Source organism: Sminthopsis crassicaudata, chromosome 5 (assembly GCF_048593235.1).
Source record: "Sminthopsis crassicaudata isolate SCR6 chromosome 5, ASM4859323v1, whole genome shotgun sequence".
NCBI lineage: Eukaryota > Metazoa > Chordata > Mammalia > Dasyuromorphia > Dasyuridae > Sminthopsis > Sminthopsis crassicaudata.
The window spans coordinates 190,708,460-190,979,829 of NC_133621.1; the positions used below are offsets into that span (position 1 = coordinate 190,708,460).

Sequence of the window (271,370 nt, forward strand, 5' to 3'; positions counted from 1 at the left end):
CTCTTTTTCTCTTTGTCTATCTCTCTTTTTAACCTTTCTATCTCTCTCTTTTTGTCTCTCTGTCTCTGTCTGTCTCTCTGCTTCTCCCTCTCTTTGTCTCTTTCTCCCTCTCCCTCTGTCTCTATGTGTCTATGTCTCTGGATGTCTGTCTCTGTGTGTCTCTGTTTTTCTCTGTGTTAACATTTTCACCAACCCTTTCTTAAGTCAGTCAAGAAAACAATAAATCAAACCCTGATTTGTATCATTTGACAGTTTCCTAAGTGTAAATATGATCATATTGAAAACTTAATAATTGGTTTTAGCAAGCCAATATGAGTTGACTCTAGCACTCTTGAATCAGCCTCCTTCCTAAGGACTGAGAGGATAGGATCTCAAGACTTCACTTGAATAATACTTTTGAACCCAACTGAGATCTCTATCTACTCTAAATATGTAGCATTACCTCTCAAGTTCAACTCAGGGAATTCCAAGAATGAGAAATTTGGAGAATGCTTGATTAGGGACCAAACCCCCTTATACCAGGTTGTCAGGGCAGACCATTTGTACAGGCAGGGTTCCTTGGAAGACCTAATTGACAACTTAAAACAGAGTTTCTTAAACTACAGATTACAATTCCATATAAAGTCATATAACTGAATGTGGGGGTTCGAAAATTTGGCAACAAAATATATTAAGTATTCTGACAAGATTTTATTTTCTATGTTTATTTTCTATAAACCAGTATATCCATGTCAGTATGCAAATTTGCTTTCATCTTTAATAAATAGCAAAATTATATATGTATATATACACCAAATAATTGTTTTAGAATAAATTTCTTTATGATTTATTATCAGTAAATGTTTGATTTGTATACTTATTTTATAACTGTATATTTGGGGGTTGCATAAAAATTTCTTGGGTGAAAGGGGCTTGCGATTAGAAAAAGCTTCATAAACTCTGACTTAAAAGATATCCCTATGGAGAGAAATGCAACTTGCTTGGCTAAGATTCCATTGCTTCTGATCCTTATCTAATAACCTCTCTCATCAATCACCCTGATCCTCACTCAATTTATTAAACATGTTTCTGGATAAACCTTGTTACCTACTCAGTTTATCTGCCTTAATGAGGAGTTCAGCCCATTTTACCCCATCACAGACACAGCCTTGTCTTCCTTTGACCTTCCCAACTCAAATCCTTCATATCAACCTGCAATTTACCCAAACAAGTGTCTGTTAAAGCCAAACATTAACCTTCATGTGTACCTGTGCTTTGGAACTTATTCTATATTTTCTATATATATGCTATCCTTTCACATAAACTCTCCACCAATTATCAGTCTTCCTCCATATTGGCAAATAACTCCCAAGAATTCAACCAGGTAAGCTTAAGCAAAAATAGTCCATAACAAGCATTAAAGCCAAATCTTAGTTAGGGATAGCTTGGGACTAATATTTGGGTGCTGTGGAAAGAAAAGACAGATCTCACAGTTGAAAGAGGAAAAATGAATCCTACAACCTAGTTTCAGAACACTTCTCTGTTTGCTAAAGGACTCTATTTCACTCCTTTGCCCCCAAAGTGTCTTATTAGCCTTCTATGAAACCTTATTGAAGTTTAGGTGATTGTGGCAAATTTTTCAGCTTAGGTTCAAACTTTTGTGGAATTATTAATTTTTTCACAAAATGAATGAAAAGAGGGAAATTTGCCCCTAAAAATATAATTGAGTCTTGATAGATTGAGATTCACATGTGAAATTCATGGCTCTGGAAGGATATATATTATTCAAAAGTAACAGGAGAGATTTTTTTTAATAAGGGAGAGAGTTAGCATTGTATTTTAAGATATAGAAAAAGTTCAATTTGGACTTAAAATTTGGATTTAAAATAAATATGGTATTTTTAAAAAGGCATAGTAAAAGCATATTTTTAAAAGTAAGTAATTGCAAAAGTTCCCAGATAAACACATTTTTTAAAAAAAGCAGATAAAGGAGATAAGGTGAAGAATGAAATTCTGAAAACATGAAGAAAAACAATTCCAAGGAAAAAGAAATAGGGGAGGTTATCTAAAAGATCAGAGAATCATAAGAAACTTGCCAAGCAACCTACATATCAAAAGATGTGTAGAAAATAGAAGTGAGTTCCTAATAGAGTTCTTCAGGGATATATGAGCTATTGGACATTTTTGCATAGGTGGCTAAATAATAAAATCTGCATAAAATACACAATTATTAGGGTTCATTGATATATCAATTGATATCATCAGGATTTCCCCTCAAAAAAAATCATGACAGGCTAGAACAATGGAACAAATATATTAAAATTAAATTTAACATAGATAAATGCAAATATTTACGTCTGAGTTCAAAAAATCAACTCCATATGAAAATGATACCCTAAGAATAAGATGATGTGTCTAGATAGTAGCTCATCTGAAAAAAAGATCATGTGGGACTACAGGAGTATGCTTTGGCAAATGCCACAAGTCAGGTCTTGATTAATTATATGTTGATTGTCTAAACTTTTAAAAGTAATGGATTTAATATTAATAATGCTGGTTCAACTTAAAAGTATGTCATGCATGCATTTTTTTTTCTTCCGAGAGCCAATTTTTGAACCTTTGCTGACACATATCCATGTAAGGGATTTAAGTGGCTGAAAAACTCAAATGTGGTTGAACAATGTGACATGAAAGTCAGATAATTAAGCATAGTCTTGAACTGTAATAGGAGAGTCAGAATGTCTAAAACTAAGCCTCTATCCTTGCCAGATCACACCTATAAAGAGATGTTTAGTTTCACATGCCATACTTTAGGAAGGATTTTGAGAACTTAACATTTAGAGATCAGGATGGTAAAGAGTCTCAAGGTAGCAAGGTGGAACAGTGAATAGAGAGCTGGCTTTGTAGTCAGAAATATTTGACATTAAATTCAAACTTAAGACACTTAATAAAGTCAGTCTGCCTCAGTTTCCTCATCTGTAAAATAGAGATAACAATAGCATTCATCTCCCTGGATGGTTCTAAAGATTAAATGAGGTACTTATGAAACACTTAGTACAATGCATGGTACATATTAGGTACATAATAAATGCTTGCTTCCTCATGTCCTTCCTCAAGGTCATGCTGTCTGAGAATAATTTAAAGAAGATGGAAAGAATTAGCTGAGAGATGAGAAGACCTAGAGGAAACGCAATATTATATCCCTATTACTGTTGTAAGTTATTTAGTTGCATTCAACTCTTCATAACACCATTGATTATAACATGCTAACACTGTTCATGACAAAGATAATAGACTGGATCATCATTTCCTTTTCCAATGAATTAGGGGAAACAAAGGTCAAATGACATGCCCAGAGCCACACAGCTAGTAAGTGTCTGGGTCTAGATTTGAACTCAGTTCTTTCTGACTCCAGGCGCAGCATTCTGAGACACCAGCTTGCCTCCCTATTTTTTATGCAATTATAATTTTATTACAGGGATCATCATTTATGCTTCTATTCCACTCCAGAGGGAGATGGAAAAGGCAAAGATGTAAATTTAAGTTTGAAATAAAGGAAGAACTGTTTAGCACAGGGATGTGGAATGGTGTATAATATCTGCAAAATCATTTGGTATGACTCTGCCAAGGCAAGTGCAGGTAATGATGAGCTTAAGTTCTATAAGTCAATAATTTTGTATGACCTGCAAATGATGCTTTAAATATCCAAAAGGCCTTGGGTAGAAAAAAGGTTCCTCATCTCTGGTTTAGCAGATAGAGTTATCCAAATATGCTGCCTTAGGAGATAGCTCTCCTTCACTGGAATTAAATCCAGGATGGATAATCATTTCTTTGGTATGTTGTACATGGAATCATCATTTGGGAATAGAAAGCCTCTGAAGTCTCAATTCAGAGATTCAATGAGCCATAAGAGCTTAGCATGAAATTTGGAAAGGGGCCCATAACACTGATCCATTGAAGTACTGTTCTATTCTATATAAAAGATACTTTCTTGAGGCAGTTTGTGTTAAAGGCCATAGTGCTTGCCTTCCTTTGAATTTAACTCAAGCCTTCCTATGCATGGATTCAGACTGTTCTCCATTCCTGGAATACATTTCTTCTACATCTCTCCCTGTCGAAATTCTTTTTCTGCAGGACCTAGCTAAGTGTCATCTCTTTCATAAAGCTCCCCTCTTTCTCCACTTTATGAAAATTATTTCTTTCTTAAATTTCTTACAGATCTTTGCTTAAATCCTTCCTTTACCATCAGATTCTCTTTTACTTGCATCTTTAATAAATTTTATCTTATTCACAAGTATCTTATCCTCCAATTGGATTATAAACTCAATGAGGGCAGAGATTGTGTAGTTTTTCATCTTTATATCCCTGCTTTATCAGCATATGTACAATTAAGTGTTTGTTGAATAGAACTGAATTAAAAGTTGTTAAGGGAGATAATCTACCAAAAGCTATAAGATATAGTTTTCCCCTTATGTTCAAAATAACCAATTCTGGTCTAAGAGAGAGACTTGGGAGGAAAGTTGCTTCATATTTTTCTTCAAGGAACCTGGAAATACCTCTTTATGCTCAAGGAAAGCAAATACAGGAGCTTTTGTACTCCTTGGTTATTCCTCTACTCTTCTGCTTTGCATAGATAAGGAAAACTGGGGCCCTGAGAGCAGAGGTCCAAAAAATAAACTAAGACTTTCCCTGTGTTTAGCTCAAACAGCCCACGCTGAGTGAATAGATCACTTGTAGTTGAGGCACAAAGAAGATAGCTAACTGCTGAGAGATGAGCAAAGCTTGGCAGGATCTGACACTAACTCAGTCCAAAACTTGAGGACAAATCCTCAGGAAGAGCTTGGCTACAGCCAAGATTCAAGGTGAGTTAATAAATGAAAAAGGACTAATGGAATTCTGCCATAGACCTCTTAAAAGTTTATATAAAACATCTTACAAAATAGGTTATACCAATTTTTCTTGTGCAAGATAATTGTATAAATATGTATACATATATTGGACTTAAATATATATTTTAACATATGTAACATGTATTGGATTACCTGCCATCTAGGGGAGGGGTTGGGGGGAAGGAAGGGAAAATTTGGAACACAAAGGTGTTTTTGCAAGGGTCAGTGTTGAAAAATTACCTATGCATGTGTTCTGTAAATAAAAAAGCTTTAATTTTTTTAAAAAAAAAAAGAAGAAAATAGGATATAGTTTTTACCTGTGGTTTCATTGAAATAGAGAACTTTTAGGTAAGGAAATTTCCACTATCAACAGAGGTCCATACAATCTCTGAAACCTAGCCTCTTAAAGTTTTCTAAAATATTGAATCGTTAAGTGGCTTGCCCAGGATCATATAGTCTGTGTCAGAAGTTATGTGAAGGAGAGTTATACATAAATCTTCCAGGTATTGAAGCCAGCTCCCTTATCTCCTATACCAAGCTGCCTCTCTCATCTTTAAAAATAAAGGTTGCTTAAGGTCATTTAAGAAAGAGTATTGACTTTGAAATCAGAATGCCAGGTTGAAACCCTAACTCTGCTGTATGAGTTTATACAAGTAACTTGACCTCTCTAGTTTACAGTTTCCTCATCTATCAGATGAGGCTGCTCCAATTTGATGACTTCTAAACTCAGAGAGTTAAGATTCAATATTCTGTGAGTTTATGAAAAAAAAAACCTCTCTTAAAACTCAAATGTAAAATGAAAAATGTATTGCTAACAAGTATCCCACTGGTTAATTCCAAAGAGAAGAAAGTATAACGCCCATCATTTCTTTAGTGCCATGTACTGTTCCAAATACTTTCTCTTACATTATATCCTTTAGCCTAGATTGTATATTTGACATATCTGGGTGTTCCAAATACCAGATCTTATTGTTCTTTCTATATTTTCATTCTTTTCATTTCCTCCCAAATACAAAATAAATTAATTGGCAGGAACAGGGCAGGATGTCATCATTCAAATCAACATATATAATTTATCAAGTACTTTTTGTACCCACTGGGTATCAATAGCTCTCTAGACATAAATTTCATTTTCTATTAAAGTTACTGTGTTTCCTTTTTCAGTTTTCTTTTTTTTTTTCCCCTGAGGCTGGGGTTAAGTGACTTGCCCAGGGTCACACAGCTAGGAAGTGTTAAGTGTCTGAGGTCAAATTTGAACTCGGGTCCTCCTGAATTCAGGGCTGGTGCTCTATCCACTGCGCCACCTAGCTGCCCCTTCAGTTTTCTAAATGATTCTGTTGAACAGTCCTCAAAATTGTGTTTAACTGAAGTTTTACAGAATACATTTCAGACCCTCAGAGTATCATAGATTTTTTACCAGGAAACACTAGAGAGATAATCTGATCTGACTTCCCCATTTTAAAGAAAAAGAAACTGAGTATCAGGGAGCTCCTGACTTGCCCATGATGATACAACTAAAATCATACATAGCTCTACAAATATGGTAGTAGAACAGATTCATACATTCAGAATGATAAAAGTCCAATTTACTGGATTAAAGCTGCTAACCAATTAGTGTTTGAATATGTTGGTATGAATGCAGCAATACCTCATTTACAGGAGGAATCCTCTAAAAGAATGAAAAGACAACATAGTCTCTGGACTCAAAGTGAGGTTTAGTAATTTTTTTTAGCAGTATCCGACTCTTTGTGGCCCCATTTGGGGTTTTCTTGGCAAACGTACTGGAGTGGTTTGCCATGTCCTTCTCCAGCTTATTTGAAAGATGAGGAAACTGAGGCAAACAGGGTTAAGTGACTGCCCAGGGTCACACAAAGTAGGAAGCAGTTGAGGTCAGATTTGAACTCACAGAGATCCACTTAAGTTGTACCAGCTGACTCAGAGTACTTGTATTCAAATCATGTCTTTGCCTCTTACTTCCTGTATGTCTTTATTCAAGTCCCCTAACCTCCCTGGACCACACTTCTTCATCTATAGAATAAAAGGCTTAGACTAGGTGATTTCTGAAATTTCTCTAAATAATATGGCCCTATCAATGTGATGCTTGATACAACTGAGTTTTGCAGTTAGCTGGAATTTGCTTTTTTTTTTCTTGGTTATACATATGTATTAATTTTTTTTTTACATATTTCCTCATGAATCACGTTGGGAGAGAAAAATCACAACAAACGGGGAAAACCATGAGAGGGGGAAAAACAGAAGAAAAAGGGGGGAAGTGAACACAGCATGTTGGTTTACATTCAGTCTCTATAGTTCTCTTTTTGGATGCAAATGGCATTTCCCATCCAAAGTTTATTGGGCTAGCCTTGGATCCCTGAATCACTGAGAAGAATCAAGTTTATCACAGTTGATCATTGCACAATCTTACTGTTGCTATGCACAGTGTTTTCCTGGTTCTGCTTATTTCAACATCACTTCATATAAATCTTTCCAGACCTTTCTAAAATCAACTTGTTCATCATTTTTTTTATAGAAAAATATTCCATTACTTTCACAAACCATAATTTATTCAGCCATTCCCCAAATGATGGGCATCAACTCATTTTCTGACATTTTCCTATTTAAGCATAAAAATTATTTTTCTTTTAAACATTCTTAATGAAAATCTTTTGGAAATATATACTTTTCTCTACCTTATGAGCATATAGTTTACATAATTTAACCTTTTGTTGATAATGTAAGATCATTATTATAAATACCAATTATTAATAACCTCAGAGGCTTTTGAAGACTAGAGCTGTTTATTTATTTATTTATTTATTTGTTTGTTTGTTTGTTTGTTTGTTTGCTTATTTATTTATTTATTTATTTTACTAAGTAGATCCAATTGTGGTGCTCTTAATTTTTATTTCTGTCTGATCCTTTAAGGTCAGTCAGACTGTCAGCTCTCACTATCATTGCTGGCAATGAAAAGTGAAACCTGTCTCTTCTTGCCTTTAGCTATTATTACTTTTCAATTTGCTTCTTTCTATGTACTGTGGGTTGAAATGACAAATATTTACTTAAAATATAATAAATTCATTATATGAAGCCTAGCAATATCTCCTAATTCTCAGTTTTAATGAATTTTTAGATTTCAATTTGATTCCTTCATATCTCCTATAGCCCAGTTCTTCACAATGTTCTAAAGGAATGAATCTCCTACAGTCTGATTCCCATATAAATGGACATTAATTATATGCACCATCCCTGTTCTAATGTACCTCCAGGTAATTTGATTTACACATAGTGTAGTCTGCATTTTTGGAAAAATAGAATAAGATATAGTTTTGTTGAAACACAACAATGCAGAGTCAAAGCTTAGTTCTCAGCATTATGAAAGCAACATATTAAAATGTTTTCAGTATAGAATACTAGGAAAAACAACCAGCACTTAGACATTCAGCATGTTTGTTTTTAGCAAGTTTATTTTTGAAATGTAGTTTTTTTTTCTGATGTGCACCTTTATCTAAGGATTTCCCTTATCCTTCCCCGCAACATTTCATATTACATTTTATTTCTGATAGGATGAAGATTTACCAAAATAACATTCTGTATATTTTCCACAAAAATATTATTTTCTCTTAAGAATTAATATATAGCTACATTTGACTAAGGAATAAATTACCTAAAGCTCCAAAGAGCTTCTAAATTTCAAAATAAAAATTACATAGGGAAAGCTGGTGATCTTTTTCTACAAAGTCTCCACTGGCTTATAAGATAGATATACTTATTGCCTAAGCTATGAAGCTACTTCTTCATTTAATAATATTTACTGATTCCTTACTTTGTACATATTATTATTAGACATTATTCCTTTATGAATTGATCCATGCAAGATAAAACTCAAAGTTTGATAGAAAGATTGATAGTGCTTCCAAGGATGCTCAATATAGTGATTAATTACTGAGAGAATCTAATTCAGCATTAAGCACTGATTTAAGAATGATGTTAGGACCAGATTTTTGCCAGTAGCTATTTAAATAAGTTAAGGAAATACAGGCTCTTCAACTGTCTAGGATGCAAGAGGAAAAAAGACAACAAAATATGAGCCAAAGTTTTCAGAAAAATTGGAAGTTTGCCCCATAGCTTTGAAATTTCACTTCCTCAGGCTCACTGCCATCATTGGTAGGTGATTTTTTTTGTAGGACCCAATATTTTGCAACCCATTTTTGGTACTTGGTTGCAATTATTGGGTGTGTGACTCAAGAAACTTTAAAAGTTTTCTAAGGGGTAACTAACAAAAGGAAGAAAGGAAGGAAGGAAGGAAGAAAGACAAAGAAAGAAAGAAAGAAAGAAAGAAAGAAAGAAAGAAAGAAAGAAAGAAAGAAAGAAAGAAAGAAAGAAAGAAAGAAAGAAAGAAAGAAAGAAAGAAAGAAAGAAAGAAAGAAAGAAAGAAAGAAAGAAAGAAAGGAAGGAAGGAAGGAAGGAAGGAAGGAAGGAAGGAAGGAAGGAAGAAGAGAAAGAAAGAAAGAAAGAAAGAAAGAAAGAAAGAAAGAGAAAGAAAGAAAGAAAGAAAGAAAGAAAGAAAGAAAGAAAGAGAAAAGGGGGAGGGAGGGAAGGAGGAAGGAAGGAAGAAAGAAAGAAAGAAAGAAAGAGAAAAGGGGGAGGGAAGGAGGAAGGAAGGAAGAAGAAAGAAAGAAAGAAAGAAAGAAAGAAAGAAAGAAAGAAAGAAAGAAAGAAAGAAAGAAAGAAGAAAGAAAGAAAGAAAGAAAGAAAGAAAGAAAGAAAGAAAGAAAGAAGAAAGAAAGAAAGAAAGAAAGAAAGAAAGAAAGAAAGAAAGAAAGAAAGAAAGAAAGAAAGAAAGAAAGAAAGAAAGAAAGAAAGAAAGAAAGAAAGAAAGAAAGAAAGAAAGAAAGAAAGAAAGAAAGAAAGAAAGAAAGAAGGAAAGAAAGAAAGAAAGAAGGAAAGAAGGAAAGAAGGAAAGAAGGAAGGAAAGAAGGAAAGAAGGAAAGAAGGAAAGAAGGAAAGAAAGAAGGAAAAGAAAAGAAAAGAAAGAAATACCAGGATCTCCTGTACCTATAACAGAGGAAACCAAGACACATCACTAAAACTTCACCAACCACACTGTCCATCAACTATGAGACACAACTTCATAGGACATTAGGTTTTCTGAATGCAGATGCTTATTTATACCGTGACTCCTCTCAAGTTATTCTTTTCTACACTTAACACATTCTTTTTCCAGGTCAAGTCTTATATGTTCTTATGTATACTTTAAAGGTAAACATTCTTTTAATCACTTACATAATCAAAAATATATTACCTTACTTTTTCTTCCTAAAGGGTATTTTTATTTTGTTTTATTTTTAACATCCCTTTATTTGGTCCCTCTTTAACTTATTTACTTAACAGAAACATTGAAAAATAAATTCTTTCCCAGAGATCAAAAAGAGTCTCCTTAAAGAAATTAATGCCATCTCCAGCAACCATTTACTTATCTCCTATCCACTTTACAGAAACCATTTGGCTGCACTTTACTCACTGGAAATGAAGCTAGTGATAGCGACCAAGTTTTCCCAAATTGGCTAATTCTGTGATTATTAAAATATGTCACTTCTATAAAATGCAATTATATAATTAAAAACAATAAAATTATAAGATTTAAATAAATAAATAAAATGTTATGTGGTGTTAAAATAAAAGGTGGAAAAGCTAATTTCTCAATAAAAATTACATTCTTTGGTGTACCAGTTTCTACAACATATAGACAATGCTGCCCTCTAAAGGGTAGAATGTGTCATATCTTTTAAGTTAATAAAGTAGGGAATTTTATATCAATTATGCCTTCCCCTTATAATGACCTGCCACTTTCCCAGTTATCTCATCTTTTCCATTAACCCAAAGGATGCTGACTGCCTTTGAGCTTGCCATCCGGCATAGACAGGTGACCCAAAAGGGGGCCCCTTCCTTGGACTGCACACTAAATATTGGAATGATCGCTTTGGGGAATCCTTGAAATCATTAGGTCAGGATGGGTAAATTAAGTCTACAGCCACTCTAAGGGGTCTTCGCTAAACCCAAAATGAACCCTTAAACAGAGAAAGCTAGGGGGTAAAAAGAGTCAGGTTAGTTTCAGATACCTTTCTTGAACTCTGAAACAGAGATTTTTGTTTATTTGGGTTGTGGGGAGTATGGTCATAAAGAGCAAGCAGATGGAAGTCCTCTTGTAAGTGGGCTTTTGTTTTAGATCCTTTGGGGTTTTTTAGAATCAAAAAGGAGGAGGTATTAGATCTGCCCTGCTCATTAAGACTTCTTAGGGGCTTTTCAATTACTTTGAATTGAAGTGAAGTCCTTTAACTAACCTGACTGAAGAGGTCTCCCAGACCCTCTTTGGTATGGACCAGTACCCTCAAGGTAGAACTGGAGCCATTTTGAAAGTCCAGGTAATTTTGCAAGCACTGGGTTCTCAGGAAAGAACTACCTAGTTTTTGGCTGGCATTGGTGACTAGGAAATTTTTGATGGTGACAGGAAAACATTTTGCTAGCACACAATACATAAGCATCGCCCATTCACATGTGCTATTACTAAACATGGAAAAAGTCTCCAGCACCAAATCCCAGTCCTTTTCCTCACAGGATATCACAGTGGTAAGAATATAACGGCTATGAGGACCCACCCACTTCAAGTCATATATTCAGAAAACCTCAGTGTTACACAGAATCTCAGAAATCCAACTCATACCCAAAGTATACATCCCTTTTACAAGAGTCACATTTGTTTTTTTGTTTTTTTCATTCTTTGTGTACAAATCCATCTCAATTCAGCTCCAAGGTCTTTGCTCTCAAAAAATCATCCCTCCATATTTGTCCAGAGATTCCTTTGAGTCCAAAGTGGAGTTTTCATGTTTGGTTTTTGCATAGAGTTGTACTCTCGATTCCAGCTGCTGACTGAGTTCATCCAGGGCAGTGGTGCAGGACTCCAGGCTCTCGGCCAGTTTCTGAATCTTGGCCTTCAGTACGGCCTGGCTAACCTTCGTGGACCCCTCTGCATGCCTGGGGATGAGGAAGCCACGTGAGCCGAAGAACACGATAAAATAGACAGAATTATACAGAGCAATGGAAGCCTTCTTCCCAGACTGGAGAAGTTGGAAATCCAGACAACCTTGTCCCCGGCAAAAGAAATCCAAGCATCCTAAAATTTCCCTCATCTGATCCTGGCAAATTGCTGCAATATCCTGCACCCTTCTCAGCTCTCTGGAGTTGCGAAACATCAGGGACAAGTCGGAACTGAGGGTGACTGCCCCTCCTGCAGTGGCCACACCCAGGCCCACTGCGGAGGCCAGAAGAGAGGTCCCTAGAGTGATGGGACTCAAGGACAGCCCCACGATGGCCGTGATGGCTCCAGCTGCACTCAGGGAACTGCCTGTGATGTACGCCAGCAGGGACCTTTTGCGAAGCTTTTCGATCTTTCGGATGATGTCCCGGAGGCTCCGGATTTGGCCATGGAGTCTGCTCCTTCTATCCAACAACAATACCTGGAAACTTCGAAGAGAATCCACAGCTTGGGGTTGGGGGACAATCAGCCTTTCCATGACACTGTTAAGAAACAGATAAAGGATCAATGCAAAGATTTGTATGCAAAGATAGTTATTATGTGTATGATCACTATCACCCATGTTCTCCCAGCCTCAGGAAAAACTTGAGTTCCAATCCTAACTCCTGCAGTTCCTGTATAATCCCAAGCAAATCTTAATCTCTATAAACCAGAGTTTCCTCATTTGCAAAATGGAAATAATGATAATGTATTATCACGGGATGACTATGAAAAAAAGCACTTAGAAATGTTAAGATACTATAAAAATGCCATGATTCCTGAAGACTGTAGAGAACTTTCAGGTGGGAAAAAAAAATGTACAATCAAGGCCGATCAACAAATGCTCTGCAATTCATAATCTTAGACAGTTGCCTGGGGGACACTAAAAATCTACAGGATTTAACATAGATGGCTGTCACAATCAGAAGCAGGACTTAACACTGATTTTACTACCTTTAAGAGTAGCTCTCTATCCACCCTACCACACTGCCTGTAGTTGACCATGGTCTTCCTCCTCCTCAGCGATACTTTCAAACAGGAGTTCTATTTTAAGCTCGTTTGTTCACCGCTGGAGTACTTTAACCTTGATCAAGATATTTAAAGGAAGTCAGGATCTCATTTTCTTCACAAGTAAGTAAGAATAACTCTGTCTTCTATTTATCCCACAGGAAAGGGGGGAGGGAAGCTTCCAGAGAATTGTATTATAGATTTAAATAGCTTACTTAGAGGCAAAAGTATAGAAGGAACAAAAAGTAATGTCTTTCTCCTCCCCTTTTTGATCCCCTTTAGAATCTTCTTCTATTCTCAGATCTTGAGTATTTGATCCATTCTTTGGGTAATTAAAAGGGTTTGGGTTTTTGGGAGGTTTTTTTGGGGGGGAGGGAGGGAGAAGATTCCATAAGGATATTTTTTTAATCTCAGAATTCAATCTAAAAATATAGGACTTTTTTGTTTTATTTTCTCAGTTTTCTCATAATAGCACTTCTTTCCTAGTCATTTCAGCTCTGAGATCTGAAATGTTTACCTAGTTATCTTTCTGTTTTACTAAAACTAAAGCCTTATAGAGAGCTATAAAAAGTGATAGAATGGTAATAACAGAAATACAAAATACAAGATAACAAAACAACACAAATAAAATAGTCATTATCATGGACAACAGAGCAAATTGAAGATGTTTTGAGCAAGGAAAACTTACTTCCTACTATAATCAATGATTCTTACCTCAGTATATATAGGCCTGATTTCTTAATCAGCAGTCATTAAACATTTATTAAATGCCTTAAGAAGAATTTCTTAAAGTTAAAGAATAAGAAGAAAAGGTAGAATATTTAGATTATGATATTATTAAAGTTTTAAAAATAGCCTCTCTACTTTCTTTTTAAACTTAAGAAAAAAATTTTTTTTTACTTATAGGTTCTTCTCTTATTTCTCACAATAACCTATAAGGCTGATAATGTAAGTAAATTTTTCTCTCCACTTGAAAGATAAAGTAACAGGTATAGAGCAAGTAAATGATCCATCCAAAGGCATCCAACTAATAATTAACAGAGCTGAAACTGGGATTCTCATTGCTAGTCATATTACCCATCCATTGTACCCCAAATTAGTCTTCTATTTTCCGGGAAATTCCTGAATAATATGATCAAAAGAAAGAAAAACTGATAAACACAATCTCAATGTTAACAGAACCCCAAAGGCTATTTTTTCTCTAAAAATATCACATCAGGCTTCCAACTTACCCTTCTTTGCTTCTGGGTGCCTCCAAAAAGAAAAACTCTTGGGCTGTTTCTGGATGAGTATATTTTATAGTTAGGAAGAACCAATAGCTACCCTGGGAAAACGTTGCCTCATTCCAGGAATATGCCATTTCCTGCCTCTGGCCCCATGCTGCCTTGTCCCGAAGGATGTGACATACGGGAAAATGACCTGCTAGCTGTGCAGCCCAGCACAGCACATCCCATATTGAGGAAATGAACATTGTGTATTTGCTTTCCCAAGAGTGCAGGAAAAAGAACCACAGGTTCTTCAACTTGAAACAAGTGTTGTCATCATTCCAGGGGGAGACCCTGCCTTTCCTATCCTGGGAATAGCTGGTGACATCATCGAAGAAGACATCAAAAGTGCTGGCTGCCCAATTACAGGACTCCTAAAGAAACATTTCCTAGCCATTCTTAAAAAGGAAAAAAAATCTTGCTTTAAGATAATCATCTTCCATGTAGAATGACATATATTTTTAAAAATCAAAAGGTGAGTTCTGAAACATACATGCAGCCCTACAAGACAGGATAAGAAGTGAAGGCTGCCTCCACAGGAAGAGCTGAGTACCACCAACTGTGAAGGAGACATTAGAGGTCTCAGAAAGGGCAAATAACAGAGTAAATGCGTCAGAAAAATCAACTGGGTCATGTCACATACGGATCTAATTATAGACTTCAGCAGCAAGGGTTTGGCTTTGTGTTTTAACTAGAACTAAGAATTGTAGCTCCAATGAGAATCAAACAAATGGGCTTTATCTACTCATATAAAGTGAAGGGGAAGCTCTAAGGGAATCTACTAGATAAGGCCTTCAAACAATTGTATGGAAAACATGTTGAAAGTGGACTTTGCCATAGACTAACTGACCTGAGAGATAGATGTTACAAGCTTGATTAGCATCAAATTATGTTAGCCAGCTTTGCATTGTTTCCAGTGTTGGGGTACCTGGATCAGAGCCCCCTAAAGTGGGGAAGTAGTTGATAAGACAGATTTCAATAACTTTAGCTTTTTAGCTGTGGTAGTCCAATGTTTTTCTCCCTTGTCATTGCTATATGTGGTTTCTCTAGAGAGAAATAAGAAGCTGGTGTAGTGGGGCAGAAGAAAAAGAGAAAGATATTCTTGTTAAACGGGGAGGGAGATATTAATATCTTATTTAAGATTTTAGCATCAATATTCATTAAGGAAATTGGTGTATAATTTTCTTTCTCAGTTTTTGATCGACCTGGTTTAGGTATCAGTACCATGTCTGTGTCATAAAAGGAGTTTGGTAGGACTCCTTCATCCCCTATTTTTTCAAATAATTTATATAACATTGGGGCTAATTGTTCTTTAAATGTTTGGTAGAATTCACATGTAAATCCATCTGGTCCTGGGGATTTTTTCTTGGGGAGTTGATTAATAGTTTGTTCTATTTCTTTTTCTGAAATGGGACTATTTAAGCAATTTGTCTCCTCCTCTGTTAATCTAGGAAGCCTATATTTTTGGAGAAAGTCATCCATTTCACTTAAGTTATCAAATTTATTGGCATAAAGTTGGGCAAAGTAACTCATTATTTCTCTAATTTCCTCTTCATTGGTGGAAAGATCCCCCTTTTCATTTGTAATAGTAACAATTTGATTTTCCTCTTTCCTTTTTCTGATCAGATTTACCAAAGGTTTATCTATTTTATTGGCTTTTTCATAAAACCAACTCTTGGTTTTATTTATTAATTCAATAGTTTTTTTTACTTTCAATATTATTGATTTCTCCTTTTAATTTTTGTATTTCAAGTTTAATTTTTGGTTGGGGGGTTTTAATTTGATCTTTTTCTAGCTTTTTAAGTTGCAGGCCCAATTTGTTAATCTTCTCTTTCTCTATTTTCTTCAAATAAGCCTCTAAAGATATAAAATTGGGGAGGGAGATATTAAAAACAAAGTTGATATGGAATTTGTGTGTTTCTTGAATTTGGTTCAACGCTGGCCATATCTTATAAGGTCTTGGCAATTAGGACACAGAATACATCCAAGATTAGATCTGAGTGATGATATATGTTGTAGATTCAGCATTAAATATTTCATTACTAAGTTTGATCTTCTGTTTGCTAGAGAATAGGCGTCTTCATGACAGACTATGACAATATGTATGACCTCAAAACCAAAAGAGTTTAAAGCTTATAATTCAGAAAGGAATGTTGTTAAAATATGATTGATTTGAAAAAGATCTGAAACATTTAATGGAATTCAAATTCAGAGTGAGTCACTAATATCATATGGTAGCCAGGAAAGCTAGTGCAGTCTTAAGATACATTAAGAGAGTCAAGATGTGCAAAATCAGGGAAGGAGTAAAACTTTGGGATTAGAGCAAAGCCAAGATGGCAGATTGTCAGAAGTAAAATAAAACTCTCCCTCCTCCTGTATCACCTGCAAACAGATCTAGAAAATCCACCAGACTACATTCTGATTGGGAATTTTTTTTAAATCACAGTGAATCATTTTTCCCACCCAAGTTGGCATAAAGAGACAGACAGATCTTCAGGCAATAGGGACAAGGTCCAGCCAGGAACAGTAGAATAGAGCATTTCAGTCCTGGATGAGGCTACAGACTCCACATAACAAAGATCATAATAGCAATTAAGTACTTCACAGGGTTTTTTGTGAGGATCGTGTGAGATAATATCTGTAAAGCACTTCTTATAGTACCCAGCACTTAGTAGGTACTTAATAAATACTTGTTCCACCCTCTCCCCCTTCTAAAACCAGCAAAAAGTGATGCTCAACTGGATGCAGAAATGGCAGATGCCAAAATGGCAGTTACTACTCAGGTCTAGGATATAGATCCAGAGCTGGTTAAGAAGAGGTCTTACAGCTAAGGGTGGTAGCCCAGAATAAAGTCCAAGATGAGGAGCAAGGTGAAGAGCAGGCTGAGGACCCTGGGCAGTGTACCCAACAAGAAACATTCAAAAAGAAGACGTAGTTATATGGTTTTGAATGAAGAAATACAATGAAATATCAGTTCCAATCTATAGTCCAGTATGAAACCTGCAACAGAATGAAGTTACAAACAAATGGGAAGATTGTAGTTCTGTCACTCTTGAACCAGCATTTTTCTAGCTGATTGATAGAGGTGAAGTCCAGCAGCAGTCTACTTGAACTCCAATTAGGAACAATCCCACAAGTGTATTCCTCAGACCCAAACTTAACTTGCAGTAACTTGCAGATCTCAGGCCAGTGAAACAGTGATCAGACCTTGTTCTGGATTATATCACTTTTGGGAGCACTGAAAATTTGTAGGTTCCTGGCCTGACCTGTTCTGGATATCCTGGAATAATTTAACATCCACTAGCTTAAAAAAGGACTACTAACTCTATTGTATAAAGCAGTCCATCTCTAACATGAAATTTAAAGTTAGTAAGTAGACCAGGAAAAAAAAAAGAAAAAGGAATTCCACCATGAAAAGCTATTATGGTGACTTTGACACTCAAGACATAAATCCTAAAGAAAAGAATAACTCCAAAATATCTATAAGCCAATCCTCAAAGCAAAACACAGTGTGGCCACAAGTTCATCTAGAATTACTTCAAGAGATAAAATGAATTTTTTTAAGGATCTTCTCCTTAAGTCTCCATGATCCTGTCTTTATTTTTTTTAATTATAACTTTTTATTCACAGAACATATTCCTGGGTAATTTTTTACAACATTATCCCTTGCATTCACTTCTGTTCTGACTTTTCCTTTCCCTCCCTCTATCCCCTCCCCTAGATGGCAGGCAGTCTCATACATGTTAAATATGTTATAGTATATCCTAGATACAATATATGTGTGCAAAACCAAACAGTTCTCTTGTTGTACAAGAAAAATTGGATTCGGTAGTTTAAAAAAAAACCTGGGAAGAAAAACAAAAATGCAAGTAGTCCACATTCATTTCCCAGTGTTCCTTCTCTGGGTATAGCTGCTTCTGTCCATCATTGATAAATTGGAATCACCTTTGTCGAAGATATCTACTTCCATCAGAATACATCCTCATACAGTATCACTGTTGAAGTGTATAATGATCTCCTGGTTCTGCTCATTTCACTAGCATCAGTCCATGTAAGTCTCTCCAGAACTTTCTGTATTCATCCTGCTGGGCATTTCTTACAGAACAGTAATATTCCATAACATTCATATACCATAATTTACCCAACCATTCTCCAATTGATGGGCATCCATTCATTTTCCAGTTTATAGCCACTACAAAAAGGGCTGCCACAAACATTTTGGCACATACAGGTCCTTTTCCCTTCTTTAGTATTTCTTTGGATATAAGCCCAGTAGTAGCACTGCTGGATCAAAGGGTATGCAGAGTTTGATAACTTTTTGGGCATAATTCCAGATTGCTCTCCAGAATGGCCGGATTCTTTCACAACTCCACCAACAATGCATCAGTGTCCCAGTTTTCCCACAGCCCCTCCAACATTCATCATTATTTGTTCCTGTCATCTTAGCCAATCTGACAGGTGTGTAGTGGTATCTCAGAGTTGTCTTAATTTGAATTTCTCTGATCAACAGTGATTTGGAACACTTTTTCATATGAGTGGAAATAGTTTCAATTTCATCATCTGAAAATTGTCTGTTCATATCCTTTGACCATCTATCAATAAACTGAATTTTTTGAAAGTTTTTATTATTTTTAAATAGATGACATGAGAGTACTAAAGGAAAAAGGGGGAGTAGTTAGAGTTAGGAAGAATTTAACTGGGAATTAACAGTTGGCAGAAAAGGTATAAAACCTTACCCAAGAAAGCAAGACATTCTTTGACAATTAGAATGGAGTAAATAATAATAGGTAGCATTTGTATGGTTCTTTCAGGAATTATAAAGTGCTTTACAAATATTATCTCATTCATTTTTCTGAATGACAATACAATTTAGAAAAAGCAAAAGAGATCTGTAACATGGGGGTTAGCCTGGGAGCACAGAGAACTGGAAATATCAACTGTGGGCCTTGGAGGCTATGACAAAGCAACAGCAGCAAAAACAGAATTAGGAGTTATCATTATCCAAAGACAATAAGGGGATTGATCAACTAATCAGAAAGAAATTATAGGGAACCTCTGTGTGGACACTAGGTACAGCACCAAGTACCACTTGGCACCTCCCTTGTTTATTATCCAGTTTCATGTCACAATTCCAGAAGAGAGGGAGGGAAGGAGGGAGGGAGGGAGAGAGAGAGAGAGAAAGAGAGAGAGAGAGAGAGAGAGAGAGAGAGAGAGAGAGAGTCAGTGAGAGACAGACAGAGAGACAGACAGAGAGAGTGAAAGAGAGAGAGAAAGAAAGAGAGAGAGAGAAGAGGAAGAAAAGGAAAAAGGAAGAGGAGAAGGTGAAAGGGAAAAAAAGAGAGAAAATGAGGTCTTTTCTTTGGGGCTTAGACATGTGGAAATCTGTTTTGCTTGACCACACATATTGATAACATGGGGTTTTGTTTTCCTTTCCTTCTCTTATGGGAAAAGAAATGAGGTATATTTTTGCCATTTGAAAATAATAAAATGTAAATTAAAAAAAAAAAACAGGAATTCTAATCAAAAGAATGCTTCAAGAAGGCTCATGATGAAACATGACCACCTCCATGGCCAATGCAGGAATTTATTATATTTGACTTTATATATTTATCACAGAACAAAACAAAATTTATGAAAGATAAAAAATAGAACAAATATTAGATATCTGCTATCAAAGCAAATAAATCTGGAAAACAGATTTATAATATAAAATAACTAGACTCCCCACAAAGCAGGTTTTAAAAGCAAAAAAAGTTTGGACACTATATTTTTAAAAAAATCATAAATAAAAAATTGCTCAGCTCTAATAAAAACATAGGACAACATAAGATAAAAAAGAATCTACCAATAACCACCTGAAAGGAACTCCAGAAGGAAAAATCCCAGAAATGTCATAGCCAGTTGCAACACAACTCAACTGTGCCATCCCCTCTTCCCTCTACAATGAGAAACTAAAAGAGAGAAGTTTTCACTGGCTGGAACTGCAGTATGGCAAAGCTCCATGCTACAATAATACCCAGGAAACTAAATAATAAAGGGAATTGAGGTAGATGCCAATAAGTATGATACTCTACTAGGCCTGAAGGAAAGCAAACTGGCATTCATCTGAAAGCAATTCTCTCTCTCCAAAAGTCACTTGGCTTAGGAGCTGAGATCAATGAAATGTGAATTGTCCGGCATAGGAAGAGGCTCTGAAATCTTTAAAGTCCAGTCCCCCCTGGAAAGGAGGCGGAAAGTAACTAATAAGGGAAAATAAGGGGAAAAGATAAATAATGAAAGATCTTAAGAGGAAATCTCAGTTAAAGACAGTAAACATAATCATATAACCAACAGAGAAACAACAAATTCTGCATGCAATCAGTAAAAAAATAAAATAAAATAAAAAGAAAAGGAAATTTGAATAACAGAAAACTATACTGCACTTACAAGAACCCACAGGAAGGAATGGAATAATGTGTTCCAAAGAACAAAAGAGTTATAAAACAATGCAGCATGACACATTCTACAAACCCAAGCCAACTATTGTTGAAAAAAGATGTACTTCCAATAAAAAGATAATTTGATCTGAAAAAAAATTATTTTCATATAGTACAGACAAGAGAAATACAAAAAAAGCTAAACAAATGCAATCAAAAAAAGATTATAAAAGATAATAAAATAAATTACTTCTCCCAAAATGAAAAAAAAAATCTAAAATGAGAAAGACACCTATGGAGTTAGTAGTAACAATGATATTAAAACAGAGGCCATTAAAAGATTTTTTTTCCTAAATGCACAAAAGGGGGCAAGAGTAAAAGAAGAACCCAAATAGAAGAAGTGATAAGAGAAACAAATCTGAAACATGATGAAATAAATATCATAATACCTAGAGATAGTGCAGTTGAATAATGGTAAAATACATAAAGAGGAAGAGGGGGGAAGAAGATAGAAGAGAATATTAGATGTGCTGTAATAAAGTTAAAGGTCAACAATGAAGGGAAAATGAATCCTATCTCTAGAAAAGGGCCTAAAGGAGAATGGGTAAAAGACAAAGGGAGAGACTGAAATGGGGAAGAGGAAAATCTTGTTTCATTGGTGGGAGAGGGGCCTATTAAATGTTCCCATGGGTGAAGAGAAATATTTTATAATCAAGATAGGTACCTTATAAGGGATAATCTGCAGGGATGTGGTGCTTAGAGAGACCACTCATCTTGTCTCAGGAAATGATTTCCTGGAGGAAACCCAAAAGAATGAAAAATTATAGGCCCAGAAAGAAGAATTCTTGGCAAATGGGAGAGAATAATGATCATGGGAAGAAAGCAAAAGATATTAATGAAAAGGAAATTCAAATATTTAGGAAAATTCTTACCATGCAACAATTCTATGTTCTGCAGGAATTGAGACCGAATGAGAAACAACAGAAAAAGAGGGATGGGAGTAATCTACATGACAATAACTTAGAAACTCTTTAGAAAAGGGAAATCAAAATCAGTATCATAGAAACTTTAATTCCAGGAGAAATGAAAAGACTTTTTAAAAAGTAGAAATAAGAATGAATTAGAGGGGGGGGAAGTCTAGAATAAACTGAAAATGAAGATAAATAACGAAGAGAATAAGGAAAAGAAATCCTTTTGTTGAAAAAAGGCATAGCCAATGAAATGTTAATACTAGCAAACAAAATAAGTTGAAGGAGAGGAGAGGAACAAGAATTTTACTTGACTATTAACTGAGAGAAAAAAAAGGATGAACATTTAAATCAAAGCTTCTTAAACTGTGGCTTTCCAACTGATATGAGGTCATATTACTGAAAATAGGCAGTGATAAAAGATTTCTGAACACAAAGACCAAAAATTAATTTAAAATCAAACACATAATGAATCTGAGGTTTTTATGTCAGTACTTGCCCATGTTGCATTGCTTGACTTCATTGAAACCTTGGTTCTGAACACATAACATGCGCACTTTGCACTGAGCATGCAAGAACACAGCCAGAAACACCTTGGCTCAGATTCAAGATATGGATGGTCATATGAAAATTTCTCTAGCGAAAAGAGATCATGAGTGGAAAATGTTTAAGAATCCCGGTTTTAAATAAATAAATAAAAGGCAGAAAGAAAAAGAAACTAATAAGTAAAACTTCAAAACTAGGGAAAGGGGTAACAAGTAGGAGAGGAAAAATTGATGCTGAAGGAGAGACAGCTAATATATAGGGTTGGCTTAAAGTAGTTTAAGTCAAATAATTGAAAAAATAAAATATTTTCTTTACAAACATAGGGTGTTATCCTAATTCAGAATGTGTGTGTGTGTGTATGTGAAACAGAAAAACATGCAAATATCTTAAATAATCCAATAAAATTAAAGAGTAACAGACTGGAAAATAAAATAAAAATCTTACTTACAAGAACATACCTAAAAACAAAATCATGTATAGAATAAAAATGTGGGGCTGGAATAAAGTTTATTGTGTATCAAATGAATCAAAAACAATTTTTAAAAAAAAGTAGTTTCAACCATGTTATCAAATAAAACAAAAGCAAAAAATTCACAATATAAAAAGAAATAAGTAAACTACATTATACTGAAAGGAAGTATAAAAGTAAATCAATATCAAAAACATATGTTCCAAGTGCCTTTTAGTCTCTAAATTCACAGAGGAAAAATTAACTGAATTACAAGACACAAAGAGTTATGCAAGTGTCAAGAGAGTCTAATGTCTGTCTCCATTTTGGACAAATAGGACAGAAAAATAAACAAAAGAGAAAATATAGAATTAGAAAATGAGAAAAAAATTGCTGCAGAAACTAGAGTTAAAGGATTTAAGGCAAGGGTGTTGCCAAACTCAAATGAGATAAAGGAGGAAAAGCATTTTACAAATCTTAAAGTACTATATAAATGCAAGTTTATTGTTGTTGTTAGGCCTACAGTCACCAGTACTCAAATTTCATGAAGATTTCATTCCCTGAATTTTCTACTGTATCCTTGTTGAGTTCAAGCAATGTTGATAGAGCAATACAAGGTGTACTGTTAAATGTTAACATTTAGGATCTCTGAAGGGAAAAAAGTATGCACAAGTCTGCATTATTGAAACTTTCCTAAATCTGAATAATTAATAAAACAATGAATCAAGCCCTGATTTGTAAAACTGATGGGGTATTAATGCTCACATTGAAAATTTATCAGTGAAGTCTCATGAAATAAAGAATATCAATATTTTTCAGCACTATAGGAAACTTTGGCAAAAACTGGCCAGAGCACAGAAATATTGAAAACAAATGTGAAAAGTCAGAAGTATTTTTTTATAATCCTTTGCCAACCATAATACAATAAAATAGTAATTGGTTCAGGGAACACAAACAATACAGGCCCACATGGAGACTTAATAATGAAATACTAAATATTAAATGAACCAAAGTATCAACTATGTAAATAATAATTATGTGAAATAAACTTATAATGATAAAACAATATTCAAAGAATTCCTGGGATATAGATAAGGATAAAGCTATATTTTTTAGAGGGGAAAATATGTCCTTAAAATCATTCATTAACAAAATAGAAAAGGACAGGACCAATGAACTAAATATGCATTTTTTAAAATGAAAAAACAAAAAAGCTAAAATAAACATAAAAAGGAGATAGTAAAAATTAAAAGAGAAATATATAAATGGCATGAAAAATAGTTATAATAAATAAGATTAAAAGCTTGTTCTTTAAAAATACTAATAAAATTGATAACTCTTTAACTAGTTTGATTAAAAAGGGGAAAAATCAAATTAAATAATAAACAACATGAAATTACAACAAAATCAGAACTAAAAAGAATTATCAGTACTCACTATATAGAGTTATATGCTACTAAAGCTGAGAATGCAAAAGAAACAGAGAAATGCCTTCAAAAATATATAAAAAACCCAACTAGTAGAATACCAAATAAAAAATCAAAATAATCCAATCTCAAAAAAAGAAAAAGAACTAAATGTAAAAGAAACACCAAAGGAAAAAAAATCTTCATCCTGACAGATACACAGGAGAATTCTATCAAATCTTTGAAGAAAATTAAATATCAATATTATAAAAATTATTCTCAAAAATTGAGGAAAAAGAGTAATCTACCAGATTCTTTTTAGTAGGTGAGTAGTATCACACTACTTAAACTAGAGAAGGCCAAAGCATAGAAAAAGAACTATAGATCAATATTATTAATAAATGTCAATTTTTAAAGTTTTAAATACAATCCCATCAAACCAATTACAATGATTTATCCAAGAAAATTCATTATAACCAAGTTGGATTTTTATCAAGGATGCAAAGATGGTTTAATTGAAGAAAAATAATAATATAATTAATGATATTAAAAATAAAAATACCCCAAACTACATAAATAGCTCAAATGATGCAGAAAAAGTCTTTGAAAAAGTACAATAACAAATTAATGGTTGAAAAAAGAACTCTGCAAAATATTAGCATATTTTAAAAGTGTCTCTCTAAAACCAAAAGCAATCATCAGAAGTAATGATGATGTTTTAGAAGCTTTCCCAATATATACAGGGATAAAGCAAGAGTGCTAGTCTTTCCATTATTATTTGATATAGATCTAGAAATGCTGGCAACAGAAATAAGATTAGAAAAAGAAATTAAAAGCATAAAACCAGGTAAAGTTTACAAAACTATTCCTATTTATGACATGATAGTTCACTTAGAAAAAGTAAAAGAATCAATTTACTTAGGAATAATTGAGACAATAGCTAGGGCAGAGTTTTAGGCTACACAATAAAAGCTCAAAAAGCAACAGCATATAATAATGACAAAATCCAAGAGGCAATAATAGAAAGGGAATTTCATTCCAAATAACAAAAAAAATGCATAAATTATCTGGGAATCAATCTACTAAAGCACACAAAGTATTTCTATAGATTCAATTACTAAATGTTCCTTTAAAAAAAAATAAAGAACAACTCAAATAGAAGAATATTCAATGTTCATGGATGGACCATGTCACCATGACAAAATTATACTACCAAAGTTCATTTATACTTTGAACATTGTATCAGTCAAACTGAAAAAGAGATACCTTTCAGTAACTGATAAAATAGTAGCAAAATTCACTTGTCTTAGGGGTTACTTTGAAGCAAGCCCAGATCACCTAACTTGGAGAGCCATAGCTCTCCTAGGGCAAGTCCTAACCTTCTGAGACGGAGACAAGTGTACCTTCTTTGATGGGCAACACAGCCAGAAAGGCTATCTTTAAAACTGAGAAGTTTGCTTCTGCTGCTGCATTTTCTATCTCTTGCTCTTTCTTTCTTACAGACACCTTCTGCTGTTTCCAGAAGGTGGCACCACAGTGCTGGAGCTATTAACTGATCCAGTAAGAGAAAGACTTCATGCCTCTGTTCTCCTTCTCTTTTACTCAGCTCCAAAAAATTAAGTCTGGGGTATTTATGTCTATTCTGTTTGACTTTTCCTGTTTCAGGTATATGCAGTGATCCCCACCAGATCCTCAAGTTTGAACCATAATGATCTTGAAGTCAAGAATCCCAACAAGATGGACTGCCTGGAGTGTTAGTCTAACAGAGATGCCCAGTGGAGTCAAAGTACCTGGGACTTGAGTTGGAGGTGGGTTTTGGTGCTGGAACAAAGGTTGTCCTCTAGAAACTAAACTAAGGAATGGAATCTAATTCTCTCACCCTCCCTAGGGACTGACATAGAATAAGGGAGGGGCATTATGTCTCCTACATATTGAGGAAGTTTGTATATTTTATGATTATACTTTTTAGAATAAGATATAGCTTTGTAAAATGCCAATTCAAACCTCCTTAAGAATACCAGAAAACTTTAAATTAAATCTGCATGAGGATAAGGCTAGTTGGTACTATATTTTGGGGGGGGGGAATCTAAAATATCAGGGGAAATAATGGAAAAGGGTAGGAATGAAGGGAGAATATCATTTCCAGACCTCAAACTACATGATAAAAAATCAAAACCATCTGCTACTGGTTTAAAAAAAAAAGTGAGAGGTAGATCCATGGAACAGACTAGATAAAAGAAAATCAAGAATAAAGAAACCCGATAAAACAAGTTTTTAATTGCTTAGAAAATCAGAAAAAAATCTGGCAGAAATTAGGCTTAGGCCAACACTTTATATCAAATTACTCATGACTCTAAATGGATCCATGCCTTTTACATTAAAATTATATTTTTTTAAAAATACAGGTTGGAGATAAGGTTAACCAAACAAGGGATAAGAGACAATTATAATGATTAAGTGATAATTTTAGCTATGTCAAATTGAAAAGCTTCTGAAGAAATACTCAGATTCATATTTTTATCTATGGATATATCCAAGCTTTTCAGATTAGTTAGCTGTCATCTAAGGCAATGCTTCTTAAACTGTGGGTCACAACCCCATAAGAATAATGTAACTAAATGTGGAGATTAAGAAAAATGTGACAACAGTAAAAGGTATCAAATATTCCACCAAGATTTAATTCTTTATGTAGAAATAAACATGTACATCCATCCCAGTATACAAATTTACTTTTGTCTTTAATAAAAGCTAAAATTATATGTATAGCAAAGAATTGTTTAAAATAATTTATTATCAGTAAATGTTTGATTTATATACCTATTTTACACATCTATATGCCTGGGATTACAATTTCTCAGGAGAAAAGGGGTCACAAGTGGGAAAAGTTTAAGAAGCCTGGATTTAGGAAAGAGATGGACTCTCAAAATGGAACATAGGTTTGGTAAGTAGTGGTGTTGGTATCGTAATAATGATAGCTTTGAGGGACATATGGGGAAGGAGTAGAGCACAAAACTTTTTATTGAAACTTTTTATTTTCTAAATATATGCAAAGATAGTTTCCAACATTTACCCTTGTAAAAAAAATTGTGTTCTAAACTTTTTTCTCCCTCTCTTTCCCACATCCCCTTCCCTAGGCAGCAAGTAATCCAACATATGCTAAACATGTTCAATTTTTCTATACATATTTCCACAATTATCCTGTATAAGAAAAATCAAATCAAAAAGGAAAAAAATGAGAGCAAACAAAAAAGTGAAAATACTATGTTGTGATCTACAGTCAGTTCCCACAGTCATCTCTCTGAGTATAGATAGCTCTCTCCATCACTGGTCCAATGGAACAGTCCTGAATTACTTTGCTTTTGAAAAGAGCCACATCCTTGGGAAAACTGGGACACTGATACATTGTTGGTGGAGTTGTGAAAGAATCCAGCCATTCTGGAGAGCAATTTGGAACTATGCCCAAAAAGTTATCAAACTGTGCATACCCTTTGACCCAGCCATACTACTACTGGGCTTACATCCCAAAAAAAATACTAAAGAAGGGAAAGGGACCTGTATGTGCCAAAATGTTTGTGGCAGCTCTTTTTGTTGTGGCTAGAAACTGGAAGTTGAATGGATGCCCATCAATTGGAGAATGGTGGGTAAATTATGGTATATGAAGATTATGGAATACTATTGCTCTGTAAGAAATGACCAGCAGGAGGAATACAGAGAGGCTTGGAGAGACTTACATCAACTGATGCTGAGTGAAATGAATAGAACCAAAAGATAGCTGTACACTTCAATGCTGTATGAAGATATATTCTGACGGAAGTGGATATCTTCAACATAAAGAAGATCCAACTCACTTCCAGTTGATCAATGATGGATAGAAATAATTACACCCAGAGAAGGAACACTGGGAAGTAAATGTAAATTGTTAGCACTACTGTCTATCTACCCAGGTTACTTATACCTTCGGAATCTAATACTTAATGTGCAACAAGAAAATGGCATTTACACACATATATTGTATCTAGGTTTTATTGTAACACATGTAAAATGTATGGGATTGCCTGTCATCGGGGGGAGGGAATGGAGGGAGGGAGGGGATAATTTGGAAAAATGAATACAAGGGATAATATTATAAAAAAATTACTCATGCATATATACTGTGAAAAAAATTCTAAATAAAAAAAGGAATTACTACATGTGGAGAGAAAATAATGATAAATTAAAATGTTTTAACAATATTTCTCTATTAAAAGTTACCAAAATTACCAGGTGTAAAATCATGCCATCTTCTCTTTTATAAATGATTCTGAGGTTTTTTAGAAATTCTATTGATAATAAAGCAGAGAAGAAAATCCCCTTAAATCTGTACAGAACAATTGGATGGTTATGTGTGGAGTGACATCTTTAATCAAATAAAAAGAAGCCATGTTTAAAAAAAAAAAAGAAAGAAAGAAAAGAGCCACATCCAAGCCCTCTTTGTAGTGGCCAGAAACTGGAAACTAAGTGGATGCCCATCAATTGGAGAATAGCTGAATAAATTTTGGTATATGAATATTATGGAATATTATTGTTCTGTAAGAAATGACCAATAGGATGATTTCAGAAAGGCCTGGAGAGACTTACATGAACTGATGCTGAGTGAAATGAGCAGGACCAGGAGATCATTATATACTTCAACAGCAATACTATATGATGATCAATTCTGATGGACATGGCCCTCTCCAACAATGAGATGAACCAAATCAGTTCCAATAGAATAGTAATGAATTGAACCAGTTACACACAGCAAAAGAACTCTGGGAAATGACTATGAACCGCTACATAGAATTCCTAATACCCCTATTTTTGTCCACCTGCATTTTGGATTTCCTTCACAGGCTAATTGTACACTATGTCAAAGTCCAATTCTTTTTGAACAGCAAAATAACTGTTTGGACATGTATATATATTGTATTTAATTTATACTTTAACATATTTAACATATATTGCTCAACCTGCCATCTGGGGGAAGGGGGTAGGGGGAAAGAGGGGGAAAATTGGAACAAACGGCTTGGCAATTGTCAGTGCTGTAAAATTACCCATGCCTATATCTTGTAAATAAAAAGCTATTAAAAAAAAAGAGCCACATCCATCACAATTGATCATCATAGTCTTCTTATTGCTACCTTCAATGTTCTCTTGCTTCAGATCATTTCACTTAGCATCAGTTCATATAAGTCTTTCCAGGCCTTTCTAAAATCATCCTACTGATCCTTTCTTATAGAACAATAATATTCTATAATATTCATATACTATAACTTATTCAACCATTCTCCAACTAATGGGCATCCACTCAGTTTCCAATTCCTTGCCACTACAAAAAGGGCTGCTACAAATATGTTTGCACATGTCAGTCCTTTTCCCTCTTTTATGATCCACAATACTTTTCATATAGAGATTTACATAATGTGGTCCTTGAGGCAGCCAGAGACAACACAATAGTGTTGTCTGAAATGAAGTAGATTACCAAAAAAGAAAGGTACAAAAAAGACGGAAGGCATCTGAGATAAGTTGTGTCCTTAACAATTTTAATTCTAGGTGGTCCTTGAAATAAATAAGTTTTTCTTTTTTCCTCTCACTAAATTCTTTGAAATGTTCTCCTATTGTTCCTCACTAATATTAAACTTCCCATGAGATTCCCATTTTAAAATTTTTATGAGTACTTGAGGAACCAGAACTTAGGAAAAAAGCTCCAGGACCTAAGTACATAAAGATATTTACCCAATGGAATAGTAAATAGTCTTTAAAACCAATCTAAAGAACTTGTCCAAATTCAACCATAATCTAGTTGTACTTTCTCTTAATTTTACCCTTTCCTTCATTCATTCATTCACATATTCATTCTCCCTCAGAGTCTTTCCTCATCTATCCTCTCCTATGGTTCTTCTCTCCTCTCTAATTCCACCCTGGGGTGTAGCGTGTGTTCAAAGAAGACTAGTACTTGTGGAATGAAGGCCACTAAGGCTTTAAAGGGCTGTTTTCCATCTTTGGTGTCCACCTGATCCACCAATCATCGGTGGCTCCAAGAAGCATGTACAGTGGCCACACCACGGTAAGCCATTTCAGCAGATGGGCAAAATAAACCACGTTGAGAGTAACTAAAGAATCGCAAACCCTATAGTGAGTTGGGGAGGGGTGTCTACTGTGGCAAGTAAAGACTTCCCCTAGTGGAATAGGCAGATGAAAATAATTTGTTTCAATGGTCATGAAGACAGATGAGCCAGGTGTTTTGCAGCACTTAGAACTTGGTTACACATTGAAGACAACCAAGATCATCTACTGCATCTTGAACCATCATCACTAATCATCTTGACTCTGTCCTGCCACTGGACAGCGGAGGCTTTAAAAGATAGAATGAGGCTTACAACTTAGGGCAACTTCACTTAAATCCAATTTACACAGGAATCAAAAGACATCACCATATCATTTCTACCTATCTCAAAGCCCTATGGGAATAGACAAGTGATCAAGCAGCAGAAAGCTCAGGCCATCGGGTCATCTCATTGGAAGCAATAGTAGGATTCAGCAGCTCCCTGGGTGTTTGAGAAGCCTTTTACAGATCAGGCTTCTCTTCTCCATGTGTGAGGAAAAGGCTAGAAAAGGTGCCTAAAAATTGTCTGTTAACCAAACCTGGTCTGATTACTGTAGAAGGCAGAGAATCCACTCTGCACTAAAAATGTGTAAAAATGTATAAAAGTTTCTGAAAAGCTGATTCCTCTCACCACTGGTACATGACATGTGCATACACTTATAAACACAAAATCTAGTAGACCTGAAAGAAAAACAGTTCTTAATGCAAAGGAACTCAACAGGTATCACATCCAAATAGCAGCCCTAAATGGAACAAGGCTGTACTGAAGGAGGAGCTGGATACATATTTTTCTGGAGTGTCCACAGTGAAAGAGAACTCTGTGAAGCTGGTGTAGGTTTTGCAATCAAAACTAATCTAATAAACAAGTTTACATGCTTGTAAAGAGTGAATGACAGGCTCATGAAAATGACGAACCCTGACTAGGTCAAAGAAAAAAATTATGAAGACCTGGAGACCTTTATCATAAATATGCCAAAAAAGGACAAGATTATAATTCTAGGTGATTTCAATGCTAGAATTGGCTCAGACTACCAGACATGCCAAGAAGCCTCAGGAGGAATGGAGTTGGAAACAATAATAGTTACAGGTCATTTACTAGTGAAGATTTGTACAATTCATGACTTTCTCATCACCAACACTGTATTCCATTTACCTAAACACAAAAAAACTTCATGGATGCACCCTCAAAGCAAACATTGAAATTAACAGACTATGTGATTGTAAGAAGAGACATACAGGATGAAGAGTGACCAAGGCTGTGATGACTGCATTAGCACCCTGGATACCTTAGAATCAGCCGAGTCAGGATAAGCAAAAGTCCTTGGTCTTTACTCTTACTCTTTAGCAGTAGAAGTGAAGAGAATGGACGCACAGGATCTCCACGACCTCACCCCTTCGTCTCCTGCCCAGAAGTGACTCTGGCTAGTCTTATTCCACCCCCTAGTCCCTCCTACAATTCTATGTATACACCAAATGATTGGGCCAGCACAGGATAGTGGGAAGGGCCATTTTCCAAGCATAATTTTATAGAATATTGTCCAATCAGTAATGAACCATAAGTGCTCGGTTGTCTGACCTCAGTGCATTAACTCAAGAGTTTCAGCCCTTTACACTAGGTAATGTGTGGTTCAGTGCTGAACTAATCATAGACTTATCTTCTCCAAGCATAAATATTCACATTCAAGCAAAGTGGCATCCCTGAAACAAAAAGACTACTAGAAGAATTAATGTCAACAGATTAGAGTGCTTATCTGAGAGGAAGAGTTTGTTGCCAACTTGGAAGGTAAGTTGGGGCAGAACATAATTAGCAACAATGGAGCAGAAAAGGAATGGGCAGCTTTCAGAGATTTGGTGTATAGTGCTGCATTTGCTCATCTGGTCAGAATACTTGTAAACCTCAAAACTGGTTGATGAAAATGATGATGAAATTCAGAAGCTTCTAAATGAAAAGCAAGAACTCCACAGGATGTTACAGCAGGATAATTCATCCATCTTTAAGAAGGTAGCATTCAATTCCATCAAAAGTAAAGTACAATCAAAACTTTGAGAGATGCAAGATTCTTTACTCAGTAAGAAAGCAGATGAAATTCAGTTTTATGCGATAGTAACAATCCAAACCTCTTTTATGATGCAATGAAGACTATTTAGGGGCCAAAGACCTAGGGTGCATCTCAACTACAATATGCTGATGAAGCCACATTGATCAGTGATAAGTGGAGAGATGAGATGAACATCTACACAATATTCTCAACAGACCATCATCAATCGATGCTGAAACTACTGACCATTTATCTCAAGTTGAAATCAATCACTCCCTAGCTGAAGCTCCAACTGAAGAAGAGGTTTTGAATTACATTAGGCTACTTTTGTGTAGTAAAGCATCAGGTGCTGATTCTATTGAGATCCATTATACAAAAGCTGACCGAAATTTTCCAGATTATATGGCAAGAGGAAGTTAGGTCCCAGGAGTTCAAGAATGCCTCCATTATCCATCCTCAAAAAAGTAAAGGGAATAGACTGTCCTGTGTTAAGGACCATGCTTAGGTGAAGGAGTAGGTCAATTCTCCCAGAGCCTCCATACCTTTGGATCATAACATCTGAAGGAGTTGCAAAGCAGCTTTTACTGACACAGGTGTTGTGGAATGGGAATGAAATAAATTGGAGGCAGAGGGAAGAAGTGAGAGGTCAAAGAACAGCAACTGCTTCTCAGTCTCCTCGCATCATCGTCATCATCATCATCATCATCGTCATCATCATTATCATCATCATCATCATCATCCACTCACAAGAAGAGATCCGTTCCACAGGTCTGAGTTAAACCTCCAGCAGCCACTGGCAGGTAGCTTTCTTATCACCACAGTCCTGTGACAATCACAGGAAATTCTCTCTCTTAGTAATTGGTGGCAAGATTCTTTCCAGGATCCTCCATAATAGGCCGATCCTACACCTAGAAAAAGGCCATCTACCTGAATGCTAGTGTGGTTTCAGAAGGGGCTGAAGAACTGTCAATATGGTATTTACTGCCCAATAATTCCAGGAAAAACTGCAGGAGCAGAACAGAGGCCTATCTACATTTGTAGATCTGATCAAGGCTTTTGATACTATTAGTCCTGAGGACTTATGGAAAATTATGTCAAAATTCAGTTGTCTAGAAAAATTCATCAGTATAATATGTCAATTTCATGAAAGCATGCTTGTACAGATTCTGAACAAAGGGCAATCTTTGGACCTTTCCCAGTCACCAATGGAGTGAAATAAATCTGTGTGTGCTCGCTTCCATGTTTTTTAGCATGATGTTTTCAGTCATGTTATCAAATGCCTTCAATGAGGATAAATGGGGAATCAAAGTCAGATACCATACTGATAGTAAATTCTTCAACTTGAAAAGGTTACAAGCCAAAACTAAAGAGAAGGGAGTATTGGTGTATGATTTTTTTTTGTTTGCAGTTGATTGTGCACTCAGTGCAGCCTCTGAAACTGGAATGCAACAAAGTATGGGTCAATTCTCTGCTGCTTGTGCTAATTCTGGCCTAACATTTTAACACCAAGAAAACACAAGTTCTCCATCAGCCAGTCCCACCCTATCCATATGTGGAACCATCAATTACAGTAAATAGTAAAGTTTTGAATGGTGTGGATAAGTTTACTTTCTTAGCAGTATTCTTTCCAGGAATGTTGACATTGATAATGAAATAAATATATGCATTGCCAGACATAGCTCAATGTTTGGGAGGCTCCAAAAGAAAATGTGGTAGAGGAGAGGTATTAGACTATGAAACTGAAGGTCAACAGAGCCATTGTGATGACCTTATTATACGCTTGTGAAACTGGACAGTCTACCAGCACCATACCAGGAAATTGAATCATTTCCATTTGAATTGTCTTAGGAAAATTCTGAAGATCACCTGGTAGGATAAGATACTAGACAATGACGTCCTTTCTTGAACTAAACATTCCAACTCTAATGCAGAAAGCACAACTCCACTGTGCTAGCCACATTGTTTGAATGCCAAATGTATGCTTGCCTCCAAAAAAATATTTTATGGAAAATTGACACAGAACAAGTACTCATAAGATGTCAGAAAAAAGTAATACAAAGACACTCTCAAGGTATCTCTTAAGAACTTTAGAATCAGTTGTATGACATGGGAGACCCTGGCACAGGACTACCCAGCATGGTGTGCCCTCATCAGAGAAGGTGCTGTGCTCTATGAGAATTGAATTAATCCAAAGGAAACATGAAATGTGCAAAATTAGAGAAACTACTCCAAATGTTCACATGAACTATTTGTATCCGACTTGCGGCAGAGCATTCCAAGCTTATATTGGTCTGATGAGCCACAGTAGGATACACTGTAACTCAACTCTAACATAGTAATGTAATTTTAGTCCTCTTTGAGAATGAAGTACAACAATCAAACAACCAACCAACAATCCCAACCCTCCCCATCTCTATGTTTATCCAAATGCTATTACTTCTTTTTTTGTAGCTTTTTATTTACAAGATATGTGCATGGGTAATTTTTCAGCATTAACAATTGCAAAACCTTTTGCTCCAACTTTTCCCCTCCTTCCCTCCACCCCTTCCCCCATATGACAGATTGACCAATACATGTTAAATATGTCAAAGTATAAGTTAAATACAATATATGTATACATGTCCATACAGTTATTTTGCTGTACAAAAAGAATCAGACTTTGAAATAGTGTACAATTAACATGTGAAGGAAATAAAAAATGCAGGTGGACAAAGGTAGAGGGATTGGGAATTCTAGTAGTGGTTCCTAATCATATCCCAGAGTTCTTTTGCTGGGGTGCAGCTGGTTCAGTTCATTACTGCTCTATTGGAACTGATTTGGTTCATCTCATTGTTGAAGAGGGTCATGTCCATCAGAATTGATCATCATATAGTATTGTTGTTGAAGTATATCATGATCTCCTGGTCCTACTCGTTTCACTCAGCATCAGTTGATGTAAGTCTCTCCAAGCCTTTCTGAAATCATTGTCTGGTCATTTCTTACAGAACAATAATATCCCATAATATTCATATACCACAATTCAGCATTATCTTTCCTTGTCAACCTAGCCAATCTGACAGGTGTGTAGTGGTATCTCAGAGTTGTCTTAATTTTCATTTCTCTGATTAACAATGACTTGGAGCATCTTTTCATATGTCCAGAAATAGTTTCAATTTCTTCATCTGATAATTGTTCATATCCCTTGACCATTTATCAATTGGAGAATGGCTTGATTTCTTATAAATTAGAGTCAATTCTCTATATATTTTGGAAGTGAAGCCTTTATCAGAACTTTTGACTATAAAAATGTTTTCCCAGTTTATTGCTTCCCTTCTATTCTTGTCTGCATTAGCTTTGTTTGTATGAAACTTTTCAATTTAATATAATCAAAATTTTCTATTTTGTGATCAATAATCATCTCTAGTTCTTCTTTGGTCATAAATTCCTTCCTCTTCCACAGGTATGAGAGGTAAGGTATCCTATGTTCTTCTAATTTATTTGTAATCTCATTCTTTATGCCTAGGTCATGAATCCATTTTGACCTTATCTTGGTGTATGGTGTTAAGTATAGGTGAATGCCTAGTTTCTGCCATACTAATTTCCAATTTTCCCAGCAATTTTTTGTCAAACAATGAGTTCTTATCCCAAAAGCTGAGGTCTTTGGGTTTGTCAAACACTAAATTATTAAAGTTATTGGCTGTTTTGTCCTTTGAACCTAACCTATTCCATTGATCAACTAGTCTATTTTTTAGCCAATATCATATGGTTTTGGTAACTGCTGCTTTATAATATAATTTTAGATCTAGTACAGCTAGGCCATCTTCATTTGATTTTTTTTTCATTAATTCCCTTGAAATTCTTAACCTTTTGTTTTTCCATATGAACTTTGTTGTTATTTTTTCTAGGTCATTAAAATAGCTTTTTGGGAATCTGATTGGTTTAGTGCTAAATAAATAGATTAGTTTAGGTAGTATTGTCATCTTTATTATATTTGCTCGCCCTATCCAAGAGCATTTAATATTTTTCCAGTTGGTTAGATCTGACTTTATTTGTTTGGAAAGTTTTTTGTATTTTTGCTCATATAGTTTGTGATTTTCCCTTGGCAGATAGATTCCTAAATATTTTACACTACCGGTAGTTACTTTAAATGGAATTTCTTTTTGTAACTCTGTTGGATTTTGTTAGTGATATATAAGAATGCTGATGACTTATGTGGGTTTGTTTTGTATCCTGCAACCTTACTAAAGGTGTGGATTATTTCTAATAGCTTCTTAGTAGAATCTCTGGGGTTCTCTAAGTATACCATCATATCATCAGCAAAGAGTGATAATTTGGTTTCCTCATTACCTACTCTAATTCTCTTAATCTCTTTCTCATTTCCAAAGCTAGCATTTCTAATACAATATTGAATAGTAATGATGATAGTGGGCAACCTTGTTTCACTCCTGATTTTATTGGGAATGGTTCTACTTTATCCCTATTACACATGATGCTTACTGATGGCTTTAAATTGATTGATTATTTTAAGGAAAAGACCATTTATTCCTATACTCTCAAGTGTTTTTAATATGAGTGGATGTTGGCAAATCCTATTACTTCTTCAAAAATCAGTTCAATTTCCATAATCTCATGAAATGTTCACTGCCTACTTTATCCCTTCATCCCTTCATTGCTCTGTATCTTCTTTGTATTCCTATAATGCTTTGCCAAATAATTTATCAATTAATTATATACTAGCTATACTGTTCTAATTGTTACATGTCTCTCCAGGAAGATTATAAATTCCTCCATCGCCTATCTCATGTTTCATACTTCTCTTGTACTCCCCCAATGTAAACAATCTTAAAAAGAGCAGTCTTTGTGTCAAAGATCAAACTGGAAGAATCCTATATGTACAAAAATATGTATAGCTGCTCCTTCTGAAGTAGAAAAATATTCAGCAACTGAGGAGTAACAAATTGTGGCACAAAAATGTGATAAAATGCTATTATATTATAATAAAAGAGGAAATAGATGACTCCTCAGATACACTGACTTACATAAACTGATACAAAATAAAATAAGTAGAACCAGAAGAATCATTTAGACTATAACATCAATATTATAAGAATGAATCATAGTGAAAACTTTTAGAAACTGATAAAAAAAGAAATTAGTAAAACCAGGAGAACAACTAACATAGTAATAATACTCTTAAGACAGCTTTGAAAGTTATTTTAAAAAAACCTATGATCAATACAATCATTATCCATAATTACTGAGATCTAATGATGAAATACCCTATTTACTTACTGGTTGTTTTTTGTACATCTAATTCTCTTTTTAAAAATCTGATGGATTTGAGGTACAAAATAAAATATATTTTTATGTAAAGTTTTTGAGAGAATTTGTTTTTCTGGACTATGCACATTTGTTGCAAGAAATGTGTTTTCCTCTTCTCTTTTCTTTTTCAATGGGGGTGAGACAGAATTGAGCATCTTGCTAGACAAGGAATGTTGCATACACTTATGCATATAGAAGGGATCACTATGTGGTCGTTTGTTTTATTGTTTGATTTCATAAAAAGATACCTCTCACAGAATAAGAGTAATCTGTAAATGTTTATAATGAAAAAACAAAATGTTAGTAAAACTTTAAAAAAAAAAAAAAGAATCACAGGAATCATCATTTTATGAATAAGGAAACTGATTCACATCTGTAAAGTCACTTCCCCAGTATTACACAGCAAATTGTCCAATCTCCTGGCTCTTAGAACAAATACCCTTTCCAGCACACCATACTATATTTACAAATGGAAACTTTCTCAAAGGAATATGCTGTTCTCACCAGTGATAAAGATGAACAAAGTTTTAAAGAAACAATTGAGCATGTAAAACAAAGTCAACATATTCCCAACATACATCCCAAGGCCACCCACTCCTTCACTGGAAAACCCTTCTATTTTTTCTCCTGGCAAATCAAAATCTTTGCATTCAGAGATCTTCTCCCATATGAAGCCAAATAGAACATGCTAATAAGCTATCTTCATACATTTGGAAAGCAGCCATGCTTAATACATGAAAACAACTATCCTGTCCCTCCTACTCTGATGAATGCAGCTCCACCCACAAGCTTCTAGGGAAGAATTCAATGGCTCCCTTGGGGAGAAAGTCATTTTGTCCCAGCTGTTCTGAGTTCGGGTCCAAGGGGAAATGGGACCTGGCAGCCACACAAAATTTGGGACACAAACATGAAAAGCAGAAGAGTAGTTGAGAGTGTTGAGAAACAGGGTAGAGACTATTTAATGGAGTAGAAAACCATTTGGGATTGCCCTCGGATGGTCAGCATTATCGTGGGACAGCAACAACCCAACTGAAGGAAAGTCTGACTAGTAACAAATCCTACCTCCTCTTCCCAGTCCTACCTCACACACTGCACAGTGGCCATTTTTTCCTTGCCTTTTCCTTCCCTCTCTATCTTTACAGGGTGCTGGGGAGGGGGGGAACACAAGTATGTCCTGTTTTGCTATCTACCACATCAGTGCTAAAAATGGCTGCTGGTTGTTTTTTTGTACATCTAATTCTCTTTTTATAAATTAGTTTATCCTCATTATCTGTTGGCATAAGATCAGAGTGCACAAGAAATGTCCCTCAGAGGTTTTGGGTTTCATAAACTAAAATTTATTCCACAATGCTAGATTTCTAAGTTAAGACTTCCCTGGAGTTTATTAAGTCAAAGTTTAGCTTTGTGAATTTAAAATAAATTCTCCTAAGCAGAACCCTAAAACTTAAATGTTACTTTCAATTGGATTTCCCCTGAAAGACTGAACCATTGGAGCATGATGCCTTTGAGGAAGTGAGCTCAGGTGAAGAGGCTAATGAAATTGAGGTTGCGGCAGACTCTCAAATTGTACAATGACACCATATGTTAAATAACCATTCACAGGATCCTTCAACTTGTATTCAGTCTGTCCAACTCTTTGTGACTCTATAAACCTTAGCACGACAATATTCATGGGGCAGCTAGATGGAACAGTGGGTAGAGCACCAGTTGTGTAGGCTTGAGGAATCTGAGTTCAAATCTGACCTTGGATAGTTACCACTTACTAATTGTATTTATATTTGATCTTAGAGATGGGCAAGTTGCCCTAACTGCCTTCACAAAAAATAAAAAACATTATTGTTCATGAGATTTTCTTAGCAAAGGTATTGGTCTGTCATTTCCTTCTCCAGTGGATTAAGGCAAATGGAGGTTAAATTATTTGCCCAAGATCACATAGCTGGTAAGTGTCTGGTGCTAGATTTGAACTCAAAAATTCCTGTCTACAGACTCACTTTACTCTATCCAATGAACCCTCTACCTTACTTCAACTTATCCTTATGTAACAAGATTTGGTGCACACCCAGATTACCTGAAATGGAGTTATTTATGTGGAAGGTACAGAAACCTGCTTCTGTTATATAAGAGATTTGCAGTATGCATGGACATTATTAGTCTATCATGTTAGGAGTACCCTTCTGTGTAGCCAGAACTGGATTCATTTTTAAAACTTTCTGACAGAGACAGTCTTTCTCTTTTCTAACTATACCCAGCCTAAATGAATGGTTTACTTAGATGATCCCTATAATTCCTTTTTTTTTAAAGTTTTACTGACATGTTTTGTTTTTCTATTATAAACATTTACAGATTACTCTTATTCTGTGAGGGGTATCTTTTTATAAAATCATACAATAAAACAAATCTGACCACACAGCGACCTCACGTAAAAGTGTATGCAACATTCCATGTTTAGCAAGGCCCTCCATTCTCTGCTTTGAAATTGTTTCTATTTTCTCTCCTTCCATCCCATCCCCACTGAAGAAGAAAAGAGAAGGAAAAAAAAACAAATTTATTGCAATAAATGTTCATAGTCTAGAGAAACAAATTCTCTCAAAAACTGCACATAAAAATATATCTTATTTTCCCCCTCTTCTTAGGTCATGTGTCTGAGAAATGGACTTGAAGTTTGAATGCAGTTTTTTCTTTTTCAGGTCTAGTTTTAGGAAACAGAATCACTCACCTAGGAACCTGAGCCATAGAATGTCAATGGAACTCAGAATTCCAGGCCAGATGTTGCAACCAGTCCAGGAGAAAAGTCCTGAGTAGCCAGGGTCCCAGGATGTAAAAGAAGGTCAGCATAGTTGTTGGACTTGGAACTTGTAAGGATTAATGCTATGTAAGATCTAAGCTAAACTGTGAACCTAATTCCCCCTCCACTCTCCAGAGACCAAGTTGGTACAGGAGAATTATTTCCTCAACGTGTAAAGGAAAACGTATGTTTGCTCTTGCTGCAATCTTTGAAAGAAATATTCCATTTTCAAAGCTATTATGTTAGGTAAATAAAACTGGAATGCTTGGACCCCTAAAATTGGAGAGGAAATATCATTAGTGGAAGACTGAGCTAATGGAAGAGATGACCTTCTTGACCTCCTAAGGGTACTGGAAAATCCTGGGGGAATTGTAAAATGTAATAATTTGGCATTTAAAACAGTAGAGTCAGAGCTCACCCCCTGTTGCACTTACAAATTATGTGCTCAAGATGTTTTATCATTGTGGCTACTTATTTTAAACTATTGATTATCTATATCATTCAGTAAATGCAATTTTAGCACAATTCTATGTGGCATAGCCAGGATATTATTCAATTGTGTATGTGTCTTATTTTCTAAGCTCAATTTTTAGATTCAAGAGGCTAGAAGATAAGTGTTATACTCCAAAGTTCTTGTACTAGGATTTAAAAGACATTAAAAACAATACTGATTGAATAGAATTAACTCACCTAACTTAACCTAAGTTCTAATCATGTCACACTCCTTCTGCTTTGGGATTTTATGTCTCGCCACTACCCTTGTTATTTTTATTCATCATATCACCTAAGAGAATAGTCGTTCTAAAGAAAGTGAGAAAACTTGAGAAACAGGAAGCAGATGCTTTAATAAAGAAAATCAAGACACTAAATAAGTTTCATGCTGTTATCTAACCAAGGGTGTCAAACTTGCAGCCAGGCATAAAGCTCTAAGTTTCAGCCTAAATAAAACTAAAATATAATTGGAAAATGTTTAACAAAATAAATAAAAATAAAATAAAATTTAGATGTTAATTAGTAATGTTCTAAGTCAATACACAACTAGCAGTTCTAAGGGAACAGTCTTGGTTATATGAATGTTCATTTCATTAATGTATTACCATAAAGTGGATTCACCTGACAAGCATACCCTAGATTCAAGATTCTCTGTAGATCTTCATCCACACAAAATCAAAGCTCATGAGCCCCTACCAACATGTTTACCTTTACTAATCAGCCATTTTAAGACAAAAAGCAAAGGCAATGTAAAATAACATTGTAAAAATAAAAACATTTCCTCACCAGACCTGAAGCACAATTTCCCCCAAATATACTCACCCTTTGTGAGAACAGAACACACATAGAACAAGAGTAGAGATGTCCCACACATTGGCATTCATATATTGAACACATGTGGCCAAAACACACATGTATAGAGTCAACACATGTCTACAATACTACAGAGCTGCCAGTGCCTTCTGGCACTGATATTACGTTGGGCCAGCCCGGCCTGTTAGTCTCTGGCAGACCTTGCTCCCTACTGGTCTTCCTTGGCTGCTGCTCAATATATCTCTACTGGTCCCATGATTCTTGTTGGTTCTGAACTGCCAGCTAAGGATTCTTATTTTATTTACCCCCAGTGGTACATATGTCTAAAATATAGTAATATTAGAACTCAAAATGTTTTGTGCCTACTTTGAAAAAGCTCAAATGCTAAGCACAAGTAGCAAGATAGATTGTCTCCAGCTTCACTCCATTTTTGGCCTTACATATGTATATTTGTGGCAAAATAATTCTTTTCAAGGTTTGAACATACTCATCATGGATAGGGACCATGGACAGAATGTTGGACCTTAAATCAGGAAAACCGAAGTATCAGATCTTTACAAGCTGTGTGGCTGAGCAAGTGACTTAATCTCTATCTCAGTTTTTTCATAAAATAGATATGATAATAGCATCTAGTTCTCCCAGTTGCTGTGAAGATCAGATGAGATATTTGCAAATCTTAAAGCATCATATAAACGCTTGCTACCGTTATCATTATTGGCAATTATTCTAGTTCTATAACCATGTTCTAAATTGCAACCCTGAGAAGCTAGCCAGCTTTGTATTCAAAATTACTCATGATAATGGCCTTTACCCACTAAGTCTTCCCCTTTTTAAATCAGTAGGATTTATCAGACCTCAAATTGCAATGAGAACAAGAATGTTTGACTTTAAAAATTAAAACATTGTGATATCAAGACTCCTCAAGATCACATCAACCATGACTCTCATTTATATAACAGCAGCAAAAAATGGGACCTAAGCTCATGAATGGAATGCTGGAATGAAGCTGAAGAATCTAGTTCTTCCTGCTATAGATAAGGAAATTTGAACCAAGTGACTTATTCAAATAAGCGGCAGGTAGAACCTTACTTTGAACCTCTGACTCCAAATCTAGAGCTATTTTCATTGCAACACTGTCTTTTTTTTCCCCTCTCATTTCTTAAGAATGTAACTTCATAGAATGTGCCCTATGTATAAGGGGAAAATCTTGATCTTCACCCCTGACCTGATACAGTGGAAAGAATATGAGTTCTAGAGATAGAGGATCTGAACTGAAACCCCCTCAGATGCTTACCACTTTCACAACTGCAGCCAGGCAGTTTTGAAATATAAGTAAGAATATAAGTAGGCAACTTAACATAAAGGTATTAGGACAAAAACAGTATAAATTGCAATTTGGTGAAAGAATCATCCCAGCAGATGATACCAATGGGAAACAGCTTCAGAGAAAGAAAGGAGATCCTCTGAGAGCTGCCCCAGCCATGTAGGTATGTGTTCATTCCTGCTCTTAAAGATAATGTAGGAGAATGTGTCCCTACCTGTATGAGAAGATTCCATTTATTAAGTACTTTGACATTCAGTTTCACTAAAGCTAAGCCTTTTGAACTAATGTGTCCTCTGGGTTGATATGATAAAAGAGGAAAAATAGTTTGTGAATTGCATTGCGAGTCTGCCTTGAACCTGCAGTGTCTCTCAGAGGTTCATATTTGAGAGGGCCCAGGATTACATGTTTCTGATTTATCCCACCACGAGATTGTAAGCTCAATGAGGGTAGTGACTGTATCTTATCTGAATTTTGTATTATTCCCCAGAATTTAACATAGCATTTCCACACAGAATAGGTGCTTAATAATTGCTTCCAAAGGTAGATAAAGTCTTACATTTGAATTCAAAAAATATATTTTTTAATTTATTTAGAAATGGTAGAAGAGGCATGGATAAAGAGCAATTTACATGGAAAAAATATATCAGTTAGTATTAATGGACCATAAGCTTAATACATGCCAACAGTGAAATATGGCAACCCCCACCTAAAGTTAACAGGACTGGGGAGATAATAGGCCTACTGGACTCTGCCCTGATCAGAAGGGATGTTGATATATAGAAGGGATCCAGAGCAAAACAGGCAAGGTGATAATGGGTCTAAAAGGATGCCATATGAGGAATGCAACTGTAGAGGAGAAGATTTAGGGGGAATACCATGGTTAGCTTCAAAACTTGAAAGGGTTGTTATGTGAAAAAGGAATCAAGATTTATTCTGCTTGGCTCTAGAGTGAGGAATTAAATACAAGAGGCAGAAACTGTAAAAAGACAGATTAAGGTTTTATATAGGGATTATAGAATTAGAGTTGGGAGGGACTTCAAAAATCACATGATTCAACCTTTTCATTTTACATAAAAGGAAACTGAGGCACAGAAATGCTAAGTGGTTTGTCCAAAAGCACAAAAGCAACATAAGAACTAGAGTAAGAATATGAACTTAAATATTCTGAATATCCTGACATTAGTTTTATCTCTCTAGTTTTTCCAAGCCTGTGAAAAGAGACATAGGGGAAGACAGAGGAGATATTATCTCCTTTCCAAATGCAGTAAACCAGAGTTGGACTATGTCCATCATGTCACCTTGCTTGGATAGCCTAAAACTCCCCCTCACCCCTGCAATTAGCACAGATATTTTCTCTGAAAGGTCTAGGGAAAAGGAGAGTTCAGGCCACTTGGAGAGCTTTCCAACCACAGAGGTTTTGCAAGCCAGTTCTATTCTTCATTTGGATTAGTTACAGTATAAGCTCATTCTGAGCAGAATATAGCAGATAGGAGGTAAAGAAAGAGTCTGTTCTCTCCATGACTTAGAAACAAACATTCCCAAGCATGCAGTGAATAAAGCTAAAGCCCAGAATGAGAACTAAAAGAATTTTTTTTACTATGTTCTGAGCAAAAAGATAAACAAGAGGGAAAAGTCTCAGTGCTTAGGAGATGGTGTTATGTAAACAGATGACTGAGAGAAAGCAGAACTATTCTGTTCACATTTTGCTTTAGTCTTCTCCACCAAGCTAAAAAGTATAAAACAAATATTGTTTTTATTCCTTTTTTCTCAATAGTATTTTATTTTTCCAATTATATGTAAAGATAGTTTTCAATGATCATTTTTTATAAAATTTTGAGTTTCAAATCTTTTCTTCCTCACTCCCCTAACTCCCTCATCCCCAAGATGGCAAGAAATCTGATACAGATTATACATATACAACCATTTTAAACATATTTCCATATTAGCCATGTAAAACAAATATTAAGAAAGAATTATAGTTTAAGACAGAAGAAAAGATACTAAAAGAGTGCCTACTATGTGTGCAATTGCAGTACTAGGCATGGTAGCCATATAAATGAAATAAAAAAACACCAAATTAATTTCACTTCCTGTTATATATTATTGCTAAATTGGCAGCATCTGAAGAATAATTGTAGTATGTCTTCAAGGAGGACTAGCACCTCTGGTATGAGGGCTTACTGATCTTTTTGCAAGATTGTTTCATCTATCTTTGGTGTCTACCTGCCACCCAATTCCTTTTTCTAATTTAATATTTTTCCCAATTAAATGTAAAAACAATTTTAACATCCTTTGGTCAAATTTTGAACTACATATTTTTCCCTCCTTCCATTTCCTTCCCTCATGAAAAAGCAAGTAATTTATAGATTATACATGTGAAGTCATGCAAAATATAATTCCATGTAATTTATACTATGAAAGAAAACACAGAGAAAAAAAATAAAAAACAAGAAAAATAAAAAAATAAAGCAAAAGTATCTTTAAACTGCATTCAGGCTCCACCAGTTTTTTTTTTCCTCTGGAGATGGACAACATTAATCATCATAAATCCTTTAGAATTGCCTTAGATCATTATATTGCTGAGAATAATTAATTCACAGTAGATTATCATACAATACTGTTGTTACTGTTTACAATGTTTTCCTGATTCTGTTCATTTCATTTTATATCAGTTCATGTACATCTTTCCAAGTTTTTCTGAGAGCATCCTGCTCATCTTTTCTTATAGCACATTCTATTCTATTACAATTCTATACAACTTGTTCAGCCATTCCCCAATTGATGGACATCCCCCTGATTTCCAATTTCTTGCCATGAGAAAAGAGCTGCTATAAATACTATTGTACATATAGGTCTTTTCCTTTTTGTTTTTGTTATTTCTTTGGGATGCAAACATAATAGTGGTCTTGCTTGGTCGAAAGATATACATGGTTTTCTAGTTCTTTGAGCACTGTTTCAAATTGCTTTCCAGAATAGTTCAATCAGTTACAACTTTACCAACAGTGCATTAGTATTTTAATTTTCCCATGTCCCCTCCAACATTTGTCTTTTTCCTTTTCTGCATATTAACCAATCTGATAGGTGTATGGTAGTTTCTCTAATCAACAGTTGATTGAGAGCATTTTTTCATATGACTATATAGATAGTTTCAATTATTTTGTCTGAAAACCGCCTGTTTATATCCTTTATTTGTCAGTTGAAAAATAGCTATTATTTCTATAAATTTTATTCCATTTTCTATAAATTTAGAAATGAAGTCCTTATCAGAGAAAGTTGCTGTAATTTTTTTCACAGTAATGATTACCAAGTATGTATTTCTCTCTATCCTATTTTACCCGTTAATCTTACTCTTTCTCTCCTTTCACCCTGTCCATTATCAAAAGTGTTTGCTTCTGACTTTTACCAATGCTAAAACCAACTGGGTGTGTATGTTATTGAACCTATTCCAATGAAAATTCATATGCTTCCTCCCTTCTTCCCCCCCTATTTTCCTCTCCACATAAAATCTTTTTTGGGTCTTTTTTATATCAGATAATTTACCCTGTTCTACCTCCTCTCTCTCTTTCCCCTTTTCCCAATGCATTCTTCTTTCCCACTTCTTAATTTTATTTTTTTAGATAATCATCCTGTCATATTCAAAGTTATAGTTTTTACCTAGATATTTTCCTTCTAAATGCTTTAATAATGATAAAGTTTTTAGAAGTTACAAATATAATCTTCCCATTTAGAAAGGGAAACAGTTTAATCTTATTGAATTCATCATTTCTCTTTCCTATCTACTGTTTTACAATTCTTTTCAGTTTCAGATCTGAAAATCAAATTTTTTATTCAGCTCCAGTCATGCTTGGTAATCCTCTATTTCATATACTCAATTTTGCTGAATAGATGATTCTTGATTGTAATCCTAGCTCTTTTGCATCCAGAATATCATATTCCAAGCCCTCTCCTCCTTTAATGCAGAAACTACTAAATCTTGTGTTCTTCTGACTATGGTTCCATAATATTTGAATTGGTTTATTTTTTTTGGCAGCTTACAAATTTGCCTACAATATTCCTGGGAATTTTCATTTTGGGATCTCTTTCAGAAAGTGTTACTGAATTTTTTTTAATTCCTATTTTGCTTCTGGTTCTTAGAAAAGGGAAGTTTTCCTTGATAATTTCTTGCACAATGATGTCTAGACTCTTTTTTTAATCATGGTTTTCAGATAGTCCTATAAATCTTAAATTGTTTCTTCTGCATCTATTTTTCAGGTCAGTTGTTTTTTTAATGAGATATTTCACATTTTCTTCTATTTTTCCTTCTTTTGATTTTATTTTATTGTTTCTTGATGTCCCACAAAGTCATTAGTTTCCACTCACTAAATCCTAATTTTAAGGAATTATTTTCATCAGTGAAATATTTCATGTTGTACCTCCTTATCCATTTAGCCAATTCTATTTTTAGGGTTCTGTTCTTCAGTGGATTTTTAAACTACATTTTTCATTTGGTCAATTCTAATTTTTAAGGAGTTCTTCTCTGCAGTGAATTTTTGCACATATCTTTTCGAGCCTTCTTTATCTCATCAACTTCTAAGGTTCCTTCTGACTTGAAATCCATATAACAAGAAAAGCAAAAATCAGGAAAGGTTGCCTTGATTCTACTTGACTCTTTTTACCCTGCCTTTTTTACAATATGAGGAGGCAGGCAGAAGGGTCTATGAGAAGTGTGTAGCAGGACTTAGATAGAAGACAGTCTAGCAACAGTGGTGTGCTACGCTGGATTGATGGGCCATCCCTCTGACCTTTTTGTGGAGGTGGCTTATTTTTCCCCTTGGATGCGGGAATGCCCTCCCTTAGAAATCCAGCCTCCACAGGAGGAAAATCCTAGCCACTACTCCTAACTTACTGTTTGGGTAGAGGTGGGAGAGGACAATAATCTAAGTGGAATCTCTTTACCCTGGGAACTTCTTTTTAAAAATCAATAATTCTGGGGCCCCTGACAGAGATGATGTTCTATTGCCTGGATACTCACTACACTACCTCCTCTAAAAACATTTTTACTAAAAGGGTTCATAATACAAGGAGTTGCCTGTTTTTATAGCTGTGGAGACAGAAAGTAGAAACTACTGCTCTTTCTAGAAATGTAATATTGAGAAAGGTTTCCCAGGCAGCTCCCTTCCAATAGTCCCTGCTTCCAGAGGAAGCCCAGGCAGGAAGTCTCTGGTGTGAGCCCCCCACTCTCTGCAGATGTTTAGGGCTGAAGCATGGCCTCAGCCATTTCCTCTGGGCTTTCAGGGACTCTCTCCTTAGCAGTAGTCAGGATGCCTGTGGGGCTGAAAGGGCTTCCTTGGTTGCCTGCCATGGTTGGAGTGGCCCCTCAGCTCCTTCCACTTCCATCCCAGGTCTGTGGGCCATGGCAACAACCACTAAGATGGCCCTCATGGTATTGTGGCTTTCCAAGAAAAGCTGACCTCAACATCAATAATGTGTGTGTTTCTGGCAGCCTCTCAGGTCCATGGCAACCAGATCTTTGAAGTGCCCAAAGGAAAGCCTGGATGGAGAGATCCTTTTTTCCTCGCCTGTATAAGTGAAGTCAGGTCTCTGGGCTCTATCTGACCTCCTACGCTGCATTTTCATCAGTACCCAACTTGGCCCTTAGACATGTGTTTTCTTGTATGGGTCACTTATTTTTTCTATGTTGGGTTTTCCTCTCCAACTAGACTTTCAAGGCTCTGTCATAGCAAAGACTCTGACTTCTACTGGCATCCCCTGTCCAAGACAACGGAAGCCATAAAAATGTGAATATCAACCTCCATCCCAAAAGACCCCTTCCTCAATTTTCTTCCCCAGAGAAACTTGAAGAAACTTCTGCTACTGAATCTATCTGATATCTCACACTCCTGGTAGATGTCTACACCTTAGAAATTCTGAGATCGATTGGCCACCATTACTTATAGTGGCCAAGCCCTGTAAAAGATTCCATTTATCTCCTTCCTCAGCCTTAGGAAGATGGGGAGAGAGCAAGACCAAGGCGCTCATATTTACTACTAGACATAGAAGAATTTTCTGAGATGTGATCTCTTTGACATACACACACCAGCAGACCATCGTGCCTCATCGATTCTGACATCATTTGGCTACCACTGGTGGCCAGACCCTGGAAAAAAATTCCCTTGACCTCTTCTCCAGTTTTCCTTGGAATAGGATCCTCATCTATACTTTTGGGTCTAGAAGAAGCTTTCTTTTTTAAAAACATTTTGTTTTCAAAACATTTGCATAGAGAATTTTCAACATTCACCCCTTGCAAAACCTTGTGTTCCAAATTGTTTTCTCACTTCCTTCCCTAGACAGCAAGGAATCCAAGATATGTTAAACATCTACAATTCTACAAGAAGCTTTCTTAATTCAGATTTGGTTGAGATAAATTTCTATTTTTCTTTGAGATCAAAGGAAGACACTGGGAGAGGCTAAGTCTTTAGTCCCCCTGGTCAGTCTCTTCCAAGGGATAGGAAGTAGAGTAAAGCCTTCATGCTACTGCTAGGCTTGAAAGTCATTTAGGAAGAAAAAATGCCTGCTTACCTTCTACCTTCAACTCAATGATAAAATGATCTCCATCATTTAGCAAGAATTGTAAGGATTCACTGGCACTTTGGACAAGATTGGCCACCTGTCCCTTTTATACTTCAACATTCTATGGATGCCATAGCAGTTAGACTGCCTGTTAATGAAATGATTTAAAAGAGGAACAGACTTCTTCAACCAAACTCCCACTAATGAAATAGTGTTGGAAAAAAAAGACTGGGGAGGGGCAGGAATAGAGACACTAATGTGGGAAAATGTGTGCCCCAACTGGCATTGCCAAAACCCATGCCCAATAATAATAATTATGTTAATAATGATGATAACTTAGTTCAATGGAAAAAAGATCTAATCAGGGTAAGGAGTCAAAGAAAGGATTAGGGGGACATATTTTTGGTCAGGATGGGAAAAGACTAAAAACCAAAGATGAAAGTAAATGATCAATGAAGTAAGCTCTCACCAATTATTCTTTTTTCAAGTTAATGATTATTTTCAAATTAATAATCAGGCTCACAAAACTCAGAGGGACAGACTTTGAAGTTTTGCATGTTACTCTCCTGTACTGTTACACATTGGTAATCTATATAATAATGTGTATGGCCCTGTACTGAATGTGAAGCCAATGTTGAACCAATGGTATTCTGACTCAGGTGTTCTCCCTACACTAAGCACTCAACATTACAGAATATTAAGTAATTCCAAAAAATGAAGTAGAAAACTGCACTAACCAAAACTTCAGCTGAACAATTCATAAGAAGCATGAGTACATCCAGTTATCTTGGGTAGCTTAATTCCTGAACTAGACATGGTTATTTCAATCAAGACCACAACACTGATTATAAAGACCAAGAGAGGACTGTTAGACATTTAATTCTTCACATAATGTCTGCTAACAAAGGGGGCATTTTAAGCTCTTGTCTTGGCCCCTCTTCTCTTTTCCCTCTATAATATTTTATCTAATGATCTAGTCTGTTTCCATGGCTTCAATTATCATCTCTAAAGTTCATCTCTAAACTTTCTTCACTCTTGCATCTCCAATGTCTTTTATACATCTCAAACTATATGTCCCATAAACATTTTAATCTCAACAGGTTGAAAATTGAACTCATTTCTTTGCCTGTCCCCAACCTCTCCCCTGTTCCAAATTCCCCTACTAACTACTGAAAATATTACTATCCTCTTAGTCACACTACAATTCATTCTCCACTCTTTTGTCAACTTATCCTAAAGGACAGATGTCACCCACCCTCTCCCCATTCAATTACTTCCAGTGGTCCCCTAGCATTTCCAGGACCAAATATAAAATCCTCTGACATTCAAAGCTTTTCACAACCTAAGACCCTCCTATTTTTCCAAGCATCTTATGCTTTACTCCACAATCCCTCAACTCCCCCTTGCTATATAATCAGAGATCCAGACACACTAGTGTCCTTACTATTTGTGGCACAAGACTTTCCATTTTCAGATTCCAGACTTTTTCTTTGACTATCTCCTAAGTTTGGAACATTCTCCCTCCTCATAATCAACTTCTGGCTTCCTTGGCTTCTTTTAAATTTCAGCTAAAATCTCCCCTTCTACAATAAGAAGAAAACTTTTTTGATCCCCTTTAAATGCTAGTGCCTTCTATATGTTGATTTTCTCCAACTTTTGCTATATAATATATATGATATATATTATATATATACATATATATATATATTCATGTTATTTCTCCCATTAGACTGAGAGCTCCTTGGAAGTGTGAAATTTTTGTCTTTCTTTATATCCTTCCATCTTAACACATAATAGATGATTAATAAATACTTATTGAGACTGAGAAAAAGACTTATTTTCATTTTGGTTAATCCGGTGAGACTAGGTTGTGCTTCTGAGCTCCTAATATGAAGCTGACACAGGAAGAGTTAGTTTCTGTACTGTCTTACAGCCATTAGCCAACATAGATCAACTCTAATGAAAACCTATTTACTATTCTATGCCCAAATCCACTTAACACCAGATTTTTGAATTATATTACAAGATGTCCTAGGCTTTGGATTGTTCCCAATGTTCCAGGAGCAAGAATAATGTGTAATCTGTGTTCATTTTCATGCAGAACAGAACAACCAAGAAGAACTAATAGAATGTGCTACCTGGCAATGTTGAATGAAAGCATTGGAATTTTTCAAAGTAAATGATATTATATAAATTGAAGCAGACAAAAGAAATAATGGGAAAGAAGGTATAGGGAATCAAAGAGCATAAAAGCGTATCTTAAGAAGCAGATATTTTAGCATAAAACAACTTCTGCCAATAAGGATGCAAGCTTCTATTTTCAGTGAAGAAAACACCATAGAGAAACAAGCTGTAATTTAAAAACATTAACATAATGAGTCTAAATATATATGTGTGTATATATATATATACAACATAAATAGTCTTTAATATGTTATTAATTGAAAAAACTCTCTAATTGGCTCCACCCTATATCCTGCAAAGGGGGTGAAGAAGGTTTCCCTAGCTACGTATTTGTGGACTGATGAACATGATAAATGACTAAACATAGTTTTTTCTAACAAAATAATCTAGTCAAATATTTTCTTCCTGTTTCCTCCAAATTAGTAGGAAGGGGGAAAGAAGTAGAGAAAACTTCTTGGGCCCTTTCAGTAGCTGACAACTATTTTAAAATGTTATTCTTTAAATTACTTATTTGTGACTATGCTACTAAAGATCAACTAAGGCAGTGAAGAGGGGCATGGAAGGCATGAGCAGGCTGCAACACAATATAAACAAGAAATTACAAGGAAATATATTATAGTCATCACAGAAGTTACCAAACTTGGTGGGTGAAGCAGTTACCAAATGCAGGCACAATGCATTCTTAGACTCCAATTTACAACAGCCTCAATCAGGTTACACTCTTGGGGGAAAAGGAAAAATCTAAGAGGATTGTGGACTAGGTAAGCTTCAAGCATCTCACCAACCTTCATCTTCTAGTTCCATTCATATATTCTCATGTCTGCAGGTGGCCATTGCTTCAGCCTTCTCTCAGTTTCCACCACTGAACTATCTCTGCTCTACCCTGCCCGTGCATTCTGACCTAGATGAATGCATGTACACCCAGAGAATACTCATCTGTCTGCCCAAGTGCTAGCTTCTCAAAGACAGTCTGTGCCAAAAACCAACAGAATTCTTAAATAATTGAAGCTTTCGGGGATAGCCGGGACCTTTATCAAAGCTCCCATTACTCAGTGGCGTGTCACTGGGGCAGAATTACATTCACATAGATTTGTGAACTCATCACTGTGAGTACTCTCTGTAATGATTCAGAGACCAAGCCATCCATGACGGCTCATCCTATGTCACTCTTTCCTAGTCTTCCCATAATTTCTCTACAAGAGACATCTATAGGGTTTCACCTTCTGTAGGGGAATCTCAACTTGAATTCAATGATAACACTAGATCTCCTTCCTGACAGTGATGAACCGTTTGGTCCTCCATTTTTACATCTCATTTAATATTAATGATGAAGGGGCCACTTAATAAAGTTATTTCTGATGTTCTATCTCTTGAGAGATCTTGTATGTCATGACAGCCAGGTGGTAGTGGATAGAGTGCTGGGCCTGAAGTTAGGTTTTCTCATTTTCCTGAATCCAAATCTGGCCTTAGACACTTACTAGCTGTCTGGCTCTGGACAAGACATTTAACCTTATTTGTCTCCATTTTCTCATATGTAAAATGAGATAAAGAAATAGCAAGACTCTCCTGTATCTTTGCCAAGAAAATCCCAAATGAGACCACCAAGAATCACACAGGACTGAAAATTACTGAAGAACAATAACAAAAAAGCATAATGCAAGAAAATAATGAAAAGAGAATTGACATGCTAAGTGAAACGAGCAGAACCTGGAGATCATTATACACGGCAACAAGAAGACTATATGACAATCAATTCTGATGGACATGACTCTCTTCAACAATGAGATGATCTAAACCAGTTTCAATTGTTCAGTGATAAAGAGAGCCATCTACACCCAGAGAGAGGACTGTGGGAACTGAGTGTGGACCACAACATAGCATTCTCACTCTCTCTGTTGATGTTTATTTGCATTTTGTTTTCCTTTTCAGGTTTTTTTTTCTTTCTAGATCTGATTTTTCTTGTGCAGCAAGATAACTGTATAAATATGTGTACATATATTGGATTTAACATATATTTTAACATATTTAACATGTATTAGACTACCTACCATCTAGGGGAGGGAGTGGGGGGAAGGAGGGGGAAGTTTGGAACAGAAAGTTTTGAAAATTATTCATGCATATGTTTTATAAATAAAAAACTTTAATAAGATAAAATATATTTTTAAAAAGGAAGGAAGGAAGGAAAGAAAGAAAGAAAAAAAAGGGGGGAATTGACAGCTTGGTAAAAGAGGCACCAAAAATACTGAAGAAAATAACTCCTTAAAAAGCAGAATTGACCAAATGGTACAAGGTACAAAAAAATGCTGAAGAACATAACTTATTAAAATAATAATTGAACAAGTGAAAGTTAATAACTCCACAAGATAACAAGAAATAATAAAATAAAAGTCAAAAGACTGAGAAAGAGGGAAAAGAAAATGTGAAATAACTGAAAGGAAAAATAACTTAGTTGGAAAATAGGTCAAGCAGAGATGAATGTAAATTTATTGAACTATCAGAAAGCTATGATTTTTTTAAAAGCCTAGAATTATCTTTCAAGAAATTACCAAAGAAAACCATCTCAGTATCTTAGATCCAAATGGCAACAAAGAAATTGAATAATTCCATTTAATAATTCTTGAAAGAGATGTCAAAATGAAAATTCCCAGGAATATTATAGCCAAATTCCAAAGTTTCCAGGTCAAGAAAAAAATACTTCCAGTAGTCAGAATAAATAATGTAACTACTGTGAAGCCTCAGTCAGAAACATGCAAGGTCTAGTAAAGGGGCAGAAAGTGTAGAATATGATACTCCAGAAAGTAAAAGATGTGAGATTACATCAAAGAATAACCTATCCATAAAAATGGAGTATAATTCTTCAGAAGAGAGTATATATTTGTGAAATAAAGAACTTTCAAGTTTTACCAATGAATAGACCAAGGTTGAATAGAAAATCTGACATTCAAACACGTCTCAACAGAAGCATAAAAAGGTAAACATAAGGGAGAAATCATATGGAATTTAATAAGATTAAATTATTTACATTCCTTTATGGGAAGATGCTACATGAAACCCTTAATTCAAAGACATCAAGAAAAACAAGAACAAATATATCATTATTAGGAAAGTTAGAGGGAATCTACTTAGGGAATATGGTCTGAATCTATTACACTGAAATAATCTCAAAAGAAAAACAGAAAGGTAAGAAAGAAGAATGTACTAGATGAAAGAAGAAGGGAGAGGATGAATGGGGGAAAATATCTCATATAAAAGAGGTGGACAAGATTTTTAACAGTATAGGAGAGAATTAGGGGGAGGAAAGTGAACAAGGCTTGAATAACTCTCATCTGAACTGTTTCAAAGAGAAAAAAGAGAGACAGAGACAAAGACGGAGAAAGAGATTGAAAGAGACATAGAGATGGACAGAGAGAGAGAGAGAGAGAGAGAGAGAGAGAGAGAGAGAGAGAGAGAGAGAGAGAGAGAGAGAGAGAGAGAGAGAGGGAGGGAGGGAGGGAGGGAGGGAAGGAGGAAGGGAGGAAAGGAGGAAGGGAGGGGGGGAAAGAAACAGAGACAGAGACAGAGACAGAACTGGATATAGAAATTCATCTCACCCAATAAGAAAGTATGATGAGAACAGACTAAGATAAAATTGGGGATGATATGAGGAAGAGTAGATTGAAGTAAGAAGCAGTAAGAAGATAAACAAGATTTTTTAAAAAGAGAGAAAGATTAAAAAAAAAAAAAAGAATAAGATGTAGGAACTTACACATTTACCAAGAACAATTGTGATTGTGAATGGCATAAACTCTCTCATAAAATAGAAGTGAATAGCTAAATGGATTAAAAAACAGAATCAGGGCAGCTAGGTGCCATAGTAGATAAGAGCACCAGCCCCGAAGCCAGGAAGGCCTGAGTTCAAATCTAGTATCAGACACTTAATACTTCCTAGCTGTGTGATCCTGGGGAAGTCACTTAACCCCAATTGCCTCAACAAAAAAACAAACAAAAAATCCAGAATCCAATAATATGTTGTTTAAAAGAGATTCTTAAAATAAAAAGATATAGAATTAGAATAATGTAACAGAACATAATCTCTATCTTTCTATTAATTTTTTTTAATTAAGTAATCGGGATCTAAGACAAAGCAAAAGCAAAACAAAATCATGTAATTAAAAGAGACAATCAGAGAAACTATATTTTGCTAAAAGGTACTGTAGATAGTGAACTAATTAATATCAATACTGAATATATAAATACATATACACCATAAATACATCAAGCAGCCCACATTTGAATTCTTTTTTTAATCAGCTTTATTTTTCTAATTTTGTGTTAATTTAATTTCCCATAGCATCTTGGCAATGTCAGAAACAAAAAATACAAATACATGGATGTATCAGTTTAACATTTAAAGCCTGAACCTATGTCATACCATATTGTTTTGGACAGCCTTGACAACAGGAATAAACCAGAGCAATGGATGAAGTAGAAGCCAGATAGTTGGTTGTTTTTCTTCCCCAACCTTCTTTTCACCATTTTGTTAAACAATGTGAATACCAAGGGAAATCTAAATCATCTGAGAAGAAAGTTGATGTGCATACATTCAGGAATACATACACACCCAAATATATGAAAATACATATATGCATATATCCATGTATGTAAACATACACACATACACACGTGTGTATGTGCATATGTATGTGTTCTTTTATTTTGAGTTCAACAAACTGAAAAAAAAACATTTTAATGTCTGAGTTGCACTTTTGGAAATTATCTATAATTGAAGAGCAATTTTACAATCTTCAGTTCTTCAATATACAATTTTTAATTGTTATAGGTTAAAGATCAGATGAATTTTCAGAGTGGATTTACTCTCAACTATACATTAAAGACAAATGTTTTAGTCATGGAATTTCTAAAGTGTCCAAATTCAAAGTTAATCAAAATGTAAACTGCTATGTACTTTCTTAAAGGAAACCCAGACTATATATAACATATACAATAAAGCCGAAGATGTTTAGATTAATGGCAACCAGCTTACAAGGAAATACATATAAAAAATTCCAAAAAAGGTCTATTGAGTATCTGTCATAGTTACCAATTTATAAAAACTTATTAGAGACAATTTCTTCCCTACGGATATTTCTGTTACATCTTGTCTGAAATAAAATGGTACGTTTTACCCATGTATAACATCCAACACAAATATTACAGATTGAACCCAGGCGACTGCTCAAGTATATCAGATGGTAAAACCAGTGGATAATCAAGCTGATAGACAATGCTTTAAGGCTGTAATGGAGAATACTACAACAATGCATTAAGTTACTTTTAAATACTATTCTGTTATAGCAACATCCTTCCTATTCTTCTTATCCAATAGTTATAGCACCACCAAATCCTCATCTCAATCACCATTACTTTAGCAGTGCACAAGCAAACAAATGATCTCATACTTTCTCAAAAGGAAAGTAGTATCAATAAAAGAGGGAAATAGCATGTCAAAAAATTGGACGAAAAACAAAAAAAAACTAGAAAAAAACAAACAAATTTAAAATTTCCCAGTTAAATCCTAAATAAAATACAAGACCTAAAAACCAAAGGAGAGAGAAATAAAATTGAAGGTTTAAAAAAAAATGAAATAAAAACAAAACTAGAAGCTGGTTTTATGAAAAACATTATAGATAAGAGTAAATAATTTGATTTTTTGATAAAAATATCAAATTACCAGTATCAAAAATGAAAAGTTTGAAAGCATAGCCAATGAAGATGAAATTAAATCTATTTTAAGAGTTATTTTACCCAACTATATGCCAATAAAACTGACCATCTAAGTGAAATGGATGAATGTGTACAAAAATATAAATTGCCTACATTACAGAAAAAGAAGTAGGATACTTACATAACCCACAAATAAACCATAAATGAGCTCCCCCAAAAAAATAAATCTCAAGGACCTGATGAATTTATAAGCAAATTCTACCAAACATTTAAAGAACAATTAATTCCACTATCATATAAACTATTTGGAAACATATGTAGAGTGCTACCAAATTCCTCTTATGACACAAATATGGTTTTGCTTAAATCTAGGAGAGCAAAAACAAAAAAAATATACATCAGTTTTCCTAATGAAAAGTGATGAAAAAGCTTAAATAAAAAACTAGCAGGAGATTACAGCAATATACCACAAAGAACATCTACTGGATTTGTATTAAGAATGCAGTGTTGGTTCAATATTAGGAAAACTATGAGCATAATTGATCATATCAATAACAAAACCAACAAAAATCATATTATATCTGTATAACATATTTGTATATGATGCAGAAAAAGCTTTTATATATTTTTTCCTTTTAAAAACACAGGGAACATAAGATTAAAAGAAGTTTTTCTTAAAATAAGTTAGAATATCTATCTAAACCCAAGAGCATGCATTATCTGTAATGATGAGAAAGTAAAAGCCTTTTCAATAAGATCAAGGATAAAGCAAAGACAACCATTATCACCATTATCATTTGACATTGTACTGGAAATACTAGCTATTGCAATAAGAAAACTAAATGGAAGAAATAAGGATTGGCAATGAGAAAACAAAATTATCACTTTTTGCATATATATAATGATATAGAAATTCTAGACTTTTAAATTTAAATTTAATTTGCTAATTTAAAATTTAAATTTAAATGCTTAACTAGTTTAAATTTAAATTTAAAAACTAGTCAAAACTAGTCAATTAGCAACTTTAACAAAGTTACAGGGTATAAAATAAACTTATACCTATTATCACCATTTCTATATAATCAACAAAACTCATCAGGAAAAGATAAGAAAAGAGAAATTCTATTTTTAAAAACTACAGATAATATAAAATACTTGGGAGTCTACTTGCCAAGACTATAGGAACTACTATGAACATAATTACAAAACACTTATCACAGAAAAAAAAAAGACACATTTAAAGGATTAGAGAAATATAAATTGCTCATGTAGAAGCAATATAATAAAAACAACAATACTACCTAAATCAATTTACTTATTCAGTGCCAAACCAATCAAATTACCAAAGAATTATGCTAAAGAACCAGGAAAAATAATAATAAAATTCATTTAGAAGAATAAAAGGTCTAAATTATTGGGAAAGCAAATGAAAAAGAAGGGGACCCAGCAGTAACAGGTGGCAAACAATATTATAAAGTGGTAATTATCAAAACAATTTTATTCTGGATAAGTAGAATGGTTGATCAATAATATAGATAAGGTACACAACATATAGACACAAATAAGCACAGTAGCCTAGGTCCTAGCTAATAGGGTAAAAACTTCATTAAGACTTAGTAGGACACAAATCTACTGCAAATGTCCAGTAAAGTTTTGAGGGCCTACAACAGGCTAAGGAGGTATGAGTAGGGACAAAGTAATGTAAATGAGTTATCTTCAGTCCAGGGGAATTTGACTAGCTTTAAATAATTAATTATTCTACGTGGATCATTCTTGCTTATCATCTTGAGCTGACCAAGGGAAGCTACTGCAGATTAATCCTCCATTTTCTATGTCCCTGAAAGAAATCATTATTTGACTGAATTCCTATTCCCCAGCTTCACCCTGGACACTGGATGCTTCTTCCCCTTCTGGCTGCCCAACCTCTCAATCTGCAGTACTCTTCGAAACAAGCATGAAACTGGGTTATTGGCTGTTTAATATATCTTGTAAAATACTAAAATAAACAATGGTGAAGAAAAAGTAAGCACAGTGGAAAGGGAAACAGGAAGTGCTGATCAGTACAATTCACTGAAAAAAAAAAAATTCTAGCCAGTGCTAAACTTTTATGACAAGACTAAGAAATGACTTTTCCTCCTTAAACACCAGAGGGGGCAATTCACACAGAAGCTTCATCCCTGAAGGGCTGTCTCACCAAACCAAGTTTGTTCAGCACCACCAATTCCCCATCTCAACCACCATTACTGTTAGCAGTGCAGAAGCAAAACAGATGATCTCATAGATTCTCAAAATGAAAGAACTGGAGCAATCTGAGCACCAGCATCTCTCAGTATATCTAAAGGTAAAAGAAGTATTTGAACATCACATTCCACCCTCCTTTTTCTAGTTTCTTTCTCCAAAAACTCTTTTCAAACAATCTCATGAATTTTCAGAGTTTATGATCTCACTGGCCAATATGATCCTGCCAATGTAACAAGATTACATCTATTAGGTTGGACTTTCCTCTTCATCTTTGTCTTCTTCATCTCCTTTCAATGGTACTTAATCCTTTCTGGGTCACAGACCTCCTTGGCAATCTGGTAAAGTCTATGGATTCTTTCTCAGAACATTCTGTAACCCTTGTTTCAAAGGGCTAATTGTATAGAACACTCTCCTCATTGCTAGAGACTGATTATTCTATGTCCCAAGTCTGTGTGAGGGGTTAAGCGAGTTGTGGAAAGCAGGAGAGAAAGAAATCGGTTCTTGAGTCTCTTCAGATTCTTCTAACTTCCCAGGGCTTCTGCTAGTCTCTAACATCAAGAGAAAAGACAAGTGAGATTCCAACCCCTTTTCAGGGCTATGAAGAAAGACTCTGGGAAGAAGTTACATGTAGAATTTCAATCATGTTTTTATTCCCAGTTGGCTAAGTTAGAGACTTCTGGGAATTTTCCTTTTTAAGGGAGACCTGGGGCTCTCTTGGTTGAGCTGAATTATCTAGCTCCTAATAGGAGAGCTCCTTAGATCTATGTTATCTATATATATATTATCTATATATGGTCTATAATCTCATATATGTACTTTCTCAAATTTCTACTTTGATGGCCAGTTATTTAAATAATGAGTTGGAAGTCATTTTGTTTTGTTTTGTTTTCTATTTGCCATATGTGTTCCTTGTGAGATTGGTATTTGGTGAAGAGTTAAGCCTTGGTTACAAAGCTTAGGGCCCCAATTCACCATAACAAATAGTGAAAACTTTAAAATTGTATTCCCTACACTAATAATATTTAAGAGAGCAGATAGATGTAATTCTATCTTGGTACCTCAAAGCAACCAATCTCTGGTCCCTGTCTCCTCCTGTTTCTAGCAGTAATCAGTCTCCTGTGAGAAGGGTAGAGGTAAAATATGTTGGAGATATCTATTCTTGCTTCCCTATGAGCCACATACATAATCCTTCATTACAAATATTTTAAATGAAAAAAATTAAAACTATAAACAATTATGTTAAAATACAGTTATCAAAATATTCTTAAAAGTTTCACAGATGCTAGATCCATTCTTCTAGGCTAGGGAAAAGAAATATATTGAGAAATGAAAATGATTCAAATATAAAATATTTCTATGTAAAATTTAAAATAAATTTAAATAGAAAAAAGAATCCCACAAATACATGTTTCTCTTTCCTCTGCTGACCCTTTACTCCACTCTCTTTTTCTCTTTGTTGCTCCTTCTCCCTTCCCCACTGTTTGCCACCCCAGCTACCTTGTCTCTACCTGCTGAGTGTTACTTCATGTATTGCCACTGTCCTCTGTTCCAAGATAAGCTGCTACTAGGGATGGGTCTCTGCTGTCTTATGCTGGACGAAGCTTTGCTTCCTGTGTTCTGCCTGGTATACCAAGATGAAGGTCACTTCCCTCTGCTTAGACCTGAGTGTCCCAGAATGCAAAGCCTTATGGTAACCTATGTTACTCTACCCACCTGGACTCAGCAGAAGAACTATGGATGCTACTACTGCTGGGGCTTGATTCTTCTCTTCTCTGCTTGGATTGAGTGTTACAGGCCAAAATGCCACTGCCTCTGTCTTGTCTACCATAATTAATAAAGTTACATGGCTACATGACTAAGACAGTTCTGAAGGATTTTGGCCACGTCAGGATTTGATTTCCCCTATCACAGTGATCAGCGAGACAGCGAGGTAGTACAATGGATCTAGAGTCAGAAAACACAAATTCAACTCCAGCTTCAGATACTTATTAAATGTGTGATCCTGGAAAAATCATTTAATCACTATTTGCCTCAGTTCTCTCCCCATACAATGAAGGTAATAATAATAATACCTACTTCCCAAGGTTGTAGTGAGGATCAAATAAAACAACATAAAGGACTTACATAATTCCTGACACACAGTAAGTGTGGCTTGTACCTATCCTTTCTGTCTGTGACTATCCATTTTAATGCAGGAAATTATTCCTGCTGACAATTGGTTCTTCCTGAGGGAGCCTGGAGCTCTTAATATCTCAAACTCACAAGGGTGCCTCCAAAACTAGTTAATGTCCAGCTCAGGATCGCATGTGCAGTTAGGGAACAGTAACTGGGGGCTCTGTAAGGGCCTCTCACTGGAAGTTCTAGAGAAAAATAATTACAGTTCATAGTTCATGGGAAAGAGAATAAAAAATTTTAATAGATGCAACACCCTTGCTTATCATCAGCAAATTAAGTGGGGTCATAATGGCATGTTTGTCCATATTTCCAACTTTATAAATGTCTTTCAACAACTAGGAAAAATGGAGTATTGTCCTTTTAAGCTCCTGTCCCAATGGCTTATACCAAAGAATCACAACAAAATCCATGTGCCATAAATTCCGGTTGATCCCTAAAATACCAATTAAAAAAAAAAATTTGAACAGTTCCTTCAGCACAGTCATTATGTAGTCCTAAAATTCCAGGAATCTGCGGTGGTTTGCATTCTCTCACTGTTGGGGTCCCTTTTTGCCATCTTACAAATAACTGGCTATATCCATTTACAATTATATGACCAATTACTTTTTCAGCTGTCATTTCTAAAAAGCCATTCAAAATCAAACATTTTTTTCTTCATTTACACATACAGTGTAAGGAGGGTGATAATGAACATTAGCAATATAAAGGCATTCAGTCTCAAGGGAAAACATTTCTTTATCTTTATAAGGGATGGGGAGGGAGAAATCACTTTTAAGTCTCCAAATTCAATTCCTTTTAACTAATTCGAAGGTAAACTTGAGTTCTAAGGAAATCCCCTCATAGAACCTGCTAGGCTAAAAAAGTCCAGGGGCAACCTAGTAAACCTAAAATCTGTGTTTTAGCTCTTATTCTCATTGATCCTTCCTTGCTGAATAGCCACAAGCTATTTATTCTTAAATCTCTCAGTGCTGAAGGAGCAACTAACTAAATACATCAGCAAAAATGCCATTAAAAGAACAGTGCAAAGTGACAGATTAAAAAAAACTAATTTCTTCTTAGGGTGCATTGAGAGGGATAGCTTCCAAGAAGGAGAAGCAGTTGCTCGGGACCTTGCCCTGCTCAGATGAGAGCTGAATTGGGCCTGAACACCATAATTAAACTAGAGAGCACCCAAAGGAAGACCACAAAAATCTTGAGATATCTTAAATACTACCACATGGAAATTAGCTGAAAGAACTAGAGCCTGAAGAAAATGCATAATAATAATAATTGTTGACATGTAAATAGTGTTTTAAATTTTGTAAATATTTGCAAATATTGTCTCATTTCATCTTCACAACAATCCTTGGAGTAAAATATTATAACTTGTGTAAGGTTATATGGCAACTAAATATCTGAGACTAGATTTAAACTTAGGGCTTTCTAACTCCAAATGAAGTACTTTATCTACCTTCTAGCTCCCTACATAATAGCTTTGTTCAAATATTTGTAAGGTTGTCGCTTAGAGAAGAAATTATATTTTCCTAGAGGGAAGAACCAGGAATGACAAGTAGATGTAATACAGAGGACAATTTAGCCTTGACATCAGGACAAACTTATTAGAACTGTCCAAAAGAAGGGACTACTTTGGGTGTTATTGGGTTCTCCCTTATTCAAAGTCTTTAAACAGAGGGAAGAATCATGTTGAGAATATCTTTTGAGGAATAAGATAGTCCACAAGGCCATTAAAATCCCTTCCACCCCTAAAAATTCTCAGATTCAATTACAATAGTCCTTCTAGTGAGGTTTGGATTAACTACCTTGCAAGATAATCAACAAAGACCCCAGATTTATATTTCTTTGCAGCAATAAAGAAGCTTCTCATCTTGGGATGGAGACTAGAAAGCAGTTTTCTGTCAGCCGTAGTTTTTAAAAATTTTTCTGCAGAAGGAAAAGAAAATTAGAAAGAAAAATGTATCAAGCAGTGACAGCCTCTCTTCCAAGATACCAAATCCAGGTCTTGTAGCTGCTAGAAACTTTGCTTCCCTGGCTCACAGCTTGAGTTAATAAAAGAATACACCAGAATGACTGAATTGTGGCTTCTAAGAGAAACTGCTGGAACAATATTGAAACTACCCCCTCTCTGCTTCTCCCTTTTGTTTTATTTCCAGGCTAACTTGAATTGGCTGGGCAGTAGCCCAAGAGATCGCTTTCCTGGCTTCAATCAATAGATTGTCTGGGGTCTTTAAGCATTTTGGGAATTCTATTTGCAATTTGTATTTTTAAGATTTTTAGCTTTGCAAAGAAAGGAAGTCATGTGAAAGTGGGACTTTCACTCTCGACTAAATTCTAACAAGCTAATCTCATTATCCCAAGCTGGTAGGCTACTTTGTACTAGTGATGGCCTGTGAGATTTTTCTCTTACTATAGAGAGAGGGTGGTATTGTGTAAAAACCTCAGGAAGTCCAACCTTGATGATCTAAGGTGATTCCAATAGACACGGGATGGAAAATGCCATCTGCATCCAGAGAGAGAAGTATGGAGGCTGAATGTAGATCAAAGCATAGTATTCTCACCTTTTTGTTATTCTTTGCTTGCTTGGTTTTTTCCTTTATTTCTTTTTCTTTTGATCTGATTTTTCTTGTGCAGCATGACAAATATAGAAATATGTTTAGAAGAATTGCATGTTTAACCTATATTGGATTGCTTGCTTTCCTAGGTTGGGGGGAGGGATGGAAGGAGAGGGAAAAATTTGAAACAAGATTTTGCAAAGGCAAATGTTGAAAACTATCTTGCATGTATTTGGGGGGGGGAATAAAATATTATTAAAAGAAAAAAAGAAAGAAAGAAAGAAAAAGAAATCATAACTTGAACTAGCCACAGTGACCTCTGCTGGGCAGCATTTTGATTCTTGAAATTAAGATTGCAATGCACTGAGAAATAAGTGAAAGGAGGAGAAATGGAGACAATGAGTGATTTTTCTAGATGTTTAAAAGAGAAGTGCTATAGAATTGTAGCTTATAGTTTAGGTGTTGCAGGTCAAGTAAAGAATTTCTAAACTTGGACATATTTGTAAATGGCAGTGGATTAAAGAAAATGAAGATTCAGGGGGGTGGAGGTATGATCAAAGGGGCAAGCTGGTGAAGGAGAAAGGATAGAGTAAGATCAATAACATAAGGAGAGGGGCTGGCCTTGGCAAGAAGGGCAAAGGAGAAGAGAATGGGAAATGATAGATTTAAAATGAGGAACTGGGGGATTTGGTCTAAGACACAATTAAATCAAATTATCCAAGAGCCCTTAAAGATGAAAAGGATAAAAGAAAGAGAAGAAAAATATTTTTTTTGTCATTTCTTGAACGAATTATTTTCACCATCCATAACAGTGAAACCATGACATTGAATTCACAGGTTTATAGCTTTGGAACAGGAAGGGATCTAAGAGGACATTTAGACCAATTACCTCATTTTGCAAATAAAAGAATTAAGATCTACAAAGATGAAATGATTTGCTCAGGATCTCAGAGGTGGTAAATGACAGAGCTAGGACTTGAACCTAGGTCCTCCAATTCCAAGTAGAGCACTTGTTTCCCACTGTAGCATGATGCCTCCTAATATCTCAAGCTTCATTATGACAAATGAAGAAGTAGAAATGACGCTTAAAAAAAAAGACAGATGGGAAGAGGAGGTGGACAACACCAAATCTGCAGAGCAGAATTTCTTACCAGTACAAGGAACCTATGGAAGATATCCAAGATTGGGGGATCATGTGGGGCAACTTGGACAAAAAAAGCTTCAATCAGCTAAGTCAACTAGAGGTATTCTCAATGCTTATAATTAACTCAGTGCTTTTTTTAAATGTTGGGAATGATCTCTAAATGTCTTATTTACTTATAGGACTGAACCTAAACTACCAAATCACTGGCAATTCTAGCCCAGAACATTCTCAAGGGCCAAAACTGTTTTGCTTTTCTTCTTATATGTCTGGCACTCCACAGAATATCTAGCATATAGGCATTTAATAAATGCCTGTTGATTAATTGATTGAAAAACACCAAGACTATAAGATCTTCTTGTTTGCTTTGTTGACATAGAAGAATAAAAAGAAAGCCTTAAAGATTGTCTTCTTTAGCATCTGCTAATATTGTATAAGATTCCTTGAAAGATACATTGATCTGATTTTTCTTGTGCAGCATGATAATTGTGGAAATATATATATATATATAAAAGAATTGCACATGTTTAACATATATTGGAGGGAGAGGATGGGGGAAGGGAAGGAGAAAAACTTTACACAAAGTTTTGCAAGAGTGAATGTTGAAAACTATGCATGTATTTTGAAAATAAAAAGCAAAAAAATAAGATGCAATATAGCTTTGTTCAATAACCTTCTTATTATCAACATCAACCATGGTATAAAATAAAAAAAAATAGATTCTTATGAAAGATGTTCAGCTCTTTCAAAGACAATGTCCAGCACAGAATTTAAATGGAACAAAGATTCCTGATAGATGGTAAGATTTTCATATGCTATTTTTTATAGGCAACATTGTGCTGATTGCATCAAGCCTCAGAACATTCAGAACCTCTTTAACTAGCTCTACAATCACTCAAAAAAGTTCAGTCCAATATATCCATGCCAGAAAAACAAAATAAAGAAAACACTAATGTGCAGTTGGTGGAAACCCCATTAAGTTAATCCACCAGTACATATATCTTGACAAGTATTGAACACAGATGAATAATAACCTGAACCAGAATTGAGAAAGAAAAGGGGAAGATCAGATTGCATTTGTTATTATTGTTTTAGGAATCCACAAAACTTTATTTCTCTTTATTGTGTGTTGTACAAAAACACAAATAGAAAGAACATTTACAGTAAAACAAAATAAAAGCATAATAGGAACATAATTTTTCTGAAAATTTTATAGAATGCTTCCTCATGATATCTAGCTAGCTATCATCCCCACTTTCTCTTCCATGGATTTCAGAGCTCATAGTGAGGATCTTTTACCCAAAAATTATGTTCTTCTCTCCAAACTTTTCTACTGACATATGACAAGTCATTTCAGATTTTCCCCTGAGTTCCAAAGTAGTGCTGAATTCAATCAGTTCATCTGCAAAGGTATTATTAATCATGCCTTGGTTGAGGATGACTGTCACCATTGAGTGATCATACAGAGCCCAATCCAGGGAATCTGTGTCCTTTCCATAAGACTCACTTATGAGCTGAAAATTGATTTCTCTTGTAGAAAAAATGCTACTTTTTTTTCTTTCTGTGCAACTCCATCCTCAAGATAATCACAGTCAAACACCAGGACCTTTTTTTTTCACTGAGTTGTTGTTAGTTGTTGGTTGGTTGTGGTTGTATTGGTTGCTATTGTTTCAAATCACCTTCAGGTTGGATTGACTATCAGTTTAGGCTCCTGCTCTTCAACTTTCTATCTGTGATAGTTCATGGTCAAAAATTAGGGGAGTGATGTTGAATGTGACTGTCATTTTCACACTATTTAATGTCTAGACTAATTTAATTTCTGTTCCATGCACATCTAGTTTTCAGTTACCAGATATCTTGGAGAGATGTTTGTGCTTCTGGATTTTTCTTATCCCCTTTGGTCTCATCTGTCAGGGATTCTGCAAAAGTTTTGCCTCCATCATGTATATAAATGGCAGGGAAAGCATGACCTGAGCCAAAAAGAGGAAGAGATACAAGAAAAATCAAAGCCACCATAATTCTATATGTTTAATAATTCTAGGCTGTTCTTATGAGTATATAAGTATATTTGTACATACACATATACACATATCTTTTAAAACTAAGGTGTTCCCTTACACAAAAACCCAATGTTATGATAACATTAATAATTGTTATAAATCATAAGGTTACAGAGCTGGTGCTAGAAAGGACATCAGAAATGAAGTAGCCCAAGCTCTTCCTTTTAATAGTGAGGAAACTGAAGCTCAGTTGAGATTAAGTAATTTGCCTAAAGTCAATAAGTGTCAGAAACAGACTTTAAACCCAAGTCCAAAAATTTATTTTTTGAATGGTTATAAATAAGAGAATAACATTTTCTCAAAAGAATTAAAATTGTGAATCATCCAAAAGGCAATGGAAAGACACCTGTTGGGAGTAAGTAGGTTGCAGCATGTAATAAAATGCGCTAAAATAAATAGTAGCACATAATAATCATATGAAAGAGATAGGGATATTCAGGGAACTGTATTGCTACTCACAAAATATAAAAAGTAGTAGATAAAGGTTTCTTATGTTTTACATGGATTCTTTATAAATAACTTATGGACACAGACGAAATTTTCACATGTTTAAGCATGGATTATTTCAAACAGTAATAACAAAAGTCAGCATTTGAATTGGGCCTGGAGTCAGTAAGATTCTAGTCTCAGACACTTACTAGCCATATAACTACGAGAAAGTCTTTTAATCCTGTTTGCCTCGTTTCTCATCTGTAAATGTGCTAAAGAAGGAAAAAGTAAACCACTGCAGTATCTTTGCCAAGAAAACCCCAAACGCTGTTACAAAGAATTGGACACAATTAAAACAACTGAGAAAAAAAAAAGCATTTATATAGCTACAACTTTTCAAATACTATCTTATTCTATTCTCACAAGTAACCCAGGAAATAAGTTCTGTTATCATACCTATTTAACAGATAAGGAAACTGATGCAGATGGCAGTCAAATGACTTGTCTAGGTTCACATAGCTGGTAAATCTCTGAAGCTGGACATGAATTTATGGTCTTTGATTTGAAGTGCAACTCTTTATCTGCTATGAAACCAAGCTGTCTTTGAAGGTAGGAACAAGAACTAGGTAAATAAAGCAAGTGTGCTTGGTGATGCCATAGTGCACAGAGTGCTGAGCCCAGAGTTAGGAAGATTCATCTTCCAGAGTTCAAAGCTGGCCTCAGACGTTTAGTACATGTGTGATTCTATGAACCTCACTTGATTCTGTTTGCCTCAGTTCCTCATCTGTAAAATGAGATGGAGAAGGAAATGGCAAACCGTTCTAATGTCTTTGCCAAGAAAATCCCAAATGGGGTCAAGGAGAGTCACACACACACACACACACACACACACACACACACACACACACACACACAAATGAAATGACTCAATGACAACACCAAGAGCCAGGCACTCTGCTAAGCACTGTGATAGAAAGAAAAGCAAAAAATACAGTCCTTACTCTCAAGGTATTCACAGTCCAATTTGGGGGGGGGGGAGGGCGGAGTAGCACAGAAACAACTAGGGACAAACAAGATAGATAAAGAAATCGGAGATAGTCTCAGAGGCACTAAGAATGAGGAGAATCTAGAAAGTTTTCTTGTAGAAGATGGAATTTTAGTTGAGACTTGAAAGAAAAGGTGTAAAGATGAGGAAAGAGGATTCTAGGTATGGAGACAGTAAAATTATTAGGAATTGGAGGTTCTAATTGGAGAAAAAAAGGAGGTTAATAACACTGAGCTAAAGAGTACATGGTGGGGAGATTGGAAGAAAATAATTAAGGTATGAGAAGAAAAGCAAGAAAGGATCAGATTATATGAAAGGCTTTGAAAGCCAAATAGAGAATTTTAATTTTTATCATCATCATAATTACTTAGAACATAATTGTCAGGACTCTCATTATTCTGTCAGCCTTGGTATTTTTGTTATCAGTATCTTCTATCCCTCTGATTGGAGGGCCAGAAAAGCGCTCCTCATAAAGATTTCATTAAAGGAGAGCTCCCAGACCAGCCATCTCTTCATTTCATACTTAGTTGTAGTTCTTTGGATTTCTCCATCATACCTTATTCCTAGCACAAATATCTTCCCTCCAAATTACCTCCTTTTCAGTTTGTCTTCCCCTGTGGATTGTAAGTGCAGAGACTAGCTTTATTTTTTGCATTTGAATCCCCAGAATTTAACACAGTGCCTGGTACACAGTGGAAAATAAATGTTTACTGATTGACGAATTTAATAAGCAGCCACTAGAGGTGACTTATTAAAAGGATAACATGGTCAGATCTATGCTTTAGTAAGATCAATTTGGAAGCAGAGTAGAGAAAGCTAAACTCTCCAAACATCCTCCTCCAAACAACTTTATAATGCCTCAAATCATTATAATGCCTAATGACTGAGCTTTATGTTAAGCACTTTACAAATACCTCATTTGATCTTCACAACACCCTTGGAAGGTAGGTACTATTATCTCTATTTTACAGTTGAGGAAATTATGGCAGAAGTTAAATAACTTGCTGAGGTCAGACTCAATAAGTGTCTAAGACAGGATTTGAACTCAGGTGTTCATAACTCCAGGCCTGGCACTAACTAGTTCCTATTCTCTGACAAGGAGAAAGTCACCATTGTTTGGTTACTATAGGAACATTTTTCTTTTTCTTTTTTCTTTCTTGTTTTGTTAAATATTTTAAAATTAAAGACAATATTTCCCCCTAATTGCAGGTAAAAACAATTTTTAACATTCTTTTTTTTTTTTTTTTTTTTTATTAAATTTGGGTTCCAAATCCCTTTCTTCTCTCTCTTAACTGCCCCCTCATTGAGGAGGTAAGCAATCTGATAAAGGTTATACATGTGGAACAATGTAAAGCATATTTCCATTTTAATCATTTTGTAGAAGAAAATAGCTAGCATTTCTAATACAATATTGAATAATTGTGGTGATGGACAGTTTTGCTTCACTCCCGATCTTTTGGGGAAGGCTTCAAGTTCATTTCTATTTACAGATAATTGGGCAAACTAATTGGGAAGTAAGTTAAGAAGAGATGAAGGAACAAAAAGCAAGAAAACAACAAAAAAATAAGGTTGGTCCTTGTATATATCTATGCCTGGTGGGATGAAGAAAAAAGGACTGGTGACTGAACCATGAAAAGTCACGACTTTGTTGACCATAAGAAGAAATAAGAAATGGGTCCAGTCTCTTTTGAAGTAACTGCTTTGTTAAAACACAGCCAATACCAGCTCATCCTTGGATTTTCACTGAAGTAGGAGAAGAAAAAGAGGAGGAGGAAGAGGAAGAGGATATTTTTCTTCTTTCCCCCTGCCTCTTTACATTTCCTAAAATGCAACAGAAATTTGGAAGCAGCTCTACATGTTAGCAGGTTCTGAGTTTAGGGTTCAGTGTTGGCACAAAATGAAATGATCAAAACTCAATACGTCTAGAAAAGGAAGCTTCGTATATCTTAATACAGCAAAGGATATTTTGGATATAGATATAGCTTATCTCATCTTCATATGGAAACTCAGCTAGTCATCAGGGCAGGATATAGTGAAGGACATAATGATTCCCTGTCTTCAGAAATTCACCAAATCAGAAGGAACTTGACTGCTCCCAACTATCCAAGATCGGAATTTCGTACATGTTTAGAACATCAGAAAGCACCAGAAGTTGAATCAAGAAGCAGGGTCAATTAGTTCTAAAGATATCTTTGCCACTTTTCAGGGAGAACTAATCCCTAAGAATTAGGAAAAGAGTAGGGATCTTGTGCATGGAGGGAGAGAAACTGCATCAGCGAAATGCTTATAAATATTAGTCCTATCACAAGGAATAATAAGAGATCATAGGAGCATAGTTTTAGAACAAAAAAGGAATTTTCAAAGACATCTGGCCTAATACTATTTTATAAATGAGGAACTCCCAGATAAGGAACTAACTTGGCCAAAGATAAGTCATGAGAACTGGAAGTTTTCAGTTCTGGTAGTAAACTTATGGGTTTTAAAAATTAGGAATCCTTGAGTCTACTGCTGGTTATCTAGCAGGTAGCGATATCTGTAACAATTTTCTAGAATGGAAGGATATAAGGCTTGCCAAAAGAAAATTGTCTCTACCTCTTTAGAGAATAATGAGATACCACTTCACATTTTAAAGAAAGCAGGGTTTGCAGAGAATAAACTAATTGTAGCTTAGTTGGAATATTCATTTGTCTCTCTTTAAACTGCTACCTGACTTATTACCTTATTCTCATCCTAGGTTCCAATCCAATCAAAGAGGAGCCTTCTAAGATTTAGACCTGAAATTTCATTGATGTATCGAACCCTCAAATAATGTCATTATGTCTACCAATGCAGTTTGGGACCTCCTCTTTTCCTTAAATAACACAGACAGTTCATTAGAGTGTTTAGAGTTTAAGTAATAACTCTTCCAAGGTCACACGGCCATTATCAGAAGTGAATGAATTCAGATCTTTTTGTTTCTAAGATCAGTTTTCTATCTAAAATACCATGCTGTCTTACTTGATATCTCCTCATAAATTACTAAAATTATGTTACTCTGTTGATTAGTCAACTAGTTCTACCCCAATTTATTTAATGTAATTAAATAAATCAAAGAAGCCTCTTCTCCCATAAGTTTCACTTATCACTCCCTGTGTCAGTCACCCAGTCTTACAGGGTTAAATAACATGTTACTGACTATATAATTAACTAATTGTGTAACAATGTCAGCAAAAATAATTCCAAGATAAATTTAAATATTTCAGCAATGTATCATCATGGAAAAGGTCACAACTAGAGGTATCTCTGGCCTTCAAATTCTTCTACTCTATTCTGGAAACATAGTCCCACCATTAATCTCTCTGAGGCAGTAAAAGTCTTCTCAAGAATTTTACTTATAACTTATTTTCACAGGATAAAAAAGATGACCTAATCTCTCAGGAAAGTTCTCTCAGTTTCTCTTCAGTCATAACAAATAACAGAATGTTACTCCAGAATGACAGTTAAACCCACAATGGTTAAAGTGTAGCACTTCAAGATCCTGTTCTCTTTTAAAAAATATGTGCATGCAATAAGAATCCACAATCTCTGTGGGAGGAACTCTTTATATTAGAATTATATTAAATATTGGTCAACTAGAGTGTCACCTTTCTGAAGCTATTCCCAACACAAATTGGATGGTTAGTTGCCCCACCATTAGATAATCCTGACAATCAAAGTATTGTATGGATACTTCTAAAACTAAGTTCATGAAATCCTCTTGGTGCATTCATCTTTAATAGTCAGTTGGCACAATTAACAAAAGAATTTACTAAAATGACATTGTATGGAGTAGTAATATGGAGTAAAAGAACACTTTCTTCATAAACTTGGAGTGTTCTTTCCCACAGATACATGTAGTGTCATGGGAAGGGTGGACAAACAGAGAGAATAATAGTGGAGAGGAAACATAAAGAATACATAAAATGAGGGCAACTCACACCTCCAGGACTGGAGGATATCAATGTCTTTTCTCTTAGTGTTTTTGTGCAGCTCTCCCTCTGCATCGATCAACTGGACTCCCTGAACTTATTCTTTTCTGCAGTTGTACTCTTTGACTGCCAAGCCTAACTTTCTCCCAAATTGCTGTCTGATGAACACAGTGTCTCTTATTTGTCAAGTTGATCTGCTACAGAGCCTAAAAGTAGGCCAGAGAAATCCCTCTACCTCCTCTGTATTATTGATAAAGCACAAGGAAAACTGCAAACTCCTAGAAAAACTGTCTATTCCCATTGCCTCCACCTCTCTACTTCCCATAAATTTCATACTTGATTACAAACTAATTTGTGACTTCGAAAGTCATCTAAAATAGCTTTCTTCAAAATTATCACTGATAAATTCAAATCCTACTCAGATATTTACTTAGTTTTGTGATGTGGGGCACATTGCTTAACCTTACTGAGCCTCAGTTTCCTCATCTGTAAAATAGTCATAATAAACAGTACCTTTCTTACAGGGTTATTGTGAGGAACCTGTTGTCTCGGCCATTTTAATCTAATTGTAGTCAAAAAATAGAAAATATTTTCCTAATTACTCCTTCCTTGGTCAACTTTTATGACACTATTTCTGCAACTTTCTTCTTTCTATCTGACCTCACTCTTCAGTGCCTTTTACAGGATCATTATCAGTATCCTCTTCCTAAGTATAGCTATACCCCAAACCATTTTCCTTCTCTACTTTCTCTCTCATTGGCTCCCTGGATTTCAAATTTTATCTCCTTACAGGTAACTCTCAAATCTGTTGAGATTTGAGATGCTTATGAGATATCCAAGTAAGTGCCCAGCACTTACTTGGATATCTCATAAGCATCTCAAATTCCACACGTCCAAAAACAAAGCTTATTTTCTTTCCCTCAATACTTGTACTTTCCCCTTAACTTCCCTCCTACTACTACAGACTAACACTCTTGCAAACATTCAGATTCAAAACTTCTAACTCATCTTCTACTTCTCCCTCACCCTTCTAATCAAATCCGTTGCCAGGTTTTGTCAACTCCCCGATCACATCATGTTTCCTCTAATCATCTTCACTGCAAATCCATCAGCTGCCTCATTATTTCTCTCAACTTCTGAAACAGACTCCTCATAAGTCTCCCTGCCTCCAAGCTCTCCCTTCTCCAGTCTGCCTTCCACATAGTTTCCAAATAGGTATTTCTCAAGCACAGACCCAATCAAGTCACTCTCCTTGAAAATTTTCTCTACTGCCTCCAAGAAAAGAAATCTAACCCTCTGGATGGCAATTATAGCCATTCACAATCTGTGGTTCTTCTCCCTTTCCATACTAAATCACTTTCCTTCACATTATATTTTTCAGACAAACTGGCCTTTCTGCTGCTCCACAAACTATAAACATTTCATCTCTCCACCCCCACCCCCATCAGTGACATTGGCTGTCCTTACTGTCCAAAATGGGGTCCCTTGTCATTTCCACTTCTTGTATCCCTGGACTCTAGCTCTCATTCCGTTTAACCCCTCCCCCGTTACTTTGTGTATAAATTCAATGTATGGATCAATGACAGTTTGTTAAACATCTGTCATTTGTCAGATGCTGTGCTGGGGGGAGGGAGAGGATTTTGGATCCTTCCATTAGAAAGCACATCTCTTGAAGACTGGGGCTGTTAGGACTTGTGTTTTTGTGTTTTCGGTCTGCCATCTATTACCTTTTATAGACCAAAGTCTTAATCAGCGCTTACATAAGTAAATTGAAAGAATTTGAAATTTTGGAGTAGGGAGTTCAGATTCCTAAACTGTTATATACTACTTATCCTCTTCGGTAACGAATTCAGTATCTTTGACCTCAGTTTCCCTTTTCTGTCAAAATGAAGGGGGAATGGTGCTACTGAACCGGATGACTTCCAGACTCCCAATTCTAAATCCTCTGATTTTAAAGAAGGGATGGAGGTAGAAATAGGAGACGAGATGCACTCTTGTCCAAGAGTTGGGAACATGCTCCGTATATAGCTAGACTCTTAACGCCTTGCCGGATTTGAGAGCGTTATTATACTACATCTCCGTTCAGTTTTCCTATGCGTTTTATGACTACACTTGGGCACCCTCCCCCACCCCAGTCATTATCTACCACATTTTGGAAAACGAGAAATTCAGACAGGAAGCTCTGACTCTGCCTCCGCCTACTTCCTCAAAACCACCACGCAAACACCCTATAGATATCGGGCTGCTGACGTAGCTTTCATCACATGTTCTCGGTACATTACAGTCTCTTAATGTACTTGCTCCCCCCCACCAAAAAAAAATTAAAAAATTCAAACTGCAAGAAATGGCCAATAAGGGAGAAGGTGGTAAGTGGTAGGAGGAAGAAAGAGACGCGTAGGGAGGAGGAACTTGGAGAGGGGAAGGCTAAAACGCGGCCACAGAATTAGGGTTTTGTTTTTTTTATATACTGCAGAGACCGAGAAAAGCTTCAACCCAGGTTGCAATGTCTCTCAAATCCACCTTAAATCTGAAAATGTACGCCGCGCCGGGGGTCACTGAAATCAGCCAATGCCGATCGAGTTCACTTGCACCACCGTGGTACGGGGAAGGAGGACCGAGAAAAATAAATAACCACACCCCCCCCTTCCCTCCTCCCTGCCCTAAGCACCAGCACCCCACCCCGCCAAGGGGAAAAAAATCGTTTTGTAAGCAAAAAAAAAAAAAATCTTTTGCAAAACACCCTAAGACGACTTGGTTTCTGGAGGGCTTTTGTTTTGTTTTGTTTTGTTTTTTTAAGGAAAAGAAGGACTCATCCCCAACCCAGCGCCATGATACTTGCTACACTTTCCCGAGGTGGAGAGGTTACAATGATGCAATCCTTGGGTGCGCTCGCTCGGAGTTGTTTTTCCCCTGTCTTTTATTTGCATTTCTTTTTGAGACCCGTGGGAAGACTTCGAACCTCCGTCGACTTTTTTTGCACTTTTTAATTGCTACGTGCACACGTTTGTGTACACGCACATTAATGTATAGGAGCATGTACCCTGACGTACATCTATATGAACGTCCCCTCTCTCTAGCGGGTTTGCCCGGAGATACCAGGGTCACTAGTCTTCCCTCAGGCACTTGTGTGGCATCTGGGAAAAGGGCCTTACCCGATTACCACAGCGACCCCTCGGATCCTCGGGACCCGGAGGAGAGGGGTTCTTTGTTTTCCCCCACTCCTCCGAGATAGCTTTCTTTTTTTGCCAGTTGGCCTGAGACAGGGCGTGGCTCAGGTGGATCCTACGGCTGCTTTAATTTTGTTTAAATCCATTCTTTTCAAAGCTTAATTGTTCACCCTGAAATTTTATTTTTTATCTTTTAAGATACTGGCTGCAAATAAAAAGCAGGAATAACTATGCAAAGAAGACTTCCCAGGGTTGTCCTGAATGTTAATTTCTGGGAGGGTTAAACTGTGGGCGCATCCCGAACAGGGAAGACATTCGCCTCCCTAGTGCCCCCCACCCCCACCCCCAGTCATGGTTTCCTCTCAACTTTTCTCCCCAGACCCATTACGACTCTGACTTTTCACGCTCCCCGCTCTCTTTCCGCGGGGCTCTGTACCAAATAATCGCTTCTTTTCCAGTCTGGGAGCGGCGTCTTCTCCCCGTGTCCTCCTACGAGCTGGGCGAGCTTTAAATCCTTTCGAAATGCGCGGGCTAAGGATCATTGGAGCCCGGGATGAGGGGTGGGAGTAAGCAGCTTGCCCTAGAAGATCGGTTCTTTCTTAGAGATTCTCTCTCCCCATTTTCTCTGCATAAACTCGGGTGGGGAGCCGTGGGAGGAAATTTTTGCTTTTAGGTTCGGGCCATCAAAGTTGCATTTTGTTTCTTTCTTACATCCAGGGAAGAGCTGAGCAGAGGATGTTTCTCTAAGAGAAAACCATATAAACCCCTAAAGTATTTACAGACGACGGCCTTTCTAATTGTGGCGGGGCTCGCCTTCCAGACCCTAGTCCCTGGAAGCAATGAAGTCTCAGGGGTGAGGGAGGCTAGGGTTCGAGATGGACACCAGGCCAGTTGACTGGAGGGGCGCTCAGCTAAAAGAGTGGTTTTCTGTTGTCACCCGCCCAGTCAATTTGCCGCAGCTACTACTCTCTATAGGCAGTCCTCCGTACCTTAAAGATGGCCAGTTAGAAAAGCCGGACTCAGGAGTGACCAGTATCGCTGTAGAGAAAGGAAAGATGTCAGCCACCACTGACCCGAGCGATGTCCGCAGCGGGCTCCCGGGAGGTCGCTCGCGGGTTACTCCTGCAGCCCCGGGAAAAGCAACCGACAGTTAGCCGGCCCGGCGATTTTAAATTCGAATTCTTGGTACAGGCGCGCAAAGGGGGGAAGCAGCTGTAGTTGCTCTTGGCGCTATTTAAATTTGACTGGAACATCTAGCACCCATTCTCCTTCCTTCCGTCACCCCAAATCTTCGAGTTATCTAGCTTGTCTTGACGAAAGAACTTTGATACTTAGGACAGCACTGCAAACTCCTCACCCCTTCCTTTCTCCCGCCACCACTTCAGCAAAGAGCTGGTAGAATTTTCTAAAACCTTCCTAGTTGAGAGTTAGAAATTCTTGGATAAGCCGGCTTTTATTTATTTTATTTAAGTGGAGGCGAGAGGTCTGAAGCATATTGCGGGATTTCTCAGCAAAAGAAGGTACATAAAATATAAATATCAATTTGTATGAGTTAATAATCATATTTTAGGCTAAAGTTTAAATTGTGATTTAAAGTAATTTTTGCTTACTTTGAAGAGTGTAATGCTAAATTTAAATATAATTTATTTGGTATGGGAAATGATGTTTTACATTTTTCAGTTGTATTTGAATTAAGATTTTTAAATTCCTATGTGTATATATGTAAATGTATATATATATTATATAAATTAAAGGATTTTTCTTTCCAATAAAAAAGTTGATTATCTCACGGGTCAACCCACTGTGTAATGATCCGTTGATACATTTACGTCAGAAGCAGGCAATGGTGTTTTCTCTGAGGCCTCATCAGTTCACCTAAATGGAATTTCATTTTAATTATGTTACAAAATTCTGAGTTTTGGAAAGAGCACAGCAGATTTTTCAAGTTCTTAATTGCCACTAGCTAGAGGTGATTGTAGACAAATTATTCCAACTCTCTGAGCCTCAGTTTTTTCATTTATAGAATGACATTGTTGGACTAGATTATTCTCAAAGGGCCTTTCCAGTTTTAAAACGCTTTGGTGTATTATACAATGATTTAGTTATCAACAAAATAATGTGCAGAATTCTTAGCTAATTTAAGGAATAAGAATCTTGTCCCAGTTCAGAAAACCTATATTCATGTATTACCTTTTCTGTGCTCAGCACTGAATTTGTGTACTATAAAGAATAGAGGTTATCTCATACTTGTTTAAAATAAGGAAAAGAGATGGATTCTCCAGCGTAGGAGGTATTGTGGAACTTGAACTGGGCCTTGAAGTATGATTAGGATCTGATCAGAGGAGAAAGGGGGCAGAGTCTAAATAAATTCTTATGTTGTCAAATTGTATCAAAATTAAGGATAAAAAACCAGATTCTTCCAAGAAGAGGAATTTTTTTAATTAACTATTTTCTATTTCCCCTTAAGCCATGATTAAAATCTCAGGAAAAAAATTAAGACACACTGATTTTTAAAGACTATTAAAACTTTATATGGAGATTAACATTCAACATTCGAGGTAGTGGTGTAAATAAAAAGGAAAGGGAAGATGGAGAATTACCTGCTGGTGGCAGTTTTGTTTTCAGAGGCCTAGAATTTTAAAGCTAGAAAAGGCTTTAGAGATCCAGTCCAATTCCTTCATTTTTACAGATAAAGTAACTGAGGCCTAGAGGGGTAACAGTGACTGAATTAGGATTAGAATTTGAACCACCTGATCTATTCCAATGCTTTGATTCATGTTTTTTCATAATTAGTGGAACAACAGATAAAGAAAGAGGGGCACAATGCAAAATTTCAAGGATTTGCAATTGAAATCTTCCTGGGTAATAAATTGGGAAGGTTTTTCAAGAGGACTTCTCTTAAGAAAAGCTACAGCTTATAGATCATTACATACAGGAAGATTGTGATTTTTTTCCCCCTTAATCTTAAGAGAAGATAATTATACAATTTCCCATCAAAATATTGTGTTTTCTTGTCTCTCACTCAAAAAGGCTTTCTAAATATTTACTCTAAATCTTTCTTGTAGGACCAAACCCCTTTTCTCTTAGGTTAAATTGAACACCTAACAGAGTGCCTTGTTCTGGGGCTAACATGAAAGGAGAGTTAGGACTTTTTAAAAATGTGAGGCACTCCCTCACATCAACATACTGCAAGGACTTAGTTTATGAGGCCTACAAAATAGCCTAAAGACTCTTCTGGGATCACACAGCTAATATCAGAGGCCCAGCTTCTACATAGTAGGTAGGCCTTTAATGTTTGTTGAGTTAAATTCTAATTACTACAGTCAAATAAGTGTTTTCATAGTGTAATTTCATTTCTATTAATGGGAAAGGGGTGGGGAAAAAAGAGAGATACTGGTTAAAACATTGTATTTGTGGTAATGGTTAAACTTTTAAACTAACATTAGAGAAAATGAACAAGTTAAGAATCGAATGATAAAAATATGGATACTATTCAGATTGTTACCTAATTTCCAAGGAAGAACTTTCTGCTTTTGGATGTCTTATACCCTGCATCTCTGGGTAGCCAGAATAGATGTCATCAAGTCTACACATTAACATTCTTGTACCTCACTTATATAAGATTACTACATCCCTCCCAGCCCCAATTCCTTGAAATGTTGGAGGTATGTTTATTCTTTTAAACAATTCCAGGAGTTTGGTTATTTCATTTTAGAGATCCTGGCCATATGATAGGTAACAGTGGAAAGAGCACTGGATTTGTCATTAGAGCCCCTGGGTAATAATCTTGGTTCTCATAATTTAAAAGTATCTGTATGATCACTTCTCTGGGCCTACTTCCTGCTCTGCAAAATAAAGATTGGACCAAGTGACCTGTAAGGTGTTTTTCAAACTCTAAAATTGCACAATCCTTAAAACTAAATGGAGAATTAGGAGAAGTGAATTCTAACCAATATAATACTAGTTCAAATTTGGGCCCATACTTTTAAGATCCTTTGCCAATTCATGATTTGTGTCTGTATTAAAGTTATCGAAATATTAGATGTAATGGCTTCAAGAAGCAGCCACATCAGTACAACTCATTTAATAGCTATGGCAGTTTTATTTATTGATTGCTTGATAGGGAACAATTACACATTACAAAAAAGTTATACTTGGCTCAGTAGGCAATCTTTAAGCACAGCCATATTATTTAACAGAAGAAAAAAAAATCCCTAAAGCCTACCCAATAGAGCATTTACAAATGCACAAAACATGCCACTTTGGCTTTTATATTTTCTAGATTTAAAAAAAATCTTTTTTTTTTAACATAAATAAGTTAGTATAATTTTCTCAGTGTCTTTACAGAGTTATGTACACAGGTACACTTTAAAATGTTTCATACACATACAGCAATGTAGAAATACTGTTTAAAGATGCAGTATCCATTTTCCCTCTTACACCAGCAACTACTGATCCATTCTCACTTCCATCAAACACTTCACATTCCTCTGGGTGAAACAGCCAAGACATAATGATAAATTTTAAAAGTATCCCATTATTTTTTCTTTTTTACCTTGAATCTCAAGATTTTTTTTTAAATACCCAGAAAGCATTATTTATGCCATGTTTACAAGCACAAAATGAAGGAAATATGTAGACAATTTTCTAGCTTATCTGATAAGTAGATTGCCAATTTTTATCATTCATTTTTATCATTCAGAACTCATAGTCAATTTTGTTTTTTACCTGAATTATGTGGATTGTTTGCTTAAGCCTTAATTAGCTGGATAATTACTTCACTTTAAAGAGGTTTCCACTTTATAACCCTCTATTTTAAAAAGCCTTTGCATTAACATAATGGACACATCAGACCTCCTGATTCTTAATAAGTGTAATATAATAAACAGTAATCAGCTGTTGACTGTTTTAAATTGTTGCAATTAAAAAAAAATAATCAGATTTCACTGAAAGGGATATTACATCTTTAAAGGAAAAGCTTAATCACCACCCCCAACCCAAGGTTGCTCCTTTTTATGCAAGTCATACATTTATATTCTTGCATATAATTTGAAGCAAGTTTTCTATTTTCTTCATATCTTGGCCCTCCCCAATGCCTCCCCTTTCCCAAAGTTTATGTGCTACATAAAAGATAAAAACTATATACACAGGTAGTACAATGAAGCAAATAAGGAAAAACCTAATTGCATGATGCTACATCCAATGCTTTTAGAGGCACCTCTTTTAAGAGAGCCTACAATTTTAGTGTTATTGTGTTGTTGCTTTTCAGTGCTTAAACAGGATATCCATTCCATGAAGACATCGATATGTATTCTTAAATTTAATTTATATCTTCCTTGTTTCATCAAGCTCTGGTATATTCAGTGAACAAGGACATATTCTTAGTTCTGCAAAACAAAAGATTAAGGAGAAAAAGTGCATTAAGGGTAATGATCCAACTAATTCTAAGAGCAGCAAAATAAATCACTACACTTGGTAAAACTTATTTTCTCAGTGTCTTGCTTCCTCAGTGGCTTGAAGTGGGTGGATTATATACCCAAACTAAAGGTAGAAGGCTAATAGTGACAGATAGATGAGATCATCTCTGTGGTCATTCATTTTTCCAAACTGAGAATTGTAAAGATTTTTAAGTAGCAAAGCTAATTCAGCGTACCTTAATTATGTATCTTTTCCTATCACCATCCCACCTCCCCTTTCCCCTATATGAAGGAATCTGGAATTATAGGAATTCTGGATTGATGACAGGGAATAAAAGGAGAGAGAGATACAGAAGGACAAAATAAATTATAAAAATGGGGAGAAAAAAATCCAACAACCCCACCAACTCACCTTTATTAGAAAAATGCCTAAGAATAGACTAAGAGGAAGCATGATAGATCTTGGAATCATGAAGACTAGAATTTAAATTCTGATTTGGAAGTCACTGAAAGTCTCTACCCTGGGCAACTTTTTTTTTTTTTTTTTTCAGACTATAAACTACAGAGATGAGTTGCTGACCTATAAGAACACTGGGAATTGTTCGCATGGTTTGGTGATCAGTAAAAAAAAATAATAATAATTATGTGGTGCAGTTAAACTGTATGAAAATACAGTTGTGGCCCTTCAAGCCATTTCATCCAATCAAATGATCTTTGGCAATATTTTATGCCTATAACTTAATTTAATAAGGTAAAATGTTTTAAAGCTCCTCCTTGTTTCTTGTGATGGATATGTATCCAGTTGTGGGGTTCTGTTTTGTTTTGTTTTGTTTTGAAGTCACCAGTGTCCAAGTTAACATTTCTAAAGATTCTTTGCATTCATTCCTGTTTGGCTGAGTAAGACAAGACCAAAAATTTATTAGGATGTGATACCTAAAGACACATGAAAGAGATAGATATCGACATCTAGTGAATTAATCAATAATTTTCATCCAATTTCTTCCACTATATAGAGATTCTATAAAGCCATCTTTCAACAAGTCCTTCAAGTGGGCATTTTATATTGTGTAGGGGTTATATACATTTAATTTGTGTAAAAAAAATTTGAAGTTTTTTTTTAAGAAATAAAAACAATACCCCCCTCCCATCTTTAAAGTGTCCTGTGTGTCCATATTGTACAAATTCATTGTTATTTTATTATGCATTTTTTGGCAGCCACTGCCAAAGAATACAGGGAGGAATAAGCCTCAGTTTCTACTCTTAAGCAATTTTCAGTGACTAACAGAATGAGCTGGCCCGAGCTTTGGGGACTGAATTATTCTCTTTAACTGATCAGATTCAGCAGATTATTGCAAATCACTTTTCTAGAGCTAAGTAGACACAGTCTTAGCCAGCCCACATATTTATTATTCCTTTTCCCCTTCAAATACCCAAATAGTGAGTTGTTCTAGCACAATTTGCATATACATGCTGACAAGTTCCAGATTGCTTACAGAGAGAGAATTCATTAACTTTTACTTTGCAGCACTTCAGAGCTGTGGAAAAACTTTTGTGGGTAACTTTTAATGATTCTCTGTGTTCTATTGCATAAATAGATTTCCTTCACCCTCCAAAAACCCAGAAGTGGTGTGACACTAGAAGAAGGACCAAAATAAATGAATTGCACATGCCACTTCATCCTACTTCTAATCTTTTCTGTGAATCACTGGAGCTCAGTTTATCCTCAAATGAAAAGATAAAACCCATTTGTTTCCCCTTCTTCCTTCTGTGTTCAAACAATGACTTTATTTGAAACCACTGAAAAAATAATAAAACCTTAAAACCTTTGCTGAAACAGAGTATTTAGAACACAGCCCTTATTTAGAACTGAAAAAAAAAAAAATCTCATCTTCCAATCAAGTTTTTGTGAGGATTCAAAAGAGGATGATATCCCTTCACGAGGAACTCTATCCAGGACAAGAAATTCTCATCCAGGATGCTATCCTTCACTCCGGAGTAGCTGCTTAATTTCTCTAAAGAAAAGGCCTGTCTGATGGAGGAAACTTGATAAAATTCAACGACCTTTTCCTTAACTCCTTGCCTATTCAATGGTACAAAACATGTATGACGGGAGGGGGAAGAATCGAAGGGGGTCTCAAATACCCTTAACTAGCAAACTTCTTAGCCATGGACAACAAAATATGGTGAGGAACTTGCAGAGACTACCAGATCCAGCAGTGCAGTTTGGTTTCATTTCTGAACCCTAGCTAGGCAACCCACCTAAGTAGTTTACGTTTGATGTCTTCTGAGACTGGGCTTCTTGGGCGTCTGCTCCACTGAACTAGCATTGGGAGAAGTGTCTGTAACCTCTTCTTCAGTAATGTTGGCTCTTTTGTTTTGAGGTGAGACATCTAGCAGGGGAAATTTCGAAGGGGAGGGGGGAGACAAGCAACAGATTTTATTAAAAGCATTAGCTAACAAAAGTTAGCCGGGGGAGGGGGATACTACCACCACCCACAATCCTGGTCAATCGCTGATTTTCTTAAAATCTTGAAAATATTGTTGGCTATTAACAAAGACCTCCTCCCCAGGTTCCCGGTACCTATCGAGGGATCATATAGCCCGATCTTTCACAGGGGATAATCGGGAACATCCTAGCTGCAAGATAATACTTAGGTCACTCACATACCTTATGATGGCAGACTGGGGGAGGGGACAGGTGTTTTAGGAAGGCTGTGGGTTTTAAGCGTTAAGTTTACCGATAAACTTTTACACCGACTGGCAAGAAACAACTAGTAGCCTTAAACTTTAAAAGAAATGATAACTAGTTAGATGATATCACCGGCGCATAAGGTTAATAGCCTCAGCTCCCGATGGAAAAACCAAGAACTGCGCTGGTGTTCTCTAGACACAACTTCGGGGACGGACCTCCAGTAAAGTCAAGGAGTGGCCCAGACAGACCGAGTAAACAAGGGAGGGGTTTGTTTTATTTTAATTTTAAAGGAGCGTTTACCATCCGTGGCCGGTCGTTTCCTCGTCTCAGTGCACTGGTCTGCCAAACTCGTCTGGCTTTCGGATGCACCCTCAGTCTTTTGATCTCTTAAGTGGGTGTCCTCTGAGATTCCCTGAGAAGCAATAAAAAACCCCGTTTGGCGCACTCCGTTTAGCTCCCCGCTCTGCTGGCCGGGCCCCTGGCATCTCCCCTTGGGGTTCCGCGGGGGCCTGAAGTAAAATTCGGGCAAACTATCTTTCTCCACAGGTTGCCACTCATAATTCCCCTCCAAGGGCTTATGATTCCGAAAGTCGAAGTTCCACTTGCGCTGACAGTCCTCCTCGATGTCCCTGCAATGCTTCTTTAAGTCCTGCGTTAAATCTTCATGGTTTACTGGGCCGAAGAGGTTGCGGCAAGCTGAAGGCTTGGGGTACTCAGCCGGTCTGCCTTCCATCCGCTCCAGGGTCGGGCTCCCGTCAGAAATACGCACGTTTGACATCGTCCTCCCTTGTCTCCACTCAACTTTTTAAAACGACAACAACAAAAAAAAATCCGAACACGTAGCCCCTTTTATATAGGTCCCGCGATTCCAGTTCGGGGCCAAGGGAAACAAACAACCACCAATAATTACACAAGCTTTAGGATCAGTGTTGGGTTTGGGGGAGGGGGCAGGGGGGGGAAGCCCGGGAGAGCCAGCAGAAAAGTCTCCCAGCAGATCAAGTGTAAGGGAGAGAGGGAGGGAGGGACGCAGGGAGGGAGGGAGAGGGAGGAGGGAAAGGGGAGGGGAAGGGAGGGGAGGGGAGGGGGGAATTGGAAAAGCCAGTCCAAGACCCAGCCGGTACGAGCCTGTGGGTTTCCCAAACCGAGCCGCGGAGGAAACGAGACAGAACAAAACAAAAACACTTGGCTGATCTCAAAAGTCGACGTGTAGGGAAAGACTGGGAAAGGGAAGGAACATAAAAAGACACCCAGAAAAGCCGAGCACTTTTTTTAGTTGCCCAATATGGCGGTGGAAGGGAGGCTGAAGAAGGAGAAAATGATTGACATTGCAAATCTATTTAAACAGAGGAAGAGAACCATTGGCTGCAGCGTCGGGAGCCACCCCGCGGAGGCTGGCTCGCTAAGTTTCGGCGCTTTGCCTTAAGGTAGTCCGGGCGCAGTTCTGCCGGACACCTCTCGGCGCTACCGAAATCCTGAGACTTGCGAAGCAGAAGAATGGGACTTGTGCGATTCTGAGGTATCGGGAGGGGGGAGGATGCGGCTGGTCTGTAATGAGCAACACTCTCAGGCCGGTGTTTGAAAAATTAAAAGTAAAAAATAAATAACAAATGGGAAGTGAATGGAGTTAGGCGAGCGCAGCTATAATCTCGGCTCCGATCATGTTGTTCCTAGTTTGACCTACGGGTGGAGGTGCCGGAGACTTCGCGAAGAAGCCTGGTTCCACATAGTTTGCCTGGTACCACAAAAGTCTGCTCATCTCGCTCGGTGGTACCCTCGCCAGGTTGAGCTGCGAAAGTCAGAAAGCATAAAGGATGTGAAAATCTCCTGCCGGAGCTGAAGGGAAGAGGGAGGCGAGGGGGCTCGGAACTCAGGGGAGCAGCCAGTTTGGCGCTCAGGCTCAACTGGGAAGCTCCGTGGCTAGTACCGACGTCTCCCTTCAGGACCAGCCTGATAAGGTGCGGAGGAACCTAGGGAAATCGGGAAGTAAACAATAGTGACTTTCCCCAGAAAAGTCAGGGCTAGTGAGCAGAGCTGGGGCGGACTCGAGTATTTAGAAATCCTTGGGGTAGGAAAGAGGAACAAAAGCTAGGAAATGACTTCTGATAAAAAGAGGTCTAGTTAGAATCGTCTGGAGCTAATCCCAAAATCAAAGGCTTTGCTGCTATCCCTCCTAGCGTGTAGGGGAAATGATGTTCCTGTAAATGTAGAAACCTGTTTCTGTCTCTTTAAATTCTCCAACCGTTTTCCAGATTGTAGTAATTTCCTCCACCTGAGACCAGCCATTAGCCAACAATATTTTTTTCTCCATCAACTATTCCCTCATCTCTTTCTTATCGTTTCCCTTTTCTCAGTCACCCCCCCCCTCCCAAAACAAAACAAAACTGATCAACTGCAGCACCTCACCCAGGATGAAATTTCAGATGCAAGCGGATTTACCTGCAAAGTACCGTAAGATTTTTATTCTTTACTGGGATAATGATTAAACTACTACTATCTTGTCAACTCATATAAACTAGGGATTATTTGGATACTTTCCCAGTCTGTTCTTCTCTGCAACTCTGGCTCCGAGAAACAGCTTTTTCCCGCCCCCGCCTCCCCCCCAACCATGCTTAGGGAGTTTAAACAAGAAAATGGAGGAAGAGAAGGGGGAGGGACAAAAGCCAGATTTGACCCCCAATAGGGGTTTGTCTATAAGTTCCTACATTCCATGTACAGATTTCTTCATATGGGTCAGTTAATACATTTCAGTATTATTTATTGGAGACTGTTTTCCTTCAACTATAAGGTAGCATCACGTTTTAAATTTGCGTTGGAAGAGTTTGATGTGAAACTTGTGAACAGTCATATCTGGATCTGATTCTTGAATTTTCAGATGATCTGACCCCTGCTTTTCTTTGCTGAGGACATTGTTTGGGTTGGGTTTGTTTGAGGGTGGATTTTTTTTCCTCCAAAGAAATGAGGTGGGAGGGACGATGTGAAGGACCATTTGCTCACTCTTGAAGAGAAAAGATTGGCTTGTATTGGCCGGAGCATTGATTATCTCTTTGGTGTAATGGGAAGTGGTTTTGATTCTGGGGAATATAGTCCAGAGGACGTACCAAAGAAACAGCACAACACCCAGAGAACACGTGTAGGAGTTAATGACAGAGGACAGGAAAGATTCTTTCCAATTTTTAAATATTCAAGACATTTCTTTTTTATTGTTCTTATTCTAAACTTGATGTATGCCAACAAACCCAAACCTTATACAAAGAAAAACAAAAAGAAGAGCATTACTTATGAAATGAGTCAACTATACATAGGTTTTAAAAAAAACATATGTTTAATTCATAACTTTACTTTCAAAAGCTGTTCTCATTGTGTGTATTTCTAAGCCTCTTTTGTCCATTTTAAATTATTGATTGACATTCTTTTCTTTCTTTTTCTCATTTTTTTGGAGATACTATTAGTCCTACTACATCTCACAACCCCTTTTCCTAATTAAAAAAAAAAAAAGAAAGAAAAGAAAACAAACCTTCCCTTGTAATAAATTAGCATTGTCAAACAAAACAGATTCATATAAAATAGATATTGACCATGTCTGCAAATGTTATGCCCATTCTATACCTCTAATCCATTCACCTTTCTGTCAAAAGGTAGTAAGCATGCACTGTCTTAGGGAGTCATGGTTGACCAAGTCCTTCGAGGTTGTTTTTCTTTACAGTTTTGTAGTCACTGTTTAAATTGCTTTTCTAGTACTCCTTTACTCTTCAGTTTATCTCATAGGAAAGGATGATCTGGGAAGATTTGGTAAGTTTTGCCGAATCTTCCCAGATCATCCTTTCCTATGACCTAATAACATTCCATCATACTTATAAACAATTTTTGTTCAACCATTCTCCCAACTGATAGATTTTTGATTCATTGCTGCAAAAAACAACTGCTATGAAGATGTACATATGAATTTTTTTTTCATCTTTCTTTTATCTCTTCAGGATACATGACTGTGTGAGGTGTTTCTGAGTCAAAGGTTATATACAAGTTAGTGACGTGGTTTTTAAAGAGAGTTTTCTACTTGTGTCTTGCCAAAGAAATGTTCATACTTTGTAAACGAAAATCTTCAGAACCTACAACTTTCAGTGTTCTCATATGTATGCCTCAAGGCCCATTTCTCCCTCTCTATTTGTCCGTGTCTCAGAAACTCTTTGGTAGAGTTTGGAAAGGTCAGTAAGATGGAGTTTGATAGTCTATGCCACATATTTCTGCATGCAAATTTTTAAAAAAACAAAATCTGAAGAAATCATTCAAGAAAGCAAGGTAATTCTAATATTTTTACTTGCTCCTTTTCTAAGAGTGGTAAATATATTTTAACTTTTACAATTTCTGTTATTGTTTGTGTCTGTGGGAGAGACCCTTAATAACCGTTATAGTAATAATATTTCTGTCCCTTTATAAAATTAGCATGTTTATTGAAGTTAGTCTGTAAAAGTTTAAGTTAGTATCATTCGACTTTAAGAAATTCATACTGCCTGCATAAAGGTTGTATTTTGGGGGGAAATTGTATAAATTTTTTTTTAATTAAGGCACACACATCTGTGTGACCAATAATGAGAAGCCAAGGCTTCTGTTTTAGTAACATAGAAGCATTTTTTAAAATAATGGAGCCTCCAAGAAAGAGGTATCTGAAATAATCATGGTACCATTCTTCTCCCTTAAAAGAGAGAAGGAAAGAAAGGAGAATACAATCCAAACTAACTTCCATGTGTATTGGGGGACCTTCAAAGACTCTTGAATTCACAGAGGTCTGAGGGTTGATCTCAAAGGAGGCATTATTGCTCTTTGCTCCCACTCTGTTTTTACTTTGGGAAAATTATGAAGAAATCTTAAATGTAATTCACCTGACCTTTTTAAATGTAGGTACCGGTATCCCTTAGTTCTATATGGGATTTAATATAAAACATAGTTATTGAAAATGGGCAGCCCTTATTTCACCTTTTACATAGAATTCTTAAGATTCACAAGAACCCAAGCACATAAAGCATTCAAAACACCCTTTCGATTGTCCTACACCCAGAAGGTAAAGTCACTTTTGGGAATCTTGAACAATGAATACTCCCATTGGCAGTCTTAGTGTCAGACAGATGCCTATAAGTCTCTTTTGTTGGGGAAGCTGAGGTTACTGTTTCTGTTGAGTTCAAGAATACCAACTTCAGTATGGCTAAAACCAACCAAGTCTGATACCGGTATGGTGAGCCCAAGGGAACAAGGGACCAAAAAACTGCCTGAAAAGGGGCAAACTGGCCCAGGTTAAAAAATGAAGTGGGTCAAAGCTTCTCTCCTGATTAGAAATAGGATTGAGCATGGCTGTTAATCTTTAGATAGATAGATAGATAGATAGATAGATAGATAGATAGATAGATAGATAGATATGTATATATACATACATATGCATATATATACACATGTATATATGGACGAATGTATGTACCTATATGTGTCTATATATGCTCCCACCCACCCATTTTGCATGGCTATGGTAGAAAGTGATCCTCTAGTTCCTCTATCTTCTCCAGTTTGGAAGTTTTTTTTTTTCCCCTCCAGGACAGTGGTCTTTTAATTTTTCTTCCCTACATACACAAATAGCCAGCAACACAATACAGGTAAATGGAACTGTTGTACAGCACTGGTATATGATATAAACAGCAAAACAATAAAATAATACCTAAGTAATTAATAGATTAACTGCTAAACATGTAATTACACATAAAACAGACACTCCTTAAGTAAACATTAGTATTTCTTTCCCATTTTACCTGCAACATCAAAGTTAATCTGTACACAAGTGAGATAGATCTTTAATATGCTCTTGTGACTTGCTAACCTATCTGCCCCTATACCTGAAGTAACACATGATATGAACTGAGCATATTCCTTAATATAACTATAATCTTATATTCATAAATATGAATTTGTGGAGGATCTGGGTTGGTTATTGTTATTACTAAGTTTTGTGAGGAGTCTAAATGGCTGAAATTTTAGGCAGGAAATGTGGCACATCTGGGTTCAGTCTATTCCCATTGTCAAAACTAGGTCCAAGTGAGGCTCTTAGGTTTAGTAAACAGTGTCTTCCGTGGAAATGTCACTTTCAAAGCCAGTACTTGCTTCAGAGAGATTTAAAGCTGAAGAGCAGCCTTTTATTTAGAATCCATTGAGATAAATGTCCATAACATGTTTCTACTTGCCCTTTACAGAGTCTTACTATAAGACTATAAATTGTCTTTATAGGGACTTCACCAGTCTCCGAAGTTGTTGTGCAAACAAGCAAGTTGCTCAATGCGTGGATAGCCTATCATTGATCTGCTAACACATGTATTCCCTGGACATCATGCCATCTTCTCTTTTTTTTTCCAGAGTTCTAGCTAAAGACACAGCTGATTGATAGGCATCTCTAGTCAAAAAATACATTAGTTGTGAGTGGTACTAAAAATGCTACATATTTACTCTGAGATTATTTTTCTGATCTCAGGAGTCTTATATGTAAAATAATGTGCAGTTGAAATATTTTAGTTATTGATTTCCTTGGGATAGTAAAGTCTAATTCTAGGCTTCTTTATGCCAGCAAAATTTGGTATTTCCTTGAATAACATGCCTCCCAAATCTCTACTTTGGTCAAAATGGATCTTGGCATGAAATCCATACACTGAAAAATACTTCTTTGAACCTAGAGTGAGGAAGTCCTGGTTTCAAATCTGACCTCAGATATTTACTATCTTTTTAATCCTGGGCAAGTCATTTAATTTCTAATTTGTCTCAGTTTCCTCATCTGCAAAATGAAGATAACAAAAGTACCCTACTTTCCAGGCTTATTGTAGTAAATGAGATAATACTTACAAAGTTCCTGGTACATAATAGGTACTATATAAATGTTACTATTACTATAATTAGTTACTAACATTATTTAGAGGAAGTCCCAAGTGGCCAGCTACATGTCTCACTTAATTGTAGCCCATCTTTTTGGGTGTCATATATAGCTTTCACTCCTTTAGGTATCACCATAGCTTCAGGGGTCACATGTCCTTTGGACAAAGCATCCCGTTTTCCCTAAAGGGTAGGGGAATGCTAAATTCATAATTGGCAGGTGTTCCTACCCAACTATAGCAAGCAGCATAAAATTAGACACTGATCAAAATATGTCAGTTTGTACTTATAGTCTTGCTCCGTGTATATATTCTTTGATCTTTTCAGTAACAACCAAGATGTCCAGTTTGTAGATGGAAAGGTGAGTCTTGCTATCAGAGACTAAACCTGAATTAGCCAATACAACTGGTTTCTGTGGCCATCACTCTCTTGGTATAGCCCTGCTCTCAAGATTCCAGTTTGGCATGGAAGACAAAAGACTTCTTTGGATCTATCGACTTGGTGCTTACAGGGAACAGTTAATTAACTTGGTTTGGTCAAATTTGTCTATCGATTACCAAATGACTTTAAGCATTTTAGGAAATTTAGTTTTATACTATGACAGAAATATATTATGCACAATAAAAAAATGCCCAAAAAATAGGCATTTAAAAAGACAAGATAAAAATGAAATAAATATAATTTTAAAATAATTTTAGTAATTATTCAAAATCCTTTTGTTCTAAATTAATGACATTTCTTAAGATATTGAATATGGTTTATTATTTTTAAGAATCTTGGGTCAACACTTCATGATAATGATTTAAAGCATTGATTTTAACTTATGTTTTCTTCAATAATCGGTTTTAATAATCACCACAGCTGAAAAAGATATCTCACAAAAATATGTACATCCAAATAGAAGAAGTCCTATTTGGCTACATTTGCATAATAGCCATTTAAAAAAAAATCTGTCTACTAATTATGCAAAAGTTTTTGGTAAAATTGAGCCAGTAAATTTCTATCTTGCTATATCCTGATTTTTTAATTAACAAATGAAGACAACATTTGCTGATACTATTTGGAACATTTTTAAATAGGTTAGAAAATTCTGTTTCTAAGTAGTTTAGATATAAAGATGAGTTTTCATAGGGAACAATTACATTATTTTTGGCAACAGTTACATAATGATACAAACATTTTCAAACATAGGGCATTTTCAAAATGTTCTATCTTTAGCATGAGTTTCTTTGAAAAAGCAGTGACTTTCTGTGTTCTTAAAATGTTACCTTTACCATGAACTGATAAATTAATTTCTATAATTTATTAATATATGTTTTAATAAATGTTATTTTTTAATCTGCTAAGTAATATATTATTCAATAAACATTTTAAGTGCCTTGACATTATAGATCATCAAATTTGGAATATTTCTAATTTTGTTTAAAAAAATGACTTCTTTAAATGTGTCAGTTCTTTAGAACACTTTACCAAATGATAACCAATGAAATGTGTGCTATAAATACAAATATATAGATCTAGATTCCTACCTACTGTCTAGCTCATTAAGAAATGTTATAAATATTTTACTATTTAAAGGAGTTATACAAATTAACCATGTTGGGGATATTCTGTAGCACTTTGTACACTTCTGCAATGGCTTGCCTATAAATGGTGCTGTGAATGAATTTTACACGTGATGTTCTTCTTTGCTAAAATCCTTTATTTATTCCATTCAAATCAACTTCTCCAACATAACTGTGATTATATAGTTTTCTAGTAAAACATTGTTTATATTAGAGAAGTAACATATTACTAAGAATATTTTCTATTATCCCTCCTTTAGTAACCTCTCTCCAAAAGTTTTACATGTATTTAACAGATGAAACAATATAGCAAATGCCAAAAACTTTAAACATGCTAAAAACAACTGTTCTTTTATCCAGCTTTATAGCAAAACTCACACACTGCAGTTTGAACACTTGCTTTTTCAAAATTTTGACATTGTTTTCCATATCAACAGTATTGGTGACAAATTGGCTGACAAAGGAACATTTTAATTTTTCATCATATTGTTTTCCTTATATTATTTCAGCCATTTTTGTCATAGCATGAAGAACAAGTGTTTCTCCCATGGTGTAGCTTTTCCTTTCATTGTTATTTAAGGAACCAACAAAAAGGCTTCTAAATATTATTGACATTACTAAAATTTGGAAAACACTAGATTATTATGTGTCTTTAGAGATTGCTGGAAAATTTGTAGAGGTTTGTCTTTGTGCTATGGATGCTTGTTTTCAAAATACTTTGCTAATTATTATGATTTCCTACTGTGACTAGCTAATATTTCAAGGCTTAATATATACTTAGGGTAAAGTTCATCATTAATAATAATAGATATAAATCCATATTTCAAATCTTGTTGATTTTTTTTTACTTGTCAGATCCAATTCAGGTATCATTTTTTCTTAATATCTAACAAGATGTTGCTACTTCTTGTTTGATCATGCTTATGTTACTAGTAGTATCTTTGTGGTTTCTTTTTTTGTTGTTCTTTTATTTATTTCTTTGTTTTTTTTAATTATGGTTTTTTATTTTCAAAATACATACAAAGATAATTTTCAACATTCAGTTTTGCAAAACCTTTATGTTCCAAATTTTTCTCTCTCCCTTCCCTTCACTCCCCCTCTCCCCAAACAGCAAATAAGTCAATATACGTTAAACATGTGAAATTCTTCTAAACATATTTTGTGGTTTCTTTTCAGAAATCTTTTTTTCTTATCTACTAGTTTCATCCAAATGATATAATCTGTAAATCTGCTTGGCTTGACAAATGTAAATTGACATAATTAGCAATACATTAAAATAAAATTGTGACATTATCATTGTCAGTCCCTCAATTTTGTGGAACTTATCAAGATACCTTTCTTATTACATGTGACATGTAACCATCATTGAGCATAAAGATGGTCAGAATAGTCTGACCAGGGTCAGACTATTAATTTCTTATTTTTAGAGAGGGAAAAGCAAATTTTTAAAACCAGATTTAGGAATTTGAAAAATTGATGTTTGTACAGTAGCTATAAGCCAGAATAATGTTCCTAAGGATGATGATTTCACCTTAAAAATATTTCCTGGGGAATATGGTAGACTTTTTCATTGGTGGTAATTAATTATCCTAGTAGCTAACTAATTAAATGAATTTCAGTAATGAAAAATGACAGTCACCAAAAAAGGAAACTGAAACAGGCCAAGGCCTTAATCAATGGCTGTTTCCATGGAATGTAAAATGAGCTGAGAGGAGTTCACTACCACTGTGATGATAATTTAGGACATCAGAAGTACCTGCATTGTGGGTAGGAAGGGAGAATTTTCCCAATGGCACCTATACAACTGTGTATCTGGGTTGCAGATTATGACCACCTGGAGTAGCTGAAACCCAGTGTGAAAGAAAATAGTTATGGCACTTAGACAGTGGGATACCACAAAAAGGGTAAGTGTTGGGCAACAGGTGTGATACAGTAGTTTTTTGAGACACGAGTATCAATTGGTTATTAAGTTGAGGGTATTATGTGACCCATCTTCTAATTGGTTGGTACTATATTCAGATGGCTCATCTTGTACACTTCAATACTCACTGGAGACAACTGCTTTCTGGAGGCTGGTACTTAAATAATCAAATTTAGGAGTTCTTTATCTCTTGGGAAATTTAAACGTTCATAGGAAGACAATTGTCATTGAATTTAGTTTCTGACACTTATTTAGAAGAGAAAATGGGAAAACAGAAGGCATCCAGGAAATGTGAGTCCTAAAACTATTTTCAGGTTACCTGGAAAACAATAAACCACTTGCTATATGCTTCTGCAAATATTTTCTGCTGAGACTGGGTTGCAAAGAAATAAAAATTCTCTCATTTCTCCCTTTCACTCAGCATTGAAATAAAAAGAAATGAGCCATTTCACAGTTCACTCTCAAGTAGGGGAAAAGCATGGCATCTCTAATAAGTATCCATCCTCCTCGATTCCATATTAGTAATTTTTTAACGCAATTCAAGTCACTGAGACCAGTCAGAAATTTTTCCTGCATTCCTTTACAACAAGAAGCTAGAGTATCTGTCTACATTTATGGAAGGTCCCCTTCCAACAAAGGAGGTACTGTCCCGAATCTCATCAAATATATTGGTAGAACTCATCAAATTGATTAAGGATTTCCTGATCATGTACTTTATTCTAGTGGAACTTTCTAAAGTTCTGGTTGGAGATAGCTCCATAAACAGAAAAGTCCCATTTCCTTGATCCCCTAAACACTGAAATTATAAACCACTTCACAGACTCTCCTTATCTTAGAAGTTGAACTAGAATATGTCACTCACTGAAGCCTCAAGAAAAAGAAGAAAGGAATATAATATAGATTAGCATCTCTCACACTAAGCCTGATGAGCCAGTTTCCTGGTAATTGAGAGTCTATTTTGGAACAAAATGAGAGACTCATTAGTCATTCTACAGTTAACAAAAAAGAGATTTGAATTAGATTTGCCATTAGATAGTAAACTCCTTGAAGTCAGGGACAGCTTTTTACCCTTTGTAACCCCTAGTGTTAGCATGATGGATGTCTGGCACATTGTAAGCACTTAATTTATTGACTGAGATTTGCATATCCATAGAAAGAGTATATTCAATAAGACTAGACATTGAGGTCACCTATAATTTATTTCACTGAATAAAGTTCCTTTGCTTGAGATATCCACTGCTTTCTACCATCAAAGACCATGACTGGGGTTCCTCGGGCTGTTTTGTACTTAGATGGCCAGAAAAAATGTCAGCAACCTGAGCCAGCCAATATCTAGGATGATCTCAAAAACTAGAAAAAAGCAGGCTAACTTGTAAGGGGATATGATAGTGCTCCTACATTCCATCCATTGGGAATAAGGTCTTTTAGCAAAGCTTTAAAATGTGAGTCATGACCCCATAGAGAGTCCTGTAACTGAATGGGGAGGTCTTGAAATTATGATTTATCATTAATAAATGTTTGATTTGTATACCTATTTTATATATCTAAAAATCAGGGTCATGTAAAAATTTCTTGGGCTAAAAGGAGTCAGGAATGGAAAATATTTAAGAAGTTCTATTCTCAAGGATTTTCCATAACTTAAATGACTTAAAGACTTACTGGCAAGTCCTGACTTTTGGTATTTAAAAAAATCTAATATAGGAAGTAATAAAGGAGGAAGGAAAAAAGTAAATAGAAACCCAGAAAGATCAAAATAACAAAACATTAGTGATTAAATCTGGAAGGGTCTCAGGAAGGTCTAAGTCCCAACTCTGTACAGTCCAGTTTATGTTATAGGTGGTGAAATTTGGATATTGCAATGTGAAAATGTAACTAACCGTAAGCAGGAGGAAAACTGGAGATAGCAGGGCTACAGGAAAGACTTACCTGAATACTCAACTGATCCTCATTGGAGGTTAGAGAGAATTACCTAGTACAACCACTGAATTAGTATTTGCTGGACCAGTAGCCAGGAGGAAAACTGGAGATAGCAGGGCTACAGGAAAGACTTACCTGAATACTCAACTGATCCTCATTGGAGGTTAGAGAGAATTACCTAGTACTACCACTAAATTAGTATTTGCTGGACCAGTAGTCATAGTCTCTCCCTTCCTAGAAGTCCCATGATAATGGGAAGGGAGAGGAGAGAGGGAAAGAAGAGACACAAAAATCTTTACCCAATGAAGTCTATGAGGAACTGCCCACCTTTTGTGGGGCTTGGTTAGACACTTCCTTCCTTCCTTCCTTCCTTCCTTCCTTCCTTCCTTCCTTCCTTCCTTCCTTCCTTCCTTCCTTCCTTCCTTCCTTCCTTCCTTCCTTCCTTCCTTCCTTCCTTCCTTCCTTCCTTCCTTCCTTCCTTCCTTCCTTCCTTCCTTCCTTCCTTCCTTCCTTCCTTCCTTCCTTCCTTCCTTCCTTCCTTCCTTCCTTCCTTCCTTCCTTCCTTCCTTCCTTCCTTCCTTCCTTCCTTCCTTCCTTCCTTCCTTCCTTCCTTCCTTCCTTCCTTCCTTCCTTCCTTCCTTCCTTCCTTCCTTCCTTCCTTCCTTCCTTCCTTCCTTCCTTCCTTCCTTCCTTCCTTCCTTCCTTCCTTCCTTCCTTCCTTCCTTCCTTCCTTCCTTCCTTCCTTCCTTCCTTCCTTCCTTCCTTCCTTCCTTCCTTCCTTCCTTCCTTCCTTCCTTCCTTCCTTCCTTCCTTCCTTCCTTCCTTCCTTCCTTCCTTCCTTCCTTCCTTCCTTCCTTCCTTCCTTCCTTCCTTCCTTCCTTCCTTCCTTCCTTCCTTCCTTCCTTCCTTCCTTCCTTCCTTCCTTCCTTCCTTCCTTCCTTCCTTCCTTCCTTCCTTCCTTCCTTCCTTCCTTCCTTCCTTCCTTCCTTCCTTCCTTCCTTCCTTCCTTCCTTCCTTCCTTCCTTCCTTCCTTCCTTCCTTCCTTCCTTCCTTCCTTCCTTCCTTCCTTCCTTCCTTCCTTCCTTCCTTCCTTCCTTCCTTCCTTCCTTCCTTCCTTCCTTCCTTCCTTCCTTCCTTCCATGCCAGTACATAGGATCCATTTGCCACATGCAAGCAATATCCATTTCTATTAGGATTGAGGAAATACACCTGCAACCTGAACTATGCATTCTGTAGGACTCTCTTACTGGAATTTCCAGAAAAAAATTACAACTTACAGTTCTTAATTCAAGGACAACAGTGGGAACTTTTTTTTTTTCTTTGTTGAGGCAATTGGGATTAAGTAACTTGCCCAGGGTCACACAGATAATTAGTGTTAAGTGTCTGAGGTCACATTTGAACTTAGGTCCTCCTGACTTCAGGGCTGGTTCTCCATCCACTGCACCACCTAGCTGCCCTGAGAGTGGGGACTTTTTAAAAAGAACCTCTGCCTGTTCTCAGCTAATTAAGTTGGGGTACAATTCGCACAACTGTTCATATTCTCAATTCCAAAAATATCTGGGAACCTAGGGAGAATTAAGTATTGTTCTTTCAAGTGGCTTCTCCAATGGCTTGCAACAAAGAATCACCATAAAATCCATGTAATAAAATGTGGGTTAGTTTCTCAAATTACAAATTAAAAAGACAAAACCTCGATTTCTTCAGCATAATTATTAGACATTTCTAAAATTTCAAAGAGGCCTTACTTTGCATTCTCTCACTGTCAGTGAGTGGCTATCTCTCCATCTTGTTATGTCCCTATATAATTAAACGACCAAGGACTACAGATTCAGCTTCATTGTTATTTTCAAAAAAGCCAATCAAAACCAAACAGTTTTTCCCCTATCCACATAAAAACATAATTCTTTTAAAACTAAGAGGCGTCTTCTTTCAGTAGAACTACTCCAAGGTAATTGAGAGAGATGATTATTAGAAAAACAAAAACATCCATTCCCAGCAAAAGCAAAATACAACTAATTCTGAAATTGGCATTTTCTAAAATTTTTTTCCAGTCCCCAGAGTACATTTGTTCTAAGTTTCTCTAAAGATTAACTGACTTCTGAAGAGCAATACTTAGTAATACCTGGAGGAGTCTTAAAATACCAGACTGGAAGGTTCACCTTAGCCATAGGTCCTAAAAGCCAACTTAATGCAATTATTTTCAAGATACAGGTTGGTTTGTTGGGGAGAGGGGAGGGAGGAGGGGGGAAGGGGGGAAACACTCTGTCACACAACTAGTGCCAAGTGTCTAAATTTGAACTTGATAGAACCTTCTGACTATAGGCCCAATGCTCTATACACTGTGCCATTTAGCTGTCCCTTAAGAACATAGCATATTGTCTCTTTCCTTGCAAAAAGATCCAGGTGGGTAAGCAACCATTTCTAGAAATATCACCAAAATCACCAGAAGAATGAAAACAAATCCTGGCTTACCTTTTGCACTGATGATTCTGTACTTGAAAGGAGCTCATTACATTCTAAACTCATATGACTATACCAATCATTCTAGCCTGGTTCTGATGCAGGCCAATTCTTTGGGAGTTTACTTTCCAGATTGGAACAAGGTGAGATACTCATAAGTTATTCAATAATTAACAAAAAGATTTACTTGATGTAGTGGGACCAGGATATTCAACAAGAATAGGCACTGAGGAAATCTCATTTTGATTCAGCTGATCAAAGCACCCTTTCTTGAGTTAACTATTTTCCATCAGCCAAACTCTTGGAGAGTAAATCAGGAGCTTTATAGAGCTATTTGGTTCTCAGGTGTTCAGGAAGTGATGTCAGTGATCTGAGCTCTTACTCCCCTGAGTCAACCAAATTTCCAGGATAGGCTCAATACCATTTAAGGAAAACTAACCTAACTTGTATGGGGAGGGGGTGGAGAGGGGTGCAGAGAGGAATTAGGATTTTGCTCTTACCACATTCCCTTTTAAGAACAGCACCATTGATTCAGCAGACTACACTGAGGCAGTAAGAATTTGCCAAGTGTAATAGAACACTGACTCAGTACCTATTTATGTGATGATGGATAACACTCCTAATTCATATACTGATCACAGAAGTTCAGAGTTTCAAGAGACTTCAGGAGCCATCTAGTTGGTCCAATTCCTGAAATAGAATTCCTACTACCATATAATTGATGAGAAGTTATTCACCATTTTCCTGAAGCAGGGTATTCCATTTTTAATGGCTCTAGTTGTTAGGAAGCTTTGCTTTATAACAAACCTAAATCTTTTCTACAACTTCTACCTTCTGACCCAATTAGAGCCAATCAAATATTTTACATCATAGCTTTTGCCGTAATTGAAAACAGCTGTAATGTCTCTTTTTAGTCTTTATTCCAGGCTAAAAATTCCCAGTTCCTTTAGCTAAAATTCATTTCTCATGGACTGAATGTTTTTCACCATTTTTATATTCTGTTTTTGCAGCTTATCAATGTACCATATGGTCTAAAGGCTCTAACAATGGTCTCTAAGCTCTAGAAACAGGTTTTTTCTGTATGGTAGATTAGCTATGATAAAATAATTCCAAGAAAGTCTCCTATACAGAATCCAATTCTTATTGTGCAACAAGAAATTCGGTTCTGCAAACATATATTGTAGCTAGGATATATACCTTTAACATGTAAGGGATTGCCTGAAATCTAGGGGAGGGAGGGGAAAATTCAGAAAAGAAGTGAGTACAGGGGATAATGTTGTAAAAAAATTACCATGCATATGTACTGTCAAAAAATTTTAATTATAAAATTAATAAAAAGAAAAAGAAAAAAGAAAGTCTCCTATGCAAAAGTTAGATATAGTTCATGTTTAGATTCTCCCTAAAATATGGGTAAAGATTTCCTTTCTGGAAAAGTCTTTTGTATATGATTTGGCAATCAAATTATAATATGACTAGCATTTGTCTGTCCTCCCATCTCTGAGATGAGGAGGCATTACCTAAAAGAAGAAGTTACTCCTGGGATCTGATTTGATTGGCCCATATTTCCCTGAGGCAATTTCCTCATCAATTAGGCATATAAAATGGTATGTGAAATCCTGGTCTGTCTGATTTAATGTGTATCTGAGACCTCATGAGTCATGATATTATGAAAGGCCCCCACATTTTATTACATGGACCATTTCACCTTTCCAGATGGAGTTGAGGGGACCATTTCTAGAAAAAACTTAAGTCCCAATGTGTCCTTTTTTCATATTACTGTTTTAGGGCAAAGTAAATCTCTTATTAAATATTCAATGATATGTGAGTGCCTCATTTAATCTTAAAGTCGAACCTGAACTAAGAGGATGCTAGCATTAGAGTTTTGCCTTCAAAATAAATATAGGACAGTTTTCTGTTTCTTAAATCACAGAAACAGCAAAGAATTCAAGAAGACTCACAGGTACTAATGGACAGGCACAGAAAACAATAGCCTATCATACTCATTCTTCTCCTCCCCAGAAAGTAAAGTTGACTTCAAACCTTTGCCAACCAGGCAACTCACAAAGTCCAGATCTGCTGGCCAGCCAAGGCATCTGTGATAGATAGGATCCTTAGATTTCATGTTTCTTGAAAGCAGAAACTGCTTTGTTTTTTTTTCTTTTTATTTGTATTCCCAATTTCAGACACGTCACTGGTGCTTAATAAATGCTTGGGATTTGACATGACTTGTCCAATATCTTCCAGAAGTCCCTTTCACCCTAGTATAAATTAGGCATGATAGAGCTGTTGCCTGGGATTTGAAAGGGGGAAGGAGAAGAATAAATCAAAGCTTACATTACATTTCCTAGATTATTAATTTACTTTGGTCATATTCACATGGCTTGCCACTTATGAAAAGGAACAAAAATGTACTATCTGTGATCAAAGTCCCCCAGACTTGGAAAATGTCACAAGACATCATTAGAGTCCTGCCGGTGACTTTCCATATGGAGATAAGAGGATGAGAAGGCGGTAGCCACTCAACTGAGCATTGGACCGCTGGAGTATCTTTGTTTAATATCCTATCTATGCTATACCTAAATAAAAATTTTTTTATTAATGGTTGAGTGACCTAACGTGCACTTATTTCATCCCAACATTGGGTCTGAATTAATAGAATTTTAGCCTGAGTCATTTCTGCCTGAACTCTCTTAAATTTTTCAACTACGGAAAATCTTGATGATCTTATTCTTGGAGAAGCATGCTAATATACTAATAAAAAAATCTCCCAATGGACATCTGGTACTCAGTTCAGGAAAGCTTGAACTTATAAAGTCACCACCATTGCTGAAAATATTTATTTCTCAGTAGGGTTGAAAATGTCCATTTTTCAGGATTGTCGCTGTTCATCTGAGCTCAGGGTATGAAATAAAAAGCTGGAAGAAAATAGCTGGAAATGAAATTATTTTCAGATCTGCTTTAAACAAGCTTCTATTACCATTAGGAAGGAAAGATTGGGCAGATAAAACCTCTCCTCCAATTTTCTGGAAATCAAAAGGAGAGAAGTATTGGAGTACTGTGAAAGAGTCCTAAAAGAAAAAGTAGAGCCATTTTTTCCTCAGATCTTTCTGTGAGGTAGAAGATGAAACACTTAACAAGTTTTCCTTTCCTGAGTCTCTTTCCAGTCATCATTGAAGTAGGTCCTATTCTTTTGGGGGACCGGGAATTCTTATCAACCTTGCTATGTCCTTAAGCTGTACAGCTCAGATTTGAATACCATACTCCAAATGTGATCTGACTGGGGCAGAATTGTAAGGTTATTATAAGCAGACTATGAAACAAGACCAAGTAGAGTTCCTGCTCTTTCCATTAATAACACTGTATCATTTATATAGTGTTTTATATTTTCTTATATATTCTTATCTGATTTTCACAACAGCTAGATTTTGTTGTTTCTACTCAATATACAATAAATTGAAATTGTTCAAAGGCAAGGATTAATACACCTGAACTCCTAAATCTTAATACTTTAATGCTTTGATATTCCCAATAGAAGATGAAGTGAACTAGTAGTTTTATATTTTTGCTAAGGTTAAGTAACTTGCCCAGGGTCACACAGCTTGGAAGTGTTAAATGTCTGAGGCTATATTTGAACTCAGATCCTCTTGACTTCAGGGCTGGTGTGCTATCCACTACACCAACTAACTGCCCCAAACTGGTAGTTTTTAAAGTTGATTTCAAATACAATACTTTGGTTTCTTTGCTATTCCAGAGACAGCCAAAAAAGGAGAGTTTCACCTGGTTAAAAAGAACAAAGAACATTTGTTACCAAAACACCAACACTCCAAATTCTATAGCTTTGAAGTCATTAAAGCTTAAAACAGGTTAAAAACTTTTGGGACATCCTGTACTTTGAAATCTGTAGCATTTCAATACTACACATCTCCTGATCTTGAATTTCTATCTACAGATTATGTCAAACTAATCTGCCTCCTGATGTGCTGGCTTCCCAGTCCTATTCATTCAGTTTCATCAACTTTGTTACAAGCACAATTTTACTACTTTCTGAAATGTCATCCATGCTCTTGTTAGTCCTATTTTTTCTACAACTTGCCTGTGTTTTAGTCCATTCTATTGTGCCTTTGGGAATTACTTCTCCAAAAATCAGAACTTCATACTAAGTGCAGAAAGTTTTTGAAAAATATTTGATGCAGTAAAATAGCATCAGATGAGATATTTGTTGCAATTGTCTGAGAGATTTTATGTCTACTGGCTCCTACATAAAAGAATTGAATTAGCCTAAATGAGAAGCTTTTCTAGAACTGGAGTAAGTGTGGAATTCTAGCTAATTCTCCAAGAAGGAATTAAGAAGAAAAAAACAACTGGGAGGGAAGATGAGGCCTTCAAGTTTCAGGCTTTGATACATCTTCTTACCCCCACCTCTTCTGGCCAGACAAGCACCTTCTCTGCTTCCAAGAATCTGAAGGGTATATTTCCATCACTGTCCCTGGACCACCTGGCAATAGTGTCTGTATGAGGCACCAAGACTAGATGGCTATCATGTATAAGGGTAATTTCCTGAGCACCTCATGAATGAGAGAAAATGACTATCAGCAAACAAGTGCTGTTTTCTGCATTACCTCTTTGGCACACATACTTTCTAAGCTTGAGACTTCTTTTCCTTGACTGTATGCACTAAGGGAGAATGTCTCACAGACTTTGGTGGGGCATGTTTTATACCAACTGTACAAACCTTAGTTGTACTATGCTTTCAAATGTTACATTATGCTGCCTAAATGATACTCAACTGGCAATTTGGGGGCAAAACATACTGGTGGGGGCTTAAACCAATAACATTAGATTATCATCTCCTAATTCCTCAACTCTATCTTTAGAATCCTGAAGGTATTATATTAAAAATAATTTTAGTAACTATATTTTGCCTTTATCTACCATTTTGTGAAGCCAAATTTTAATTGTTAGTAAGTCACCTGATTTTGGATAAATCACAAGATTACGTCTCCACCCAAAAGTCACTTGACCTAAGAAATATAACAAAACTATCCCTGTGCCTCTCACTTCAGTGTCCTCTTCACCAATAAGAAACCACACCCTATAATTTTGGGTTTTTTATCCTCTGCAAATTGTATATTAACTGTAGAAATCAAAGTTCTGGGTCCTTGGCTACTGAGAGCTTTGGACCCAATTTTTTTCTGCCATTGCATGCATTATTAAGTGAATATAATTATTAAGTATCTTTATTTCACCATACCAAAGGGGATATATAGCTAGCTAAAGTCTAAATAAGTCTTATCAGTGGGAGTAGGAGTTAAGGATGCTCCAGTGTATACATAGACTCTATTATATTGCTATTGCTTCTATTCTCTCATTCATGCCAAAGTTACTCTTCATTCATTCCTATTCTCCTACTCCATTGACCCAGTCTGGCTTTATACACTTTATACTTATCCTTGATTCTGTTGTATATCTTTTAAAAATGATTTTTAAAAATTCTGAATTTAAGAAAACAAAGATAATTTCCATACATACAGAATATAAAAAGAAGATAAATCCACTTAGCTTTTTAAAAAAACTACATAATAAATTAAAGATATTACTTTCAAATTTCTCCTGCTTTCCTTCTATCATACATATATATATATATACATATATATATATGTGTGTGTATGTATGTATGTATGTGTGTATATATATATATATATATATATATATATATATATATATATATATATATATATATATATATATATACAAAAAATGTTTCAACAATTCCCCTTTTTTGGGCACCATTATTATTTTTCAGGAATACATTCTTACATTTTTTTTCTCCTTGACTTAATTTTCCAAGTGAATTTTTGAAATTTAAAATATCTTACATTTTCTTCTCTATTTTAATATCATTTTCAGTCTCACAAAATTACTGATTTCTGTTTGACCTAGTTTTCAAGGAACCCATTTCCTGGATAATGCTTACCATGTTCTTTTCTAAGTTATTTATTCATTTTCTTTTTTGGAGAGGAGGGAAGAGAATGGCAAGGAGGGATAAGTGACTTACCCAGAGTCAATATGTGTCTGAGACTGAATTTGAACTCAGTTTTTCTTGACTCCAGATCCAGTGCTCTATCCACCACACCACCTACATGCCCCACATTTAGTCTCTTTTTAATTGTTTCCTATACTTCTTTAATTTTTTAATTTCTTGCTTCATGTGGGTAGTCATGTAGTTGTGGCAGGAAATTCATCTTTTTCCTTCAAATCTCTGCTTACACCTATTACACTACTCTTTCTTTGGGGGTAATCTCTATATTTGCAATAATTTTTTAATATTGGTCACTGCTTTCTTGGATTTACTCTTCTTTCTAGTTTTAGTTCTTAAGCTGGGACTCTGTAATGTGATCAGGTTCTGCCCCTCCTATGTTCTGGATATGATAGTCTTATGATATTGTTTTGGCTTTTTAAACAGACCTTTACCTCCCAGGTTTATTCCCTCCTTGATCTTTAAGGTTCAGGAGTGCTGGTTCTTCAAGGCCCTCTCTGGCACTTGAGGATAAGATGCTATTCCAATCCAAGCACTACTACCTTCCTGTGTCCTGGTTGCTACTATTGCTCACTGCTGCTACATATTTCTGGTAGATTCTGGTTGGTGCTGCAAGGCTACTCTGTGCTGATACTCCCTTTCCCATTGTCCATAGAGGTCCAGCTGATCTCTTATATAGCTCTGGAGTAGAAGAAATCATATACTGTAGTTACTCATTGGATTTCTCTCTTTCTCTTCTCCTCCCCCCCCCATCTATCTCCGTTTCTCTCCATCCCTCTCTCCTCACCATATATATATATATATATATATATATATATATATATATATATATATATATATATATATATATATACATACATATATATGTGTGTGTGTGTATGTGTATTTTGTATGTATGTATATATGTATACTGAATAGGTGTTATCTTCCTTGACAACTGGATGTGGGGCCATCATCAGTTGTCTTAATATGTGTCTTGCCACTGGACCCAGATGATTCTGGAAAAAAGAATGAGGTTGATGACTTTGCACAGTCCTCACTTAAATCCAATTCATTTGCAAGTCAAGATATCACTCTTCTAAGTCATTGGTTTTCTTCAAAAACAAAGATCAAACAATTCCATCCCTTTTGCTCACATTATTCTCTATACTTTGTAATATCCTCCTTCCTCCTCTTCCCTAATGAAATTTCTTCCCTGTTCAAGTGCCATTTCACCTCTTCAATGAAACTTTCTCTAATCTCTCCTGTTGGTACCATGAACTTCACATACTGCTCTCAAATGCATTTATCATATAATATTGTATATTATAATTATCCATGTTTATATCCTATTTTCTATTAGACTGCAAACACCATATCTAGCTTTTATTTCTCTTATAGCATTTAGCATTATATTTGGCAAGTGGGAGGTGTCTAATACATGTCATAAGTCAATGGATAAATGAATGTCAATAGATAAATATTTGGAAAAAATATAAAGCTAACTAATCAAGATATTTTAGGCAAAGAAGCTAAGTAAAATGTAGGAGAAGATTGCTAAAAATACATATATTTTGAAAATAGGAAACTAAAATACTATTTTGAGAACAAGAAAGCTAAGAAAAAACTAAGCCTTTAATTTTATTAATGATATAATAATCACTACAACTATTGGTTTGATATTCAAAAGAGTGGGACAACTTTCATGGCTGAAATTCAGAAACAGGGACATAATGCTGACCATCAATTTACATTTATTCAACTTCATTAATTTCTTTGTACATAAAAAGTCATGGAAAGGAAGATCTCCAAAAATGCCTTCTCCACTTCTTTCAGATTTTCATCTGGACAAAATTCGGTTAAATTTCAAAGCAATTATTTCCTATCTTTCATCTGTGGTTGTTCGAGAGGCAATGTGTCATGGTGGATGGAATGCCAGCCTTAGAGACAGGAGGACTTGTGTTAAAGGAGTTTATGACATGTATTGGCTATACCATGTTGGACAAATCATTTAAGCTTTCACTTCCCTAGGAAACTTGCTATTTGTTCTCTACATCTGGTAGTTCCCTGCTCCAATGAAATGGCAAGTCTGGCTTTCTTGGGAAGGGTAGAGATAAAGGAGGGAGAGAGAAAAAATTTAGAATACCAAGTTTAACAAAAATGAATGTTGCAAAATTTTTTAAAAAGGGAAAAAAGAAAAATTATATAGGTTTGCAGGCTGCAAAAAGATGCTGTTGAGACACTTCCAAGTGTGTGCCAGAGACATTTAAATTTTCAATATAGGCATTTATACCTTTGAAAATTGGCAAACATTGCAAATAAAGCCATTTTGGTGATTGTCTAGATTTTAAAAAGAGATGTTAATAATGCACATTAAATCTTAAAATGTGAAGGAAAAAAAAAAAAGAAATAGCAGTCTGCCCCCTCCTTGCTTTCCATTCTATTCCCCAAATGACAGCCTATGCTGATTACATGGAAATTATTTCATAGCCATCAAATAGATAGACAGACAGACAGATTGACTGGTCCTGGGACATAATTGGTATAGAGAATACCTTGAAGAAAATCTCTGCCAATGTGGATGGGTACATTCTCTGCAACTTATAGTCTCAGAGTTTCCTGGACCACCTAGAAGTTAATTGACTTGCCTGAAGTCACACAGTAAGCACCTTAGATAGGATTCAAAACTAGGTCTTTCTCATCCGAGAGCTAGCAATTTCTCTGCTTTATCAGTCTCAGTATAAATACATGTTCATGTACATGTGAGTCTATAGACTAAATTCTGGACATATCATACATGTAGATTCTGTTTTGTCTGTCCTTTTGTCCCCTTTCTGCTAGATTATTTTGCTGATTTGAAATACTAAACATTAAAGACTATTAATACATCACTGGATTAAGCAAAATATGCCCCTTGGGGAACAGGGATTATTTTTAAAGCGTATGTCCTCAGTACATTGCTTTGTACGTAGCAATCTTTTCATTGACATGATTTTAATGAACTAATAGCTGAATGAAATCTTAGAAAAAATCTAGCCTAGTCTCTTCATTTTCCATATTAGGAAACTAAAATCCAAATACTTCATTTACCAAAGGTGACATAAAACCTGGATTTAAAAACCACATCTTCTGACTCTAAATGCAGTATTCTTTCCATGATGATGAGTGACCTTTGAGGAGGTGTAACCTGTATCTCTCCTTGTCTTTGAGCAAATTTTTATTCTTCTGAGATTGGTGGGAACAAAGGCTGATTGAAGTGTGGATTATTTTTCCCCTCCAGAGGGGTTTTCTTTTGGTCTTTATTTATAGATCACTTGCCTGACCTAGAAACTATTCTATTATTATAGTTCTTCACTTTGCTAATGGTGTAGAAACAATGATTTGCTAGACCATTTGTGGCCACTGGAGGACAGAAGAGCTTTAGTAATAAGATTGCATGAAGCTCAGCATTCTGAGATCATAAAAGCAGGTTCTACCAGAACCTGTTACACTGCAGAATAATCATAAGAGGGCAGCAGAAGGTCAAAACGATGAAATTTAACCATTGTTCTAATTCATAATTCTATGCCATGCCTTTCACTTCAAATACTCACATCATCATATGTTATATTTGTGTAAAGGAAGTATTGTTAGCCTGATCAAATTAAGGGTTTTTTTTTTGACAACTTTAATAATAGTAGGCAAATAGCATTTACCTATAAATAAACTTTAACATTTGTCAAGCACTTAGCAAAATTATTTAATCCTTATAACATCCTTGACATTATTTTCCCCATTTTACAGAGAAGGGAACTGAAGCAGATTGATGTTAAGTGGGTTGCCAGCTTGCAAGTACCTAAAGTTGGATTTGAGCTCAGCCTTCCTAACTCTGGGTACACATATTTCATCTACTGCACTACCTAGCTGCTGCTAACAGCAATGACAAAATTCCTCATTCAATCTGTTGGTATTATAGGGCATTGACCATTGCCCTATATGAAAACAACTGACCATCACAGGAAGTAATCTTGGGAAACTTTTCAATTAAGATTGCAACATGATGATCAATGATGGACAGAGGTAGCTACACCCAGAGAAGAAACACTGGGAAATGAATGTAAATTGTTAGCACTAATATCTGTCTGCCCAGGTTACATGTATCTTTGGAATCTAATGCTTATTGTGCAACAAGAAAATGGTATTTACACACATGTATTGTATCTAGGTTATATTGTAACACAAGTAAAATGTATGGGATCGCCTGTCATCGGGAGGAGGGAGTAGAGGGAGGGGGGGATAATTTGGAAAAATGAATACAAGGGATAATATTATAAAAAATATAATAAAAAATTATTTAAAAAAAAGATTGCAACATGAAAGGTCATATTATAGCCCCTCTTCTCCCCCACATACCACAGATAATATATGAATAAGATCCCATGTAGACCATTTATAAAGAAATTCAAAGAGAAAAAGAAATACTAATCAAAGTGCATTATAAAAAACAAACAAAAAATAGTGAGAATCTGTCAAGGGGAAGCACAAGTGATCTAGAGTAAATGGGCTAAGAGGAAAAGTTTGACAAGAATTATTCCAGGGACGCCAAGTTCCTGCAGATAGTCCTGAAGTGAACCAACATTTAACAAAAGGGTGATAAACAAGTGGGACTCCAATAATCAAGAATCTAAAACTCTTTCTACTCTGGTCTCTCAGAACAGGGACCAAAGGCTAAAACTCTGGATCTCCAGTAAAGGGACTACTTATCCTGTATACAGTTTGATTGCACAAAGTTGTTTATATGTCATCTCTTACATTAGATTGTAAGCTAACAACACTTAGTTGCATAGTGCTTGATAAATGTTTATTGACCAATTCATTTTATTCTGTTTCCTTCTACAGTCATTTAATGGGAGATCCCTGGTTTTAGGCTTTGGTACCTGGAATGGCTCCATAGAAGACAGCACTGGCTTTGACCTGCTCTCCTATTGTGCTGCCATATCATTCTTTCTATTTATTTATTTATTTGTTTGTTTATTTATTTATTTATTTGTTTGTTTGTTTGTTTGTTTGTTTGTTTGTTTTCTCCCATATCACTCTTGACCAATTTCCATGCACTATCTCCTACTAGGAGATCTCACTCCTGCAACTTCCTTTAGCTTACTTGGTCTTGGATGCCAAAATTCACAACAAATAATGAAATATTTTAAATGGTAAGCACTAGTTTAGGTGTAAGAAAAATAATTTCTACAAAATATAACAATTTCTCAGAAAACACAAGGAGCATTTCTAAAAGTAAAGGATGTCCACTGCTTTGTAAACACTCTGAAAAAAAAGTGGACCTTAAGTCACAGGATGGATGGAGTATTACCAGCACTGAGCAAATTGAAGTAGGGGCATCAAAATAACAGAATAATTTTCAGGTGACTTTAAGAAAATCAACACTAATAAGAAATAGGCCTGGAAAGTTGATGTAAAAATATAAATCTGGTGGACTAACATTAGGTATTGAACTCTACACACGACATCACTGGCAAGCTGGCCTAATTTATGGTTCCCCATTCATAACATTCCATTTTCTTTTTTCTGTATCTAGTTGTAAGCTGTCTCCTATGTCTCCCCTTTTCTTTGCCTCACAGAATTCACTTTCTTCAAAGTTTAGCTCGAAGAATATCTCCTATAGGAAGGAAATTCTCCTGGTTATTAGCATTCTTCTTCCCAGGAATATAGAGAAAATAAATATTAAATTATACCTCCTCTTTTTAATTTACAGTATACACAGAGATAGTGTTCATGAATGAGAAAGCCCAATGTATTTCAATTTAGAACATGGGAGCCCAAGTCTCAGATCCACTACTCACTGCCTTGGTGACCTTCTTCTACTTACTTATTTAACTTCTGGGCCAGCTTCCTTACTTCTAAAATGAGAAGGCTGAACTAGATGCCTCTAAAGCCCCTTCTTCTTTTAAATCTTTAGTCCTATGAAGCTATATTGTTGGGTTTTCTCCCAATAGAATGTAATGGTTCACAGATAACATCATTTTTGTTTTTGTCTTTCTGGCATCCTAATACGTAGTAGGTGCTTTATTTGTTGTTTTTGTTGTTCAACTGTGTCTGTTTCTTCATGATCTCATTGGGGGTTTTCTTGGCAAAGATACTAGAGTTGTTTGCTGTTTCCTTCTGCAGCTCATTTTATAAATGAGGAACCTGAGGCAACAGAATTAAGTTGACTTGCCAGGATCACACAGTGTCTGAGGATTTCTGATTTCAAGCACAGGATTCTGTGCATTATGGTATCACTTAGCTACCTTAGTTGCTTAATAAATGTTTGTTAAATGAATGAGTGAAGGAAAGCTATAGTTTCACGTCTCTTCTAATTTTTACTGTAAAACTCCTACAAGAATTATCTGCACTTCCTTCTGTACCATTCACTCACTTTTTAGTCCTTTGCAATCTGGTTTCTGTTTCTATCACTTGATTAAAACTACTCTGCAAGTTTGCCAATGATCTCTTAAATTCCTAGAGCCAGGCATTTTCTCAGTCCTAATCCTCCCAGTGTTCTTTAATATTGACCTATCTTCTCCTCCCAGATACTCTCTTTCTGCATGGTCTCCATGGCATACTGGTTCTACTTGTCTGACTGCTCAGGCTCTTTTGCTAGATTAATTTCTTCCTTAGCATGGGTGTTTGTTAGGGTTCTGTCCTGAGTCTTCTTTGCTCTGTACATTCTCTCTCTCTCTCTCTCTCTCTCTCTCTCTCTCTCTCTCTCTCTCTCTCTCTCTCTCTCTCTCTCTCTCTCTCTCTCTCTCTCAGCTAGGAAGTGTTACGTGTCTGAGGCCAAATTTGAACTCAGCTCCTCCTGACTTCAGGCCTGGTACTCTATCAATTGCACCACCTAGTTGACTCCTATATTCTCTTCCTTACATAATTTATCTTCTCTAGAAGTTTTAAGTATCATCTCTATTCACATGACTTCTTAGTCTATATATTCATCCCTAATATCACTCCTGATCTAAAGTTCCTCATTATCAACTGCCAATAAGATATGTTTTACCAGATATCTTGTAGGAATTTAAAACTCAAGGTCACAAAATAACTCAAAATAATTCTACCATCACCACTGAATCTGTCCCTCCTAGACAAATTTATTTCCGTTGAAGGTACCAATCAACAAACATTTCTTTATTAAGTAACTGTCCACCTTAGGTCAAGCTCTCCTAGCCTCTCTCCTGAACAATGGCAATAGCCTCCCAATTGGAGTCCTTTGCAGTCTCTCCATTCTCCCCACACAATTGCCAAAATAATCTTCCTAAGGCACAAGTTGTACCATACTTCTCCCCAATTCAAAATTTTTCAATGGCTTTCTATTAAACAGCCTGGCATTTAATGCTCTCCTTAGCGCTTTTCCAGCTAAATCTGATACCACTCCCCTTTCATAAACTATCTGTTCCAACTGATCTCAGAACTTAAGATTCCATTTCCTGCCTCCATGCATTCATCTAAAAAGTTTCCTATGTCTGGAATGCACTTACCCCTCATCTCTGTCTCTCAGAATTGTTGTCTTCTAACAAAAATCAATTCAGGCATCACCTTCATTTTTCATGAACCTTCCCTATTCCTTCTCTATTTTCCCCCATAGATATAAATTCTCTCTCTTTGTTTTTTCTTGTACTCTACATATACTTGAATTCCTGATATATCCCCATATTGAATATAAGGTCTTTGAGGGCAGAAATTATCCTTTTTTATCTTTGCATTCCCCAGTACCTAGTCTGGTGCTTTGCATGCAGTAGTCACTTAAGAAAAGTTCATAAAACACTATCTAGTCAATTTGTAGCTAAACTAGATGAAGTGAGTTGCTTTTTTTTTTCCTGAGGCAATTGAGGTTAAGTGACTTCTCTAGGGTCACACAGCTAGAAAGTATTAAATGTCTGAGGCCAAATTTGAACTCAGGTTTTCCTGACTTCAGCATTTTCATTCTTTCTATTATTGTTTGCTTGACTTTTTATTTTCCTTCTCAGGTTTTTTTTTCTTTCTTTCTAGATCTGATTTTTCTTGTGCATCAAGATAATTGTATAAATATGTATAGAGATACTGGATTTAACATATATTTTAACATATTTAACACGTATTTGGACTACCTGCCATCTAGGGGAAAGGGTAGGGGGAAGGTGGGGGAAATTTGGAACAGAAGGTTTTGTTGCATATGTTTTGTAAATAAAAAGCTATAAGACCTAGCTGCCCCAAGTGAATTGCTTTTCTTTTTTTCTTTTTTCTTTCTTTTAAATATTTTTTTCTTTTATTTTATAATTATAACTTTTTTTGACAGTATATATGCATGGGCAATTTTTTACAACATTATTCCTTGCACTCACTTCTGTTCTGATTTTTCCCTTCCTCCCCTCTACCCCTTCCCCTAGATGGCAGGCAGTCCCATACATGTTAAATGTGTTATAGTATATCCTAGATACAATATATGTGTGCAGAACCCAATTTCTTGTTGCACAGGAAGAATTGGATTCAGAAGGTAAAAATAACCTGGGGAAAAAAAATGCAAACAGTTTACATTCATTTCCCAGTGTTCCTTCTCTGAGTGTTGCTGATTCTGTCCATCATTGATCAATTAGAACTGAATTAGATCTTCTCTTTGTTGAAGATATCCACTTCCATCAGAATACATCCTCATACAGTATTGTTGTTGAAGTGTATAATGATCTCCTGGTTCTGCTCATTTCACTCAGCGTCAGTTGATGTAAGTCTCTCCAAGCCTCTCTGTATTCATCCTGCTGGTCATTTCTTACAGAACAATGATATTCCATAACATTCATATATCACAATTTGCCCAGCCATTCTCCAATTGATGAGCATCCATGTAGTTTCCAGTTTCTGGCCACTACAAAGAGGGCTGCCATAAACATTTTGGCACATACAGGTCCCTTTCCCTTCTTTAGTATTTCTTTGGGATATAAGCTCAGTAGTAACACTGCCGATCAAAGGATATGCACAGATTGATAACTTTTTGGGCATAGCTCCAAATTGCTCAAGTGAGTTGCTTTTCAAAGCTGGCTCCTTGCCAAACTTGATTGTTACAACTTTGGCTGTAATACCAGAGAAACTGAGACAGACAGAAATTGGTTATTTTAATCTTTAATGTGGAGAGTTTAGGCTAGCAGACTGGATAGGACTCTTGTCCAAAGCAGTCAGAACAGATAAACTGAGGCAGGGAACTTATATAGGTTTTTAGCTAACTAGGGTTTGATAGGGGAAACAAAAGCAGATAATGGGGACAAATGTGCTGGGAGGATGGGCAAGCCATAATTCCAGGAAAGGATCATAATTTAATCCTGACAGGATAGGGGTCAAGATAAGAAGGACACACCAAAAAGTCATCAATCTGTGCATATCCTTTGATCCGGCAGTGTTACTACTGAGCTTATATCTCAAAGAAATACTAAAGAAGGGAAAGGGACCTGTGTGTGCCAAAATGTTTATGGCAGCCCTCTTTGTAGTGGCCAGAAACTGGAAACTACATGGATGCTCATCAATTAGAGGATGGTTGGGTAAATTATGGTATATGAATGTTATGGAATATTATTGTTCTGTAAGAAATGACCAGCAGGATGAATACAAGAGAGGCTTGGAGAGACTTACATAAACTGATGCTGAGTGAAATGAGCAGGACCAGGAGATCATTATACACTTCAACAACAATACTGTATGAGGATGTATTCTGATGGAAGTGGATAACTTCAACAAAGAGAAGATCTAATTCAGTTCCAATTGACCAATGATGGACAGAATCAGCTATACCCAGAGAAGGAACACTGGGAAATGAATGTAAACTGTTTGCATTTTTGTTTTTCTTCCCAGGTTATTTTTACCTTCTGAATCCAATTCTTCCTGTGCAACAAGAAATTTGGTTCTGCTCACATATATTGTATCTAGGATATATTCTACCATATGTAACATGTATGGGACTGCCTGCCATCTAGGGGAGGGGGTGGAGGGAAGGAGGGGAAAATTCAGAATAGAAGTGAGTGCAAGGGATAATGTAAAAAATTACACATGCATATGTAGTGTCAAAAAAAAGTTATAATTATAAAATTAATTTTAAAAGTTAAATATTTTTTAAAAAGATAAGAAGAATACAGACAGGAGACAGGGAGGTGAGAGGCAATACTAAAAGGGGGGGTAATTATCCTAGCAAGAATTGAGATAAAGTATCTGGAGTTTATGACACAATGGTATGTAAAACTCAATTTCCAGGAATGGGGAAGAATGGCTCAACATGGCAAGCCCTATCATGAACTTCTATCAGTGAACCACCAGTGACTCTTCCAACTTTTTGAAACTCAGAAGATCATGCTATACATAATCCTCATTAATCTTGGATCAGGAAAGAGTAAACACATCAGAGACAAAATACCAAACAAACAGAAAACACCATGAGTACAAAGCCACATGGTAATCAGATGGTAGGATTCTACCACCTAGATTTCATCATTTCCCCCATTCTCACTAGAGAACAGAGAGAGAAGTGAAGGGAGCTTGTGGGGTGGGGGAGAGGAAGGAGAATAGTGAAAAAAAATTAAATCCCCTTTTAAAGACTTTTTTTTAGGAATCCACAGTTCTAGCTCAAGAGTCAATTAAAAGGTTTTACATACTATGCAAGTCACAGAAAATCTGAATCAGGGATATCGTAGAGTTATAACTATTATAGGTTATCACATATTTCTGGAAGTTCTCACCAAATAATTCTCCATTCAAATTACTAGGGGGCAAAACATACTGTATATGCTCCAGTGAAGGAGCTTTCATTGTCTAGTCCCCCGATAGAATTATATTAATGAATTTGTCCTAAATTGAGTCCACCAAGAACTACTTAAATTAGCCCAACAAAGTGGCTTCACTGTACCCAAGGTCTTAGATAACGGTTCCAAAAGAGGTGTAAATCTCGTTCAGGTATAATTCATGGACCAAAATCCAGCTGCCACCTGTTTTTGTAGGTTCAATTAGCTTTTTTTTTTTTTTCATCCATATCTGCTATCTGAGCTTTCACTAAGTCTAAGAACCTCCATGACATCCTCAAAAATCTACTAATGAATGGGTGACTATTATCGTAATTAGTATGTCTAATTCTAATAATTTCAAGAGAAGAAATCTCATCTTTATTTGCTCAATGAGGAAATTCTGTAGGTTTTGGATAAAATTGAACCAGAATTAGAAAATTCATTTGAGTACCTTAAAAAATGTCCCAAGGGCTTCCTGAAAACGACCAAGATGTAATAGGGGCTCATCCTAGTTGATCTTGTCAATTACTGGGCTCACTGAGCATTACTAATTATCCTGTTATGCAGATATTTGCTAAAAGGTACATTTTATACCTTTTTTCTACTTTTTTTTCTAAGAGGTAAAGGAGTTCTCTCAGTCACTTTTTCCAATGGCTCTGAGGGCAGAGGGAGAGAACAGAAAGACTATATAGTAATACTGGAGGATAGTGGTGTGGGTGAAGACAATCAATTAAAAAAAAACAACACTAATTCGCCAAAAACTTGCACATGTGAGAGTTAGTAAATGGTAAATAAATAAGTTATTGATTTAATAGAAAAAATATTATTTTGGGGAAGAAGGTGAAAAGAACCATTCTAGAGATCTTAAATTTACTTTCTTAGGAACTTTTAATTAAATATATACTAGGACTGCTTCTCAAGACTACACCAGAAAGTCAAATATCCACTTTACTCTCTGTTGTGTAGATACAACCTAAACAATCCAATGGAATAATGATATCTGAGAATTTTTTTTTAATCTGAGAACTCAAAAGGAAACAAAAGAACAGTTTTGCACTTTGACTTATTTATTCTGTCTGGCTCATTTTCCCAAAGAAAATGTGATCTATTTGGACAAAATAAACACAGGATTAGAAATAGGGAATATGATTTTTAACATGATTTCTATATTGGCTGTCTCTAAGGTGTATATTGAAATGTGTTAAGGCATACCTATATGCCCAATTCTGTAAACACACTGAGAAATCATACTAATTTAGTTTTGTTAAGGGTACAGATTTTGTCTCAACACAAGCAAAAACTTCCTAACAGTTCATCCAAAATGAACTGGGTCAGTTCATAGGGTTGTGAATTCCCTTCACTAAAGGTCTTTAAGCAGTGGTTATATAATAACTTTATCTTCTTATACGTAGGATTCATGATTTTTTTAAGCTATTGCACCAGATAACATCTGTTTTAAAAATAGATTTTCTTCCATATAGATGAGCCAAAATGACATTTTGTATATTTTACAATGCTCTATTGAATGGATTTTGCCTTTTAAAATCTTCTGTTAAATAATAAAATTACTTTTAGAAGATGGTACATTGAGGCAAGTGAGATTTTTGAAAAATAATATATAGAAAGAATACTTTTAGGTGGGGCCTGAATTTTTACAAACTGAAAGTATTTTCACAATTTTCCCCAAATATGTATGTTTATAATTATCTTTCAAGGATTAGAAGTCAGCCAAGGTTAATCTTAAAGAAAATGACAATTTTTTTGTGTCTGATTTTTGACAATAAAATACATCTAAAAGAATATTTTTCTCAAATTTTATATTTAAATTTTAATTCAATCCTTCATTAAAAAAACAACACCTCCTACTGCCAACATTTTTAGGGTATTTGCTAGTTTTTTTATTGAAGAAAATAAAATGATTATCATTCAATTCTTACAGATCAAATGCTAAGCTTTAGATGTCCAGATATTTCACTATGAATAGGAATCTTTTCCCAAGATTATTTTGGAAACTAGAGCTTTCAACCATATTTGCATCCATATTTAAATAGATTCACTAGTTAGAAATTATGGAGGACAGGAGAAGTTAAGTTTGCAATTTCCATATTAATTCTGTAATCTTTTCAGGGCATGGGGTCAGTAACAATCTGGTAGTGGAAGGGCCCATTAGGTAAATTTGGCTCTAAGAATGTTAATTGAAAGTCCCATTCACTCATTCAATCCTTTTTTCTTTGCCTTTCTTCAGTTGCTGGGGTCCCATGGTGACCATCATTGAAAGAAATCATCCTCTTCAGCAGTTACACAACACCATGGCAACTAGGACTTCAGCTGAGCTGGATAGATGCTAAATACACAGCTAGAGGCTTCCTTCCTACTTTGTAAATCCTACAGTCTTTGAGGCCCTAAGAAAAAAGGATAAAGACTCATAAATATGCACATGAACACATCTGTTCATATGTACATATATATAAATACAGGTAAACAAGTATAGGGATGTAAATCTAGATTTTATTATCATATCTCCTACAAAATCCTCCCCAGCCCCAAAATCCAGGTCAGATATTTTAAAAGTTTTAATAGGAAAATTCAAGAGATGGGAGTAAAAGGGATTGGTTGGGGGGGGGAAGGGCAGAGGAGGAATGATTCTTGGTTCAAAGGGAAATGAAGCACATTGTATCGCAATATCAATCAATGAATAGGTGGGGAAGTCGGAATCTTAAATATATATCCTGACTTGTGATTACATTCAGGTCAATAAACTACACTTTATTTCACCAAATGGTGAAATCAACTAATTCCTTTAATCACCTCTGGGGCAGGTGAAACAATGCTGTCCTTGGTGCTGAAGATACTGAGCTTTTGGGGGTCAGAATGTTCTAAAAACAAGTTAAAAGAACATCCTGCTAGTTCTGAAGTCAGAGTAACTGTTCTCTTCAATGGCCAGTTACTATCTTCATGGTAATTAGAGAGTAGGATGGAATAATGATAGGGGGAGAAAGTACTATTTTCATTTCTAACCTGAACATCTTAAAAAACCCAGATGAAAACCTGAGGTGGAAAACAGAAAAAGGAATGGGGCTTTTTGTGTGTGCTAATAAATACTTCCCTTTTCAGAACCAACCAGTCTAGTTCAGATATTTCTGCTGCTTTGTTGCTGAAAGGAAGGGGGTAGGGAGATGGTTAGATTCTTCCACTAAGCCACATGATCGATTTCCCATGTGACACATTCCAGAGCCCTGGAAAGAAAAAGGGAGGGGCAATAAGAGTGGGGATGGGGGCGGGAGGATGGTTTAGTAGTCAACCCTGCAAAACGTCATCTTGTCTCTATACCAGGAAGCAGGCAATGAGCCAGAGGAAAGGCAGAGGATAGACATGAATGTGCTCCAAAGCTTCTCCGGTGATCTGTGGCTTTTTCTAGACTCTTGTTCAAGGGGAATTACTAGCAGAGAATATCCAAGAAGACGGCTGAGATCAGATCATGAGCAAGGTAGGTGATAGACACAATCTTGCAACAAAGGAATTAAAATCTATTTCAGACGACACAACGTGTTTTTCCCCTTCCAGGAAATTTGGAATTTGAGAACTACTTGGATCCTGATTAGGATCTTTTAGACCGAAGATTTTATGTGAAGCATAAAATAAATTAAGGAAGGCTTCTGCTGAGAGCAAATTTGACTAAGATTGTGTGGGGAAAACTGATCACTAGCTTCCTACAGAAAAGGAAAGAATTCGTTTTCATTGAATCCTAGAAGGTATACATGGGGGTAGAAGGGACAGAATCACATTGGTGAAACCTAATTTTGTATGCATTAAAACCCAGTATCATTTTTATTTGCTCCCTCCATACTGATGTTCTCAGAGAATATTGACAGAGGTTTAAAATATTGGGGCAGATGAGACAACCTTATGCCTTGTAATTATTCTTGTCAGGTTTTCACTAATAAAAGGTCTCATACAGTAGACCAACTCTGAAAGGAAAATTAGAATATGAAACATTGCGATTGTATGATTAGAGAGATCACTTGGTTCTCAGAAATGGAGAGGCTATTAGGAACAAGAATCTCTTGTAGACATTAACCTTAATAGATCCCATCATTTTTACACAGCATAGAGTGAAATGGAGAATTGGTAATGACTAGATTATTTCAAATAACATAGAATCAATTTAGCCAATACAGGATTTATAACTGGTTGATCCACTTTAAAATAATTGGCTACTTTTCCCTTCCTTTTGTTTAATGTTCACCTGGCCTGAAAATCTTTTGTGGTACCATGGAAACAAAGCACTTAAAAAAAAGTCTAGGAAAAAAGAAGCTGGACCTAGATCACAAGTTTTCTTTATCAATCAAAAAGCATTTATGAAGTGTTTACTATGTGCCAGAAAACATGTGAGGCACTCAGAATACAGATGCAATGAATGTGATAATCCCTATAGGCACATAGGTTACATTTTAATAGGAATGAGAATAAATACATAAACTATATATATGTATACACAGAATAAATCCAAACAAATATAAAGTAATTAAATATTGGTTGAGGAGGGGGACAAGGCATAAGAATTGGGGGAAATTGGGAAAGGCCTCGTGTAGAAGCTGAAACTTGCATCATGAAGGAAGAGAGGGATTCCATAAGAGAGAGGGGAGGAGGCCGAGTCTTCTAGGCAGAAAATCCTAGTGCAGATGAAAGAGAGGAAATGGAGGTTCCAGTGTAAAGAACAAAGAGGTCAGTTTGTCTGAAAAAGAAGAATGTTGGAAGGGAAGAAATACTCACTGAAGCTGGAAAAATAGGGTTGAGCTAGATTATGAAGGGTTTTAGAAGCCAAGAAAGAAATTTATATATTTAATTTTAGTTAGTAAGGAACCAATGGGTTGATTAAGTAAGGGAGAGGCATGAGCAGAACTACATTTAAAGAAAATTACTTTTGTCAACAGTGTGTAGGATAGGCTAGAGAGAGAAAGACCAATCAGGAGGCTATTGTAATTGTACAGATGAAAAGGGATGAGAGTTTGAACTAAGATGGTAGAGAATAGGGATTTAGTAGAGAGAAGGGATTGAATGTAAAATATGTTTTAGAGATTAAAACAGAAAAAAATGATATCTGATTCAATAGGTGAACTTAGGGAGAATGAGGTGTTAGGACAGCTAGGTGGTATGGATAGAGTGGTCTGGCCAGACTCTTTGTTAACCTTTATAACTTGATTTCCTCATTGTAAAATGAAGGCTAGGTATTATGTTTCAGATTTATTGAGAAAATCAAATGAAATAATAATTGTAAAGCATTTAGCACACTGTTTGGCACATAGTAAGTGCTACATAAATGTTAGTTATTATTATTAATGAAGAGATTATAAATCTGGGAGACTTGGGAAATGATAGTGCCTAATACAAAAATTGCAAAGTTTGAAAGGAGAAAGGATTTGGAAAGGAGAGTGGAAATAATACAATCAATTTGGGACATAATTGAATTTGATAATCTCTGGAACATTTGATGCAACTTTTTTTATAATAGCTTTTTGATTTGTGTTCCAAATTTTTCTTTGTTCTTTTCCCCTCTTTTCTACCCTACCCAGCAAGCAATCTGACATAGGTTAAACATGTTAGTGCAAACTTTAAAAAAAAAAATTTCACATTTTAAGACCAGGTAGCTTACCTAGATTTTCATGAGAGTACTTTTTTGTTAATTAAATAGTTTATAAATCTAAACATATGAAATATATATTAAATTCACTATTTAGCATTTGGGTTTGTTGTTGATTTAAAAAAGATAAACCATTAGTAATACTTTCAAATAAGCTAATAGTTCCATTGATAAATTAAAAGATTTTCATGTTTAAATGAGCTAAAGAAAAAGTTTTTGGATATTTCTCTTTTTCAACTCTTCTCACTATTCAATCCTTTACATCTGGCTTTTGCCCTCCTTCTTCAACTGAAAGTAACCTCTCCAAATTTCCACATCAATTTCTTAATTGCCAAATTTAATACCTTTTTCTTAATCTTTATCCTTCTTGATCTCTCTGGAGCATTTGATACTATTCATATCCTTTCTTGAACATTCTCCTCTTTAGGTTATAATCTCTCTCTCTCTCTCTCTCTCTCTCTCTCTCTCTCTCTCTCTCTCTCTCTCTCTCTCTCTCTCTCTTTCTTTCTGTCTCTCTCTCTTTCTGTCTTTATCTCTCCCTCTCTCTTCCTCTCATTACCCCTCTCTCTCCCCTTCTCTTTCCCCCTCTCTCCTCCTCTCTTCCCTCTCTCTTCCCCTTTCTCCCCCTCTCTTTCTCTTTGTCTCTTCCTTCTTTCTCCCCTCCTTCAATCTTTCTCCCTCTCCTCCTCCTTTCTTTTTCCCCCATTTCTATTCATTCCCTTTTCCCTTCAACATCAAATGCAAACTCTTCTATTAGGCATTTATAGCCCTTCACAACCTGCTCTGACTTATCTTTCCAGCCTTTTTATTACCTTTCACATAGCCCAAAGTCTAGACAATGGCCATTTCCTGTTCCTCTTACACAATATTTCATTCCCTTTCTCTACATCTTTATTACTGACTCTTTCCTGTGCCTGAAATTCACACCATCCTCACTCCTTTCTTTTAGAATCCCCAATTACTTTAAAAATTCACCTCAAGTGCCAGGTCTACAGGAATTCTTGCCTGATCTCCTAGTTGCTAGTGTCTTCTTCCTCCTCACTAATTCTTTTTAATCTAGTATTTATTTCACATACTTTACATTGTATCCATAATGTTGTAAATATATTGTTTCCCCCAATAGAATGTAAGTATTTTAATCGCAAGGACTGTTTCATTTTTGTCTCTTTAAGCCCAGAATCTAATGGGTATCTAATACAGTAGGTTGTTAGTTGTTTGATATGTTGCTACTGCCAGACCCAGACTTTTGTGAGACACTCTAAGCCATCCACCATCCCCTTTCATAAAAGTGGATTTTCTGGACTGTATCCATAGAAAATACGGTGTGTGTTGGGTTTATCCTGAGCATATTGAACAAGCAAGTTTCTACATATGAAGAGAAAATGAAAATGAATGAACTAGATCTCAAGTTCTGTGAGATTCTTCATTAGATCAGTTAAATTAGGTCTAGGATATTGTATTCTTTTCTTTCCTAAAAGGACAAAAGCATAAGTGATTACTTTTTGTGTATACCACAAACCTCTTTGGTAGTCCAGTGAAATTTTTGGATGCCCTTCTCAGGATAGATGCATACAATAAAATATGAAGAATTTTGAAATAAACCAATATTGAAATAGTTATAAAACAATTATATACATACACAAATATATAGCAAATATATACAGATTATGAAGCCCTTCTCTAAAGTCTCATCTTTCTCCTCCACCTTAAACCCCACCGTCCAAAAAAAACCCCACTCATCTGCTCAGCAATTCATTACTACAGCTTCATTTTATAGGCTTAAAGATGAAAAATGTCATAGGTTTAGAACTGAAAAGGTTTTTTGATTATATCAAATTCAGCAATTTCACTTTATAAATGAAAAGCTCTTGAAAAGTTACTTAACTTTTCCCCAACAACATAGATGAAGTTCTAGAGAAATAAAGTCTTATTCTTAGTGTGAGTGAAATACTTGATCAAAGGACACAATTAAGAGATTGAAGTCCTGAAAAGGAAAATAAGTGGACTCTAGGGGTAAAAATAAAAACACAAAATGTGAAAATTAGGACGATAAAGACCAAATTTGTCTTGTTCATAAGTTTGTCCAAGAACCAGATGAATATCTTTCTCTTTCTAACATCCTCTATTATTTTGTCTCAAAAATGTTTGTCTCATAGTTTACTCTAAAAGCTTATCAATTAATCTGAGAATTTCAGAATTGTGAGGGCCATCAAGGGGCATCTAGTCCTACACCAGATGATGAATTGCCTTTATAAAATTGTATAGTACACACCCCACTTAATGAATCTCAGAGATCTCCCAAGGTGTAAAGAGAAAGTTTATTCATGGCTCATGAGAAGCAAGCAGTCACTCTCACCACATTGGGGGAGGGGTGAAAGTGAGATGCTGAGCACAGGCAGTAAGGACTATATATATATATATATATATATATATATATATATATTCCCTAATACAACATTAAATCCCCTTCTTGTCCCCTCCCCCCCTTCCTGCTGGCTCAGCCTCATTGACTGAGAATGTGATCTTGTATTCTAAGTGTAAAAACTATATTGAATGGGGAAGCAACACGTAGATTCAAATTTAAACAAAGATGTGCCTTTTACTGACTCTGAGACATGTGCTTTCAACATATGAGCTGGGTAGAATAGGACTGAGTGAGTCTGCTCTACACTCTCCCAGAATTGCTCCACCCACCCATATCCTGGGAACTATTTGCCAATGAGGAAAGTCAGGGGAAAATGGGAACCTGATCCCATAGCTTGGTTAATTTATAATTTTCCTTTTGAAGAAATATCAAATTTTCCATTCACCACACTCAAAAAGTAGTCATGTAGCCTCTCCCTAAAGACTTTCAGTGAGGGGTACCCATTAATTGCTCTTTGCAATTTCTATTTGTTGCTTTTCTAGAACCAAATAAAACAATCTGACTTCCTCTTTCATAATACAACCCTTAAATACTTGAAGAGAGCTTTTAGATCTTTCACTGAGTCTTCTCTCTATGCTAAACATCCCCAGTTTCTTCAGCTGATATCATATAGTCATTGACACAATGTCTTTCACTCTTCCAGGAGCCTCCTTTAGACTGTTTCTAGATTTCCAAAGTCCTTTCAAAACAATGGTGACCTGAACTGAATATAATCCTTACATGGAGGCAACATATGATTAAAAGAGAACTAGATTTGGATTCTAGAAGACCTGGACTCAAATCTCAATTCTACAACCTACTACCCTGTGGGAAAATCACCCAACCTCTCTAAGACTCAGTTGATTTATCTGCAAAATAAGATTTTACTGACTGACCTCTAAGCTCCCTTCCTTTATAATATTTTATGACCAAGGCAGAGTATAGCCAGACTATTATCTCCTAGTTACTATAAGCTATTCTTATTATAACCCAACATTGTATTTAGACTACCATAACACAATATAAACTTAAATTTTGCTTTCAGTTCACTAAGCAAGTATTCAATCACTTAGTTAACAAGCTAACAGTCTACAATGCTTATACAGTATTGAAAAGTGGGTCTACAAAGATAAAGAGAAAATAATCTCTTCCCATTACATACTAATGGAGTAAACAACATATACATAAGTAAACATATGTATCAAAACCCCCATCTTTTTTTTTTCATAGATCTAATCATACTAGACCTGTTTCTTGTATTTAAGGTGATTTTTTTTTTAACCCAACTGTAAGGCTTTCTATTTACCTCTTTTACATTTCGTATTACCTTTCTATTAGTTCTCCCTTACCCACTTTGTGTTATCTGCAGATTTGATAAGGCATTCTTCTATGCCTTGATCAATCCAAGTCATTGATTTAAATGTTAAATAGCTGTCTATATTTATTGAACTAGGCATGAACTGGCAAATCTATTTCCATTGAACAAGTTGGAATCTAGCTCTAGGAAAACTTGGAAAGTATTTGGTGGACACTAAGAATAAAGTAAAAGATACAAAATCTCATGTGAAGATAAGCCATGAATACTCAGCAAAGTGCTCTGCCAGTGGCAGGTTAGGATGATAAATGTTTGTTGAATAAATATTTCACAAATACATCTAGATGGACACTCAATGAGTTAACCTGAATTAGCTATACACACCCAAAATATCTTCGAACAAGGTCATGAGTTGCTCCTAATTTTACATACTCCTTGGCATTCAATAAGAGTTAACAAAAATACACACACACACACTCACTCACTCATGCACATAAGAAAAGAAACCATGAAGTCAAGTCCACAGAATGAAACCTTGTGACATTTGGAGACATACCTTTTTCTTTTCTTTCCTTTTACTTGCGGGGGGGGAGTCCATCTTCTACACATCTAAAGGGGTAGATGAATAAAAGAGATTATAGAATCATAGAGTCTCAGAGGTGGAAAGTACTTGGAACAAGCTACTAGTTCAAACTCCTACTTAACAGATAAATTCTTTATTTAAAAACTCCCTAATATCTAGGATTTTCTGGAATGTCTCAAATGATAGTTCACAAAGCTAACTAAAGTCCATTTTTGGATATCTATAATAAATGGCAAGTTTTTCTTTATATGGACCTATAATTTGAATTCCTTAGAATAAATGAATGAATGAAAAGACATGTATTTACTATTTACTACATAGAAGGCATTGGGCACAGTTATGGGGATACCAATTCAAAAGAATGATCGTTTCTTCCCTTAAGAATCTTACATTCCAATTCTAAAAATAATACACAAGGGAGAATTATGGGCAAGGAAAGGTGAAATCACTCATATAGTCAGTAGAGTCACAGGTCAATTTGAATGATGTGTCTTTTCTAGAAGTAATGGGCAAAATTTTTGTTTAAAAGTGCCTTAGCACAGTGCTTAGCACATGGTAGATAGCACATAAATACTTATTGCCTTCCATTTACTCCCAAATAATAATACTGATTTGATCATTATTCATTGAACAGGAAGTAGAAAGGAGCATGGGGAGAGAAGATTGTTTGTGCTAATACAGAAAGACAACGGTATGGTTCAGTAGCTAGGGCTGGCCAGATGAAATGACCTGTCACCAATGAAGAAGGCCTATCATAAGTTGGTATCATGAGAAAGGAAGGAAAGCCCAAGAAGTCTTCTGCTGTCTCAAGCAGTTCTTTTCTTACTGCAACCAGCTCCAAGTCCACAAAGCATTCACCAAAGAAGCAGTGACAATATTCCCTAGAGAATCCTTAGACATTCAAAATTTACTTGGAACTAGGAACCATAATATTTGCTCCAATATTATAAAAATCTCAACTTGAACCCCTGGGCCAATTCCAAGGATGCCCAGAGTGCCCTTGGAATTTGGAATATCTATGGTTTCTATTTAAGTCATAGTGTTAATTTCTAAAGTTTAGTTAACTGCCATTCTGTAGTGGCAATTTTCTTGTCCAGTAAGTAACTACTTTCTGAAAAGAGCAAAAGGCATATATGATCAGAGCCAGAATATCTTTCTCTCATTTTTGGTAGATAGGTAGCTGGTACTGAAAAAGCAACATGGCCTCACATTTCACCTGGATGCTACCCATCTCCGTTGTTGTCACCTAATTCATCTTCCATCAGATTCAATAATTAAAAACCGAAACCAATAAAATTCAATAATAAAACCAATTATTAAAAAACCCCAAATCACCACACCTATATAAGATCAGACCTTTTAGGAAATCCCTACAGGACTATATAGTACAGACTAGAAGAAAAAGCGATGTCTTCAGTAAATGATGTGCTGAGACAAGCTATCCCCATAGCATCCGAACCACATTTTATAATTCTTTTCCCCTGGTCCTGGATTTATATTCTGATTCCAGCCACATAACCACCCTGAGCCTCCATTTTCTCATCATTAAATGCCATATAAATTCAAGCAGAAATTATTTCATTTGGGGTTAGTAAGAATAATAATTGTCCCTGTGCTAGAATTGAAGAGAGAATAAATTGCAGCCCAAAACCCTTTTTAAAATTTGGTATTAGGGGATAGCATTAAGACCTACCCAATAGGCTACGGTTCTACTATCAGGATCCTGATAAATGTAATTGGTTTGTTTCTGGGATTTTTATGGGACATAGAAATGAACACTATGACAAGTTCACATCAACTACGGCATAAGGGAAAGATAGTTGATAGGCGTGGAGTCCAGCTCCAGATCTGGCACTATTAGCTCATTAACCATGTAAATGTGGGTAAATCACTCACTTCAACCTGTTTCCTCAAAAGTCAGAGAACTAGTAGCATTTGCACTTCTTCACACAGGTTGTTTTGAGGAACCCTTGATAGCTGTATGACTTCAGCAAGCCAGTTTTTTCATCTTCTAAAAAAAAAGTTATTGTGAGGATAAAATGATCTAATAAAATTTATAGTGTTTTACATAACTTAAAGCATAATATAAAGTCTAGCTATTATCATTATTTGGTTTTTACTTGGTTTCTTAACCAGTCTTAATCAAGTAACTGTTATTTGGTCTTTAAATCTTCTTTAAATTTTACTTCCTTCAATTTTTTTTTTCCTATCATGCCACAAGTTAACATTGAAAATGTGTCTATCTAGAGCCAACTATATGGCCAAACAGGACAAGCCCTAGTCAGAGGAGACAGTTCTTGTGCCTAAGTGGAGTGTTTAGGAAGTGTTTACCCACTCCTATGTCCTTCATTCTGCCCACCATTAGATTTATTCCTTTGAGCTAAGGTATTCTCTCTAGAAAGTTCCTGTTATATAAAAAGAATAACTTTTTTTTTTTCCCAAGGCAATCGGGGTTAAGTGACTTGCCCAGGGTCACACAGCTAGGAAGGTTAAGTGTCTGAGGTCACATTTGAATTCAGATCCTCCTGAATTCAGGGATGGTGCTCTATCCATGTGCCACTTAGCTGCCCCCAAAAGGATAATTTTTAAAAACACATCACTTATTAATTAGCAGTTATTGCTTTATCAGATTAGTCATTATAAAAAAAAAGTAGGAACCTAAGAAAAGAGGAAAGAGAAGAGAGATTTTGGTAGGAGGAAAGACATTGAGACAACACTGGAAAATGGACTTCTGTTGAGGAAGAATAAGCCTAGGTTAAGTACCATCATGAAAACTTGAAACAGGTCATGGAGTCATTGAAACTAGGAGGAAGAAATCTTCAAGGAATGTGGGTAGAAGGAAAGCAAAAAATATACTTTATACTCTGAAAGTTTGCATTGGGCTAGACCTGCAATCCAACATAAGCCTAGAGGCAATATGAGAGGAAGACAAAGAGAAATTCTTCTCTTTATTCCAAGAGGAAAACTATTCCTTTAAAACAGGGTTCACAAACCACAGAACCATGGCAGGAACTTACTGGCCTGGAGATTCTAGCTGCCCTTTGAATATACCAAATGGGAATGTCTAATAATAGATATAGATGATTCCAAAGAAACCCACAGATATCCAAAAGGAAAAGTAATTAGCCCTTGGTAACATTATCACATTTCTCTCTGCTATATGTCTCCACTGAGTTGTTTTGTGATGAACAAATGTTCAAAACATCTATTCTCTGCTGAGTAGGTCACCTAGATTGCTCAGTACTATCATTTGCTATTCTTCAGCTGTGATGCAGCTTCTTTGCTGATCTGTGGTAATAGTTAGGACCTTAATTCTGAAAATCCCATAGTCTCAAAGTATTTATCTCTTTTGATATTCAGGGCAGCATCAGCTCTACCCAGCCAGGTACCTAAATTTTGGAAAATCTTGTCTTTTGAACTTCTCATTCCTTCTTCTTTATTGCTAATAATAATAGCTGGCATTTATATAGCTTTACATAAGTTTTCTCATTTGATCCTCACAATCACCGGAAAGGGAGATGTTGTTATTATCCCTCATTTTAAAGTGAGGAAACTGAGGCTGAAAAGTTGAATATTTTGCCTAAGGTGTTACAGATAGTATATGAGGCAGGATTTAAACTGGGGTCTTTCTTCCAGCACTTACCCATCATATACACCATTTAGTTGCTATTCCAAATTCATGTAATTTGGTCAGAATTACATGTGGTCAGTACCACTGGATTTTTAAGAGATCCATGAGTCATTTAATTAATTTAGGCTTCCCCATCTGTAAAAATGAAAGGACTAGATTAGAAAATCTTTAAGGTCTCTTCTAGCTCTAATTCTATGATCCAATATATCACATTTCTTAGTCTATTACCATTTTGTTTTGCTTTGTTGGTACAAACCTTTTATTTTATAATTGCATTGTCAGGAAATTCATTTAATTTCCTTTTATATTTAGAGAGTTTCCAAATCATTCTCAAGAGCTCCAAATAGAAAAAATGGCAAACCTTCACATGAGAAATCAAAGCTGCAAATAGGCTGGAGTTAAGGGAGACCTCTCAATTCCCTATCATGACTGTAGGGTACCCTCCAATTATAGGAGCTGTTATACAGTTCTTTCTCTGTCTGAATCTCTCTCTCTCTCTCTCTCTCTCTCTCTCTCTCTCTCTCTCTCTCTCTCTCTCTCTCTCTCTCTCTCTCTCACACACACACACACACACACACACACATTTTAACTGTAGTTTCCTATCAGCTCTAGATCAAATAAAAATCCTCTGTTTGATTTTTAAAACCCTTCATAACTTGGCCCTTTCCTACCTTTTCAATTTTTTAATACCTTATATCTTATATGCTGACTTCCTTGCTGGAACAAGACAAACCATCTGCCATCTCCAGATATTTTTACTTATTGTCCTTTATGCCTGTAATTTTCCCCTCGTCACCCCTACCTTCTGGCTTCCCTCTTTCCCTTCATGTCTCAGTTAAAATCCCACCTTCTACAAGAAGCTTTTCCCAGCTTGTCTCTTAATGCTTGTTCTTTCCTTTTATTAATGAACTCCAATTTGTTCTGTATATGTCCAATTGTCTCCCTCATTAGATTGTGGGCTTCTTGATAAATCTTTCCAACGTCTGCTTTTGCTTTTCTTTCTATTTCCAGTGTTTAGCACAGTACCTGGCATATAATTGTACCAAATAAATGTTTTCTGATTGATTCACTTTTTCTGTATATCATAGAACAAATGTTAAAGCACACATTATATATTCAGGCAAAGAATACATGAAAATATATTTGTAACTTATTTGTATTTATTTGCAATTATATACAGATTGAGAATGAATTAATATGTCTCTACTATTTACTTTGTGCAAAGCACTGTCTCAAGACAGTTAAAATATGTTGGGTCTCCCTAATTCACCTGGGCTAGAAGTACAGAGATTAATCATTGGCCCCACCTTGATTGGCATGGGAGCTTTGACCTGTTCCAATTCTAGCTGGGATGGTTCATGTCTTCTTAAGTTGCCTAATAGTCTTCTGTCTACAGAGATTCACCATATTAATACTGAACTTGGTGCAAATATTCGACCAGCTTAGCCACTCAGAATTTCTTTCTGGGAGCAGGAATGACAGGTATACATCACCAATCTCAGGCAATGCATGCTTCCTTTTAGTCATTTCCATTAATAAAATCATATCCATTTCAAAGGTTGGACTAATTATCACTGCCAAGGACTTTTTGTGGCAAGGACTTTCTTTATGGAGTCTTCATTGGTTGTGGTGGATGAGGAGGTGACAGCAATCCCTAAAGACACAATTGCTTATTGGAGTTTTTCCAGGAGTTATTTCCAGGAATGATTATGATAGAAACCAGAATAGAAGCAGCATCATTGGGGGATAAAGATATTACTATTCCAGGGCTATTAGGCAAAGGGTCTTAGCTAGCCTCCACTGGAGTCAGAAGATAGATAAGGTAATGTCAGTAAAGTAGCTGCTGATCATTTGGCTCACTTTGTCCACGCATATTTCTGTCTCTCCCTCAGAATGTTTTGTCCAGCTAATTAAAGGCAGTTAGATGGCTCATTGAATAGAGTCACTGAGCCTCAAGCCAGAAACCCTTGAGTTTAAATCTGGCATCAGACACTAGCTGTGTGGTCCTAGGCAAGTCACTTAACTTCTATTTGCCTTAATCCAAAGCAGAGGAAAGTGGCAAACCATTCCAGTATCTTTGCCTAGAAAACCCCATGGATATTTCAGTCCACTGTCGGACATGATTAAATGTTTCAACAACAGACTAAATAAATACAAATACAAATATAAATTCATATGCATCCTTTGTTCATAATTTTACCTTTTTAATATCTCTCATACAGGAACTCCCTTCTCTCCTCTGACATTACTACCATCCTGATGCAGACCCTCATCATCTCACATTTGGATGATTTCTTTTTTTTTCTTTATTATTAATTTTTATAATTATAACATTTTCTTTGACAGTACATAGCATAGGTACATTTTTTTTTTACAACATTATCCCTTGTACTCCCTTCTGTTCCGAGTTTTTCCCCTCCTTCCCTCCACCCCCTCCCCTAGATGGCAGGCATTCCCATACATATTAAATATCTTATAGTATATCCTAGGTACAATATATATGTGCAGAATTTTGTTGTTGTTGCAAAGGAAGGATTGTATTTGGAAGGAAAAAATAATCTGGGAAGAGAAACAAAACAAAACAAAACAAAAAACCAATGCTCACAGCTTATACTCATTTCCCAGTGTTCCTTTTCTGGATGTAGCTGATTCTGTCTATCATTGATCAATTGGAGTTGGATTAGCTCTTCTCTATGTTGAAGATATCCACTTCCATCAGAATACATCCTCATACAGTATCATTGTTGAAGTGTATAATGATCCCCTAGTTCTGCTCGTTTCACTCAGCATCAGTTGATGTAAGTCTCTCCAAGCCTCTCTGTATTTCTCCTGTTGGTCATTTCTTACAGAACAATAATATTCCATAACATTCATATACATAATTTACCCAACCATTCTCCAATTGATGGACATCCATTCATTTTCCAGTTTCTAGCCACTATGAAAAGGGCTGCCACAAACATTTTGGCACATACAGGTCCCTTTCCCTTTTTTAGTATTTCCTTGGGATATAAGCCCAGTAGTAGTACAGCTGAGTCAAAGGGTATGCACATTTTGATAACTTTTGGGGCATAATTCCAGATTGTTCTCCAGAATGGTTGGATTCTTTCACAACTCCACCAACAATGCATCAGTGTCCCAGTTTTCCCACAGCCCCTCCAACATTCATCGTTATTTGTTCCTGTCATCTTAGCCAATCTGACAGGTATGTAATGATATCTCAGAGTTGTCTTAATTTGCATTTCTCTGATCAATAGTGATTTGGAACACTTTCATATGAGTGGAAATAGTTTCAATTTCATCATCTGAAAATTGTCTGTTCATATCCTTTGACCATTTATCAATTGGAGAATGGCTTGATTTCTTATAAATTAAAGTCAATTCTCTGTATATTTTGGAAATGAGGCCTTTATCAGAACCATTAACTGTAAAAAATGTTTTCCCAATCTGTTACTTCCCTTCTAATTTTGTTTGCATTAGTTTTGTTTGTGCAGGAACTTTTTAATTTGGTGTAATCAAAATGTTCTATTTTGTGATCAATAATGGTCTCTAGTTCTCCCTTGGACACAAACTCCTTCCTCCTCCACAAGTCTGAGAGGTAAACCATCCCATGTTCCTCCAATTTATTTATGATTTCATTCTTTATGCGTAAATCTTGGACCCATTTTGATCTAATCTTAGTATGTGGTGTTAAATGTGGATCCATGCCTAGTTTCTGCCATACTAATTTCCAGTTTTCCCAGCAGTTTTTGTCAAATAATGAATTCTTATCCCAAAAGTTGGGATCTTTGGGTTTGTCAAACACTAGATTGCTATTTTTATTCACTATCTTGCCCTGTGAACCTAACCTATGCCACTGATCAACTAGTCTATTTCTTAGCCAATACCAAACGGTTTTGGTGACTGTTTCTTTATAATATAGTTCTAGATCAGGTACACTTAGACCACCTTCACTTAATTTTTTTTTCATTACTTCCCTGGAAATTCTTGACCTTTTGTTGTTCCATATGAATTCTGTTGTTATTTTTTCTAGGTCATTAAAATAGTTTCTTGGAAGTCTGATTGGTATAGCACTAAATAAATAGATTAGTTTAGGAAGTATTGTCATCTTAATTATATTTGTTTGGCCTGTCCAAGAGCACTTAATGTCTTTCCAATTATTTAAATCTGACTTTATTTTTGTGGCAAGTGTTTTGTAATTTTGCTCATATAATTCCTAACTTTCCTTTGGTAGATATATTCCCAAATATTTTATACTGTCTACCGTTATTTTGAATGGAATTTCTCTTTGTATCTCTTGCTGTTGGATTGTGTTGGTAATGTATAAAAATGCTGAGGATTTATGTGGATTTATTTTGTATCCTGCAACTTTGCTAAAATTCTGAATTATTTCTAATAGCTTTTTAGCAGAGTCTTTGGGGATCTCTAAGTATACCATCATGTCATCTGCAAAGAGTGATAGTTTGATTTCCTCATTTCCTACTCTAATTCCTTGAATCTCTTTCTTGGCTCTTATTGACGAGGCTAGCGTTTCTAGTACTATATTGAATAGTAATGGTGATAGTGGGCAACCTTGTTTCACTACATTTGGATGATTTCAATAGCATTGAAAGAGATCCTAGCCTAAACTAGTAATCTTACAGATTAAGAAATTAAGAATCTTATAACTTATGACTTCATGAAAATTCTAGTGGGCTATGCAGAAAGATATTTTGTCAGTTTGCTGATACTTGTGGACATGCTTGTCTTGTAGAACAGAATATGTAAGTGCCTATAAGCAGCAAACCCTTATTATACTTGCCGAGTACCAAATATCTGCTTTTCAGAAAACTCCTTGAATTCTGTGCATAAAATAAGTCTTTTCTTCCTCATTTTTGATTATATTAATAATTATAAATGCCTGATTATTATAATTCTAATTACAATTAGAAATAGTCTAACCAAGAATGGAGGGCCACGTAATAGCTAATGAGTAAGTTACAGAAAGTATTTCAGCTCTCTGGGGTATGTAGAAACAAATGAAAAGGGAATTTAACTATAAAATTTGGCTTCACATCTCTGTCCTTCCTTTGGTGGTCTTACTCCAGTCTTATTTCCAGTTTAATGGAGAGAATATTGGGTTTTGAATTAGAAGACCTGAGTTTGAATCTTGATTCTAATATTCACATACTACTTAGAATGAGTGAGTTACTTAAACTTTTGGAATGTGTTTTCCTCATCTAGGAAATGGAGAAAACAGCATTTGCCCTACCTATCTCACAGGGGTGTTATAAGGAAAGCATCAAGTGAATTATATCAATATGAATTACTCCTTCTCCTACTCCTACTTATGATGATGATGATAATGATGATGCTTTTGATGATGATGATGATGATGATGATGATGATGATGATGATGATGATGATGATATGCTAGTTACCTAGAGCCAGGTCACAGAGGACTTCATTCAGTTCTCAACAAACATGGACCAATTTTTTACTTCTCCATTCTCCAACAAATTATGTTCAACTTGTTCTTTTTTCCCTTGGTTATTTCATTTATTTGGGATAGCAGTGGTGGGATAAATCTATTAAATACACTAATCCCTATTAAGGTTTTCTAGTGACTGTGCTACACATCCTAGATAACAGTGCCTTAACTCATTTAAAATGTCCTATGAGTCAAAGAATTTCAGAGTTGTAAAGGAACATGGAAATCATCATACCCAGCCCTCTCATTTTACAGATAAGAAATCTTTGGGCTAGAGAGATTAAATGGCTTTATGAAAGACACAGTGACAGAGGTAGAACTAAAATGCAGAATTCTAGATTGTTAATTCATTGCCCTTCCCATCATGTCATCCTGGTACCTCTATACTATTTAAATCTTTAAAGAATTATTTTTTAAGTTTAAATTTATTATTTATTATTTTTTAAATTTTGAGTTCCAAATTATTTCCCGCCCATCCCCTCCCCTGCCCACTGAAAAGGCAAGCAAAACAGTATCAACTATACATATGAAATCATGCAAAACATTGGACATATTTTTAAAAGCATGAAAAAATAAAGAGACAAAATTATTTTACATTCAGATTATAGCAGTTCTCTCTCTCTCTGGAGTTGAATATCATTTTTTCATCATGAGACTTTTGGAATTGTTTTGGATCTTTGTATTGGTCAGAGTAGCCAAGTTAAAGATTCGTTTTTAATTCTGGTAATTTCTTGCATCAGGATAGTTTTGTGTAAGATGGCCTTTTGGTACTTCTCAAATTATCTCCAGGGGGGGCAAATTATCTTGGCTTATGGGCAAAATCCTTTCAGTGAAAATTAATCATTAGGTCTCATATTCCCTCCTCAACTCATCTGTGTAGAAGGAAAGGTATTTCTCTCTCTTCTTGAAATGAATTCTCCCTCATCCAAGAAATAGGTTGGAAATAGAGTGAGGTTTGGAGGGAAAGCAAGGTAATATACAGTAGGGAAGACAAAGATTAACACCACCATTTTCTACCATACTTCCCCCTGCCCTGTGTCTCTGTGACTCTCTATGTCTTTTTTTCTGTGTGTCTCTATCCCTGTGTCTGTCTCTGCCTCTTCCTGTCTTTTTTTTCTCTGTCTCTTTCTCCCTTCTTTCTCCCGTCCCTCCTTTCCTCCCTTTCTCCTTTTCTTCCTTCTTCTCTCTTCCTCTTCATCTCATTTTTCTTTTACCCTTCTTTTTTTTCTTTTTGGCATCTACAGGTTAAACTGGTAGCTCTAAGCACTTAGAACTAAAAAGGTTATTAATACAATGAACTAAAGAGGACTTTACCTATGATTCCTTTAAGCTGTAGTATCCAATTACCTTTGTCCATGTACTTGGTTGATCTTATGATCCTCTGTGTGTGCACATGCATATGAATACATATATACCATTCTTATTTCTCGATCGCAACTCTAAAATCTTTTCATGCTATAATCCTCTAAGAATTCTCCCTGTTCCTTTATCTTGTATACATATACATGTGTGTACACACACATACATAAACACACAGAGTATTACCTCTGTGTTGTAAGTTTCCAAAGTCTCTGCTTTTTAAATCTCTACAACTCTCTTTAAAATGTAGTATAGGCATTTTAAAATAAAACAAATGCAAGAGAACAGCCCCCTTTGATTGTCTTATCACTGTCTTATCTTGCCACTGCCTAATTCCAAGCTGGGAATAATATTGGACATTTTCTTGGCCAACTGATTCATATTTAACCAATATGCCAATAGGATCATGTTTCCCCTGGCCTTCTACATAAAGCTTTTCACTGTAGCTTTACATGGGAGATTTTAATATATTCTTAGCACAGTGATAATCTGGTTTAGTTTCTTCTATCCCTAAAATCAAAATCCTAAAAATAATAATAATAAAATTTAAAGGTGATACTTTGTAGCAAATATAACAATGCTAAAAATAAAGGAAGTTCTTGGCTTTGAAAGGGAAACTAATATAGGAACTACATAAAACTTGGGATATTTTTACATTTTGCCTATTATTGTCGATTGTTTTCAGACCTCTTCTTCCCATGGCCATTCTCTCCCCTCCTCACTCTCTTTTTCCAAAGTCCCTCGATTCCTCCTCACCCTCTAGTTTCTCTGTAAAGTTCCAAGCTTTACATGAGTTGGACTTGCAATTTACTAACTGCCAAACAGTACACAAAGTTCAGTAAGGGAAACAGAGGGCCTAAGGCATAGAAGATAGATAGAAGCAAGAGGATGAAACTGAAAATATAAGGATCCAAGTTCTGTCTGGGAACCGTTGACAACCACCTACAATCTTCTAGGTGTAATATAGTACAGAAGTTGAAGCTGTTTCATAAAAAAAGATGTGTATGTATCTCTACAACACACAATTCATTACTTTTACTTGTTCTATATTGTCTTATATTATTCCCTGTAATGATCTTGTCTCCCCACCTAGATTGCAAATTCTCTGAAGACAGAGAGTTAAGTTTCATATTTATTTTAAATCTTTGATGGTATCTAGAATAGTGATAGACATAGGCAATAGATGATTGGGCTATATCTTTACTTAATATATTATATATGTAACAGTGGCTACTCTGGCTCCTATTGTCTGAAGTACAGGTAAGTGACATTTTACCCCTCCCCTAGAATTCTTTAGTACTCTTAAGTGGGGTTGGCAATGTCTAAGCTCTGCAATTAGCTCTAACCCTCTCTCTTTTTAGTGTTCACTTCCATTTGTAGGATTTCTCTGCACTCCAGTTCCATTTAACCACTAACAATCATATAGTTTTTACAAAGGAATATTTACTTCAAAGTATATATAGCAAAGGTAAACATATAATGGAATGGAGGGAAGTAAGGGAAGAAAGGGAAGGAAAGGAATGGGAGAAGGAAGGAAAGAGTGGGTCATGGAAGAACTAAGAGAAGGATAGAAGAAAGGAAAAGAGGAAGGAGGAAAGAAAGGAGAGGAAGAAGGAGTGAGATAAGGAAGGAAAAAGGGAAGGAGAGAAAAAAAGAAAGGTACGAAAAGAATGAGGGAAAGATGGAAGAAAGAAAGAAGGGAAGGAAGAAAAGGAAAAGAGAGAAAGAAGGAAGGATAGTGGAAAAGAAGGAAGGGATGGAGGAAGGAGAGAACATAAATGAAATGTTTGAAAATATACATAAACAAACAGGAGATTTAGAGGAAAGCAGTCAAGCAGAATGGTTTTTCCAGTGGAAAAACCATGCATGTTGAATTTTTTATTTTACACACACACACACACACACACACACACACACACACACACACACACACACATATATATATATATATATATATATATATATATATATATATATATATATATATATGTTCCTATGTAAATATGTAGGTATTTAAACCAAAAATTTTTAAGGGAAAATAGTAATCAAGCTAAGATTCAAACTCAGATGCTCTGACTCAAATACTCTACTGCATTGTGCTGCTATGGTTCTTTAAGACAAATTGTAAATAATAATGTGGAATTTTCCTATTCCATATGATTCTTTTGATGATTTAAATTGTAGAGCCCTTTCCTTTTTGATTTAAAAGGCTAACAGCTACCTTTTCTGGGATACTGAGCTTACAGTTGGATTTCAGATGTCATCTAATTCTACCTCCTCATTTTTAAATTAAGGAAGGTTCTGTCCAAAGAAGTTGGGACTGGCCCAAGGTTATGCAGAAAGAGACATCAGGAGCAGTTTTGAATTGAAGTCCTTGGCAATATTCATGCCATCATTCCTTGCCTTCTACCTAGAAGCTCCAACCAGCTTTTATTCTTATTCCAGTGTTGCCTCTCTAGATCAACATGTACATGATGGTACATGGTGGGCGGGTGTGATCATGTTTTTTCAGATCTTCAATATGTCACATATACCTCTGCTAGCATGCCAAAACAGATGTATCTGTGGGTGAGTGAGAGATAAATGATCATTACATAGGAGGTTAGGGTGGAATAACAGATGTCCCTAAGTTTCCTGAATTGAGGAGTCAGTAAAAACCTAACAATATGCCTTTTCTCTCCTCTGAATACAAACCCAGCCCTTAGTGACCTTGCATGGACTATAAAACGATGAACATGTGCTCATCATCCTGTTCATTATTTATAAAAGGACCTTATTAAGTACCATTTAAGATGAGCAGAATATGGAGTGTGTTTTCCACTCAAAAGAAAATTATTGATTGCTATTGCTCATTTGAGCCATTTGAAAATCAACAGTGACTAATCAAATTTAAGAAATCAAATACATGAATAACTAAGTTTAACATAGCTTTAAGAGTTGCACATCACTTTACAGATACTGTCTCATTTGATCCTTACCACAACCCAGGAAGGTAGGTGCTAATATTAGCCCCATTTTACAACAGAGGAAATTGAGGCATACTGAGATAAAATGACTTGCATAGGGTCCTACAACTTATGCTGTTTGGAGCTGGATTTGAACTCATTCTTTTTGACTTTAGGTCCAGTATTCTATTCACTGTTCATTTAAAGTTAGAAAGAATCTTTAAATATCCAAATCTCCTCGAGTATAAGAATATGTGTGAATAAAGCTTTTTCAGGTTCAGGAGGGGAAAGTTAGTGCTGAGAATCTCAGAGATAGATAAGGTTTTGCCAGAAATTGCTCTTGACAAAATGTTCAATTCTGCAGGGTTCCTTTTCTTTACTTCTGCAGAATATTTTAGGTACTTTCCTCTGCCCTTCCCTTCTGACAGACTTTTTATGCAGACCTTGATTGTCTAGATATACAACTCCAACTTCCACTGTTTGCCACAAAAATCTACACATAAAAAAATATTCCAATACCTTCCATCAAAGTGGTACTGCTCTGTTTCTGTTTTTCCACATGAGATGACCCAGTTATCTCAGCTTGTATATAATAATAATTTAATATGCTTTCTCTTCAAGATAGCACTGAATTGCAATGTATTAATACCTTAACCCAAAAGGGATGAGTTATCATATATTATATTGATTATTATATGATGGATATTTTCCCAGAATTTTCAGAAGTGTTTTGCACAAAGCCCCAGAATATTGCAGAGCCTCCTGGAAGACATCCTTGATTACTCAATGGAATCTGACACATCTATCAAAACATCAATGAAACGGATGAAAAATGTGTATTGCCCAGTTTCTGACATGTGTTTAGATGCATAGTGTATACAGCTTGTCCAACAAAATGCATTTCTAGGACAAATAGTACAAATGAAAATAAGCTGAACCGAGGAACTGAACAGAAGATAGAGCACTAGATTGCTTTGGGAAATTGTAAGGCCCTTTTACTGACCTAGAACTGTCCATGAAAGCAAAAATCTGTGTTTTCAATTTTAACATTTTCTTGGTGTTGCTATGTCGTAAAACTTGAAATAGTGCTGCTTCCTAGGAACTAAAAATAAGTATCATACAGAATACAATAAGGAAGTGTATGGTGGATATGAACAAACTGCAACTTATATCAAATCCAGAAACCCAAAATAAGAATAGTAAGTAAAACACAACCTGAAGGAATTATATTGTAAAGAAGAATATGAGGGATAGTGACATAGGTGTCCCTTTATGTAGCATTTTATGTGGGAAGCAGATTTCCTACTATCAAGTTTTAGGGGAAGATGATTAGCACTGATGACAAAAATTCCCTTTTCCTGAGCCTTGCCTTACTTTTGCCTCAAGGGCTTATCTTTCATAGGTATAGAGATCAATTTACTGATATATTATAATCTCTACTTATAAATTTTCCAGCTTATGAAAATTTTAGCCACAAAGGTTCCATTTCAGTATATCTCCATAGCATTTGTGAATTGAAAGTGGAAGTACTTATTCCCTTCTCTTTTGAATCTCAGCTTCACTGAAATTATATGATTTCTTTCAAAGAGTAGTTGAGCTATTCTTTCTCTATTCTTGATGAAAGTATTTAGTAGTGTATATGTTCTCCTAAAAACTTCTTTGCCTAATTCCCAAAGGTTTTTTTTTTTTCATGTTGCTTTATTGTTGCCATTTTCTTTTGGGAAAATATCTATTATTTCTATTATTTATTTGATATTGAATTATTCAATTAAGCTCTAAGATTTTATTTAAAGATGCCTTATTTAATATAATTTTTATTGCTTTATGATTAAGAAGTATATATTCCCTCTGTTCTGAATTTGATTATGAACTTTTTAATGCTCTAGTGCATAGTCAATTTTTTTAAAGGCATCAAACACAACTGAGAAATATGCTTGTTCTTTTTGTTCTCATTCAGCAGTTGGCAAAGATTTATTGTATCTAACTTTTCCCTAAAACTTTATGCAGGTACTTAATTTCTTTTGTGCTTATCTTTTTGTTAGATTTTCCTACATTGGTACATTACACTGAGGTCTCCAACTATTTTCTCCCTTTTTAAATAAACTATTATTGCTGACTTTTGTTTTTATGTCATCCTATTTTCCTCATTCTCTTCTCTTTCTAAGAGAGCCACCCCAAGTAACAAATTGGATTTTTTTTTATTTTAAATTTTTTTATTCATTTTTTCCAAATTATCCCCTCCCTCCCTCCACTCCCTCCCCCCCGATGACAGGTAATCCCATACATTTTATATGTGTTACAAATAGGATTTTTTAAGAGAAAAAGAAGAAAAATCAATAATCAATCAATATATTAAAAAAGTCTGAAAACATGTGAAACATGTGGACCTCCCACCTCCCACCTCCCTGAATATATGGATAGGGAGTGTCCTCTTTTTGAACCACAATTGTTTTTTATAATTTTTGACTGATACTTTTGATATTTCTTCTATGTATATGGGTGTTCTTCCAGTTACATTATACTTATCATGTACATTTTTTTTCCTGGTTCTACTTGCTTTATTATATCAGTTCAGGAAGATTTTTCCGTATTTTTCTGTATTCATCAAAATTATAATTTTTCATTGATAGTAATATTCTATTACATTCTTGTACCATATTTTATTTAATCAATTCCCCAATCGATGGGCAATTACTTCCCCTCCCAAATTTTCAGTATAAAAAATTGCTATAAATATTTTGGTGTATGTAGGGATTTCCTTCCCCTCCTTATCAGTGGTTTCCTTGGCATATATACCCAGTAATAGAATCTCGGGATCAATTAATATGGATATTTTAGTTACTTTGTTTGCATATTTACATATTTATTTCCCAAATAGTTGCCAATTCCTTCTCCTGCTCATTTTTACAGATGAGGAAATGAGTCTAGCTGCTCCCATTCTCCTTCTATGGTACCTCTAAGCACAATGTAGTTTCCCTGTTTATCTTCTTTTAATCATGTCTATTTTTAGTGTTGCTTGTCTAAAATATTGATTATTTCCCTTCATTTTTAAAGTTTGCTTGAGATGAAATTCTATTCCAGTCCTTTATTTTAACTCTGTAACTCTAAATTTTCAGTGTATTTTCTTTCTTTTCTCAACCATTTTGTTTTTCTCTTTCACTTTATAAATGAATCCACAGTTAGGGTTGTTAATTGTGTATTTCCTTTAATCCTATGATCTTATCCCATCTTTTTGTTCCTCCTTATCTTCCTCTGTATAGTGAAGAAAGAAATCGGTGATATAAGGAATGTGAATGTTGCAAATGTGTTTCATCATTGAACTAATCTACTGATTAGTAGATCAGTAGTTCTACTGATCTGTTCTACTGCCCTAAATCTCTTCCCCAAATTTAGACCTAATCATTAATTTCTCCTTGTATCTCCATGAATGTTACATGTTCAAATTTCATTATTCTATTACTTTTTTCCCAAATCAATTCCATTTTGAAAATTTTATTAGGTGGAGGCTTTTTTGGTACTATGGGCAATAAAGTGTGAAATGGCTTCTAGTTTTTTTAATTTTAGAACCAAATTATACAATCCTTTCTCCAGTTTAAAATTCAAAATAGTATTGTATTTGCTAATCACATATTGCAAAAAATCCTGTCGGTAGAATAACAATTGAAGGATTAAGCATTTGCAATAGTTCCATTAGAATTGAGTAGGATATTAAGATATTGTACTTAGAGGCACTATAGAAGGGGAATGGAAGCAGCTAGACTCAGTTCCTCATCTGTAAAAGTGAGCAGGAGAAGGAAATGGCAACCATTTGGGAAAGAAATGTGTAACTATACAAAGTAACTAAAATGTCCATACTTATTGACCCTGAGATTCTATTACTGGGTTTATAATCCAAGAAAGCTATTCATGGGGGGGGGGGGGAGAAATCCCTATATACACCAATATATTTATAGCAGCACTTTTTGTGATACCAAAGAATTGAGGGGAGAAGTAGATGCCCATTGATTAGGATTAAATAAATAAATGGATTAAATAAATTGTAGTGCATGAATGTAATAGAATATTACTATGCAATGAAAAATTATAATTTTGATGAATAAATTTTTCTCCTTCCTTTCCTCTACTCTTCCCCCAGACAAGCAATCTAAAATAGATTATATATATGTGCAATCAACATATTCTTGCATTCGTCATGTCTCAAAAAAAGACACCACAGAAGGAAATACGCACACAAAAGTTCAATTTGCATTTAGACTCCGTCAGTTCTTTCTCTGGATATGGATAGCATTTTTCATTATGAGTCTTTTGGAAGTGTCTTGGATCATTGTATTGCTGAGAAGAAATCAATTATAATTGATCATCATATAATATTGCTAATACAGTGTACCAATATTCTCTTAATTCTTCTCATTTCACTTTGCATCAGTTCATGTAAATCTTTCCAAGTTTTTCTGAACTCCACCAGCTCATTGTTATAGAACAACAGTATTCTATTTCATTCACATACCACAACTTGTTCAATTATTCTCCAATTAATGGACATTCCCTTAATTCCCAATTCTTTGCCACCTAAAAAAGCTGCCACAAATATATAGAGTCTTTTTGGCTTTTTGGGATACAGATCTGGTAGTGGTATTGCTGAATCAAAAGATATTGTCCTTTGGGCATAGTTCCAAATTACTCTCCAAAATGGTTGGATCAGTTTACAACTCCAGCAACAACTCATTAGTGTCTAGGTTCTTAACCAAAAGAAGATATCACAAAAGAATCAACAGATAATTTCAACTGCTGGTATATAATTATCCTATTATACTATTAAATACTAGATTTAATATACTAATACTAAATAATAATTTAATTATGTTTATATTTTTAATAATTTTATATATTTATATATATTATACTAAAATATACTAAAAAATACTAAATACTATTTACGATTGCTCACACAGCACTCCATCTCAGATTTTCATTCCTTTATATTTTGTCCCTGATTCCTGGAAAGCTCTCACTTCTACCTCTTAGAATCCTAGGCTTCTTTTAAAACCCATATCTAGAATCATTTCCTCCAAAATGTAGTTTTTTTGGACTCTGTAGCTGCTAGTACCTTCTCTAAGGTATCATCCACCTATTTGTAATTATCTTGTTTGCCCCATTTATGTATATGCTATTTTTCCTATAAAGTCCTTTAGGGAAGGGAATGGTTTTTGCTTTTTCTTTGAATCCTCACCTGACTATAATAAACATTTACTAAATGCTTATTAATTAATGAAAAATGTTTTGCAGAAACAAAATTAATACATCTGAGTAAAAAGGAAAGTTATTAACTGGGAGAAAAAGTTTATATATCAAATACCTTTGACAAGATATAGACAATAAACATGTATATAATTGTGTACGCATGTGTGTTTGTATATATGTGTATGAGACAGACAGACATACAGAAGGAAAGACCCAAAGCCATTTCTCAAAAAATAAAAATGGATCAAAGGATATGAACAAACAGTTCTCAAAATAATTACAAACTATTAAAAATCATTCAAAAAATGATACAAATCTCTATTAGTAAAAGAAATACAACCCTGAGTTTTTTAAAAAAATCTTACAACCAGAAAATTCACAAAAATTAAATATATATATATATATATATATATATATATATATATATATATATATATATAAAACAATGTTGAGAGGGACTGTGAAAAGATAGTCACATTAGTTCATCTTGATAGAGCTATGAACTAATACAATAATTTGGGAAAGCAATTTGGAATTGTGTAAATAAAGTGATTAAAATATTCATACCCTTTGAGATCCACTACAATGTTTATGCTCTAAGGAAATCATTAATAAAAAGAAAATCCCTAAATGCATAAAAATATAGTACCACTTTTTATGATAGTAAAGAATTGGAAATAAAATAGATACTCATCAATTGAGTAATGACTAAATAAATTGTGGTATGTGAATGTCATGAAATATCACTATGCTGTACAAAACAACAAATATGGCGAATGCAGAGAAGCATGGAAAGATTTACAAGATGAAATAAGCAAAATCAAGGAAATAATATACCCAATGACTGTTTGACAGTATAATTTTATTTTATTTTATTTTATTTTATTTTTTCCTGGGGCTGGGGTTAAGTGACTTGCCCAGGGTCACACAGCTAGGAAGTATTAACTGTTAAGTGTCTGAGATTACATTTGAACTCAGGTCTTCCTGAATTCAGGGCTGGTGCTCTATCCACTGCGCCACCTAGCTGCCCCTCGATAGTATAATTTTTTAAAAAGAGTTGCAAAATTACAAAAAACAAACTCAGCTCATAGAAGAGCTATGAGAAGTTACCTCCCCCCATTTTCTTTCACAGTTGTGGGAGTGAGTAATGCACAGTATTAGAATATTACATATATTGTAACATTTTTGATGGTCAATTTTGCTGATTTTTTTCTCTTTTTTTCTTTTTTAAAAAAAATCTTGTTGAAGGGGATGTGGGAAAATTGGGACATTAATACATTGTTGGTGGAATTGTGAATTGATTTAACCATTCTGGAGAACAATTTGGAACTATGCCCAGAGAGTTATCAAACTGTGCATACCCTTTGATCCAGCCACATTTCTATTGGGCCTGTATCCTAAAGAGATCTTAAGGAAGGGAAAGGGACTCACATGTGTAAAAATGTTTGTGGCAGCCCTTTTTGTAGTGGCAAGAAAACTGGAAGCTGATTGGATGTCTATCAGTTGGGGAATGGCTGAATAAGTTATGATATATGAATGTTATGAAATATTATTTTTCTATAAGAAATGATCAGCAGGATGATTTCAGAAAGGCCTGAAGAGACTTATATGAAATGAGTAGAACCAAGAAAACGTTGTACACAGTAGCAACAAGATTATGTGATGATCAACTGTGATGGACTTGGCTCTTTTCAATGATCAGGTGATTCAAACCAATTCCAATAAACTTGTTTTGTTTCCCCTCCCCCCCAAAGGCTGGGGTTAAGTGACTTGCCCAGGGTCACACAGCTAGGAAGTGTTACGTGTCTGAGACCAGATTTGAACTCGGGTCCTCCTGAATTCAAGGCTTGTGCTCTGTCCACTGCGTCATCTAGCTGCCTCCTCCAATAAACTTGTGATGAAGAGAGCTATCTGCATCTAGAAAGAGACTGAACGTGTATCACAACATAGTATTTTCACCTTTTTGTTATTGTTTTGTTATTTACTTGCTTGGTTTTTTTTCTTATTTTTCCCTTTTGATCTGATATTTCTTGTGCAGTATGATAAATGTGGAAATAGGTATAGAAGAGTTGCACTTATATATTAGATTATATGCTGTCGGGGGGGGGAGAGGAGAGAGAAACATTTTGAACACAATGTTTTGCAGGGGTGAATGATGAAAATTATCCTTGCATGTATTTTGAAAAATAAAACACTATTATTTTTAAAATCTTTTATTACAGAGAATTTTTAAAAGAGAGGACTTTTTAGGAAGGAGAGGAATACAGGGGAAATTTTAGGAAACAAAAAATATAAGTAAAAATTTACTTATTATTTAAAAAATACAAATTAAAAACAACTTCTAGGTTTTATCTTATATCCAATAAATTGGCAAAGAACAAAAACAGAGAATGTTCAACATTATAGGGGTGGTAGGGGAAGGTCCCTCTAATACACTATTGGTGGAGCTAAGAATTGGAGCAACCACTCTGGAAAGTAATTTGGAATTAATGTCCCATCTCTTGGCCTAGAGTTTCCACTGGGAGGCATATAACATAAGAGAGGTCATGATAAAAGGAAAGGTCTCATATGCAACAATATAGTTATAATGATACTTTTTATAATAGCAAAGAAATAGAAACAAAATAGATAACTTTTGGATGATGGCTAAACAAATTGTGGTACATAAATATAATAGATTATGTTGTGAGAAACAATGAATATGACACAGAAAAGCATGGGCTAAATTCCAATAGTCTTGTGATGGAGATAGCCATCTGCATGTAGAAAGAAAGGACATGAGGACCTAAAGTGGGTCACAACATCGTATTTTCAACTTTCTTGTTGTTGCTTGCTTGCTTGTTTTTCTTTCTTTTTTAAATTTATTTTTAACACTCATTGCTTTATGAATCATGTTGGTAGAGAGAAAAACAAAGCAAAAGGGAAAAACCATGAGGCAGATTAAAAAAAAAAGCAGAAAAAAGAAGCTAACATAGCATCTGTTGATTTACATTCAGTCTCCTTAGTTCTTTTTCTGGATGCAGATGGCATTTTCTGTCCAATGTCTATTGGGATTGTTTTGGATGCTTGCTTTTTTTGTCTCATTTTTTCCCACTTTTTGATCTGGTTTTTCTTATGCAGCATAAATAAATGTGGAAATATGTTTAGAAGAAATGCACATGTTTAACCTATGTTTGATTCCTTGTTGATTAGAAGAGGGAAGAACAAAACTATGGAATACAAGATTTTGCAAAGATGAATGTTGAAAACTATATTTCCTCATATTTTGAAAAATAAAAAGCTATTATTTAAAAAAAGAAAAAGGACAGGTTGATCTTAATAAACTGATATAAAATAAAGTAAACAGAAAGAGAAAAACAAAATATATGATTACAACAATGCAATGCTTCGTTTTATTGAGAAAGGGGATAATGAATGCTTTTCCCTCTCTAATCCCCCTCTTTTTCTTGCTTTCTCTTCCAGAGAGTGAACTCCTGTTACAAAGTTTTTCTGTTCTTTAAGGTTTTGTTTATACTTTTTACAAACATTTGTTAATGCCAGTACTCACTAAAGAAATCATACAAACTGCTCCTAGTTCTGTACTTTGTTATTTGAGAAGGTGATGGAAGAATAAAGAGTTGATGAATGTCCTGTTGAATGTAAAGGTAAAGGAACAGAGGGAACAAGCCTCTTAGGAATTAGCGTGATGAGATCACTAGAAGATACTGAGAGGTCTTCAGGATGAGAGACATGAATTGCTTATCTTTGTATTGGATCTGTTGCATCCATTCTTCCTTAATTGTACATACTTGAGAGAATATGTGAGTGTGTGTGTACATATATACATATACACACATATACATCTCAAATACATCTATAAACATACCTCTCTATATGTGTGTACATACATACATATATGCACACCATACACACATAACTATGTGTCTATACATATATTTGTGTATGTGTATGCACACACACACACACACACACACACACACAAACCCTAAGTTTATGAGGAAAATACTTTTCTTACTGTTATTTCATTAAATGTCTTTATTTTCAATGAATTCTGTATTCTTTCTATGTATTTTTTTGTTGTTGTTGTTCAGTCATTTTTCATCATGTCTGACTGTATTTTTTTTGGGGGGGTTGGTTTGGTTTGGTTTTTTTGCTGAGGCAATTGGGGTTAAGTGACTTGCCTAGGGTCATACAGCTAAGAAGTGTTAAGTGTCTGACTAGATTTGAACTCAGGAACTTCTAACTTCAGGGCTGGTGCTCTGTTCATTGCGCTACCTAGCTGCTCCGTGTCTCTTTGTGATCCCATTTGGGATTTTCTTGGCAAAGATAGTGGAGTGGTTTGTCATTTCCTTCCTTCTCTTATCTTCCCTCAGAGAAAATATAGAGAAAAAAATTAAAATATGCCTAAAATAACATAGCTAGTAAGTGTCTGAGGCTGGAATTGAACTCAGAGATATGAGTCTTCCCAACTCCAAGTCTTCTGAACCACCTCGCTGACCTTGCTGACTTATGATTATGTACAGAATGATTAGGAGTTCTCAACTATGTGTTTAGTGAGTTTCACAGAGAGTGTGAAACTGAGGGTAGCCTAGTCTGGGGGGATGCACTCTAAGTTAAGGGAAAGTCCTCCAAGTATTACATAAAGCAAAGGATATATTATTAGCATTATCCACAAGTGGAATAAGCTTACTTAAGTGAAAGGAGATTCTCCCTAATTGGAGACCTTCAGGTTGGAGGACCAGTTCATTTTATATAGAGGTTTCTCCAGGTTTGCACGAGACTAAATGGTCTCTGAGGTGCCTTCCAGTCTGAGATGCCACAATTCTGTGAGAACACATCTCATGAGATTTATTCCAACAAAAGGTGACTCATGATTAGGAAATGTCTAGAAAATTTTAAAGTGATGCTCTAGAACTAAAGATGGGAAAGGGTTATCTAGGTTTTCAAAAGAGGAAAGATAATAGATTTTTCAAGCTATATAAGGAAAGGAAAGGAACATACATCTGTTAAGTTTTTACTGTGGCCAAGCACTATGGTAAGTGTTTTTACAAATAGTATATCATTTGATCCTTCTATTGTCCTCAATTTGCTGTTGAGTAAACTGAATCAGAATTAAGGAGACTTACCCAGGATCACACTGCTAGTAAGTATCTGAGATTGGATTTAAATTTGGTCTTCCTGACTCTAGATCCAGCATTCTATAAGCTTTGATTCTTTAAAAAGCTAAGATTTGAATACAATAAAATGTATTTTATAAGGACATATTGTAAACACATAGAAAGGGAAGTATTGAAAAACCAGTAAATCATATCAGACTAACTTCATTTTCTTTCTTTCTTTCTTTCTTTCTTTCTTTCTTTCTTTCTTTCTTTCTTTCTTTCTTTCTTTCTTTCTTTCTTTCTTTCTTTCTTTCTTTCTCTTTCTTTCTTCCTTCCTTTCTTTCTTTCTTTCTTTCTTTCTTTCTTTCTTTCTTTCTCTTTCTTTCTTCCTTTCTTTCTTTCTTTCTTTCTTTCTTTCTTTCTTTCTTTCTTTCTTTCTTTCTTTCTTTCTTTCTTTCTTTCTTTCTTTCTTTCTTTCTTTCTTTCTTTCTTTCTTTCTTCCTTCCTTCCTTCCTTCCTTCCTTCCTTCCTTTCCTTCCTTTCCTTCCTTCCTTCCTTCCTTCCTTCCTTCCTTCCTTCCTTCCTTCCTTCCTTCCTTCCTTCCTTCTTTCCTTCTTTCTCTTCCTTCCTTCCTTCCTTCCTTCCTTCCTTCCTTCCTTCCTTCCTTCCTTCCTTCCTTCCTTCCTTCCTTCCTTCTTTCTTCTTTCTTTCTTTCTTTCTTTCTTTCTTTCTTTCTTTCTTTCTTTCTTTCTTTCTTTCTTTCTTTCTTTCTTTCTTTCTTTCTTTCTTTCTTTCTTTCTTTCTTTCTTTCTTTCTTTCTTTCTTTTTCTTTCTTTCTCTCTCTCTCTCTTTCTCCTTCCTTCCTTCCTTCCTTCCTTCCTTCCTTCCTTCCTTCCTTCCTTCCTTCCTTCTTTCTTTCTTTCTTTTCTTTCTTTCTTTCTTTCTTTCTTTCTTTCTTTCTTTCTTTCTTTCTTTCTTTCTTTCTTTCTTTCTTTCTTTCTTTCTTTCTTTCTTTCTTTCTTTCTTTCTTTCTTTCTTTCTCTTTCTTTTTAAACAGGATTACTAGATGGGAAGATCAAGAAAATTCTATAGGCATAGTATACCTGGATTTCAACATGGCATTTGAAGAAGTTTTTCATGACATCTTTGAGAACAAGATGGAAAAGTGTGGGATAAATTATCATATTGTCTGGTGGATTTGGAATTGGTTCAATGACTGGACTCAAAGAATGGTAATTAATGGATTCATATCAACTTCTTTGAAGGACTCTAATGGAATTCCATGGAGCCCTGTTTTGACTTTTTTCCATTCAATGATGGATATTTTCATTGAATGACATGAATATTAGGCATAATTGATGAAATTTCTGGATATTTAAAGCTAAACAGGGAAGAGAAGCTAGCTAATCAGCATCCCAAATATCTTGATGGGTTAAAATGATGCTAATTTAAAATGGTAAAATTTAATAGAAATAAATTTAAAATTTCAAATCTGGATTTTAAACATTAACTAGAAGGGGCAGCTAGATGGTATTTTGGAATCAGGAGGAACTCAGTTTAAATTTGGCCTCAGAATTTAATACTTCTTAGCTGTATGACCCTGAGTAAGTCACTTAACCCCAGTTGTTTTACATAAAAAAAAAACCAATCATGCACCTCTGTGGAGGGGTGTTGAGACAATAGTTTCTGTGGAATGGAAATCCAGAATTTTCAGTGAATTGGGAAGTCAAATATGAGTCACTTGGATGACATGATAATCACAAAAGGTACTACAACTTAAGTCTTTACTGTAGGGACAATAAGTTACAGTTGAAATAACACTGGTTTGGAATCAGGGGACCTAAAACCTAACTATCAATTACTGGCTAGATGACATTTTGCATACCATTCATCCTTTCTGAGAATCATTTTTTTTTTATCAGTAAATGAAGGAGTTGGACAAGATAAACCTTAAAGTCATTTCTCTCTGTCTCTCTCTGTGAGTCTCTCTATCTCTCTGCATCTCTGTCTCTGTCTCTCTATTTCTGTCTCTGTCTCTCTCATTCTCTCTGTTTTGGTCTTTCTCTAGATCTTTTCTCTAGAGTTACGTATTCTGCTCCAGACCCCACATCCAGCAAAAACATTGAAAAGCTGTAATATAGGGGCAGCTAAATGGTGCAATGGATAGAAAACCAACCCTGAAGTTAGGAGGACCTGAGTTCAAAGCCAGCTTCAGACAGTTAATACTAGCAAGTTACTTAACCCAGTTGCCTTGCAAAAAGAAAAAAGAAAAGAAAAGAAATGTTAAAAGAAAAACTGGAATGTATATGGGTGGGATTTTAAATCATTCATAATAATAATAAGATAGTTGGGTCAGTTGGGCACAGTGAATAGAGTGGATTTGGAGTTGGAATATCTGAATTTGAATTCTGCCTCAGATACTTAATTAAGATTACAAGAAGAAAAGAAACAATTATCTCACCAGAGCCTAATAAATTCAAAAGTTATTAAGGGAATCAAAAAGAAAAAGCAGGATCAGTGTATAAATAGTGTCTGTCCTGAGTTTAAGAGGAGAAAGAGACAAGAGATTTAAAAGGAATCTGCATTATGATAAATGGCTAAAGGATATGAATACATAGTTATCAGAGGAAGAGATCCAAATTATTAACAGTTAAATGAAAATAATGCTCAAAATCTCTGATAAAGAAATGCAAATTGAGGTTGTCACCTCATTGCCATCAGATTGGGCATGTTGGTCAAAAAAAAAAAAAAAAGGAAAATGACAAATGCTAAAGGGAATGTAGGAAAATAGATATATTAATGCAAGTTTCTCTGCCTCAGTTTCCTCATCTCTGAAATGGTAATAAAAATCTCTCACAGTTATTGAGTATCAAATGAGATAATATAGGTAAAGTTGCAAACCTTAAAGTATTGTTATACAAGTCAGTTAAATCATTAAAGATTTGCAAATCACTATGAGCACACATGTGTATGTATACGTATATGTGTGTGTTTTATTTATCTGATATAACCATCCTGTAAAGTAGATAGTACCTATATGTAGTATTGTTCTCATTTTATTTGTTCTAAAAAGTTTTATTCTAAATTTTAATATCAAAATGGAGCATTTCTGTATATCCTTTTCTTATTTCTTTGAGGTACAGACCTAGAAGTGATATGGTGGGTGAAAAAATAGGTAGTAAAAAATAGGTAGTTTTATAGCCCTTAGGCCTTAGGTCATTGCTAATTAATAGCTTTGGGGACATGATTCCCAACTGCTTTTCAAAATGGTTGGACCATTTTACAATTCTACCAACAATGCATTAATATACTTATTTTCCTATATCCCCTTTTTGCATTTGTCGTTTCCTCCCCCCCTCCTTTTTTTTGGTCAACTTACTCAATCCGAGGAGTGTAAGGTGATAACCTTAGTGTTGTTTGAATTTGCATTTCTTTAATTATCAGTGATTTTGAGCATTGTTTTTATATAGTTATTAATAGCTCGGATCTCTTCACCTGAAAATTGTTTATTCATATCTCTTGACCATTTACCAATTGCAGAATGCAGATTCCTTTTGAATCTCCTGTCTCTCTCCTCTTAAAACTCAGGACAGACTGATTTTCAGGATTCCCTTAATAACTTTTGAATTCATTAGGCTCTCATGAGACACTTGTTTCTTTTCTCCTTTTAATCTTGCATCATCATCCAGCTCATTCCAATTACCCACATAAATATATCTTTCTAAATTTATGCGATTCCCCAGAATTTTCAAGGGCTTCCACTATGGGTTTATAATGACTTGGACCATGGGACCATCCCTTGTTTTGCTGCCTCCAGGTTAAATGCCTTGTAAGCTATATTGAGAAGCTACACCCTTCTTTGCCTTTATGAGTACTGACTTTGCTGATAACGACCTTTTATAATATCTATGGGTTTCTAGATGAGCTTTTGTGTGGGTGCTAGGGTGAAAGAAATAATTTACTGTTATTTTCATTGGATTTCTTAATCATTACTTAGTGTGAATCTCAGGTTTTTGCTAGAATAAATATGTGGGAGCCTTGTGGTCTGCCTCTACTCAGGCAGTCATCTTGACAGAAAGTCCTTTTTTATCCCCTTTTTATAAATGAAGAAACTGAGGTTCAGAGGCATTAAATAATTTGCATATGGTCATATAATTAGTAAAAAATGAAGGCAAGATTTGAGTCCAGGTCCAACTCTATCTATCTTGTAGGCTGCCTCTCAGAATGTCACAGAAAGTTTGATCCATAATTAAAGGATATTTAACCTAGAGAAGAAAACATTTAGAAGAATGATATTAAACAATTCTTGAAATATCTGAAGGGCTATGATTTGGATTAGAGATCACAATAGTTTTTCTTAAATCTGGAGAAGTGAGGCAAGCAGGAATTGATTGAAGAAGGGAGGCAGATTTTGGCTTGATGAAAATCTTAATAGGTTTGTTAAAAAGTGAAATAGGTAGTTTCACCATTGCTAGAGTTCTTCAAGCAAAGGATCACTTGTTAGGATACTGTCAGGAGCTGACCTATTCACTTATTAATTGGATTAGATGTCCTCATTTACCTCTTAGATTCTGGAGTTTTATGATAAATTACCCAGTCTTTACTTCTCCAGGAGAAAAATAAAACAAAGTATATTTTGTACTTTACACAGTAAAGTATTATTGTTTTCCTTCAAAATAATGCCATTAATCAATATGCATGGTATTGGTCTATGTTTATCTTTGGACTACAGTGGCCTTTTGGGTCAATGTATCAATATTTGATCCTGACATCCAAGGCCCTTCAATAATTTGGCCCCAATCTACTCTCCAATTCAATTCAAAAAACATTTATTGAGGGGCAACTAGGTGTTGCAGTGGATAGAGCACCAGTCCTGAAGTCAGGAGGACCTGAGTTCAAATGTAGCCTCAAACACTTAAGTGTCAGACACTTCCTAGTTGTGTGACTCTGGGCAAATCACTTCACTCCAACTGCCTCAGCAAAAAAAAAAAAAATATATATATATATATATAGAGAGAGAGAGAGAGAGAGAGAGAGAGAGAGAGAGAGAGAGAGAGAGAGAGAGAGAGAGAGAGAGAGAGAGAGAGAGAGAGAGAGAGAGAGAGAGAGAGAGAGAGAGAGAGAGAGAGAGAGAGAGAGAGAATGGCTCCTATATGTAGGGAGCTGAAGGGTACTGGAGTATAAAGAAACATAGGCTAGACCTTCCCTCAAGAAGCTTACATTTTATTTACAATCTAGCTTTCTAGCTTTATTTCTTAGGATTCTCTTTCATATATTCAATACCTCAGCCAAACTGTGAGCTTCTCATATCTAGAATATTTCAACAATTAAGGACATAGTGCTTTTTGGTTGCCAGATGCTCTGATTGCTCTTGCATTTTTCCACAGTGACATTTGCATAATTCCATCTGCCTAAGTTTTCTCTTTTTACCACCACAATGCTTCCATGTTAGGACATTCAAGAATGTTACATATACTTGCCCAGAATTTCTGTCCCTTCTCAGATCATGAAAATGCCCTCACTATACAGCTAGTTCATTTTTGTTTTGGTTTGATTTTTTTTCGCTGTCAAGGCTCTGACCCAAAAATTCCCATGAAAAGGAAATAAAGAGAAATTCCATTTCTTGGAAACCTCTCTTCCCATCCCTAGTCAAGACATCACTCTCATGATGTCATTGGTCCTCTTCAGGAATGAAGAACAAACAGCAACAATGTCAGGCCCACATGTGAATGAACATGCATCAGGATGGCTAAAAAGCTAACAAGGCGGCTGAGTGTAGGAGAACAGAGCAGGGTCTTCATATCAGCTCTCAGTTGGAGGAAGTTTCTCCTATATTGTTGTCATTTTCACCCAATTTTAGCCTAGCAACCAACCAACATAAAGTATTGTTGTTCACAGAGTAATAGCAGCTAACCAAACATTTTTATTTTTTTAAATAATAGATTTTTTATTTTCAAATTACATGCAAAGATAGTTTTCAACATTCACTCTTGTAAAACCTTGTGTTCCAAATTTTTTTTCTCCCTGCCTTTCCCCCCCCTTCTCCCCTAGACAGCAAGTAATCCAATATACATTAAACATGTGAAATTCTTCTGTACATATTTCTACAATTATCATGCTGCACAAGAAAAATCTGATCAAAAAGGAAAAAAAATGAGAAAGAAAACAAAAAGCAAGTAAACAGCAAAAAAGGTAAAAATACTATATTGTGGTTCACATTTAGTCCCCACAGTCCTTTCTCTGGGTGCAGATGGCTCTCTCCATCACAAGAATATTGGAACTGGCCTGAATCACCTTATTGCCAGACTTTTTTATTACTGTAAATTGCTATCATTAATAGTCAAGACATATGTCTCTATTTTAACAACAGGCTTCTTTCTTCTCTTATTCAGAGTTGAGGGAGAGAGAATGGACATGGGTCTTGGTCATGCAGTGGATGACAACAAACTTCCTCTGGTCATCCCAACAGCACTGGGGCCACTTCAGAACAACAGCCACCCTAAGACATCTATGCCTCTGATAGGTCGTGACATGACAGAATTATACAAGGAGCACAAACTGGAAAGAAATGGTACCAACTTAGCCTATGAGCCACTGCCGGGAGAAATCGCCGCCATCAGTGTGATTTTTGGGATTCTGTGGTTGTTTTCTGTCTTTGGAAATGCCCTGGTTTGTTTAGTCATCCATAGGAGCAGGAGGACTCAGTCCACCACCAACTACTTTGTGGTTTCATTAGCATGTGCTGATCTCCTCATCAGTGTGGCCAGTGCTCCTTTTGTTCTGCTACAGTTTACATCTGGTAGGTGGACCATGGGTAACGTCATGTGTAAACTAGTGAGATACTTTCAACACCTCACACCAGGGGTGCAGATTTATGTCCTCCTTTCCATCTGCATAGACAGGTTCTATACTATAGTCTATCCTCTGAGCTTCAAGGTGTCCAGGGAAAAAGCCAAGAAAATGATTGCAGCGTCTTGGATCTTTGATGCAGCCTTTCTGTCCCCTATATTCTTTTTCTACGGCTCCAGTTGGGATCATCATTGTAATTTTTTCCTCCCTCATTCTTGGGATGGGACCATCTACAGTATTATTCACTTTCTGGTGGGTTTTGTGATTCCATCCTTCTTCATCATCATTTTCTATCAGAAAGTCATTAAATATATTTGGAGGATAGGCATCGACAGTCGGACAGTGAAGAGGACGATGAACATCGTTCCAAGGACAAAAGTGAAAACTATAAAAATGTTCCTGATGTTGAATCTAATATTTCTGCTCTCTTGGCTTCCTTTTCATGTGGTCCAGTTATGGCACCCCCATGAAAGAGACTATAGGAAAAGTTCCTTGGTTTTCACAGTGATCACTTGGATATCATTCAGCTCCTCAGCTTCCAAGCCTACCTTATATTCCATTTATAACGCCAACTTCAGGAGAGGCATGAAGGAAACTTTTTGTATGTCTTCAATGAAATGCTACCGAAGCAACGCCTATACTATCACAACCAGTTCCAGGGTGGCCAAAAAAAATTATGTTGGCATTTCAGATTTCCCTGTCGCGGCCAAAACTGTAACCAAAGACTCAATATATGACACATTTGACAGGGAAGCCAAGGGGAAAAAACTTGCTTGGCCCATTAATTCAAATCCACCAAATACTTTTGTCTAATTCCCTTCCATTCTTTTGATAACTATTATGCACCAAATAGACTGAAAATCCTCAAAACTTCAGGAACGGATGGATAATTACCTTTTTTGTCTACAAGTTCTAGGGGGAAATGTTTTATTTTGTTAAGATGCATTAATTTAACTGTAAGATAGTATTTTAAAATAATTTTAGTCACTTCCTAGTTTTTTGAGGTTCATTTATTTACCTTACAAATTTATGTTGACTGTATTTTATGGATATTAAGTAAATTGTATTGCTCAGATCCATTAATGGTTTAAAAAAAATCATAAACCTAGCCAAGGCCATATGGTACACATAAAGATACTTTTTATAAGTGTTATTTTTCTTTTCTATAAAAGTATTTTGCAAGTCTAGGGCTTCCTTCACATGACTACCCAGGTTAATGTTGTTTACTTGCCTCATGAAACCAATATTCTTCTAGACACTCCCATTTGGATCCACAAGGGGAGTTGTAGATGATTTTGGAGAACAGCATGTGTCCTTATGTCAGTGATCAGTTTTGACTCTGGATTCTTGATCTACTTCTCACTCTCTAATTCTTTTTTGATCTAAGATGATTAGATTGCCCCAACGGCTTTAGCAACCAATTTAATAATTTCTTCCCATTTGTTTCTAATCTAGTTTGCATTTAGAATGTTCATTTCCTTTCTCTGATTTCAATATTATTGCTTCAAATTAGGAGGTGCATGTGCTGCAGCCAGAAAACACCATGGGTGGAAGCGACAAATGACTTTTCCTTTTATTCGGTAGTTCATAATGAGATTGTGTATCCATCCCCACCTCTCCTCACCATCCCAAGTGCAATCTGAGACTAAAGAATGCCCCTTTCTTCCCAGGTCTCCAAAAGGACCCTGAGCTGAAAGCATCTTTGCAGCCACGCCCATTTCCATGCCATCACTTTTCATATCATCTTGTTCTATATTCTTCAGACCTAGGCTATTCTGTGACTTTTGCAGATCTGTATTCTTAAACCCCTATCTCTGTTTTCAACTTTCTTCTCTCCCCAGCCAGTCAACTTTTTTTCAGTTAAAAATAGAGACTCATAAGTCGTCTTTGTACATTTATCAAATATCCCCATATGTAGATTATGGTTGTGTTTTATTTCTTTCACCTTAGTTTCAGTTGTAATTGAGCAGTGGGTATGGTGTCAGCAAGTACTAAGTAAGACCCAAAGGCCATCAGTAAACCACACTCTCCACCACCACAAGGCTCTATGGTGGGAGAATAATCCCAGTCGCTTCCTTGGTCTTACCCATTACACGTGTGCATGCACACACACACACACATACACACACACCCCCAGAGCTTCCTAAAGAAGTACATTTTGCCTCTCTTTATTGCCTATTAGTAGGTAATTGGATTGGTGAGTGAACACTTTCATTTTTAGCTCTAGAAAGCTGTTGCTCCCATTATCCCTAAAATTTTCTGTCCTTAAAGTTAAGGCAGAACAGAAGAACAGGGATCAAGGCAAAGAAGGCACTGGCAGTGTTAAATAGAGACAACAACATTTTTTCTGACACTTTTTGCAAGCCACAGTCTTCTAAACTACCCAGCAAAATTGACCTTATAAGCTCAATCACTTGCTTCCATTAACAAGTTCCCAAACTGACAAAGACATTCTATGTGAGCATTCATTCTTTTGCTCTTCAACCCCTTCTGAGTTTTTGTGGTCCGTTATTTCAGACTTTTTCTCAAACTATTGCTTTTCTCAGTCCCAAAGCTGAATGAAGCAGGCTGTGGGGTACATTTGGATGAAAATCTGGACAAATTCCCAAAACTTCAAAGACAACATTCAATTTCCTAGCAACAACCAAGAGTTTAAACTGTGAGCAGCTGGGAGGTGGGTGTTTTTTAATTCATCTTCATTAGATAGCTAAGAAAACTGCATCCTGATCCCCAAGATTTCACCTACATTTGACCTGTCACATCCATACATGCTATCATTCTGTCCTCCTCCACTTCATAGTTAGACTTCTGGAAAGAGTTATCCATCCATATTTATTGTTTCCATTCCCACACCTACCCACATGTCTCAGGCCTGGAGTCTCAGTGTCCCCTGCTAAATCAAACAGCCCTCTCTCAGTCATCATTTTATCTGACTTCTCAACAGAAAAATCTGTTGAACTGTCAGACTCCCCCACTTCCCCAAGTAATTCCTCTCTTTGTTTTTGTATTTTTGAGAGGTAATTGGGGTTAGTGACTTACCCAGAGTCACACAGCTAGTAAGTGTTAAGTGTCTAAAGCTGGCTTTGCACTATCCACTGTGCCATGTAACAGTCCCTTCTCTCTTCCTCTCTACATAGTCTCTTGTCCCTTTCCTAAGCAAATGTAATTTTTGTTTTCTCCTTTATGCCCAGGGCCCAGATGTGTATTTCCAGCCCAAATTTCCCACCTGACCTCTAGTTCCTCTAGTTAACGAGCTATTGGACATCTCCATTTGTATGTCCCATCAGCATTTTGACTATAGCATATTCAAAACAAAACCACTTAACTCAATATCCTTCCAAATTCTCCTAAAAGGATACCATTATCTTTCCAGTCACACAGGTTTACAACTTTGGAGTCTTCCCTGACTCCTTCTCTTCCTTAACTCCCCTACATCTAATCAGTTGCCAAGTTCTTCTCTCTCTTATCCACTAATGAAGATGAATAAAAGAGGAAATTTCTTGCATCTTTTCCCTCCCTTCCATTAAGACAACCCTCATCACCTCTAGCACAGACTATTATCACAGCTTCTGAATTGATCTTTCCCCTTTACAATCTACTACAAATTGCCAAATTAATATTCTAAGACATAGGTCTGACCATGTCGTTCCTTTGCTAAAGAACCTTCCAAAACTAACTTTGTCGCTCGAGATAAGACAGAAATTCCTGTGTTTGTTATTTAAAGTCATCCACAATTTGACTTCCCCTTTCCAGATTGATTTCATAGTATTCTCCTTTGTGCATGCTACATTCCAGATCTCTGATCTTCGTGCCTTTGTGCGGGCTTGTTCCCCATGCCTGGAATGTCTTTTTTCCTCCCCTCCACCTAGTAGATTCCCTAGCTTCTTTCAAGGCTCAGCTCAGATTGAGCTCCTGTGTTGAGACTTACCTACTCTCTCTTTCTCCCTCCTCTCATGTTAGTGAGCTCTCCCTTGCACTAAATTTATCCATTTATATGTTGAATTCCCCAGTAGAATGTAAGCTCCTTGAGGGCAGAAACTGTTTCATTTTTATTTTTGTATTTCCAGTGCCTACCAAAGGTGCCATGCACTTAATAGGCATTTAATAAATGTTTGTTGAATTGAATTGACTGTTTATAGTGATAAAGAATCTTCAAAATGAATTACATGAATTATATTGGGGTAGAGCAACAAGAAGTCAGTTGGAAGGAACGTTCTTGCTCAGCACATTAAATGTCCACAGATTGCCATGAACATCATTTACGGTTTTTTGTTCTTTTTAAAAATATGTATAAAATGGATAATTTGGACCATAACATTTCTAACATCCTTTCCCCCCTAACATGCTATTGTTTCTATGTTCCCCATATATGGGGAGAAGGTCCTAGTTGAAATGGTCTTTAATTTTTCCATTTCCCAGGGATCATGCATTAAGGGACATGGGCTATTTTTGATTCCAAAACATACTCACTTCCAACACAGATATATATTTTCTTATATGTTCACTGCTTTACTCAGGATGACAGGAAAGGAAAGACAATTCCCTGTCCCAAAACTCTTTTTGAGAAAGAACAGCTCTATATGGGGATCATTCCACAAAGACATAACCAGTGGCTACATGTATTTTGCAATCACTCAATTGACACCAGCATCCTACTCTGCTACACTTTAACAACACTCAGCTCTTCTGTAGGAAACAACTTAGGTAAGAAATTATTCATCAATTTGATGTAGTCTAAAAAAGGGACACAGATAAACTAAATTGGATGGGACCATTTGACAATTTTTAACAGATTCCCTCATATGTCAGAGGGTATCTGATAAATAATCTCTGAGAAATGAAAGAATTTACCTGAATTTACACTATGAAAGGCAAAGTTGAAACTAGAATTTAAGTATTATTGTTATCCCTTCTAATCATAGAGAGATAGTCCTGTGGCCCCATCATCTGGAAAATCTATATAAAATTTTTTACCCTCCCTTCATAATAAGAAAGTCTGGATTTGTTTTCTTTAGGTATTTGTAATACCTTATTGTAAAATTTGGGTTAAGTACAGTATTTTGTGCATTTCTGAGTTTCTAAGATTTTCTGTATCATGTGCTAGCTTTCACATGCCTGTCATCTGTTACTTCTGCAAAAATCCCTTCAAAGTCCCATTTACAGTTATTATGCCGACCTGTGGTACATCGAAACAAAGATGTGGAAAGTCATGACATGGAAGGGATAATTGTTATTTACACTAGACTGTGCCCCCAAAATGGAAGCTTTTAGTCCTATCCTGCCTTATATATATATTTTTTTTTTACTAATTTTACTGGTTTCTGTTAAAGATTGTTCAACTATGTGACCCTGAGAACATCTTACTTTGTCTTTCTGTACCTCAGTTTCTTCATCATGAAACAGGCATAATGTCTCTGGGGTATTTGTGAAGATTAAATGAAATAATATTTGTAAAGCACTTAGCAAATTTTTAAGTGCTATGTCATGATTATTTACTTAATTTGTTCTTTTTTATTAGAAAGCTAACAGTATTAGAGATTAGGTGCTTTAGTCCTATTGGACTAAATACTGTTAGTTCTCTGTATTCATAGAAGACTGGTCAAAATCCAAATAATCTTTTTCTATTGGGTTTGTGAAACTGCCAATTGTTTTAATGTTCTAGAAGATAGGTATGGTCCAGCTATACATAATCCTTGGCACATCAAGGAAGTACCACATTTATCAGCAATAAGTGAGAGTTACTCTAACATGCCTTAGTTATTAACAAGCCACTGTAGATATAAATTAGTGAATCAGTGGGCTAGAAATATAAACTATCTCAACTTTGAGGGAAATTCCAAAACAATTTCCTCAGCAAACATGAAATGACTACTCAAAATATTGTGGTAAGCCAGCTCATTTTTTTTAAATCACCAGGGCAGCCAGGGAATCCTATTAGGTCTGCCAAATTTACAATGATGCCTGACCTCTTACCATGCTTGTGCCTCTCTTTCACTCTCCTAGTCTCCCATTCAAAAGTGAGACTAGGAACAGGAAAATAGACAACTATCCAGGGTGCAACACAATCGTGAACAAGGAACACTTTTTAACATTGTACCTTATAAATTCATGTTGTGTGATGCTAGGAGATTATTATCTGTGTGGCACACAGCCACTTATTTTGTGGTTAAACAAATCAAATACATATCAATGAACCAGAACCAAAACTTTGGGATTTACAGGAACTAGATTCATGTGGAGGAAGGGTCTGTTCCCATGAGAATAATAGAAATTGATTCTTGTCTAGTCTTTCACATTCAAAGGATAATCTCCCACACTAACACATAGGCCATCAAAACAAGAGTCTCCAAGTGACATAGCCCAGTAGTTTCTCATTGCACTACTGGACCCCTTGGTTTTCTCTCAGTTTAGCTCTAAGTTTCTCTAGAGGAGACGTGTATGAACTTCCCTCTAGGGATCTAAATCTGCCTTCTATGTAAACCCTCTCTCAGTGTCCCTCCCAGTTTCCTTCATCTGTCTCTCTCTGTTCTCCATCTTAAAATTCATCCCCAAGTTTATCTTGGGGCATCACTCATCCCTAATGTGGCATTAATGAGCCAAAAAGAGTTGGAGGGTAAGGCAAATTTTGACTTTGTTAAGGAGTCTTCATCAATGCCAGAAAAAAAATTTGGCTCTGTTAATCTTTTAAACCCAGTTAATCTTAATAACTGGCTAAAGAGATTCAAAGGGGATTCAAGGAATCCTTACTTGGCTACTCCTGGTAATAGCTAAAGTCTCAAAGTCTGTGGTGAATAATAATACGTAAAAGTACAAGTTTCAAACTTTGCCTGGAAAATTCAAATATTTTGAATAATATTCCCATTTATTCCCAAATTAAATTTAAATAGGCTGTGAAGGGATTAATTCATGTTATTTTTCAGGCCTAGGCTAAGCCCTTGATTAATATTCTAGACATTTTTAAGCAGAGCACCCTCTGGTGGATTTACATGAATGCTGCAGCTTCTTTGGAACTCCTAAACTACCCAAAGGATGGACCACAGAAGAGGAACTGAAAAAGCTGAATTAGACCTCAAGTAGAGCATCATCTGGTGGGCAAATCAGGTATCTCACCCCTTCCTAGTTAGGCAGTAATAATTATCCCTCTACAAACTTAAGAAAGGCATCACTTACAATACAACCAAAGGGTTCCACATGATGGCTAATATTACAAAAAGAAATAATCAGTCCATAAGATTTTATTGAGGTCCTACTGTGTCCCTCCTATTATGTTGGTTGGTTGGTTGGTTAGTTGGTTGGAGGTTGTCTTTCATTCTTGAAGAGAATTCTTAAAAGAGACCTTGAGGTGTCTTTGCATTGCTTTTTCTGATCACCTTGTGAGTGCTTGCCCTGTGTGAGTTCTCCATAAAATCCTCTTTTTGGCAAGTGCACATTTAGCATTCAAACAATGGAGCTGTGCTCGCTCTCTGCAGTAGAACTGAATATTTAGCAGCTTAGTCCAACAAAGGACCTTGGCGTCTGGTATCTTATTCTGCCAGGTGATCTTCAGCTTCCTAAGATAATTAAAATAGCTCTGGTATACTGTCCAGGTTGCACAGGCGTACAACATTACATCAGCACAATGGCTCTGTAGACTTTCAGTTTGATAGGCAATATCATACCTCTCCTCTCCCATACTTTCCTTCAGAGTCTCCCAAATACTGAGCTAGCTCTGGCAATTCATATGTTAATCTCATTATCAATGTGGACATCCCTGGAATACAGCCAAGGTAAGTGAACTTACCCACAGCATTCAAAACTTCTCCATTTGCTGTAACGGATGTTTCCACATATGGATGATGTGGTGTTGGGCAATGAAGGTGTTCTTAGGTAGGAAGGAGATACCTGATCTGCCCACCAGACGATGCTCTACTTGAGGGTCTAATTCAGGTTTTTCAGTTCCTCTTCTGTAGTCCATCCCTTGGGTAGCATTCATACCTCAGTTTCCTCATCTATAAAATGGGAATCATAATAGCACCCTCCCAGGGTTATTATAAGGATCAAATAAGATAATAATTGTAAAGAACTTAGCACAGCACCTGGCACCAAATAAACATTAGCTAGTATTATTAGATCATCAGAGATGATGAAAAGTAAAAAATGGCAAATAAGCCAGTGTGCCTAGATTTAAATTATATGCTATGTACTACATGGGTATTGTACTAAGTTCTGAGAATATAAAGAAAAGCAAAAGACAGATTCTACTCTTAAGGAGCTCACAACCTAATGGGGGAAGACAACATGCAAACAATTACATACAGAATAAATCGGAAATCATCGAGAAAAGAAAGACATTGAATAAGGGATATTGGAAAAATGCTTCCTGTAAAAGGTGAAAATTTTGCTGGGACTTGAAAGAAACTAAGAAAGTCAGGCCTAGATGAGGAGGGAGAACATTCCAATCATGGAGGACAGTCGATAAAAAAAAGTCTGGAATTGATAAAGTATCTAGTTCCAGGAACAGCAAGGAAGCCAAGGAGGTAGAAGTTTAAGATATGAGAAGACTGAAAAGGTGGGAAGGGCTAAATTATGAAGGATTGTGAATATCAAATAGAGGATTTTATATTTAATCCTGAAGGGGATAGGGAGCTGCTAAACAGAGTTTATTGAGAAGCCAGGTATGACATGTGCAGACCTGACTTTTAGGAAAATAATTGAATGGAGGAAAGATTTCAGTGAGGCTGCAAGCTGACCAACCAGTAGGCTATTGTCAGAATCCAAGTATGAGTTGTTGAAGCTCTGAACTAGGGTGGAGATAGCATCGGAGGAGACAGGGGATGGATTTGAGAGAATTTGCAAAATCAACTAGCCTTAGCAACAGATTGGATATGGGGATGGGGGTTGGGAGTCAAGTGATAACGAGTACTCTTAAGATGATCAGATTGAGAGTCTTAGGAGACTGGCAGAATGGTAGTGCCCTTGATGTAATAAGGAAGTTTAGAAAGGAGGAACATTTTGAAGAGGAAAAATAATGAATTTAATTCTGGACAAGTTGAATTTAAGATGGATTTTAAGATGTCTAATAGGCAATTGGAGACTCTAGACTGGAGGTCAGCAGAGAGGTCAGGACTGGGTAAGTAGATTTGAGAATCATCAGCAGAGAGATCACCAAATGAAATAGTATAGAGGGAAAAGAGAATAAGGCTCAAGACAGCCCTGTGGGATAGCTAGGGTCAGTTGACAGTGAAGAGATATTTGGAGGAGCAATGAAATTAGGGGATAAGATATTGGGTTACACTTAGGATATTCATTTCATAAGTTCATTTAGAGCACTAAGTATACAGGGGCTGTGCCAGATGCTACAGATACAAAGACAAAAACAAAAAATTCCTCTGGGACAAAACAATTACCGCCCTTAAATTCTAGGGAATGTATTTAAGTGAAAAAAATGCAATATAATTTTATCAGTCTAACTCTAAGCATTTATTAAGCACTTACTGTGTACTAGGCATTGTGCTAAGCACTGGGAGTTCAAAGAAGAAGCCCTCCAGAAGTTCATTCTAATACAAGGAGACAACACAATTACAGTTGATAGAAAACACTTTATAGGGGGGAATGAGGGGAGGGAAATCAAGACAGCCCCCCCAAGACAGGTCAGAGATTGACTTTTGAGCTGAGTCCTGAAGAAAACCAGGAATTTTAAGAGACAGAGAGGAAGAGAAGTCAAGACACAGGAGACAGCAAGTATAAAGGAAGCTAGATGCTGCCATAATGTACAGAGTACTCGGCCTGGGACCAAAGAAGACACTAGTTCAAATACAGCCTCAGACATTGACTAGCTGTGTGACCCTGGGTAAGTAACTGAACTTGTTTGCCTCGTTTCCTTATCTGTAAAGTGGGGGTCATAATAGCACCAACTTCCCAAGGTTATTATAAAGAGCAAATAAGATAATAATTGTAAAGAGCTTAGCACAGCACCTGGCACATAGTAAGCACCAAATAAACATTAGCTAGTATTATTAAATCATCGCATAGATGATGAAAAATTTAAAATGGCAAATAGGTCAATATGGGTGGACTTCAGAGTCAATGTAGAGAGTAGTGTAAGAAAATTGGAAAGGGTTTTTTTTTTGTTTTGTTTTGTTTTTGTTTTTTTTTTTTTGAGGCTGGGGTTAAGTGACTTGCCCAGGGTCACACAGCTAGGAAGTGTTAAGTGTCTGAGATCAGATTTGAACTCGGGTCCTCCTGAATTCAAGGCTGGTGCTCTATCCACTGCGCCACCTAGCTGCCACCAAAAGGTTTTTTTTAAGTTTAAAAATATCTCTTAAAATATCAAAAAAAATTAGGAATTGTCTAAATTGAGAATGGCTTTAAATAATAGAGGGAGTTTCACATTTAATCCTAATAGAAATAGGGGGAGTCTTTGGAGTTTATTGAGTACAGTACCAATTTGACACAGTTGGACCAATATTGATATTTTATAATTAGTGACATCAGAAAAGGCTTTCTGTAGGAGGAGGCAATGTTCAACATGAACCTTGAAGAAAGCTAATGCTTCTATGGACTAATGTCATGGGAGGGAGTATTGATCACAGGTGTACTACCATCCTGAATGTGGAGTGAACATATTTACTCAAGCACTTTAAAGAATGTGAGCTAAATATATTAATGTCTTTTTGTAAGTTTTGATAACTAGATATTAGTCACGGCAGCCTGACATGCATTTAGCTAACTCTTTGCCAAATATTAAATAACCCAATAAACTTGCCAGGAGGTGTTTATAATAATGGGAATTTCCTACCAAAATGAGTGCCTTCAAGCTCCTATATGCCTACTCAAGCAAAATCCTGCAAGTTTGTACCAAGACTAAGAAATAAAGAAACTATAATAAATCAATTTTGTAATCTCAGAACTTCACAAAAAGCCAGCTATAATTAGAATAGACCAAACAGAACGTAATTTTATGAGATAACAAGAAAAGTTAGAACAAAATCAAAAGAAAAGGAGGAGGAGAAGAAGGAGGAGGAGGAGGAGGAGAAAGAGAAGGAGAAGAAGAGGAGGAAGAAGAGAAAGAAAAGAAGAGAAAAAGAATAACCACCACCAAGAAGAAAGCTGTATGTTAAAAAAAAAAAAAAACCACAACAACCTAGAAAACAGGTCAAAAGAGAAAATTTAAGAATCATCAAGCAGCCTGAAAATCATGATAAAAACAAAATGCCTGAGTACTCTATTTCAAGAAATTATATTTTTAAATGCCCAAATCTATTAGAACAAGAGGACAAAGTAAAAATAAAAAAATAATCCCCCATTCACCCTCTGCAAGGAACTGCAAAAAAAAATAAAAAATAAAAAATCCCAAGAATGTCACATTCAAAATCCAAACTTCCTAGTTTAAAGAAAAATCCCCTCAAGCAGCCAGGCCTTACCAGGTCCAACTCCCCACCAATTTTTGTGATGGATTAAGCTGGTGCTACAGTATTGACCAATGTCTCTAGACAAACCATGACCTGGCCAACACAAGCCTTATCCAGGACAAGAAACAAAACACCTCTTGTCACTTGCTTCCAGTGAGTCCAGAGCATATTAACTGTCTGATCTAAGTGTCATTGCCACAACTCCAGATTTAATTGCCTAGAACTCTCTTCACTCCCAAGCCACAGACTTTCACTTATGGTAAGATTGTCCCTTGGGTGGTGTAATAGATACTAAGCCAGGAATTCACCCCCTTACTAACTTTAGGGGTATTAGGTAGTTTCCATTGTGTGGTGAGGAAACCAGAGAAAGGGTTTTTCCCTTCCCAGTAATTAACTCTGATTTGTTATTGTATAGTATAGAGCCTTAGTTTAACTTGAAGTGAAAAAAGTATATCTTGTAATTCAACTCAAAATACCCTGTCTCTCCATGCCCAGGGAATGCTAATAATAAGTACTCTCTGTTCTTTCAATACACCACCCTGAGTATATGTGCTCAAGAAGTCAATAAAAGAACTTGGGACACAGAAGGGAGGGGGTGATGCATTCTAGGAATGAGGAAAGAAAGGAAATAAGGCTTTTATTAAGCACCTACTCTGTTCCATGCAATGTGTTAAGTCATTCCCAGATATCCCATTTGATCCTTACAACCTTTTAAGATAGATGCTATCGATATCCCCATTTCACAGTGAAGGAAACTGAGTCAGACAGATTAAGTGACTCGTGCAGGATCACACATAACTAATAAGTATTTAAGTCTGGATTTGAACTCATGTATTCCTGACTCCAGACCTACCAAAATGACTCCCTGCTTCATAAGCTTTTAAGAGAAAGAATTTGAAATTAAGAGAGTAAAAAGTAAGCTAGTTTGTCTTGGAAATAAAATCCATGAAAGGAAGTCTTTGGAAAGGTGGACTAGACCCAGATTGCATAACATTGTGTCCAACTTAGCTCCAGCACACTACCACTCCCAGCTCACATTCCCACCAGCAGGCCGAATCCCTGGAGGGGAAGCTGATTATTCAGCTTCAATGGGCATACCTTGTGGTTGGCTTCTCAGGGTTCCTTCACAGAGCATGCTGCTTCAAGTTTAAGAGCTAATCTGTAGTTGGTCTAATCCAGGAAAGTCACTCAGCTTCTGGGCTATCTCCTTACAAGTTAGAGCATCTCTAAGTGGTCACTGATCCATCCCTTGGACTCCCTGAATTTACTCTGTACTGAGCAACAGTAGTCTAGTCTTGTGCTCAATTGGAAGCTACCGTGCTCCCTCTGCTGGCGTATTATTTTACTCTGAGAGGACAAAAATGTCCTCAGCCTATGGTTGGTAGAAGCTTTTCCATTTCTGTTCCCTCAGGACTATGGGTATAAGGATTTTGGCCTTCCTGGCAAGGGATGGGAAATGTTAAGTCTCTCCTATTCCACAGTCTGTTTCAGACCCAAATAAGGGAACTTATGGTGACCATCCTGTACATTTCTGAAATTCTGGTTGGGTCTTTGCCACTGAGCAAAGTTTATTTTCTCTTCTTCCCTTTACATGTGCAACTGAGCTGCTCAAAGCTTTAGGTCTCTTTCTAGGTTATTCCATTTATAAATGAAGGGGCAGATATCATGATCTCTGTCTTGGCCACATATGACTATCAATCTGCTGAAATCTAAAACTTACGTGTGTGTGTGTGTGTGTGTGTGTGTGTGTGTGTGTGTGTGTGTTTCCTATAGGAATCAGGGAGTTCTCAAAACTATAGTCATACCTGTGATTTAGGAATGATAATTTGGTGGGGCACGGTTATGAATAACCCTTATCCCAGTATTTATGGAGGTGTGTGAATCATTTGCGCTCCAGAGTTTTGGGTTATAGTAAGACTAAAGCTGTCTATTTGTACTATGTTCTGTATCAATATAGTGAACACCTGGGAACAAGGGATCACAAAGCTGTCTAAAGAGAGGCAGGTCAGAAAAGCATTATAGATCAAAACTTCTATGTCAATCGGCAGTAGGATCCAGCTTGTAAATAGCCACTGCACTTCCAGCCTGATTAAGAAGGGGAAATCTATGATTTGGAAGATGTTTCATCCCCTCTAGGACCCCCATTAGACAACCTTGTGTTCATACTCCTAGACCACTTAGTTTTGTATCTCTGGCTTGTATTAGTCATCCGTTTCATGTTTCCTTACTACATTTGTTGGCATTTCAAACTTTTCTAACACTGTATTAAGAGCTCTTTCTGCCGCACTTCTGATATATCCAGAGGGAGACGATTCTAGTTCACTCAGAGCCATGAACTGAATTGGTGAGAGAGACCTTTATTCCCTCTCTGACTCTGGTTCTGAGAAATGGGTCTGGGGATATTTCTCTTTGATTTCCTTTGTCCTTTTATATTTCAGGTGTCTGCTGCAATCCCCATCGGATCTGATAGTGCAAGCTATGTAACAATCTTGGAACTAGTATTAAAGGCAGCATCCTATCTTGGATGCTCTGAGAAGCCAGAGTGTCTGGGACTCAAGAATAAGGGGATTTGGACTTGGAATTGTGTTCTATAGGCAGTGAGCTAAGCTTTGAACTTCTTCCTTTTCCCAGAGACTGGGATGTTACAAAGGTGGGGGAAGAAATGCGGAAAATTATGTCCACCAGTATTGTGGAAATAAGTTTATGTATTTTGAATTTTTTGTATAAAAAATAAACTAAACCACAGAAATCTACATAAATGATATTCTAGATTACTAAGTGGGGTTGGCAGAGAGAGAGCCTGAAATACTAAAAATTATTCCCTAAGGCAAACACGGAAGGTCAATAACGGGGATCAGTTCAATTTTATAGCCCTACTCTCCGTGGAGATCCTGGTTAGCCCCACCTTGTTGCATCCAGTCAGAAATCCAAGATACGTCAAACCACTGAGGTTAATTTCTCCTATAAATCTTCCTATGGCCATGCCATCTTTGTTGAATCTCTTTTGGGCTTATAGCTCGCCATGGCACTCTGCCTCATGGTGTCATTCCCCTCCCTCTTCCTCAAGCCTTATGGTGTCTATCTCCTTATTATAGCTAACTAACTGTTTTAGGGTGCTAAACTCCTCTATGCATTTAGCCTGCCATCTAAGGTCATACTCCAATCTCATGAGGTGTTCTCTTTCTCCTGGTTAATTATGAGTTCCACTAGGGAACTTGTCTATTCCATTGGTGACTCTTAAAAATCCCTTTCGTTGCTAACTATGTTTTTCCAATTCTATTTCACATTTACTATTCATTTTGTCTGAAATCTCTTCTCCTAAAAAAATGTACCTCTTGCCAAAGAGAATGGCCATTGTGAATTCTTCACATGACCAAATCCTAACATTTGGTGCCTTCTAAATATCATCATTAAGACACATTGTCAATTCTCTATTTCTTTGAATATGTACATTTTTTCTTAAAGAAAATAGTTTTTTTCTCTTTTTTTCCCCATCTGTCATTAGTTTAAACACTTTTTCCTATCACATACTTTTAATTATATATTCTGCTTTTCTTTAAAAATTTGGGGCTTTTAAAAATTGTTTTTCTTCTTTTTCTACCAAAGGACATAATTAAATTATTTAAATTAAATATTAAATTAAGTGGTTTTTTTAGGATTCTCTCTCATCTAACAGAGAGGGACTGGTGATTTTTAAAACACTAACAACAGTATTTTGTTTATTTTCTACCATTTTTGTGTTTTGGTGTTTTCAATTTTTCCTATGGAAGATCTCTTTTCCCATGAAGACCAAATCTCTGTTTATTGTGGAAACAGCTCGAAAATTCATAACAGTAAAATACTGAAAACAAAGGAAACACATTCTTAAGTAGCTCCAAGGACCAAAGTTGGAGTCGATAACTATTTTACTAAAAATAAGTAATGTTTTTATATAAACACAAAAGTCAGAAGGCTACACTATATAAATGGAAAACAAATCAAATCAAGGTGTTTGGGTTTTGTGGTTATTTGTTGATTAGGTTTGATCTTGTTTTTTGTTTTTGCTTTTGTTTTTTTTTTTTTTTTAAAGAATTAGGGTTCTTCCCCAAAGACTCTGCTAAAAAGCTACTAGAAATAATTCAAAATTTCAGCAAAGTGGCAGGATACAAAATAAATCCACATAAATCCTCAGCATTTTTATATATCACTAACAAAATGCAACAGCAAGAGATACAAAGAGAAATTCCATTCCAAACAAATGTTGAGAGTATAAAATATTTGGGAATCCATCTACCAAAGAAAAGTCAGGAATTATATGAGAAAAATTACAAAACACTTGCCACAAAAATAAAATCAGATTTAAATAATTGGAAAGACATTCAGTGCTCTTGGATAGGCCGAGCGAATATAATAAAGATGACAATACTCCCCAAACTAATCTATTTATTTAGTGCTATACCAATCAGACTCCCAAGAAACTATTTTAATGACCTAGAAAAAATAACAACAAAATTCATATGGAAGAATAAAAGGTCAAGAATTGCAAGGGAACTAATGAAAAAAAACTCAGAGGAAGGTGGTCTAAGTGTACCTGATCTAAAGCTATATTATATAGCAGCAGTCACCAAAACCATTTGGTATTGGCTAAGAAATAGACCGGTAGATCAGTGGAACAGATTAGATACAAAGGACAAAAAAGGGTACATCTATAGCAATCTAATCTTTGACAAACCCAAAGATTCCAACATTAGGGATAAAAATTCATTATTCGGAAAAAACTGTTGGGAAAACTGGAAATTAGTATGGCAGAAATTAGATATGGATCCACACTTAACACCATATACCAAGATAAGATCAAAATGGGTCCATGATTTAGGCATAAAGAGGGAGATAATAAATAGATTAGAGGAACAGAGGATAATCTACCTCTCAGACTTGTGGAGGAGGAAGGAATTTATGACCAGAGGAGAACTAGAGATCATTATTGATCACAAAATAGAAGATTTTGATTACATCAAACTAAAAAGTTTCTGTACAAATAATACTAATGCAAACAAGATTAGAAGGGAAGTAACAAATTGGGAAAATATTTTTAAAAACAAAGGTTCTGACAAAGGTCTCATTTCCAAAATATATAGAGAACTGACCATAATTTATAAGAAACCGAACCATTCTCCAATTGATAAATGGTCAAAGGATATGAACAGACAATTCTCAGAGGAAGAAATTGAAACTATATCCACTCACATGAAAGAGTGTTCCAAATCACTACTGATCAGAGAAATGCAAATTAAGACCACTCTGAGATACCACTACACACCTGTCAGATTGGCTAAGATGACAGGAACAAATAATGACAAATGTTGGAGGGGATGTGGGGAAATTGGGACACTAATACATTGCTGGTGGAGTTGTGAAAGAATCCAGCCATTCTGGAGAGCAATCTGGAATTATGCCCAAAAAGTTATCAAACTGTGCATACCCTTTGACCCAGCAGCGCTACTACTGGGATTATATCCCAAAGAAATACTAAAGAGTGGAAAGAGACATATATGTGCCAAAATGTTTGTGGCAGCTCTTTTTGTTGTAGCTAGAAACTGGAAGATGAATGGATGTCCATCAGTTGGAGAATGGTTGGGTAAATTGTGGTATATGAAGGTTATGGAATATTATTGCTCGGTAAGAAATGACCAGCAGGAGGAATACAGAGAGGCCTGGAGAGACTTAAATCAACTGATGCTGAGTGAAATGAGCAGAACCAGAAGATCACTGTACACTTCAACAACAATACTGTATGAGGATGTATTCTGATGGAAGTGGAAATCTTCAACATAAAGAAGATCCAACTCACTTCCAGTTGATCAATGATGGACAGAGGTAGCTACACTCAGAGAAGAAACACTGGGAGGGGAATGAAAATTGTTAGCACTAATATCTGTCTGCCCAGGTTGCATGTACCTTCGGATTCTAATGTTTATTGTGCAACAAGAAAATGATATTCGCACACATGTATTGTACCTAGACTATATTGTAACACATGTAAAATGTATGGTATTGCCTGTCATCGGGGGGAGGGAATAGAGGGAGGGGGGGTAATTTGGAAAAATGAATACAAGGGATAATATTATAAATATATATATATATATATATATATATATATATATATATATATATATAAAAGAATTAGGGTTCTTGATTCTAAATATATATATATATCTAGGAACCAACCTTTGCTTTAAAAAAAAAAAAGAAAAGAAAAAGAAAGAAAAGCTGATTCAGGGTCAGTGTGAAAAAATCAAAAACCCTCTATTGGGGAAAAAAAAAGGTATGAAATAGATCTTAGAGAATGTGGTATAGGAAATAGAAGCATTGCTCATTTAAGGGGACTGTGGATTTTGTGTTTTAAAGATGTTCTCAATCAAAAAAGGCCTATTCATTACCATCCTTTGGAACCTTTATATTTTCCCTTCTCCACCCCTCCCCCCCAACAAAAGACTGGAAGACCACTTGTTAGGGATATTTTAGGAGTTTTGTTCACATGTGGCTTAGACTAAATGACTTTTGACCTCTCTTGCAATGCAAATTCGGTAGAGATTTGTGCTGATATTCACTATTCCTTATCTTTACACATGCATTTATTGGGGGGGGGGAGAGAATTTTTCTAATAAAAGTCCTGCCCTACCAAAACTGTTTGCAAATATTTCTTATGGAGTTTAACCATGTATTCTTCCTAAGAATTCTGGTTTCAAATTGATCTCTGGTTGATTGTGGTTCAGAACAATTTAACATTGTTAATTGCCTCCCAGACTCTCTATTAAGGATCTAGAGATCTATAGAATTCTTGAAAGGCCTAGGAGAGTTGCAATTTATCTATTCAATAAGTTTGTCTAAGCAAGGACATGCCTTTATCTTCTTCGATGTCATTGTCTTATGAGATTTGATAAATTCATTCTTAAAATTTATAGGAAAATTATACAATACATTTTGTAATTTCTCAGTATGGGACTGAGTTTATCAAATAAATAACCCATTTTGAATAGTATAACACATTTAGTAAAAATAGAAAATGTCGATAAATATTAAAAATAAACTAAATTTTGGCTACATTATATAACTCAGAAAATAAAAAGTATGGGAAACACTTCCCTTAAGAACACATAATTGTATAATACAGACTTGGTCTATATCATAACAAAAAATATTGTGGGGAATGTGTTCTAGAGCAGAAATATCAAGCTTATAGCCCCTTGTAGTCAGCAAAACTCCCTTATACAAATGGAATCACATTAAAAAGCAAGTGAGAAATGATTGAAAAATAAATTAAAAGTAATACAGCAAACATATTTTTAATTTGTGGTTAATATGTGGCCCACATCAATAGGTTTCTATTTGAGTTTGACATCACTATTCTAGAAATAATAATACTTGTTCTAGAAAAAAACAATAAAAATGAAAATCCCTGACCTTGTTCCATGAAAACATTTCTGTCAAGCTATTATGTTCTTTTGCACAGAAGATGATATTTTCTGTCAAAATTCTATCTTTGAGACAGATAAAAGGGCTGGCAAGATTCAGTTATTGGACCTTTGCTCAAAAAAGACATATATAGTTGTTGAAGTTATTATATACTGAAGGATTTCAGGTAGTATGGGGGTTCCCACCCTAAACCATGAACTCCCCATTTTTAAGTCTAATGATGTTTAAAATTTGCCTTCCTACTGAATTAGCTAAATATTTCTATGCCACCTACATCACCATAAATGAGTCATAACCCTCATTAGCCACTCAGACAGGTAGAAGTATCTAGTATGAGAGTTATCAGTCATGTTGAAATATCCCAAATATTGTTTTTCTAACTATATTCTATAATCATGAATTATTTGAACTTCAAACTTTACCACCTTGGTTTATTTTCCACCTTATAATAAAATGGAACAAAAGAAATAAGAACTACACGGGCCCAAATAGTAATGAAAACATATATGCCAATAATTACTATGCCATTCTTGATGTAATACCAGTGATTCATAAAATTGACCTACTTACATGGAATCTGGTGATCTCTTTCAATTAACAAGACTATAGTAATTGTATTATACCAGGAGTTTCTAACCAATTGTTCCGTGTTAGTACATAGTTAAACACACACACACACACACACACACACACACACACACACACACACACACAGTCAAAAACAAATCAAGAATACGCTAAATATAATCAAATTCAATCAAAACCATAGCAAATGTTATTCTATTTCCTGATTCTACAAGAGGTAAGAAAGGATTCAAACCAAATTTGGAGTTATAAAGTTGAATTTGGAAAAGAAAAATTTGGAGAAATCTGAGATTGAGGAAAATTTGATAGAGAATAATCTCTAAACCTATATAATAGGGTTTGAAAGATGAAAAGAAAGAAGGGCAACTAAGGAGATCAGAGAATAGGATGGGAAGAGGAAGATACAGCAAGAAATGATAGCTACAGAATAAGACAAGATAAATAGTATAAATGAAGGTCAAAGCAAAAACTACAGAGTGAATTTATAGACAAATGGGTGAATAGGAATTTGGTCCAAACCAGAAAAGCAGAAATGACTATAAAGTCTGTGCTTATAGTAAGGAAAAGAAGTTGTGAGATTATAAAGTTAAGAGGAGATGATTGACTGTCTTTAAAAAATAACAATGGGGGGCAGCTAGGTGGCGCAGTGGATAGAGCACTAGCCCTGAATTCAGGAGGACCCGAGGTCAAATCTGGTCTCAGACACTTAACACTTCCTAGCTGTGTGACCCTGGGCAAGTCACTTAACCCCAGCCTCAAAATAAATAAATAAATAAATAAATAGCAATGGATTGTTCCTATAGGAAATTAAAATGAGGTTTTAATAGGAAGGAGGGATCTGAGATAAAAGAGGGATGTGATTTTATTTTTTTTTTTTTTTTAGGATTTTGAGTGAAAGTGTTAATACAAGAGAAAGAGAAAGGACAGCTATAAAATTAAGAGTTGAAAAACAGATTTGAGGGTCATCTTGAAAAGAGGGAATTGGACTCTCTAAAGTAGCTGGCAGAACATCAAAGATTAAAATAATGAACTCTAGAAGCCATCAGTTGAGATTATTCAATCAGAGGCAGAAAAATAATCTAAGAAAAGTAGTACTTGGTGATTCCCTAAGAGATAATGAGGCAGCTATTCTTTGATCTGTTAATAATGTCTTCATTAGAATGTCTTCAGGTAGTATTATGTATCTAAGACATAACAAAGAATTTCCTGAGATTTATTAAAACCAGGTGACAACTACCCACTTTTATGATTGGTATGGGCACAATGATACTGCCAGAATGAACCTAAAAAAGTATTGACAATGATTATGAAGTTTTAGGCAAGAGAATGAAATCACAGTGTTATTCCACTCTCTCTTACCTACTGAATGCAAAGGATACAGAAAATAAAATTTTATTTGGGGAGCAATCTGGCTAGAAATTTGATATCTGAGAATAGGATTTGGATTTCTTGACCAGTTTAAAAGAGGATTGATGTTCTGATCAGATTTTATAAATCTAATGAAGACCAATTTAAAATGTAATTGTCAAATAACTTGGAAATTTCATTTAAAAAACTTCAAATTTAAAAAAGAAGTTGGAAGAGAGAGAAGACTGCTCATGTTTTTTTTCTCAATTTGATACTATAAGGAATAGCTACAAAGAAAACAGCAGTTGAGTTACCCAGAAGTGCTCAAGGGAAAAAATCCAAGAAATGAGTCGAATAAATGAAACCCATGTATTCAAATGTCTACACACAATGCCCAAAGTCCAACAAGCAAAAGGAACTAGGGGTTCCAACTAGAGATTCTAGCCTAAGTAGACAAATTTGACCTAACAGGTATCTCTAAGTCTTGGTAGGATGAAACCCATGACTGGACCATAGCTCTGGAGAAGTATAACTTCTTCAAAAGAAATATAACAGATAAAAAGGAAGGGTTAGGCACTGTTATATTAAGAAGGCAAACCCATGCAAGGAAATCCAAGAAGAGGCGCAAGAATGCAGGGAGGTCAAGATGGAGACTATTTGGGCGAAGGTACAACAAAGGAAGAAACAGAAATGATTTTAACATGGCAGTCTGAAGACTACTTGGAAAAAAAAAAGATTAATTTGGGGCACAAGTCAAAAGCCTGGCAAAAGAGGCTTCAATAATCTGATTTGACATAGTGACAACTTCATCCTTTAAATAGCAAAGGAGCAAATAAGAGGAAATTCTATTCTGGATCTGATTCTTATCAATAGGGAAGGAACTGGTTGCTGGAATAGAAATGTCCAGGAGGGCAATCAGGATGGTGAAGAGCCTTAAATCCATGTCATGTCACAGAAAGATCAGTTGAAGGAAGTGGTTATTTTTAGCCTAGAAAAGAGAAGACTTTGGAGAACACAAGAGCAGTCTCCATCAATCTGAAAGGTTGTCATGTACAGGGGGAAATTTATTCTGTTAGCCCCAGGAAACTGAACCATGAAAATGAGTACATGTTGTATGAGGTAAAATTAAATTAAATGGAAACAAAACCTTCCCTATGATTTCGGTTCTCTAAAAATGAGTTAACTCAAGAATTGTTGCGTTTTCCTTCTTTGAAGGTCTTCAATAAAAGGCTGGATTATGTTGAATATGTTGAATATATTACAGGGAGAATTCTTTTATGTATGGATTGCATTGGATGACAGCTAAGATCCCTTCCAATTTTAAAATTCCGTGTTTCTGTAAATTTAACTCACAAAAAAACCCATCATATAATTTTTGTTGTTCAGTCAAGTCTGTCTTATCATGACCCCATTTGGAATTTTCTTGGCAAAGATACTGGCATGGTTTGCCATCTCCTTCTCCAACTAATTTTACAAATGAGCAACTGAAGCAAACAGGGTGAAACAACTTACCCAGTCACACAGGTATTAAGTGTCTGAGGCCAGATTTGAACTCAGGAAGATGAGTCTTCCTGAATTCAGGCCTGGCACTCTTTCCATTGCTCCCCCTAGTTGCCCACATCATGTATACTATTAAAAGAAACATTTAAACAGAAATAGTTTAGTAATTTGAAGCATGCAATTGAGACCTCATTTTTATTTTTAATAAAAAATATAAATGTACAATGTTCTTTAGAGAAATTAAAATTCCTTCAATGTCCCAGAAATACCATGTAGTTTAAAAATCATATTTCTTTTTATGCAATATATGTGTTTGATTTCTTGCAAAATTTATCAATTATGTTATAGTGTGCCTTTATTTCAATGAAAATTTTAGACATCTCCCTTATAATAAGCCAAATTAGGTCTATCATAATTGAAAGATGATCAATTGCTAAAAAATGGCACTGGTAAATACTGTCAGTATATTAGCGAATAATGATATAAATTTGCTACAATAAAATAAAAATTATAATATGGAAAGATATTTTCGCCAACTATATCCAAGTCTAAGCTTCACTTTTTAGAACTCATTCAACATACTCTATTGATTTGATGTATAATTTGTACATATACAAATTGATTTGATGATTCATTTATAGGAAATTGAGAATCCAATGCCCTGTAAAGATACATTTTCCCCAGATCTTTCTAATATAAAAAAAGAAAAGTGACACTCATGCAAAGAGTGTTATAGTATGCAACATTTCATGTTCTCTCTCTCTGCTTTTTGCTATCTAACCACACAAGAAATGATAGAACTTTCATAAATGCTATGTTCTTTAACTGAAATGGGACAGGACATGCTCCAGTTTTTTTAACCAATGACCTTTATTATCATGCTGTAAAACTAACCAAAATACACTAACAGCACAATCCTCAAAATACTCAAAACAATTCTTTTTAAAGCCAAGGTACCTTCTCTTGGTTCTATCTGTTTGTCCACAAAGACAAAGCGAAAGTTCTGGAAATAAAAGAAGCACAACAAATTCTAATTTACTCTTACATGAATTACATATCCTCTATATGAGGGTAAAATTATCAACTTTTGTAAAGATATTATAACAAAAGCTCAAATGACCTACATGACACAGAATTACTGTCAGGAAAGAAGTATTTCAAGCATACAGGAACATTCCATTAAAAAAAATTTTTCATTTTGGAATTTTTACATTTACAATAATTATCTGGACAGTATTCAAATGGTCCAGAAATAATGTAAACCAAGTCTTAGGATATTTTTGGAAAACATATGTGATCAAGTAACCAAAAACAATAAAAACATATCCAGTTTCTAAGACATAAAATTTTCTTCATTTTTTATTGCTCTAAAACACAAAGATTGAAGGGAAAGGGAAGGGTTGAATTAGTAGTTTACATTAGTAAACCATTAGGTGGTCACATAACACCAAAGGGGCAAACCTAAGTTTTCACTCCAAAGAACACCAGGTTGTTAGGTTCCCTGGCCAGATGAGGTCATACCGTACAGTCCAAGGAGGATACATATTCACTTTCATGCTCTCGTCATGGTCCACATCATCTTTCTAAGTAAGATTGATCTTCCCTATAATAACATTTTGTAACAAACATTTGGTGAAAAAGCCAATTGATAGGGGATAGTAGGCCAATTGCATAAAATTGTGGTTTAGTAATAAGAGATCAAAACTTCTGATTTAATTATCTAAGAAAGAGACAATGATAAAGGACCTTATCACAGAAGCAGGAATAGAAAAATTAAATCATATCTAGTACTTATTTGTTATTTGTTTTAAATAAGTATATTTTTCAGAGATTTTTATAAAGCCTGATTCCTCATACTGTACCAAACCCTCTTTTGGGGAAGATAAACCTTTAATAAATGAGGGCTTGGATATGAATGATAAAAGTTCTGTGGAAGAATTGCTTTCTGCTCCCCTGGCATCAAACATTTATGGTAATGATGTACACAGTCAAAACACTCATGTTTGAACCTAATGTGAGGCTCAGGAAAGAGAGCTGTGGCTTGGACAGGACCAAAGTACTCATTTACTCTGAGTTTTCCTTGGACCCACAAAAGAGAGCATTCCTCTCTGATAGGTATCCATCGGGCTTGAAAAAAGAACAGAAATATAACCATTCTACTGCGCCTTTCTCAGAATGAACAGAATGGAGTCTCATGTCAAGAAAGAAGCTTGGTATTTTGGTTTCTGTGGCAGCCATTAAAACTATAAGCAATCTGTATGTCACTTTATTACAGATCTTGAGGCAGAAACAAGATCTTGAAGGACCAGCACCTAATTTTAAACTATTTTCTCTAAAACAGTCTCTCAAGCTAGTTAAGTTTGAAAATGTTTTAATTTCTCTCTCTCTCTCTCATCCCCCCAAATGTTTGTGTGCATGTGTATATATATATATGTGCATGTGTATATATACATATATTTTTCTATATTTAGCAATAATAAAATTCTCACTGCATCTAAATACCTTAAAAGTAATTTTAAAGTTTGCTTAATTTATTTGCTAATATAGATGAGGAAATTTCAATAGTTTTTATAAATACAATCGGGGAGGAAAGTGACAAGAGCTTCCAATAGCTTTTCATATGGATTGTCCTTAAAGGTAAAATATAACAGAAAGATCATCATGGATTACAAAAATGGAGGTGCATATAATTGTTAATACATATGCACAGTTTATGCTGGAATGATACACAGAACAGATCTGTGGTTCCTGCAAGAAATATACAAATCACTCAAATAAATTTGATGAAAGAAGTTCAGGTCCATTTTAAAAGCTGAAAACTTTTCATTTAGCAAACAGCCTATTTGGTTTCTCTGAATAAGAAGACATAAAAAACAAAGCAAATAAAGTGACACCAATACACACAATTAAATGAAAAGAACATAATTAACCAATATGGAACTAAGGTGCAAAACTACTGTCTCTTAACTTATTGTTGTCCATGCCACATGGGTTTTTACAAGCATCACATCATGTGCAAATCTACTGCAGCTATAAACATCAAATGAAAGAGGACTGACTATTTTGAATTTTCTTGTTGTTGAGCAAGGTCCTTCAACACACATCACAGATTTTGGTCAACAATTGCAGATTAACATATATGACCACTGAACTGTAGGTAGCAAATTAAATTCTTAAGCCAATCCAGTCCATTCTTCATGTGATTCTGAATGCTCAATTCAGCAACTGATTCGTGAGTATAAATGGAAATGATCCTCACCCTGAAGAGAAAAAAAAAAAAAACAACCTTTAACAAAAAAAATTTCAAACAAACTCCAAATTTGTGATAATCTTCTTTTTTGCTTCAATTAGGCATCTACATAGATTTTTAAAAATATATATAATTATAGAGTAATAGGTTGTTACTGTTCAATTCAATTTTAAAATTAAAATGTTTCTTGATCAATTCACTGAAAAACCAATTCTCTTCACGCAAGAACAAAACTTCTCATTTAGAAAGGAATGTAAAAAATTGATTATTTATAATGTTCTTTTATTACTCCAAGTATTCCTAAAGCAACTAGTGGAATGAACACAATTTCAATAAGATAAAATACTAAACTGAAAATATCTAAAATATCACAAACTTCTTATCTATAAGACAACAGTTTTGTTTTTATTTTTTTATTATAGCTTTTTATTTGCTAGATATAAGCATTAATAATAATTAATAATAAGGTTAATTTTACAGCATTGTCAATTGCCAAACCTTTTGTTCCAATTTTTCCCCTCCTTCTCCCCACCCCTTCCCCCAGATGGCAGGTTGACCAATACATGTTAAATATGTTAAAGTATAAATTAAATACAATATATGTATACCTGTCCAAGCAGTTATTTTGCTGTACAAAAAGAATCAGACTTTAAAATAGTGTACAATTAGCCTGTGAAGGAAATCAAAAATGCAGGTGGACAAAAATAGAGGGATTGGGAATTCTATGTAGTGGTACCTAGTCTTTCTCCCAGAGTTAACTCAACAGTTTTTGTTAAAACTTCCCCATAAAGAAGATCAGATGCTCTTTGTATACTCATGTAAAAAGTGTTTTAATATTTAGACATTCAGACCATTTCATCTGCTCATCATAAAAAATGACATCAAAATTTTGTTTTAATCTAAACTTTTGATTTGGGAAGAGCTAGACTGCAAATGAAATACCTACTGTGAAACACTTCAATAATTATCAATTTAGCAAACACTATGTACTTACAAGAGTTGTTATTAGCTTCTATTTTTACAGCCTTGGTATGTCTGCTTGAGTTCTGCTGAGATTTGTTCTGCTCCTCTCCAGTTAGTAGAGCTTTTATTTCAGAGGGGATTTTTCCTTGATCCATTGCCATGCACCACTGCTTGTACTGAAATAAAATATATTTAAGCAAAATTCAGCCAAGTCATATTCAACAAGCATTTATCATGCACTTTCCTTGTACAGAGAAATAAAACCAAATGGGAAATATATTAAGAAATTATGACACAATCCTTGCCATCAGGAGGCTTATATGGAGGGGAACAGAAGTCCCACACATAAAACCAATAATTATACTACAAATAAGTAAATAAAAGCATAGAAAAGAAGTTCAAAGTGCTATTTAAGGTCAAAGATAAAAGCAGTAAGATTAAGAGGGATTTGGAAAGACTTAATGAAAAAAGTGCGACTTTAGCTGAGACTTGAAGGAAGCCAATGCAGCTAGGAGATAAAAATAAGGAGAGAGAGTATAAAAGCATGAAGGACAACTAGAGGACGAAGCTCAGAGTCCAGAGTTCAAGGAAAAGCAAAGAGGCAAGGGTCACTAGACTGAAGAAAAAGTAAAGGTAAGGTATAAAAAGACTTAGTAAGTAGTAAGACTAAATAGAAGAGTAAGGAAAGTAAGGGAACTGAATTGTGAAAGGCTTTGTATTTGGGCAATTATGGGGGAGCCACTGGAATTTATTGAGAAGTGTTAGGCAGGGAATGTATTATGGTCAGATCAGGGAATGTATTATGGTCAGATCTATATTTTAGGAAGATCAATTTGACAGCTGAGTAGAAAGGGTAGATTGGAGAGAGAAAGTCATAAGAAGGGAGACTAATCAACAGGTAATTGCAAGAGTCCTAGAATGAAGTGCTGAGGATCTGCACCAGAGACATGACAGTGTCAAAGGAAAGAAAAAAGTAATGGCTAAGTACAAAGAGTATAAACAGTAATGGCAACTGTTTAATGATAGCAAAGAATTGGAAACAAAAGAATTGGCCATCAACTGGGGAATAGATGAACAAGTTATATATATATTATATATATATATATATTTATGATAAAATGACATTGTGCTGTAAGAAAAGATGAAGAAAATAATTTTATGAACTGATACCAAGTGAAGTAAAGCAGAACCAGAACAATTTATACGATAACAATAATACTGTAAAGACAAACAAACCTTGAAAGACAAGAATGCTGCAAAATACAAACAATTAAAGGTCCAAAGAACTCACAATAAATGATGCTATCCACTCCCAGAGAAAGACAGATGTGGGACTCAGTGCATACAAAAGTTATTTTTTTCTCTCCCCAACCTAGCAATTGCAGAAATTTTTTTTGGTCTGACTATACATGCTTGTAACAGGTTTCATTTTTCTTGCTCTCTTAGGTGAGGGAAAAGTAGGTGAAGAGGAGAGAATTCAGAACTGAATATCAAATAAGATTTTTTTTTAAGTAGTAATGACAGTGTTTACTACAGATTGCAAATGAGGGATGAGGTGAAAGAAAAGAATTAAGAAGAGGCAAGACAGTAGTTGGAGAAAGAAATTAGAAATAGAAAAGCAGATCTGTGTCTATGTACACAGAGATGATCATTAAAATCATGGAAGCTGAGGAGATCACTGAGTGAAATTTCACAGAAGCAAAACATAAATAAATAAATAAATCCCAGGACAGAGCTTTAGGAGGATCCCATGGTTAACAAGTATGTCAGAGAAGGAGAGGTCAGATAGGAGAACCAGGAAAGTACAGTGTCACCAAAGACATGAGAAAATAAAGTATAAAGGAGAAAAGGGTGATTAAGAGAGTCAAAAACTTCAGGGAAGTCAAGAAGTTTGAGAACTAAGAAAATAACTAAAATGAGTATCACCCAGAAAGCAATGGAGTGACACAAGATGCATATGAACAATCTGCAACATATAACAACAAACAGAAGGAAAAAAAACATCATTAAAGAATTGTAAGATACAAAGAGAAGAACGGCTGTAGCAAGAATGGGGAAGGACAGGCAGATATTCAGAGAATTCCTGTGGTACCCTCACCATAGCAATAGAAGACAGGGAAAGTCTCTAAGACACTGGAACTTTGGGGAGGTCATGGATAAGACTGGTGCCAGATAAGCATATATACATGTATACGTGTGCTATTCTATGTATTATTAGAGGGAACTCATGAATCAATGAGATCACATTTACCTTTATAGAGTCCCCCTCTCTCCTATCATTAAGGAGGTGAATCTTCTTTCTATAACATGGGGAGGAATGGGATATATTATTTCCCATAAGACTTATTCCCTTTTCTTTTCAGGCAAAAGAGATCTGGCTACACTCTGCCTAATAAAAGTTCAGAAGAAAGCAAATTGAGAATCAACAGGGACATTTTTAAGCCAACTGTAAATATTTACATACATTTATACATTTAAGTCCATATGCCAAGGCAGTGTGGTATGGAGCAGTAGTATCAAAATCAGTAAGAAATGTATCTCTGCAGGATACATATTGATTTAGAAAACAAGTTAACGTTATCCATTTGGTATTTTTATTTTATTAAACATTTCTCAATTACATTTTTCATGTTAAACATTCCCAATTATATAATTCAAGCAATTGGGAGTTTTGCCTGTGAGTTTGATACCTTTTGACTGTAGTAAATAAAGCCGGATTTAAGAGTCTGTAAAATATAAATTAAAATCCAGTCTAGGAAGCTACCAGTTACGTGGTTAACCTCTTGCTGCTTCAATTTCCTCATCTGAAAAATGGGAATAATATAATAGCATACCTACCACAAAGGGTTGCTGTGCAGATCAATTTAAATTTTGCAAAGTACTTTATAAATATTAAAGTACTATATAAATGTAAGAAAATCTTCATTCTGCCATTTAGTAACTGATCCTAGGCCTTTCTTCCTCCATTTTATACATCTATTCCTTCTGTTTCCCTTCTTCAAACCTTCAGTACAGAACCAAACCACTGTAAGGAACTTTAGTTTTTCTTATTTAACTCTATTAATAGCCTTCAAAAACATTAAGGTTCTGAAGGAATATTGTTACTTTTCCTGTTATTTGAACATTGATATTACATCACTACACAATTCTTTTCAATTGTGAAAATAAATACTTTTTCCAGCTCTCTCTGGATTGTTGTGTTTACATTTTAAAATTCCTATTTATATATGAATTTTTCATCAGAAATTGTTGAGTGTTCTACTTCATTAAAAATCCACTTTTTCCCATCTAGAACTATACTGTTTTACAAAGTTATTCTTAGTTACAAATCTATCTCTTTTGACATCAGAAATATTGTATGCAATAATTTCCTCTCAATTTAAGTAATCACTGTCAGGTCCTTTGTGGTCCTGACTATAGATTCTTTGATATATTATACGACTTCTTTCTGGATACTTGGACTAATTTTTTTTTTTTTTTACCTACTTTGACTATGACATTCTTGAACTTTTCCTTTTGGAATTCCTCTCAGAAGGTGGTTGGTGGATACTTCTCTTCACCTCGTTCTTTGGCTCTTTTAACAAAGCTAGGCAGTTTTCATTTATGATTTCTTGAAACAGAGTCTCCCAGCCTTTCATTTTTTCTTTTTTTTTTAAGTCATAATTTTCATGGAGACAATGATTCTTAAATATCTCTCCCTGACCTGTCTTCACTGATCTCTATCCTTTTTAGAATTATCAAAACATTTTGTTCATACACTCACCATATACTATTTTTTTTTTTGGTATGATAGTTTACTGTCTTATTTCCCCTACTGGACTACAAATACCTCAAGAGCAAAGACTTATTTATTTTTCTTTCCATCTCACAAGACATTCTATAATCAATGCATGTAGGATAAAGAAAAATTGCTCCTATAAAAATCTTCCTCACATAAAATTTTCAGTAGAACGTTAATACTTCAGCATAGTGATTGACCCTATATTAAGTTCAAGTTCCTAAGTTTAGCATATAAAGCCTTCTAACTTTATATTCTCTCTACTTTTAATAAGCCAGTTTTGGTCTCCTTACACAAATCTACTCCTTCAATCAAGCCTTATTACTTAACCTCTTCCACTGCCAACCTCACAAGATTGTTATATGGAAAAATCCCTATAAATCATAAAAGGTTATGTAAATGTAAAGTACTGTTATTCTGCTTCCCCATGAATTACCATACCTCAGATGATATCTGGCTAGTAAGACTACATCAGAGTGTCAACCTCATAACCTGCAAAACGCTAAGGTGGGCCAAACAAAATTAAAGTATTATGGGAAATGTTTAACAAAATATATTGGTAATATTAATTTCTTGTTTTCTAAGCTGATAGGCACAGGAATCCATTTTTATTTGAATTTTATACAATTGATACACTACATAATATCTAATAAATTTTCTGCTCTGTCATAAATTGAATTTGTGACTCCTTTGGCTAAGTGAATGAAGACAGGCAATGGATTAGAAATAAAGCTAAAATAAACAAAATAAAAATGTCTTACCATTTCCAGTTCTTCTCTGAGACCGCAGATGGCTCTTTCCCGACTAGACACTAATTCTTCCAGATATTGATATCTCAGCTTCTTTCTGGCCCTACATTCTCTTGCACTCTGCCGACTTCTCTCAAGCTTTGCTTTCAAGTCAATTTTGGCTGGTTTCCGACCACGTTTACCTGGTTTCTTTACTTTGCCTCCAACTACCTTCAGAAACAAAGAAAAAATGTCAATCATTCTCTTATCAATGTAGTTTATGATTGGTCTTTTCTTTTTTTTGGAGGCAACTAAGCTAATAAGTGTCAATAATAATAATAATAGTAAGGGATAGATTAATAAAATCAAGGAAGTAAAATTCTATCAAATGAACTATGGATGTGAGCCTCACAGATTTTATTTTTAATGTCAGATTTTTCCCCTTTAAGACACAGAAAGGGAAAAAAGAAAAGACACTGATATTATTAAAATGTAAGCTTTTTTTCATCAAAGTTATGAAGTTTGCAAGTTTTTTTTTAAGACTATCTTATCTAGATATCTGGATATTGTTGCCACCCTTCATATCTATTCGAGTTCAAAGGTATCAACAGAAAGCCACAAATGTTTCATCTAATGATCTTTTTTTTTTAGGCCTGAGACAGAAGACTAAGTAATTTCTGTAGGTTCAGAGCTTCTCTACAATTCGCAGGTTCCTGAGCACCTTTCCTGTCCTACCATTCATAATCATGAAATCATAAAATCCCAAGAACTTTTAACAAACCATAAATCAACCAGTGTACCTACATACTAGTGGCATGAAAATCTTCTACCACAGCCCTGACAACTGATTATCCAATCTCACTCTGAACTCCATTAATGTGGAACTCACTATAGTATGAGGCAACCCATTTTATTTTTGGATAGCATTAGGAGAAATCTCTGCTTCACGGCAAGTTTAACTTTACTCTCTTATAATTTCCCTACATTTATTCTAATTTTGCTTTCTAAAAAGCCACAGAAAATAAATGTAATCCCCCTTACTTATAACAACCCTTCACATATGTATTCATAGCTACTGTGTCCCTCATGAAAGTCTTCTCATGTCCAGGTTAAAAACCTCAATTTCTTTAATGATTCCTTGTTTTACATGGTATAAAATGGTCACAACAATCTTGATCATGCTCCTCTAGTGATGTTTCTTCAACTTATTGGTATCTTTTAGAAAATATGGTATTTGAGATGTAACACAACATTTTATAGCACAAAGCCTTATAGCACCCTAACAACTGTTGTTCTGGTCACTGCAGTACATTCTCTCTCTCTCTCTCTTTTTTTTTTCCCTGAGGCTGGGGTTTAGTGATTTGCCCAAGGTCACATAGCTAGGAAGTGTTAAGTGTCTGAGATCAAATTTGAACTCCGCTCCTCCTGAATTCAAGGCTGGTGCTCTATCCACTGCGCCACCTAGTTGCCCCTGCTGCAGTACATTCTCATTCATATAGCCTAAAATTACATTTGGGGTTTTTCATTTGTTCGATGTACACAAATAACTCCTACAAAAGTTTTAGCTAATTAGAACTCAATTTTTTTTCATACAAAAAAATTAAACCACAGCTACATTCAAACTAAGTTCAAGATTTTATATTTTTCCCTTTACTATTTCATTATCTTTTTGCTTTAGACTGTCATCTAAGAATACTAGGATCTTTTTAAAATTTGTCACCCAAAGCATTACTCATTGGGACAGCTAGATGGAGCAATGGAGAGAGCACCAGCCCAGGACTCCAGAGGGCGGCCTTCAGACACTTAACTCTTACTAGCTGTGTGATCCTAAGCAGGTCACTTAACCCCAATTGCTTGCTGCTCCTCCCCAAAAAGGCCAATTATTACTTATCTTTTCTAGATTTTAATTTTGCCACCTATATATTCACCCAAGTGCTGGATAAAAAATCTGATGAGGAATGGAACAAAGGCAAAAACACATAATAAAACCACTAAACATATCCTAGAAAATACTGTTCATAAGAATGTCATGAGAGACTGTGTAATGTCTCCCATAAATCTGGAATTTCTACATATACAGAATCTCCAGATCTTTCAATTATTTTCCTGATTATTTTTAGGTGACATAATTTAGGTCATATTTTAATCCAAAAAGGTAGATTTCTAGGCAAAATGATAGGGGGAACAGTTGCAAATTAACTGGTTCAGGTCTTCATCACTTCTCTCACCTAAACTATCACAATACCCTTCTAGCTGTGAATTGGTCCAAACAATCTAGAAATCAATTGGAATTATGTTAAAAAAAAAAAAAAGTAACTCAAATATCTATATCCTTTGATTCAGTGATCTCTTTGCTAATGATATACACCAAGAAAGTTACAGAAAGATCTCACAGACACCAAAATATTTATAGCAAAAAAAATTTGTAATAGCAAGGATACAAAGCAGATGCCAGTCAATTGGAAAATGGCTTAAAAAAATTTACCACATGTTAGGATTACAAGGTAAGAACTCAGGTTGTCTGGACAGTTCTCTGATGTTAGGATTACAAAGTAATTACTCAGGTTGTCTGGATAGTTCTCTGGCTCAGAATTCACACCTTTGGTTAGGGGCCTTTAAAGGGAGTTTACACCTTTGGAATTCTGAGGGAGCAAGTTCATTAGCTGAAGTGTTTCTTACAAGCCCTGTTGAGTTCTCACTACAATTTCTGTGAGGATAAAAGAAGACAACATTGGGCCCAGAGAAGTAGTCTAGTCTGGGACAGAGTTAGGATGGCACTCTGGAGGAAAAAGAGTCTGGCTGGGAGAGTGGGTTGAGACTGCAGTCCCCAAGGACAACTTAGAGACGACCGGACCTTTACAATTCAGGAACTTAAAAAACCACATATGGCACAAATAACTACCACAATATAAATAAAAAGAACCACCACAAAATTACTAAAAATGAATATTACAAAATTACAAAGCATACTCATGGCTCCAAAGAAGAGATATGAAAAGACAAACCCACTCCTATTTTTTTCATATTAGTGGGAGGTTATAAGAGTGGTACATTGCACAGATTTTCAATTCAACATATAGCCTGGTTTTACTTCCTTTATTTTTCTTTCAAAAATATTTATTATATGTGTTGGTACTCTGGAAGGGGTTAGTGAGAGAAATACTGAAAGAAATTCTAGGAATATAAAACACAAAATATATTAATTAATGTTAATTTTAAAATAAAATAAATGTATCTTAATCATCTTTTATGTCCTACTCTAGAATTTCCTCAGGTACTTATCTGAAAATTTGATTTAAAAAGTAATAATTTTTAGAATCATTGGGGAGCAGTTTTCAGAGGCAATAAATACTTCAGATAATAAAAATGGAATCTGAGTATTTGGAGCTGGAAATATCTTGGAAATAACATTTATTTTTCACATGAGGAAAATGAAGCTCAGAGAGTTCCAAGTGACTTGCCTAGTACCACACAAGTGGTACATATCAGAACTAAGACTTTGAATAAACTTAAAATGTAAATTACCTTGTTTTTGTTTTGTTTTATTAAAAAAAAAAACATTATTACTCAGCTTGACTACCTATTTTCTTCATAAAACTTGATTCTGAATTTTTTTTTCACCATCCAAAAAATAAAAGGACAAAATTTCACCATTACTGAGGTTATATATTCCCCAAAAGGTATATCATGAAGGCAGTTTCAAAATTTGGGATGGAATGAGAACAAAAGGGTGATGGGATGGATGGATGGATGAATGGATGGATGGATAGATGGAAGGAAGGAAGGAAGGGAAGGAGGGTGGAAAAGAGGGAAGGAAGAAAGGAAAGAAGAAGGGAAGAAGGAAGAGAGGGAGGAAAGGGAGGAGGGAGGGAAGGAATGAGGGAAGGAAGGAGGGAGGGAGGGAGGGAGGAAGGGAAGGAAGGAAGGAAGGAAGGAAGGAAGGGAAGGAAGGAAGGAAGGAAGAAAAGAAGGAAGGAAGGAAGGGAGGGAGGGAGGGAGGGAGGGAGGGAGGGAGAGAGGAAGAGGGAGAGGGGAAGGGAGGGAGGAAAGGAAGGGAAAAAAAGGAAAGAATGAGGGAAGGAAAGAAGGAAGGGAGGGAGGGAAGGAGGGAGGAGGAAAAGAAGGAAGGATAGGTGTGAAGGAGGGGAAAGGAAAACAAGAAGATCAGTCATTCAATTGTGTTTTTTTTTTAAGTTAAGCAAAAGAAAATAAAAGGCCAGAAGTAAATGGACAAGCAAGACACTTCTGAAAGTTACATGCTGAATTTATTATATACTTCAAAGGAAAAAAAAAAACTATTCTATTCCATTTCATTCTATTCTATTCATATTCTATTACATATTAATTGTATGTAATAGAAGAGTCTCAGTTTCATGAATAATTCTTTTTAATGGTCTACTTGTATATGGAATTACTTGCTTTATTTGACGTTTAAATTCAGAATAACTTTTTTTAATGATTACCTAGTAAATGGTTATAAGATGTAGTAAGTAGCTGTAGTATCTAGTATTCATAAAGTACTCTCAGGATAGCAAAGCACTTTACATAAATTAATCTCATTTAATCCTAACAAAAAACTTGGGATTTACTATTATTATTCCTATTTTACAGATATGGAAACTGTGCCCAGTTTACCCAGCATCACGCAGCTCTTACGTATCTAAAGTAAGATTTGAATTAGGAAAAATACATCTTAGAAACTGAGGTTTAGAATGATAAGAAATAGCATATTGAATATAGCTAAGATAAAATCTCTAGTGACTTCAAGGTTTTTGTTGGGAGGTCAATGAGATGGATAATAAATTTCAGAAAGTCAAGGGAAACAGGTGGTAAAGTAACAAATATAGAATGATCATTCAACAAGCATGCAAAAACCAGCAAACAAAAAGATGCCCACCAATTAGTGAATGGCTTAACAGATTGTGGTACAAATATAATGGAATACTATGAAAAATGTAAATAATGCAGAGAACTATGGAAAGACATGAATGGATGCCAAGTGAAATAAGCAGATACAAGAAAACAACATACACAATGATTACAAAAACAAAGAATTGCAACAATAACAAAAACTTCACATTATAATTATAATGATCATTTGGATACCTCCTTCTTCCCTTCTGAACAGAGATGGGACATAATCATTTTGCTGGTCTTTGCATAGCTAAACTTCTTGAATAGGCATTGTGTATTTGCTGCTTGATCATCTGCTTCCTGCCAAATTCAGCTGATATGTTGACTAGTTTTGATGAATTGCTTTTATTCTTCCTTATCTTTGTTAACCTTTACTTTAAATAATAGCTATTGCTATTAAGTCTTATAACATATTATATATTATATCTTCAGGAAGAAGAGAAGGAAAGCATATATTTGCTTTGGTGTTAAAAGAATGCTTCTTAAAATTGAAGAAGCCTGTCCAGTTTTAGTTTAATGTCCCACTTCAATGAACATGAATCTCATTTCAGGCTCAGTTTATCAGAAGTAATTTAGATTGGGTATATGTTTAAATATAAATCTAGAATAGCAGTAAGATTCTGATCATGCCCAAAGTAGCTTTGGTTCCCTATAATTCTCAGTTTGAACATTACAATATAATGTTGCCTGATGAATTTTTTTTTTATTCATTCATTCATCTTTTTGTACAGAATCAGCAGCTGTATTTTATTCGCCTTTCTTTCTTCCATCACTACTCTTTAAAAATAACCAGTGTATACCACAAAGCAAGATGGATTAGGCTCTAGAGATGGAGAAACAGAGATGTTGAAGAGTTCTTGTTCATAGCTGCACAGTGAGTCAATGAAATAGACAAGAATGACTCCTGATTTCTTGAGATTCTAAGTTTTTATATGGGCAAAATTAGATGACTTTTGTATAAAAAGAGACAATAAAAAATAAAGGTATGTGAAAATTCTTTTTAACAATAAATAATTTATTTTTTTTTAAGTTTAAAAACTCATTCTTCAACATAGTTTCTAAAACACTGGGATGACATCTTTATTTTGCCCAATCTAAAAAAAATGGGTGACAAGTCATTGTTGGTTCTGAGGATAAGATGGATCAATATCCTCCTGACTAACTCTAGCACTCCTATTTTGCCTCCATCAAGATAATGACAATTAATTTTTTTAAAATATTGATCAGTGGTATTACCTACCTCTTTATTGCAAAATGTGACATAGGAAGATATAAAATGCAGCATGTGACAACAGAGTGTGAGCTGTAATGATAAGATACCTTCACTCCTGAGGATGAACTAGCCTTTAGGAATTATGACAGATGACTTCTAAGAACTTTTGATTGCTTGTGTTACTAGGACTACAGTGTTCTAATATAATCAGCAAAGGAGGAACAACTCGATCTTCCTGGGTCTCAAGCCCTTAAAAGAAAGATAAGATGTCTCAGGAAGTAGAAAATTAAGAAGAGTCTTCTCTTTTAGCTTTGTATCTATATTAATTGGCAAGACAAAAAACAAATCCATAAGAGGTTTCATTTTTTTAAAAGAAATTTAACAAGATTATTAAGTTAGAGAAGAAGTATGGAAAACATATTCAGGAAAGGTACAGTGCCAGTTCAAGAGCAAAACAGATCCTTGGAGTTTGTCATTTGCCATGACAGTAAGCCCACTCAAAAAAGTTAACTTGTACAACAACAAGGAGTCCATCAGGTCTGAGAAGCCCCATTTCTTTTTGCACCAAACTTTTTTATGTTTTAGAATATGACTTAGAAGATATACCAGCAATCCAAGCCTTAGCACTCTGGACTGTTGAAAGATGATTTCATTGCCTTCTGAGGAGGAAATCAGCCTAGTGAATGGGAATTACTAGGTGTTTCTTCTCCCATAGGAAAAATTTCCCTTTCCTCTTCTGTTGCTGGTGCCATAAAGATGAACTCTCAAGGTGGCCAGTTCTCCAAAGAAGATATGCAAGGCAACTAAAACAGAAACTACTTCTATTTTTTGTTATGTCTATATTTTGTTATGTCTTCCTTCAGAAATCAGGGAAGCCTATGGATCTATCAGAATTATGTTTTTTTAATTGTACACAATACACAGGATTACACAAAGGTTAATAAAAAAAAAAAAAAGAAGAAAGAAGTAATTGTTCCATAGAAAGTACAAGATTTCATCTTTAAAGAAATTTTTCTCTTCTGCCAGTGAAATAGAAATAGATGAAAAGGGGGTAGTATAAGTCAAAAATGGACAGACAAAATGCTTAAGGAAGTAGTTCTTTCTCTATTTAGAGGTAAATAATGATACTATGTGTTTCTTATCCCTAAAGAATACGAACTTCAATGGGACTTAAAAAAAAATCTATCTAAAAATCTACCATATATTAATATTTCCATATTCCTATGTGGAAAATATTTCCTGTTTTCTAGCCTATTCACTTCCCTTCATGAACCTACAAGAGTTAAACCAGGATAATTATACTGTGACTCCAAACTAAAATAAGTGGATAAAATAAAATTTGTAGAGAAAACTCTGATAAAATTTTGTGGAAATCTGGTATGTACATGAAGTTTCATGCATTACAATTCCAAATGATGACAGCAAAAATGGTGATAGGTGCAATGTGTCCATACCTAATATTGCCTTTTCACATCCCACTTACTAATGGGGTTAAAATTCCATTATTTTTAAAATGAACTCCATCGATTGCCTGTCATCTAGGGGAGGGAGTAGAGGGAGGGAGGGGATAATTTGGAAAAATGAATACAAGGGATAATGTTATAAAAAAATTACTCATGCATATATACTGTCAAAAAATTTATAATTAATAAAAAAAGAACTCCATCAAATTACTCAATATTCAAAAGAAAAACTGCCCTTCTTTGGATCATTATGGAGAAATTTATGCCCTAGGTTATTGACATATTTGCCACAGGATACCTTTAAGGCTTCTGGCCACTTGATACACTAAATGTCTTTATTTTTGTTGTTGTTTTATATTTTTTCCTACATGTAAAAATAATTTTTAATAATTCATTTTTTAAAATGTTGCATTCCAAATTCTCTCAATCCTCTCTTCTCTCCTTGAGAAAGCAATTTGGATGCCTCCATTCCTATGTAGTCATGCAAAACATAGTTTAAAATATTAGCTATGTTGCAAAAGAAAACAGAAATCAAAAATAGTAATAATTATAAAGTTTTTTTTTAAGTGTTTAAATCTGCATTCAGATTCTATCACTTCTTTTAGATAGTTGCCATTTTTTATCATTGTCCCTCAGAATTAGTTTGGATGTTGAAAACTAGCATGGCAGAAACTAGGCATTGACCTACACCTAACACCATATACCAAAATAAGGTCGAAATGGGTTCATGATCTATACATAAAGAATGATATTATAAACAAATTAGAAGAACAGATCTGTGGAGAAGGAATTTGTGGCCAAAGAAGAATTGGAGAGCATTACTGATGACAAAATAATTTTGATTATATTAAGTTAAAAAGTTTTTGTACAAATAAAACTAATGCAGACAAGATTAGAAGGGAAGCAATAAACTAGGAAAACATTTTTACATTCAAAGGTTCTGATGAAGGCTTCATTTCTAAAATATATACAGAACTGACTCAAATTTATAAGAATTCAAGCCATTCTCCAATTAATAAACGGTCAAAGGATATAAACAGACAAATTTTCAAAGAAAGAAACAAACTATTTCTAGTCATATGAAAAGATGTTCTAAATCACTATTGATCAGAGAAATACAAATTAAGACAATTCTGAGATACTCACACCTCTCAGATTGGCTAAGATGACAGAAAGATAATGATGTGGGTGTGGAAAGACTTGTAAGCTAATATATTGTTGATGGAACTGTGAACTTATCTAACCATTCTGGAGAGCAATTTGGAACTATGCTCAAAAAGTTATCAGACTCTGCATGCCCTCAGACCTAGCAGTATTTCTACTGGGCTTATATCCCAAAGATTTTAAAGGAGAGAAAGGGACCCACATGTGCAAAAATGTTTGTGTCAGCCCTTTTTGTAGTAGAAAGAAACTGGAAATTGAATGGATGCCCATCAATTGAAGAACTGCTGAATAAATTATGGTATATGAATGTCATAGAATAGTATTGTTCTGTAACAAATGACCAGCAGGATGATTTCAGAGAGGCCTGGAGAGAGTTACATGAACTGATGCTAAGTGAAATGAGCAGAACCAGATCATTATACATGGCAACAATAAAATTATGCGATGATCAATTCTGATGGACGTGGATCTCTTCAACAATGAGATGATTCAACCAGTTCCAATTGTTTAGTCATGAAGAGAGCTATCTGCATCTAGAGAGAGGACTGTGGGAACTGAGTGTGGTTCACAACATAGCATTTTCATTCTTTTTATTGTTGTTTGCTTACATTTTATTTTGCTTCTCTCTTTTTTTCTTTGTTTTTTTATTGGTTTGATTTGGTTGTTCTTATGTGGCACGATAATTATATAAATATGTATGCTATATTGGATTTAACATATATTTCTATCATGTTTAACATATATTGGACTACTTGTCATCTAGGGGAGGATATGGGGGAAGAGGGGAAAAACTGGAACATAAGTTTTTGCAAGAACTAATGTTGAAGAATTGTCCATGCATGTGTTTTGAAAAGTAAAAAGCTTAAATAAATTAAGAAAAAAAAAAAGAAAGAATTTGCTTGGATCATTGTATTGCTGAGAATAGCTAAGTCATTCACAGCTGATCATCTTACAATATTTGCTATTAATTTTGTGCAATGTTCTCCTGGTTCTGCTCAGTTCACTTCAGCCAGGGATCTAAAAGATCACTTAAAACAAGTTTCATAGTGATCATCTTTTAGAGGGGAGATAAAGCAAAAGAAAAGGGAAGTGATCTGTATAAAATGTGATCAGGACCACAGCTTTAAGATTCTGCAACCCTAAAAATACTACACTAAAAAGATCATCTAAACTAAAAACCACCTCTTGTTCTGTCAGTGTGTATCTTTCTTATTGCCAACTATAACCTTTAAAAAAAAAAAAAAAAAAAGGAAAATCTTTGCTTAATTTTTTGAGCTTCTTGTCTATTTGTTTTTCTTTGCTTAGTTTATCCCTGTGGTTGCAGGGAAGCTTACAAAAACTGAAGCTACTCCCAGAAAAAAAAAAAAGGAAGAAAGGAAGAGAAAGAGGGAGGAAGAAAAACACAGAAAGACAGAGAGGGAGGTGGATAGAAACAAAGAAAATAAAATAGTTACTAGTTGATATAAAGAATCAAATACAAAGAAGCAACAAAGATTCTATCTGTTCTATGTCAGAGAAGAAAAAATATGCATGGCCAGACAAAGAAAAATAATACATATAAATTCAAATCACTTAGAAAATTAATTAGTTCACCACCATGAAATATGATTAAATTTAAATGACATTTAAATCATGTCCCTTTGAAGGTTATTTTTAATATCGTGACTCTCCATACTCATTTACTTGTCTTGTTAATTATTTATGATCTCTCAAATTCATCTCTTCCCCCTGTTCCCATTCTAGCACAGGCACTCCCACATTACTTTTCTGATTGGGCTCCCTGCCTTCAGAATCCTCCTTACTCTAATTCATCCTTTACATTACCACCAGATTAATCTTCTTATAAAACTCCTTGACTATTTGACTATGTCACTCTTACTTGAGAACTTATAATAATTTCCCTAATGCTTACTGAATCAAATCCAAATGCATCATTATTAACAGTCAAAGCTCACCATCCAATCCTCCTCACCTACCAGTCTTCTTCCTTTTCTCTAACAAGTTTTCTGAGATTCAGTCTAGCTGGTCTCTTTGACATATTTAGTATGCTTATTCCTACCTTTGCTCATGTTTTGTTCTCCTGTTCATTATTCTCTCTAGTACCCTAAATGTTCTCCCTTTTCCTCCCTCAACAATGCAAATCTTATACTACCTTCAAAGCCCAGTTAAGAATCAACTTTTATTCCAAGAAGCTTTCCCTTCTCAATGGCATTTCTCTTTTCTGTACTCTTGCTTAGGATTGAGCATCACACAACATAAAATTTAGAGAAGATAGACTTCTTAAAGTGTTTCCTTTGGTCCTGAATTGTGACTTTATCAGTGTAGGGATATCCTAGTATGGAAACTCCATCCTGTAATTTTTCAGTAAGTAGAGTTTTAGATAAATCCAACTTTCCCACATTTTATCTGTGATCTTAGGCTCAGGTCTTTTAATTTCTTTAAGCCCAGTTACTCATTTGTGAAAAGAGGGTTGGATTAGAAGATCACTAAAATATCAGCCCCTTTCATCTCTAGATTCTGCCTGGTACAGCAGAGGGTGGGACATTCTGATAGATATGTGTCCAATCTGATGGACACATAGCTATCAGAAGCAAGTACTTGAAGATCTTACAGGCAATGAATATAGTACTCTACCTCTAGTTCCTATTTCATCCATACTACCCCTAATAGAATTCAGAGCCACGTAAATGAATGCCCAAAGAGCTACAAAACTGTGTATACCCTTTGATCCAGCAGTTTCACTACTAGGTCTATATCCCAAAGAAATTTTTTAAAAAGGGGGAAAGGACACACATGGGCAAAAATGTTTATAGTAGATTTTTTTTTTTTTTTTTTGGTAAAGGCAAGGATTTAGAAAATGAGTAGATGCCCATCAATTGGGGAATGGCTAAACAAGTTGTGCTATATGAAGATAATAGAATATTATTCTATAAAAATTATGAACAAGCTGATTTTAGAAAGGCCTGGAAAGATTTACATGAGTTAATGCTGAGCAAAACAAGCAGAACCAGGGAAACATTGTACACAGCAACAGCAAGATTTTACAATGACCAACTATGACAGCCTTGCTTCTTCTCAGTGGCTCAATGAACTAAGGCAATCCCAATAAACTTTTGATGGAAAATGCAAATACAAGAGAGAACTATAGAGAATGAATGTAAATCAATAAATACTATATTCACTTTTTTTTCTTGTTTTTTTTTCCTCTCATGGTTTTCCCTTTTGTTCTAATTTTTCTTTCCCAAAATGATTCATAAGGAAATATGTAAAAACATAAAATTAGGTACAAAGGAAAAAAAAGTACATGTATAACCAAAAAATTTTTTAAAAAATGATTCTGCATGTAAAGAGGAAAACAAACATTTTTTAAAATATTTTTTCTGGAGTTAAGTAAATAAATGAATTTAATTTGATTTCTTGACAAATATTTTCTCCACTAGCCTGCCATGGATTTTACCATGCCATACTCCATGGCAGGGACTCTTAACTTTTTTTGTATCACAGATTTCTTTGGCTATCTAGTGAATCTTGTGGATCACTTCTCATAATGTTTTTTAGTGGATAAAAAAATAGGATTACAAAGAAAGTCAATTATGTTGCAACATATTATCAAAATATTTTTCCAAAAATATAAAATCATAAAATCCAGGTAAGAATCCTTGATCTAGAGTCAATCTTTTAAAACAGAAACTATCCCCAGGATGGTGCCTACTAAAAGGCACATAATACTTAGTGAAATGAAAAAAAAAAGAATATCAATAAATCAGTAGCTAATAGTAAAGATAAATTTAGATGAACTGGTTTTTACCTAAAAAGCAGGAACCAAATTACATGGAAATGTGCAGGACAGATGATAGAGCTGGGATGAAAAGACAGAAAAGGTCTAGAGTATGAAGTACACAAGAAGAAAACTTAGTGATCTCTGTTTTTTGTGGAGATGTTGCATAGCCAGGAGACAACATGAGAACATCAAGAGGCCCCAGATTTGGCACAATTTTGCTTCATAATTATTAGAGAAATATGTGATGATAATGATTAATCTATTTAGTGCTTTAAGGTTTCCCAAAATAATATACCCAATGAAACAGGCATCATACCTAATACAATTCTCATTTTACCAAAGAGAAAGTCAAGACTCAGAGAAATTAAGTAACTTAACCAAAATGATTTGGCTATTAAATGCTACAGGCCACATTTAAACCACATTTGATTTCCAAGTCTAGTGATTCCTTTTTTTTTTTTTTTCTTTACAAAGACCATAAACATGCCAAAAATCTGTTTTTTACTTGTCAACCAAGTTTGTCTTTACATTAGAAAGAGAAAATCTGAAAAAAATAAAAAGATACTATAATTAGACTTCAACCAAAGATGGTACTACATTTACCCTCTCCTCTGAAAGGTAGGGCTGAGCCCTAATCTGTAATATGATGCCCCAAAACTGCCAAGCAAGGCAAATGATAGACTATTAGTAGACCTTAGATTGTGACTTCATGACATCTAGAATAATGAAGAGGAGCAGTATGAGAATGAAAGTCAAAATTTAAATAAGAAACAATGACAAAAAAATTTACATGTGATTCATGAGCTCCAAAGAATGGATATTTAAATCAATCATATATTACAGGTAGTTAAGGGGATGTGAACTTTCTAAAAACATTCATTAGAGGGGTCAGCTAGATGGCGCAGTAGAACACCAGCCCTGCAGTGGGAAGGACCTGAGTCCAGACACTTAAAACTTACTATGTGACACTGGGCAAGTCACTTAACCCCAATTGCTTTGAAAAAAAAAAAAAGCATGCATGATCACACTTGCATCATTCTTTGAGAGAAGCGTTCTGGAGCTATGCTTAATCTCTAGTATTCTACTACAGTAACTACTACAGTATCTTGGCTATGAAAATCCCCACAAAGAGTGGACATGACTGAAATGACTGAATAATAATTACAAAAGGTACTAAAATATCTGAGAAATATTTAGTTTCCCTAATGTTGGAAAAATAAGACCTAACATGAAAAGTTAACGAGACTACATAGTAACTGTGTCAAGTGATACAATAACAAGTAAATGCCTAAAGTCTGGCCTAGTCCAAATTGATTCCTAATCCTGTGACCCAACTTTCTGTCATGTTTATCCAAAAATGTGCCTATCAGCTTTGTTCCCTTTGTGATGCTATTGGGAATCCATCAGTCTATTGTCTATAGCTGGGTAAATCAATCAATCAAAGCACTGTTGCTAATAAAGCCAAGATCACAGTCTATCATTGCATGAAGCATTTAACTCTGTTGTTTATAGTTGCAACCCTATCCCAGCTTTCAAAAATGTGTGCTATAATAAAAAGTGAGGGGATGGATAGAGGAAGAATAGCAGTAGGAAAGAAAAACATATACCAGTGCACTATTAGAAAAATAATTCAAAATATCCACTTTACTAATAGCTTATAGTTGCATTCTTTAAAGGCAAATCATTGATCTCCAAAAAAATAATACCAATGTTGCAACCTAGATGTGTATTTCTCTTCCTTCCTAATTGCTATCCCCCCCCTTTTTTTTTTCTTTTTTCCTTCCTACTATTATCTTTTCAAAATAGGCAACACAGATAAATAGCTAGATTTGGAAGTCATGAAGCCATGAGATCAAATTCTGCATCTGGCCCTTGATAGCTATCATCCTGGGCAAATCACACAACCTATCTGAACCTTAATTACCTCAACTGAAAACAGGGAGAATACCTGTAGTACCTACCTCACCAAGGGGCTTTGAGGCTCAATTGAGATAATATATATAGACTTTGGAAAAGAATTATCTGTGTCTATGACTTTGGACAAGTCTCATGTAAAAAGAGGGGAGGGTCAGACTTCCTTGGTCTTTTCCAGCTTTGATGCTGCAGAATATTTTACACAAATTATACAAAAAAAAAAAAGGGAAGATCTAAGAGTTGTAAAAGTCTGACACTCTCTATCTTATCTACAATCCAAATCAGGAGCTATCTATACAGTACCCAAATGCACAGAGACATATTTCAATTTGTTTTTCAAACAACAAAAACAGTTCTTAGTTCAATTAAAATAATATACTGGAACTCTTTCCCTTCTCATTTTTACCCCCAGCTTCCCTGGCTTCCTTCAAGTCTCAGCCAAAGTTCCACCTTCTGCAAGAAGCCTTTCCCTGTAAGGGTCCTTTAAATGGGCGGCCACAGTGCAACAGGAGATTGAGTGGCCCGGAAGTAATCTCTATGGATATAGGACTGCCCTGTGGGTAGGATCCTGGCCATATTGAGATAGTTTCGTAATGGGTGACGGCTCTCTTGCTGGTTGGCTGTGTATGTGACCTCGCAGGCCCTTTATAAGCCCACTGCAGACAGCAAGTCGCTCTCTTTAACCTGGCTCCCTAACCTGGGGTAGCTGAGCCAAGCTGATGGATAGCCCAGAAAGGTAAGGAGTTTGGTAGTGAACACGTGGGTTTTTAGACCAGGTGTTCACTAGGGGGTTAACAAATCAGGGCATCAAGTCAGGGCATTATGTGAGTAGGTATAATAAAGGCTTTTAAGATTACACGTGGCTATTCTTGAGTGTGCTACCGGTTATTAAACTATAGATTCAAGAAATCATGGCCTTTGAAGGCCTCAAGAGGAGGCAAGCCAGGTAGAGTTGACACTGCAAAGGTCAGTGGTCAAAGGTACACTGTTGGGCCTAGGACAGACTAGTAATTGTAACTGCCAGAAGGACATGTTACATTTCCCCATCTCTTTAATCTTAGCAACTTCTTTTTGAGAGCACCCCAATTGATCTTTTAAATATAGTGCTTGTATATAGTTGTTTACATGTTGTTTCCTCTATTAAACATTGTTTCTTGATAACAGTGCCTGATACATAGTAGGGTTTTAATAAGTGATAACTAACTGATCTTTCATCCATTCCCTCCAGCAAACTGCCCCTACATTCAACACCTTTCTAATTTTCAATTTCTCCCTAGCCATTTGTTCCCTCCCTACTGCCTATACAAACCCCTCACTTAACCCCAACATATATTCCTCCTTCCTATGAGTCTCCCGCCTTCACCAAATTCCTAGAAATGGCTGCTGCATCCATTTCCTCTTTTTTTACTCAGTTCTCAATTCTTTGCATTCTGTTTTCTTTCCAACTCTATCACTCAACTGAAATTGTTCTCTTAAAGTTACCATGATCTTTTAATTGTCAATCTAATAGTTTTTTCTCAGTCATCATCCTTCTCAACCTTTCTGATATTGCTCACTTCCCTTTCCTTCTGCATATTCTCTTCCTTCCCAAAATTTCTATGAAACTGTTTTCTTCTATTCTCCTCCTACCTGTCTGGCCACCCTTGTCAGTATCCTTGGCTGGACCAATCAAACAAGTATTTATTTCTCTAGTTCAGCTTCTTTTTCTTTTCATTGGTGCATATATTTTCTTATGCTTCTTATATTCATCATAGTCATCATTTTCTAACAGTGCAGTAATATTCCACTGCAGTCAGGAATTACATCTTGTTTATCCATTCCCCAATTTCTAGAGAATGGCTTTCTTTGCAGTTTTTGCAATTACAAAAATTTTTATGTATATAGGACCTTTTTTCTTCTTTTTTTTTTAATCCCTGATCTACTGAAAGTTTATGAGTAGCAGCAGAATCTCTGTGTCAGAGTATGTACATTTGAGTCACTATCTTAATGTATTTATAAGTTATTTTCCACAATTGTTGAACCAACAATTAATCTGTGGCTGTCTTTTCACAACCCATCTAACTTTTTTCTTTAAAAAAATTCTTCCCTTCAACAAGCATTATAATATGCATGAGGCACTTATAACTGAAAGTATACCCCAAAATCCTGTCTTGGGTCTTCTAATTTCTTTATATATTCTCTTTCTTGGTAATCTTGTTAGTTCAATATAATCCCTAAGTATATGACTACAAAATATATATCTGATTCTACCACTTTCTCCTGAGTTCCAGTACTGTATCACCAACAGTCTATTGTACATTTCAAACTGTATATCCAGCAGGCATCTCAAACTTAGCATGTTGTAAATGGAAGTCATCATCTTTCCACCAAAATCTGCCTTTTTTTTCCCTAACTATCCTATTTCTAGGAAGGATCCTACCATTCTTACCAATGCTCAAATTTTACAATCTCAACATCATCCTCAACTCTTCTCTCCCCCCTCACTCCACATATATAACTAAATGCCAAGTTTTATCAATTCTACCTCCCTAACATCTTTAGTATCCCCTCAAATACTATCATCACTCTATTTCTTTCCCTTATCACTTCTCATCTGGATTACTGAAGTAATGAACTTCTATTTGGTCTTCTGCCTCCAGTCTCTTCCTTCACCAATCCATACTCCACAGAACTACCAAAGAGATATTCCTAAAACAAATAATCTGGAAAGTAACAAAAAATAAAAACAAAACCCAACTCCATTGGTTCCTGATTGCCTCTAAGATCAACTTCAAACCTCTCTACTTCACATTTAAAGGCTTTTACAATAAAACACCCATCTGTTTTTCCAGGCTTACATTTCTACATACTATTTTTCTCCTTCACAAATGCTATGCTCCAGTCAAACTAATCTAATTTACTTATCTTCATACCTGACATTCTATGCCTAATAACAATCCATTTCCAGTCTCTATATCTTTGTACTGAGTGGCCCCCATGCTTGAAATGCATTTTTCCTTTCTTTCATCACTTAGAATCTTTTGTTGTTATTCAGTCATTTTCAGTTATGTTCAATTCTTCATGACTTCTTTTTTTTGAGGGAGGGTTTCTTGACAAATATGCTACAATAGCTTGCCACTTCTTTCTCCAGCTTATTTTACAAATAAGGAAACTAAAGCAAATAGGATTGATTGACCTGCTCAAGGTCATAAAGCTAGGAAGTGTCTGAAGTCAAATTTGAACTTAGTTCTTCCTGATTCTAGGCCCACCACTCAACCCACTGAGCTGCCGAGCTTCCCCTTGGGATTCTTACTTTCCTTGCAAGCACAATTTAAGCATCACCTACTATGTAATACTTTTGCTATCTCCCCCACCCTAAAATTAACTTGAATTTATTTGTGTCTACTTTGTGTATCTCTTATTTCCCACACAGTATGCAAGCTTCTTGAGAGCAGGACTACTTCATTTTTGTCTTTGTCCATAGTGTTTAGCCTTTTGATTTAAAAAGTTATTATAAACTACTTAAATACCTTAATCAAGGCAAATCTGAGTCTTTTCTCAAAAGTGAAACATACTAGAGTATCTGCTCTTGTGGAAAACCAGAATGCAGTTAAAATTAGAAGGGAAACAGATAAGGGAATTGATTCGAATTTATAAGACTAAGTCATTCCTCAATGACAAATGGTTAAGGGATATAAGCAGGCAGTTTTCAAAGGAAGAGATCCAGGCTACCAACAACCATATAAAAAAGTACTTCAAAGCATTTATAATTAAGAAAAAAAATCAAAACAACTCTGATCTTTGACTTCATACTTATCAGATTGACAAGGAGGACAAAAAAAGAAAACATCAAATGTTGAAAAAACTGTGGAAAATAAGCACATTGATGCTCTGGACCACTGTGAAGTAGTTCAATCATTCTGACAAGTAATTTGGACCTGTACTCCAAAAGTCACTTAACTCTAAGCCTTTGAATCAACTATATCATTAACAAGCCTATAGCCTAAAAAGATCAAAGAAAGGAAAAAAGCCCTCAAATATATAATCATATTTATAGCAGCTCTTTTTGTAGTGACAAAAAACTAGAAACTAAGGGGGAAGCCACCCATTGAGGAATGACTACACAAATTAAGTTATGTGAATATAACGAAATATTGCTGTATCATAAAAAAGGATGAAATGGACCGTTTCAAAGTCACTTTTTTTAAAGGAAGTTTCAGGGAAAACTGGAAATAAGCGTATGAAATGATGCAGAGTGAAATGAACAAAGCTGGGAGAATAATTTCTACAATGACAATAGAATTGTAAAGAAATCAACTTTGAAAGATTTTACAACTGATCAATGCAATGATAAACCACCAATCCAGAGAGCTGAAGACAAAACACCTTATCTATCCCCTGACAGAGAAGACTAAACATCACATAAACTAAGGTAATTCTCACCACCCTACCTTTGTATGCACCTCCATATCAGAAACTCTCTCACAGGAGAAAAGATGAGAGAGAAAAAAAAATTGGACGCAAAAAAAAAAAAAAAAAAATTTATATATATATATATATATTGTTATATATTGTTATATATTGTTATATATATATATATATGTTAAATATATAACATATATATACATAAATATATATATATGTTAAATATATAACATATATATACATAAATATATATATATATATATATATATATATATATATATATATATGTTAAAGGAACAGATAATGTAAAGAGGCTGGTCACCAGGGAAGCATTGAGAAAGCCTGATTTCTACTTCAAAAAAAAAAAAAATCAGTTTTATAAACGTCAAATTATTTCTTATTCACAGAGATGAGTTTTCCAACATTTAAATGGGAAATAGTATTTTGTCCTTAAGAAATTTGCTATATAAGCTATCCTCATACGAAGTTAGATAAATATAATCATAGGATATTTTGGTGTATGAATTAATCACCCAATACCATTATCTACCAAAGCAAAATACCCTGGATTAAGAGAGAAATTAATGAGAGGAAAGTGAAACAAGAAAGATGTCTCAGCAAGAAAAGAGGAGTTCACTGCTGTTCATCAGATAAACCCCTCTTCTGTTAGTTGTTAGGTTATTTCAGTCACGTCTAACTCTTCGTGACCCCATTTAGGATTTTCTTGTCAAAAATACTAGAATGATTTGCTATTTCCTTCTCCAGCTCATTTTACAGATAAGGAAATTGAGGCAAACAGTGAGTGACGCGCCAAGGGTCGCACAGCTGGTAAGTGTCTGAAGCTGGACTTCACAGCCCAGCGCTCTCCCCACCGCCCGCCGCTAGCCCTGACGAAGCTCTCCAGAGGAGATCACATTTCGGAATGAGGTGGAAAGGGCGTGGGGAGGCAAGGGCACCCCAGCCATAAGAATTAGTCTCAGAGATAGAAGGGCTTTCAGCCTAAAGGGATTTGGGGCAAACAAGTGGAGAGTCACTTAGCTAAGGGATCCCACACTAGGAAGGGTCAAGCTGCCTCCCCCCGTCCCCACCCCTCCTGGTGTGCGGACCCCTCATTAGGTTCATTTCACTTAGGTGGATATAGAAAAGGCCAAGGGTCGCAAACAAGCCTGGGCTGGCTCTAAGGATGGGAAAGCTAACTTGGGAGGAGAGGGACCTCCAGGAAGGCTGCCCCCCATCCCCCGTCACTCCCGGCCCGGTGCGCTGCCTGCCTCGGGCGGAGCTCCCCACGCTGTGGGGCGGCCCTCCCATAAGCCGAGCCGGGTGGGCAGTCACGACTGGGGCGGCCCAGGGCTTACCTTGCTGTCATCCATGTCCACAGGCTCGCAGACCGGGCCTCACTGCCTGGCCCGGCCGGCCAGCTCCGCCTCCGGGGAACGAAGGAGATTTATTTTTTTTCTGCGAGTCCTCGGGTCTAGCCTCTAGCCCTGTCGGATGCCGATGCCCCTGGGAGAAGAGGCCCGTTCAGAAATGGGCCGGGGAGTCCCAGGAGTGGTCCCAAACGTCCCCCTCAGCCGCCGCGGCCTCCTCCCCGTCCATGACAGTTTCTCCCGTGTGTTTATAGAAGCACCACAGAGAGGCGGGGGCCCGGAGGATGTTCGGCGAAGGAGTCCCTCGGGTGCCGTAGACACGGGGGTTTCTGGGAATTGTAGTTCTCCTCCACCAGGCCCGCCATTGGGGCCCCGGCCTCGGAGGGGTGCCGGTGTGAATCAGGAAAAGTAACAGCTTCTAGGTCTATTCCAGAAGAAGCGTGCCGGAGGTCTTCACCCCGTCTCCACGCACGCGCTCCCCCTTCCGCTGTCCTACTTTTCCCCAAGGATAGGGCTACCCTCGGCAACGAAAATCTGGACTTAGAGGACTTGAGGATGGGAACTACGTGTCCCATCGTTCCCTGTGGGTTCGGAGGGGAAGCCAGAGGGCGAGGGATCTGGGCCCGCTCCTTAGGGAATGTCGGTCTGGAAGGAAGCGAGGGTCCGGCACCAACGGTGAGCCCCCGGTGGAGTAGGTGTCCCCTTTCAATCCGTATCCGAAACATGGACCAAAGCCGTGTGGTTCCTGGCTTAAAAGGGTCTTGTGTGCCTCCTGATGGAGTCTCCCCTTAGGTGAACTTATCCTGAAAGAGGAGTGACCATCGATGCATTTAAGGAATGATCCGTTATAACGAAGTAAAAGCCTATTCTGGAATCCAAGCATGGTTAATAACAGTTAAAAAGCCAATCAATACAATAAATCACAGCAACAAGACCCCCCAAACCGCACCACTGACCATCCACACAAACACAGCTTTCCAACAATCCTGTAAGATAAGTTTGGGTTTTGTTACGGGAGGAGGGGCAGACACCAGACCTGGGGTTTCATTAGCATAGGCGCTTCAGTGAAGGGAAAGTCCTCTTACCAATGCAGGTAGGTACCTGCTCTGCACTTGCTTTTAGAGTAGACTAAAGAACCGAGAGGTTACCAATCTGGATCAGAGATCGGAAGTGAACCCAAGTCTGCAGCCAGGTGGTGTAGTCAAGATGTAATGTATAGGCATATATTGTATTTAATTTATATTTTAACATATATAACATGTATTGGTCAACCTGCCATCTGGGGGAGGGGTGGGGGGAAGGAGGGGAAAAATTGGAACAGAAGGTTTTGCAATTGTCAATACTGAAAAATTACCCATGCATATATCTGGTAAATAAAAAGCTATTAAAAAAAAAAAAAAAAGATATAATGTATAGGATGCTGCACCTAGTCTGGAAGACCTGGATTCAAATTCTGCCACAGAAACTTGCTTTTATCTCTATTTACTTCAACTATAAAATAGGAGTTGTAATAGCACTTACCTCCCAGTAAGGATCATGAGATAATATGTAAAGATTATATGACATATATATATATATATATATATGTATATATATATATTATATGAGGATTATATGAGATATATGCAATTATATGAGAAAATGTATAATGTGCCTTGCATATTACAGGTACTTAATAAATGCTCTATCCTCTATAGCAATAGTTCTTAATCTTTTTTATGTTTTGAACCCACTCTGTCGAGCAACGACTCAGAATAAGGTTTTTAAATGCATAAAGTACATAGGATTACAAAGAAAACCAATTATATTGACATAGTCATTTAAAAAAAAAATTTTAAGTTCACAGATCCAAGGTTAAGAATTTCTGCCAAAGGTTCTTTCTCCTGATGTAGATAAATGAAATATTATTCTCCCTTATTATAAATGAAATATTATTCTCCCTTATTATAAATGAAATATTATTCCCCCTTATTATAAATGAAATATTATTCCCCCTTATTATAAATGAAATATTATTCTCCCTTATTATAAAAGAAAAGGAGAGAGAAATGGAATGATTTGTGTTAGATCACAAAGTCAATGTTTCAGATGAGATTAAAACCAAGCTTTCCTGACTACAAGTGTACCATAATTATGGTATCTTTAAAGACAATATTAGTGGCATTAAAAGTAGAGCTCCAATTTTTTTAATTGAGGAGAATGTAAGGAAATAGTCCATAACCAATTTTAGGGAGCATATTTAATCCATAACCAAACAAGAGATAGAGAAGAATAGAAAAGATAAAAATGAGTAATTTTTTTTAATTTTTAAAAATTCATATTGTTAAATATTTCCCAATTACATAGAATAAATTAACATTTAAAAAAATTTTGGATTCCAGATTCTCTCCTTCCCTTCTATCCCTCCCCATCCTTGAGAAGGCAAGCAATTTGATTTGGTTATATATGTAAAGTCATGCAAAACATTTTAAAAGAGTAATTTCCATGAAGGAAGGAAGGGGAATTATAAAATTAAGAGAACTACAATAAGAAGGAATAATACTGAGTGGGGTGGAAATTATGCATCAAATATCTGACAAAAGTCTTATCTCTAAGATAAATGGGGAAACGGAGATATGAGGGTCAGTAAGGTGTGCCTTGGAAGCAGGAAGACCTAGGTCCAAGTATCATCCCTGATATAGGTATGAAGCTCTAGACAAGTTAGTTAACCACTCTGTGCATCAGCGGGTTCTCTATCTGCATTAATAAGAGGAAATTCTACACTAGGACTCCCTCACACTGAAGAAATCACAGAGTTCAGGGAAAAATCTTTCTATATTAATAGATAGATAGATAGATACATACATACATACAAAGATAGTGAGACATAGATACTTGTAGACAGATTTTTCCTCTGAACTGATTTTGCATATATATTATATAATATATAAACATGTATTTTACATACATATATACATGTGCATATGTGTTTCAAAAGAGGAAATATAAATATTAACTATATGAAAAAAATACTCCAAATCACAAGTAATAAAAGAAATACATTCAAAACAACTTCTTTGTTTTTACCTTATACCCCATCAAATTGGCAAAGGCAATAAAATATAAAGTCAATATTGGAAGCATTATAAGAAATCAAACATTAACATACTTTTGGCAATGCTAGAAATTGGTCCAATTCTTCTGGAGAATAATTTGGGTTTATTGGAGAAAAGACACTAAGTTATCTTTACCCAGGAATCCCACTAACTTAACTCATGTTTCCAAAGAAATCAAAGAAGATTGAAAGATTACACATGTACCAAAATAGACATACTTCTTGTGATAGCAATACTCTGGATACAAAGTAGCACTATCAAATGAAATTGAGTGAAACAGGGCTTCTTAAACTTCCCCATTTGTGACTCCTTTTGCCTAAGATACTTTTATGCAATTCAGATATGTAGGTATGCAAATCAAACATTTACTGATAATAAATCATAGTGTCACAACCCCCCACATTAGAGTCATAAACTACAGTTCAAAAAAGATTTGACAAAACAAATATGAATGTGATGGAATACTATTGCATTATAAGTAAGGAATGTGGGATTTCAAAAACACATAGAAACATTCTTACAAATTGATGCAAAATGAAGAAAGCAGAACCAAAAGAATGATATATAGTATATATAACTTCAATAATGTAAATTTAAAAATGAAAACACTTGTGGACATCAAAATTCAAATTAAGTGTAATGAACAGTCTTGGTATCTGAAGACCACACTTCTGTCCTTTCAATAGAGAGGTGATAAACTATAGGTTTGAAATATTGCATAGCTAGGTGATATAGTGGGTAGAGTCTGGAAGACTTCTTTTCCTGAGTTTAAATCTAGCCTCAGACACTGGCCCTGGGCAAGTTACTTAACCCTTTTTCCTCAGTTTACTCATCTGTCAAATGAACTGGAGAAGGAAATGACAGACCATTTTTTGCCGAGAAAATCCCAAATAGGGGTCATGAAAAGTACTCATAATTGAACAACAGCACATGCTATTAAGTATGGTCTTTGTCACAGTTTGCTTTGCTTACCTACTTTTCTTATAAGTTAGTTATGTTATTAAGAAGTAATAATGTTATTTTAAAGGCATTAGTTAAAATAATTTTATTACCTAATAAAATGTAAAAAAAAATTGCAAAGTAAAATATTTGTATTTGTGAAATCCAAAAAAGAAAGAATGGGGGGAAGGAGGGAAATTTGCCTAAATAAAATTAAAACTTCCCTCTAAAATCAGGGCTATCTTCCATATATTAGACCCATTTTTTCTACTCACGTATTTCTTTGATGACATTCTTTATATTATTTCTGTGTAATTCCTTAATATAATATGCTACAGTTTGTTTAATTCTACCCTGACTTTTGAGTAATCCTCATTTTAAATTTTGTAGTCTATACTATTCCTTGACTTGCATGTATATATTATCATTAAAAAATATATATTGGTGTTTAAAAAGATGTCTTTATTTCAGGGAGAAATCTGGTCAATTAATTTACCTGGAATGATTAAAAGAACTTTGAAATTTCCTAAGACAACCCAACTAGTAATTCTATACAATTCTGGGTTCATCTCATTGTCCATTTGCTGGGTTTGTTCAAGATATTATACTAGTGAAGAAGCATCATATTCAATTACATATCACAACCCAAACAAGAGACATTCTTCATCTACTTTTTTTTCCTATGTAGATGGATCAAACTCTTATGGGATGATGTATCTTCAATGTTCTAGAGATTGATGAAATGAGCATAATGTTACCATAAACAGGAGCATTTGGAAGACCTTATCATCTAAAGCAAGGGGTTTTAATATTTTTGAGTCACAGACCCCTTTGGCATTCTGGTAAATGCTACTATTCCTTTTCTCAGAAGTCAGGAGGACCTGAGTTCAAAAGTGGCCTCAGACACTTAACACTTCCCAGATGTGTGCCCCAGAGCAGGTCATTTAACCCGAATTGCCTGGGGGAGGGGGGGAAGACCTCAACTTTATTCTATCTATTTTCTTAAAAGGAATAGTATAAAAAAGGTTTGGGGCTGCAGAAATAATTCTTAATATTTCCTAGGGAAATAATAAAGGAAGTTTTAAAAATATTCTTCTAAATATTCAATTAAAATATTATGAGTACTTGATTCCTAGAGTACATTGAATATCTCTATTACAATCCTCCCTTATTTGTGGAGATCTCGACATAAGCCTTAAGTCTAAGTCTTAAGCTAATTTTTTTTTTTTTTACCTAAGGTAGGATGTAGCAAATCAAACACTTTGAGGAAAGGACCTCAAGACCCTCTATCATTAGAGGGAAGGTTCCTCAACACTGAGCCTAGTCCTAGTCATGTGCCTGGATCTCAAACTAAGGGTCCTTCAGTGATGGTGAGAATATGGACCCAGTTCCCTGTCCCCTCCCTTCCCTTCTCCCTTCCTTCCCCTCCTCTCTTCTCTTTTCTCTCTCTCTCTCTCTCTCTCTCTCTCTCTCTCTCTCTCTCTCTCTCTCTCTCTCTCTCTCTCTCTCTCTTTCTTTCTCTCTCTCTCCATATATGTATATGTATATATATATATATGTATATGTATATATGTGTAGTATATATACATACACACACAAACACATGTGCTTCAATAATGACCATTCTTGAAACCTGCCAATAGAACTATTTGCAATATTTGCTCTGCAAGTCTAGAATCAGAACTCCTTTATTTGTGACAACTGTATAACTCAGGGGAGATCTAAATGAGAAAGATGCTTAAATAGACTTGTTGAAGTCTCTATTCTGAATAAATCAGTAATATTACAAAGTTCCCACATATGCTGCAGTTTTCAGTATTTGCTGGAAATTCCTACTGTTGCTGGAAATATGATCTCCCCACCCCTAACCCTTACATTTAACCTTTACCTCCTTTAATAAAATTCCTTTCACTCCCACATTGTGGTTCTCATTATATATCAGACCTAGATCTTCTAGGGGATACCTTCTCATACCTTCAACAAAAAATCCCTTTGTGTATAGATTATTCATGTGGTTGTTTTATTAAGATAGAAAATTAGACATGTTATTGATATTTTTCAATCACACTTTTAATAATAATCTATATGTTTCCCTAAACATGTGATAGCCTCTCCTCTTCCAGATATCTTGAGAATCAATCTTTCAACACCTTCTTTACCCTTAAACTGTACTTTTTTTCATTCATCTGTTTTTTGCCATTTTATTTTTTTTAGTAATGATCTCCTTACTAACATAGTTTACTGGAGAAATATGATAATAGAGTCCAAATATGATTCCGCTATTATTGATGGAAAAAAAGCATTTATTTGGAAATCTTCATAGAACATTTTTGTCTATTCTCAAAAGATTTCCGTAACTTTCCCCCCTCCCCCACCATGGTTTCTTGTTATTTTATGTCATTTCTGCTTAAAAATTCAATCTTTTATCATTATTTTCAGTCAGATTTTACAAAGGAGTCTTTTTGTTGTTGTTGTTCTAAACTGGTGGTCATATCTCTCCACTAAGGAAGGATATACAAGAGTTTGCTGCTAAAGGTGCAGCAAACGTTTTTTCTTTTTGTCTCTTCATTGTGGCAACTGATTTATAACAGTTAAATCTCCCTAGGGAATTGTGATGTTCTGTCTATGTCTGTTCTATTATCCATTTCCATTTTTTAGCATCAATAATTTTTTAGATAGATGATTATTTCCCAAGTTGTCTTTCATATCTTTAACTGATCTGGTATTACTTTTGAGCTTAGCCCTAAAATGTTGATGATCTGATTGTAGATAACTGATTTAGAAATGTCTCCCACATCAGTAACTAATCATTTCCTAGTTATTAGAATGTAAATAATCTCCATGTTTTGCAGTATTGTTTGGTGTAGTACTCTCCATTATACACACACACACTATATAGATATAGATATAGATATAGATATATAGATATATATATATGTTTATCTGTTTATATGTATGTATACATATGTAGATATATTTCATAGATATAGAAAATCTATAGAAACACATTCAGGTACCATATATACATTGTTTGCCAACCATGAATCAAGTCTCCACTAGTATTAGGGAAACTCCTCTGAGGAATCCTGTGGGCAGCATAGCCCACTCACATCCTTTGTCAACCACACCATTTCTCCACTTATACCATTTTGTCCTGTTCCCTGCTAAGCTAAGAGAATGCAAGTGTTGAACTGCTGCCAAAATGTTTTATATTGTCCATTTTGTTATACAGGTTTACCACTGGGAAACATCAAAGGGAAAAGGTGCTTTTGAAAACAGTTTGTTAGATTCATAGGGTGCTTCTCATTAAACCTTATGCATATGAATCATGTTTAAATATATATATATATATTTTTTTTAAATACATATTAAGTTTTTCCCAAGTTTCCATTAAAACTGAGTTCCATTTAGACATCTGTACATGGACAATTCTGTTTCAAAGTATTTCAAGTATAGTTTAAGAGAAGTGACCATTTAAAACAATGCCTATCAAAAAAAGGATGAAAGGTATTGGAATTGAGTGAATCATGCTGACTCTATTTTGTGACTCAGTTCTAGATCTAGTTTCCTTCCCTTTCTATTTTCAATTATGGGTCTAGTCCAATTTCTCTCTTGTAAGAAAATTTTATTCAATTATAGGAATTTTTATTGCAGTGTTTGAACTTATTCCTGAATACCTGAGAAGCTGGACTACTTCTACTTGCTGCTTAGAGACTAGGGTGTGCCAACCAGAAACATAGGCAGACCTGAAGACTGATGCAAAGAATTTCTAACAATTATACATCTCAAGCAACCCTTATGTCATATCTGAAAACTGGCCCTGTCCTAGACAATCAGTTATGGTTACCATGTTATTTTGATCATACAGATATTTGGGGAGGAATAGGACAATTCTTTTTCTGATTTCCAACTTGCAAAGTCCCTAATTTTTCCTCCAATTACAAATCAAATTACCTAATTTTATATCCTGGTGAAGTATTTTCTTTTCATTAATTGTTTGTCATTCACAAAAATATGTCTCATTCTGTATTCAAGGCTTTGATCCAATGGGGAGTACATTGACCTGATTATCACACCTATTTTGCTAATATATTTTATAACTCAGATTGTTTTCCCAGTTATTATTAATGATCCACCACAAAGGGAAGTTTTAAATTTTCAGCCATGGTTTCTTAACTACTCACTCCATCCCCTTTTTCAAAGGGATGAGGGTCATCTTTGAACAGTTTTTCAGTGCCCTCTACCAGGAACTATAACCTAGGGTCCTTATTGAATTGATTTATTAGAGAAGATTCCGTATCTATAGTTCAGAAATACATCTTTAGAATAACTAAAAAAGATCTCTGTTAACTTATGGATAATTCATATCATAATGAAAATTGAAAAGAAAGGAAGAAAACAATAGTATTCAAAGGAAAAACAAACCACTGATTGAAAGGATGTAGGGGGGTGGCATGAGATTATATGAGGTGGGTAAGGGAACAAAAATTAATCTTATTATAGAAACAACAAACAAGGATGAGCAGTATAATATTTTGCATTCAAGAATGTCATGGCTATGTTGATATGTATATTTGGCAGTAGAACAACAGAGCATTATTACTGCTGATATGGTAATCATGAAGATATTGAGGAAAAGTGGGTGAGTCATGTGAAATTCATGAAATGCTTGAGATGAACTAATTGTTGAAGCGTTATTCATGTTTTGTTTTTTATGTAGTTCTTTTTAAAATTTCATTTATAGGTTTTTGTTTTTTTTTTTTTTGTTTGTTTGTTTTTTTTTTTGGTTTTTTTGCTGAACTTGTTTTCTAAAATTTTAGTTAGTTTTTATGTGGTTTAAAATATTCCATCTCAATGTTTGTTTTTATTCCAGAAGAATTTTTCAATGTGCTTTTCTATCCTTGGCCTACGCTGACAAATATGCCTGTTTCTGCATATGCCAAATAGTGACCACTTTCACCATTTTCCAGAAATCTGAAAGCAGGTTAAATCTTCACCACATAGGTCTTGATGCCCATTGTGTGAATGAATGAGTACATAATGGAGACCCCCAGGGTTCCAGCTAACTAGTCAGGAAGAGCTGCCAACTGAAAGGCAATGGAGCCAAGCTTAATTGAAACAATTTGTTGTACACAGGCAAGGAAAAAGTGACTCAACCAACATGTCAAAAATGAAAATTTGGTGTTGTTTCTAATGGTGAGCTGCAATAATGTGAATGATGTACACCTATTTCTATAATGTCTCGAGTAGAGTGGGACAATTAGTCAATAAGCATTTATTAAATGCTTACTATGTGCCAGGCAATGTGCTAAACACTGGGGAAATATAAAGATAGAGAAAGACAGACAGGCACTATAATTAAGAGGGATTGGGAAAGGGTTTGGCTAGAGGAAGAAATAGAGACATAGTAATTGAAGTAAGGGTGGGTTGCATATTTATATGGAAGGATCATCAGAACTAGGCCAATGTGGAATTACTGTTATTGATTGTGGATAATTCATATCATAATGAAAATGAATAGGAAAGGAGGAAAACAATATTATTAAAAGGAAAAATAAACCACATTACCAAAGTTCCAAATTCTGGGAGCAGTAATCTGGAGGGAGTCAAGTCCAACATGTAGCATCATAAAAGGGGGGAAATACCTATGGAATTATGTGGTAGACAAAAGCCCACAAGGAAACAGACATGCAAGAGTCAGTCTCTGGGGAACAGCATAGTAGAATGGATAGAAGGCTTGTCCTCCCCATTAAGAAGACCTAGATTCATATCCTGCCTCTAACACATGCTAGCTATGTGACCCTCAGCAAATCAATGGAAGATTTCCTTAACCCCTCTTAATTCTAGTGCTTGCTAGTCCTTTGTTAAATATTTCCTATTTATTCTATATAGAGATGCTAATTACACATTTGTTTTTATGTTTCCTTCCCCATTAAGTTATAAGCTTCTTGATGACTGACTGTCTTCTGCCTCTTTTTATATCCCTAGCACTTAACACAGTGCCTGGCACATAGTAGGCAGTTAATTAATGTTTTTTTAATGAATTAAACTCTCAGTGTGCCACAAAAATCTTCTCCCAAAGGTCTATATAGTGTCTCAGTCACTTAAAGTCATGAGAAGATTCCTTCTTCAGTTCTGTGAAAGTCCCTTTAATGATATCCAGCTAGCCTGGCCTGGCATCATTCCTCCTTGCAGCTGTTCTTCCAGTTCAATGTTGCTCTCAGAAGGGTACAGACATATACAATCCCTCCCTATCATGACTCTTCTTATAGTTCTACTCATCTCCTAGCAGATGGGCTGGAGCAGGTATTCCCCAGCATACCATTCCTTGATTTCTCTTATAGGGATTCACCAAAGATAGGGCTCTATAGTTCCTAGCAGTTGGTGTTACACTTAAAGAGAATTCTCCCCAAATTACTGTTACATACTACTAATCTCTTCTCGCAGAGGTGATTTCCTTTTGGCTATCATCCCTGATGCACTGAGCATCCACAATTCATGATCCCTGTCTAGGGAACAGGAATCCTACCATTATCTCCAGTGAAAAGATAGAGAAAGAAAGAAAGAAAGAAAGAAAGAAAGAAAGAAAGAAAGAAAGAAAGAAAGAAAGAAAGAAAGAAAGAAAGAAAAGAAAGAAAGAAAGAAAGAAAGAAAGAAAGAAAGAAAGAAAGAAAGAAAGAAAGAAAGAAAGAAAGAAGGAGGGAGGGAGGGAGGGAGGGAGGGAGGGAGGGAGGGAGGGAGGGAGGGAGGGAGGGAGGGAGGAAGAAAGAAAGAAAGAAAGAAAGAAAGAAAGAAAGAAAGAAAGAAAGAAAGAAAGAAAGAAAGAAAGAAAGAAAGAAAAGAAAGAAAGAAAGAAAGAAAGAAAGAAAGAAAGAAAGAAAGAAAGAAAGAAAGAAAGAAAGAAAGAAAAAGGGAGGGAGGGAGGAAGGGAGGAAGGAAGAAGGAAGGGAGGAAGGGAGGAAGGAAGGAAGGGAGGAAGGGAGGAAGGAAGAAAGAAAGAGAAAGGAAGAGAGAAAGGAAGGAAGAGAGGAAGGAAGGGAGGAAGGAAGGAAGGGAGGAAGGAAGGAAGGGAGGAAGGGAGGGAGGAAGGAAAGGAAGGAAGGAAGGAAGGAAGGAAGGAAGGAAGGAAGGAAGGAAGGAAGGAAGGAAGGAAGGAAGAAAAAAAAAGATTTTTTTTTTTTTTTAATGAAGAAAATGAAAGAATTGAAATGAAGCAAAACTTAAGATGCTTTAGGTTTGGTAAAGGCAGAGGAGAGGATGCTGAAGCGAAAAATATCCACAAGGTGGCAGTGAGTTCAGGAAACAAGATTATGGCCTATACATAAGTCTAGGATTATACAGTAGGGAACATCCCTTGTAATAATGTATGATCTTGGAAGATAAGCAGGGTCAGACTTTGTTAGTACTTGAAAAGGAGACTGTTTGGAATTCTTCCAGGATCAAGAATTCTGAAATTTCTTTATCTGATCATAATCTCTTATCATTCCATCTCTCCCTATGCCTTAATCCTCCTAAATCTATTCATTATCCTTTCAGTGACCTCCACCTCTCAGTACTTTCCCAGGCCATCACCTGGCTACAATCTTCTCCATTCTGAACCTCTTATCTTTAGTACTATAAATCCCATCCTTTAGGAGATAATCTGGTACTATAGAAAGAGAACTGGCTCTGGTGACGGAGCATGACCTCATGCTCCGTCACCAGAGCCAGTTCTCAGTTTCTAATTCTAGAGCTCATTATGTGATTTTGGTGTAAATTGCATAATCAACCTAGTTTCCTCATCTGTTTAATAAAGAGGGGGAGTGGAAAATGTTTTCTTCTAGATTAATACAAGGTCAATATTCATATTAATGAGTCAGTAGCAGGTAATAGGCCAGGAACTGACTGGTTTAATCCTTTAAACCTTGAAACAATAATAAAAATCACACTTAATGTCTTTAAGAAAATGGATGGGTGTCTGGTGATTATCAAAGAAGAATACATCATTTTGGAGTTTAAGACATTGCCCAGGAGGGCAGATCTGGGTAGGGTGCTCTAACTGGGAGATCTTGGGAATTTAGAGAGAAAAATCAAGTCACCCTATCCAAGTTATGCTGGCTATTATCTACTTAGCCTGAAAGAAATTCTCCTACTTTTTCCAGGATTTAAGTGCCTGATTTACACTCTTCTTTTCCCAATCCTGACCCTTATTCTAAGAGAAGTCAACAACATCAGTTGATGTCCTCTCAAATATCCCAAACTCCCCATTCATCTGAAATTCCAGGACCAACTATTCCTCTTTTTCTGATCTATACAAAGGAGTGGTTACACTGGTTACACTCTGGTTATGTTATCCTTTCAGGAGAAATATATTTTCACAGTCAAGAATTCTGATATTCCTTTAGTTGATCAAAATGTCCTATCATTCCACTTCTCCATATGCCTTAATCCTCTTGAAAGTCTTTATTGTCTTATACTCCTCTACATCTCAGTACTTTTCCAGGTCCTTACCACTACTGTTGGCTAAACTTTCTTCCCTTCCTAATCTCTTCCCCCTCAAAGAATCAGCTTGAGTCTACCAGGGGTTCTCAAACTACATCCCGAAGGCCAGATGCAGTGGGCTGAGGACGTTTATGCGGCCCGAGGGTTATGGCAAATGGGCTGAGGAGGGGAGACAGTGTGAGGTTTTGTTTTTACTATAGTCCGGCCCTTCAATAGTCTGAGGGACAGTGAACTGGCCCCCTTTTTAAAAAGTCTGAGGACCACTGGACTCTCCACTATTCTCTCCCTCTCCCTTTCCCTCCAGAAAAATTCATTTATTGATAAACCACAATAAGCTTTCCTTCTCCTCATCTTATTATCTCTTATATCTTACCAAAACCCAAACTTGAGATACTCCTACACTCTGTCTCTTCCATTCCTACTCACATGTTGCTGAATAGAGCTGGAGGAAGTCATCCAACTGAACTGACTGGATCCATTGTAAAGGCAGTTTATCTAATATCAATTGGGCCCTTATTGTCATAAGGCAATCCTATTTTTCCAAATGATTTTGTCACATTCATTATTGACTGTTCTAGACCTTTTCTTTTCTCTCAAGGCCTTCCACACAGGGTTGTCCCGAGTCTCAAAATAGATAATACACTAAAGCATTTAAAAAATACTAGTTATTATTGTTAGCCTGCAGTCAACCAGACATTCAGTCTAGTGATGACTTAATACTCTGAGCCTTCTACTATACTCATGCTCAAGCAACATTTCAGAATAATACAAGAGTATATAGATAAGTGTTATATACACAGACTTTTAAGTTTAAAAGCACTACTAACAATTTATTAAATCTATACAATCAACAAAACAGTAAATCAAAATGGAGGCCATTGACTGTGAGCTCCCAAATCTTATCTCACAACTACTTGTCATAATTCCCTATAACAATCCTATAATCTTTGATGAACAACCCTTCAACTCTCCAAGGCCAACTTCTCTACATATGACTTTATTTTCATCCTTTCTCTTATTCTCAAATAGATGGCCCCTACTTATTTTTCCCTATCTATAATCTTCAATCAATGAGTTAGGATTAAAGTTCATTTCCTGTTACTGCCTACTCTGAATATTCAAATATAAAATTAAAGCTGTAAAAAGAACCAAAAAAATCTCATGAACATTATGTATGGCTTCTTTAAAATATATGTATTATATATATCTATATATGTGATTTTATACATATAAATATATATCATATAATATATAATATAAATACATATTATATATATAATCTTCATATAGCGGTACCTTATGTATGTACCCTTCGGAACTCTATTTGCTCTCTTTTATGCATTTTAAAAATGTTTTAATGATATATTTTTAGTAATTGAGGTTGACTGATTTAAAGGAGCCTTGTTAAGGAGCATGCACCCAAATCATATTATGAGACTTCATTCATATTAATTTTTTAAAACTTTTAAGCAATTAAACAACTTCCTTATAGACATGAATCCAAACAGCTTGGTTGAGATCCTACAGATCTGTAGAATAAGGTTTGCCTATTGGCCTAGAAACCTTGATAAATCAACCCCAAGTGCTTAATCCTTTTTGGGAACCACTTACCTATAAGAGAAATGGTAATATTTGCTTAGGGTATATCATACACTTGTGTAAAGGGCTAGAACTGAGCAAATGCACTTGGATAATGAAGCACGTGAGACTGATTGCCAATTGGACGGTTCCCTATTAACTTGTTTGAAGCTTGACCCTCCCCAGCTATTCTGTGCTGACTTGATTGGTGGGACAAAGAGGGAGAAATGACGTGTGTGGGAGGAGTAGAAGGAGGAAGAGGAAATTGAGATGCTTTCTCTCTATCTCTCGTGGCATTTGAGGGAGGAAGGTGTGTGTGAGGTTGCTAGACCTAATCCCCTGACCTTGACGATAACAGATCAATAATAAAGATGTTTAGTGATCCTGACTCCAGCTGATTTCTGGGAAGACAGAGTTCCAGCACACTTGGCCCAAGAATCTATATATAGCTATTTCTAAGGACTTGGATTTTGGTGTCCCTCCATCTCATGCAGTGAGATATATATACCTGCAAGAGAAGGGATAATCTGTATCATGTGTTTCTGACCTTTTTTTTTTTTTCCTTTTTTTTTAAATTAAAGCTTTTTACTTACAAAATATATTACTAGGGAATTTCTCAACATTTGCCCTTGCAAAATTTTGTATTCCAAAATTTCCCCTCCTTCCCCCCCTCCCCTAGATGGCAGGTAATCCAATATGTGTTAAATATGTTAAGTTCAATATATGTATACATATTTATAAAGTTATCTTGCTGCACAAGAAAACTTAGATCAAAAAGGGAAAAAAAACCTGAGAAAACAAAATGCAAGCAAACAACAACAGAAAGAGTAGAAATGCTATATTGTGATCCATACTCCGTTCTCACAGTTCTCTCTCTGGATGCAGATGGCTTTCTTCATCATAAGATTATTGGAACTTATCTGAATCATATCATTTTTGGAAAGAGCCACGTCCATCAGAATTGATCATCATATAATCTTCTTGTTGCCGTGTACAATGATCTCCTGATTCTGCTCATTTCACTCAGCATCAGTTGATGTAAGTCTCTCCAAGCCTCTCTGAAAGCATCCTGCTGATCATTTCTTATAGAACAATAATATTCCATAGCATTCATATGGCATAACTTACTCAGCCATTCTCCAACTGATGGACATCCACTCAGTTTTCAGTTTCTTGACACTACAAAGAGGGCTGCTACAAACATTTCTGTACATGTGGGTCCCTTTCCCTCCTTTAAGATCTCATTGGGATATAAGCCCAGTAGTAACACTGCTGGGTCAAAGGGTATACACAGCTTGATAACTTTTTGAGCATAGTTCCAAATTTCTTTCCAGAACAGTTGGATGGATCCATTCTGAACTCTTTCTAGTCTGGTCTGAAAAAAAAAATCAAATTATGAATATTTGAAAAATTAAAATATGTACAGTAAACTGTCAAGATACCAAAGTTTCTTAAGTGAGTAACATTTGTAGTACAGCATGTCTGAAAACTAATTTGATTTTTAATATATACAAATCTAACTACCATGTAGAAAGAATTAGAGGGTGTAAACATTGATAAGGACTCTCTACTTTCCTCTCTATTTTATTTCTCTCTACTTTCCTGCCTTCCTTTCTCTTTCTCTCTCTTCCTTTCTTCCTTCCTTTCTTGCCTTTTTTTCTTTCTTACAAATGAGAAGAAAAAAAATCAACCCAGAAAGTTTACTATATTTGGTATTTGGTGTTCTTTTGCAAGATATATGAGAAATAATATTGACTTCCTTTCTGCTTCTGCAACTCTTGCCCTTATCCAGCCTCATTGAGCAAAATATCCTTCAAAAGAAGGAGATTCCTCATCTTCTCCTTATCATTACAGGTGAATTTATTAATAGATTACAGAATCATAGAATTTGAAAATTATAAGGGACCTCAGTGGCCATTCAGTCCAATCCATATAAGAAAGGATTCTCCATTAGAATATCCTTTCTGAAGAGGTCATCTGGTTTTAGCTTTCAAATTCCAAGGAATGAGAATCATCTGACCTCTTAAGATAGCCAATTCTATTTTTGTACATCTTCAATTATTAAGACATCAATCCTAAGTTTTCCTCTTTGCAATTTCTACCATCATACTCCTTTCTGTCATCTGGGGCTGACTAGAACAAATTAATTCCACCTTGAAATGATGGCTTTTCAAATACTTGAAGACAGTTATACTATCTCCCAGAGCCTTTTCTTCTCTAGTTAAACATATTCTGTAGCTAAACAGTTCCTTCATTCATTCTTCACATGATGTAAACAAGTCCCTTCAGAATCCTTGTTGCCTTCCTCTGGACTTTGTCCAATTTATCAATGTCCCTTTTATAGTCTTATATATGTGCGTACCCAGGAATGTGCATAAGACCCCAGATGAGGTCTGACAAGGGCAAAAAACATTGGAACTATCATTTCCCTATTGTTATAAGATATGTTTCTTTTAAACGATTCTAAAATAGCATTCACTTTTTTTGCTTGTCATATTATAATTCTAAAATAAAGTGAGCTTACAATTATGTGAGACTCCCAGATTTTTTCAGAACAACCACTGTTTAACCATGTACCTCCATCTTACAATTTGAAACTGATCTTTTTTTGCTACTCAAGTATGATTCTGTCATCATGATTTCTTGTCCCAGACCACAGAGCTCTAAAGCCTGATTCTTGAAAACAGTTTCTGCTGAATGAATGAATGAATGAGTGAGTGAATGGGGGAGGAGAGAATTAATAAGACTTATTCTGTCCAAAGTACTATATAAAGTGCTTACTAATACAAAAGTTATCCCTGTAATAAGGAATAACATTATTGCATTTGACCCCAGCCCAGTCCTGGAGCCTGTCAAGAAATTTTTGAATTCAAATTTTATCCTCTTGTATGTTAGTTATGTCTCTCATATTTTATCATTTGTATAGTTGTGCCTTTATTCAAGTTATTGGTAATCAAAAAGCCTGAAGTTTTTGTCAGACAACAAATTTTTTTCACAGGTTTAAAGACTAAGACAAAAAGTAAACACAGGTAAAAAAAAAAATTAAAAAAAAAAAAAACCAAGCTTCCAACTTTAGCTGTCTAACCTTAACTGCCTCTCAAACAACCTAACAGAGTGAAATGGATCAGAGAATCAGAGATAATAGAGCATGTACACATAAAATTTTTCCCTAGGAAGGAATAAAAGTAAAGGGAGTTATTTAATAAACACTTATCAAACCCCTACTATGTGCTATGCATTTTGCTAGTTACTAGGGATACAAAAAGAAGTAAAAGTCACTCCCCAAGGAGCTTACAGTCTAATGGGGAGATAACAAGCAAATACATACAAATAAGCTCTATACAGGATAAACAAGAAAAAATTAACAGCAGAAGTTACTAGAATTTACAAGAGTTGGAAAAGGCTTCCTGTTGAAGGTGGGATTTTAGTTAAAACTTGAAAGAAACCGAGAAAGCTAGGAGAAGGAAGAGATGAGAAGGAAATGGATTCCAGATATATGAAAAATGTCTCAAACCAAGAAAACAGGAATCATGTTGGTGGAGCTGCAAGTAAATCAGTATCATTGAAAGGTAATAAGATATAAGAAGCCTGGAAAAAAGGCTGGGTTAGGAAGGAAGGACAGGGGTCAGCCATAAGGTGTTGAATACCAAATAAAGTATTTTGTATTTCATCCTGGAGATAATAGGAACCACCCACATTTATTGAGTAAGGGAAAGGATGACATTGCAGAATCTTTTAGGAAAATAACTTTGGTGACTTTAATGAAAGATATAAGTAAGCAAGTAAGTCAATGTTGGGTGGATCATAGAGTATGTAAAGGAGAGGAAGGTAGAAGCATAGAAAGGGGAAAAAGTGTCTAAGATTATAAAATAGGTTAAATATCAGAGGACATTGTATTTGATCTAATAGAGAACCATGCCATTTTTAATCAATGAAGGGGTGATATGGTCATACACTTTAGGAAAATTACTTAGGGAAGGAAATAATAATTTATATAATATCTACTCTGTGCCAAATACTGTAAAAAATATTGTCATTCAATCTCCACAAGAACTTTGCAAGTGAGGTGTTATTATCCCCATTTTATGGTTGAGAAAAATGAGGCAAAAAGAAAGTAAATGGTCACACTAGTAAGGATCTATGGTTAGATTTGAACTCAAGTCTTCCTAACTTTATGCCCAGAATTCTATCTACCACACCATCAACTACCATTGTATTTAGTATCTTGAGTGGAGGATGGAGTAGATTAAGGAGAGAGTTGAGGCTGGGAAACCAGATTTTGCATTACTGCAATTTGTTGTTCAGTCATTATCAATCATGTCTGACTCTTTGTGATCCCATTTAGGGTATTCTTGGCAAAGATACCAGAATGGCTTGCCATTTTCTTCTCCAACTCATTTGTCAGATGAGGCAAACCCGGTTAAGTAACTTGTCCAGAGTCACACAGCTAGCAAGTGTTGGAGGTCAGATCTGAACAGAGGAAGATGAATCTTCCTGACCCTGGACATAGCCCTTTAGCCATTGTACCACCTAGTTGCCGATACATAATACTACAATAGGGTATCACAACAGTTCAAGTATGACAGATGATGAGGGCTTGAACTAAAGTGGTGGCCAAGTGAGTGGAGAAGAGACATATAAAAGAAGATAGAAAAGGCAAGATTTGGCAACTGATTGGATATGAAGATGATAATGAGAAGTTGAAGATGACATGCATTGCAATCTGGGAGACTGGGATGACAGTAGTGCCCTCAACAGTAATAAGAAAGTTAGGAAGAGAGGAAGTTAGGTTTGGGGAAAAGATAAAGAATTCTATTTTGGATATGTTGAATTTGATGTGCATAGGGATATCCATTTAAAAGCAGGATATCACCAGCTATAGCATAAAGCAGGCTTAAGATAGTATAAAATGGACAAAAGAGATTCTATTACCCAGTCTTGGGGAACACCCATGATTATTAGGCATGGTATGAATGAAGATCCAATATAATCAAGAGAGAAGCAATTATGGAGATGGAAAGAGATTCAAGAGACACAGGTATTAAAAAATAAAACCAAAAAAAGGAGAATACTCTGAAGTATGTGACCAACAGTGTCAAATTCAGACTCAAAGAGAGGTCAAGATGAAAATTGGAAAAAAATAAAAATAAAACATGGGATTCATCTATTGAAAGATCTTTTAGAGCTTTGGAGAGGGCAGTTTTAGCTAACTAATGAGATTAAGGAGCCAGACAATAGTAGGTGTATTATAAGAGTGAGAAGAGAGGGAGTAAAGGCACTAAACAGGTTGACTTTAACCAAGGGGAGAAAAGCTATAGGACCATGGTTAATAGGATAATAGAATTAAATGAGTTTGTTGTTGTTGTTCATTTTTTTAAGGATGAAAAGACACATATTTCACTTCAGGGAAGGAGGGAGAGATAAGAAGATAAGAAAGAAAATGGAGGGGATGCTGGAGACAATCTGTTGAAAATGAGAATCTAAGGTAAATAAATGTATGGCAAGAAAGGCCACTTCTTCATCTGAGATCAGAACAAAGAGGAGAATAGGGGAAGATGTCTGAGCAATATGAAATCAGGAGAGGATAAGGGGATAAGGGGAATCATGGTTTCTTATCCCAGATCACAGAGCTCTAAAGCCTGATTCTTGAAAATAGTTTCTGCTGAATGAATGAATGAATGAATGAATGAGTGAATGGGGGAGGGAGGAACTAATAAGACTTACTCTGTCCAAAGTACGTGTAAAGTGCTTACTAATACAAAAGTTAAGAATTAAGCTTAAAAGTTAAACTCTCAAAGAACTCCATTCTAATGGGGGAGACAATGTGTATGGAAGATTTTAGCTGCAAGTTAAGACTGAAAAAGTTCCATGATTTTTAGGGTGTGGCTATAAAACAAATGTTAATGTCTGTTCTTTAATGTCATTTCTACTGATAAAATCATTTCAGTTACTGATGCTGAACTATATAACAATGCCAAGAGCTTGGGTGGAAAGAACTTTATTTTTCTGGGTTCTCAGTAGCTGTGACTGTAACATCAGGTTGCATCAGCGCTGAGTTGCCTCCCAAATTAATGACTATGATTACTGTACTAGAAGCATTGCTGTTCTCAAGGCTCTTGGGTTCAAAGTCTTGGGCTATCTTCATCAGGTTTGGGGAAATAGTAGCCAAGGTGGTACTGGCAGTAGTCTGATTTTCTCAGCACATAAAGCCTTCTATATTTCCCTCAGAGTGCCTTGCTACTTGAGCTAGGCTATCTTGCCTGCACTGTGAATGGCAGTTGATTGGCAGTTGGTCGAGATGGATGGCCCCTTCCCCATAGGAACTGCTTCTCAGGATGATAGCTATAAAAGTAAAGCTGAAAGCAGGACCTTCAGACTTGGTTGTGAGGTTAGGGGAAAACCTATGCTGTCACTCTCAGGGCTCTTATGCTTATCTATTTGTTGGTAGTTGGTCAGCAGTTACTGCTGGTGGTGAAAAGGTCCTACTTCTCCTCTTCCCCCAACCCCTTTCCAGTTCAAGGTCAAGGACCAATCCCAGAACCTGGCTAAGAGGTCAGTTCCCTCCCTCAAGTTTTTCAAGTCATCGCCTTCTGTGTGTAAGACCATAGACATCTCTCCTTCCCTCCCTCCCTCCCTCCCTCCGTCTCTCTCTCTCTCTCTCTCTCTCTCTCTCTCTCTCTCTCTCTCTCTCTCTCTCTCTCTCTCTGTCTCTCTCTGTCTCTCTCTCTCTCTGTCTCTGTCTCTCTCTCTCTTTCTCCCTCTCTCCCCCCCTCCCTCTCTCCCTCCCTCTCTCTCTCTTTCTCTCTCTCTCTCTCTCTCTCTCTCTCTGTCTCTCTCTGTCTCTCTCTCTCTCTGTCTCTGTCTCTCTCTCTCTTTCTCCCTCTCTCCCCCCCTCCCTCTCTCCCTCCCTCTCTCTCTCTTTCTCTCTCTCTCTCTCTCTCTCTCTCTCTCTCTCTCTCTCTCTCTCTCTCTCTCTCTCTCTCACACACACACACACACACACACACACATCATGCAAAGATTTTTTTGAAGATAAACTCATCTTTAATTTCCTTGTAAGATATTGCTACTCCACAAAGTCCTATCATGATACCTCATCAAAGCAGGAGTTCTTAAGAACAGTGGGAACACAAAATTTACTTCTTGGAATCTACTTCAAATACAGTTATAGTCATATACTAGGCTTATATTCCAAAGATCTGTCTAATTACGTATGGAGAGGTTTATCATTACCTGGTGGTGTTTTGCTTCATGGTTGCCTTGACTTTGGCAACCCATGAAACCAAGGAAAATCCAAAATGACCCTCAGTCCTTTACAATACCCCCTTTTACTTTGGTAACAACTGTGGCAGAATGGCAGAAAGAGGATCAAATAGTACAACAGAAGCATATTTTAAAACCTATTGTTTGTATTTAAAAATAATATTTCTTCTGATTAAAACTTTTTCCCTTTAAGAAAAGGGATAGAATGATCATATGTAGACAAAAATCATTGCTTCTCTACTCACTTGAATAATTAACACCAATACCTTTTTAGTAATTCAAAGTTGAGATGCTGATCACAGGAAGGACCTCCTTTCTAACCTTAATGGCAGAAGTCTAGGAAGAGACTGAGGGGTGATTGTTCTGGAATGTTAACCCCCAGTCTATATTTTAAAACTATTGTGATCTTCTTCAAGATTCCTATAAATGCTACTTCAAAATTGTAGCAGCAATATCTAATATCTAAGTCAGAAATGACTTAGAATTCGGTTAACTTATGTTAAATAAAATTAAGTTAAATTACTTCAGACAGACTAAAGGCAGAGTAGAGATTTTTTTCTAACATTACTCAAAATCACAACTTTAATGTTATCTATAAACATTAATATCCTAATTGTGAGTCATTTGTCTTGTACCCAAAAAATAGAAAATTTTGGAGGAATCAAATCACACAAATCTTGACTTTCTTGTTGTAAATGAAAACTAAAGACAAAAGAAAATTGCAGTAAAATGAAAAGATGTTTCACCGATTTACTTGTGAAAAGCAAATTTTAAAACATTTGGCAGGATTGGTTTTACAATGAGGCCAAGGACAACAACAAATATCATTTCATAGGGCACTTGGTCATCTCATATTACAGCACTCATGAAAAGTGTAAGAGGCTTTCTTATACAGAAGCACCTGTGCCTTACATAGGTGGGCAGACACTAGTTTCTGTTTGCCTCCCAAGGGTGTGCTCTAGATTAGCTATTCAGAGTACATTCTCTACATAAATCACCAGTAAATGAATATGGGTCTCTTTTGCATGTGTGCAAACACAGGCTGCCTGCCTGGATTTCTGAGAATAAACTGGAATAACACTCCTAGCTTTCCCATGTTGACCCAAGTTACTCTTCATTTGATCTGTGGTTTAAAAGGTAAGGAGTTAAAGGAAATATTGATCAGAGAAGATTCTTGATCAATTTTGTGAGCTTCTTATAGAGTATTTGATAATGTGATTAAGACATCTTAATCACAGGGTAGCTAGGTGGCGCAGTGGATAGAGCACCAGCCCTGAATTCAGGAGGACTCGAGTTCAAATTTGGTCTCAGACACTTCACACTTCCTAGCTGTGTGACCCTGGGCAAGTCACTTAACCCCAGCCTCAAAAAAGAAAAAAAAAAAGATGTCTCATGACCTCATTTCCCAATAAGATCCTTACCTGCTTTCCCTATGTTGTATGACCAAAGAAATATACATTCACATTATATAGTTTAGAGAACATGTACTCAATATACTCTAGAATTAGAAGTTAAAAGATTCTGGGTCAAAATTCCAACTTCTTTTCATCACTCTGGCACCTCTTTTCTACCCAGTTTTTGTGTATTGTTACCACTTTATCTTTTAGAAGAGCACACTCCTACATTCTATTTTCACAGTTGTTGGGGGAAGGAGGAGGGACTGTTTCACTAACATCTATTCCAGCTCCTTAGGTCTTGGTCAGTAGTAGGCTGACAGAGGATCCAGAGGTGCCACCTTGTACATATCCTAGGGTCAGTTGCTCACCTACTTCATTCCTGCAACATATTTACCAGTTACTACTTTCTTCTCTGGGTGAATTACCATCAGATTTGGGGGGAGGGGTTTTTAGCATCTAGGCAGCCATGCCCTCCCTACAAATAGAGACATTGTTATCCCCAAAGAGAAAGTGTAGGGGTCCTCTATTCTGTTGTCACAAAGTGATCTTCACTCAGAATCTTGCTCTTGCAGTCTCTACTAGGATGCCTGTTATTGTTGCACTAAAACAGTCTCCAGTCTTCATTGTAAATGTTCCACTCTACATCACAAACAATTAACGACTTTCTGGCAACAATTTTTACATTAACAGTTCTGAAGAAGTCAGTTCTGCATCCTTGTCTGGTACCTTAAAAAGTTCAGGAAATTTTAGAGAAAAGCTGTTTTAATCACAGGATACATAACCATTAGTGAAAAGACTACCATGCACTTCCAAAAGACTTGTGATAAAAAGTACCATCTAATCAGAAAGAGAACATACGTAGCATTTTCAACTTCTTGTTTTTGTTTGTTTGCTTAATTTTTTTTCTTACTTGTGTTTTTTTTTTCTTTTTGATCTGATTTTTTTAACAGCATGGCAAATAGGGAAATAAGTTAGAAGAACTGCACAAGTTTGGCCTATATTAGATTGCTACTCTCATGGGGAGGGGGAAATGGGGATAAGAAAGAGAAAATTTTGGTCCACAAGATTTTGCAAAGGTGAATGTTGAAAACTATCTTAGCATGTATTTAGAAAAATAAAATATTATTAAGAAAGTATATATATATATATATATATATATATATATATACATGTGTGTATATATGTATATATATTTGTATATCTATAGATAGATAGATAGATAGATAGATAGATAGATAGATAGATAGATAGATCTTGTACCTGTAAAGGATGAATGTTTTCTTTAAGAGGAGAGATGGGACCTGTGTGTCCCAAATTATATGTGGGTTATATTCCAAAAGATAGGAAATGACTGGTTCCAAATTAATATCTGTGTACAGTTAAATTATCAACAATTAAGTAATATTGCCTCATAAAACAAGAAGAAACAGTATGTTTGGCAGGTGAAAACATCTGAGAAATTTCTATAACAAATGATTTTCTTCCATCAATGACAATGAATCTACCATATTTGGATTTACACAGTTCTTCAGTGTGTCATATGAGGAAATAGAAGTAGCATTAAAAAAAATATAACAGAGAGAAGATTCTGGGAAAATGGCTGAAGACGTCAGAAAACTTTTGACTTTACAAAATTCCTACACGATTGAAAAAAGACAATTCATCATCTCAGAGCAGGAAAAACACACACAGGGCAAAGCAGTAATCCTCCTAAGACCCCAGAAAAGACTCGACTTCCAGAGGTAGATATTTGGCCTGACTGAACTGCAAATACCTCCAGGTAGACTCTGCAGAATCCATAAACAACAAGCCCTGGGGGCAGATGGGTTGCAAGACAGCCTCATCCTTAGAAACTTTCATCTCAAAGACTGTTTGGAGGATCTGAGGGCTAAGTAGAAGAATGAAGGATTGTCCACTGTTGAGAAATGTCAAGCACAGATGAGCTGAGCAGATTGGTGGAGAGCTGTGGATACTTACTGGAGGGCAGAGTTTCTGGTTTCAGTTCTGAGGCAGAGTGGACAGCTGCAGTTTGCACCTACTGGAAGGAACCACAGGCAGCAAAGTTTAATTGTAGAACAGTATGGGGGGGAGCCCATATTGATGGAGTTATAAAAAGGTCAATTTTTTCCAAGGAGAAATGTCAAATGGTCCCAAGAACAAAAAGAGTTTTTGGAAGTTCTTGAGAACTTAAGAATCAAATAAGAGAGACCAAGAAAAAATTAAGGGGAAAAAAAAATAAGAGCAATCCAAGAAAACTATGAAAAGAAAGTCACTAACTGGAAATAGAGAATCAAAATCTCAAGCAAGAAAATAATTCCTTGAAAACTAGAATTGGGCAAGGGAAACTAATAATGTTTTGAGACACTAAAAAATCATAAAAATCAAAAAAATGAAAAAACACAAGAGAAAGTGAAACATCTCATCAGAAAGTCAATCTAGAGAACAGATTGAGGAGAAATAACATGAGAATAGTCCAAATACCTGAAAAATTACAATTAAAAAAGGAATCTAGATATAACATCATAAGAAATTATCAAGGAAGAAGTAGAAACAGAAAAAAAAATTCATTGATCACCACCTGAAAGAGATCCTGGGAGGAAAACTTAGAGAAATATCATAGTTCAGTTTCAAAACTCCCAGGTAAAGGAAAATATATTGGAAGCAACAAGAAAGAAAAAAAAATGATTTAAATATCATGGATCTACAAAAAGGATTATACAAGACCTACACAAGAACCGCAGGTTTTTGAATACTATATTCTGTAGGGCAAAAGAGCTGAGGTTATGACTAAAGGTAACTTACCCAGCAAAATTAAGTGTAATCCTAAATGGATATTTAATGAACTCAAAGACTTTCTGGATTTTGTGACAAAAACCCCAGAACTTAAGGGAAAACAACATATGACATTCAGGAAACATAAGGGACTCAATAAGATCATTTATTTACTTTGCTTATATGAAAATATTAGCAGTACTCTAATAATAGTTAAAATTATTTGGGCAGTTTGAAAGAAAGGTGTGGGCTGAGTGATAGGAGTGATTCTAAAAAATATATGTGTAGGCAGATATTAAAAGGAGTAATTATCTGATACAAATGAGGCACAAAAAAATCCAATCAGAAAGAGCTAGTAGAGGAGGACAGGTGGTGTTGGAATCTTATTCTCATCAGGGTTTGGTTAGAGATGTTTCACTTTCTCTTGTGTTTTTTTCATTTTTTTGATTTTTATGATTTTTTTAGTCTCTCTCTCTCTGTCTCTCTTTGTCTCTCTCTGTCTCTCTCTGTCTCTCTCCCCCCCCCTCCTCTTTGTGTGTGTGTGTGTGTGTGTGTGTGTGTGTGTGTGTGTGTGTGTGTGTGTGTGTTGTAAATTCAGGAATAAGAGGACAAGAAGATAGAGTGGAAGAGAGAATAAGGGAGAGACTCTTAGGGGCGTAGCTAGAGTAAGGAGAGATAGGATAAATAGGGTGAGGATAGTGAGGAAAAATCAGGAGAAAAATATACAAGTAATTATAGCATAGGATGTGAATGGGATGAATTTACCCATGGAAACAGCAGATTAAAACTTTAGGTTCAACAATGTTGCTTTCAGGAAACAAAAATGAGGGTTACACAAAAAGATAAAATAAAGAGCAGGAATAGAATTTAATATGCAAAAAATGGGGATAGTAATCATGATCACAAACAAAGTTTAAGTAAAAAAGACTCAAAAATGAAAAATGAAGAAACTATGCTATGAGCCAGTAATATTATCCATTTTTGTTTTAGACCATTTAAAATCTCCAGGGGCATAGTCAAGTAGCTTCAGTTAAATAACAGTGGTCTTTTTAAAAGCCTGTCTTTTCAAAGATATATTTCAAAAAATCAAAAATTAAAACAATGCATGACCTCAAAATAAATGGCTTTTCGAAGAGGAAAAAGATGATGAAGAAAAAGAAAAAGTAGAAAGAAGAGGAAAAAGAAGAGAAGAAGAAAACATGGTAAAGACAATATGAAACTGCCTCCTAAGAATCTAGTTTATTCCTTCCCACAAATATAGTTTCCATGAGAAAAGTAAGCTTAAACATAGACTTTCTCTTGGTCTCTACATGTAAATTAGACATCCCCCTAATTCAGTATTAAAATTCAACATAGCTACTGTTTTGTAATATGTATATGTATATATATATATATATATATATTTATATATATATATATATATATATATATATATATATATAACTCCAGTTGATTTCCAAACTTTGTAAAAATAGCAGCTGCTACTTAGTGACAAAAAGGATTGTATTTGTGATCTTAGTTTTAAGAGGATTCAAAAAACAGATTTTTGCTGCAGAGTGACAGTTGTGACATGAACCCACAAGAAAAAGCCTAATGAAGATAGATTAAGTGATTGGGGAGGACAAGATTAGGTAGATGGAGAGGCAAAAGGAACACTTTTACCGGTTGACTAATCTGAGAAACATCATCCAGAACTGTTGCATGCAATATATGATGATATTATACTGTCTTGTTAAAAAATAAACTTTAAATTAACTGACAAATTTAAATTCAGTTAACTGAATAAATTCAAGAGAAATTTGAATAATTAACTTTTCATAAAAAAAATTGTAGCATTTATGTGTGAATATAAATTATGAGTGAATATAAATGACAATTGTTTCTGTTTTGGCTAGAAATTCTAAGGGTTTTCCCCTCCCAGAAAGATTTTTTTTTTCATTAGGCAAAAGAGGCCATTTTACCTCATTTCTTACTTAGCCTTAATTACCAATTGGATGTTGCCTCAAACTGAAGCTTGTAAAAGACTAGTTTAAAAAGGTCAAGGTTTCCCACTACCTCCAAGCCATCTCCAGTCATCCTAATCTGTATCTTGCCATTGCCCCTTAGATGGCTGATTTTGTACAGCCCTCACTCACTTAAATCCAATTCACTTGCGTGGCATGGCATCACCTCCTTGATGTCATAGTGCTCTTCAAGAACAAAGGATAATTAGACTTGGGATGGAAAATGCCGTCACATCCAAAGAGAGAACGATGGAGAATGAGTGTAGATGGAAGCATAGTATTTCCACCTTTTGTTTGTTTTTCTTTATCATGTTTTTTTTTTCCCTTTTGGTCTGATTTTTCTTGCACAACATGACAAATATGGTAATATGTTTAAAAGAATTGCACATATTTAATCTATATCAGATTTCTTACTGTCTTGGGGAGGGGAGAGGTAAAGAAAGGAAGAAGAAAAATTTAGAACAAAAAGTCTTACAAATGTGAATGTTGACAACTATTTTTATATGTATTTGGGAAAAATAAAATACAATTGAAAAAAATTTTAAAAGAAAAGAACAAAGGACAAAACAGTATTTACACTTCTGAAGTTATTAAAGCTTACACTTTACTAATTCTTTTTGGATAGCTTATATTTGTATTGCATGTATTCATATATGAAAATATGCTCTCCCCCATTAGAATGTAAGTTCCATGAGGGCAGACACTGTTTCACTTTTGTGTTTGTATCTCTAGAATCTAACACAGTATTTGACACTTGACTCATGGAAAGTTTAGCTTCAAGTCCTTACTTCATCCTTCACAAAATTATGCAATTTTGGATAAAACCTTTGACTTCTATTTAAAATGGGGAAATTAGGTTAGATGATCTCTAAGTTTTCTTCCAGCTCTGGATTCTATAATTCAGTAAATATTCATTGATTGATTAAATATGCTTCAGAATTTGTTACCTTTTTGGATCTCAGTTCTAAAACATTGTCTTGGAAGAAAGGAACATATTCTTTCATCTAATTGTGGAGCCAAAGGCACCCATGGTATTTTCTCTGTCATTAAAATTGTAAAGCACATTCTGTGTTCCACTCTCAGGAACAATTTGCTTTAGGTGAGCAATAAAGGGAGTAGGGTGGGGTGAGAAGGCTGAATAGGCATTCTGGATGCCATGCTTAGATAAGCCACCAGATGGCAAAACAAACCCAAAATTATCATGTCAAATAACTATGCAGGTGTGAACAGTACCTTGTTGCTCTGAGTCCCTCAGGCCCTTTTAAACTCCTCAGCACATGTATAGAGGAGACTCACATTGTCTAAAGGTTTTAATTTCCTTAAAATTTACAATTTTTGGCTCACCCTCATTTTCACAGGATCTTACTTTTTTTTTCAACTTTGTGTGGTTACAAATAGGTCAAAATACTTTTACTAAGAGAAACTGAAATATAAACAGTCTAGAGTTAGAACCAATTAGGTTGAATGAACCACAGCCAACACAATTAGGAGTTGAAATTTCTAATTTCCCATACTCAGCCTATGGAATCAATTTTTCACAGGCTTATACAAAAAACATATTGATTGTGAGTGAGCTGACATGCCCTCTACAAGAACTTTGGTCTTGAAGGGAAAAAGGCATAGGACAAACATTCTCATCTCTCCTACCATCTGGTTTTTCATATAATAAAAAGCTCTCATTCAAACTCCTAGTCATTTGCCAGGCAGGTCTTCCATCAGATACCTCAACCAAGGGACGCTATCAAGATCTTTCTCTGAATCTCCTCATGACATGTTACAGTTACTTCGCTGGAGTTCTCAGGGAAGAACATCTTCTACATTAATGCCTTTATTCTTCAGTCATCTTCTTTTTTTATTTAATGTATATATTCATTTAAAACTTCAACTTTTTTCTGGACTGCCGTTAGATCACTAATGTAAATGTCTCTGAAAGCATGCTACCAACTCAGATCAAAAGGTAGAGTTCTATAATTGAGAAGATAAGCATCCCCAAAGTTGGAGTTTGGGGAGAGATAAAGACAGAGAAACAGGAAAAGGAGAAAAAGAAGACAGAGAGAGAAAGAAGAGAGAGTGAAGGAGAAAAGGGGTTAGTGAAGGACAGAAAGAGAGAGAAAAGAAAGAGAGAAAGAGAAGAGAGAGACAGACAGACACAGAGAGAGAGACAGAGACAGAGACAGAGACAGAGAGAGACAGAGACACAGAGAGAGAGACAGACAGAGAGAGAGAGAAAGAGAAAGAATTTCAAAACACTGACTCCCTCTTTTAAATTTTTACTAAAGATCATGAATTCTCATGTCTGTATTTTGGTCCTTCAGTTTAGCCAAGAAGTTTCTTCCCTGCCCTTTTTCTCTTTTTATTTCACTAGTAGAGAATAAAGATGACTGTGCTTGTGAGAGGGTGATCAATTAAATGATCCTTCAAGTCTAGAGTCTTTGGGTTTTTCTATCTCTTCTATTTCTCTATAGTGTCCCAGAATCTTGACTATGGCAGGCTAAGGCAGATAAACCCTAAGGGGCACAGTGACTATAGCTGGGAGAATAGAAGGTGAGCTTTTGGAGAAAAGTTGAAGTGTTGGGAAAGTAGGTGGAAATTGATGCATTAATTCAAGGGATAGTAAGCAGATAGTTTCTGATATCATCACTTACATAAATAAGAAAGTGACCACAATGTTCAAAGCCGCCCATTCAAATATGGTTCTTGCTATGACAAGCTTTGCCTAAAACCAGTTTCACAAGGTTGTTGCAGCTTTACATAAGGTTTGTCCCTATCAAAGAAACTGGTTTTGCATGAAACCTCCCATGACTTGAAACAGGTTTATGTGAATATATTTGCATGCCACTGGTACCTCACCCCTCCCATGTGTGCCAATGTAGATGAAGTAGCATTCTGTGGATGATAAAGACATCACATCAGTGTTCAAAGTTGAGAGAGTATTTGAACTATGTGAAAGTTCCAGGATTTCACAATAATCAGTAAGTATCTTTAAAAGACAGGACAGTATGATCAATGAAGAATAGTGTCTTCTTTATGAAGTCTTCCCTAGTTCCAGCTCATATTAGTCTCTTTCTTCTTTGAAATCTATAGTATTTATAGTACAGACCACCCAATGTGGCATTTCAACTTATATCTTATTCATGATATATTTTATGTCTATTAGTTTTTTCTTCCCAACTACATTTCAAATTCTTTGAAGTTAGAGCCATTTTCTTAGACTTCTATATCCCCAACAAATGTGGCACAGTTAGGGTTAGGGTTAGGGTTAGGGTTAGGGTGGGTACAAGTAAGCTCTTAATGAATGTTTGTTGATTAGATTGATGTTGAAAAGTAAATTCAACAAAGACAGCACAAGGAAGCACAAGTATAGGTCAAGAAAGAAATTATTGTTATCCCATTACACCAATAAATGTTCTCTCTCTCAATTTTCTTAGAGCACTTTGTCTGATTCTTGTCTTTGCTCTCTCATACTTTACCTTGTATTATACTTATTTTTGTCTATTTCATTTTTCCTATGTAGAAAGTAAGTTCTTCAAAAGCAGGGGCTGTTTCATTATTGTCTTTATTTACTTCTCTCCTAACACAATTCTTTGTTGTTCCATTATAGGTTCATAGGGACATTGATTTAGAGCCAGAAGAGATTGCCAGATGATTGAGTCTTCTCATTTTACTGATGTAAAATGTACTAAGGTACAAAGAAGTTAAATGGCTGGTCAGTGTCACAAAGCTAGTAAGTGTCTATGGCAAGATTCAAATTTAGGTTTTCCTGCTTCTGGTATTCTGGCAACTATGTCATTTACCTGCCTACTTTTAACAAATGTTATGTTAAATTGAATTGAATTGATAATATCAGTATCTTTTGGGTGGAGCAAATGCATAGGTACACAGCAATGACCCAGGAAAAAAAGGTATTTTTCTATTGCAATCCCTAACCCACTTTCTGTTTTGTCACTCCCCAGCCTGTTTCAGAGAGGCTCGAACAGAATCAATTTTAGAGGTAGAAGGAATGCTAAAGATCAATTCAATTAGATTAGAGTCCAATCCCCATGTTTTACAAATAAATAAACTAAGGCTCACATATGTAAAATATTTTGCCTAAAGTTATAAAGCTAGTTGATACTAGAGCTGAAATAAGAACTGGTCAGTATTCTTTGAGTTAAATAATGAGACCAGTCTCTAATGAATGCACTGATGATTTATAGCATTTAAATTATTCATTTCTAAAGAAGAAAACTGTAGAAATTCTCTCACTTATGACTCAGACAAGTTTTAGGCACAATCCCTGGGACGTTGTATCTTCCTCCAAGACAGAAAAAACACCAAAAATATGAATTCTATATCTTGCAGTGAAATTCAAGGACAAGAATTGTTTTGCCTACTTGGGTACTGGAATTCTAGACTCCAAAAAGTAGTAGCCTCCATTATCTTGTATTCTTTTACAAAATTAAAAAGATACCAGAGTCTGAAATATGTGTATGCTTTATTGTGCAACCCGATATGCATACATGCTTCAGTGCTGAATCATCATATGGCTGGAAGCAGTTAGGGAGTTCATCATCTTCAATGTGTCCAACTGCTGAATCACCACATCCCTAGAGTCCACAGAAATTTCCAGGGGGAAACTCTAGACACACACTTGCTAGAACAGCCCCTATAAAGTAATTCACCCATTGCTGCACAGGTATGGGGGACACCTGTACAAGGGCATGGGGATAGAAGGTTGACTATTATTTATAAAGAATAGCAAATAGGCCAATTTAGCTAAGAATAGAATATTTTAAAGGAGACGATGTGTGAAAGTCTGGAAAGTTAAAGCTGGAAACAGATTGTAAGCTTTGAATGCCAACAGAATTACTCCAGGCCAAAGGGAAGCTTTTCAAATAGAGAACTGAGATCGTCCAATTTGTGTTTTAGGAAAATCACTTTGGTAGCTGTGAGAAAGATGAACTGGGTGGGGAGAAACTTGAGAGGAAGATCAGTCGTGATGCTCTATAGTAATCCAGGTGAGAAGTAATGAGGATCTAAATTGAGTGCTACTGGCCATGTAAGTAAAGCAATGGAGATGAGTATGAGAAATGTTGTAGAGGTAGAATCAAACCAACTTGGTTATGTTTGGATAAGGATTGGCTATGTTTGGGGTAGGGAGGTTGAGTGGTTCTGACCCCAGGTCCTTTATTTCCAAGTGCTTTCTATATTTCCACTTTGGTATACTGAAAGGATCGCTAATCCAACATTTTCAAAACAGAATTCCTTATCTCTCTCCCTAGGTTTCCCCAACCCGCCATAATCTAGTGCTTTTCCTCTGTTAATTATTTCATTTTTATTCTGTTTTTCATATTTTATTCAGCAGACCTGAGTTCAGATTTAGTCTCAAGACAGTTAGTAGCTGTGTGACCCTTGACAAGTCTCTTAATGCTGTTTGCCTCAGTTTTCTCACCTGTAAAATGAGCTGGAGAAGGAAATAGAAAATCACTCCAGTATCTTTGCCAAGAAATTCTCATAAAGGGATCATGAAGAGTCTGACATGACTGAAAATTACTAAACAATAATAACTTGCTTTGTACATATTTGTTTGCATGTTCTCTCCCCAATGGATTGTAAGCTTCTTGAAGACAAAGACTGCTTTTTGTCTCTTTTTTAATCCCCAGAACTTGGCGTAGTGCCTGACACATAGTAGGAGTTTAATAAATGTTTATTGATTGGTGATCTTGATTCAAGATTCTCAGTCTCCTCCTTTCCAAACATTTCCAAGACTCATTTATTGTACCTCCCCAAACTCTGTCACATTCATCCCATTCACATTACTACCATCCTAATTCTGGTTCTCATTACCTCTCACCTGCTTGTTGTTATTTGTCCTGTGTTCTTGAAAAGGATCTTGACAGCAGGGAGGTGATGCAATGACATGCAAGTGAATTGATTTAAGAGAAGGAGGGCTGAGTGAGGTCACTTGCCTCCTTTTCTCCTCCAGAGACATCTGGAAATGAACCTGCATGAAATGGGAGACCTTGGCCTTTTTTGAGAGACCTTCAACAGGTCTCAGTTTGATGATAGTATCAGATGCCCAATCAGTTTTCTTGTATCTAGCTCTTCCCTGAAGCTAAATGGCACGGTGATACAGCACTGGGGGTAAAATCAGAAAAACTCATCTTTCTGGGTTCAAATCTGGCCTTAGATACTTACTAGATGTATGACCCTGAATAAGTCATTTTAACCTGCTTACCTCAGGTTCCTCATCTATAAAATGAATTGAAGAAGGAAATGGCAAACCAACCAGCATCTTTGCCAAAAAACAAAAACAAAAAAACAAATGGAGTCATGGAGAGTCAGACATGATTGAAAAACAATTGAACACACTAGCAAGTCACTTGCAGGAGCTGATCTTTGAGAAAAACTGGATATTCCAACAAGATAAAAATGAGGAAGGAGAGCATTCCAAACATGGGAGAGAACCTGAACAAAGGGAACATCAAATACGCTGATTTGGCCAGAATGTAGAACACAGCAAGTAATGTGAAATAAGCCTGGAAAGAGAGGTGGCAGTTGGATTGTGAAGGGCTTAAAATTCCAAATAAATAAATATGTATTTTATCCTTGAGGCAATTGGGAATCACTGAGCCTTTCTAAGAAGGAAAGTATCATAAGCAGACCTGTGGTTTAGGAGTAAGTTTGACAGCAAAGTAGAAGCTAGCTTGGAGAGGGAAGTAACTGCAGGGAATCTCTTATAAATCCTTCTCTCTCCCTCCCTCTCCCCCCCACCTAAATTATTTCATCTCTAGGTTAATCTATCCCAATTCCATCAATTCATTCTCCTTCCATCTGAGTCACCTTCTAATCCTCTGCTGCAATGAATGTTATTATAAGATTCCCTCTGCTACTGAATCTTCCAGACCACTAGACCTCTAACGACCTTGCCTTGGAGCAATTAACCTTCTCAGCCTTGGACATCTATGCTAGGTCATGTGCATATCCTCACTGGTGACTTCATCATTGCATTTTTGGCAGCCCCAGTCATCCTTCATACTTCACCCAGTCATTTTCTTGTCATCTGCTCTGTCATTATATACACATCTTCTTCACTCCTTTACTTACCTTCACCAATCTCATTTTTCAGAAAAATAATCAGTTCAATGTCTTTATTATTGGAAAGGGCATGGCTACTTCCTTTTGGCTCTACTTATCACTCCTATGACTGCAAATTTCTCTCTGCTACTAGTCCCCATTATCCATTGTTTCTTCTTTTTTAAATGAGGGCAGGGAATTCTCATTTTTGTATTTGTATTCCCAATGTTCAGCACATAAGAAATGCTTTTCCTTTGTTTGACATGCTCTTAAATCTTTTGACCATTTGAGTTTTCTTTCTCTATGAATTATATAGCTTCCCTAGTATCCTCTCCAAAACATGTTACCCAAAACTGAACACAGTACTCCAAATGTGGTCTGATGAAGGCAAGAGGATGAGACCTAAGATTTCCTTCTTCCTAGACACTGTCTTTTTTACTGCAGTCCAATAGCATACTCTTTATTTTTATTGAGCTTGCCACACAAGAAAAATTGGATCTAAAAAGAAACCTGAGAAGGAAAACAAAAATGCAAGTAAACATCAGAAAGAGTGAAAATGCTATATTGTGGTCCACGCTCAGTTCCCACAGTCTCTCTGGGTGCAGATGGCCCTCTTCCTCACAAGATCATTAGAACTTATCTGAATCATATCATTGTTGGAAAGAGCCACGTCCATCAGAATCGATCATCATATAATCTTCTTGTTGCCGTGTATAATGATCTCCTGGTTCTGCTCATTTCACTTAGCATCAGTTCACATAAATCTCTCCAGACCTCTCTAAAATCATCCTGCTGATCATTTCTTATAGAACATTAATATTCCATAACATTCATAGACCACAATTTATTCAGCCATTCTCCTACTGATGGGCATCCATTCAGTTTCCAGTTTCTTGCCACTACAAAGAGGGCTGCCACAAACATTTTTGCACATGTGGGTTCCTTTCCCTCCTTTAAGATCTCTTTGGGATATAAACCCAGTAGAAACACTGATGGATCAAAGGGTATGCACAGTTTGATAATTTTTTGAGCATAGTTCCAAATTGTTCTACAGAATGGTTGGATTCGTTCACAGTTCCACCAACAACGTATCAGTGTCCTAATTTTCCCACAGCTCCTCTAACATTTGTCATTATCTTTTCCTGTCATCTTAGCCAATCTGAGAAGTGTGCAATGGTATCTCAGAATTGTCTTAATTTGCATTTTTCTGATCAATAGTGATTTGGAGCACCTTTTCATATGACTAAAAATAGTTTCAATTTCTTCATCTGAAAATTGTCTTCATATCCTTTGATCATTTATCAATTGGAAAATGGCTTGATTTCTTATACATTTGAGTCAGTTTTCTATATATTTTGGAAACGAGGTCTTTATCAGAACCTTTGAATGTAAAAATGTTTTCCCAGTTTATTGCTTTTCTTCTAATCTTGTCTGCATTAGTTTTGTTTGTACAAAAACTTTTAACTTAATATAATCAAAATTATCTATTTTGTGATCAATAATGATCTCTAGTTCTTCTTTGGTCACAAATTCCTTCCTCCTCTACAGGTCTGAGAAGTAAACTATCCTATGTTCTTCTAATTTATTTATATCAAATTACTTTTTCTAAGGCATAAGTATACTCAGTTAAAAATCCTTGCTCTGCGTTCATTTTTTTTATTTTGAGCCAGTTGACTCAATAGTGTGCTGAACTTGCAGTTAGAAAGACTTGCACTCAAATTCTGCCTCAGACATTTACAAGCTGTATAATACTAAGCAAGTCACTTAAATTCCATCTGTTTCAATTTCCTTATCTATAAAATGGGGGGCAATAATAGAACCCCTCTCCCCATGTTGTTGTGAGGATCCAGTGACATAGTATTTGGGAATTCCTTTACACATTTTAAAGTATTATTTAACTTAAATATTAACTTTTTTTAAGTTATTAGATTTGGCATAATGTACTACATTGTCAGAATTTTTATGGATGCTATCATCTAGAACCTTAGTTCTTCCTACCAGTTTTATATGATCTGCAAATTTGATAAACATGCTATCTGTGCCTTTATCTGAGTCACTGATAAAACTGTTAAATAATGTAAGGACTACAACATCAACTTGGGTCACTTTGTTGTAGGTCATCTTTTAAGTTAACATAATACCATTAATGTTCACTTATTCAATCTGGTGATTCAACAAATATTAAATTCACTTAACTTTTCCATTATTTACTCCATTTTTCTTCATCTTTTCCACAAGAATTGAACAAAAGACTGTCAAAGCTTTGTTTAATTTCTAGGTAAGATCTACCAGAAACTTCTCATCCACCTACTGGTGGATAGCCTTGCCAAAAAAGATGGTGAGATTGTTCTGGTCTGACTAGTTCTGGGTGAAACCATATTGGCTCTTGATTTCAGTTTCCTTTTCTAGGTGCTCACTAGTCATCCCTTTAATAATTCTAGCTATAATGATATGTCAGTTGTAATCATTGGTCTACAGTTTGCAACCTCTCTTGTCTAAAAAATGGAGACATCTACTGGGTCTTTATCCCAAAGAGATCACAATAAAGGGAAAGCAACCCACATGTACAAAAATGTTTGTAGCAGCCCTTTTTGTAATGGCAAGGACTGGGAACTGAATGGATGCCCATCAATTGGAGGATGGCTGAATAAGTTATGGTATATGAATGTTATAGAATGTAATTGTTCTATAAGAAATTATCAGCAGGATGATTTCAGAAAGGATTGTAGAGATTTACATGTACTGATGCTGAGTGAAGTGAGTAGAACCAGGAGAACATTACACACAACAACAGCAAAATTAAACAAAGATCAATTCTCATGAATATGGCTCTTTTCAATAGCAAGGTGATTCAGGCCAGTTCCAATATCTTGTAATGGAGAGAACCATCTGCATCCAGAGAGTCTGTGGGAATTGAGTGTGGATTGCAACATGATATTTTTCACTTTTTGTTGTTGTTTGCTTGCTTTTTGTTTTCTTTCCCATTTCTAAATTTTTGATATGATTTCTTTTGTGCAGCATGTTAAATGTAAAAATATGTTTATAATATAAATATGTTATATTTAACCTATATTTTTAGAAAAAGAGGTATGAAATTGAGTTTCATGAATACATATAGAATCCTCTTCACAATCCTGTCATTAATTCTATGATAGCATGCCCACTTCCCTTAAAGTTTCCCATCATTTCTACTTCAGAAACAAGTTCCTTTTTGACAAAAATCAGAAACAGAATAGCAGCTCACCTCATTGTTCCTTCTGGTATTTAAAGAATGAATTTATCCTTAATTCAATCCAAGTATTTTTTCAGTTGTCCATTATCACCATCTGATCTGAGCAGGAGTGTTATCTTTTCTTTGATCTATTTTCACAACTCATCTAATTTTTCTTTCTACCTAGGTGGACTGTAGTATACATTAGTGGCAATATTTCTTTCTTCTTTCTGTTTTACTTATGATCAATTTTTTTTCATTTCATTTTGAACTTAAATGTAAAAAATAATATTTACACAAACTCAACAGAACACATGCAAAAAAATCTATCTATGGGATGGTAAAACTTCATTTCATATTCTTGCTTTAAAAAATATATACATAATACCCAAAAGAATTATCAAACTGTTCATATCCTTTGATCCAACAGTGCCACTACTAGGTCCAAGGAAATCATAAAAGAAGACTTATATATGCAAAAAAATTTGTAACAGCTCTTTTTGTGGTGACAAAGAATTGGAAAACGAGTGAATGCCCATCAGTTGGGGAGTTCCTGAATAAGTTATAGTATGTGAAAGTGATGGCATATTATTGTTCTATAAAAAGTGATGAACAATCTAATTTTAGAAAGGTCTGGAAAGATTTGTACAAACTGATGCTACAACAAATAGATGCACTGTACACACTAACTGTAAGATTGTGCAGTGGTCAACTATAAAAGACTTGGCTTTTCTCAGCAGTTCAGTGACCTAAGGTAATCCCAATAAACTTTGAATGGAAAACGCCATTTACAAAGAGAATTATGGACACTGAATGTAAATCAATGAATGCTATGTTTACTTCTTTTTCTTTTTCTTTGGTTTCCTTTTTCTCTTGTGGTTTTTCTCTTTTATTCTGATTTTCCTCTCTCAACATGATTCATAAAGAAATGTGTTTTTAAAAAATGAATGTACATATATATAACCAGAAAAAATAAATAAATTTAAAAAAACACAAAACATACATAATAAATTCTATGTTATTTTCAAAACTGTACTGCATATCTCTGCTTCCCTCTGAATTTTTCTGTTCTCATCTCTATATTTTATTTTTGTTGAGACATTTGGGATTAAGTGACTTGCCCAGGATCACACAGCCAGGAAGTGCTAAGTGTCTGAGGTCAAATTTGAACTCAGGTTCTCCTGACTTCAGGGTTTGTGCTCTATCCGCTGCACCACCTCTCTACCCCTTCATCTCTATATTTCAAAATGTTTCAATGGCTATTTTTGTTTTGCCATCACTATCATTAAACTCTACTCTACTTCCCCCAATTAAAAAGTTGAGAGGAAAAAATATTCTTTAAACATATAAACACAATAAAAAAAATGAACCCATATAATGATCATGTCCAGAAATGTATATCTCTTTATAGATTGTGTGTCTACATCAAGAGGTGCTGATATTTTTTTCATCATAAGTCTAACAAATTGAGCTATAGCTAAAAAGCTGCAGGTGTTCAATTGTCTTGGATAAACATTTCCTTCCTATTTCCCCACACTTCTTAATTAACATTTAAGTACTTTTTTAAAGGCAAGGATGGCTTTGGGAATTCAGATAATAGAATTCTCTCATCCTAGAATATCTGCTTGTATAGCAATTTTCTAGGGAAATTTGAAATTTGAGTTTGTTATTTACTAATTTTTTTTGTTTTGGGAATAAACTTCTGTGTCTAGAGAGTAAGCCTGGACTTTCCCAGACAATGGGAGAAAAGGTGTGGGGACAGAGAAGGAAGGGAGGGGTGTTTGAAGATTTCTGGTCTATTTAATCTTGTGTTATGCAGTTTGTGCTTTGCACTTCTCTACTGGCATCTTGTCTATTAGAAGTTGCCCTTTCTCTTAAGATTCTGAATGGAATTGATTGGATGAAGTATTTCTCAATATTATATACTGACAATGTCCTCATCCCTTTTAGACCTTAGGAAGCAAGGATTGCTGACCCAGATAACACCTTTGGAGTTTGCAGTTCGAGGAAAAATGGGTATTTACTGAGTCGTGAAAGAAGCAGAATGGGAAGGATGTTACCAAATGCTACAGATGATTGAGACTGCAGTCTGGACGCTAAGAATATCAGGCTTAAAAGACCTGTGGAGGAGGTCTAAAATTGACTCTGCAATTAGGAATGTTTTGGTGAGAGGAGAGATTAATTGTGCTTAGAGGAATTTTTAATATTGATGTTGTACCTGTTATTTATATTTCTAGAAAAATTTATAGGGACTCCTTAATTGGAAGAAGTTGAAAACAGTTTTTAAGGAAGAAGAAATTATTAATGTTAATTCTGATAGGGTTCATTAATATGAAATTAGGATATTTTCTCTTCTCTGTGGTTGTAATGAGTCATTTTAAAGCTTTAAAATAAAATTTAAAGGATTTGAGAATGGTGGTCTATGTCTTTGTGCCTTTGAACATGGTTTGATATAGATTGGTTATTGAGCATCTTAAAGCAAAATGATTTGTGTAATATTGAATTTAAAATCCATCTACTTAGATATGAAGATAAGCTGTGAACTTTCTAAGATGAATCTCTTACTATATCAGTGTAAGATTATAGTAATATTTATTTACGATATGTTTTCCTCGGAAGCTAAATTTACCTGAAGGTTTAATTAATGAGATTGCTATTTAAAATAAAATCTCTTAGGATAGTAGCTGATGTTATTTGGAGTTTTGAATTCAAGTGTGATTGTCTGATGAGTCATCAAGCCAGTAATCCACTATCTGAAAGGAATATGCCACAAGCTACTCAGAGAAATGTGATCCTCAATTCTTAAAGGTAGAGGTTAGTATCTGGGCAAGAGTTGGGAGGACAATCTTGGTCTCTGCTTAAGGTAGGAGCCTTCTGATTCAGTTTCCAGCAGTGTTCCTTTAAATAAGGACCCACTTGATTATTCCTGAGTCCTCCTATAAGGTGGAATTATTATTACATGCAATTAGCTAAGGAGATGTTATCCTGTCTTGTATATGCTCAGGCTGAGGCCTGAAAGACTAGTTTTTGATTATAATTATGTCCCTGCTTTTTCCTCTTATAGGAAATTATTATAATCAGGACAAATGTTCTGTAGAAGCTATAAGAATATTCAAGTATGTAAAATCATGCAGTTTCCTATCTGAAAATATGTGATCACAGCAACATCAATATTATACAAAGATCAATTCTGACAAATGTGACTTTTTCCAACAATGAGATGATTCAGGCCAGTTCCAATGATCTTGTGATGAAAAGAGACATCTGCACCCAGAGAACTGAATGTGGATCACAACATAACATTCTCACTCTTTTTGATGTTGTTTGCTTGCATTTTGTTTTCTTACTCATTTTCTTTCCTTTTTGATCTGATTTTTTTTTTGTACAAGAGAATTGTATAAATATGTTTACACATATTGGGTTTAACATATATCTTAACCTGTATAATACATATTGGATTGCTTGCCATCTAGGGGAGTGGGTGGGGGAAAGGAAGGAAAAATCTGAAACACAAGGTTATGCAAAGGTTAATGTTGAAAAATTATCTGTGCATATGTTTTGAAAATAAAAAGCTTTTTAAAAAATATGTGATCATTATATCCTAAATAAGTGACTATTTGGCCTAGTAATCTATCTGTTGCTAGATACATATATCTGTCTGTTTTAGCATTTTTGTTATTGCTGATTTTCCTGATAGGCATTTTTATTTGTGAAGGTTATCTGCTCCAGTTGCTGGGGACACAAATGTTGGGGTGATGGGAGTTGGGGGTTCAGAACCCCAATTTGTAGGCTGAATAGACTCACTGGACTCCAGGCCATAGTTGAAATAATTATTAACCAGACAACAAAGACACTGGATTTGTTAGCAAACCAGGCCACTCAGACTAGAGAAGCAGTACTCTAGCATAGATTAGTATTAGACTATTTGTTGTTTGAAGAAAGTAGAATTTGTGGGAAATTTAAATTTTTGCTGTGTGAAAATTGATAACAATGAAGGAAATTGCCAAAGACATCAGAAAATTGGCCTATGTCCCATTCCAGACCTGGTCCTCATTGATGTGATCTATGTTGTGGAGTTCATCACTAAATGATAGCAGACCAAAAATCGGGGCTCAGTCATATGAAGTCAAATGGCTATTCTCTTTGGCAAAAGGTAGAATTATTTGGAGGAACAGGTTATGGGCAAAATGAAGGAATAGTAAATATGAAATAGAGTTGGGAGAGCATATGAAAGACAAGTTCCTCAGTGGAACTTGCTATTTCCTAGTAAAAAGGGAGCAACCTATGAGGTTGGGGCATGCCCTTAGCTGGAAGGCTAAATCCTGAAAGGAACTTTAATACCATAAAAAGTTAGCTGTACAGAAGAGAAGTGAGATTGGGAACCATAATGGAGTTAGAGGATATACCATGGGGCATGGGGGAAGGAAAAAAATATAAGGCAGAATGCTGTGATGGGCTGACCCAAAGGAATGGATGGATGTATTCACAATTCCACCAACAACGTATCAGTGTCCCTGTTTTCCCACATCCCTTCCAACACTCTGCATTATCTTTCCCTGTCATCCTAGTCAATCTGACAGGTGTGTAGTGGTATCTCAGAGTTGTCTTAATTTGCATTTCTCTGATTAATAGTGATTTGGAGCATCTTTTCATATGGCTAGAAATAATTTCAATTTCTCCACCTGGAAATTGTCTGTTTATATCCTTTGACCATTTATCAACTGGAGAATGGCTTGGTTTCTTATAAATTAGATTTAATTCTCAATATGTTTTGGAAATAAGGCTTTTATCAGAATCTTTGACTGTAAAAATGTTTTCCCAGTTTATTGTTTCCCTTCTAATCTTGTCTGCATTAATTTTGTTTGTACAAAAGCTTTTTAATTTGATATAATCAAAATTTTCTATTTTGTGATCAATAATGATCTCTAGTTCTTCTTTGGTCACAAATTCCTTCCTCCTCCACAGGTCTGAGAGCTAAACTATCCTATGTTCTTCTAATTTATTTATAATCTCATTCCTTATGCCTAGATCATGAACCCATTTTGACTTTATCTTGGTGTACAGTATTAAGTGTGGGTCAATGCCTAGTTTCTGCCATACTAATTTCCAATTTTCCCAGCAGTTTTTGTCAAACTGTGAATTCTTATCCCCAAAACTGGGGTCTTTGGGTTTGTCAAACATTAGATTATTAAGGTTATTCACTATTTTGTCCTTTGAACCTAATCTATTCCACTGATCAACTAGTCTATTTCTTAGCCAATACCAAATGGTTTTGGTGACCACTGCTTTATAATATAGTTTTAGATTTGGTACAGCTAGGCCACCTTCATTTGATTTTTTTTTCATTAGTTCTCTTGAAAGTCTTCACCTTTTGTTCTTTCAGATGAATTTCGTTGTTATTTTTACTAGGTCATTAAAATAGTTTTTTGGGAGTCTGATTGGTATAGCACTAAATAAATAGATTAGTTTAGATAGCATTGTCATCTTTATTATATTTGCTTGACTTATCCAAAAGCACTTAATATTTTTCTAATTGGTTAGATCTGACTTAATTTGTGTGGAAAGTTTTTGTAATTTTGCTCATATAATTCCTGACTTTCCCTTGGCAGATAGATTCCCAAATATTTTATACTATTGGCAGTTACTTTAAATGGAATTTCTTTTTGTATCTCTAACTGTTGGATTTTTTTAGTGATATATAAGAATGCTGATGACTTATGTGGGTTTATTTTGTATCCTGCAACTTTGGTAAAGGTGTGAATTATTTCTAATAACTTTTTAGTAGAATCTCTGGTTTTTTCCAAGTATCATCATATCATCAGCAAAGAGTGATAATTTAGTTTCTTCATTACCTATTCTAATTCCTTAAATTTCTTTATCAACTCTTATTGCCAAGGCTAGAATTTCTAATACAATATTGAATAGTAATGATGACAATGGGCAACCTTGCTTCACTCCTGATCTTATTGGGAATGGTTCCAGTTTATCTCCATTATATATGATGCTTACTGATGGTTTTAAATAGATGCTACTGATTATTTTAAGGAAAAGTCCATTTATTCCTATACTCTCAAGTATTTTTAATAGGAATGGATGTTGGATTCTATCAAATACTTTTTCTGCATCTATTGAGATGATCGTATGGTTTTTATTAATTTGGTTATTGATATGATCAATATGTTAATAGTTTTCCTAATATTGAACCACCCCTGTATTCTTGGTATAAATCCTACCACAAGTAGTAAAAACCTAGGGAAAATTTAACTTCAGGGACATGACCAGAATTTCCACAGAGGAAAGACTGAACAACCTGGAGGGGAAGGTCCAGTTAGACTTGGACCTTTAGAGAGTGGGACCAAGAAATCAAACTGCAAACAGATTCTTTGGTTCCTAATGAGGATGGACCCAGAGGGATTGGAGACAGAACAAAATGGTTGAGGAAATGTATCAAAAATGGTGTAAGAGAGATTGTAGGGGTGAACTAAGTGAAGACCCTCTCATGGGAATATGGTCTTGAGTCTTTGCAATAATAAGTTGAGCTACAGCTAAAAAGCTGGAAGTGTTGAATTGTATTGAATAAACATTCCCCTCCTGTTTCACACACACACACACACACACACACACACACACACACACACACACACACACACACACCTCTTAATTACAACGTAAGTATTTCTTTTAAAGGTGATGATGGCTTTGGGAATTCAGATTACCAACTTCCCTCATCCAAGAATAACTGCTTGTATAGCAGTTCTCTAAGAAAATTTGAATTGAGTTTATTATTTACTAATATTCTTTTCTTTCTGGAATAGGCTTCCACATTTAGAGAATAAGCCTGGATTCCCCCAGATAATGGGAGAAAAGGTTGGGACTCCCCTGGGGGCTTCTGGTCTATTTAATCTTGTGTTTTGCAGTTTGCACTTTGTGCAATCCTCTACAGACACCTTGTGTATTAGGAATTGCCCTTGAGATTCCAACAAATCCCTTTTTGTTTTTTTCTTGCCTCAAGTGTCTCTGATTATTTTTTGTGGTCACTAATGTCTCACACATTAACAAATTCTGTATTGTTGCTATAACATCCAGAAATATCTGACTTGGTGCTTCTTGGCAAGGAGTCACTTCAACAAAGAGCCACCATCAATAGTTTTTTCTTCTTAAGACTAGATGATTTCTCACCCGAAAGACACTTTATTGTTCCAGTTACTGCTTCCTCCTCAGAGGGTCTTGCTCCCTTCTTTTTAAGAGTCTTCTCATATCTATTACTTAGCTCCAAGTGATCAGGAGTCCTTCTCTTTCTTCTCTGTTTTACACTCTTCTACCCTCCAACTTCCTAACACAGGTTAGCACTGGTTTTGATCATTTTCTAGTTTTTTTTTTCCTTGAAAGTTGACTCTTTGAGTTTATTTTTTTTTCTCTAAAGTAGCACTTTATTGTTCCCCAAAACGTGTGTAATGCCGGGGAAACTGAGGCAAGATAGAGATTAGAGAGTATTTAATATTTTATTTGAAAGGGACAGATATACAGGGACCAAATGGATCCATGGTTTGGTCCCAGGGCTGAATGAGACCATCATCTCCAAGAATCCAGCCAACAATGAGAGTTCTCAATGACATAAATATACATGGCTCAGATACAGGGAGTAGACCAAGGCAGGGGAGGAGTCAGGATGCTGAGAGCAGGAACACAGGACTAACAATCTGGTTCTGACAGGGTGAGGGGAGGTACCAGAGAGGGGATGACATAATAGGGAGAGGCACCCTGGAGATGGGGAGAGGCATCTTTATAAGATGGTATCTGATATTCTGATAGCTTGGGATGGGAAGAGGCATTCTGATATTCTAAAATATAAGATCTTTTATCCTTATCAAATATTCTGATGATTAAGAGGGAGGGGATCTTTTGGAGGATTGAGAAGAAACTGAGGCAGGATTATTTAGGGAAACTGAGTCAGGATAATAAAAGAGAACTGTGGCACAACAGTGGAGGATATAGAACATTCCCTTTTTTACATTATCTTCTCAAAGAAAGACCAGAAATTATTCTGTGCATAGGCATAAATGCTTATTATCAGTAGTTGACTCTTGGAAGAATATGTTGAATGTGGTATTTTCTAAGATCATGAGACAAATGTCCTATTATTACTTCAACTTGACATATTTGAAACTAAATCCCTCTTCAAATCACCTTTCCTTGTTAATTGACCCACCCCTCCTTTCTCCCTAAAAAGTGATATTACTTTCCCATTCATGAAGACTTCAAAACATTTCTGTCTCTCCACAATCCTTGAATCCAATAGTCCATGTAGGTTATAAATTTTTTCTGAAGGGTCATACACTTGATCTTTTCTTGCCATTTTTGCTGCCATCCCTCAGTTTAGGCCCTTATCACTTTATTTTATGTTATAGTAATTGTCTTTTGTCCCCTCTCTACAACTAACACAACAAAATACCTCCAAATTAATATTCTTTCTATTTTTGCAGTGGGGGGGAATAAAGATGTAAATATAGAAAGTAAGGGACAGATAAAAAAGGAAAAGATCTGTTTATGTGTTAACAACTTTTTCCCTCTCAAGAATTTCAGTTTCTTAAAGTCTGTCTTCATAATTCTTTTTAATCCATTTGCCTGACATCTTTATGCTATTCCTCCTCTTCTTAGGCCATCATCTTCATTTTATCCCCAGTAGAAATTTAAATTGTCAAATTTTTATCTAACCTTAGAAGGATGCAATCCTACACCTCATTTCCCAAAATCTATACATCCTTTCATACCATTTAGTACCTCTTTTATCTATTGCCTTTCTGTATATGAATGTAAACTCCTTGAGGCCAGGAATGTATATTTATATATATATAATCCTACCCCTTAGAACAGATCCTGTCACATAGTAAGCCCATAATAAATTCTTTTATATGTTTCTCTCTCTGTCTCTGTTTATCTCTTTCTGTCTGTCTGTCTCTCTCTCTGTCTCTGTCTCTCTCTATCTCTGTGCCTGTCTCTCTGTCTCTGTCTGTCTGTCTGTCTGTCTGTCTGTATCTCTCTCTCTTTTGTTCTCCTTCTCCTCCTCCTCTCTTTTCACTCCCCTTCCAATTCCCCCATTTCCCTTACAATACTTGCTGACTATCCTCCTTTCAGAAGTACTCTAGCAAGGCTGTTTTCTGCTTCAAATGCCTTCAGGGCTAGCAAGTTTATCTTTTTAAAGGCCATAAAGGACTAGGTAAATCTTCAGCAAGCTATTATAACAAGCTGTCCTTCCAATTGTCCAGGAATTTTTATTTATTTATTTATTTATTTTTACATCTTTGTACTTCTTAAAAGGATAACAACAGGACATGGAGATTTCACTTAACACATTAATTGCCTTGCTCAAAAAAATCCTCAAACATTTGTAGCCTTATCTACCTGTGCTCTTACTTAAGAACCCTCTGCTTTTGTTAAACTGGTTTACTCACTATCTTCTTAATGTATTATGTTCATTTTTTACATTTTTTACTCATTTTGATTCCATCTCCTCTATTTATATCCTCTCTTCTCCTCTCCTTTTCTTTCTCTCTTTCTTTCTGTCCCCATCTCTGTCTCTGTGTTGTGTTACTGTTTCTGTCTCTGTCTCTGTTTCAATATGTCTCTATATACTGGTTCCTTTCCATTTGCATGTAAATGTGCCCAATTTCCTCCATATTTAAAAAAAAAATCCTTATTTGATCCTCTGATCCCTTAAAGCTAACATCAAATAATCTTCATTCCTTTCATAGCCAAACTCCTAGAAAAAGTTGTCTACTGTAACCCCTTCTTTCACCCTCACTCACTTCTCAGCCCCTGCAGTGCACCCCTCAACTGAAGCTACTGTCTTAAAAATTACTAATGATGTCTTTACTATCAAATCCAATGTCCTTTACTCAAATCTTATCCTTTTTGTCCTCACTGAAATATCTCCTACTACTCTTCCTGTGTATTCTCTCTTCTCTGGGTTTTCAAATGAGGTATTATTTATTAAAAGTGTTTAGCACAATATCTGACACATCTACTATTTGCCTATGTAGCAAGAATAGCACTATATAAATGCTTCTTCCCTTCTCTTCCCCTTTTCATGATACAGTTGTCTTTTGGTTTTCTTCCTATTTATCTGACTGTTCCTTCTCAGTCTCTTTTTGCTGGATCATCACCCATGTCTGATCCCATAAGTGAATCTTCATTCTTCCTTATATATCCAATATCTTCAGATTTGTTCACAATTTCATATATTGGTAAAGTCTTGCCAGTTCTAGCTTCCTAACATCTCTCACATCTATTTCCTTTACTTCATGTTACGGCTACCACTAATGTAGTTCAAACTTGCATTTCCTTTGACTTATGCTATAATAACTTCCTCAGTCTCCCTCTCTCGTGTTTCCTCTCTCCATATAGTTTCCACATAGTCATCCAAGTGATATTTCTAAAGCACAGCTCTGACAATGAAACTCCCCAGCTCAATTATCTCTGGTAGTTATCTATTACCTCTAAAATCGAATAAAACTCCTCTATTTGTCATTTTAAAGCCCTTTACAAACTGGGCCTACTCAAACTTTCCATGTATATTTTATACATCATTTCTCTTGAGATATTATAACACACAATCTAGCCAACCAGGCTTTTTTTTCCCTTTCCACACATGCCATTTCATCTCCCATTGTTTTTTTGTTAGTCTGTCCCCTGTGCCTAGGATTCATGACCTTTCCACAATCTCTCAAAATCCCTATTTTCCTTCAAAGCTGTGTTGATAATAAATCCTAAAGGAGAGCTTTCCTGTTCTTCCCAATCATTAGTTTATCAGGGAAAATTTGACTAATATGATAAGTTGCTTTCATGCCCAGTTAATTTGTTGAGATTTCAAAGTGTATACTTTTTTTCAAATTTATTTTATTTAATAACAGAATTTATTCAATTATTCAAATTCATTTTATTTAATAACAATAAACACACACATAATGTGTGTGTATTAGTAGAAGAAATCATATTCATGATTATCTTTCCTTGCAAATTGTTCTTTTGTTCTCTGCTGTATACCTTATTTACTTTATTTTTTCCCACTTTCACCTCCATCCTTTTCTACTTCATTTTCCTTTGGTTTTCCAGAACAGCTTTCTCCCTTCCCTACCAGCTGCAATGGGGATATATTGCAGATGGACATGGCAAGCTTGCCTATACTTACCCAGGTGAATTTGATACTGGAACCCTTAGAGCTCCTTAGCTAACCTTTTCCTTTTTGGAAGTAGCAGCATCAGCAGGGGCAGCTTCCAGAGGTCCATAGAAAGCCCATGGTAAGAGGGATGAACAGCTGATCAGAAGGAGGTTTCTTTACTAGCATTGAGACAGAACTTAGCCAGAGTGGAGCAGGGATCTCTCTCACAGTTCCAAAGCAGGGAGGTTTGTGGTCACTCGCAGAACAGAGCACAGATCAGGACAGTAGTAAACACACTTCTTGGATCCTGCCTCCTTGGAAGAATTGAAAACTTACAGGCCCCTTAGAAGGATCAACTTAAAAGAAAACAACTGCACAAAACCCCTGAAGTTTGGGACATTGGACTCTCTACCTTGGAAACAGAGCCCTATTTTAACAAAGAGTTTAAAATCTAGTTAATAGGTTGAGGAAATAAGCAAACAACAAAAATTCTGACCATAGAAAGAAGGTCAAAACACACACTCAAAATAAGATAAAGTCAAAATTCTGACATTCAAAGCCTCTAAGAGAAATAAGAATTGGTCTCAGGCCATGGAAGAGCTCAAAAGGGATTTTGAAAATCATATAAGAGTAGTAAAGGAAAAACTTAGAAGAGAAATGAGTGATGTAAAAGGAAGGACAAAAAGGAAATGAGGATAAGAATGCCTTAAAAAGCAAAACTGACCAAATGCAAAAAGAGGTACAAAAGCTCACTGAAGAGAATAATTTCTTAAAATTAGATTTGAACAAATGAAAGGTAATGACATTATAAAAAATCAAGAAACAACAACAATAACAAAAACAAAAAGAATGAAAAAAATAGAAAATAATGTGAAATATTCCATTGGAAAAATAACTGGCCTGAAAAATAGATCCAGAAAGATAATTTAAAAGTCATTTGTCTACTTGAAAACCATGATCAAAAAAAGAACCTAGACATCATCTTGTAAGAAATTATCAAGGAAAACTGTCCTGAACTTCTGGAACCAGAGGGTAAAATAGAAATTGAGAGAATCTACCAATTACCTCTTGAAAGAAATACCAAGATAAAAATTCCCAGGAATATTATAGCCAAATTCCAGAACTCCCAAGTCAAGGAGAAAATATTGCAAGCATTGAAAAAGAAACAAGTACAATAGAGTCACAGTCAGTATAACACAAGATTTAGCAGCTTCTAAGTTAAAGGATTGAAGGGCTTGAAATGTGATAATATGGAAAGCAAAGGGGCTGGTATTACAGCCAACAATCACCCAAACAGAAAAAATGAAATTATACTCTTTCAGGGGAAAAAATGGGCATTCAATGAAATAGAGGATTTTCAAGCATTTGTGATAAAAATACCAGAGCTGAATAAAAAGTTTCACATTCACATTCACATTCATGTCTCAGGAGAAGCATAACAGGGTAATCAAGAAAGAAAAATCATAAGGGGCTCAATAAGGTTAATCTGTTATATTTCTACACGAGAAAATAATACTTGTAGTTCATACGAATTTCTCATTATTAGGGCAATAAAGAGTATATATAGACAAGGGACACAAGTATGAATTGAATATGAAGGGATAATATCTTTAAAAAATAAAATTAAAGGGTGAGGAGAGGAATGTATAAAGAAAATGGGAAAGAGACAGGTGGAATGGCATAAATTATCTGCCATGAAAGAGGCAAGAAAAGACTTTGATAATGGAATGGAAAAGGGAGGAAGAGAAGAAGGGTATGAACTTTATTGTCATCAGAATTGGCTCAAAGAAGAAATAACATACACATTCGATATGGGTATAGAAATCTATCTTACCTTGCAGGAAAGTAGGAGGAGAAGGGAATATGAGAAGGGAGGAGGGGGATAGAAAGGATGGCATATTGGTCAGAAGCAAAATACCTTTGAAGAGGGATAGGGTGAAAGGAAAGAGAATAAATGGGGGGGTGGAATACAGTTAGCAATGGTAATTGTAAAAAGAATTTTGAAGCAAAATTCTATGATGAAGGCTTCATTTCTCAAATGTATAGGGAACTGAATTAAATTTATAAAAAATAAGAGTTACTTCTCAAATGATAAATGAGCAAAGACATAAACAGTTTTCAGATGAACTAAGCAAGCTATTTATAGCCATATGGGGAAAAATCACTCCAATTTAATATTGATTGAATATAAATTAAAACAGTTCTGAAGTACTACCTCAAACCTATTAGATTGTGCACAGTAACAACCATAAATGAATTAGCTATGAATGACTTAGCTTTCCTAGTCAGCATAATGATCTAAGACATCTGAAGGACTTATGACAAAAAGCATTATCCATTTATAGAAAAAGAGAACTGATAGAGTCTGAGTGCAAACTGATGCTTTTTTCTGCTTTCTTTATTTTTCTTACCTTTTTTTTTTTGCAAAATGATTAATATGGAAAATTTTTTGTATGATTTAACATATACAATTTTTTTAAGTATAGCTTCTTATTTACCAGATATATGCATGGGTAATTTTTCAGCATTGACAATTGCAAAACCTTTTGTTCCAATTTTTCCCCTCCCCCCTTCCCCAGATGGCAGGTTGACCAATACATTTAACATATATAATTGAGATCACTCATTTTGCCTTTTCAATGGATGGGGGGAGGTAAAAAAAGAATTTAGAACTCAAAATTTTTAAAAATTAAAAGGAGAAAAAGAGTAGGTATATTTGTCTAGAAAGTTCAGGACCTAATCATAGGAAGGAGGCTGATAATAAAGTGTTAAACCAACTGTAAAATTGTGGCCACAATAAGTAATCCCTTTATGAGGTGCAAATAAAGTCCTCTGAGTGAATCAGAAGAGAGAAAGCACAAATAATGATGTACCGCATCCCTAATTACTCTTAAATGACACTATCCAGTTAGTTTGTGGCCAGGCTCCATGTAGAACTCAATTTTTGAGGCACTAAGTAAGGTGCCCAGAAGATGTATGGAGCTGGAGAAGGAGAATCCAAGGGAAAAGTCATGCAGAGCTAAGAGAGTAAAAGAATGGACAGATGGGGCTATCACAAAGCAAACCAGAACTCTGGAACTGTATAGAGAGAAGATGCTGGGACAGATGCTTTGCTGCTTAAATCTCCTCTGGAATCAATCCCTTATTGCCTTTTCCTCCTTGAGCTCCCTTATAGAAACTTGGAATCTTTTCTTCTGGGCACTGGAGAGTCTATTTACTTTTCTTTGTTTTGAATGTTTACTTTGTCTTTATAAGCAATGTTAATCACAGGCCTTTGCCAGACAAAGTGTACTTATTGGAAATAAGAAGGCGAGGAGCCTCCTCAAAGAGAAGGGAGGATTAGATCTAACACTTAATGTATTTTTCTGGGTTACTGTTTCTGAATAGGGACTAAAAAAGAAGTATATCTTTATATACAACAATGTCTTTAATACAGCAATGAGAAATTTATATTCAGAAATCCATCTAGGTGTTGTCAATAGTAGGTTAAAGGAAGCAAATAGGAATGTTTGAACAACCTTTCACAATTCTCCATATCATCACTGCTATTAGAACATAGATTTGAGCTAAAAAGGACTTCATACATCATCTTATACAGTATCTTCATTTTTGCAGAAAAGAGTCCCAAAACGGTGAGATGAACTACTCAAATTCCTTGACATCTCCAAGGTTTAGTTTCTTCATATAGGAAATGAAGATAGGACAAAAAAGGATGAAAATGGAAGGAAAAGTACCAAAAAGACCAAAATATCCATAATAGCATTAAGTGAAGTAGATGTTGAGCAATTGAGGAATCAATCAATCAACAAAGTTATTAAGTAGGAACTGCAAGGAGCAATACAAAAGGAGACAAAAAGCAGTGCCAGACCTAAAGGAGTTTACAGTCTAATGGGAGAGACAACATGGAAATAATATTAAAAAAGGAAGAAATATACAGTAGAAAAAAGAAATAATAAACAGGAGATCCTAGAACTGAGAGGAGTTGAGGAAAACTTCCTGAAGCAGGTAATTTTAACTGGGAGTTAAAAGGAGGTAAGTATTCAAAGAAGAAGAAGAGGAGAGAAGAATAAAAAGAATTCAGATAAGTATGAGAAAACTTATATGAACTAATGCTACATAAGAAAAATATATATACACATTTATGATAGTGTAAATAGTAAGAATGATGGCAAAAAACAAACTAAATACTATATGAGCCAGATTTGTCCCGGATGTACATCCCTTCATCCTCAACACAGCAGGAGGACCATGGTTGTAGAATATTGCAAATACTGCCAGAAGGAGTCAATATGTTGGTAAAATTTTTTTCATTGTTGTAAGAGGAGTATGGTTTGAGGAGTAGGGAAGAATATGTAGTTCAGATTTACTCTCCTAATCCCAGTTCACACTGGCACATAGGGTCCTCAAAGGACAGCTGCTTCATTTCCTCAAAATTGAAGAAAATTAATTATTATATTTATTACCAATATTTCTACGGGAACCTATCCCATTTCCTGAGACCCTAATCTTTGAAGATCAAATAGTTTTTCTGAAGGGCATAGCAGAATAAGAGAATTACTCCCAACCCCAAGGCATGTTAAGTATTTTGATTCTGCTGTAAACAGAAGCTGGTTTGAGTTAAGGCTCTTTCCAGGGTTGTCCCCATACTGTAAATCCCAACAAGGAAGCAATAAGGAGGAACTGAGAACTTAGCCCATCTCTTTATTAAAATCTTCACCAATCAGGTTTTCCAGGGGAGGTCCAGATTATGTACTATCAGGCGAATCAGAAGGAAGATGCATCTAGATATAAATAATGTTGGCCCTTGCATAAAGTCTTTTGGCTCAAATTGTTACAAGGTTGCTGTGTGCAGCTGCTAATAAAAGATAATTCAATGGGAGTATTGCCTCAGTCTGCCTTTATTAAATTTTAGCCTCTACAAAACTTAGGTGATAGCCCTGAAGGGTTAGGGAGCGTCTTTCTAAAATCCTCATCAGTGTTCCCGCCCAAAAAATATTAATTTATATCAAATAATTAATTTTTTTTAAACCAGAACCAGATTCTACTGATAAGGCAGCTAGGTGGTTCAGGACAGAGAGAATTGGGCCTGGAGTCCGGAGGACCACTGTTTAAATGTGGCTGTGTGATACTAGACAAGTCACTTAACCCTATTTTCCTTAATCCTCTGGGGAAGGGAATGGCCAGCTACTCCAGCCTCTTTGCCAAGAAAACCTCATGGAGATTGTTGGTCTACTATGGGACACAAGGTTATGAAAAGTTGGACATAACTGAATGACTAAATGGCATTTTATTGGGATGGTGTAGTGGGTAGAAGACAATTTCCCAAAGTCTGTGACAACCAAAATGCTCCTACAAATTCAGAGTTCAGAAGAAAGTAGGCTCAAGCTTGGAGCTCGTGGGACAAAAGGATAAACTCATCGCTCCCAGAAGTTCTTATGAAGGAATCTTCAAGATGTTCTCCTACGGTCCTTTGCAGTTCTTCTGATGATCTCCTTGTAAAGTCTTGAATTTGTATTTTCTGATTTCATTCAGTTTGTCTTTGGTTCCTGGATACACTGTCACCTGCTGCTGTCCTAGTGTCATTGATAGGATGCTGTTGAAAAAGTCCAAAATTCATGAAGTGATCCTCAGACCAAAGGGGGAGGACTGGAAGGGAAACACATTGAGATCTAGGCAGAATGCAGGTCTAGGATTCTTCTCCTTCCCCCCAAGGGGAAAGTGACAAGTCTCGGTGACATGGCTGGAAGACTTCCACCCCAAGCTACCATATGCTCTAAGTCCTTGCTTCTAAAACTAGATCAATATTATATCTATAACTCATAAGATGTGGCCAAATTTTCTCAATCATCCTGATCATACTTCCTGTGAAATTTCACTCCAGTTTATGCAATAGTTTTTAAATTGCTCTGTACTTGGTTTAAAGAGAACAACTGGTTGATTCATGGAGAGATCCAGGCCTTGTTCTTAGCTAGTTCATACTTCAAACAGTCATTAATTCAACTGAGATATATTATCACCAGATAAAGGTCTCAGTATGATTCAGTCCCCCATTCTCACAAATATATAAATAATAAGAATGATATAAAAGAAAAAGCATTCATGATTTTTAAATGAAAAAAAATGCACATTTGATCTAATAGGATGCAAAGTTTATGATAAATTCTACCATGTTTTGCCTTCCTAAATAGATTATATCCTCTATGATGGCCTTGTACTTCTCTCTATGTATTCCTTGGTAGCTAGTACAGTATTTTGCTTATAGTGGGCATCCAACATAATTAATTTGATTTAAGTGGATAATATTTGCTCAATATCCAGATGGCATTTAATCCATATTCTTTATTGAGATTGTTAGTAATGTTTTACAATTTTTACTTCATAATGGATTGAGATATTTGTGAAATTTAGGGATAATATGGGGAACAATTTTTTATCTTTGTTATTCCTTTTAAAACAATTTTACATATTTTTTAAAAAAATCCAACATATTTAAAGGTTCATTTGGAATGTTCCATCTACCAGTTTAAACCGAATTTTAGAATAGGCTCAATTATTGGTACAGGACTGTCACTAGAGGGAAATGTTTACATTTATAAACATGAATGTTGTTATTGAATGTTACCATTGTTCATACAGAAAGTCACTGCAATTTTAAACTGGGGCATAGTTGAAACCCATGTTTACTTTTTAAAAAATGGAAGAACTAGTCCTTTTAAAACCATTGCCCTCTAAAGACAAACATTAATTATTTATAAATACCCCTTCAATCAGAAGTAGGACATCACTGTGTTCATTCCAGCTTTGGGGTTTTACAAAAAGCCGGATTCCTTTCCTCTTAGTGATTTACAAGTTTTTTGGTAGCTGTAATACTACCAAACTGTCAGTTAGTTCTCAATTCTCTTTTGCTTCTTTTCTACTGCTGTGGCATATTTATTTTTTGAACAGAATTAAATTAAATTTTGCATTGTGACTTTTTGGAGAATTTCAGTTCTTGAGATCACAGGAAACACTCTCGGATATTTCAAAACTAGGATTGGAAAAGGGATGTGTACTTTAAAATTAAGTTAGTATCAATTTTTTTAGGGTTTTGGTTTATCATTTTTGTTTTGTTTTGCTTTATTTTTAATTATAAAAACAGATTCAGTGACTTGTCCCCATCTAGGCCAACATTAGAGAGCTGGTTCCCTAGAAATGTTGATGTGTGATAAAGAGGATTGTATAAGATGAAATGAACAATTTTGATTATATGAAATTAAAAAGGTTTTATATGAATAAAACTTGGGGGGAAAATCTTTGTAACAAGTTTTTTTTTTTTTTTTTTTTTTTTTGTATAGCAGTTTCATTCCAAGCATCTATAAAGAACTGATTCAAATTTATAAAGAATAAAAGTCAATCCCCAATAGATTAATACTTAAAAGACATGAAGAGGCAGTTTTTGAAGGAAGTATTTAAGATATCAATAATCATAAGAAAAAATGTTCTAAATAATTAATTATTAGAGAAATGCAAATTCAAACAGCTTTGAGATTCTATCTCATACCTAATAAACTGGACAAAGCTGACAAAAGAGGACAAGAACAAATATTGGACAAACTATAGGAAAATAAGTACACTAGTGTATTGTTAGTAGAGCTGTGAATTTGCCCAGTAATCACTTAAAGCAATTTGGAATTGTGCCCAGGTTATCAAACTGTAATCATAAAAAGAGGAACAGGATCTAATATGTAAAAATATGTATAGTAATCTGTGGTTGCCAAAAATTGAAACTAATGGACCAAAAATTAGAAACTAACAGACTGCCATTGAGGAATAATCAAACTAATTATCCTATATAAATGTAATGGAATATAATTTTGCCTTAAGAAATTATAAAATGAAAAATTTTAGAGGAAATTGGGAAGAACTTTGTGGATTAATATTGAGGAAAGTGAGCAGATCTAGGACAACAATTTATATAAAAATAACAATATTACAGAGAAAAAAATGAAATATTTTAGGATTCTTATCAATTCAATAATAAACCATAAGTCCAAAAGAATAAAGATAAAACACATCACTCCCCTCATGACAAAGAGGTAGTAAATGTAAAATGTAGAAAGAGATATATATTTTTGGACATGATTAACATATGAATTTATTTTGTCAAACTATGTAACTATTTCTTGAAAGATTTATTTTTTGGCCTTGTTTGTTTTAAAATTTCTTCAATGGGTGAAGAGGAAATTGGGAAAAAAGATTAAGTTAAAAAAAAAACACTTGTTACTTGAAAAATAAAAAATGTTTTTAAAAGAGGAAAAAAAAAAAACCCTTTGATATCAAAAATAAAGGAAATGCTGACCTGCAGAGGGCAGTGGATAGAAGGAACTCTGAGTGGCAAGGAGAGCTGAGCAAAGAACCAGCAATGATGGGACAGCTAACACCTGATGAAGGGGAGGAGAATTGCAATAAAGATTTGAGAAAAGACAGCAGTCAAAAATAGTATTATCAACATTATCTTCTGATAGCCAGAGTAAGCAAAAATTTCTAGAAATGAGTAACACTTTGAAGGCAGAGGGAGAAAGAAGATGAGCACTGATATAGGAGAATAAATCTTTTTTTTTAATAGCTTTTTATTTTTTCAAATACATGCAAAGATAGTTTTTACCTTTGCAAAATCCTGTGTTCCAAATTTTTCTTCCTTCCTCTCTTCCCCTCCCCTTCTCCAAGATAGCAAGCAATCCAATATAGGTTAAACACGTCCAATTCTTCTAAACATATTTCCATATTCATCATGCTGCACAAGAAAAATCAGATCAAAAGATCAAAGAGAGAGAGAGAAAGAAAGAGAGAGAGCAAACAAACAACAAGTGGTGAAAACACTATGCTTTGATCTACATTTGGTCTCCATAGTTCTCTCCCTGGATGTGGAAGGCTCTTTCTATCACAAGTCTATTGGAGTTGTCCCGAATCACCTCACAAGTCATCACAGATGATCATCATATGGTCTTGTTGTTGCCATGTATGATGATCTCCTGGTTCTGCTCACTTCACTCAGCATCAGTTTATGTAAATTTTGTCAGACTTTTCTGAAATCCTCCTGCTGGTCATTTCTTACAGAACAATAATATTCCATAACATTCATATGCTACAATTTACCCAACCATTCTCCAATCGATGGACATCCACTCATTTTCCAGTTTCTGGCCACTACAAAAAGAGCTGCCACAAACATTCTTGCACATACAGGTCCCTTTTTCCTTTTTTAAAATCTCCTTGAAATGCAGACCTAGTGGAGACACTGCTGGATCAAAGGATATGCTCAGTTCGAGCGTCTTTCATTGTCAAATTGCTCACCAGAATGGTTGGATCAGTTTACAACTCCACCAACAATGTATCAGTGTCCCAGTTTTCCTACATCCCCTCCAACATTTGCCATTATCTTTTCCTGTCATCTTAGCCAATCTGAGAGGTGTGAATTGGTACCTCAAGAGTTGTCTTAATTTATAATTATCTAGTCAATGATTTTGAGCATTTTTCATATGATTATAGATGGTTTTAATTTCTTCCTCTGAAAATTGTCTGTTCATATCCTTTGACCATTTATCAATTGGGGAATGGCTTGTATTCTTATAAATTTGACTCAGACTTCTATATATTTTAGAAATGAGCCCTCTATCAGAAATACTGGATGTAATTTTTTCCCTAGCTTTCTGCTTCTCTTCTAATCCTGGCTTCTAATCTTTTTTTTTTTTAATTAATTAACTAATAATTAATGTAATGGGAATGCCCTTGTTAATGCCAACTCTGCATTCACTACTGTCAGTGTCTCCTAATTCCCAGGCACTCAGAGAGCTCTTCAGTCACTGTCTTTTGCAGTGCTTATTACCAATTTTACCAGCTTACCTCTGAGATCTTCAGAGATCTCTGGCCATCATTTCATGGAGCCATCATTTAACTACACAGTAGAGAGCTCAAGAACAGCCATGGACAAGCTCAAGGTCTTTTATTCATGTGTTCACATCCTGCCCCTAACTGACCTCCTGTTGACTCCTAGTGAACTCCCAGTCAAAGAGACCTACTTCCTCCACCCCATAGCTTAAATAGGGTCTATGAAGTCATACACGCAGCCAATCAGAGAAGGAGACGCCTCCCTGCTAAGGATGTGATCTCAATGTGCCCAGAATTCCCGCCCACAAGATGGTCCTTGCTTATTCACAGAAATCACATCTGGGAATCTCAGGCTGTATTGCCTGTTTATTTCCTGATTGCAAAGTGTCTGATTCCTCCTCTGACCCTTACAATGTAATATAATTAAAATTATCCATTTTGCATTTCATAATGATCTCTATTTCTTTGGCCATAAGTTCCTCCCTTCTCCACAGATCGAAGAGACATCTCTTGTTCTTTTAATTTACTTATAGTATCACCCTTTATGTATAAATCATGAACCTATTTCAACCTTATATTAACATATAGATATTTGTCAATGGCTAGTTTCTGCCATACTATTTTTCCAGTTTCAGGGGAATACATTTTGATAGTCCCCTACTGGAGTCTTATCTAGAGCAATAATCTATTTTTTTCTTAATTATTATGGTTGCTTTTTCCTCTTTCATTTATTTTACTTTTGAATTTACAAGCATTTATTTTCTCTCTCTCTCCCACATACTCTCAATTTCAAAGAAAAAAATGTAACAAATATGTATAGAAAAGTAAAACAAATTTCCACATTTCCTGTGTCTAAAAATGTATGTCTTATTCTGCATCTTGAATCCATTATCTTTCAATCAGAAAGTTGGAAGCATCGATCATCATTTTATTGATCAGAGTTCTTATCTTTGTGATAGGTCTAATAGCGGCCCACATGTTGCCTCATATTAAGAGATTCACCATGAACCATAAAGATTTGGCATCATATATCACATGGATGTTGAGACTTGAGATTTGATTTTTTTAAAGGTAGAGGGGAAGGAATCTTTGGCTTTGGCTCTTCTCTACATTCTTCTTCTTCCTTCTCCTCTTCTTCCTCCTTCTCTTCTTCCTCTTTCTCCTCCTTTTCCTTCTCCTCCTCCTTCTTCTTTTTCTTCCTCTTATTATTTTGCTTCCTTGGGAGATGTAGCTATAATTTTCCTTCTCTTTTTGTTCTCCCCTCCCCCCCTTTTTTTTCAAAAAACTAACCAAGCCAGGAGGAATGTCAAGTTAAAACCACATAAATATTTAAATGGTAGAAAGTCCTTTAGGAGATCCTTAGGACCTTGCTACCAAAGAGTAGTATGTATCCAAACTAATGTTATTCTTGATGTAGTTGTTCTTCTCTTACCCACTTTATACTCACATGAGGAGGTATAAATATCTCTTCCTTCTCCAATCCTTAGAGATTTGCTTTTCCTAAAAAGAGACAAAACTATTCCCAGAACATAATTGGAACCTTTATATAAGGGCTACCCTTACAGTTTTAAGACATTATTATGGAATCATATGGACTACTTAAATGATACAAGCTTGTCTCAGTGGAAGGCATTTAAGGGATAGATTCAGTTTCATATCTCTCTAAATATTTATAATTTTCAAGAATATTAAAACTTATTTTGTGGTTAATAAATGGCAAAAGCATCCTTCCTGATATTTCTATTAGGAGCTTCCAAATTCAAAACCAAGCCATTGTTTTGGACATTCAGTAACTTTTGGTGATGATCAATCAGTCAAAAAGCATTTATTAAATGCTTACTAAGTACCATGAAATGTGCAAAATGCTGGGAATATAAATACAAGCAAAAAGAAAGCTTCTTCATTTAGAATCTTACATCCTAATGGAGGCAGACAATTCATAAATGGGAATGAGAAGGAGGCTGCCTGGAGAAGTCTAGATTGCAACTTGGTAGGAAATGAACGGACCCTTGGCTTGAGAGCCCTCCTTAAACAGAAGCTCTGAGAAGAGTCATTCAATGAGGGAGTGACTGATGGTATTTGTAGCAGAGAGTATTCAGAATTGTGAGTTCCATCCTTGAAGTGTTCTTCTCAGGATAAAAATGTTTCTGGGGTATGGTGAAGAACTCCTGAGTTCAGACTAATGAGAAATGAAGAGATAGTTGGTCTGGGTTCCCTCCATAAATGAAGAATAAAGTAGTATTTGCTAATTAGGTAAATAATATTCAATGGCTCTCCATTAACTATAGGATGAAGTACAAACTTGCTAGTTTGCTATTTAAAGTCCTCCATAACCTTCCTTTACAGTCTTATCTATGGTGGTGGCCCAATACGAACTTTCCACTCGACACAGATCATCCTCCTATTATCCATTAAACTAGCCATACTTGGGGTCACTTTAGTGGCCTTTATTCCCTTGTGTCAATTAATTTTGGAGATTGATTTCTATAACTTTTAAGGAAAAATTAGCCTAGTTTTCAGTGTTGTAAACTAGCCTAATTTCTATGGCAAGATATTATGAGATCTTGGTGTTTTTTTTTTTTTTACAGCATTTAATTAGGTAGTGTTATTCAATTTTCTGAATTGATCAACTAGATTATGACAAGTCAATTAATCTTTTTCAACTCGTTTTTCTTATCTATAAAGTGGGGACAATGACACCTACCTAATAGAATTGTTATAAAATTCAAAAGAGAATCCATAGGTGTAATGTATTCATAAATGTATGTATGCTTATATATACATATACATATTTTATGGCTCAATATTATTCCATTACATTTATAAGCCATAATTTGTGTAGCCATTTCTCAATTTATCTCCTTAGTTTCCTAGGCACAGCTAGATTGTTCAGTGGTTAGAGCACTGCCCCTGAAGTCAGGAGGACCTGAGTCCTTAGTTTCCTTTGCAAGACTAGAAATCTTGGATATATATACACATATATATATGTATATATATTTACACAAATATATACACATATAATATGTGTTTGCTTATATATTTGTGTATAAACAAATGTATACACACACATATAAATATATGCTTTGCAAATTTAGATCATGATTTGCAAATCTTGAAGGCATTACATAAATATTGGCTATGAATAGGACCCATTTTACAATTTCTAAATAATCTAAGTGGCTGAAAGGGATTTGCTTAGTTTTTCACAGCCAGTATATACCAGAGAAGGGTCTTGATACCCATCTCTATATCTAAAATCCCCCATTCTCCATAGATCCTTCTTTAACCTTTTTTTGGGGGCTATTCAGTCCTGTCTAACTTTTTGTGACTTCATTTGGGTTTTATTGGCAAAATTACTGGAGGGGTTTACCATTTCTTTCTCTAAATCATTTGACAGATGAGGAAACTGAGGCAAATGGGGTTAAGTGATTTATCCAGGGTGACACAGATCAGTGCCTGAGGCCAGATTTGAACTCAGGGAGATGAGTCTTCTTGATTTCAGCCCCACACAATCCATTGTCCCTTTCCTCAATCTAATGGATCTGAAATACATCTGCTTTCCAACTACTTTGTCCTGATGCTCAGAAATGAACAGTGCTGAAGAAATGCTGAACCATACTTTAGATCGGAGAGCATCTCAGGGCTCTCTTTGCATATATATCCTTATCCTGGGTGGAGTGAGGTCAGAGGCTACAGTGACATCTTCTGGCCACCAGGGGCCGTGGACAAATCAGACAATCTCATGGATCTTCCTCCCTTTTTCCCCTGACCTGTCCCTTTTTTTTTTTTTTTTCTTCCTACCTAAAAAAGGAGAACGTATTAAACCCAATCAGTTTGAATCTCGATGTTTGACCAACTATAGGCCCCAGACCAAGTCTCTCTTGATCTTTGTTTTCTGAAAGCTCAGAATGACGGTAAATAGCAATTATTGTTTCTATTTTGGCCAAAACTCAGAGGGTCTCCCTCTCCTAGATTGATTTTTTTTTTAATTAAGTAAAAGTGGTCTTTTTTTTGGGGGGGGGGAGTTCTCATTTTTTACCTCGATTTAACCACTGAATGGGACAAATTAAGTTTAAAAACTCGAAGGTCTCCCACTGAATCCAGGGCCACCTCCACTGTCCTGATCCATATCTTGCCACTGGACTTAGAGGCTGTGGAGGAGGGTCGTGAGACTGGTGACTTTGCACAGCCTTGTCTGACTTAAATCCAAGTCACTTGCAAATCCATTTCTGGACTTCCTGATATCATAGGTCAGAACACTTAGGAAAGAACCTTGATGTTGTCCAAGGGACTGCCCCAGTTGTTATCAAACAAGGACTAATAAGAACCATTTTAGATGGTGTGTTTAAAAGTATAAAATCAAACATACCCTTATTCTGTTGTCAAATCTACTGAGTTTCTCCGTCCTTTCTCCCATTAAAAAAAAAAAAAAAAAAAAAACAACTTCCTTCAGGGAGTATTCCTATGAATATCATATAACAAAGATGTGATTAAGGCACATTGTAAAGGCCAGTATAATGTGATATGAGCCAGATTTTTCCAGGGTATGAATTCTTGGGGAATAAGTTTGGCTTGTTCGGGATCCACCTCATGTCCTGGGTCACCACTTAAAACACTAAATGATACTCTAGTGGTCTGAAAGTATTATTGCACCTTGCAGAAAGTGCCTAATTTTCTCTCCGGATTACTTTAAATGCACAGAGAGAATCTGGCTCACAGAGCATTTCCACTCGCAGTGCGCTTTTCAGTCATTAATCACATCTTTGTTATTTGATATCCATGTGAATACTCCTAAGTAAAAGCAGTTCTTGGTCAAAGTACATTGAAATAAAGCACTGATTATCTGATTGAGTGATTCTCAGTCCTGGGTCCGTGCCATTCTAGTTACCCAAGTATCATCATAGAATTGTAAAAAAATAAAATAAAATAAAAAGTCAATATAAAATCATTTCCATTTATCCTAATTTTTTAAAAGTATGCCATATCACGCTTTTTTTGGGAGGAGTTTGTGAATACAGGGGACTCCAGAAAAACTGCAAACCACTGGTTACATTTAAAAAGTACCCACCTTGTCAGGTGTA

General features: G+C 35.6%; 4 protein-coding genes and 2 long non-coding RNA genes across 23 annotated transcripts; 3 read left to right on the plus strand and 3 right to left on the minus strand.

Annotated features, from left to right (window-relative positions):
- Positions 1 to 4,624: 4,624 nt before the first annotated feature.
- LOC141543629 (uncharacterized) lies at positions 4,625 to 28,107 on the plus strand. Its single transcript, XR_012482482.1, has 3 exons — positions 4,625 to 4,841; positions 25,663 to 25,805; positions 27,132 to 28,107. It is a non-coding gene; the product is annotated as an uncharacterized LOC141543629 (long non-coding RNA).
- On the minus strand, positions 11,525 to 77,283 carry APOLD1 (apolipoprotein L domain containing 1). Of its 5 annotated transcripts, none has more exons than XM_074269150.1 (3): positions 77,055 to 77,283; positions 67,267 to 67,387; positions 11,525 to 12,443 (listed from the first exon to the last, which is right to left on the minus strand). In XM_074269150.1, exon 3 carries the CDS (start codon positions 12,437 to 12,439, stop codon positions 11,690 to 11,692), a length of 750 nt encoding a protein of 249 aa, XP_074125251.1. In that variant the 5' UTR covers positions 12,440 to 12,443; positions 67,267 to 67,387; positions 77,055 to 77,283; the 3' UTR covers positions 11,525 to 11,689. The 5 variants fall into 5 exon arrangements, with proteins under 5 accessions (XP_074125251.1, XP_074125250.1, XP_074125254.1 ...); XM_074269149.1 differs by having other exon boundaries at positions 76,502 to 77,283; XM_074269153.1 differs by lacking the exon at positions 67,267 to 67,387.
- Positions 77,280 to 82,630, plus strand: LOC141543628 (uncharacterized). The gene is made up of 3 exons (XR_012482481.1): positions 77,280 to 77,585; positions 79,131 to 79,345; positions 82,034 to 82,630. It is a non-coding gene; the product is annotated as an uncharacterized LOC141543628 (long non-coding RNA).
- Positions 80,148 to 85,278, minus strand: CDKN1B (cyclin dependent kinase inhibitor 1B). Of its 2 annotated transcripts, XM_074269155.1 has the most exons (3): positions 84,475 to 85,278; positions 83,742 to 83,872; positions 80,148 to 81,452 (listed from the first exon to the last, which is right to left on the minus strand). In XM_074269155.1, exons 1-2 carry the CDS (start codon positions 84,950 to 84,952, stop codon positions 83,751 to 83,753), a joined length of 600 nt encoding a protein of 199 aa, XP_074125256.1. In that variant the 5' UTR covers positions 84,953 to 85,278; the 3' UTR covers positions 80,148 to 81,452; positions 83,742 to 83,750. The 2 variants fall into 2 exon arrangements, with proteins under 2 accessions (XP_074125256.1, XP_074125257.1); XM_074269156.1 differs by lacking the exon at positions 83,742 to 83,872.
- A 287-nt stretch (positions 85,279 to 85,565) lies between these two features.
- On the plus strand, positions 85,566 to 171,639 carry GPR19 (G protein-coupled receptor 19). Of its 12 annotated transcripts, none has more exons than XM_074269142.1 (6): positions 85,613 to 85,690; positions 115,193 to 115,390; positions 117,962 to 118,193; positions 119,050 to 119,203; positions 150,462 to 150,636; positions 155,797 to 160,378. In XM_074269142.1, the coding sequence occupies exon 6, from the start codon at positions 155,813 to 155,815 to the stop codon at positions 157,064 to 157,066; it is 1,254 nt and encodes a 417-aa protein (XP_074125243.1). In that variant the 5' UTR covers positions 85,613 to 85,690; positions 115,193 to 115,390; positions 117,962 to 118,193; positions 119,050 to 119,203; positions 150,462 to 150,636; positions 155,797 to 155,812; the 3' UTR covers positions 157,067 to 160,378. The 12 variants fall into 12 exon arrangements, with proteins under 12 accessions (XP_074125241.1, XP_074125248.1, XP_074125243.1 ...); XM_074269141.1 differs by lacking the exon at positions 85,613 to 85,690 and adding an exon at positions 86,025 to 86,129 and having other exon boundaries at positions 115,193 to 115,401; XM_074269138.1 differs by lacking the exon at positions 85,613 to 85,690 and adding an exon at positions 86,025 to 86,129.
- A 7,742-nt stretch (positions 171,640 to 179,381) lies between these two features.
- CREBL2 (cAMP responsive element binding protein like 2) lies at positions 179,382 to 208,006 on the minus strand. Of its 2 annotated transcripts, none has more exons than XM_074269158.1 (4): positions 207,458 to 208,006; positions 187,283 to 187,480; positions 182,775 to 182,919; positions 179,382 to 181,790 (listed from the first exon to the last, which is right to left on the minus strand). In XM_074269158.1, exons 1-4 carry the CDS (start codon positions 207,470 to 207,472, stop codon positions 181,786 to 181,788), a joined length of 363 nt encoding a protein of 120 aa, XP_074125259.1. In that variant the 5' UTR covers positions 207,473 to 208,006; the 3' UTR covers positions 179,382 to 181,785. The 2 variants fall into 2 exon arrangements, with proteins under 2 accessions (XP_074125259.1, XP_074125258.1); XM_074269157.1 differs by lacking the exon at positions 207,458 to 208,006 and adding an exon at positions 193,400 to 193,507 and having other exon boundaries at positions 187,283 to 187,476.
- Between the last annotated feature and the right edge of the window lie 63,364 nt (positions 208,007 to 271,370).

What these genes read in the sequence shown, in the direction of transcription:
- APOLD1 (XM_074269149.1), bottom strand. Translation starts at nt 76,607, where the DNA reads ATGATCCTTAGCCCGCGCATTTCGAAAGGATTTAAAGCTCGCCCAGCT. An exon ending in GGAAAAGAAGCGATTATTTG is followed by an intron (nt 67,388 to 76,501) that starts GTACAGAGCCCC and finishes TTTTTGGCTCAG; the next exon opens with GTCATGCTTTCCCTGCCATT. An exon ending in ACATCTCTCCAAGATATCTG is followed by an intron (nt 12,444 to 67,266) that starts GTAACTGAAAAC and finishes GTTTCTTAACAG; the next exon opens with TGTCATGGAAAGGCTGATTG.
- CDKN1B (XM_074269155.1), bottom strand. Translation starts at nt 84,952, where the DNA reads ATGTCAAACGTGCGTATTTCTGACGGGAGCCCGACCCTGGAGCGGATG. An exon ending in GAAACGACCGGCCACGGATG is followed by an intron (nt 83,873 to 84,474) that starts GTAAACGCTCCT and finishes TTCCCCTGCTAG; the next exon opens with ATGTCTCACCTCAAAACAAA.
- GPR19 (XM_074269140.1), top strand. Translation starts at nt 155,813, where the DNA reads ATGGACATGGGTCTTGGTCATGCAGTGGATGACAACAAACTTCCTCTG.
- CREBL2 (XM_074269157.1), bottom strand. Translation starts at nt 193,448, where the DNA reads ATGCTGCATTTTATATCTTCCTATGTCACATTTTGCAATAAAGAGGTA. An exon ending in ATTTTGCAATAAAGAGGTAG is followed by an intron (nt 187,477 to 193,399) that starts GTAATACCACTG and finishes TTCTGAAGGTAG; the next exon opens with TTGGAGGCAAAGTAAAGAAA. An exon ending in TCAGAGAAGAACTGGAAATG is followed by an intron (nt 182,920 to 187,282) that starts GTAAGACATTTT and finishes ATTTTATTTCAG; the next exon opens with TACAAGCAGTGGTGCATGGC.